Source organism: Ascidia mentula, chromosome 5, assembly GCF_947561715.1.
Source record: "Ascidia mentula chromosome 5, kaAscMent1.1, whole genome shotgun sequence".
Lineage (NCBI taxonomy): Eukaryota > Metazoa > Chordata > Ascidiacea > Phlebobranchia > Ascidiidae > Ascidia > Ascidia mentula.
This window is the reverse complement of record NC_138570.1, coordinates 7516181-7784926: the sequence shown is the minus strand read 5'-3', so window position 1 is coordinate 7784926 and position 268746 is coordinate 7516181. Positions and strand designations below refer to the sequence as shown.

The 268746-nt window shown below is 39.5% G+C and overlaps 39 protein-coding genes, 3 long non-coding RNA genes and 3 pseudogenes across 63 annotated transcripts; 19 read left to right on the top strand and 26 right to left on the bottom strand.

Annotated features, from left to right (window-relative positions):
• The first annotated feature begins 2331 nt into the window (after positions 1 to 2331).
• Positions 2332 to 3727, top strand: LOC145903597 (uncharacterized). The gene is made up of 3 exons (XR_014402664.1): positions 2332 to 2514; positions 2859 to 2961; positions 3067 to 3727. It is a non-coding gene; the product is annotated as an uncharacterized LOC145903597 (long non-coding RNA).
• An 841-nt stretch (positions 3728 to 4568) lies between these two features.
• On the bottom strand, positions 4569 to 6908 carry LOC145902288 (rho-related protein racC-like). Its single transcript, XM_082990210.1, has 4 exons — positions 5937 to 6908; positions 5790 to 5877; positions 5406 to 5734; positions 4569 to 5327 (listed from the first exon to the last, which is right to left on the bottom strand). Exons 1-4 carry the CDS (start codon positions 6057 to 6059, stop codon positions 5169 to 5171), a joined length of 699 nt encoding a protein of 232 aa, XP_082846336.1. The 5' UTR covers positions 6060 to 6908; the 3' UTR covers positions 4569 to 5168.
• Positions 6909 to 8553: 1645 nt separating this feature from the next.
• Positions 8554 to 10766, bottom strand: LOC145903594 (uncharacterized). 2 transcript variants are annotated; one of them, XR_014402662.1, is made up of 7 exons: positions 10488 to 10766; positions 9991 to 10102; positions 9835 to 9932; positions 9522 to 9715; positions 9359 to 9462; positions 9156 to 9232; positions 8554 to 9094 (listed from the first exon to the last, which is right to left on the bottom strand). It is a non-coding gene; the product is annotated as an uncharacterized LOC145903594 (long non-coding RNA). The 2 variants fall into 2 exon arrangements; XR_014402663.1 differs by lacking the exon at positions 10488 to 10766 and having other exon boundaries at positions 9522 to 9719; positions 9835 to 9996.
• A 1698-nt stretch (positions 10767 to 12464) lies between these two features.
• Positions 12465 to 18732, top strand: LOC145902284 (choline/ethanolamine kinase-like). 9 transcript variants are annotated; one of them, XR_014402589.1, is made up of 14 exons: positions 12465 to 12593; positions 12800 to 12908; positions 13748 to 13846; positions 14020 to 14137; positions 14389 to 14502; positions 14572 to 14702; positions 14775 to 14879; positions 15286 to 15344; positions 15614 to 15695; positions 16241 to 16349; positions 16850 to 16953; positions 17454 to 17569; positions 17998 to 18079; positions 18273 to 18320. XR_014402589.1 is itself a non-coding variant. In XM_082990203.1 (14 exons), exons 3-14 carry the CDS (start codon positions 13436 to 13438, stop codon positions 18339 to 18341), a joined length of 1137 nt encoding a protein of 378 aa, XP_082846329.1. In that variant the 5' UTR covers positions 12465 to 12593; positions 12803 to 12908; positions 13392 to 13435; the 3' UTR covers positions 18342 to 18732. The 9 variants fall into 9 exon arrangements, 8 of the variants coding, with proteins under 8 accessions (XP_082846329.1, XP_082846327.1, XP_082846325.1 ...); XM_082990203.1 differs by lacking the exon at positions 17454 to 17569 and adding an exon at positions 13392 to 13500 and having other exon boundaries at positions 12803 to 12908; positions 18273 to 18732; XM_082990201.1 differs by lacking the exon at positions 17454 to 17569 and adding an exon at positions 13392 to 13500 and having other exon boundaries at positions 18273 to 18732.
• A 2347-nt stretch (positions 18733 to 21079) lies between these two features.
• LOC145901946 (membrane progestin receptor delta-like) lies at positions 21080 to 24444 on the top strand. Its single transcript, XM_082989766.1, has 8 exons — positions 21080 to 21227; positions 21429 to 21560; positions 21897 to 22051; positions 22129 to 22305; positions 22704 to 22863; positions 23193 to 23359; positions 23417 to 23540; positions 23849 to 24444. The coding sequence occupies exons 1-8, from the start codon at positions 21187 to 21189 to the stop codon at positions 23994 to 23996; spliced, it is 1104 nt and encodes a 367-aa protein (XP_082845892.1). The 5' UTR covers positions 21080 to 21186; the 3' UTR covers positions 23997 to 24444.
• Positions 24445 to 24449: 5 nt separating this feature from the next.
• LOC145901945 (notchless protein homolog 1-like) lies at positions 24450 to 27568 on the bottom strand. Its single transcript, XM_082989764.1, has 12 exons — positions 27339 to 27568; positions 27140 to 27274; positions 26785 to 26867; positions 26427 to 26583; positions 26154 to 26288; positions 25931 to 26086; positions 25687 to 25869; positions 25293 to 25397; positions 25127 to 25224; positions 24959 to 25061; positions 24680 to 24807; positions 24450 to 24621 (listed from the first exon to the last, which is right to left on the bottom strand). The coding sequence occupies exons 1-12, from the start codon at positions 27480 to 27482 to the stop codon at positions 24609 to 24611; spliced, it is 1440 nt and encodes a 479-aa protein (XP_082845890.1). The 5' UTR covers positions 27483 to 27568; the 3' UTR covers positions 24450 to 24608.
• Positions 27569 to 28615: 1047 nt separating this feature from the next.
• Positions 28616 to 31288, bottom strand: LOC145903260 (thyroxine 5'-deiodinase-like; annotated as a pseudogene). The gene is made up of 5 exons (XR_014402635.1): positions 30798 to 31288; positions 30005 to 30089; positions 29818 to 29943; positions 29408 to 29596; positions 28616 to 29133 (listed from the first exon to the last, which is right to left on the bottom strand). The product of XR_014402635.1 is annotated as a thyroxine 5'-deiodinase-like (transcript).
• Positions 31289 to 32944: 1656 nt separating this feature from the next.
• LOC145902166 (thyroxine 5'-deiodinase-like) lies at positions 32945 to 35369 on the bottom strand (annotated as a pseudogene). The gene is made up of 5 exons (XR_014402580.1): positions 35155 to 35369; positions 34367 to 34451; positions 34180 to 34305; positions 33770 to 33958; positions 32945 to 33490 (listed from the first exon to the last, which is right to left on the bottom strand). The product of XR_014402580.1 is annotated as a thyroxine 5'-deiodinase-like (transcript).
• A 2623-nt stretch (positions 35370 to 37992) lies between these two features.
• Positions 37993 to 40398, bottom strand: LOC145902167 (thyroxine 5'-deiodinase-like; annotated as a pseudogene). Its single transcript, XR_014402581.1, has 5 exons — positions 40188 to 40398; positions 39410 to 39494; positions 39221 to 39346; positions 38815 to 39003; positions 37993 to 38520 (listed from the first exon to the last, which is right to left on the bottom strand). The product of XR_014402581.1 is annotated as a thyroxine 5'-deiodinase-like (transcript).
• A 6289-nt stretch (positions 40399 to 46687) lies between these two features.
• On the bottom strand, positions 46688 to 48105 carry LOC145902080 (actin, muscle). Its single transcript, XM_082989935.1, has 5 exons — positions 47974 to 48105; positions 47573 to 47897; positions 47345 to 47506; positions 47082 to 47273; positions 46688 to 47013 (listed from the first exon to the last, which is right to left on the bottom strand). Exons 1-5 carry the CDS (start codon positions 48103 to 48105, stop codon positions 46688 to 46690), a joined length of 1137 nt encoding a protein of 378 aa, XP_082846061.1.
• Positions 48106 to 50545: 2440 nt separating this feature from the next.
• Positions 50546 to 51968, bottom strand: LOC145902090 (actin, muscle). Its single transcript, XM_082989948.1, has 5 exons — positions 51837 to 51968; positions 51442 to 51766; positions 51219 to 51380; positions 50939 to 51130; positions 50546 to 50871 (listed from the first exon to the last, which is right to left on the bottom strand). Exons 1-5 carry the CDS (start codon positions 51966 to 51968, stop codon positions 50546 to 50548), a joined length of 1137 nt encoding a protein of 378 aa, XP_082846074.1.
• Positions 51969 to 54927: 2959 nt separating this feature from the next.
• LOC145902084 (actin, muscle) lies at positions 54928 to 56361 on the bottom strand. The gene is made up of 5 exons (XM_082989941.1): positions 56230 to 56361; positions 55835 to 56159; positions 55593 to 55754; positions 55318 to 55509; positions 54928 to 55253 (listed from the first exon to the last, which is right to left on the bottom strand). Exons 1-5 carry the CDS (start codon positions 56359 to 56361, stop codon positions 54928 to 54930), a joined length of 1137 nt encoding a protein of 378 aa, XP_082846067.1.
• Positions 56362 to 59257: 2896 nt separating this feature from the next.
• Positions 59258 to 60672, bottom strand: LOC145902107 (actin, muscle). The gene is made up of 5 exons (XM_082989970.1): positions 60541 to 60672; positions 60149 to 60473; positions 59925 to 60086; positions 59656 to 59847; positions 59258 to 59583 (listed from the first exon to the last, which is right to left on the bottom strand). Exons 1-5 carry the CDS (start codon positions 60670 to 60672, stop codon positions 59258 to 59260), a joined length of 1137 nt encoding a protein of 378 aa, XP_082846096.1.
• Positions 60673 to 62910: 2238 nt separating this feature from the next.
• LOC145902092 (actin, muscle) lies at positions 62911 to 64315 on the bottom strand. Its single transcript, XM_082989949.1, has 5 exons — positions 64178 to 64315; positions 63786 to 64110; positions 63562 to 63723; positions 63304 to 63495; positions 62911 to 63236 (listed from the first exon to the last, which is right to left on the bottom strand). The coding sequence occupies exons 1-5, from the start codon at positions 64307 to 64309 to the stop codon at positions 62911 to 62913; spliced, it is 1137 nt and encodes a 378-aa protein (XP_082846075.1). The 5' UTR covers positions 64310 to 64315.
• Positions 64316 to 66561: 2246 nt separating this feature from the next.
• Positions 66562 to 67978, bottom strand: LOC145902067 (actin, muscle). The gene is made up of 5 exons (XM_082989913.1): positions 67847 to 67978; positions 67446 to 67770; positions 67213 to 67374; positions 66955 to 67146; positions 66562 to 66887 (listed from the first exon to the last, which is right to left on the bottom strand). Exons 1-5 carry the CDS (start codon positions 67976 to 67978, stop codon positions 66562 to 66564), a joined length of 1137 nt encoding a protein of 378 aa, XP_082846039.1.
• Positions 67979 to 69332: 1354 nt separating this feature from the next.
• Positions 69333 to 70795, top strand: LOC145902105 (actin, muscle). Its single transcript, XM_082989968.1, has 5 exons — positions 69333 to 69464; positions 69536 to 69860; positions 69971 to 70132; positions 70206 to 70397; positions 70470 to 70795. The coding sequence occupies exons 1-5, from the start codon at positions 69333 to 69335 to the stop codon at positions 70793 to 70795; spliced, it is 1137 nt and encodes a 378-aa protein (XP_082846094.1).
• Positions 70796 to 71149: 354 nt separating this feature from the next.
• On the bottom strand, positions 71150 to 76000 carry LOC145902226 (E3 ubiquitin-protein ligase RNF10-like). Its single transcript, XM_082990108.1, has 13 exons — positions 75413 to 76000; positions 75098 to 75252; positions 74824 to 75029; positions 74558 to 74648; positions 74285 to 74469; positions 74056 to 74227; positions 73700 to 73807; positions 73369 to 73486; positions 73042 to 73175; positions 72840 to 72974; positions 72511 to 72730; positions 72141 to 72370; positions 71150 to 71863 (listed from the first exon to the last, which is right to left on the bottom strand). The coding sequence occupies exons 1-13, from the start codon at positions 75504 to 75506 to the stop codon at positions 71576 to 71578; spliced, it is 2136 nt and encodes a 711-aa protein (XP_082846234.1). The 5' UTR covers positions 75507 to 76000; the 3' UTR covers positions 71150 to 71575.
• Positions 76001 to 80497: 4497 nt separating this feature from the next.
• On the bottom strand, positions 80498 to 82018 carry LOC145902815 (uncharacterized). Its single transcript, XM_082990914.1, has 7 exons — positions 81916 to 82018; positions 81723 to 81790; positions 81574 to 81666; positions 81314 to 81512; positions 80897 to 81013; positions 80660 to 80842; positions 80498 to 80604 (listed from the first exon to the last, which is right to left on the bottom strand). Exons 1-7 carry the CDS (start codon positions 82016 to 82018, stop codon positions 80498 to 80500), a joined length of 870 nt encoding a protein of 289 aa, XP_082847040.1.
• A 5627-nt stretch (positions 82019 to 87645) lies between these two features.
• On the top strand, positions 87646 to 89572 carry LOC145902814 (fibrinogen C domain-containing protein 1-like). The gene is made up of 6 exons (XM_082990912.1): positions 87646 to 87904; positions 88298 to 88404; positions 88661 to 88757; positions 88831 to 88927; positions 89181 to 89321; positions 89377 to 89572. Exons 1-6 carry the CDS (start codon positions 87646 to 87648, stop codon positions 89564 to 89566), a joined length of 891 nt encoding a protein of 296 aa, XP_082847038.1. The 3' UTR covers positions 89567 to 89572.
• Positions 89573 to 89793: 221 nt separating this feature from the next.
• Positions 89794 to 94273, bottom strand: LOC145901446 (putative sodium-coupled neutral amino acid transporter 12). 2 transcript variants are annotated; one of them, XM_082989135.1, is made up of 12 exons: positions 94096 to 94273; positions 93878 to 93999; positions 93726 to 93810; positions 93364 to 93481; positions 93174 to 93281; positions 92875 to 92974; positions 92693 to 92801; positions 92514 to 92607; positions 91992 to 92290; positions 91329 to 91445; positions 90865 to 91103; positions 89794 to 90334 (listed from the first exon to the last, which is right to left on the bottom strand). In XM_082989135.1, the coding sequence occupies exons 1-12, from the start codon at positions 94108 to 94110 to the stop codon at positions 90196 to 90198; spliced, it is 1545 nt and encodes a 514-aa protein (XP_082845261.1). In that variant the 5' UTR covers positions 94111 to 94273; the 3' UTR covers positions 89794 to 90195. The 2 variants fall into 2 exon arrangements, with proteins under 2 accessions (XP_082845261.1, XP_082845260.1); XM_082989134.1 differs by having other exon boundaries at positions 89799 to 90334; positions 93174 to 93284.
• Positions 94274 to 99664: 5391 nt separating this feature from the next.
• On the top strand, positions 99665 to 112661 carry LOC145901421 (uncharacterized). The gene is made up of 22 exons (XM_082989096.1): positions 99665 to 99998; positions 101328 to 102053; positions 102244 to 102320; positions 102382 to 102424; positions 102486 to 102643; positions 102739 to 102945; positions 103123 to 103204; positions 103286 to 103354; positions 103909 to 104072; positions 104391 to 104457; positions 104940 to 104991; positions 105478 to 105586; positions 105865 to 105954; positions 107615 to 107692; positions 107846 to 107878; positions 108182 to 108213; positions 108810 to 108910; positions 109214 to 109275; positions 109723 to 109899; positions 110059 to 110207; positions 110802 to 111022; positions 111250 to 112661. Exons 1-22 carry the CDS (start codon positions 99827 to 99829, stop codon positions 111750 to 111752), a joined length of 3372 nt encoding a protein of 1123 aa, XP_082845222.1. The 5' UTR covers positions 99665 to 99826; the 3' UTR covers positions 111753 to 112661.
• A 1187-nt stretch (positions 112662 to 113848) lies between these two features.
• Positions 113849 to 118905, top strand: LOC145902556 (src kinase-associated phosphoprotein 2-like). The gene is made up of 16 exons (XM_082990575.1): positions 113849 to 114039; positions 114248 to 114341; positions 114457 to 114484; positions 114585 to 114606; positions 114900 to 114968; positions 115026 to 115106; positions 115450 to 115509; positions 115576 to 115722; positions 115862 to 115992; positions 116074 to 116140; positions 116301 to 116393; positions 116681 to 116914; positions 117384 to 117571; positions 117769 to 117823; positions 118093 to 118193; positions 118519 to 118905. Exons 1-16 carry the CDS (start codon positions 114000 to 114002, stop codon positions 118609 to 118611), a joined length of 1503 nt encoding a protein of 500 aa, XP_082846701.1. The 5' UTR covers positions 113849 to 113999; the 3' UTR covers positions 118612 to 118905.
• A 1040-nt stretch (positions 118906 to 119945) lies between these two features.
• On the top strand, positions 119946 to 124063 carry LOC145902624 (multicopper oxidase mco-like). Its single transcript, XM_082990665.1, has 14 exons — positions 119946 to 120160; positions 120317 to 120501; positions 121110 to 121211; positions 121282 to 121413; positions 121472 to 121662; positions 121718 to 121864; positions 121942 to 122143; positions 122204 to 122457; positions 122665 to 122761; positions 122817 to 122919; positions 122992 to 123146; positions 123203 to 123308; positions 123372 to 123513; positions 123575 to 124063. The coding sequence occupies exons 1-14, from the start codon at positions 120046 to 120048 to the stop codon at positions 123618 to 123620; spliced, it is 1977 nt and encodes a 658-aa protein (XP_082846791.1). The 5' UTR covers positions 119946 to 120045; the 3' UTR covers positions 123621 to 124063.
• Positions 124064 to 127435: 3372 nt separating this feature from the next.
• Positions 127436 to 131203, top strand: LOC145902667 (multicopper oxidase mco-like). The gene is made up of 14 exons (XM_082990725.1): positions 127436 to 127575; positions 127824 to 128008; positions 128241 to 128342; positions 128404 to 128538; positions 128599 to 128789; positions 128934 to 129080; positions 129143 to 129344; positions 129406 to 129659; positions 129719 to 129815; positions 130087 to 130189; positions 130263 to 130417; positions 130479 to 130584; positions 130650 to 130794; positions 130852 to 131203. Exons 1-14 carry the CDS (start codon positions 127479 to 127481, stop codon positions 130898 to 130900), a joined length of 1968 nt encoding a protein of 655 aa, XP_082846851.1. The 5' UTR covers positions 127436 to 127478; the 3' UTR covers positions 130901 to 131203.
• Positions 131204 to 134518: 3315 nt separating this feature from the next.
• On the top strand, positions 134519 to 138838 carry LOC145902813 (multicopper oxidase mco-like). The gene is made up of 13 exons (XM_082990911.1): positions 134519 to 134543; positions 135873 to 136057; positions 136293 to 136394; positions 136456 to 136590; positions 136658 to 136866; positions 137003 to 137149; positions 137209 to 137410; positions 137472 to 137725; positions 137781 to 137877; positions 138148 to 138250; positions 138319 to 138473; positions 138535 to 138640; positions 138705 to 138838. Exons 1-13 carry the CDS (start codon positions 134519 to 134521, stop codon positions 138836 to 138838), a joined length of 1854 nt encoding a protein of 617 aa, XP_082847037.1.
• A 941-nt stretch (positions 138839 to 139779) lies between these two features.
• Positions 139780 to 144179, top strand: LOC145902812 (multicopper oxidase mco-like). The gene is made up of 15 exons (XM_082990910.1): positions 139780 to 140016; positions 140573 to 140606; positions 140948 to 141132; positions 141486 to 141587; positions 141647 to 141781; positions 141837 to 142045; positions 142209 to 142355; positions 142416 to 142617; positions 142679 to 142932; positions 142995 to 143091; positions 143285 to 143387; positions 143453 to 143607; positions 143672 to 143777; positions 143833 to 143974; positions 144045 to 144179. The coding sequence occupies exons 1-15, from the start codon at positions 139780 to 139782 to the stop codon at positions 144091 to 144093; spliced, it is 2157 nt and encodes a 718-aa protein (XP_082847036.1). The 3' UTR covers positions 144094 to 144179.
• A 955-nt stretch (positions 144180 to 145134) lies between these two features.
• On the bottom strand, positions 145135 to 148624 carry LOC145902580 (multicopper oxidase mco-like). Its single transcript, XM_082990612.1, has 13 exons — positions 148522 to 148624; positions 148273 to 148460; positions 148004 to 148105; positions 147801 to 147935; positions 147448 to 147638; positions 147240 to 147383; positions 146867 to 147068; positions 146551 to 146804; positions 146388 to 146484; positions 146209 to 146326; positions 146001 to 146149; positions 145812 to 145917; positions 145135 to 145485 (listed from the first exon to the last, which is right to left on the bottom strand). The coding sequence occupies exons 1-13, from the start codon at positions 148622 to 148624 to the stop codon at positions 145376 to 145378; spliced, it is 1899 nt and encodes a 632-aa protein (XP_082846738.1). The 3' UTR covers positions 145135 to 145375.
• A 1179-nt stretch (positions 148625 to 149803) lies between these two features.
• On the top strand, positions 149804 to 154371 carry LOC145901675 (methylcrotonoyl-CoA carboxylase subunit alpha, mitochondrial-like). Its single transcript, XM_082989432.1, has 7 exons — positions 149804 to 150012; positions 150189 to 150324; positions 150431 to 150623; positions 150742 to 150980; positions 151503 to 151748; positions 151804 to 151896; positions 152683 to 154371. The coding sequence occupies exons 1-7, from the start codon at positions 149822 to 149824 to the stop codon at positions 153733 to 153735; spliced, it is 2151 nt and encodes a 716-aa protein (XP_082845558.1). The 5' UTR covers positions 149804 to 149821; the 3' UTR covers positions 153736 to 154371.
• Positions 154372 to 155065: 694 nt separating this feature from the next.
• On the bottom strand, positions 155066 to 162535 carry LOC145902024 (monocarboxylate transporter 3-like). Its single transcript, XM_082989859.1, has 9 exons — positions 161581 to 162535; positions 161313 to 161461; positions 159511 to 159685; positions 159096 to 159217; positions 158407 to 158634; positions 158013 to 158206; positions 156491 to 156716; positions 155974 to 156090; positions 155066 to 155903 (listed from the first exon to the last, which is right to left on the bottom strand). Exons 1-9 carry the CDS (start codon positions 161991 to 161993, stop codon positions 155515 to 155517), a joined length of 2013 nt encoding a protein of 670 aa, XP_082845985.1. The 5' UTR covers positions 161994 to 162535; the 3' UTR covers positions 155066 to 155514.
• Positions 162536 to 165082: 2547 nt separating this feature from the next.
• LOC145902697 (G-protein coupled receptor 84-like) lies at positions 165083 to 171633 on the bottom strand. 2 transcript variants are annotated; one of them, XM_082990774.1, is made up of 10 exons: positions 170938 to 171633; positions 168109 to 168215; positions 167627 to 167840; positions 167337 to 167469; positions 166982 to 167147; positions 166742 to 166884; positions 166382 to 166451; positions 166197 to 166245; positions 165863 to 166074; positions 165083 to 165456 (listed from the first exon to the last, which is right to left on the bottom strand). In XM_082990774.1, the coding sequence occupies exons 1-10, from the start codon at positions 171592 to 171594 to the stop codon at positions 165342 to 165344; spliced, it is 1866 nt and encodes a 621-aa protein (XP_082846900.1). In that variant the 5' UTR covers positions 171595 to 171633; the 3' UTR covers positions 165083 to 165341. The 2 variants fall into 2 exon arrangements, with proteins under 2 accessions (XP_082846900.1, XP_082846901.1); XM_082990775.1 differs by having other exon boundaries at positions 166742 to 166869.
• Positions 171634 to 176081: 4448 nt separating this feature from the next.
• Positions 176082 to 178047, bottom strand: LOC145902693 (tRNA wybutosine-synthesizing protein 5-like). Its single transcript, XM_082990766.1, has 8 exons — positions 177733 to 178047; positions 177476 to 177607; positions 177347 to 177425; positions 177146 to 177285; positions 176957 to 177042; positions 176723 to 176888; positions 176499 to 176665; positions 176082 to 176440 (listed from the first exon to the last, which is right to left on the bottom strand). The coding sequence occupies exons 1-8, from the start codon at positions 177958 to 177960 to the stop codon at positions 176389 to 176391; spliced, it is 1050 nt and encodes a 349-aa protein (XP_082846892.1). The 5' UTR covers positions 177961 to 178047; the 3' UTR covers positions 176082 to 176388.
• Positions 178048 to 179326: 1279 nt separating this feature from the next.
• Positions 179327 to 182700, top strand: LOC145902810 (uncharacterized). The gene is made up of 9 exons (XM_082990909.1): positions 179327 to 179374; positions 179653 to 180274; positions 180463 to 180567; positions 180622 to 180759; positions 181033 to 181458; positions 181726 to 181857; positions 181940 to 182056; positions 182135 to 182290; positions 182475 to 182700. The coding sequence occupies exons 1-9, from the start codon at positions 179327 to 179329 to the stop codon at positions 182594 to 182596; spliced, it is 1866 nt and encodes a 621-aa protein (XP_082847035.1). The 3' UTR covers positions 182597 to 182700.
• Positions 182701 to 183977: 1277 nt separating this feature from the next.
• On the top strand, positions 183978 to 186979 carry LOC145902587 (poly(A) RNA polymerase GLD2-like). The gene is made up of 12 exons (XM_082990620.1): positions 183978 to 184209; positions 184307 to 184616; positions 184896 to 184956; positions 185056 to 185147; positions 185215 to 185295; positions 185390 to 185530; positions 185600 to 185689; positions 185748 to 185866; positions 186023 to 186140; positions 186199 to 186417; positions 186500 to 186639; positions 186711 to 186979. The coding sequence occupies exons 1-12, from the start codon at positions 184100 to 184102 to the stop codon at positions 186778 to 186780; spliced, it is 1551 nt and encodes a 516-aa protein (XP_082846746.1). The 5' UTR covers positions 183978 to 184099; the 3' UTR covers positions 186781 to 186979.
• Positions 186980 to 188224: 1245 nt separating this feature from the next.
• LOC145902755 (NADH dehydrogenase [ubiquinone] 1 beta subcomplex subunit 8, mitochondrial-like) lies at positions 188225 to 189345 on the top strand. The gene has a single exon (XM_082990856.1). The coding sequence runs from the start codon at positions 188237 to 188239 to the stop codon at positions 188924 to 188926; it is 690 nt and encodes a 229-aa protein (XP_082846982.1). The 5' UTR covers positions 188225 to 188236; the 3' UTR covers positions 188927 to 189345.
• A 3280-nt stretch (positions 189346 to 192625) lies between these two features.
• Positions 192626 to 197138, top strand: LOC145902809 (uncharacterized). Its single transcript, XM_082990908.1, has 8 exons — positions 192626 to 193825; positions 194100 to 194238; positions 194295 to 194454; positions 195103 to 195136; positions 195647 to 196078; positions 196135 to 196258; positions 196382 to 196541; positions 196596 to 197138. Exons 1-8 carry the CDS (start codon positions 193348 to 193350, stop codon positions 196662 to 196664), a joined length of 1596 nt encoding a protein of 531 aa, XP_082847034.1. The 5' UTR covers positions 192626 to 193347; the 3' UTR covers positions 196665 to 197138.
• Positions 197139 to 197273: 135 nt separating this feature from the next.
• LOC145902423 (collagen alpha-1(XII) chain-like) lies at positions 197274 to 205389 on the bottom strand. Its single transcript, XM_082990380.1, has 27 exons — positions 205130 to 205389; positions 204596 to 204747; positions 204228 to 204330; positions 203990 to 204159; positions 203773 to 203935; positions 203426 to 203548; positions 203239 to 203358; positions 202910 to 203032; positions 202377 to 202496; positions 202130 to 202294; positions 201779 to 201892; positions 201550 to 201707; positions 201341 to 201479; positions 201008 to 201141; positions 200792 to 200936; positions 200583 to 200719; positions 200216 to 200360; positions 199694 to 199848; positions 199550 to 199629; positions 199403 to 199478; positions 199208 to 199338; positions 199017 to 199143; positions 198601 to 198755; positions 198151 to 198417; positions 197927 to 198017; positions 197733 to 197851; positions 197274 to 197615 (listed from the first exon to the last, which is right to left on the bottom strand). Exons 1-27 carry the CDS (start codon positions 205212 to 205214, stop codon positions 197501 to 197503), a joined length of 3612 nt encoding a protein of 1203 aa, XP_082846506.1. The 5' UTR covers positions 205215 to 205389; the 3' UTR covers positions 197274 to 197500.
• A 1489-nt stretch (positions 205390 to 206878) lies between these two features.
• LOC145902528 (uncharacterized) lies at positions 206879 to 210926 on the bottom strand. 2 transcript variants are annotated; one of them, XM_082990537.1, is made up of 14 exons: positions 210581 to 210926; positions 210307 to 210502; positions 210002 to 210089; positions 209804 to 209925; positions 209619 to 209741; positions 209404 to 209553; positions 209235 to 209332; positions 208959 to 209086; positions 208651 to 208746; positions 208448 to 208482; positions 208311 to 208378; positions 208102 to 208214; positions 207920 to 207988; positions 206879 to 207648 (listed from the first exon to the last, which is right to left on the bottom strand). In XM_082990537.1, the coding sequence occupies exons 2-14, from the start codon at positions 210336 to 210338 to the stop codon at positions 207541 to 207543; spliced, it is 1230 nt and encodes a 409-aa protein (XP_082846663.1). In that variant the 5' UTR covers positions 210339 to 210502; positions 210581 to 210926; the 3' UTR covers positions 206879 to 207540. The 2 variants fall into 2 exon arrangements, with proteins under 2 accessions (XP_082846663.1, XP_082846665.1); XM_082990539.1 differs by lacking the exons at positions 210307 to 210502; positions 210581 to 210926 and adding an exon at positions 210151 to 210207.
• A 2508-nt stretch (positions 210927 to 213434) lies between these two features.
• On the top strand, positions 213435 to 215124 carry LOC145903563 (phosphoinositide-3-kinase-interacting protein 1-like). Of its 2 annotated transcripts, none has more exons than XM_082991654.1 (6): positions 213435 to 213713; positions 214004 to 214162; positions 214258 to 214335; positions 214528 to 214662; positions 214727 to 214790; positions 214849 to 215124. In XM_082991654.1, the coding sequence occupies exons 1-6, from the start codon at positions 213572 to 213574 to the stop codon at positions 214958 to 214960; spliced, it is 690 nt and encodes a 229-aa protein (XP_082847780.1). In that variant the 5' UTR covers positions 213435 to 213571; the 3' UTR covers positions 214961 to 215124. The 2 variants fall into 2 exon arrangements, with proteins under 2 accessions (XP_082847780.1, XP_082847781.1); XM_082991655.1 differs by having other exon boundaries at positions 214528 to 214672.
• Positions 215125 to 215395: 271 nt separating this feature from the next.
• On the bottom strand, positions 215396 to 217820 carry LOC145902355 (carboxypeptidase B-like). Its single transcript, XM_082990290.1, has 11 exons — positions 217742 to 217820; positions 217596 to 217674; positions 217292 to 217362; positions 216784 to 216940; positions 216455 to 216655; positions 216282 to 216392; positions 216003 to 216203; positions 215849 to 215935; positions 215707 to 215791; positions 215533 to 215645; positions 215396 to 215464 (listed from the first exon to the last, which is right to left on the bottom strand). Exons 1-11 carry the CDS (start codon positions 217798 to 217800, stop codon positions 215396 to 215398), a joined length of 1233 nt encoding a protein of 410 aa, XP_082846416.1. The 5' UTR covers positions 217801 to 217820.
• A 2791-nt stretch (positions 217821 to 220611) lies between these two features.
• On the bottom strand, positions 220612 to 222798 carry LOC145902808 (carboxypeptidase B-like). Its single transcript, XM_082990907.1, has 11 exons — positions 222740 to 222798; positions 222597 to 222675; positions 222354 to 222424; positions 221959 to 222115; positions 221676 to 221876; positions 221500 to 221610; positions 221220 to 221420; positions 221066 to 221152; positions 220923 to 221007; positions 220750 to 220862; positions 220612 to 220680 (listed from the first exon to the last, which is right to left on the bottom strand). The coding sequence occupies exons 1-11, from the start codon at positions 222796 to 222798 to the stop codon at positions 220612 to 220614; spliced, it is 1233 nt and encodes a 410-aa protein (XP_082847033.1).
• Positions 222799 to 223538: 740 nt separating this feature from the next.
• LOC145901445 (collagen alpha-6(VI) chain-like) lies at positions 223539 to 236963 on the bottom strand. Of its 2 annotated transcripts, XM_082989133.1 has the most exons (34): positions 236943 to 236963; positions 236409 to 236574; positions 236263 to 236345; positions 235288 to 235898; positions 234943 to 235096; positions 234605 to 234716; positions 234415 to 234533; positions 233989 to 234139; positions 233089 to 233340; positions 232668 to 232792; positions 232081 to 232318; positions 231870 to 232010; positions 231552 to 231742; positions 231190 to 231282; positions 230752 to 230908; positions 230208 to 230376; positions 229857 to 230034; positions 229669 to 229800; positions 229164 to 229272; positions 228726 to 228913; positions 228252 to 228461; positions 227885 to 228050; positions 227780 to 227824; positions 227524 to 227656; positions 227282 to 227455; positions 226515 to 226737; positions 226145 to 226240; positions 225799 to 226086; positions 225321 to 225374; positions 224972 to 225253; positions 224851 to 224911; positions 224581 to 224775; positions 224274 to 224446; positions 223539 to 224097 (listed from the first exon to the last, which is right to left on the bottom strand). In XM_082989133.1, exons 2-34 carry the CDS (start codon positions 236500 to 236502, stop codon positions 223966 to 223968), a joined length of 5529 nt encoding a protein of 1842 aa, XP_082845259.1. In that variant the 5' UTR covers positions 236503 to 236574; positions 236943 to 236963; the 3' UTR covers positions 223539 to 223965. The 2 variants fall into 2 exon arrangements, with proteins under 2 accessions (XP_082845259.1, XP_082845258.1); XM_082989132.1 differs by lacking the exon at positions 236943 to 236963 and having other exon boundaries at positions 236409 to 236615.
• A 1901-nt stretch (positions 236964 to 238864) lies between these two features.
• On the bottom strand, positions 238865 to 241061 carry LOC145903468 (uncharacterized). 3 transcript variants are annotated; one of them, XM_082991546.1, is made up of 5 exons: positions 240486 to 241061; positions 240112 to 240252; positions 239858 to 239953; positions 239594 to 239716; positions 238865 to 239128 (listed from the first exon to the last, which is right to left on the bottom strand). In XM_082991546.1, the coding sequence occupies exons 1-5, from the start codon at positions 240511 to 240513 to the stop codon at positions 239076 to 239078; spliced, it is 441 nt and encodes a 146-aa protein (XP_082847672.1). In that variant the 5' UTR covers positions 240514 to 241061; the 3' UTR covers positions 238865 to 239075. The 3 variants fall into 3 exon arrangements, with proteins under 3 accessions (XP_082847672.1, XP_082847673.1, XP_082847674.1); XM_082991547.1 differs by having other exon boundaries at positions 239594 to 239719; positions 239909 to 239953; XM_082991548.1 differs by having other exon boundaries at positions 239909 to 239953; positions 240486 to 241058.
• A 725-nt stretch (positions 241062 to 241786) lies between these two features.
• On the bottom strand, positions 241787 to 245020 carry LOC145902807 (tubulointerstitial nephritis antigen-like). The gene is made up of 10 exons (XM_082990906.1): positions 244543 to 245020; positions 244411 to 244474; positions 244147 to 244241; positions 243486 to 243591; positions 243282 to 243421; positions 242697 to 242841; positions 242445 to 242635; positions 242211 to 242334; positions 242102 to 242147; positions 241787 to 241909 (listed from the first exon to the last, which is right to left on the bottom strand). Exons 1-10 carry the CDS (start codon positions 244982 to 244984, stop codon positions 241787 to 241789), a joined length of 1476 nt encoding a protein of 491 aa, XP_082847032.1. The 5' UTR covers positions 244985 to 245020.
• Positions 245021 to 247236: 2216 nt separating this feature from the next.
• Positions 247237 to 263907, top strand: LOC145903954 (ornithine decarboxylase-like). Of its 3 annotated transcripts, none has more exons than XM_082992152.1 (14): positions 247237 to 247317; positions 247526 to 247618; positions 247686 to 247832; positions 248037 to 248229; positions 248289 to 248462; positions 248529 to 248701; positions 249022 to 249156; positions 249573 to 249738; positions 249936 to 250116; positions 250372 to 250509; positions 250899 to 251012; positions 252074 to 252161; positions 253175 to 253244; positions 253445 to 253870. In XM_082992152.1, exons 4-14 carry the CDS (start codon positions 248131 to 248133, stop codon positions 253547 to 253549), a joined length of 1443 nt encoding a protein of 480 aa, XP_082848278.1. In that variant the 5' UTR covers positions 247237 to 247317; positions 247526 to 247618; positions 247686 to 247832; positions 248037 to 248130; the 3' UTR covers positions 253550 to 253870. The 3 variants fall into 3 exon arrangements, with proteins under 3 accessions (XP_082848278.1, XP_082848277.1, XP_082848276.1); XM_082992151.1 differs by lacking the exon at positions 253445 to 253870 and adding an exon at positions 263482 to 263907 and having other exon boundaries at positions 247276 to 247317; positions 250372 to 250499; positions 250886 to 251012; XM_082992150.1 differs by having other exon boundaries at positions 247295 to 247317; positions 250372 to 250499; positions 250886 to 251012.
• On the top strand, positions 255002 to 257395 carry LOC145903955 (uncharacterized). The gene is made up of 2 exons (XR_014402703.1): positions 255002 to 256783; positions 257250 to 257395. It is a non-coding gene; the product is annotated as an uncharacterized LOC145903955 (long non-coding RNA).
• Positions 263908 to 268746: the final 4839 nt, after the last annotated feature.

The window sequence follows — 268746 nt, the reverse complement described above, 5'->3', positions numbered from 1 at the left end:
CTGTTATCTATTTGTGGGATATGTTACAGGTTTTTTTCCGTTCGTCGCAAAATCTTCCCAATAAAACAATTCCTTTCAAATAGCTGAAACAGCGAGTACAGAAAAGCGCGGGAAAACGCGGGTTTCGCCACATGAGCCCGGATTATAACTTGCAAAACGCTCAATCATCGTTCCAGTCCACAAACTTCACTGGCGACCGCGCCCATCAGACACTGCAATCAAACTTTTGCCATTTGCGCCCAAGAACCGGTTCAGGCGCCGATGAAAGAGGTGCTCGGGGCAGCGTGTTACCAGCACCTGGCGATACCAGGCGGTTCGTACCGGCGGCGAACACAACTATGAGTTAAATAACCGGTTGACAAGAATATTCTTTTACCTTGTGGCAGAATTAAAGAAAGGACAATACTAAAAGCAGCGTATTAATAAATCTACCTATCTTGGCAAGTACAAAACGGTTATTGATTGACTGTTTATCGAATCTAAATCTGAAATAAAGATTATGCAAAGTGTTTCATCGCATGACAAGGCAAAGCCACCACACTGCGAAGGCCCTTACTTGGCAATCTTAGTTATCGCCGGCGAAACTAGGATATGTATATAACTCATACTTAAGCTCTTGCATCGCCTTTTTGCAATATGGATCATACATTTCCAAAGCATTTAGATAACACACGCAATGCCATGTATTTGGTCTTTGCATTTCTATAAATCTGTCGATCCATGTGTGCTTTTCAGAAATATTTTCGCTATCCCTGTAATTAAATTTAAAATAGGCAGCTTTGTGACCCAAACTGCTCATTGTAGAAAACCGAATGATGCTTTGTAATTGGTGTCTTGGTTACACAATTTGTAATGGTCACACAGGTCACATTTGGTCAAAGCTGTCAATGCGTCTTTTGACGGCACAATCCTTAATTGTTTCAAAAGATCAAAAAAGTTTGACTTTTTTGTTTTAAAACTGTTAAAAAACAGTTGAAATATTTGCAATTCCGTGACTATCAGAATATAAACTTTCATGCCCATCGGGCATTACTTACACAAGTATACGTATCGAGACAAATTATTGAGACTAGATATTACCAAACATGACTGAGAAAGATGTTTACACACATTCCTCTCAGACGTGCAAGTTCGTTTAGGTTGGCCCAGTTTCTTGAGGTCAGCAAAATATTCTTTAGCAACGGCTTAGTAGCCCCATTCCCCATTGTTTGCTGCTTGAAAAAGGAGATGAAGCTTAGAAGCGGACGCTATTCACGCGGTTGAACAATACGCCCCTACATCAACATAGCAGCAACGCACACAGTTATTACACAATGCTACCCAAACTTCGTGGCTAGATGTCTTTCTTTGCAGAAAGCAAGATTCGTGTTGTTGAACGAGCTGACAGGCTTAAATTGCAAAAAGCGGTGACTGTAACACGCGCAGTCACCGCCATGTAATTATGCAAAGAACAGTGAATTTAGGAAGTTGTGATACTCAATTTGTTCCAGTTGGCTGCCAGCCAAAAACAAGTTACCAGAAAATGAAAGACTATCAAAAGAAGTTCGCGACTTCCGTAAAAAACTACGACTCCTTTCAAAGTTTAAACACATCATATGAATGCTTACAATAGTTTACATAGTTTGGACAAATGTGAAATGGGTTGCAGCCTTATGGCAGGACTTTATTACCAATGTCTGATAACTAGTGCTATGTCTGGGGGTTCTTTAGGGACTAACATCCAATTTCACTGCTTAAAACGCCTTGGGCAAAGCATCACAGGATTGCCCATTTATGACATGCTCTATAGCGACCAAGCGGAAGCGAAATTATTTTGTTAAGAACAGCTGATGGCGACAAAGACATTTTTAAATTGTAAGAACTTGGGCGGCAGATTGGAATGTCGTCGAAGCGCTAGAACCACATACCAAGCAGAAAATCTTAGCGGGATTCGTGGCGAGGACAAAGGGTTCGAATCCAGATGCGGTAAAAACGAGCAATTGCTTTGGATTTTATGTCTTTCGTGCTATTTGATGATACAAAATTAAGTGTTACGCCAAAAAGGTTTTACCATAATCATGCTGATCAATTAAGCATGGTTTTATGTCTTGCGCAATGTTCTTTGACCGCGTCAGGACAATGGAACACAATCCCCATGATTTGTTGCGCTACACAGGACTGTCATGTGAGATTTTCGTTGTGGTGGCTGATTAGGTAACATGGGGTACAGCCCACGGTTCCACCAGATTCTATTGTTACTTACGTTACTGGCCGAAAGGCTGTAATAGCTTGATTGCAGTATTTGTACTTTATTACTATACGCTGTTTACGAACTATAACCGTTAGAGCTCTCTTTGTTATGGTTTTACAGCATTTCAGGATAAACAAAGTTGCGAAATGTCTTATAATACAACCAACTATTCGTACTCGCATCAAATCTCGCCTGAACCTACTGTGTACTCTGTGCAACTACCACCGCCGTACACAGTTCCTCAACCATCGGCACAGTATTTAGAAAGGGAACGCAAGAATAAGGTAGGCTATGTTTCACCCAAAACACATTTATAACAACAAGGGCAGCCAACTGCGCTTGTAACGCATTTGGATTTTAACAAAAAATTGTGAATAGTAGCCAGAACATTTGAATTGGTACAGCAACCAATTGGAGGTGCCAACCAAGACATGTTTACAACTTTAATGGACTAAAGCCATTACTGTAGTTGAGGAATTTAGTCAATATTAGTTTTGCCAACTTACAGTACTTCAAATTTAAACCATACACGTTTGACTTGAATAATAAATTAAAAACAATGGCTTCTATACCACGTATATGAAGCTACTGTTGTATTCATATATGTACGCACATTTTGTTTTGCCAGAGGTGTGTCACGGCGGTGGTGATCATTTTCAGTGTGTTAACCGTCCTTGGTGTCCTAGCAGGAATTGGATATGGAATTTACTCGGCAGTTGCTACCATATCAGGTATGGTTTGAATAAATCAAGGAGTTTTACAACTAGTAATGACCAGAACCTAAAATTTGGACAATAAAGAGTTTATTGATACAATATTTGGTTTGTTTTTTGCAGTGTTCACGTAGTTGGACGGAACAAATGAGTCTTTTTTGAAATTTTTTTCAACTTAAGTTGTGTACATTTTGTGCAAACTTGTGCCATAAAATGCGACCGCGCTTTTTAAATTTTTTACGACATTTCTCATGCTTGCGTAGTTGTAAAATTTGAAAATTGTTCTCAAACGAAACGATTTAATTAACACGAAAAATTGACCAAAAAGATTTCAAATTCTGGGTAAGTCAACAAGTAAATAAATAGTAATTTAAGCTTTTCATAACATTTTCGCACTTACCAGTGGTTGGAATCTTACCGTTTCGGCATGCTTTTACCCTACCTGTATAAGTAGTTTATGTTTGCTTGTAATACATATAGCTTTCACTATCGCGCACAAACACACAAAACAATGAATTGACCATTTTTTCAATGACTTTATTTTTGTGTTTACTACGAAGGTATTGATAATGCACATAGGACGAAATATATAATTTTAATAACACCCAGGCTGATCCTATTGTTTAAGTCTAGTGCTTCGTGTGCTTGTCATTACGGAATGTACTGTGTTCACTAGGCCAGCATCTGCAATGTATGGTTAAGATCCCAATTTTTAATATTTCCTTTTACTACTGTTTTGGGTTTTAATCGTGTTCGAGTGCAGCGTCTTTCTGCTGGAAATGTAAGACCTTGCATAATGATCAGCATCAGGGCAAAGCGAGAAAGACCGACTGTGACGTTACAAAAGGCTGAATTACAGCGATGAAACAGACCCCGGTCTGCCTCCGGTTTCGACACGACTTATGAAAAGAAAGACACCACGTTTTGTAAGACCATATTATACATTCGCCATTGTTTCGTCACACAACTGGGAGTTATCAAGCTACCCCGAGGAGCAGAAAATGGCGCAATTAGTAAAATAAGACTTAAATATCACCCATTTAAATTTTTCCATCATATCATAACGTAATAACTTTATCATGGTGCCTTGACAGTTTAATTGCGGGACGGTACATGCGAAAATAATTTAAAATTAGCCAGCAGTCCTGTCGCAAGTACTACTTTTCATCGGTTAACTTGAAAGCCAGGTCCGTTCCGGGGCATATCCAGAAGGGGGGTAAGTTGCATGGGCGCCCGTTGCAGTAGCAAACAAAAGGGTGTTTCAAGGTTCATTTTCCTTTGTCACTATGTAACGTGGTTTGTCTGGCGCACGCAAGGCTATCTTCACAGAGGTCTATTGACCGGGGTAGCATCAGCCAAGACCAAAAAGTCAATACACAGAGTTTATTTCGAACTTTAAAAGAACATGCTAATCCTTCATGACTGATCATATAACAACTAGCATTAGTGGGTGACAGATACAGTCAACAGCGCGGTGTTTTCGCGTAGCTAAGTATCGATATTTGCCATGCCTAAGGATGAGAAGAAAGTTCAGGTAGAATCTGGTTTTTGAATCGTTCTTTGAATTGAATTTGTCAGGAAAGCGGCGCCGGTGCCGTTTTGACTTGTACAAAACACACTGGCTTTTTGACAAGGAAATTGTCAATCTATCACCATGTGAAAACGTGACAGACAGAAGTAAAAGGCTTCAAATAATTAGCATTGCTGCTGGAATGTACATACGACTGGGTTAAGAGGAAGGCAATAGATAATTGATGCTGATAATATTTAAATATTTAAAAGCCTTCTGCAGACATCATATTCAAACAGTTCTATGCTTTATTTAGCAAAACACACATTACGAACACAAAACGTCAATTGCTCAAAGTAGCTTCGAAATGCTTGTGCACTAATTGGACATGATAGAATAAGTTGTAAAATAATTGTTTTGTATTTTGCTGTGGGCTACGCGGCGAACACAGGCTTTCCACAAGAGCACGAACGGCCCAACTGGTCAACCAGGATAGCAATGTAATGCAAGAGGCAATATAATAAAAAACTGCTCACGAATTTGGTCTGCACACACAACAAGTGCCATTGGTGGTATCACAGTGTTAATGGTTTCAGAATAAATCGTTTATTTGTTGGGTCACACGTCAATACGTGTGTTTCGTGTTATGAGCTGTATTTTTAGTACAAAAGTTAACAATTCACACCAAAATCAGTCTTCAACTAAAACAGTCATGCTACATGATATTACAGCACCCGCAGTCGTTATCTGTCGCGCCGTCAGGTTTTAGGACCTGCTCGCACGCAATCAAAAACACGTTCTGGACGTTGAGGTTGTCCTTGGCAGAACACTCGATAAACGACGAGGCTTCGATTGACTTAGCCATGTCCGAACCCTGCCACAGTTCAAGCCGTCCATTAGTTACGTATTCAGTGTAGTTAAGTATAATACACCCGCAAAGGCATGCACTTACCATTTCGGTCGTGACAGTCGTTTTTGGACCAACCGCACGCGAGTTTTCCACGGAGTTGCCCTCTCGTGAAGGAGTTCCGTTCGGGGAATCAGTCGTGGTCAGGGCAGTGGCAACTGACTGGGTGCGGTTTAAAGTCCCTTCTTCTGGTCGCAGGTCGGTTTTGCAGGCCACCAAAATTCTTGGTATTCCGCCACAGAAGTGTCTGACCTCTGGTGCCCAGCGCACGTCGATGTTCCGAAAGCTCGACATGCTTGTGACGTCATAACATAAAACTATGACGTCGGCTTTGTCGTAAGATAGCGGTCGCAGTCGATCGTAGTCTTCCTGGCCTGCGAAGTTACATCGTAGTTGATTGCGTTCTTTAATATGACTTATTACATGTACCTGCTGTATCCCACAGCATGAGCACCACTTTTGTTTTGCCAATGCTTGCTTCCTTAGTATAGTTTTCAAAGACTGTGGGTGTGTATTGCTGTGTAGAAAAGTCGAACACGTCAAGATAAAATTAACATAAGTTGACAAAATTCATACCTCGGGAAATTCCCCTTCCGTGTACATAGTTAGTAGTGACGTTTTTCCACTTCCTCCATCACCGACAACCACGCATTTGATTCTCGTTCCTGCCCCATAAGCATTTTGCTGCGCATCTTCCATCGCCTGCCAGGTTTGCTGGGCATTCCAAGCGAGACTGTGAACAGGATAAACTCAGCACCTGTGAAATTTTCTTCCACAACTTGGGCTACTATTTTGTTGCAAACAAATAGAACAATAGTTGTTACCAATAGTAGTTACAAATAAAAAATAGTCACCAAAAAAAGCTAAACCTTAGTGAATAGCGTAAAGGTTTGTTTAGTTTAAACGTAAATAACATGTCGCAAACTGAAAGGTGTTTCATAAGCCATAAAATCTATACACTTCTAAGAAACTTCATTTCATTTGTATTGTCCAGCAACACTCTCACACTTTCTCACAGAGGTGACCAACTGTTACTTTTGTTTATTACCTCAACAAATAATCGTATTTAATCCCGCTATAATGTATCAACTAACAACTGTTGTTCAGTCGTCGCATAAAGTTTCCTTGCACCAACTGCTAGTAACATCCTGCACGCATGTCTCAAATTACCAAGAAATTACAACACTTTAGACAGTTCTGTCGTTATTTCCATCATGCCCTATGTCGCAACAATGGAGTCACTTAGTAGCAAGAGATGATTTGGACTTTTTCAGGGTATTCCACGCCTATTCATGGCTTGGTGTGGAGCATATCTTCAACACCATTAAAAGATGAAAATAAATACTGACTCAACAAACGAAAAAATAAAATTAAGTGTCTGTAATCGTACAAAATAAATTCGCTACTTCTTCATGCTTCCTTTTCAAGTACCACTTATGTCTACTTCAGGGAAACAGCATAACTTGTAACAAGTGACTAAGCACTGGGGATTGGCATACGTCACTTACTCTGGCAAACTGCCAGATTACTTGCGATGTGCTACTGCTAGTTCTCCTGATGTTTTTGTGTTCTTCAAAAATATTCTAAAGTTCCTATTTCACTGTGACAATGGCAACGCTTGCTCCCAACTGTGGACAAATAATTAAACTACACTGACAGGTTAAGACGTCAAACGTCACTTCCGTCAGTTAAAGGAACTGTGTTTCGCCTTCTAGATAGCGAAGGCCTTCGAAGGGCCAATGCTTGGATATGCAAACAAACAAGCTGACCTGTATTGGTCTCCTCAATTTATCTAAAACCCAACTGCATGGGAAAGCGACCCAATACAATCCATCACGAAATACACCAAGCGCAGTTATCTTCATACTCATAGCGTTAACATGACAGGGTCTACATAAGCTGCTTGTTTTGAGCAGGAAGCGCCTGCTGTATTAAAAGCAAATATGCAATGCGCTGAACACATGCTGTGTACAACTTTCAAGGGCTGAAACATACGCCCTTTGGGAAACCAGAGGGAAAGGACTTGAAAAGAGCCCATGTTGGACCGGTAGCTATGGGCTGTGGTCACAGTAAGTTAAATCCAATTGAGTAATGGATGCCAGGGTTGTTGTGTTTGACACGGCTTTATGTGTTTGAAAACCAAATTGTTCTCTGCGACCTTCGGCGGGCTTGTTTTGCTACGAGCTAACATTCCTACTGTGATCGGGCAGCTGACTTTCAAAAGCTAAGACTTTTACTTCGTTGCAATAAAAATTATATTGTAAAACCGTAAGTGATTTTGGCTACGCACGTCCATTCTAATTACGGCAATGACGTCATGTAACAGGGTCGCATGATGCTCGTTACGTAGTTTGTTTGACTCATTGAAACGTAACATCATGACTCTACACTGCTTACTGTAATGAGAGAAAGGTCATCTTTTTGGCAGGCGTGGATACTTGCGGAATAAATTGGTCCTAATATGCAGTGTTTGTCGGGTGACCACAATTTCGAGAGGTGTATACTGCGTTTCCTGTATGCTGAGAAGTGAAGCATTGTTAATCTTGCGCCACAGTGTAAACATCCCTGTACTTTGTTGTTACCTATATACTAAAGTAAATATAATTTCTCTAATCCATAGATGTATTTTTAGTTTGCGCTTTGCAAGAAAAGTGATAGTGACCTGTTTTTAAAAACTTTTTAAATTCTGATTTATTTGAGCACAGGTGATACAAAACTTGTAACCAAATTCTTGCCAATAAGTGTCATTATGTTGCTTAAATTTTTGTGAACCGTTTTTATGTGGTAAATTAAAACAGGTTGACTAAAAAGTAAATAAATTGTCGGAATAAAGATAAAGTATTTGTATCTGGTCATAGTGATTACAATCAATCCAGCACACTGTAAATTGTAAAGGCGGGAATTCCCACCTAAATCGGTGGTTCACCGATTCTACCCTTTGGGTGGATTTTAATTTCCACCTTTTCTAATCCACCCATATTGGTGGTTTTAACCACCTAAATTGGTGGTTTACTCCACCTTTGCATATGGTGGATTTGCTTTTCCACCTCTCCTAATCCACCTTTCCTGTGGGTGGTTTGACGTTTCCACCTCGACTTCATTTGTAATTTTTCAGGTTTATTAAAAAATGTCACAATGGTTCATATATACTGACAAATTGCAGGGTAAAAAAATATTTTGGCATACTGATGGGGCAACATTTATGGAACAGAACAAGAAAACTTTGAAGAGAACATTTTGGAACAGAATAAAAACAGTAAAGTGCATGTGACACGGTTATGTTTAAACCATTAAGAACAAAATTTAGTATGATGTCACAGCTTGTGCTGACCCTTCGAGATAACATAATTCGTGGGTTCTCCTAAACTATTCAATATCTACAATATAAGGCACTTTTTCTACCCAAGTTTTACTCAAAGTTACCATAGTCGTGTCACATGCAAGAATAGACCAAGAAAACATTGAAGGGAACATCAAACAACACTTTCACAACTTGTTAATAACATGCATTACTGATAAAGGCATTGCTATGTTTTGCATATATACATCCAGCTAAAAATGACAGGGTCCTGTTACCATTGGAAGGGAAGCAAATGCTAAATCAGTAGCATGCCAAAATTACCATGATCCCTGTTTCTTGAGTTGATGTCTGTTATGATATTCCCATCAACATGTACATTGAATGTGTTGCTGTGGGAGTTACGTACATTTTTTGGATAAGGAGAAGAAACATCCTGCAAAAATGTTAAGTTTTAAACCACTTCACCAAAAAAGTTTTTATGTTCGCAAACCTACCTTATCAGTTTGAAATATGCAGTCCATATTTTCATAAAACACTGTTGGAATAACTGCCAGTGAACATTTTTCCTTGTCTGAAACAAATATGTATAAGTTGTAATGCAATTTAGAGATTGATATTCAAACCATTTAAAGAACATAAAAAAGTATTCTTAAGAACCTTACAACTGCAGCAGAAAAATATTGTGTTTAACACTTACCTATTAATTCCACCACTTTTTCAAGGAATATTTTATCAACCTTGATTTCACATTGAATTTTTTTTCAACATCAATATTGCACAAGATATTCATGCGTTCAGTACCTAAAATATAGATGGATGTTTATTATACTGGTGACAGTGGAGGCAACAAAGTACTGCACCCAAACTGGTGATTTAAGGCAAGCATAATCCTCCAAAACAAGTGAAATAGCTTTCCCTGCAAAAGTTCTCTTCGTCTGTGGTTGAATGTCCTTCTCATTCTATCCTGTGACAATAGCATCGGCACTTTTATGGTCTTTTAGATACTTGATGTGACTTTTAACTGTGTTTCCATCTTCAGTTTGCCTTGACATCTCTTCCTTAATGTATAAATATTTTTTTATTAAAGAACTATTTTGTTATTTTGGCCAGAACTCATTGAGCAAATTAATCATAATTGTGGCAATGCATGCTCAATGTGAACAACTTTTTTACTTGCACATTTTTTCCTTTCCATTGAATTTCCTTTATTTCCTTCACTTGAACTTTTGCATGTCCTTAAATTTGTTGGTCAAAGAATTTCGCCACAAATTCTAAAACATAAACCCATTAATTTTTAAATAGGCCTACATAAAAAAACAAATTTCTTACATTCTAAATACTAACATAATAGCATCCATTTGTAGTGAACTTGTCTGTAAGTGAAGGAAATTTTCCAATTAGAGCATTGCAAACATCATGATATATCCCGCGTTTAGGGTACCTTTCAATAAAAAGCATACATTAGAAACTTTATGCACCTAAAATGTGCTGTGAAAGTACAATCCTACATGGTAAGTTTAACTATGTCACAATACACAATGTCTATAATGCGACGCCAAACTGGAGGGGGAATGGGTTTTGTTAAAGCATTAGGCTATCACTTTGTGTTATCTACATCTACAGAAAAGTCTGGAAGTTTATAAACAATAAATTTGTTCTTGTCTCTTCAGTGGAGAAGTATAATTTAATAGTCATAAACGAATCACTGCTGGCTGTTGAATCATTAAGAATATCACTCACTGCTGAACTTTCCTCTAGTATTGCTGCAAAGTATGCTGTTATATAGATTTTTAATATAGGCCTACTTGAAAAAAAAACAATCGTACCATCATCATGTAATATTACATTCAGTGTTTTTGAAGGTAGGAGTGCGTATTTTTCCTCCTAGTCCACTTAGTCTTCAAATTCATCACTATAACATTGCAGGGAATATTGCTGTTTTTCTTAGGTTGTGAAACAAAATGAATTTTCAATTCCTTCACATCGACCATTGGCAAAGAAATTCAAAACTTATGGTTTGAACTAATTTACTCGAAGTGCCAACCTCGCTGCACGTAACCTCGCACCAAACACCCTCTGGATCGAATTATTTCCTTTTCCTACCTTTTAACATATAACGCGTAATTAATTAGTTAATGCAATTCACAACTATTTTTAAATCAACCGGGCTTTAACCTAAAGACTGCTGATTGGCTCGTGCCCTTTCGAAAGAGTGACGAAATAAAGCAAACTCCCGGATGTATAATATTTCAAAAACGGGGACCAAATTTTGTGATTAATGATTCGTTTTGCATTCTGCAAAAAGACATAGAAAGGTCATGCAACAAATTAATGAACGTAACTACACGTACTTATTAATATTTATGAACATTTTAGTGCATTTCTACAATTAACATAACAATCCACCTTTAGGGTGGAAAAATCCCACCCGTCACTTTTACCGAAAAGGTGGATATGGACTTTTCCACCCATGGTTTTAGGGAATAGGGTGGAAAATTTGTCCAAATCCACCCATAAAAGGTGGAAAATCAATTTTCCACCCACCAAAGGTGGAAAATTTTTCAAAATCCACCTTTTCAGTTTACAGTGCAGTTGCGTGATTTGTACGTAGCTGACCTCGCATGACATACCACCATGCTTGAGCATTAAATGGTAACGCAGACATTCGTATTTGCTGGTCATATTTTACGCACTACTATGCGCGAAATGTCACAAATTGCCTGAAGCAAGATTTACAGAACAAATTAAAGGTTGCACACACTGCATTACAATGTTGCGCGGATGTAAATATTGGTTAGCGAGGTTTTTAAAGTACACGAGATTCTGGAAATAGCTGGTTTCATATACCTTGATATATTTGATGGAAACGTGAACAGACAGCACACATTGTTCTTGCAGTAAAGAATTGCAATTACTTGTTGCCGAAGATGTTGCAGCAAATCACCCGTTGCACCCCAATGGTTTCGTTTGCTTTTTTTTAGTGTTTGTGAAATTCCGCAGTCGTAATTTGAACAGCGAGTCGACAATGCGTCTTGAGCGAAAGGTGTAGGAACTTTTTCTTGGCCAACGTTAAGTTTTGTATTTGTTACTTTTGCTTTCACGGCTGAGTTGTTTGATGGCTACAGGGTAGGCCTATACATGTTGTATTAAATAGTATTTTATGCTGTTTTGTTGCAAAACAAATATTTTGCGAATACGAGCCTAGGAAATGTTTGGCTTCCTTTTTTAACCTCTTCCGCGTTTCGTGACGCATGCGTTTAGAACAAGTTAATTTCTCCAGCGTTTGTTCACGTCACTGAACGCCTAATAACGGGGCGAACACATCAACCCAACTAAAAAAGCATGCCGCGTGCAAAAGTGTTTACCAAGCTTTCGATTCGCTTGAGTGCGCTGTGCCATTATGTTTGACCAACCGTATTGAATGGGCGGCGCCGCGTTTCCCCGATGAAAAAATATTGAAGAGACAAAAAGAGCGTTGAACGCAATGTTAAGCTTCAGTTATTTGTCGTTTGTTTGCCTGATCGTGTGGTTGCTTCCGATAAAGAAAGAGAATATTTTTCTTTTCATGCGTTAAAATTTTGAGTAATTCGTGCGGTTTGTTTTCTTACAACTACAGATTGTGTTTATATTTTATTATTATGCCTATTTTATTTTAAAATGTGATCTAATAATTTAATCTAATAACATAGTGGTCGGGATCATAGTGGGTTAAAGTTGTAAAACTGTTCGCAGACAAACATGGGGTCGAATAGGTTTTTGCTGTGATTAAGTCGTTAACAGGACATGCACCAATATTTCTTTACAGTTACAGAAATAGATTTATTGGAGATTTTTATTATTGCTGCTCTTTTTATTGTTGTTCGTGTCAACTCCGTAAAAGACCTTTGTACTCAATACAACAACAAGCATACTTTCTTTAAGAAAAAAAGAAGGTTAGTGATTTATAAAACGTAGCAAAGACTTGTAAACTAGTCGCAGATCCCTGTTGCTCGCGCACGGGGATGTTATTAGTTAGTTTGTTGACATCTTAAACCGTACGCTACAATGAGCACGGTCACGTGCGAATTGGCCTTTTTTTCTCAAACTGGAAAATAGATTGTACCAACGAGTAGGAGTGTCAATGAATGTTTTTTTACAGCAGTCGTTTGAATGTTAAGACGAGCAATGGAATTTCTGAAAATATTTCCCACAGTATCACAGCACATATCAACCCAATGTGACAACAAGCCGTCAACCCAACGAATCGGGTAAGTATATGTGGCTCTTTTAATGGTAGTTTATAATTATGTATTGTGCCCAGTTTAAATAGGCCTACGTTCTTAGATGTACAACGATGGTAATGAGTTCGTACTTCTACCTTTTAAGTGGCAATCTGCTCTGACATAAAACGCTCCAACGTGGAACCCCAGAGTAGACTTTGCCCTTGCGCTTATTGATTACATATAAGGTTGCTTTACGTTGTCGCGTTTTAAATCTGGTCGCACGGATGGGAAAATAGTGCAGGAAGGGTTTGTCTAGCATCACTTGCTTAAGCGTGAAGTGTGTAATTGTAAGTGCGTGAAACATGACCATTTGCATTCCAGTGTTTTGTATACTTCTAGTAGGGGTAATAAAACAAACTGTAACATCAGATAAGTGCCTTAGGTGTGGGCATTCCATACAATACACTGGTTAACAAATGATTAATTATTAGCCTTAGGATAAGTGTACTATGCACTTTGTCCGCACAGATATTTTGGTCTTTGTGCAGTAGATATATAAGTGTTGATCAATCATGGCAACTGTACTTTTCCCTAAACGAAAGCCAGGACAATGTTCCTCAGAAATGGAGAAGCAAAGGTAACATCAGTAGAAGCACACACTTTTGAAAACCTGAGTGAAGAATGTTGTCAATTGTTGTTTTTCAATATTAAGTTGTTAGCAATAACATTTGATGCCCATTAAACTGTGTTTCACTGAGTTTGTTTCAAACTGTGTCAAAATTTATCTGTTGACTGCTAAACAAAAATCTAACCATGTAATGTAAAGGTATCTTTAGTTGTCCAAAACATTTTCATGGTTTTATCATAGTGAATTTATTTTGTAGATTGGATATTGTGAAAAAGGCTTACCAACTTTGCAAAGAGTATCTTCAAGGTTCTTGGGCACAGGTTCCCTTACAAGACTTCCAGATAACTCCACTAGGGTAACAAAACAATATCAGAAAATAAAAATATAATCTGTGTATTTAACCAAAAAGGAACTTAAATAATGCTTGGTAGTGTTTAGTTAAAAAATGAATTTGGTATATATTACTTTGCTTTTTTATCACTCTATGTCAAAGTTGTTTCTTTCTATAAGAATTCTCTTAAATGACAGGGGTGGTCTCACCAACAAGCTCTATATTTGTACATTGCCATCAATGTATAGGAGCAATGATAATGATAGTACATGCCCCAACACAGTGTTGTTACGTCTCTATGGACTAATCCTTCAGGTATGTGAGATATTAATAGTATGGTGGATTAATTGGCTGGCGCCAAAAACAGTATAGGGCACATATAGTATCTGTAAATATAGTGTAATTAACCTGGTAAGGTCATTTTATTTGAGATTTAATCAGTTGCATTTACAGTATTATTTTACTTAATTTTTGTATACATAGTTAAAGCCACCGGGTATAAAGCAATCTTGATAGCTGTGTTGTTACTGCAGAGGTGATGTAATTTTAAGTATCTGCGTTGCTAGGACTTCAAAGCGCAAATCCAAGAGAGCGTTGTTTTTTCTATTCTGGCTGAAAGAGGTCTGGGTCCCAAACTGTATGCTGTTTTCCCTGGAGGTCGTCTGGAAGAATTTTTACCTGTAGGTCATAGTTATGATATTTTGAAAGTGTTAAAGCTGGAAGGCTTTACTGTAATTTTTTTATTTTAGTGCCGAACATTGGTAACCTCTGATCTTGGGTCCTATCTCTCACCTCTCATTGCTGAAAAGGTTTCAGAATATCACAGACTTTCAATGCCTGTAAAAAAGGATCCAACATTCATTACAAATAAAATGTTTGTGTAAGTGCAAAACTTTTTACGTAATGCTGTTGTGGAATTGGATTTTCACTGACATAAATTCTCTTTTTCCAGGTACTTGGAAAAAGCAAAAAACACACACTTTAGTGATGGCTTCAAGCAGTCTCTTCTGGCTAAATTCAGGTCTTATGACATTGAAAGTGAAGTGGAATATGTAATGTAAGTGTAAAGAATTTTTTATGTATATATGTGTTTATTTTGCAATAGGTTTTAAATTTTTTTTCTGTGAGCTACAGACAGATGGCCACTGTTTCGACCTATAACGTCTTGTATTGCTGCTTGGTGTGACTCTCCTGGACTAATTTGTGCTTTTGCTTGACCATAGTGTTTCCACCTTGTTTTTTTCGTAAGGATGCACCAGGTTTGGTGCCGGATGACGGTGATTGTATAGTCACCACAAAGTGGAAGTCTGACCGTATGGTCGGCAAAGTTGTCTAGAAGAGTCTCAACATGCTGCACTGATGAAACCTAAAAGGTCAAAACAGTGGCCATCTGCTGTCTGCAGCTCACAGAATTCATTTTATTGACTCCGCTTTGTTTAAAATTTTTGTTCATTTATTTTTAGTGACACGATTGCACAAATGAATCCTGTTGTTGTCTTCTGCCACAATGATGTACAAGAAGGTATTGCTTTTGAAAATCTCTTAACGTTACATATGTAATAGGTTTTAGAAAATGTTTTTGTACAAGACTTTTTAGCCTTCACTAACTAAATAAATATGTGTTGATACAATCACAGTTTTGCAAGTAAGCCATTTTTAAGTAAACAGTAAATTGAACCCTGCTCTCAAACAGAGTTAGTCAAACAAATATGGCTCATAAACAAGCCTCTTCATAGTTGGACTTTACCCCGAAGCATGGTGTCTGTTGTTCACATTTGACTTTACCAACAGGCAACCTCCTTCACATGCAGCGGGAAGACGGAACGAACCCAGTACAAATGATTGACTTTGAGTACAGCAGCTACAACTACAGGTGCCAATAGCGACAATCCCTCGCTGAATTTTTGTTAGCGTTGTGCTTGGTGTCAATAGAAATAAACGCATTTTTTTGACCAGTGAGTGCTGGTCATTTAAGACATGTCGTTTAATGTCAAACTGTGACAGAGGAAGGTTATTTTTATTTCGTTAGTGGTCACAGGATGTGATGTCACGAACGCACGACAAAAAGTTTGTCTTTGCTTGTATTCAGGCCACATTGTGATGTGTCATGTGAAGTGACAAACTTTATCATGCGCTGTTTGTGCTTAGGAGCCAACCGCTTGCGTTATCGTTGCCACGGCATCTCCATTGCTGGCAGTTAATATATAACCGCTGTTTTCGCAGTGGACTTATATTCCTGTGGGGACACAACTTTTGCTAAAATCTGCACCTCGACCTGTTGCTGGTGTATTTCGCTGTGCGGATTTTAATGTGTTGATGTGTTTGCGGGTGGCATTTGATGGCATCAACTGTCTCATAAAAGAAGCGCAAAACATTAGACGTTTTCTTTTTCTAAATAAAACCATTTCTTTATAACAGAGGCTTTGACATCGGCAACCACTTCTGTGAATGGATGTACGATTACAGCCACAACTCGTGGCCCTTTTTCAGCAACCAACCCGAAAACTACCCGACTAAGCACCAACAGGCAAGTAACAATTTCCCAACGGACGTATTTGTTGCCAAAACAAGTTGTGGTCAGCATTTGTGCATAATTCTTTCAACTGCATCGTTAAAGCTCCTATCATGATCCAGGAAGCGTAAATTCTTCATTTGATAGTATAACACGAACATCCGTTAACAAGCTAATGATTATAAATGGTCATCAACAGTAAGGTCACCAAGCTGCTGTGGCAAAGTGTTTGTAAAAATTCGCGACCGGCGGTTGTCATACCCAAATTCATTTCAACAGCAAAGGGGATTCGAATTTGCCTCGTGCATTCGTCGTGGCATTATTACAAACCAGTGTAACTGCATTTTTAACGCCTTGCAAAAGACGAAGGAGTCTTATCACGCTTGAATGCAAACACCATAAAAAGCCGTCGGCAAAGTATTTTCGTGGCAAGGGCTTGGTAGTTGTGATGTATATATACGGGTATACCCGCAGGAAAATGTTATGCTCAACACATATTTTGCATTGCTTGACAGGAAGTATTTGTACAATCCTACTTGGAATCAATGTACGCTGCCGTACCGTCGCGAAAAGACGATCCCCTTTGGCAGAAGGAGTATGTTTTAACAGAGGCCAGGAGGTAAGTGATGTCTGTTTATTTAAAGGTTTTTTAATTTTTTTTATAATTTCGCAAAATTTTGCCGGAAACGTTGAATATCAGCCCTTCGCGGAAAATGTACACATTATCTGCGACTACAACATCAAAAACTCGCCAACATAACACACTATTTGTTTTGTGCCACAAGAACCACGTTTTTCCGCTACGACTGCACGAACATACTATTTTTACAATTTACAACCACAACTGCACAATACAAGCAGCTGTTACAGTTTCCTTCAGTTCTTCCAATATGTAAACACTCGGCCGTTTCCGTTTTGTGTTGGTTAGAGCACGGACTGCATGTATCAACAATTGACAGCGACATTTCGTTAAAGTTTTGTATGCAATTCCGTGTGGCCATCTCAGCGATCGTGTTCGAACCTCGTGCTTGAGTTAATTGTGCTGTAATCATTTAGGCTTTGTGTGTGTATATTTCAAGCCGCCCCGCTGGGGTTGGTGCTATGAAGTTTATATGATAGGTGCTACTCTGTATAGCAAGATCTGTTTGCACTCTCTGATGCCGCAAGTGTGGCCAACACCGGCAGAGGCAGTGTACTGAGGCTCCGGTGCGGGCAACCTAATCGACGTCGCTCAAGTAATTGGATAGCTACTACGTCGAGCGTCGTCCTTTGCCAGTTGCCCTTTCCTCGCTTCCATTGGTTTGCCAATTTTCCCTTTTGTTGTAATTCACACGCACTTGGCGTCCGCTGAGGGCGGGCCCCTATAACAGCAGCGACACGTTTGGTGACTGCTTTGTTTTGATATGTGCGAACTACACAAAATCCACCTTTCTTGCATAACCATTAAACAATCATGTTTTTTAGTGTTTTCTTAGTAGCACAATAGTGTTAGTCTGCAAAGTAACACAACACATAGCCTTGGTTTACGTGTCACCAAAGCAGTCACCACAAGGAGTTTCATGAATTGATCTTTTAGCAATATGGCGTTTTACTGCTTTGCCATTACCGCTTTTTCCCCAAACCATGCAACGTACGTACAACTCACATACCTATTTCTTTCCAGGCTTGTCCTATTATCTCATTTATTTTGGTCTCTGTGGTCGGTGGTGCAAGCCCAGATCTCCGACATCGGTTTTGGCTACATGGTAAGTTAACATCCTTTCCGTGCATGTTGATACTTGATCATTTTGAGCTCATTTAGAAAGTGCAACCGCAATACATTTACAGGCAATATTGGGGCCAACAAAGATTAAAAATGATGTTGTATGGATTTCCCTTAAATAAACGTATTTGTTACATGCACGTACGCATTACTTACATACACTTCCCCTTGTGCAGGAATACTGTTTGGCCAGAATGGAAGCATACCAACGCCACAAACAGGCACTGATCGACGACTCCGCCTGAACTATTTATTTCGTCTGCCGTCCAACGGCGCCAGCTAGCAGCAATTGCTCGAAGCTAGCTGCCCGCCGAGAGCAATTGAGTCAACATGCAATTTCCCCTGCAAATGGCTCTGTTGCTTTTAGAAAGCCCGCGCGTCAATGTGGTCCAACTAACGCCGTTGCAATATATGTGTCCGTTTGTCTCATTCGCCGGATGTCAAATTTTAAGTTTTTATTTCCGCTGCGTCTCCCGCCGGCTGTTTTCGTGTGTTTCGTTCTTTGCCACCATGCCTCGAAACTTGCATTTTTTATTTTATTTTTGATTTGCTTTGGTTGCGTTGGCGCTTTCCAATTCTCTCATTTCGCTGCACAAACCGCAAATATAATATTGATAAAAGAATAATGGAAAACGATGTACTGGTGCGTTTGGTACATGGGGTTGAAGGGGGCAGGGGGATATTCCTCTCCTTCAGTGACAACGATGGTATTCATTGACCCTGCACCCCAACTCGTGGGGGCCCGTCGAAATATGTGGTAAGTATCCTACAACTGTTTTATCTTCTCTCAACACGGTAGCTGTGTTTGATTTTGCAAATATGCGATTAGGGCTCTTTGAAAACTGGATTGTTTTCGTGCATTCATGTGACACACATAACGTTGTTTGTTTAAATTAGTGTTTCCCAACCTTTTTGCGGTCAGTAACCATTTAGGTAACGCATCGTCGCCACATACCACCAAGTTCTATTAAAAGTAATATCAATCATATAGGTGTTGCTCTCTGCCAGCCGATCGTTTTCGGCATACCTTTGCTCATCGCGCACCGGAAATCATGTTCGTGAAAACTAAGGCAGAAAACCCTGCTCATACTCGTGTAATAGAGAATATGAGTAATTGGGGTATCATAGCAGAGTATAAAAAAGTTACTAGAAAGCATTCTGATGTATTGCCTTTGCAGTATAGTCAGTCTGAAAATGAATGAGCTTTTCTTGTTCTACAGGATCGACCGCGAAAGCTGGGAAATGTAGGACGCATGGTGCACCATCCGAAAAGTAATGCAAAAACTAGCTGTAAATTCCCAACCTTTAATCGTTAAATTGTATTTCCAACTGTGTAATGCTTTCTATGTGCTGTTTTTATTGCGTAACATCGCACCTGCTGTACACATCGCACATGGCTGCACAGTAGCATTGCGCGAACAGACCACAGATCGAGCGTATCTCGTTGCAAGGGTGATGTTTACTGGTCCTTTAAACCAGTATTTGAAATAAGGCATTTTATCAAGGAATAATTTTAGTAAACTAATTAACCGAACCCAACAAATATTGCCAGCCATTTAGTGCCTATATTTTTGGAACGTGTTATTGTTCGTCGTTTTGTTTTGCCTTATTGGGTCGCATAACAGTTTGGTGAGTATGCCATTTGTTATGGTGCTAAAATTACTTCCTGGAAAGTGTGCATTATGTTTGTTTTATATTATAAACCGCTCCAGGTTCGGCCTATTGCTGCCACTCCCGCCATTCTGTACCATTGCATACAAGTGTGCGTTGGAAGGAGTTACAGAAGCGCGTTTTCAAGATATTTTACTTTGAAAAATAACTGAGCTGCAGTGTGGCGTGGCGTGCGGTGTTACCAATCCGCTAAGAAACCGTTTCGGGCACTTTACAGTATCTTTATGTAATGCAAGGTGACAAATTATTTATTCATCACATTGATCTTGGCATGTGTTCCTAAATTACTTTCTAACACTCCACCAAATGTTGGAAGCCTGAAAGTAAACTGCGCCACTGTGCCGTGCTTATTTGCAAAAGCTTTCTCTCAGCAAATATAAAAGTGCTTAGTTCTAAACCACGCACTTAATTGTTTATGAGCTTACTTTCCAGTGTTCTTGTGTATTGCTGCCACAGCTTTAAAGATTTAAGATTACCAAAAGAACTATAATGCCGTATTGCTATTTTTAAAGCCACTTTCAAAGAAAAATGTATGAAAGCGTAAATACAATACCCGTTACCGACGACAGAACACCCTATAAAATAATTTGTGCGAACCTTTTGACCAATCGACTGAGACACTATTTGAAAGGTTGCGGTAACGCGCAAAAAATCGATGTCAATCATGAAGAAGGCGGTTACACGCAAAGATTTGTCGCAGAACCTTTTCAGTAAATCGATAACTTACTGCGATTGTTCTATCTTAATATTGAAAAGTTGTGGGGACGTATGGTGCAGCATCCTTCTGACACATCAAGCTCAACCATTTGTGATGGTCAATGTGTTCATCTTGTTCAGTAAGGCAAAGGTGCGATAGCGTTCGGAGTATGTTTCACTAAGGATTTCGTACATGAATAGTAAGTCAGCGCAGCCGCCTTCTTTATTATACACCGGAGCAGTCTTTTTGTTTAATCGATACTACGTCACAAACAGCTGACTGCTACGTCCTTCACGCGTATCGTTTAGCGAGGAAGGTACCATCAAGTACTGCTACCAGGCAAGTACTAGGTTGCTAGATTCACGCTTGGTAGATTATGTTTAACAGAGGTAAAGAGTATTCGGTTTCATCAGGCGCACGGTTTGTACCAATCAGGCCTTAGAGTGTAGGCAACTTAATGTTTTGTTCTTTTTTTAGCTTTGCTTAACGTTGCAGAATAATGGGGTGGCACTGTTTGGTGACTAACGTTTCACCAAAACTATACAGGTTTAGCGCAGGTAGCATCGCACAGCACACGGCAGCAGTATCTAAATATTTGCTTGTTGTTTAGCTTAACAGCCGCTGCGGCAAGCCCTGTATGAGTAGTGTCGGTGTAATAAAAAAAAAATCAATCTGAACACCAGTTTCTATAACACACTACAAGAAGGGCTTGCCGACAAGCAATGTCACCGCAGGACGTCACTGTGGCATCAAAACCAGACAGGTATGTACTTTGTCCTGTGTTGACTTGGGTCATTCACAGTACCCTATATTAGAAGGTTCATTAATTACATGCTTTAAACGTTTGTCCAATTCTTTGGTCGTTATAGCCGGGCCTGTCCAGTCGTCCGTGCACATCAAGAAGAGGCAATTGCTATCCATGCTTCAAAATTAATGAATATATCGATTTTACAAATTATGATAGGAACGAAACAAATGAGTGGCTTCGATCGTTCGGGTTAAAACCAAAGGAAGAGGTGGCATTTTATTGCCACGAACCTCATATACAGCATGGCTACCGTTGCAACCCCACCACTGTGCGATACTGTTTCAGCAGGTAGGATGCTGTCGGATATGCACCCTAGAAAACTTTTCAAAAATGTTGTTTACTGTTTTATCTGCATTTTGTACACCAAAACAAGGTGGAAGTCTACAACTTGATAGGCTTAAAGTAGAACATGAATTATTTAATAAAATTCCACTTAACTATCTGCTCGGTGGACGGTAGCTTACCCGAAGAACTCGAGGCGATGGCAGTTTTTGAATGAGTGATGAATAATTTAATGAATAATGGAGAGCGTATGTCAAAACGGAACACATTTTTATAAATAATGACATTCAGTTCAACTTTGCCTGCACGGAATTTTTACTTGTGCGAACGATTTTGTTATAGCATATTTCACCCCACCAACGAGACCCTCAATGTTTGGACACACGCATTGCCCTGTGTCTTCTTACTGTGGTTCAACATTTCTTTTGCTGTCAACAACTTTGGGCAATTAAGCTGGACGGACAGTGTCTTTTATCCATATTGGTTTTTTGTGTTTGGTAGGTTCTTTATTTTTAAGTTCTCTTTTTATTTTTGGAAAGATTGCACTAAAATTGCTGTCAATTAATTGCCGCAGGTGTTACAATCACGTTGCTCGGTAGCGCTGGCGCTCATATGTTTAATTGCGTGTCGCCCGGTGTCCGGGAAGCTTGCTTTTGCTGCGACTACGGATTTATATCCCTGGAAGCGCTCGGGGTAACTTGTTGCTTCACATTCTACGTTTGTCCTTTCACGTGCTTCGGCCTTGCCCAAGGTGAGTAAAAAGTGTTGCATTTTTTGCCATGTTGGGTTAATTATGATTGTATAGATGTTCAAAGCAAACAATGGAATTTTAGCTGACTTGCAGGATAATAAGGTTATACGAGTGTTTGTAGTGTAATGAGTCTTTCAGAGACAAACATAATTCATTGCGACGCACATTTACCATTGTGGTATATAGAATACAAACAAGTAAACGTAATGTGTTGTAGTCATCATTGTGGCGCCTACGTTTTTTCAAATGGTAATACGTGGCACAACATTGAATCAACCAACAAGTTTTACTTTTGGTTTTCCTAACATCCCAATATTAGTAAATGATTGAGGCAGATATAATCTCATGATGTAAAGTTGTTTTTGTTGGCAATAATTTTGTTTTTTTTCTTTCGTTAGATGCATGGTTTTTCCCCTACCTGACCATCTTGTTTGGAAATATAATAACTGTGGCCACTGCATGCTACACAAGGTATCCTCGAGTTCCCTATAGAAATCTATTCCGAGTGTTGCCGTTTGCGGCCATGTTCACGTTACTGAATGTTCCGTGCCTCTACAAGTAAGGGTTCCTCAGATTGTTTGTTAATAACGTATATGTACATCACCAATAGGTCAATGAGACTGTTTTTTTTTAATTAGCTATCAACCTTAATTAGTATGAAACTATGTTACAGTAGTAGTTTAGCTCAGATGCGCAGCTGATGGATGTCGTTCGGCGCCATACTTAATGACTGTATTGCAAAAACAGAAGGGAAGCATTAGCTGCATATGGAGTGTAGGGTTTCATACGAGACTTCCGTGTCTACGTTTACTGTAGCATTTTTTATTTACTACATGCAAACATACACTTCGTCGTAACACGAACAAGCATCCCGTTCTATTCTTTAGATATTCTGCAGACGGGACGACTTTTGCAAGAACTCAAGCAAATACAACCTTAGTCTGCAACCTCAATAAATCACCCGCATTGTCCCATAATTTTTATATGCTATGTTTGTCCATGCTCACTGGTGTTGTCCTTCAGGCATCAAAGGTACCGGAACGATTTTTTCCAGGTAGGAAGTGACTCTGAAACCTAGATGAAGTTCATTTTAACACGACATACGATTTAGGAAAGTTTGACATCGTTGGGCACTCACATCAGATCTTTCACCTTTTCACCGCCTTGGGAATTTATTATCAGGCAGTTGTGATACAAACATCTCTACGTGAAGTAATCAATCTTCGCCTGCTTAGGTGTGTAGCTTTAGCATTGTATTTCCTTCCGTATACAGAAGCGGGGTTGATATGCTATGGTCTGTGATGAGAACAGTCGTCTTTGCAGTACTTCCACAAACATTTTTGCTATATTTTCACGTTTTTTTAATTGGGTATAGGTCTAGGTTTTGCTACGTACAGCATTATGTAGTTAATAGAAATATAGATGGTGAAGTTTTTGACGACGAATAAGGACATGAATATATATCGTCTAAAACAAGCTTTACACTAAGGCGAAACGTCGATTTAGTAAACACCATCACCCCAAAACAACATTCTTATTTCAGTGATTTGTCGGCGGAGAAGTTGAACATCACCTTATTCACTGGTTTGCACATCCCTCTACTTGTCACTGTGCTCTCAATTATCGTTTCACTGTGCTACAGCTATGATTTATATAGGAAATGCGCTCAGCTACATGTCAAGATACAATGACGGCCTTGCAACACATATGGTTATAACTGTGAATCGGAAACTTTGTGCCTAAAATTAATTGTTTTTGACACAACAAATAAAATACAAGAAGTATTTCGCAAAACTTAATTAACTTCCAAAGGAATGGGTTTTACAGCTTAATCGCAACGTAGATTTTAATATTTGCAAACTGCATGTATTTTGTTTCGTTTGTGCGTTTCAAGTTCGCGCTCTACTTCCAGCGTTTATGTTTTTTTGAATGTTGTTTTATTTATTATCATGCATAGATAATCCATAATAATGGTTTTCGTAATCTGTCTGCTTCACTGTGCTGGCGTTGATTTACCTTCTCTTACATGTTCGTTGTCCTCGTGTAGTTCCGCATTTTTCTTCGCGTTCTACCTGGTGTCTCCTAATGCGCAATCTTCATATTTATTATTTAGACAATAAACTAGAGCTTATTTTGGTCTGAAAACTTTATTATATACTCCATGAATTCGCGGCACCGCTGATATGACGAAGACGTTTAGCGTGGCATCTATACCACACCCCTCACTGCATTCCGTCCCATTCATCTCGCGTCCCCGAAATCAGGGACTTCTGCACCGATAGAGCACAGCTTCCCGATGCGGATTACTTTCTCCATCTATAGCAGTAGAATGGTTAGTTGCGACGTCACCAAAAGTAAAAACAGTCAAAGTTACATTTTCAACACTCTGTCCTTCCCACCACTTGCGACCCTTTGCCCGTCAGTGCTCCAATCCACCGCGTACACCTCGTCGGCGTGACCAGGCAAATCCAACAAAAGTTTTTGTTTGTGCGCATCCCAAACCTAAAGTCAATCACGGAGTTTTATACCTTATCATCTCAGGACTACCAGACCTACAATCAAGATTTGACTACACGACACTTTGACGTGCTTCAGGGGGTATTGTTCGACAAATTAAAAATCTATGTATCGTAACCGTAGTGGGTCAACTGACCTTTAATGTGCTATCCCCGCTTCCACTAACCAGCAGCCTGCTGTCAGCCGACCATGCAACTTGATAGACCGAACCAACATGTCCCCTCAATGAAGCGAGGAACCTGGAAAATCCATAACGTTACATAACAGAACAAGAAAGTGAAATTCACTTCAAATTAAATCCTACTTTCCAGACTTTCCCTCCCACAGCTTGATCGATTTATCGAATGAGGCGGACGCAATAACGCGACCGTCAGGAGAAAACCGCACATCGTTTACCAAAGCCTGCAGCAATAAACCGCTGTTTTAAATTCCCAATAGTAAAGAGAAAAAGGGGGATTGATCCCACAAACCTGGTGTCCTGTCATGCGAGCCAATGGTTTTTTTTCTTCGGAGGGATTCCACAGGAACAAAGTAAAATCGTCAGAGCCGGACACCATCCTCTCACTTCCGCCACCCTGAAATTAGCAACGAAAAAATTGTATTTTTACATAACCAACATACACTTTAGATTGCAGCCAATGCTTACTGGACTTTTCAGTAAACATGAAACTGCAATGCGACAGTAAACATTTTTATATTCTTCATGTTTTTCGTCAGCCCTTAACGTTACTTGAAGATCTGTAAAGCTCAACATTGCAAAAGCTAACTAGTGTTTCATTCATGTAATTTTTACCTCGCCAATTTTGTATGCATTTGAAACAAAGATACAGAAACTAAGGAATCACTTCAAAAAGTGTTATTGACCTTTACAGCCTTGTATCTCAGTTTTGCCTTCTCCTGTATCACTTTGGTAGAATCTTTGCAGTCAGTTGAAATAATCGTCGCTGACACAGGATCAAATGCTCCCGTTCTCATCACATAGTCAGTGCTAAGCGCCAAAACGTTAACCCAATGGCCATGGCCTTGCAAAGTACGGCAAAGAACACCCTAAACAATTATTTGCATTACAAAAACATGAGTTTGATGCTGTTTTAAAACCAAATCCTACATCATTAGGCCTCCAAACTTTGATGGTTCTGTCCTGGGATGAACTGTAAATTAAATCTTCGCCAGACCACCGGATGCATGTAATGCTCTGCAAGTGCCCAGACAAAATCAACAGGCTTTGGCTAGTTATGGCATCCCATATTCTGATAGTGCCATCCTGCAAATAATGACACAAAAGTCTTTGAAACAGGCTTACCATTTTCACTATTTGTAGCAGTACATACTTTTGATGAACTAGCCAATTTCCTACACATTCCATCCAAATGCAACGGCTGCCAACAAAGATAAGTTACCCATTGTTTATGCCCTGTCATAGACTTGCCCAACTGCTTTCCAGTTTGTGGATCCCAAATACATATCTACATATAACAAGGAAAAATCGTAACAAATTTTGTTTTATCATAAAGTCCACAGTCTGATATTATAATAACTTGTATGTTAATACTAGAAACATTTGCATTACTGGGGACTTAATTATTTGAGCTATGTTGACTTACTTGCCCATTTTTGCAGGCGGACGCCAGTTTTTTTCCATCTGGGGACCAGGCAATAAATAAAACCCAGTGTCTGTGTGCCTTGCACGTAAAATGCGGTGTTTCTGTGTTAAGATCCCAAAAACGTACAGTTGTGTCCCCAGAACCACTTGCTAAATACCTAAAACGTATGTATATATATATATATATATATAGACTGCACTTACATTGTTTCAATTACTGACTTAAACCTATAAGTGCCTTTTTATATATATTTTTAAATAGGTAAAGAATATCAAAGTACACAATTTACATGAAACACTAGTTTTCATGTCATTGGTACATAATGCCATGTCCAAACAACAGAAATATTTTTCTCTACCTTCCATTTGGGTTAAAAGCAACAGACAAAACAGCCTCCGCATGACCCTCTATTGATGAGGTGCATCTGGTAACTGCTCGGACCTAAAATACAATATTAGCAATAACATATTTTTGTATTGATATTGTGATTGTTTAGTATGTGGCCCATTGTATTTCCAAGATTGTAATGTAATAAGGACAATATTTTTCAAAAATAAGTTTTCCAATTACATAGCCTCAAAAGTAGGTCTGCCAATACATAGAGTAATTTTGTGGACTGCTTTCTGACAATGCTCTACAGACCGGCTGTTGATAATCACTGGTTTGGAGAGTTATTTTTATTGTTTCTAGTGAACACATTATTGTATACATACCTTAAAAACTGCTTGAGGTTGGTAAACAATTTTTATTGCAGACTCTGTAGAAATGTTTTCTTGTTTAACAATGCTTTCCAGGTCATTCAGAATCTCTTTTTCATTCACATAGAAAGCATATGGAGTTTCCTCCCCCTGAAAATACACTACAAGTTACAAAAACACCACAGCAAAGTTTGTGTCTAAATGAGAAACCTACATTGTCAAGCATAGAGTTACATAGTAACTGTAACTGTTTTGAAGTTACAGATAATGGAACGTCAAATGGTGGGCCAGTGACGTCACCATCTTCGTTGCACATTTGCACCAATGCACTGCTGGTGATTTCCATTTCACATTCCATGTTAGCAATATTGGAGGTCCAACGAACAAGAAGGATATGCCTTGATAAACGACAAAATCTACTAATCAGTGTTGTAGGGCGTATTTACAAACAACATACTTTCCAAAAACGACTATTTTTGGACGCCATACACACGTGAGCCCATAGAAATTAGAAACCATTTGCTAATTAAATAATTTCTATGTGCTGAGATAACACTTTCCCAATTTTAAATAAAAGCACATTAAAAAATAATTTTTTGCATTTAAATGTTATTTGAAAATTCATATTGATGTTTTAATAATACAAAAGCTTTTGAATAAGAAAAAAAACTAGTTAATCCGGACCATCGCCTTAAAAATAATTCGAATAAAATTGAAGGTACAAATGACTTGCAATGTATTTGTAACAAAACCTCCGGATTCAATCCGTTTCTTTGCCAATTCCAATAAAAGTTGCTTTTTTAACATCTCGTAAGCCAAATCCAGATTTTTACCCGCTGCAATAGTACACTAAACAACGTTTAAGTTTAGCCGAAAAACGGCTTTGTGCTTGTCGCCGCACAACACATGTATATACAAAAAAGGCTCAAAACATATAACTATGTTGGACCGAGAGTTCAACCAAAGTCATTGAATCACGCGTTCAACGCATGTCCAAGTCCAATAAAACGACATGAGAAAAAAAGAAGAACCCCGACATGCTTTATATTGGAACTTGTTACTCGCTGTGCTGACCAATCGACATTATAACTGCACGAATGACATAACATAACAGTCAATACAATTTTTATGTTTTTTTTTGTACTTTTTCAGTTATTTGTGCGTAAAGGTCGGACACACATGCTGCAGTGCTTTAATGGATCTTAAAGTTGCAAAAATGTCCACGCTGTGTTCGTAATTTTACCGAAATATCTGAAATGTTACACTTAACCCTTTAAAACAAATGCCTTTCCAATCCGGACGAAATTGATTGACATATTAATTCCAGGCTGTAAGATAACCGAAGATAAAACGTGCAGCAAGTTGCTTTCTGACTAACGATGCGAAATTATAGTCTATCAACACGTTTGCTGTGCATTTAGTGAAACAATACTCTGTCCGCATATTGTGCATTGAAAACATATTAACAAGATTGTTTTTTTTCTTCTTGTATTTCTTGGGTATGCAGAGTTATAAGGACGCAATGAATCGACGAATGTAGTTGTAAAAATCACCTCGCGCAATGTCTCGGAAATAGTATCTGTAAACCCCCTTGCTTGTTTTGAAGGTTAACGTCATCAATGAGACATAAAGCAACACAATTTGAACAATTGTAAGCCACCAGATAAAAGCAAAAACAAATACAAATGATACGGAACGGTTATAATACACAAGAATTTTGTGACACAAGCTATAGATAAGCAGGTTATGGTGAGTTGCCACGCTCCAAGATTTTATCAAGCGCCGTTTTCATCTCGGAAATATCGAAACCATAAGGCCCCATTCCTCCGATGTAAGCTAGTGTGTCGTTCTGGATTATGGCCATTCTTTCCGGAATTCCTCCGAATGCAAAATTGGCTTCATTTGTCATTGGGTCGACAAAAAGATCCAATTCACCGTCCATGGTTTCTTTCAACAACTCAGCGGCAATAAAACGATCTTCAGTCGTTTTGTGAGTTGTGATTTTGTATCTTTACACAAAAGCATTAAATGTAATTTTGTGTCGAAACTTACTCTATATCTGTTGGCATTTAGAAAGGTGGTTCTGTACATTGTTGACAATATCTAAGGCAAAAACTGGAAACACTAGACTACAATATGATATGAATTAAGAGTTTTAGGCCAAAAAATTCATGTCGGCACTAAACAACATTATTTATGCTGGCATGGCTGTGCGCGTGATGATAGTCAGTTATTTGTCAGATTTCAAGATCCATAAAGTTAGTTAGTCTCTTCCTTCCTTACTTGTTTTGCGCAAACGACCAAAAGTCTGAAGCATGTCCCTCCTCAATGTAGATGACAACAAAGTCGACCCTATCCTTGTATGTGACTGACATTTGACACAAAAGATCCAGGGTCGACATAAACGGTGGTCAGGAGCACGAACCCAAGATCACGACCAACGGGCGTCCTGGCTTCACCAAGTCCAGAATTCTGCTTTTCATGCATGGTTACCGCACATATGTAAAACTTACGTACTTTCATAACTTTATGATATGATCATTTGGCCGTGTTTTATTTGGACTAGGCCTGCACGTATTGGGGACAAACACACGTATCGTATACATTGTTTCGAATAGCAAGCTCAAACATAATTTAAGGACAAGGCACGCGGTAAAACATTAACTAAATGACCTATTAGAACCAACACTTGCCTCTTTGTTTGTCTGTCGCAATATCGAATCACCTTTGGGTTGGGGGATTGCATGTTTTGAACGGCCGTTCGCTTCATGTCGACAAACACGTATTGATAAAACATCATTTGTAGACTTGCTACAGAACTGCACAAAGGCGATATACAGGATGTACATAGGCATAAACACTGACAACCACGGAGTTTACTTTAAAATCCGCTGTTGTTGAAAGTCGACGCTTGTTTTTTTCATAATATCCTTTGTTCGTTCGGACTTGTTCCGTTTCTCCGGGTCTGTCACCAACAACAATTAATCGTTTCGTTTTCGTGCGAAGGAAGTGATTTGATATAAATAAAAACCATTACCGGGTGGTCGTTAACCATGCAGTAAAGTGGCAACAGGAAATAAACCAAACCAAAACAAATAGTGCTTGCATGCTCAAATCATGTTTCTGACCTCTCGTCAACTAAGGACCTGACCTCACAATGCTGCAGGTAAAGATTGGATGGGAATGTATGTGCAAAGCACCAAAACGAAAATTTACGCATAGACAAAGTAAACGTCTGAAATTAACGACAATTTGCGCGTCTGACGGTTACATGGTTTTGGTGTGCGCGTCAGTTGGGAAAATAATAGCATATGAAACAAAAGACACTTTATCAAATAATAAATGTGTTCTTATTCATTCGGTCAGTTTAGAAGTCCTGCAAAAATCAATAATTTTTACGAATTTGTGTCATTTTTTAATTGTACGCACTGACAAAAAAAATTTGATATTTGGTGCCTGGTTCCTGTATTCTTCGACAATTTCTGCTTGGCCTGAACGCAAAATTTCCCGCAAAAGGATTTATCGCTGGTCTACATGCGTTTTACCAAACAACTCCGATCTAAACCAATGCAATATTTACCTGCAGCATTTGACGTCAGACCGATTGTTGATGCTAATTCAGAACCATGAATTGCTATAGAATAAGCGTGGCGTATAGTATTAAACAATAAACCTGATATCTTGTTACGTATCCAGTTGTATGTGTCGTCTCGAATTTCCGACAAAACCTTTGATACGAAGAAAAATACATTATACAGCAGGCGGAACCACAGCCAACTATCCCAGTTGACCGCTGAGATAGTCCCAACAATGCCCATGGCGATCGTTTCTTCCAAGCAACAGCAGCAGCGTAACCATGTATTGGCGTATCGCCACTACCAGCTCACCACTAAATCAACAAAATACGATGAACTAATATTAGCGCAAGGTGACCATACCAATTATAAGATGACCTAAACGAAACATCTTGCATCATTTCAGGATTTGCCTTTACTTTTCGCAATAGTTTAGCTAACGCCCATAGGCTGTCTATGCCAGGAACAATGGGTCAAACGCTGGAGAAAATTTACGCCCGCTGAATATCTAATGGCTAGAGCACCCTTGGTTGCCTTCTTCCCTTAACACACCTAGACTGAACACTAGGCGCTTTAACACATTTGCAGCATCTCAGTACAACGAACAACAAATATGTAACCCCAAAATTTTACTGCACATTTGAATGTTGGGGCGCCTGCAAGCAACATCCACCAAAATGATAAAGATTGTCACGAAATGCGTGACCACACGAACATATGTAACTTTTGAAAAGTATGGACGCCTTCAAAATCTGTAAACACTTAAACTTTTATCTGTTTGAGACTATATAGATGGAAGTTGTTGTGGAGCAAGCGAATTAACACTTTACCTAAACATACTTGATAATTTAATCAATGCAAGCCTGTGCTTAAATATTCGTAACAAATTTGGAGTCGACTCAGTTAGAATGCTGCAACGCAAAGCAAACAGTACTTACTGACTCTTGAGATCACTGAACCTAAGCAGTTCGCCAATGTCATGGTTGTTCAGCCTTCACATGTATGGCGGGCGTGTGACAAACGATTTCGTAACCATTTCAGTGTTTGACAAAGACATGTAAAACCACAAGCATTTAAACCAAACAGTTGTACGACGCCTTTGCGACTTTTCCTTTGCGGTACAATATTCCTTACAGCGACATACACATAGACTGATAAAAGATCAACAAAAAGACCAACTTTGAAGCGATCACTGCGGGGACTTATCATTTTGTGCAAAAACGTTCTTACACACTAAGAGCATATTGTTTTTTGGTAGATTTGCCTAAAGACCAAGAATTTTGATACTTCAGGACGTGTGTAGCGTTGCCGAAGCACATGGTGAACGAAACAAACGTTTTGTTGATGGAACATGTTTTGCTTGTTTTTAAAATACCTCTATACAATGCCTTGACAACTATTTTCATTGGGAAAGAATGATATTTCCAACAAACATGTCCGAAATACTAGTTTAACCATATCAAGATGAACCGGGGAATTCCCGTTTCGCCCCTCCGTGAGGTGGTTAAAGTGTCTACCCTTTGAAAGGCTGTAGCGTATTAAGTAGTTTCTTTCCGATAACCGGAATTATTATTTTATTGAAACCTTTTTCTTTGTACCTAAAACTCACGGTTGCTGCTGGTTGTTAAAGGAATAAAACCAAAACAAGAACAAAACATGTTAGCTACTCGAATAAAATATTCTGTCACCACTGAAAACAGTAAAAGAGAATTAAAATTTGTCGTTTTCGGAATGTTCCTGTTTTTCCGAGTTTGTTTGCAACAAACAATTAATTTGCTCGTTTTCGAGCAAGGAAGTTATTTGATATAAACGGAAATCGTTGACGGATGGTCGTTAATTTTGCAGTAGCAGCAGAAAACAAAACAAACCAAACTAAAATCGTTTGCAAGCATTTGTGTTCGGCAGTCAGATTTATTAATGCACAACACAGAGACACAATGCAGGGCAAGCTTGTCAAATCTGGCAAGCCATTGGTAAAGAAATAACACGGCGGATTTTAACACTTAATTTTTTAAAGTGCCGTCCTTGCCACAAAATACAAAAAAATCAACCCTCTTTGTCAGCATCGTGCAGGACTTTTGCTAAAAAGAACGTCACAAAATTTTGGTAGAGGGTATATGGTATTTGGAACTATATGGCGCGTCACCGGGAACCTCAACAAATTGTCCCTGTTGACAGCTGTTGCCATTCCAGCAAAAAAACCTTGCGATTGTTACCGACAGCAGCAGGATTCACACCAGACGTGTTTTCTTGGGAATCATCTTGTGTTTATTGGGAATGCAGTTATGAGTTACAAGGACGCAATGAATCGACGAATGTAGTTGTAAAAATCACCTTGCGCCATGTCTCAGAAATAGTATCAGTAAACCCCCTTGCTTGTTTTGAAGGTTAACGTCATCAATGAGACATAAAACAACGCAATTCGAACAATTTTAAGGCACCAAAATAAAAACAAAAATATACACAAATATTACGGAACGGTTACAATACACAAGATTTATGTGACACAAGCTATAGATCAGCAGATTATGGTGAGTTGCCACGCTCCAAGATTTTATCAAGCGCCGTTTTCATCTCGGAAATATCGAAACCATAAGGCCCCATTCCTCCGATGTAAGCTACTGTGTCGTTCTCGATTATGGCCATTCTTTCCGGTATACCCCCGAATGCAAAATTGGCTTCATTTGTCATTGGGTCGACAAAAAGATCCAATTCACCGTCCATGGTTTCTTTCAACAACTCAGCGGCAATAAAGCGATCTTCAGTCGTTTTGTGAGTTGTGATTTTGTATCTTTACACAAAAGCATTAAATGTAAATTTGTGTCGAAACTTACCCTATATCTGTAGAGTTGGCATTTAGAAAGGTGGTTCTGTACATCGTTGACAATATCTAAGGCAAAAACTGGAAACACTAGACTACAATATGATATGAATTAAGAGTTTTAGGCCAAAAAATTCATGTCGGCACTAAACAACATTATTTATGCTGGCATGGCTGTGCGCGTGATGATAGTCAGTTATTTGTCAGATTTCAAGATCCATAAAGTTAGTTAGTCTCTTCCTTCCTTACTTGTTTTGCGCAAACGACCAAAAGTCTGAAGCATGTCCCTCCTCAATGTAGATGACAACAAAGTCGACCCTATCCTTATATGTGACTGACATTTGACACAAAAGATCCAGGGTCGACATAAACGGGGGTCAGGAGCACGAACCCAAGATCACGACCAACGGGCGTCCTGGCTTCACCAAGTCCAGAATTCTGCTTTTCATGCATGGTTACCGCACATATGTAAAACTTACGTACTTTCGTAACTTTATGATATGATCATTTGGCCGTGTTTTATTTGGACAAGGCCTGCACGTCTTGGGGACAAACACACGTATCGTATACATTGTTTCGAATAGCAAGCTCAAACATAGTTTAAGGACAAGGCACGCGGTAAAACATTAACTAAATGACCTATTAGAACCAACACTTGCCTCTTTGTTTGTCTGTCGCAATATCGAATCACCTTTGGGTTGGGGGCTTGCATGTTTTGAACGGCCGTTCGCTTCATGTCGACAAACACGTATTGGTAAAACATCATTTGTAGACTTGCTACAGAACTGCAAAAAGGCGATATACAGGATGTGCATAGGCATAAACATTGACAACCACGGAGTTTACTTTAAAATCCGCTGTTGTTGAAAGTCGACGCTTGTTTTTTTCATAATATCCTTTGTTCGTTCGGACTTGTTCCGTTTCTCCGGGTCTGTCACCAACAACAATTAATCGTTTCGTTTTCGTGCGAAGGAAGTGATTTGATATAAATAAAAACCATTACCGGGTGGTCGTTAACCATGCAGTAAAGTGGCAACAGGAAATAAACCAAACCAAAACAAATAGTGCTTGCATGCTCAAATCATGTTTCTGACCTCTCGTCAACTAAGGACCTGACCTCACAATGCTGCAGGTAAAGATTGGATGGGAATGTATGTGCAAAGCACCAAAACGAAAATTTACGCATAGACAAAGTAAACGTCTGAAATTAACGACAACTACCGCGTTTGACGGTTACATGGCTTTGGTGTGCGCGTTAGTAGGGAAAATAATAGCATATGAAACAAAAGACACTTTATCAAATAATAAATGTGTTCTTATTCATGCGGCCAGTTTAGAAGTCTCTCAAAAATCAATAATATTTACAAATTTTTATCATTTTTTAATTGTACGCACTGACAAAAAAAATGATTTTTGGTGCCTGATACTCATATTCTTCGACAATTTCTGTTTTGCCGGAACGAAAAATTTTCCGCAAAAGGATTTATCGCTGGTCTACATGCGTTTTATTGAAGAACTCCGATCTAAACCAATGCAATCTTTACCTGCAGCATTTGACGTCAGACCGATTGTTGATGCTAATTCAGAACCATGAATTGCTGGAGAATAAGCGTATATAGTATTAAACAATAAACCTGATATCTTGTTGCGTATCCAGTTGTATGTGTCGTCTCGAATTTCCGACAAAACCTTTGATATGAAGAAAAACACATTGTACAGCAGGCGGAACCACAGCCAACTATCCCAGTTGACCGCCGCTGAGATAGTTCCAACAATGCCCATGGCGATCGTTTCTTCCAAGCAACAGCAGCAGCGTAACCATGTATTGGCGTATCGCCACTACCAGCTCACCACTAAATCAACAAAATACGATGAACTAATATTAGCGCAAGGTGACCATACCAATTATAAGATGACCTAAACGAAACATCTTGCATCATTTCAGGATTTGCCTTTACTTTTCGCAATAGTTTAGCTAACGCCCATAGGCTGTCTATGCCAGGAACAATGGGTCAAACGCTGGAGAAAATTTACGCCCGATGAATATCTAATGGCTAGAGCACCCTTGGTTGCCTTCTTCCCTTAACACACCTAGACTGAACACTAGGCGCTTTAACACATTTGCAGCATCTCAGTACAACGAACAACAAATATGTAACCCCAAAATTTTACTGCACATTTGAATGTTGGGGCGCCTGCAAGCAACATCCACCAAAATGATAAAGATTGTCACGAAATGCGTGACCACACGAACATATGTAACTTTTGAAAAGTATGGACGCCTTCAAAATCTGTAAACACTTAAACTTTTATCTATTTGAGACTGTATAGATGGAAGTTGTTGTGGAGCAAGCGAATTAACACTTTACCTAAACATACTTGCTAATTTAATCAATGCAAGCCTGTGCTTAAATATTCGTAACAAATTTGGAGTCGACTCAGTTAGAATGCTGCAACGCAAAGCAAACAGTACTTACTGACTCTTGAGATCACTGAACCTAAGCAGTTCGCCAATGTCATTGTTGTTCAGCCTTCACATGTATGGCGGGCGTGTGACAAACGATTTCGTAACCATTTCCGTGTTTGACAAAGACATGTAAAACCACAAGCATTTAAACCAAACAGTTGTACGACGCCTTTGCGACTTTTCCTTTGCGGTACAATATTCCTTACAGCGACATACACATAGACTGATAAAAGATCAACAAAAAGACCAACTTTGAAGCGATCACTGCGGGGACTTATCATTTTGGCATAGTAATTTTGTCATTGTCAAACACGGAGCATTGTTACCACTAATGATACGCGACGGCATTCCAGGTGGTACGCGAGCACCTTTCCGTAATTTGCGGATATAGTTCGAATTTAAAAAAATTGTAAGTGATCTAGAAATGTTTGTTACTTCGTACACTAGGTTACTTTGTAACACTCAACTAGGTGGTACGCGTCGAATTTGTTTTACCTCGAAGTGGTACGCAACCACAAAAAGGTTGGGAATCACTGTTTTTGTAGATACGAAGTTTTTCAGTTGTCACGTGGCGAATGTTTTTATTAAAAAAGGCTCGTAAGCGAAAAATGCTAGGAATCCCTGCTTCAACCCACACTTGATAAAAAGGTTTCAGTGGTGGGAGAATGCTTGGATAAAAAGAAATTTTCGGATTGGAATTTAATGAATTGTTTGCATACAATTTCCGAACCCTCGCCAGGTTCGGAGATATCACAGCAGCCTTAGAAATGCTCAATAAATTTAAACAATAGAAATGTTAAAAAAGTGGATTTCGAACCTCTTTGAAAGGGAAGATACTTAACCACCTCACGGACGGGCGAAACGGGATTTTCCCGGTTCATGCGTGGCTACTTTAACTTAAGTTTTCATGAAATTTTGCAATATTATAACTCTAATATTTGGTTTATTTGTGCAAAAACGTTCTTACACAGCTCTAAAAGCATATTGTTTTTTGGTAGATTTGCCTAAAGACCAATAATTTTGATACTTCAGGACGTGTGTAGCGTTGCCGAAGCACATGGTGACCGAAACAAACGTTTTGTTGATGGAATATGTTTTTCTTGTTTTAAAAATACCTCTATACAATGTCTTGATAACTATTTTAGTTTGGAAAGATTGATATTTCCAACAAACATGTCTGTAACACTAGTTTAACCATATCACGATGAACCGGGGAATTCCCGTTTCGCCCGTCCGTGAGGTGGTTAAAGTGTCTACCCTTTGAAAGGCTGTAGCGTATTAAGTAGTTTCTTTTCGATAACCGGAATTATTATTTTGTTGAAACCTTTTTCTTTTTACCTAAAACTGACGGTTGCTGGTTATTAAAGGAATAAAACCAAAGAAGAACAAAACATGTTAGCTACTGAAGCAAAATATTCTGTCACAACTGAAAACAGTAAAAGAGAATTAAAATTTGCCGTTTCCGGAATGTTCCTGTTTTTTCCGAGTTATTTTGCAACAAACAATTAATTTGCTCGCTTTCGAGCAAGGAAGTGATTTGATATAAACGGAAATCGTTGACGGATGGTCGTTAATTTTGCAGTGGCAGCAGGAAACAAAACAAACCAAACTAAAAGTCGTTTGCAAGCATTTGTGTTTTTCTCTTCGGCAGTCAGATTTATCAATGCACAACACAGAGACACAATGCAGGGCAAGCTTGTCAAATCTGGCAAGCCATTGGTAAAGAAATAACACGGCGGATTTTAACACTTAATTTTTTAAAGTGCCGTCCTTACCACAAAATACAAAAAAATCAACCCTTTTTGTCAGCATCGTGCAGGACTTTTGCTAAAAAGAACGACACAAAATTTTGGTAGAGGGTATATGGTATATGGAACTATATGGCGCGAATATACCGGGAACCTCGAAGAATTGTCCCAGTTGACAGCTTTGGCCATTCCAGCAAAAAAATCTTGCGAATGTTTCCGACAGCAGCAGGATTCACACCAGACGTGTTTTCTTGGGAATCATCTTGTGTTTATTGGGTATGCAGAGTTACAAGGACGCAATGAATCGACGAATGTAGTTGTAAAAATCACCTCGCGCAATGTCTCCGAAATAGTATCAATAAACCCCCTTGCTTGTTTTGAAGGTTAACATCATCAATGAGACATAAAGCAACGCAATTTGAACAATTGTAACAACCAGATAAAAGCAAAAACAAATACAAATGATATGGAACGGTTATAATACACAAGAATTATGTGACACAAGCTATAGATCAACAGGTTATGGTGAGTTGCCACGCTCCAAGATTTTATCAAGCGCCGTTTTCATCTCGGAAATATCGAAACCATAAGGCCCCATTCCTCCGATGTAAGCTACTGTGTCGTTCTCGATTATGGCCATTCTTTCCGGAATTCCTCCGAATGCAAAATTGGCTTCATTCGTCATTGGGTCGACAAAAAGATCCAATTCACCGTCCATGGTTTCTTTCAACAACTCAGCGGCAATAAAGCGATCTTCCGTCGTTTTGTGAGTTGTGATTTTGTATCTTTACACAAAATCATTAAATGTAATTTTGTGTCGAAGCTTACCCTATATCTGTAGAGTTGGCATTTACAAAGTTGGTTCTGTATATTGTTGACTAAAATTTTATAGAATATTTAAATCAAAAACTGGAAACACTAGATTACAATGTGATATGAATTAAGAGTCTTAGGCCCAACAAAATTCATGTCGGCACTAAACAACATTATTTATGCTGGCATGGCTGTGCGCGTGATGATAGTCAGTTATTTGTCAGATTTCAAGATCCATAAAGTTAGTTAGTCTCTTCCTTCCTTACTTGTTTTGCGCAAACGACCAAAAGTCTGAAGCATGTCCCTCCTCAATGTAGATGACAACAAAGTCGACCCTATCCTTGTATGTGACTGACATTTGACACAAAAGATCCAGGGTCGACATAAACGGGGGTCAGGAGCACGAACCCAAGATCACGACCAAAGGGCGTCCTGGCTTCACCAAGTCCAGAATTCTGCTTTTCATGCATGGTTATCGCACATATGTAAAACTTACGTACACAACTTTATGATATGATTATCTGGTCGTGTTTTATTTGGACTAGGCTCGCACGTCTTGGGGACAAACACACCTATCGTATACATTGTTTCGAATAGCAAGCTCAAATATAATTTAAGGACAAGGCACGCGGTAAAACATTAACTAAATGACCTATTAGAACCAGCACTTGCCTCTTTGTTTGTCTGTCGCAATATCGAATCACCTTTGGGTTGGGGGCTTGCATGTTTTGAACGGCCGTTCGCTTCATGTCGACAAACACGTATTGATAAAACATCATTTGTAAACTTGTTACAGAACTGCAAAAAGGCGATGTATAGGATGTGCATATAGACATAAACATTGACAACCACGGAGTTTACTTTAAAATCCGCTGTTGTTGAAAGTCGACGCTTGTTTTTTTCATAATATCCTTTGTTCGTTCAGACTTGTTCCGTTTCTCCGGGTCTGTTACCAACAACAATTAATCGTTTCGTTTTCGCGCGAAGGAAGTGATTTCATTTTAATAAAAATCATTACCGGGTGGTCGTTAACCATGCAGTAAAGTGGCAGCAGGAAATAAACCAAACCAAAACAAATATTGCATGCATGCTCAAATCATGTTTCTAACCTCTCGCCAACAAAGGACCTGACCTTACAATGCTGCAGGTAAAGAGTGGATGGGAATGTATGTGCCAAGCACCAAAACGAAAATTTACGCATAGACAAAGTAAACGTCTGAAATTAACGACAACTACCGCGTTTGACGGATACATGGAATTGGTGTGCGCGTTAGCATATGAAAGAAAAGACACTTAATCAAATAATAAATGTGTTTTTATTCATTCGGCCAGTTTAGAAGTCCTGCAAAAATCAATAATATTTACAAATTTTTATCATTTTTTAATTGTACGCACTGACAAAAAAAATGATTTTTGGTGCCTGGTACTCATATTCTTCGACAATTTCTGCTTTGCCGGAACGAAAAATTTTGCGCAAAAGGATTTTTCGCTGGTCTACATGCGTTTTATTGAAGAATTCCGATCTAAACCAATACAATCTTTACCTGCAGCATTTGACGTCAGACCGATTGTTGATGCTAATTCGGAACCATGAATTGCTATAGAATAAGCGTGACGTATATAGTATTAAACAATAAACCTGATATCTTGTTACGTATCCAGTTGTATGTGTCGTCTCGAATTTCCGACAAAACCTTTGATACGAAGAAACATACATTATACAGCAGGCGGAACCACAGCCAACTATCCCAGTTGACCGCTGAGATAGTTCCAACAATGCCCATGGCGATCGTTTCTGCCAAGCAACAGCAGCAGCTTACTATGTATTGGCGTATCGTTACTACCAGCTCACCACTAAATCAACAAAATACGATGAACTAATATTAGCGCAAGGTGACCATACAATTATGAGTTGAACTAAACGAAACATCTTGCATCATTTCCGGACTTGCTGTTACTTTTTGCAATAGTTTAGCTAACGCCCATAGGCTGTCTGTGCCAGGAACAATGGGTCAAACGCTGGAGAAAATTTACGCCCGCTGAATATCTAAAGGCTAGAGCACCCTTGGTTGCCTTTTTTCCTTAACAAACCTATAGGCTGAACACTAGGCGCTTTAACACATTTGCAGCATCTCAGTACAACGAACAATAAATATGTAACCCCAAAATTTTACTGCACATTTGAATGTTGGGGCGCCTGCAAGCAACATCCACCAAAATAATGAACATTGCGACGAAATGCGTGACTACACAAACATAAGTAACGTTTGAATAGTCTTCAAAAGCGCCTTCAAAAACTGTAAACACTTGAACTTTTATGTATTTGAGACTGTATAGATGGAAGTTGTTGTGGAGCAAGCGAATTGACACTTTACTTAAACATACTTGCTGATTTAAACAATGCAGGCCTGTGCTTAAAAACTATTCGTAACACATTTGAGTCGGCTCAGTTAGAATGCTGTAATGCAAAGCAAACAGTACTCGATGACTCTTGAGATCACTGAACCTAAACAGTTCCTCAATGCCATGGTCGTTCAGCCTTCACATGTTTGGCGGGCGTGTGACAAACGATTTTGTTTGTTGAAATGCGGTTTAAACCATTTCCGTGTTTAACAAAGACATGTAAAACCACAAGCATTTAAACCAAGCAGTTGTACGGCGCCTTTGCGACTTTTCCTTTGCGGTACAATATTCCTTACAGCGACATACACATAGACTGATAAAAGATCGACAAAGGACCAACTTTGAAGCGATCACTGCGGGGACTTGTAATTTTGCCATTGTCAAACACGGAGCATTGTTACCACTAATGATACGCGACGCCATTCCAGGTGGTACGCGAGCACCTTTCCGTAATTTGCGGATATAGTTTGAATTTAAAAAATCGTTAGTGATCTCAAAATGTTTGTCACTTTGCAACACTCAACTAGGTGGTACGCGTCGAATTTGTTTTACCTCCAAGTGGTACGCAACCACAAGAAGGTTGGGAATCACTGTTTTAGTAGATACAAAGTTTATCAGTCGTTGCGTGGCGAATATTTTTGTTAAAAAGGCTCGCAAGCTAAAAAAGTTGGGATGCCCTGCTTCAACCCACACTTAATGGAAAGGTTTAAGTGGTGGGCGAATGCCTAGATAAAAAATTTTGAAAGACATTTTCAGATTGGAATTTAATGAATTGTTTGCATACGATTTCCGAACCTTCGCCAGGTTTGGAGATATCACAACAGCCATAGAAATGCTCAATAAATTTAAACAATAGAAATGTTAAAACCAGTGGATTTTGAACCTCTTTGACAGGCTGTAGCGTATTAAGTAGCTTCTTTCTAATAACCGGAATTATTATTTTATTCAAACCTTTTTTTTTGTACCTAAAACTCACGGTTGCTGCTGGTTATTAAAGGAATAAAACCAAAAGAAGAACAAAACATGTTAGCTACTCGAATAAAATATTCTGTCACCACTGAAAACAGTAAAAGAGAACTGAAATTTGTCTTTTCCGGAATGTTCCTGTTTTTCCGAGTTTGTTTGCAACAAACAATTAATTTGCTCGTTTTCGAGCAAGGAAGTGATTTGATATGAACGGAAATCGTTGACGGATGGTCGTTTATTTTGCAGTGGCAGCAGGAAACAAAACAAACCAAACTAAAAGTCGTTTGCAAGCATTTGTGTTTTTCTTTTCGGCTGTCAGATTTATTAATGCACAACACAGAGACACAATGCAGGGCAAGCTTGTCAAATCTGGCAAGCCATTGGTAAAGAAATAACACGGCGGATTTTAACACTTAATTTTTTAAAGTGCCACAAAAAACAAAAAAATCAACCCTCTTTGTCAGAATGGTGCAGGACTTTTGCTAAAAAGAACGCCACAAAATTTTGGTAGAGGGTATATGGTATATGGAACTATATTGCGCGCATAACGGGAACCTCGACAAAATGTCCCAGTTGACAGCTGTGGCTAATCCAGCAAAAAAACCTTGCGATTGTTTTTTCAAAAAAAACTTGCGATTGGATTCACACCAGATGCGGTTTTCGAGCGGCGGGGCATTCACACCAGCCGGCGTCATACCCTGACGGCGTGATTTTCTTGCCCGAAGCGTCTGACGGCGGAGTTAAATCTGATTTAACTTTTCCGTCAGCATCGATGATCCGAAGCTTGTTTTCGTAGGGTATTTGGCTTGTTATGACTAGAATTGCTTGTTACAAATTATTTAATGGATTTGCGGTAATTGATTTTTTGGACTTTGTGAAAACGTTGTTTTTGCGAAATATTGTAGATCAGTATCACTAACATAGTATTTTACCGTCCTAACGGTAAAAGAGAACCAAGTAATATATAAGTCGTCAGTAAACGCTCCGTACTTGAATATTATATAGAAATGATTTGCCGCGTCTGCGCCAACCGCACTGCATTTGTGAATCCCCTTGCCGCCTCCAAAAGCGCGGGAAAAATCCGTGACCGCAACGAATCGCCATACGCCACCATCAACCGCGTCTGGTGAGCGGAGCCATAATGTGTTGCCGCACTTGTGGTGCCATGAAAGCGCAAGACTAAATCAACACGTACTCAGGTCACTAACTCATGCGCTAAACTAATATTAGCTTAACATACAGTGATTACCACTTCATTAATGGGTCTGGCCGAAAAACAACTTACATCATTTCTTCATGTATCTATTCATCGCAATATTTTAACGTACATCATCAGGTAATCTATTACAAGATCTCTCGGTGGAGGTTTGGCTAAAAAATACCAGCGCAGGTGAATAGTTGAAGTCATGTCTTTTAACGGAATTGTCTACTTGGTTGCCATTTTTTGTTTGCCAACTTTAACCAATTGGCTAAACGCCTCCATGCGATTCAGCAGCATCAAAGTGCAACCAACAATCATAAAGTTATTAATTTTGCGTCGTTTTATTACACCTAGGGTTTGGCACGTCACGTACAGAACTGATTGTATTCGTGCGCCAACAATTTTATAATCCGAAATTTATCTGTATCGTAGTGCTTTACCGCACTTAATGCAGACTTAACTTGATGGAACTCTCTCTTGATTACTGTTGATCACATTATGCATTCTTACGTTACTTTTCCCGACTTTAACAAAATGAGAATGGTTTTAAAACATAAACTTAACAAATCGCAACACAATGTCCATACAAAATGGAACAAATCGATACATAAGTACCAAAAAACTAGTAAAGGATGCATCTTTAAGTTACAGTAAAGACATACCAATTTTAACAAGTACACTAGAAAATTAGACGTGTTGTTTTGACACTGCTACGTGTTGAAATGACACACTTCTGTGTTGCCAAACGTGTTGTTTTATTAGCACCGAGTGAAAACAACACGCTTGATGTGTATTTCTAACACGGCGGTGTGTGTTTTAGCGTTAAAATCTGCAAACAACACGTGTGTTCTTTGGAAACAACACGGCAGTTTCTGGCAAACGTGTTGCAAATTTGCATAATAACACGTCAACGTGTTATATGCACTACTGTTAGCAACACGCTTTCCGTGTTGTTATCAGACATCTATGTTTGCATAGGATATTTACGGTCAAAATTCGAAGGCTGGTGACAAGATAAATTACTAAAGTGTTTTATATTGCATATCAATATTTCTATTGAAGTAAGTATTGGCGATGGGAAATGCCCAACATGTATTCCTCTGTCATAATGTATTTTAAATTACGTCATAAAGCAAGCAATCAATAAAATGCATTAATGCTGATTTTACTGCTAAGCACAGTTGTATGCGCAATTGCTAGTGTATAATTAAGAGCGTTTTGAGTTAGATATTATCAAACTATACTCCTATCGTTTAAGGGCATTGCGAGTAAAATTTAGGTTCTCTCGCCCACGTTTCGTAAACGCACAATCCGAAACATGGGGATCCGCCCAATGTAAGTATAAATTAATAACTACCTACTTATTTGGCCATTATTTTTAAACCTAAATTAACTGTATTAACACAATAACATCTTGTAATGTCAGATTGTTATAAACTTGGAAGCTGAGAATTTTTTGGACTGTGTAGACAAGGTTTTATTTACACCTTACCTTGAAAATATTTCGGCGGGAATTTGTGGCGAAATGTTTCAAAGCAGCTTGCCAGGTTAGCTTGTTGATGTTAAAGTATGTTGTTTTAACTACAAGGGTAAGTCGTGCCACTTCGTTTTTAGCTATGTTAAAATGTGTATTTTGTCATTTTTAATATGAGCTGTTTGGTTTGCAAAATTCTTTTAGGTTATATTGTATAAACTAGATCCTTGTATACTGTTGATCAACTTGTTGCAATACAAATTGTGGATTAGATGGATCACCCTGAGGTTAGTTTCAAGCACTTTATCAACATGTGTGCTTTTTTAAGCATGTGCTTTTATTCACTTCATTAACAATTGCATGTACAATAAACCAAACATCAGGCACTTTAAAACATACATAACAATAAATGTTGTGCAGAATCAGATGTTATTTTTGTTGTTGAATGTTTTGTAGATTGTCTTACTTGCTGGTTTGGGCCTCCTGATACCAGAAGAATATGTTGACACATGAAAAGTAATGTTCAGTAAGTATTGTCATTTCTTATCAAAGTAACAAATATAGCGTTTTTGTGTTCTGTATTTCACCTTTGCCCTTCGGCAAATAAAATTTTTCAACAACAATCCCTTTTAGGTTAATTAATGTTGGGGTGGACAACATGAAGATACACAGGAAAAAGTAATATCAGCAAGCATTCTACTGCCATTTTTGTTCTGACGAAGGTTAATATTTTTTTTATTCACAAAACAATAAGTTAGTTTTGTAAGTAGTATGTATGAAGCCGCTTACAAAAACAAGTTACTGAAAATGCTCATTTTGTGGTAGCAAATTACTATATGGCATTCTTGTTTTTCATTAATTCGCATATTCGAAGGCTGAAAACATGTTGGTGATAATTCATATTCATACATTGACTTTGCAAGGCAAAGTTGTGTTGTTGTCTCAATTTTGACATGGTTTTAAAAATAACTAATTGTGTTAGTGTCAATGCTATATTCATATATTTTGTCTTATGCCTATTTATTTTATTTTCAGAATGAACAGCCCAAGATGCTAGCCCATGCTTGTATTGTAATCAATACAAATAATGCTGGGTTCATTGGACCGATGTCCATTGCTGTGGATATCTCTATATAAAGTAAAGCTACCAAACATATTTGCTTGGTTGGCTGTTCATTATAGTTTGATTTTGTTGAATCGTGGTCCTTTGCAGCCATAAAATGTTTTCAAAGTTAATGCCTTAGACAAAATTCTAAAACAACTGTTGACTTTGACATTTTGCATGTTTAACACAAAAAGGTGCTTGATATGTATTTCAACTACTTATGCTACTTGATGGTTTCAAATTTGGTTATAATTAGTGCCATATACACATTTTCACAGTTCTATTTGTTTTTCTGCATTTCGTTCCAGTCCTTTTCAATTGTCTTTAGTATTGTAATACAACTTGGTGCATATATAACTGTGTGGTTTGAAAGAACACGCATTTCCCGTGTAATGGGCTTGTAGCCGTATACGACACATTACACGCGTGTTGTTTAGGCAGGATCGCAGATTTTCACGGCAAAACAACACGTTAGGTGTGTCACAGCAATCACAGGGAGAAACAACACGGCTGTAATGCAACACGTGTACAGTGTTGTATACGGCTACAGAATTGCCGTGTTAAAACAACACGTTTCACTTTTCTAGTGTAGTACCGATACCTTAGAGCTGTTGTAATTGCCAACATCAACTTTCCGATATCAGTAGGTTCAAGCTGTTTGTTGACTGTGTGGGTTGCCTCATTGGTAGTTTAAACAGTGTACGTTGACTCTTGTGGTCGATAACCTCAAGGAAATAGTCAAACCCTGTTTGAATAAATTTACGTCTATGGCTGGGTTGTCACAAACTGACTAATGTATCGTCGTGGCATTTTGCAAGGGCTGGATAGTCTCCACTTCATGTAAGCTGCGAACCACTGATCTAACTAGTAGACAAACATAAAAACAAAATAATGTGGATAGCAAAAACGGTTTGTTGCAAATAATTTTATTAACTGTATTTCAGAAAATAAATCGCTACACAGAAAAATAGTGCTTTAGTTGGGAGAAAACTAGAAACACTTTCTGTGAACGATGGATGGACCAGCTTCATCGTATTCTTGTTTGGTGATCCACATCTGTTGGAAGGTGGACAGGGATGCAAGGATTGATCCTCCGATCCACACAGAGTATTTTCTTTCTGGAGGAGCGATGATCTTGATCTTCATTGTGCTTGGAGCAAGAGCTGTAATCTCCTTCTGCATCCTGTCGGCGATACCAGGATACATGGTGGTTCCTCCTGAGAGGACGTTGTTGGCGTAAAGATCTTTACGGATGTCGATGTCGCACTTCATGATGGAGTTGTATGTTGTCTCGTGGATACCAGCAGATTCCATACCTGAACAAGCATATTATATTTAAAACTTTGAAGATGGAAGTGGTTTGGTGCATAAGCGTTCAACTTACCAATAAATGATGGTTGGAAAAGTGTTTCAGGGCATCGGAATCTTTCGTTTCCAATAGTGATAACTTGACCATCAGGAAGTTCGTAGCTCTTCTCAAGAGAGGTGGAAGAAGCTGCGGTTGCCATCTCCTGTTCGAAGTCAAGAGCAACGTAGCAAAGTTTCTCCTTGATGTCACGAACAATTTCACGTTCGGCTAAAAAATACCCGGTTGAAATTATACATCCAGTTGTTCCGACTGAAATAACACCATTGGTATAGCCGTACCTGTAGTCACAAAGGAATATCCTCTCTCAGTCAAGATTTTCATCAAGTAATCTGTGAGATCACGTCCAGCCAAATCCAACCGCGCGATGGCGTGTGGGAGCGCATATCCCTCGTAGATTGGGACGTTGTGTGAAACACCATCTCCAGCATCAAGAACGATACCTTTAAGCAGCATTCAGTTTTATTAAAACCGCCCACCCGCAATGTATTAAAATAAATCCGTCTAACCAGTGGTTCTTCCTGATGCATAAAGAGAAAGTACAGCTTGGATAGCAACGTACATTGCTGGTACGTTGAAGGTTTCGAACATGATTTGTGTCATCTTCTCACGGTTGGCCTTCGGGTTAAGTGGAGCTTCAGTGAGGAGAGTTGGGTGTTCTTCAGGTGCGACACGGAGCTCATTGTAGAAAGTGTGATGCCAGATCTTCTCCATATCATCCCAGTTGGTGATGATTCCGTGTTCGATGGGATATTTGAGAGTGAGGATACCACGTTTGCTCTGTGCTTCATCACCTACGTAGCTGTCCTTCTGTCCCATACCGACCATGACACCCTTTAAAAATACGTTTGAAATAAATGAAATTTTGCAGTCTAATTTTTAAATAACGAAATGTTTTTTTTTAAATTACCTGATGTCTTGGTCGTCCAACGATTGATGGGAAAACAGCTCTTGGTGCGTCATCACCAGCGAAACCGGATTTGACCAATCCTGATCCGTTGTCACACACGAGTGCGGTTTGATCTTCTTCAGAGTCCGACATGTTGTTTCTTGAACAAGTTTTTGATATTCACAAATCTGCAAACAAGAGTAACGTTTGATCATCAAACTACGTAAAAAAGACGTTTTGCTCCATTTGACATGTAGATGTACAAACTTTAAAAGACAACATATATCTTACCAATAGGAGATGATACAAGTTGTAGTTGTAGAGCTGATGTGGTGATGGTCCTGGCACGACCGTCTTTTATATTAATCGTATTGCCTTTGTGGTGACAACTGTTCGCCAGCATGCTTTCCAAATAAGGCGCGAATCGCTTCAGCTGATCGCGCCCGTGTTGTATACAGCGCAATGTCAAGCTGTTGGAACCAAAGTGATACCATTTGTCTGCACTTACAAGGTAAATTAACACTTTCTGCACCGTTGCTTGATCATAACTTTTGACTGCCGTGTAGCACTGTATCATTTTAGGCATAAGTCTCTTTGGCAAACGAGGCACATATGGCTTTGGAATTATTTTCCACGCGCACAACAAAAACAATCTTGAGAGTTTTACTAAGGCATGCTGGTGTAAAATAAATGAAGTAGCCATTTTATGAATGGAACCATGTAGAGTATTCTCTATCTTCCATTTGTTCGATGTTAAATGAGTAAATTGTGACCATGAAAAAAACATCATAATATGCAATGATGGTCGTCCCTGTACGTTCCATTGCGGAATACATGATTGCTTTCTCGAACATTTAGTTTTGCAATTTTTAACGAGATAGACAATTTAGCGATGCAAAGCTTTTCTTATATACGACTTGTTTTAAATTGTTGACCTAGCGCAGGATTTAACATATTTCATTCACCTATAAACGTGCCAACTCGAGTACGTACCAATGAGTAATCAAAACAATGTAAACTGCCATCCGTTCGTTTGCTTCCAATACACTAATGTGACATTCAAGTTCCGTCATACCTTGCCTCAATGATGTTTACTGGAAATCAATTGTTAACTGAGTGCACTGGCATATTGATGGTTTGTAAAGTTTTGTGGGTTTTGTGCCTTGTCACCAAGTGCAGTGTAGGCCTACCATGGTTTGATAAGTTTCAAAGCGTAACGTTGTCAATTATTTTCTTGTGTTTGTTTAATCTGTTTGTAAGAATAACCAAACCCCCCACATATGCATTAAATCATACGTGATAAATTTTTCTAATGAGACAAGTCTTTGTTTCACGCAGGTTGGGATAAGGATACAATTATGTTTGTCTATGTTAAAAAATGTTTTTACATTCTGCTGATCACAAAAAAGCAAAAAGATATACGATAAGCTATATATAGTCGTTCGCTTCGTGGTTATTTTAAACATGAATTGCGCTTTCGCAGTATAGGTACCCTTGTTATAGTTAAAAAACTCATGAGGTCATCACTGCACATATTGCAGATCAAGCCGAAATTTCTTTTCAAGAAATCGCTCAACTTTAATTGAACTTTGCACCCCGAACGATATTAATAATATTATTTTGATTTCTTTCGTTTACGTAAATGTGGTGAAAATTTACGGTTTCGTAAATGTGGTTAAATTTTTTTGTTTTCCACCTCCAAAGAATGAATGTTGGTTTTAATTTCACGATTCCTTTCGTATTTCTGACTTGGGGTGCCTGTGTTTGTAACTCAGTTTGAAAAGCTAAAGTCCTCGAACACAAAAAACTTGTTGTTATAGTGTATGATCTAGTGGCTTATCGTGTGCAGATAAATTTGATTTCTAAAAAGTTATCATTTTTGTTAACACCGAAAAGTGCATTTAGTTCCAGCCAACATTTTAAAGAAGACACAGTAAATATTGCAAGAAACATCATATAAATACCTGGACCAAAATGCAAGAAAAAATTTTTAAAACATACTCTCTAAAAATGATATGATTTGCAAAACAATAAAGTAATTTAGATCAGTTCGAACCAAGGTCCCCTAGCAGGCTATCGATCTCCCACCGTGTCACGATATGTATTTTTATGTTATTCCAAACAGCGATCTTGCAGACAGCTCAGCTGGTTGGTATTGAGAAAAATTATACTGTTTCATTTCTGTTTCACCTGTGGCAGTTGTAGAAACTAATGATGTCTTTTTAGGCGAAATATATTTTCTAAACACCAACAAACTACTGAGCGTCTGCAAGGACTTAACACAGAAATACATATTCCAAAAATTATATCAGAGTTTCTTAAACTTACAGTAATGGTCACAAAAGGTGTGGCTGGTCTATTGTGTTGTAGCAGAGTGGCCTCAAAAATAACATCTAATAGCTTTCCATTGCTTTCTATTTATTTCACGTTTCTATTTCATTGAAAGAAAGTTTTATTGAATTCGCTTTAGCCAAAAAGAAGTAAAGGAAACGTAGGAATATATCCTTGTCACAAGATCATACAAAACACACTAATCAATGACAGCAGGTTTATTTTTCTTGTATTAAATATAAGTTTGCTTGTGCGACAAAAATCAGAAACATTTTCGGTGAACGATGGATGGACCAGCTTCATCGTATTCTTGTTTGGTGATCCACATCTGTTGGAAGGTGGACAAAGATGCAAGGATTGATCCTCCGATCCACACAGAGTATTTTCTTTCTGGAGGAGCGATGATCTTGATCTTCATTGTGCTTGGAGCAAGAGCTGTAATCTCCTTCTGCATCCTGTCGGCGATACCAGGATACATGGTGGTTCCTCCTGAGAGGACGTTGTTGGCGTAAAGATCTTTACGGATGTCGATGTCGCACTTCATAATGGAGTTGTATGTTGTCTCGTGGATACCAGCAGATTCCATACCTGAACAAGCATATTATATTTGAAACTTTGAAGATGGAAGTGGTTTGGTGCATATGCCTTCACTTACCAATAAATGATGGTTGGAAAAGTGTTTCAGGGCATCGGAATCTTTCGTTTCCAATGGTGATAACTTGTCCATCAGGAAGTTCGTAGCTCTTCTCAAGAGAGGTGGAGGAAGCTGCGGTTGCCATCTCCTGTTCGAAGTCAAGAGCAACGTAGCAAAGTTTCTCCTTGATGTCACGAACAATTTCACGTTCGGCTAAAAAATAATTAATAACAGAAGGATTAAACTTGTGTTTATTACAAACAATAATGCTAAGAAATACTGTGTGTAATGTTGTTTTCACCTGTAGTAACAAAGGAATATCCTCTCTCTGTCAAAATTTTCATCAGGTAATCAGTGAGATCACGTCCAGCCAAATCCAACCGCGCGATGGCGTGTGGGAGTGCATATCCCTCGTAGATTGGGACGTTGTGCGAAACACCATCTCCAGCATCAAGAACGATACCTGTAAAGAATAGTTAATTTGTTTAAACCGTTAAGTCAAAAATGTATTTTTTCAATCCAACCTGTGGTTCTTCCGGATGCATAAAGAGAAAGTACAGCTTGGATAGCAACGTACATTGCTGGTACGTTGAAGGTTTCGAACATGATTTGTGTCATCTTCTCACGGTTGGCCTTCGGGTTAAGTGGAGCTTCAGTGAGGAGAGTTGGGTGTTCTTCAGGTGCGACACGGAGCTCATTGTAGAAAGTGTGATGCCAGATCTTCTCCATATCATCCCAGTTGGTGATGATTCCGTGTTCGATGGGATATTTGAGAGTGAGGATACCACGTTTGCTCTGTGCTTCATCACCTACGTAGCTGTCCTTCTGTCCCATACCGACCATGACACCCTTTTGAAAAAGGCTTATTGTTAAATCGTGTACTTTTGTTACAAGTTAGTAAATGTTTTTTTTAAATTACCTGATGTCTTGGTCGTCCAACGATGGATGGGAAAACAGCTCTTGGTGCGTCATCACCAGCGAAACCGGATTTGACCAATCCTGATCCGTTGTCACACACAAGTGCGGTTTGATCTTCTTCGGAGTCTGACATTTTGCGTTAAACTGTTCACAAATCTGCAATAAGCGACAACATTATTTTTTAAGTGTACTAACTACAAGTTGTTGCTACAGTTGTACAACAAATTCTAATGAATATCTTACCAATAGGAGATGATACCGGTTGTAGTTGTAGAGCTGATGTGGTGATGGTCCTGGCACGGCCGCCTTTTATATTAATCGTATTGCCTTGGTGGTGACAACTGTTCGCCAGCATGCATTCCAAATAAGGCGCGATTCGCTTCAGCTGATCGCGCCCATGTTGTGTACAGCGCAATGTCAAGCTGTTGGAACCGAAGTAAAAACATTTGTTTGCGCCTTCGAAGAGTTAACATGATGGCTTTTGGTTGCATTGTGGTTTCATCCTTTGAGCAATGATTTTAACTTTCAAAAACATTGTAGTGAATGTAGACATCACCACATGTGTATTATACATTTATAATTTTTATATGCAACTGAAAAAAGGAATTTTGGCAATTCTGTTCCTTTTTGTTCACAGTATTTCAAATAAATGCTATATTATGGCATACATAATTTTCTATTTTGGAATGTAGTGCTCTGGTATTTCGCTCGCCACAGCCTTTTCTACCTTGAACTTTATCTTGTAAATCCCAGGGGCGTCCTGCTGATTCCAAACACTGTTCTCGTTTTCGCAAGTTGCACACTGACTTGGGGTGACAACTTTTAGAACAATACTGTCAAAAATACCTTGATGGTCGAATGTGGCTGATTTTTATTTAATAAAGAACTTAAACAATAACTAGTGATGTGCTGTGTACCGCATCGTTTAACTTATTTTCGGACCGTAGCCGAATATTCTGCAGTTTAGCCGAATAAATTTGTCCGAATTAATTAAATCATATCTGACGCCACGCGAACCCGTACGTTACGCTTTTGACCTGATAACATTAGTGGTACCAGACAAACAGTCGTATTATTATAGGATAATTGTGTTTTTTTATTATCTTGGTTTTGTAGGTGTAAAAGTGGATTCGGCCGCCGTTGCCAGCTTCAAAATTTAATTATTTATCTTCGTCGGGAGCGGACAAAACGACAATAAATACTAATTGGCGCGATAAATAAACCAATAATAATTGATCTGTCTCCTCTTTAGTCGTCAATTTTGGAATGGATATGCGGGGCGTTAGCTTTCATAAATGCGTAGAAATTAAACTTACCACTCAAATACCCTGTCCCAGTGACAGTTTTATTAGTGCGCAAGTAAACGATCATAATCCCTTTGTTGCACTTGTCCACTTGTTGTGTTACTTGTTTTATTGCAAAAACTACCATGCGTAGTTCCTTTCTCCAGGTTAATCGAAGCTTAACGTTGAGAAGTGACGAGGGTCAGCCCGCGGGTATAGTTGTATTACCGTATATTTCTGGACTTTCGGAAACGCTAAAAAGGCCTGCTTGGCGATGTTAACATCAGGTTTTTGAACGACCGGCCGCTACCCTGCGTTCCTTGTAATCTCACCCGAAAGACCGCATGCATGATAAGCTTGACACGAGGGGTGTTGTCTACAGCATTCCCTGCGGTGGGTGCAGCGGCGTGTACATTGGGGAAAAGGGGCCGTTCGCTAAAAACGAGGTTGAAAGAACACCAAAGGGACGTGAACAACCATGAGGAGAAAACAGATCTTTCTCATCATGCGGCCGAAACAGGACATGCGGTGGACTTCTCAAGAACGATTATTTTGGAACGCAAGTCCGACAGATACAAGAGGATGATTTTGGAGTCATTGAACATTAATACGCATGCATCGTCACTCAATGACAAACAGCAAACTCTGTTTCCCCCAGTGTGCCGACACCTGCTAGGAAATTCTACCGTTAAACCTCTCGCTCTCCAGAAACCTTGATAACCCTTGTGGTTACTGATAATTGTATAGTGCTGGTGTGTTCGCGCTTTATCGTTTTTTCACTTCTTCTTCTTTTCTGTTGTAGCGTTTTTTCTTTGTTTTTGTGCCACAACATTGTCCACATTGATTGATTTACATTTCATACCTCCTGAAGAAGGCTGCTGCATAACAGCTGATACGTCGATAAAATAAAGTTTGCCAGAAGAGCAGTATTTAGCAATACTATGGGTAAGTTTTACACATTGTTTCACATTCCTTCGCATGAAGCTCGCTGGCAGTTCCTGTACGAATACAAAGCACTCTTTTAACAGGGGTCGTGGGTAAATTTCAGCATACGGTGAAGTGACTCAACCTAACATTTACTCGGTAAAGTTACTTCACTCGAAGAAGAAGCCTATAGTGTAAACATGCAGCGACCACTTCTAGTGATAGTGTGTAATTGTACTTAAATTTTATGCTGTCTGTTTCAGGCTACATTTTTATGAGTTATACCTTGATTTATATGAATCTTTAGTTCAAAATGAAGCCTTTTTTCTGACATAAAGGCCTCTAACTAAGAAACCTTTTACTTTATCTATAAGATTTAAAGATTTTTATGTGTCAAATGCAATAACACTGTTTCACAGGGCACTCGAGGAGGAAATAAGCTTCAAAATATAACCAGGGTAAAAACAAATATTTAAAAATATTAAATATAACAAAAATAATCGTATTTATGAACTGGAGTTGCAGAAAATGATTCGCATGTGTTTTGGACATGTTTGCATCGTCTGTTTTCATAACACAAAATGCGCGGTTTAGTTTCTAGTGCTCTTGTTGTGACAGACTGATTTTTAAAACACTTTTAACAACACGAGGCCATTTGTGGCCACTTGGGAAGCGAGTTGTAGCTTGACCTATTAGTGATGAATAATTTGTGTTTACAAACAACTTCTAAACTTGGTCGGACGACGTGAAAACTCAACTATCGTACATGCGAGTAAACAAGAATACATTTATATATTTATTGCCCAAGTTTCATAAATGAATTATTACGAATTTTGCAAGTTTTGTAGAAAAGAAAATGAGATATTATTGAAAGAACAAAAATAATTAGAAACATTTTCTGTGAACGATGGATGGACCAGCTTCATCATATTCTTGTTTGGTGATCCACATCTGTTGGAAGGTGGACAGGGATGCAAGAATTGATCCTCCGATCCACACGGAGTATTTTCTTTCTGGAGGAGCGATGATCTTGATCTTCATTGTGCTTGGAGCAAGAGCTGTAATCTCCTTCTGCATCCTGTCGGCGATACCAGGATACATGGTGGTTCCTCCTGAGAGGACGTTGTTGGCGTAAAGATCTTTACGGATGTCGATGTCGCACTTCATAATGGAGTTGTATGTTGTCTCGTGGATACCAGCAGATTCCATACCTAAGCAAGCATAATGTCATTAAACTGTCTTAAAAAGTGGTTTATCATATATGCTTTCACATACCAATAAAGGATGGTTGGAAAAGTGTTTCAGGGCATCGGAATCTTTCGTTACCAATGGTGATAACTTGACCATCAGGAAGTTCGTAGCTCTTCTCAAGAGAGGTGGAGGAAGCTGCGGTTGCCATCTCCTGTTCGAAGTCAAGAGCAACGTAGCAAAGTTTCTCCTTGATGTCACGAACAATTTCACGTTCGGCTGAAACATAATCGATTTTAATTAGGAGTTCTGTTTATTATAAATAATTAAGGAAAGAAACAAAGAATGTAATGTTGTTCTACCTGTGGTAACAAAGGAATATCCTCTCTCTGTCAAGATTTTCATCAGGTAATCAGTGAGATCACGTCCAGCCAAATCCAACCGCGCGATGGCGTGTGGGAGTGCGTATCCCTCGTAGATTGGGACGTTGTGTGAAACACCATCTCCAGCATCAAGAACGATACCTTTAAACAGCATTAATGCAGGGTTTTATTCAAAGCGTTCAGCTCAAACGCTTAATTTTTGTTAAATATTTTTTTCTTACCAGTGGTTCTTCCAGATGCATAAAGAGAAAGTACAGCTTGGATAGCAACGTACATTGCTGGTACGTTGAAGGTTTCGAACATGATTTGTGTCATCTTCTCACGGTTGGCCTTCGGGTTAAGTGGAGCTTCAGTGAGGAGAGTTGGGTGTTCTTCAGGTGCGACACGGAGCTCATTGTAGAAAGTGTGATGCCAGATCTTCTCCATATCATCCCAGTTGGTGATGATTCCGTGTTCGATGGGATATTTGAGAGTGAGGATACCACGTTTGCTCTGTGCTTCATCACCTACGTAGCTGTCCTTCTGTCCCATACCGACCATGACACCCTTTTAAAAAAGGTTTATTGTTAAATCGTGTACGTTTGTTTCAGATCAGCGAATGTGTTTTTTAAATTACCTGATGTCTTGGTCGTCCAACGATGGATGGGAAAACAGCTCTTGGTGCGTCATCACCAGCGAAACCGGATTTGACCAATCCTGATCCGTTGTCACACACAAGTGCGGTTTGATCTTCTTCAGAGTCCGACATGCTGTTTCTTGTACAAGTTTTTGATGTTCACAAATCTGCAAGTAAGAGCAACGTTAGATCATCAAACTATACAAAAAAGACGCTTTGCTTCATTTCATCTGTAGAGGTACAAACACTACAAGACAACATATATCTTACCAATAGGAGATGATACCAGTTGTAGTTGTAGAGCTGATGTGGTGATGGTCCTGGCACGACCGCCTTTTATATTAACCGTATTGCCTTTGTGGTGACAACTGTTCGGCAGATGCATTCCAAATAAGGCGCGATTCGCTTCAGCTGATCGCGCCCATGTTGTATACAGCGCAATGTCAAGCTGTTGCAACCGAAGTGATATTCTTCACCTATGAGTTGTGCGAGCTAAATTTGACACTTTGTGCATTGTTTTAAAATCCTCAAATTTGACTCTTTTTTATTTTTGACCTGTAAATGTTTGTGGCATCATGCGGACAATGATAGTAATGTCAGCACAGCATGTGAAAGTTTGACGATTTGTATGACAAAAGTCACTATAGTTCCGTTCATATTTTCGGTTGATTTTCTTTATCTGGGTATTCCTTTTTTTTAATATTTTGGTCCAATAAATGTATTATTGTCCTATTCCGCGCCTGGCAGCCATTCCAACTACCGTTTTGACACCTTGGGTGTTTTGCTTTGTGGGCATGTTTTGCTTTTTCGTAAATATGCATTCCTGGTGTGGTTATGACAATGCGCATAATGTCATCACAGTATATAATGTAACCTCATCCTGAAGAAACCAACTGGCTTGTTGGATCCATATCCTTATACCTTTAAACTCCTTTGGTCTTCAATAATTAACAAATTTATAATATGATATAATGGGACGATTCGTCGTTAATCTTAATCGTTTTGTTTTGCGGTTGGGATCTAATTGTTATATTTTAGTGGTTTTGAGATGCACCCATACATTTTGTAATTTTCTTCTCATTAGGGATGCACCGAAAGTTCGGTTTGCCGAATTTATTCGGCCGAAACCAAGGTTTTTATAATTATTCGTTTTCGGACGAATATTTTTGCAAAATTCGGCCAAAACCGAAACTGTTTTACTGCATGCAACACCGGTACGCAAAGTTTAGTATAGTTTAGAATCATAGTTCAAACTGTACTAGTGTGTTTTATTTGGTAATTGTCATCGAAATTAACTTTAAGCAGTTGGTACAGCATTCTTTAACTGCCAATAAAATGTTGTATGACAGTATCAGATTAGGGATGTGCCAAATGGACAAAGATTCGGGTTCGTGCGAATCCAAATAATTAGAAACATTATTTGTGCGAACCGGAATATATTCGTTTGTAGGTGTGACGTCAATAATAGTTGGTCGTTTGCATCACGTGCGCAAGTATGTTGCTTCACCAACTATTCTTTTGATATCATACGACAAATCAATTGCATACAGTTGTTTTTAAATGCGCTCCTGTATTTTGGTGATGAAAACCCGTGCTATGCGAGCAGCGCCCAGAACTGCAATACGACGTTAGACCACCAGGATTTTGCTACAATCGCAAAGGCATTTTCGTCACGTTTTGTTCAATCGTGGTGATAAACCAATAGCAAAAACGACTACACCAGTTCTCGTGGCGTTGTAAGCGGTGTGCTACCGTTATTGGTCATGCGAAAAAGACAAAAACTTTGGCGGTTGTATCACACAACTATATTATGCTTTAATAAACGCAACATTCGGGTTCGTACGAATCTGAAATCTGTGCTCATATTCGGCGAATCTATTCGGGTTCGCCTTGTCACATCCCTAGATCAGATGCATTCCAGCACATGTTTTGTTTATATTTATTGCGATGGATACCAAAATTAGTTTCGGTTTATTCGGCAACTTTTGCCAAATATTCGGTTTCGGCCGAATAAAAAAAATGCTGTTTCGGTGCATCACTATTTCTCATGTACTTTCGAGCGCAAGGAACAACTGTATATGTGTGTGATATTTTTGTAAAGAACTATCGTTTAAAATTTTAATATGTGTTGTTAACCTCCATAGATTTGTTCTCAAATGTAAAAGAAAATTTAGTCAAAATTCCTTGTCATAAAGCAACAGGGTCACAAAAATGCAAAAAATTCTGAAAAAGTTCTTTCGTTGAATGGGAGTAACAATTTTATCTAAAAATATTAAAATCTTTTAAATAGAAATAATTGCTTACTGAGGCATGTTCATTCGTTTATTCCGGAAAAACTAGGGCCACAGATTTTATGTTGTAACCGAGAAACTGCGCTGCATATCGTTAATTGTTTTAGTAGTCAAAAAAGTTAAGAAAGAGCAAAAAATTTGTGGTGTGGAAAATAAGATGGCTACTGTGTTCAAGATTCCCTGGTTAGTAAGTTCACAGCTTGTAAGGGCACCTTTCACTTTGATTAGAATCACCAGCAAAACTAGGTTTTCTAAAAAATTCGACATAACTTAGTTTGTGTTTTATGGTATGGACAGATCTTTGGTATAAATAGGTATAAATACAAATTACGACATAGAATGTTTAAAATTTAATTGAAAGTCTAAAATCAATGGTTTATCGCGTGCTTCCGAAACAAACTAGTGCGTTTAAGCCGACAGAGACACATGTAGCGCGTACTATGCACAAAGCGAAAGTACCTGATGTTGTTGGGTTTTTTAAGCGTAGGTGCGTATTTGACAAATTTGAACCTAATTTTGATGGTTAAATTAAATTTCCTAAACTTGCAAGAAATTTATTGTTACACCTCCAAACCCCACCAGATCTCGAACTAACTCAAATGAACCACTCAGGCTAGGAAACAACAATGCTTTTCCATATCTATTCCATAGGTTGATAATTTATTTATTTCAAATTTAGCATTTTTTCGATAAAAAGGTAATTTAAATGCGATCCAAATTCGAAACAACCAGAAAATTTAGAAACACTTTCTGTGAACGATGGATGGACCAGCTTCATCGTATTCTTGTTTGGTGATCCACATCTGTTGGAAGGTGGACAAAGATGCAAGGATTGATCCTCCGATCCACACAGAGTATTTTCTTTCTGGAGGAGCGATGATCTTGATCTTCATTGTGCTTGGAGCAAGAGCTGTAATTTCCTTTTGCATCCTGTCGGCGATACCAGGATACATGGTGGTTCCTCCTGAGAGAACGTTGTTGGCGTAAAGATCTTTACGGATGTCGATGTCGCACTTCATGATGGAGTTGTATGTTGTCTCGTGGATACCAGCAGATTCCATGCCTGAAGAAGAATAACGTTTTAACGTTGGAACAATTTATTTGAAACTATATTTATTTAAAATAAACAACTTACCAATAAAGGATGGTTGGAAAAGTGTTTCAGGACATCGGAATCTTTCGTTACCAATGGTGATAACTTGACCATCAGGAAGCTCGTAGCTCTTCTCAAGAGAGGTGGAGGAAGCTGCGGTTGCCATCTCCTGTTCGAAGTCAAGAGCAACGTAGCAAAGTTTCTCCTTGATGTCACGAACAATTTCACGTTCGGCTGAAAATGAATCGTTTTTTAAGAGTTTTTCATTTGTAGCGACAAATGCGCAAAACAAAATCTTGCATGCATTTTACCTGTGGTCACAAAGGAATATCCTCTCTCTGTCAAGATTTTCATCAGGTAATCAGTGAGATCACGTCCAGCCAAATCCAACCGCGCGATGGCGTGTGGGAGCGCATATCCCTCGTAGATTGGGACGTTGTGTGAAACACCATCTCCAGCATCAAGAACGATACCTTCAAAGAACGTTTGATTTAATTTAAACCGATAAACCAAAAAAGTATTTGTTTAATCCAACCTGTTGTTCTTCCTGATGCATAAAGAGAAAGTACAGCTTGGATAGCAACGTACATTGCTGGTACGTTGAAGGTTTCGAACATGATTTGTGTCATCTTCTCACGGTTGGCTTTCGGGTTAAGTGGAGCTTCAGTGAGGAGAGTTGGGTGTTCTTCAGGTGCTACACGAAGCTCGTTGTAGAAAGTGTGATGCCAGATCTTCTCCATATCATCCCAGTTGGTGATGATTCCGTGTTCGATGGGATATTTGAGAGTGAGGATACCACGTTTGCTCTGTGCTTCATCACCTACGTAGCTGTCCTTCTGTCCCATACCGACCATGACACCCTTTAAAAATAGAAAGTTAGATGATTTAATTGTATTCTCAAAGACTTAAATGTGTTTTTAAAATTACCTGATGTCTTGGTCGCCCAACGATGGAAGGGAAAACAGCTCTTGGTGCGTCATCACCAGCGAAACCGGATTTGACCAATCCTGATCCGTTGTCGCATACGAGTGCGGTTTGATCTTCTTCTGAGTCTGACATGTTAATGCTATAAATTCTTGTATTTCTGAAGTATAAGGAAAATAAATTTTTGTCGTTACGGAATATGCATTAGACAACTTACTTACACGTAGACGTAAACGAAGTAGTAGTCGTGCAGTTGTAATGATGATATGAGTCGACAGAGTCACTTTATATACTCTAAAGGGCGTGAAGAAAAACCTTATGACGTGTTTCTTCGCCTATTAAGGAAGGCCTGCGTGGCCAGCTGTTACTAGCTACGAGGCGCGACGTCACCTACAGTACAAACTTGTGATCTCCAACGGAGTATTGATCGTTTCAGTTGTTATTACCGTCACTTGGCGCATTGATTTTTGTTATTAGATTTTCTGTGTTTGCTGAATTCAAAATGATAGCAAAAATACAATGCTTTAAATGTACCCGCAATTTTAGGTCAGTCTTGCTACATTAAACAATACAGATTAATTTTTGAGATCTCGCTCCCACTTGTGGAAAAGTAGCTGATCCAGTTTGACAGCAATGCCTTTGATGCGATAGTGAATCTATTAATACTGATTTATACTCCATAAATTGTCTCAAAAAACAGTCAAATGATCCTTATGGCATATTTTGATAATTTGCGCCTGTCTAATCCGAATTTTTAGTTTTGCTTGTGCGCTTTTTGAAAATGATGCTTGTACTATTCCCTGATAATCATGAACACAGTGTCCTTGGCGTAAATCATAAAAACATTTTGTCATTTTTCCCATGTTGTACATAAAAAAATTTCTTTACGTTTGTGCGTGTCGGTTGTAAGGACTGTTATTGGTGATCACATGCAAAAGAAAATCTCTGTATTTGCTCTGAGCCCATAGAAGATTTAAATGTTTGCACATTTTGGAAAGAGTAGACAGTGTTATTCTCCTATCGAGCAGATGCACATCAGTGAAAATTGTCGAAAAGCACCCATCTCTTATAAATGTTTGTCCAAATGTGTTTTGTGAAAATAAATCATCAGATTTATTTACTACCCGCTTTGTTTTGTGTATTTGTAGTCAAGGATTTAACATGTTTGTATTACCTTAGTTTTAAAACAAGACCGACGATATGATTCAGTCGTTTCGCATTGAAGTTCATTGAAACGGTTGTTGCAATTTCTTTAATTCAGAGTTTGCCAAATACTGTATTTTTTATTGTTTTTTTTTAAATCATTAAAACGGTTATATTGTTGTAGGAGAGTCACATGCCTACTTGGAAGCAGAGCTGGTCCTTGGCACATTTGACCGCTTTGAGCAAATCGGACCCGGAACACGAAATATCCTATTACGTTGGGGAATTCGTCTGTAATAAACGGCCATCTTTACGGATTACGGTTGCTATAGACACTGTTTCGCATTGTTTCTGTGCTATAGCGAGACAAATTGCTGGCAAAAGAGTTTTTCTTTTTCTTTTGCAGTTGATACAGCAGCCAATATATTTTTGTCAAACTCTGGGTTTTTTAATTGTCTTTTGTTATCAATGTGGATTACATATAGCCTACTTGGAAATGATTAGGTTTATCTTAAAATTAAAACTTAACCACTTATCCTGTTTCGAATCGCAAGTAAACCCTTGCTAGATGTGTAAGTTTTCTGCATTCTGATAATATGTAAAAGACGTGAGTTAGTTATTAGTTTACCATGAGGTATTGCGCATATTTAAGTAACTGCTTGAGATTATACCACAAGAATCTGTCTACACGTATCTCACTGCGAGTCTAGTAAACAAACTGCATAAATTCAATCTTTTAAAGAAAATTTTCGCCTGTTACAAGATTACGTACACGTAATCATTAAACCGAGGCAAAACTGACGTTAACAAAACATCTTGTTAAGGCATAACAACAGGCAGGGTTGCCACCCAACATCCTATGTAGCCTTTCGCAACCCGTCACCTCGCAGTGCGACCTGCTGTGTTTTTATTTCCAAAATAAGTTTACTTCATGTAGCAATACGTGTATTATTATGCAGTGACGCTCACTATATCAATTGTCTTTGCTCGGTGTTAGTGGCGTCAAAGCATGAATCTGAATGCCCTTTAAAGCTATGGTAAAACGAACAACCATGTATGTATGACTAATTTTTAAATTGACCCTTCTTGAAAACCCCAAGAAGCTGACGGAAAAAACATGGACAGAAGGAAAAGAACTGAAATGCAAGCACATTGTTGCGGGTTTATTGCCGTCATAAGTTAGATGTTAAACAGTTAGTTCTCCAAGCGAACTACTTCATAAGGCACGCTTTAAAAACACTTTCTGTGAACGATGGATGGACCAGCTTCATCGTATTCTTGTTTGGTGATCCACATCTGTTGGAAGGTGGACAAAGATGCAAGGATTGATCCTCCGATCCACACGGAGTATTTTCGTTCTGGAGGAGCGATGATCTTGATCTTCATTGTGCTTGGAGCAAGAGCAGTAATTTCCTTCTGCATCCTGTCGGCGATACCCGGATACATGGTGGTTCCTCCAGAGAGGACGTTGTTGGCGTAAAGATCTTTACGGATGTCGATATCGCACTTCATAATGGAGTTGTATGTTGTCTCGTGGATACCAGCAGATTCCATACCTAAACAAGCATATTATATTTGAAACTTTGAAGATTGAAGTGGTTTGGTGCATAAGCGTTCACTTACCAATAAAGGATGGTTGAAAAAGTGTTTCAGGGCATCGGAATCTTTCGTTACCAATGGTGATGACTTGACCATCAGGAAGTTCGTAGCTCTTCTCAAGAGAGGTGGAGGAAGCTGCGGTTGCCATCTCCTGTTCGAAGTCAAGAGCAACGTAGCAAAGTTTCTCCTTGATGTCACGAACAATTTCACGTTCGGCTAAAAGTTGAAGAATTTATTAGTAATACCAAAGCTAACAAACACCGTGTGTAATGTTGTCCTTACCTGTAGTCACAAAGGAATATCCTCTCTCTGTCAAGATTTTCATCAGGTAATCGGTAAGATCACGTCCAGCCAAATCCAACCGCGCGATGGCGTGTGGGAGCGCATATCCCTCGTAGATTGGTACGTTGTGTGAAACACCATCTCCAGCATCAAGAACGATACCTAAATACACAAATTATTGGGAGAAAGGCCTCACTGCTAATTACCACTATTTGTAAGCCTACCTGTGGTTCTTCCAGATGCATAAAGAGAAAGTACAGCTTGGATAGCAACGTACATTGCTGGTACGTTGAAGGTTTCGAACATGATTTGTGTCATCTTCTCACGGTTGGCCTTTGGGTTAAGTGGAGCTTCAGTGAGGAGAGTGGGGTGTTCTTCAGGTGCGACACGGAGCTCATTGTAGAAAGTGTGATGCCAGATCTTCTCCATATCATCCCAGTTGGTGATGATTCCGTGTTCGATGGGATATTTGAGAGTGAGGATACCACGTTTGCTCTGTGCTTCATCGCCTACGTAGCTGTCCTTCTGTCCCATACCGACCATGACACCCTTTAAAAATAGAAAGTTAGATGATATAAATGTATTCTCAAAGACTTAAATATGTTTTTAAAATTACCTGATGTCTTGGTCGCCCAACGATGGATGGGAAAACAGCTCTTGGTGCGTCATCACCAGCGAAACCGGATTTGACCAATCCTGATCCGTTGTCGCATACGAGTGCGGTTTGATCTTCTTCGGAGTCTGACATGTCAATGCTTAAAATTCTTCTATTCCTGAAGTATAAGGAAAATAAATTTTTGTCGTTACGGAATGATATTATGCATTAGTGAGACAACTTACTTACACGTAGACGTAAACGAAGTAGTAGTCGTGTAGTTGTAATGATGATATTAGTCGACAGGGTCACTTTATAAACTCTAAAGGGCGTGAAGAAAAACCTTATGACGTGTTTCTTCGCCTATTAAGGAAGGCCTGCATGGCCAGCTGTTACTAGCTACGAGGCGCGACGTCATCTACAGTACAAACTTGTGATCTCCAACGGAGTATTGATCGTTTCAGTTGTTATTACCGTCACTTGGCGCATTGATTTTTGTTATTAGATTTTCTGTGTTTGCTGAATTCAAAATGATATCAAAAATACAATGCTTTAAATGTACCCGCAATTTTAGGTCAGTCTTGCTACAGTAAACAATACAGATTAATTTTTGAGATCTCGCTCCCACTTGTGGAAAAGTAGCTCATCCAGTTTGGTTGCAATGCCTTTGATGCGATAGTGAATCTATTAATACTGATTTATACTCCATAAATTGTCTCAAAAAACAGTCAAATGATCCTTATGGCATATTTTGATAATTTGCGCCTGTCTAATCCGAATTGTTAGTTTTGCTTGTGCGCTTTTAGAAAATGATGCTTTTACTATTCCCTGATAATCATGAACACAGTGTCCTTGGCGTAAATCATAAAAACATTTTGTCATTTTTCCCATGTTGTACATAAAAAAATTTCTATATGTTTGTGCGTGTCGGTTGTAAGGACTGTTATTGGTGATCACATGCAAAAGAAAATCTCTGTATTTGCTCTGAGCCCATAGAAGATTTAGATGTTTTCACATCTTGGAAAGAGTAGACAGTGTTATTCTCCTATCGAGCAGATGCACATCAGTCAAAATTGTCGAAAAGCACCCATCTCTATTAAATGTTTGTCCAAATGTGTTTTGTGAAAATAAATCATCAGATTTATTTATACTACCCGCTTTGTTTTGTGTATTTGTAGTCAAGGATTTAGCATGTTTGTATTACCTTAGTTTTAGAACAAGACCGATGATATGATTCAGTCGTTTCGCATAGAAGCTCATTAAAACGGTTGTTGCAATTTCTTTAATTCAGAGTTTGCCAAATACTGTATTTTTTATTGTTTTTTTTAAATCATTAAAACGGTTACATTGTTGTAGGAGCGTCACATGCCTACTTGGAATCAAAGCTGGTCCTTGGCACATTTGACCGCTTTGAGCAAATCGGACCAGGAACACGAAATATCTTATTACGTTGGGGAATTCGTCTGTAATAAACGGCCATCTTTACGGATTACGGTTGCTATAGACACTGTTTCGCATTGTTTTTGTGCTATAGCGAGACAACTTGCTGGTAAAAGAGTTTTGCTTTTTCTTTTGCAGTTGATACAGCAGCCAATATGTTTTTGTCAAACTCCGGGTTTTTTAATTGTCTTTTGTTATCAATGTGGATTACATATACTTGGAAATGATTAGGTTTATCTTAAAATTAAAACTTAACCACTTATCCTGTTTCGAATCGCAAGTAAACCCTTGCTAGATGTGTAAGTTTTCTGCATTCTGATAATATGTAAAAGACGTGAGTTAGTTATTAGTTTACCATAAGGTATTGCGCATATTTAAGTAACTGCTTGAGATTCTACCACAAGAATCTGTCTACACGTATCTCACTGCCAGTCTAATAAATAAACTGTATAAATTCAATCTTTTAAAGAAAATTTGCGCCTGTTACAAGATTACGTACACGTAATCACTAAACCGAGGCAAAACTGACGTTAACAGAATATCTTGTTAAGGCATAACAACAGGCAGGGTTGCATCCTATGTAGCATCCTATGTAGCCTTTCGCAACCCATCACCTCGCAATGCGACTTGCTGTGTTTTTATTTCCAAAATAAGTTTACCTCATGTAGCAATACGTGTTTTATTATGCAGTAATGCTTACAATATCAATTGTCTTTTGTTGCTCGGTGTAGTGGCGTCAATGCATGACTCTGAACGCCCTTAAAAGATTTGGTGAAACGAAAACCCATGTATATATGACTAATTTTTAAATTGACCCTTCCTGAAAACCCCAAGAAGCTGACGGGAAAAAATATGGACAAAAGGAAAAGAACTGAAATGCAAGCACATTGTTGCGGGTTTATTGCCGTCATAAGTTAGATGTTAAACAGTTAGTTCTCCAAGCGAACTACTTCATAAGGCACGCTTTAGAAGCATTTTCTGTGAACGATGGATGGACCAGCTTCATCGTATTCTTGTTTGGTGATCCACATCTGTTGGAAGGTGGACAAAGATGCAAGGATTGATCCTCCGATCCACACGGAGTATTTTCTTTCTGGGGGAGCGATGATCTTGATCTTCATTGTGCTTGGAGCAAGAGCTGTAATTTCCTTCTGCATCCTGTCGGCGATACCAGGATACATGGTGGTTCCTCCTGAGAGGACGTTGTTGGCGTAAAGATCTTTACGGATGTCGATGTCGCACTTCATAATGGAGTTGTATGTTGTCTCATGGATACCAGCGGATTCCATACCTGAACAAGCATATTATATTTGAAACTTTAAAGATGGAAGTGGTTTGGTGCATAAGTTTTCACTTACCAATAAATGATGGTTGGAAAAGTGTTTCAGGGCATCGGAATCTTTCGTTACCAATGGTGATAACTTGACCATCAGGAAGTTCGTAGCTCTTCTCAAGAGAGGTGGAGGAAGCTGCGGTTGCCATCTCCTGTTCGAAGTCAAGAGCAACGTAGCAAAGTTTCTCCTTGATGTCACGAACAATTTCACGTTCGGCTGAAAGTTGAAGAATTTATTAGTAATACCAAAGCTAACAAACACAGTGTGTAATGTTGTCCTTACCTGTAGTCACAAAGGAATATCCTCTCTCTGTCAAGATTTTCATCAGGTAATCGGTAAGATCACGTCCGGCCAAATCCAACCGCGCGATGGCGTGTGGGAGTGCATATCCCTCGTAGATTGGGACGTTGTGTGAAACACCATCTCCAGCATCAAGAACGATACCTTTAAACAGCATTCAATTTTATTGAAACCGCCCACCAGTAATGTAATTTTTTAAAAAAATTTCGTCTAACCAGTGGTTCTTCCAGATGCATAAAGAGAAAGTACAGCTTGGATAGCAACGTACATTGCTGGTACGTTGAAGGTTTCGAACATGATTTGTGTCATCTTCTCACGGTTAGCCTTCGGGTTAAGTGGAGCTTCAGTGAGGAGAGTTGGGTGTTCCTCAGGTGCGACACGGAGCTCATTGTAGAAAGTGTGATGCCAGATCTTCTCCATATCATCCCAGTTGGTGATGATTCCGTGTTCGATGGGATATTTGAGAGTGAGGATACCACGTTTGCTCTGTGCTTCATCACCTACGTAGCTGTCCTTCTGTCCCATACCGACCATGACACCCTTTAAAAATTAGTGTATCGTTTTGAATGATGCCTTAATAACCTTAAAGACTTATGGTAAATAATTTTGAAATTACCTGATGTCTTGGTCGTCCAACGATGGATGGGAAAACAGCTCTTGGTGCGTCATCACCAGCGAAACCGGATTTGACCAATCCTGATCCATTGTCACACACGAGTGCGGTTTGATCTTCTTCAGAGTCCGACATATTGAAACTGTTCTAATTATATCTAGAAACAAAATCGATTTACTTTCATTAATAAACTTTGCTTTAAATGGTGTGCTTAACTTACTGTTGATTCTTGAACGAAGTTGTTGATGAAATGTTGAGATGATATCATGGATTGAATGCAATCGCTTTATATACGTCAGAGGTGACAAAAAAGAAGGCTGGGGCGAGCTGTTTCTCCTAATAAGGATAGTAAGCAGTAGCAGCTGCTGTCAATCAAAAGTCGCGTCGTAATATTTCACATAATTGAAATTCCTTTTGGTATCTTTGACTCCTTGTTACACTTTTAACACCGGTAAATACAGAAGACTGTTTATTTCAAAATATGTCATTGCTACACTATCAGCTTATAAACTTGTCTTAGTTGCTTGTTTTTTTTAGCCTGTAACTGTCAAAACACAAAAAAACAGTGAAAGTCTGATAATTGCACGTATGAAGCATTGTTACAAACGATAAAAAAACAAAAAATGTGTTAAGCTGCCGTTTCTCATATACGTTGTAATGATGTAACCAAAATATCCAGCTCGTGCATCTGGTGGGATCGCGTAATATTGTATTCCATAGATCATGGTTTTCTTAAACCATTTAAAACGGGTTCAGCTCTGTCGCAAAAGTTTTTCTATAATTAACAACCATTCACAAAAAGATTTTGTAAAATTGTAAAATTTGAAATATGCAAACACTGTGCTTTTCTTCCCAGGCGTTAATTAAGAAAAGCAAGTTGTGGTTGTGGAACTTAGGGAACTTATCGGGCATCCCGATTTAAACCAATTTGTTCACGCAGACAGGACCATACTTCGCAGTAAATGCTGTTGTGCATGACACTATTCCGTATAGTGTCTTTAATATAATCTCGTGAGAAAATTAAAGAAAAGTGTTTTCTTTGAATTCCAGAGGATTCAAATGTGCAACTGCAGCAGTCAAACGTGAAAAACATACAAAATAATAAAACGACAAAGGTTACATCACAATTGAATTTAATTTTAAAAAATGTCGAGAAAATAGCCCTCGTTTTCCCAATATTGCCACCATGCCCAAATACGGTAGTGCGACAACTCTCACGCAACAACGCAGCAGGCTGATGGTTTCCAGGCGGGCGAGAACACGCACAGCTGTCGACACCTTGTAGGCCATTGTCATTACGCTGATCACCCTATAAAAGTAGCCAAAGAACTCGGAAATTTCATCAAACGATCAAACTGTTATCGAGCAAACATCGCAAACATTCAACAAAGTCAACCTTAAGGTAAATAACTTTTGTTAAGAATTGGTGCAGCATAATGACAAGGTGATGTATTTGTGACTTTGTACAGAAAAAAAAACAACAAACAACATGTCGGACTCCGAAGAAGATCAAACCGCACTCGTATGCGACAACGGATCAGGATTGGTCAAATCCGGTTTCGCTGGTGATGACGCACCAAGAGCAGTTTTCCCATCCATCGTTGGACGACCAAGACATCAGGTAATTTTTAAAAAAGTATTCGCTAACTTGTAACAAAAGTACATAATTTAACAATAAGCCTTTTTCAAAAGGGTGTCATGGTCGGTATGGGACAGAAGGACAGCTACGTAGGTGATGAAGCACAGAGCAAACGTGGTATCCTCACTCTCAAATATCCCATCGAACACGGAATCATTACCAACTGGGATGATATGGAGAAGATCTGGCATCACACTTTCTACAATGAGCTCCGTGTCGCACCTGAGGAACACCCGACTCTCCTCACTGAAGCTCCACTTAACCCGAAAGCCAACCGTGAGAAGATGACACAAATCATGTTCGAAACCTTCAATGTTCCAGCAATGTACGTTGCTATCCAAGCTGTACTTTCTCTTTATGCATCTGGAAGAACCACAGGTAGACCTACGTCTTTTTAGTCATTAACAGTGTGGCGTTTCTCTCATTATGTTTTTTCAAAAATACATTTTTGGTTCAACGGTTTAAAATAAATTAAATGTTCTTTAAAGGTATCGTTCTCGATGCTGGAGATGGTGTTTCACACAACGTCCCAATCTACGAGGGATATGCACTCCCACACGCCATCGCGCGGTTGGATTTGGCTGGACGTGATCTCACAGATTACCTGATGAAAATTTTGACAGAGAGAGGATATTCCTTTGTGACTACAGGTAAGGACAACATTACACACTGTGTTTCTTAATATTACCGTATGCAAAAACACAACTCTCATGTATGTTTCAGCCGAACGTGAAATTGTTCGTGACATCAAGGAGAAACTTTGCTACGTTGCTCTTGACTTCGAACAGGAGATGGCAACCGCAGCTTCCTCCACCTCTCTTGAGAAGAGCTACGAACTTCCTGATGGTCAAGTTATCACCATTGGAAACGAAAGATTCCGATGCCCTGAAACACTTTTCCAACCATCCTTTATTGGTGAGTTGTTTATTTTAAATATAGATGCTTTCAAATAAATTGTTCCAACGTAAAAACGTTATTCTTCCTCAGGTATGGAATCTGCTGGAATCCACGAGACAACATACAACTCCATTATGAAGTGCGACATCGACATCCGTAAAGATCTTTACGCCAACAACGTCCTCTCAGGAGGAACCACCATGTATCCTGGTATCGCCGACAGGATGCAGAAGGAAATTACAGCTCTTGCTCCAAGCACAATGAAGATCAAGATTATCGCTCCTCCAGAAAGAAAATACTCTGTGTGGATCGGAGGATCAATCCTTGCATCCCTGTCCACCTTCCAACAGATGTGGATCACCAAACAAGAATACGATGAAGCTGGTCCATCCATCGTTCACCGAAAATGCTTCTAAATTCACATGCACGAAAGCATCTCAAATACATTGCAAATCAACTTCAATTACTTTTGTCTTGCGTCAGAAAACTGCTTTTTTTGTAATTTTGATTACTGCTCTTCGACGATGCAATTTATCTTGCCATTATTTACAAATAAATACTAAGCTGGAAGGAAACAGTCGAGAACTACGCGATTTGCTTGCTGTAGCAACCAGGTCGTCGCTGCAGATCTAAAACTACCAAAAAACATAAATATTCGGTCTGTTTTTTCTTAAATTTTCCTCGAGGGAAACACGTTTTTCTATTGGTTTGTGTGTCAATGACTATAAAAGTAGGCTACATCGCTGAATACATAGACAAACTCAACCGAACTAGGTACCCATTTTATTTAATGTTTTTTGACATTTGTAGTTGTAGGGATAGGGGTAATATTACAGGCAGAGCTGAACTTAACGAAGCTAAACGAGTTGATATCAATGCAACACATACGGACTGTTCATTTAGTGTAACAGCGAGGCCGTGTGACTGTACATCTGCCGCAAACAAATCGACATTTTCACGTCTAAGTATATATAAATTAAGAATTGGTAAGTACACAAGAAGATTTAAAAACACCCAAGCAATTTGTCATGCGTTGCAATTACACATTTTTTTGCATTTTTGATAACACACTATTACGCTGATCATGTTTACAATATACATGTCAGGATATTTTGACATTTTATGTTGTACACAGGCAAAATAACTGGTCAAAGCGCACATTACGTTTTTAGCAACACATTTCCCCCAAACCAAACTCATTGCAGTTGATGACCCGCCGTGCTGAACAAGAGAACTTTCTTTCCTTTTTTCTTGCCCCGTCCCTTTTTTCCCTTTCCTCTCTCATTTTCTTCACTCGCACCGGTATCAAGCCGGGAGAGGGCGCTAGTGAGTGCATCGCCGAACGAACTCTGGTACGAGGGCGGTGCCACGTAATCCGGATCATCGTCGACGACGTCATTCGTTGACGTCTGACTTGTCTGCGAAGAACTGGGACAGATCCGCGACCAAGATTGTTGTTCGGCGGTCTTGGCACTTCTCAGCATCTGTCAATATAGCGCAACGGAGTTAACGCATCAGTTAAGGAACTGACGTATTTCTCAAGGAACACAGCTGCGTGCGAAAGTTTTTATTCAGGTTATTTACGTTGTGGGCAGCCGTATTTTACCTATTAGATTAACCAGAATTTTTGAAATCACTGTGTGTGTATCACCAGAACTAACCATAATTGCGACTAATTCGTTACATTTTTACATGAATTTTTACATGATACTTTAAAAAACACCACCGAACCATAAGTTTAAAAAAATACATAACAGTTACCTGTGCAAAAGAGGGTCCGGCGGTATTTTCCAAGCTGCTGCTCGCACTTACAACCAACGGACTGACCGATGTGCTGGAGTTCGGCTCGGAGATATTGTCGTGTGGTGTTTCGCATTGGTCGACTTGAGAGCTGGGAAGAAGAACTGAAAACGAACTTGGACCAGCGCCGGAACGACCAGGGAAGTTAGGAAACTGCTTTTGACTCTCCAAGCTTATGCGTGCAGACGGGTCTGAAACATAAAGTCCTGTATGTTTAAATCGTTCGCCAGTCCTTGTTTGCAAGAAATTATAATATGTTATGAAGGGCATTATACTTTGCTTGTAAATCTGTTTAAACTTATTTAAATATTTAAAACCGAATCAAACTCACATTTCCCCTGTTTCCTCATCTCAGCGTTGTGAACTTTGCGAAGGACCTTTTTCTCTTCGCGAGCTTTTCGCTTGCGCTGGGTTGCGCGTCGCTCCAAGTGGTCATGAAAGAGATCAAGTGTAGCTTTCTGCAGCACCGGTGGACGCAGGTCAAGCTCAGTCACGTGAAACTCGAGTGAAATCGGCAAATGCGCCAAATAGCGGTGGCGTTTCCTCATTGCCTGTGGGAAAGTTGTTGGTCTTTTAAAAGATTTTTTTTGTTTCTACCTAAAACTTCATGAACTTGAAGCATATTGCAGTTGTTTTGCAAAAATGAATGTTGACTCGAACCTCATTCATTATAAGATCCTCAGTTTCAAGAATTTTTCCAGTGATCTCCATTGGACACTGATCAAAACTGCCATACTCGTGGATGAGGCATTTTACATTTACCGGATGCAGGTAAATGTGTTGCCCATCTTTCGCCTAATCTCAACAAAGCCATAACAATGATAAATAGTAGGCACATGTTGACATACTAATCTGTTTTTACCTGATAGAAATAGTAAACATGGTCATTGGGTGAATCAGGAGTCTTTTCCAACTGCAATGAACTTTCCAGGCAAACACTGGAATTGTTTTCTGGTTCCGGTTGTTTGTCCACACAACCTTTTTCGGTCACAGTTTCTGTAAAGTTTTTTGTAGTCAGTTAGATTGCGTACTAAAGCACTGTGCTTTTATTTATTGCAAGTTAGAACGTTGTAAGCCATGTATGATACCTATGATGAGTCACTGCATAGCTGGATGTTAGCCAAAATATTGGCGGATATAGTAACAGTTATCTATCATATACAGAAACTGAAAGCAAACTTCAGCATACCCGTATTTGTGGAAGTTTGTTCAGCACATTGTTGCTTTTTTTCGATGCTAGATAGTAAATCTGCTTGCCGTTGTTTGCAGAGGTCCAATGCAGCGATTATAAATTGTTTCTCCAAATCCTAAATTCACACAAATCACAAATTCATGTCGACCAATGCATTCATGTATAAGTGCATGCATATTTGCAGCACGCAATAATTGAAGGTTGAAAAATAATATAAACACCTATCTCAGCAAAAATTTAGGGTAGGACAGTAACGGATATGACAGTCACTTCCTGTGCAACCACAAACAAACAATGCTTGTCATGTGACAATCACACACCAACTTACGTCACTTTCAGTTGCAAGCCTGAACTCCAGTTGCTCCATTTCAACTTGAACTATGTTGGTGATGACTTGTCCAGATGTGGCATGTAGAAATTTAAAATTTCTTTGGCTCTAAATATGGTTTAGATTGATAAACAAAAGTCCTAAAAAGGGGAAAACATACACAAATAAGCAGAAAACCACAATTTGGTGATTAACCATCTTTTACCAATCGTATACAATTAGGACATTAGGATCTGCAATGAAAGTTGTTTGGTGTCTAGCATTAGAAAGGTAATGGCAATGCACAAATTTCAACTTTTTTACCATACCCATTGTTTTAACAAATAACGATTTAATCAAATAGGGAAGTAAATTACCATTATTTGAGCCTTGGTGGTGCCAACAAAATTGCGGAGATCAGATATACTTCTAAGGCTATCTTCATGCTTATCTGCCGGATATGCAATCATGGATCCTCTATACCTTTTCATCAGTTTCATTGTTATTATGCTTTGGGGGTCATAAAATTGATCCTCGTAGACTGACACACTACTCAAACAAATTTGTGTTGTTTTACATTAACAAAGTGAAGCCTCAAAAACAGACCTTTTCAGATCAGTCTGGTGCACAGCTTCATGACAAATCGGACATTTTCTCCAAGGCTTTGTTTCAAGAGCAAGATAATGTAGAATGCACGGCCAGCAAAAAATATGTCCACATTTAGTAACTCTTGCGGCATTGGGTGATTCAAGGCATATTGGGCAAGAGGGTGTCTCATGGCTCCACATGTTCTGCATTGTATTGAAAATAAAATTAACTCATTTACTTGCAAGATGTATAACAATCAGAAATGAGCCAATTAATAATGTTTGCACTTACCACTTTTTCAACTAGATCCCAATCGATAGGAATATCTGCATCAGCACAGTAAGCACTGTAGTCAAGACCTTCTTTTACAACAAGCTGGCAACTGGAAAACAGTGCAAAGGTCAAACTTAGTTGTAAACAGAATATGAAACAACAAACCAAACATGCACACAAAAAAAAGAGAATGATCAAATGGTGCACATTAATATAAAAGTCAATTTTTGTTTTCCAGATATTATCAATATCAAGCTGATATTTACAATTAATTATATTCATACTTTGCCTGAATGAACTGCTCCTTGTTAAACACTGTCTGTTGACTTCCAGGTTTCCACCCATGGATAACTTTGCCTCTTGGCGCATATTTGTGATCATTGTAACTTGAATCAAATGTAAAATTAAGCAGATGATTCATGTTGGTTTTCTTGCTTCCATGTTGCTCAACGGGAAGCGGAGAAAATGCATCCCGTCTTTCAGCTTTCACCTGCAACGAATTTCATTGTTAAAATAGAGTCAGGCTATGCAAACCTTATGAATTTGTGTTTTTTAAACCTGATTCCTACGTCCACCACAAGCTTTGACACAAGACTTTGCCCTTGGTTGTTTCTGATAATGATTGTTTGCACCTTTTGCATTGGAGTAACATGCATTATTACTGATTTCTTGATAATTTCCAGGATGTTTGCTGAAGTTGCCTCTTTTGCGATCTAAACATACATAGGTAAATTTTTCAGTGTACCACAAGCACCATCCCCACACAATTTCAAACCAAACTTTTAGAATTACTCTTTAGTGTCCGCCAAAAAGAACTATTAAAAAACAAAATCTTTTTTTTTCAGAAAACAAAATTACACAATAAATATATACCTTCTTTTGACTTGGCACAAATATTTTCAGAGCTGGAAACTTTGGTAATTGGCAATGAGCCAGCTCGAGAAGACATTGTTGGAGATATTGACATGCACAAATTGAGTTGAAAATACGGCCTCGCGGACCAACAGATGTGTGATGTTGACAAAAGACATGTTGACCAAAAGTTAGAATGCCATGTTTCACCACAAAAAACGAGAAAACAATGATTCTTGGATTAGGAGAAGATGATGGTGGAAGTTTGGGAAATGGGGAGTTAAAAACTAAAGACCCGAGAAGGCACAAACCTTCTTAACAGATATTATATCTGTTAACAATTTACTCTCCTACAAAGGAGGGCTAGTGGAGAATTTTCTAAAATGCAGTAATCAGTTGATGGAAAAACATACGTTCTTCCACCCTGTAATAAAGACAAACAAACGACCTTTGTTACGTTTCAAAATTTAGAATATGACGACACTGACGCCATTCTTAGTCCCTAGAAATATTAAACGACACAAGCCTTAAATGTATTTTCTCCCATTTGATGCAACAGATACAACAAGGCTACGTTTAAAAAACTTCTTTTGTAATTGTAACATACCATGGTGGTGAAAACTGAAAACTGGTAATGGAGTTACCAGACTGAAACGAGGTGAAAATTTACGTCACGGCTCATTTTCAAGATTGTTAAATGCGTGTTGGTTGACGGTTCGATAATTTACCCGTGTTGGTCTTTGTTATATTAGTTAATCGTTGCGTTAACATAAGTGGGTTTAGCTTGGTTGGGGTACAGAGGTAAATTCAAATTTCTTTGTAATCGAAACTATTTACAAGAAGTAATTACCTAACACTCCCCGATACGATGTGGATAGTAATCAACTCCACAGGGGACACATACACATCTTTCAATCACAAGCATTATTAAGAAATAACTAACAAATTAAAAGTAGATATGCCTATCAAACCAACGCATTTGAAACGATCATTAAGTTTCAAAGATATTGTTGATGTTATTGTTGGATTTTGGGATGGGTAAATACTCTACTGTTGCTACTCAACACTTGCATATACCTAAAAAAGCCACCAAAATTTTAATAATGCAAAAATCGCGTAAAACGAAAACGAGAGGTAAAACCAACGTTACCAAAAATTACGCGTTTATCGCATGCCCAAATTGTCCAGTAAACGAAATGGGAAAAAAGATGAGAAACATGCGGAAACAATAGATCTAACGTGAAGGAAATTCCTAATAGTCCAATCGAACAATTTCGTAGATCTATTTTTTGGGGAAAAAAAAAACATTTCAGTTATCAAGTGTTTGCAAACAATTTCTTGATGGAAACTCAATTCCCGTGATATTATAAACTCCGGTATCTTAATGTAAGAAAATATCCAAAACGGAGTATATTTTAAACCGACTCTTTCGGAGCAAACGTTTGGGTTAAAAAAAAATTGATTTAAGTTACACTATATCGACAAGCTTGATCGGGATTCGAATCCCAAACTTTCGGGAGAGTATATCTTTAAAGTTGTTGTCTTTTGTTGAACATCAATCCTCCACAAACTATATCAAAAAAGTCTTGCAATGTTTTTGCTGAGCTTGATATTTTAAAGTCTACATGGTATTAAGCAAGCGAAACTTTTCTGTTTTTTTCAGCGTTGGCATATCCTGAAACTTATAGTAAGAGACTAAAATAATGGCAATGGCATGTGTCATGGACAGACTCGTGCTTTCACGACTCATGCAAGTATAGGGACCTATGAACACCATTGTTTTGTCCAAAACCGAGGAGTTTCTACTACAAAAACTTGGTCGCACTTAAATACAATCCCACAGAAAAAGCCCTTGCACTGCCACGTTTTTCCCTATATTATAAAAGATTTTGTTTATACGCCGATCCTGCGACAAAACTTTTATTCGACCTGTACCTAAATTTATTTATTTCAGAGAACAGGAATTACAACTATACAAGTGAAGCAATTACTAAACCTTGGGGAAAGCAGAAAAAGTTCGAAACTTCAAAAGGTCACAAGTTGTCATCCTACACCACATGAGCGAGACCTTGAAGGACAAACGAGGTGAAGCAAAAGTCTGTATATTTGTAACTGCCCAAATCTCTTTTTCGCCTTCGCTTACATTTTTTTGATACTTTTCATTTTTCTTGCAATGTGAAACTGTTTTTTGTTTGAATGATTTCCATCATTACTTTTAAACTGTTACTGACTTTTCTTTATTGTTTCTGCACTGAATTCATTAAGTTTCGTATCGGCTACATCAGTGCCTTGTTACCAAATGTTACTGTTTTCAACTTGTCGATTTTGAAATTAAATGTTTTCATAACTTCAACAATCTGCTTTCCTTTGAAATTCTTTTAAGGCGTGAACTATTTATTTACCCATATAATGAAAATTCCGTGTGTATTTACTATCCGGACTGAAACAAATCATTTATTTATTAACTCTTGCAATGGATCAATTTCAACACACATACTTCTAGTAGTTGGAATGTTTATTGGTTTACTTTTTATATCATTGTTTTCAACCATGTCACGTTTTCAACGTTTTAATTATTGCACGTGGGTGCTGGCGACAACCAATGACCAGTGGGTAGACAGACATTAATGTTTGAGCCACTTGGAGCATCTCCAGTACTTGTACAACGGTACGACACAAAATAATGGGGTGGATAGAAGTATAATTGTGGATAGAAATCAACTCCGGTATCAGTCGGAGGAAACAAACATCCTGCAAAAATTATTACGGTCGTTAAATTGTTGTAAGAAGCGTCGTTAGACTGCTTTTGCTCAACCTTAATCCTAAGGAAACATTGTAAAACCGATAATATGTATGCAGTATTTGCAACCCCCGAGTAATTGTTTGTTTGTCAATTAAACCAACATTGATATAATCAGTCAACAAAATCTACAACATGGTTTCTCAAAACTTTTGATCCGTGGAGCACCTGGCTAAGCAATGAACTCGGTTAACCTCAAGCTCACAAACTCTTTTCCCGAAACAGTAAACTTTTACCCCCTTTTTAATGTGACCATAAAAATAAAGGAATATGTTATTTTACTAACAAGTAAGTGACGATAAGGTTTGCTTACCTTCCACACTGAGAAGTACAACAGCAACCAGTAGACACGAGAACGAACGTTTCATTTTCTTTTCCGTACAAGTTTCGAACGATTAAATGTTAAAGTTTTATAATAACCCTGAATAACATGAAATATAAAACAATGGACGTGAGTAAGATGGACTCGACTCATCTCAATCAGTTTGATCATGACTTAATATGAGCCAATAAGAACTAATCAACGATTGGTTATGCAATGCTTTCAAGCGTTTTTTAAAAATATCTACCTTCCACACAAGGTGGACAGTTGTGCGTAAACCAGCGGGACATCGACTTATTATCACTAAGGTTTTTGCTGAGCTTGAAATTTCAAAGTTTACGTGGTTTATGGCAAGGCATTTACTGTCAGACCAACCTTTCCTGTTTTGCTTGGAAGTTATCAAAACGCCAGCGTTGGCATTTCCTGTCACTTATTGTAACTTGTAAACTTATTGTAATCTGTACTTTGATTGACAACAGTAAAACAATGGCAATGGCATATGGCAGGGACAGACTGGTGCGTGGCGCACGACGACCCATGCGAGTAGGCCTGTGAACTCCACTGAAACTGAGGAATTTCCATGGAAAGTCTAGGTTCCATCCACAATCTTACAAAAAATGTCCTTGCACTGACAATTTTTCAAGAGCCCTGGTGCCTATTTTATCAAAGATGTTGTTTGCAATTGTTACATATTTTTATCTCCCTCTCCTTATCGCCTCTAGCGTCCGTCATATGTTATCTATGACTGCTTCTTGGTGTTGTTACCTGAGACTATGTATTCGAAGCAGTACCGCGAAGGACTCGTTGTTTGAACACTGACGTTTTTATTAAAGGCATATATTTTGTTGGCGTTGTACCTTACGGTGTATGTCATTGAAATTCGTTGACGGGAGTAGCGAGTATTGAAAGCAAAGCTCTTTACTCTTGTAAATTTCGTTACTTCATAGGTGGCGACGTCATTTTTGGTATGAAAACTCGTAAGGTGTCATTTAACATTCACGTGAAGTTTCAGTTTTGTAGTGTTTGTGATAGCTGAGATATTAGGTGTGGTGCTAAAAGTACACCAGACCCCTGTTGCAGTGGTGCGCGACGGCATTCTAGGTGCTGGTACGCCAGCATCTTTCCGTAATTTGGGGATATAGCTCGAGTTGAAAAAACCGCAAGTGATCCCAAAATGTCCGTTACTTTATCTTCTAGGTTACTTTGTAACACTCAACTAGGTGGTACGCGTCGAAATTGTTTATCCTCCAATTTTTAAGCAACCACAAAAAAGTTGGGAATCACTGCCCTATTGGTTTTAGGCAGGTCCTGCGAGTCTTGAGAAAGATAAACGTTACACAATAATGTTCGATTATGTTCTTCATTGAAATTTAGCAATGAAACTTGTGGCAATGACACTGACGTATACGTTTTAGTTACTCAACCCTAATTGCTTTCACGAAACATTTTTAATTGTACAACGATTAGTCCTGGCTTAAACCACTGCAATCCACTCAGACCATTAATGTGAATTGAAAACCATCGTTCCTAACATTGATGCATTATTCAAACATGTTCATGAATATGACTTCCACCAACACAAACAAACAAGAAGTTAAATCAAAGTGTTGAATTTAATGCATGTTTTGAAGCAAAAGACCCAACTGTAACATTTTCAATCACTGCTTATTTGATAGGAAAGCAAATAGTTTAAACGTTCGTTATTCATTTAGAAAACCGATTCAACCGTGTTCCGATTTACGTAACATTGCGGATGTTGAATGTGATCTGTATATTCTTTTAATTACATACCAAATAGACTACGAATAGAAATTATAATACTGGGAAACATTTTTTTATGAAACCGATCAAACAATGAAACAATTTGTATTAATATTTTGTGTCAATATGTTCATGTTTTAAGGAATCTACATGTCTAAGTACAAAGGAAACAATTTCATTTGTTAAATACATATATCCAATATTCAACCATCAACTGGATTTATTAGTCTTTCTTAGTCGATGCAGTGGGCAGATTCTTGTACCGGATGCAATAAACAATCAATGCTTGCATAAATGATCCCAAGCAGATGGAATTGTTGACGGTCAAACCTGTCGAAATTATGTCACGATAATCTATAAATCAAAGAAAAAAAAAATTACCAACCAATCTGGGCATTGTAGTTGATCGCAAAAACACCTCCTGAAACTGTCATTACGAATAGGTAGTAGGAAGAAATATGTTTGCTGTAGTTTTCGAAACATGTAAAGTCGGCAACTGTCCATAATATCTGACAGAGAGCAAAAAACAAAAGACTGTATGTTCCACACACGGATACCTTGCAAATATCTGTAAATAAACCAATCTTTTAGTGTGTTGAACATTAATACAAAAGGGGAATACCTTTAAGTCCAAAAGCGAGATAGTAGTTTAGTTGAAAGGTGATCGATTCCACGCTCCAGACGGCAGCAAACACGGTTGGATGCAATAGTGTAAGTTGCAATGTTGGAATTGAAGCCCCTGCGAAGAGGTGTTTTTTTGGCATTCTTCTGCGCTATAGGCCAGGATTGCCATAGATAAAAAAACCGTTCGGTTTATAATATTAAAAATTTGATGACCCTTTTTGGTAATTATCCTCAATTAGTGACATACATCTTATATAATGTGTTTTTGTTATACAAAATGTCATATTTAAATTCCCGGGCATATCAGAGAAAATCATGGCGTATTGCAACCTCACATTACTTACGTTAGTCCCTGTCTTTTGATATAAGAAGTTTGACAAACATTAATACAAGAGAAAACAGTGGTATCACTTACTTGGAATTGGAGTATTGGCATGAGATTTCGAATCGGTCTTGCTGTCAACAAACCGTTTGGTAACCATGTAAAGTTGCGTGAAACACATAAGTGCCATTGCGATCATTGTTACCACACCACAGTAATGATTCTCGATTCCATAGCCGACCATCCAAACCAACATGTTAGCCATGGTCAGTATCCAAATAAAATAAAATTTCTTGCAATAAAAAGCGCGTTAAACGCATTGTAATAACATGCTTCGTATTTATCACACTTACCCAACTAAATATACGTATATTTTTCGCCAACCTGTAGAGGTAAAGTGTGGACAACAATTTTCCTCCAGTAATATATGACCAAGCAATAAAGAACTAGAAAAAATCGTAAGCATTATACTTAGTAAGTTGATCTGGCGTTAAAATCATACCAAATACTTAGGAGATATTTCCAACTGATATTTAGAGACAACTTGTTGTGGTGTTTTGAGTTCCAGTCCTGCATTAATATTATTAATTTTTCTGGAGTGTAAATTATTACTTTCTAGAAAAGTCTAAGCTATTTTTTCGAAAAATAAGTAAAAATTATTATTTGTGAACTTCTTAGTTGTTTCACATGATTACCTGGGAGAAACCCAAATCCTGTTTTGAGGTAAATCGCCAACACACAAGTGACGAACAATTGAGACAAACCCGCAGCAACAATCCATGTTCGTTCCTTAAACATTGTTGTCCACACACTTTCAACCAGCTACAAAACTATAGTAAACATAATAATGCGAAATCACCCAACAACTTAATCAACGAAACGCGTCACGACACAACGCGACATATGGAGCGGCATTAGTCACCACAATATGTGCAACACGGAAATATTTACAAGATGATAAATAAGTGAATTTTAGTCAAAGCAGAAATAAATATGCTGTATAACTTTTACGTATAGCATTGATTACAATACATACCGTTTATCGTCAGAACGCCCCTAATGTTGATTGTATTAAATCTAAAGATTACTGTAACAGCTGTTGTCCGCCTTGTAGAACTTGCACGGCCTGGAGCGTGCCAGCTACCACATTATATTTTTCCCATAGAAAACGCGACTTGACTCAACAACATCGGTTCTCTGTTGTAAACGAACATACACTTAATGTCAACACAACACATAATGTCTACAACCATAACGACAACGTACCAACTTTTCGGAGTCCAGGTCCAAATTAAACCATTTTCCTTAATTATTACAACTTAGTTTCATTAACAGCTGGCTACAAAGAGACACAGTAAATTCTACTTGAACCATCCAAATACATCACATTCACTGCAAAGCGTGGCCATTACGGGGCAATATTACGTCATAGACGCCAAGCGTCACAAAGAAAGTGGCGGGAAACATGGACAACTTAATCCTCGCTGTAACAATTACCTCGAGAATGTTTATAATGTCCATTTTCTGAAATGCAGTAATCAGTTGATGGAAAAACATACGTTCATCAACCCTGTAATAAAGACAAACAAACGACCTTTGTTACGTTTCAAAAAATAGAATATGACGACACTGACGCCATTCTTAGTCCCTAGAACATCAAAAGACACAATCCTCTTTAACTGTATTATCTCCCATTTTATGTAACAGATATATTTGTAACTGCCAAAATCCCTTTTACGCTTGCGCTTTTATTTTTTTGTCAGCACTTTTTCATTTTACGTGATGTGTAAAGAAGTTGTTTTTTTGTTTTCCATCATTGGTTTTTTGAACTATTGCTGACTTTTTGCTGTTTTCAACTTGGCGATTTTGAAATTGAATGTTTTCTAAACTTCAACACATACTTCTATTAGTTGGAATGTCTATTGGTTTACTTTTTATTCTATCGTTTCCATCCATGTCACGTTTACAACGTTTCAATTGTTGCACGTGGGTGCTGGCGACAACCAATGGCCATTAGGTAGACAGAAATTAAACTTTGAGCCACTTGGAGCATCTCCAGTACTTGGACAACGGTACGACACAAAATAATGGGGTGGATAGAAGTATAATTTTGGATAGAAATCAACTCCGGTCTTAGTTGGAGGTAAAAAACATTGTGCAAAAATTATTACGGTCGTTAAATTGTTACAAGAAGCGTGGTTAGACTGCTTTTGCTCAACCTTAATCCTAAGAAAACATTTTGAAACCGATAATATGTATGCAGTATTTGCAACCCCTGAGTAATTGTTTTTTTGTCAATTAAACCAACATTGATATAATCAGTCAACAAAATCTAGAACACGGTTTCTCAAAACTTTTGATCCGTGGAGCACCTGGCTAAGCAATGAACTCCAGCACAAACTCTTTTCCAGAAACAGTACACTTTTACCCCCTTTTTAATGTGACCATAAAAATAAAGGAATATGTTATTTTACTAACAAGTAAGTGACGATAAGGTTTGCTTACCATCCACACTGAGAAGTACCACAGCAACCAGTAGACACGAGAACGAACGTTTCATTTTCTTTTCCGTACAAGTTTCGAACGATTGAGTATTAAAGTTTTATAAAAACCCTGAATAACATGAAATATAAAACAATGGCCGTGAGTAAGATGGACTCGACTCATCTCAATCGGTTTGATCGTGACTTAATATGAGCCAATAAGACGTAATTAACGATTGGTTATGCAATGCTTTCAAGCGTTTTTTTAAAAATATCTACCTTCCACACAAGGTGGACAGTTGTGCGTAAACCAGTGGCACATCGACTTATTATCACTAAGGTTTTTGCTGAGCTTGAAATTTCAAAGTTTACGTGGTTTATGGCAAGGCATTTACTGTCAGACCAACCTTTCCTGTTTTGCTAGGAAGTTATCAAAACGCCAGCGTTGGCATTTCCTGCCACTTATTGTAACTTGTAAACTTATTGTAACCTGTACTTTGATTGACAACAGTAAAACAATGGCAATGGCATATGGCAGGGACAGGCTGATGCGTGGCGCACCACGATCCATGCGATTAGGCCTGTGAACTCCTCTGAAACTGGAATTTCCATGGAAAGTCTCGGTTCCATCCACAATCTTACAAAAAAGGTCCTTGCACTGACAATTTTTCAAGAGCCCTGGTGCCTATTTTATCAAAGAAGTTTGTTTGCAATTGTTACATATTTTTATCTCCCTCTCCTTATCGCCTCTAGCGTCCGCCATATGTTATCTATGACTTCTTCTTGGTGTTGTTACCTGAGAATATGTATGCGTGGCAGTAACGGGAAGGACTCGTTGTTTGAACACTGACGTTTTTAATAAAGGCACATATTTTGTTGGCGTTGTACCTTACGGTGTATGTCATTGAAATTCGTTGACGAGAGTAGCGAGTATTGAAAGCAAAGCTTTTACCTCATGTAAATTTCGTTACTTCATAGGTGGCGACGTCATTTTTGGCATGACAACTCGTAAGGTGTTATTTAATATTCACGTGAAGTTCCAGTTTTGTAGTGTTCGGGATAGCTGAGATATTAGATGTGGTGCTAAAAGTACACCAGGCCCCCTGTTGCAGTGTTTCCCAACCGGTGGTACGCGTACCACTAGTGGTGCGCGACGGCATTCTAGGTGCTGGTACGCCAGCATCTTTCCGTACTTTGCGAATATAGCTAAAATTAAAAAAACGCAGGTGATCCCAAAATGTCCGTTACTTTATCCTCTAGGTTACTTTGTAACACTTAACTAGGTGGTACGCGTTGAAATTGTTTTCCCTCCAAGTGGTACGCAACCACAAAAAAATTGGGAATCACTGCCCTATTGGTTTTAGGCAGGTCATACGAGTCTTGAGAAAGATAAACGTTACACAATAATGTTCGAATATGTTCCTTTGAATTTAAATTTAATGTATGTTTTGTAGCAAAAGATCCAACAGTAAAATTTTCGATCACTGCTCATTTGACCGGAAAGCAAATAGTTTGAACGTTCGTCATTCATTTAGAAAACCGATTCAACCGTGTTCCGATTTACGTAACATTGTGGATGTTGAAAGTAGTTTGTATATTCTTTTGATTACATACCAAATAGACTACGAATAGAAATAATAATACTGGGAAACATTTTTTTATGAAACCGTTCAAACAATGAAACAATTTGTATTAATATTTTGTGTCAATATGTTCATGTTTTAAGGAATCTACATGTCTAAGTACAAAGAAAACAATTTCATTTGTTAAATACATATATCCAATATTCAACCATCAACTGGATTTATTAGTCTTTCTTGGTCGATGCAGTGGGCAGATTCTTGTACCGGATGCAATACACAATCAATGCTTGCATAAATGATCCCAAGCAGATGGAATTGTTGACGGTCAAACCTGTCGAAATTATGTCACGATAATATATAAATCAAAGAAAAAAATTACCAACCAATGTGGGCATTGTAGTTGGTCGCAAAAACACCTCCTGAAACTGTCATTACGAATAGGTAGTAGGAAGAAATATGTTTGCTGTAGTTTTCGAAATATGTAAAGTCGGCAACTGTCCATAATATCTGACAGAGAGCAAAAAACAAAAGACTGTATGTTCCACAAACGGATACGTTGCAAATATCTGCAAATAAACCAATCGTTTAGTGTGTTGAACATTAATACAAAAGGGGAATACCTTTAAGTCCAAAAGCGAGATAGTAGTTTAGTTGAAAGGTGATCGATTCCACGCTCCAGACGGCAGCAAACACGGTTGGATGCAATAATGTAAGTTGTAATGTCAGAATTGAAGACTCTGCGAAGAGGTGTTTTTTGACATTCTTCTGCGCTATAGGCCAGGATTGCCATAGATGAAAAGACACGTCCGATTTATAATATTAAAAATTTTTTAGGCCCAAATGATGACCCTTTTTGGTAATTATCCTCAATTAGTGACATACATCTTATATAATGTGTTTTTGTTATACAAAATGTCATATTTAAATTCCCGGGCATGACAGAGACAACCATGACGCATTGCAACCTTACATTAGTCCTTGTCTTTTGATATAAGAAGTTTGACAAACATTAATACAAGAGAAAGCAGTGGTATCACTTACTTGGAATTGGAGTATTGGCTTGAGATTTCGAATCGGTTTTGCTGTCAACAAACCGTTTGGTAACCATGTAAAGTTGCGTGAAACACATAAGTGCCATTGCGATCATTGTTACCACACCACAGTAATGATCTTCGGTTCCATAGCCCACCATCCAAACCAGCATGTTGGCCATGGTCAGTATCGAAATAAAATAAAATTTCTTTAAAATAAAAAAGTTTTGTAAACGCATTGTAATAACTTGCTTTCTATTTATCACAACTTACCCAACTGAAGATACGTATATTTTTCGCCAACTTGTAGAGGTATAGTGTGGACAACAATTTTCCCCCGGCAATATATGACCAAGCAATAAGGAACTAGAGGAAATCGTAAGCATTGTGTGAAGTAAATTGATCTGGCTTTAAAATCATACCAAATACTTAGGAGATATTTCCAACTGATATTTAGAGATAACTTGGTGTGGTGTTTTGAGTTCCAGTCCTGCATTAATATATTATTAATTTTTCTGGAACATAAATTGTTACTTTCTAGGAAAGCCTAAATTATGTCTTCGAAATTTACAATTTTTTGCATCTTGATATTTACTTTGGGTAAAAAATCGTTGAATAAAAAACATTATTTGTGAACTTCTTAGCAGTTTCACATGATTACCTGGGAGAAACCTAAATCCTGTTTTGAGGTAAATCGCCAACACACAAGTGACGAACAATTGGGACAAACCCGCAGCAACAATCCATGTTCGTTCCTTAAACATTGTTGTCCACACACTTTCAACCAGCTACAAAACTGTAGTGAACATAATAACGCGAAACGACACAACAACTTATTGATGAAACGCCCCACGACACAATGCGACGTATAGAGCGGCATTAGTCACCACAATATGTGCAATACCGCTTGTAACACGGAAACATTTACAGGATGATAAACAAGTGATTTTTAGTCAAAGCAGAGATGGATATGCTGCAAAACTTTTATGTAGCATTGACTGCAATACCTACTGTTTTGTCGTTTTGAATGCCCTTAATGTTGATTGTATTAAATCTAAAGAGTACCTCGAAAATGTTTATAACGTCCATGTATATAAGTGCAAACAACGTTTATCTGTTAATGTTCCTTTTTTTGTTCGTGCAGTGGATATAGTGCCGATAAGGCTTGTAATGAACCATGTTATGTACATAAACCGTAGGTTTTGCAAACCGCGTGTTTTCTGAGGAATGTATGTGAGCAAAGCAATGTAATTACAAGTGGTTGCTGTAAGCCCCGCTGGGCGTTAGTGGCAAACGTGACATCGATTCGCAGTGGCATTAAATGCAACATGAAAGCAACATATCTTCGAACTATTGCGCTAGTTTTGTTAAATGTCGAATTAGTTGTCGAGGGGCAGGAGTGTCGATATGTGACGGTGCCTGTATGCGGTGAAGGTCACATTGGCCATGAAGGTACCAAGGGATCGAAAGGTGAAGTCGGTGCACCCGGAAAGGCTGGACCAACAGGAGGCGACGGCCCATCTGGTCAAAAGGGAGACATTGGCGATTCCACGGCTTTGGAGGAAAAATTTACCAATCTAATAAGAGGTAACTTGAAAGAGTTTGACTTGAAAGTTCTGAATTAGGGTTTCGTTCAACATACCAAGTTTCACTTCAGTGTTTGGCTTAATTGCTCAATGTTACGTAAAGCAATTGTGAAAATAAAGCAGGCCGTATAGTCTTGATTGAATTTATGGTTATAAATAAAGTCATAACACCTGCGACAAAAACATTAAACGTCACCTTTTCTTAAACATTAAACCTTGTATCTGGTAAGTATTCAGATTCAATCGAATTATAAACGACCTGTGTTATTTAATGCACTTCTTGGATTTGTCTGGCAGTGTATTCACTAAAATCGACCAATACAGTTTTGGTCTGTAAAATATGTAGACATTCACGACAAATACCTCAGAACACGCAGTGGAGTTGTGTTTGCAGATCTGAATACGTCACTGCATCGACCCCCCACTTGCAGCACGTCATCGAAAGTCGGCTACCAGACTCTCCGGTCGGGGGAAAAGTTGTATTGCGATGGCGGGTGGATTGTAAGGAGGCGATTAGTTTATTTAATCAACTGTATATATAATAGACATGCCTATTAACATATATCACGCACTGTACATACCTTTATACTAACTTTACTTTCTTTTCTTTTGGGTTTTCACAATTATTTAATGTAAAAAATAAACGTTCCAATAATAGTAGAAAAGCTTCACAGCCTTAAAAGGACATAGCGGTCACTAAGTTTAACCCTCCGGATTTAATTGAAACAAGTTGCAAATTCTTACACACTGCTTATAGGTTTTCCAAAGACGCTTCAACGGAAGCGTGGATTTCTCAAGAACGTGGCAGGAATACAAACATGGATTCGGAGATCCAAATGGAGAGTTTTGGTTGGGTAAGATTGTTTCAATAACGTTTGGACAATATATTTCTCAAGAACATATGTTAAATTTGCGTTTCACGACAAGGGTTGGAAAAAGTGTTCAAGCTGACCGACGGGAGAGGTTGCAGATTACGAGTGGACTTGTGGGATTTTAATAACGACCACGCCTTTGCAGAATATAGGTATTCACTTATACACATTTTGCGAGTGGCGCCTGTGTACTGTGTGTGTGATTACGTTTCTGCCTCCGCGGGTGTTTGACTGAACCTACTGTTAGTGACATCAGTTCAAAAACAGTGGAGCTGGACCAGATTTCCCATGGGAAATGCATTTTATTGAAAAAGTTTATAGCTCGTCAAGACTTTGGTAAAACGCCCGTGAATGCATTTACTGTTTTCCAGCAAATATTAATATATTTCACGTGTTTTTACGCAGTGCATTTTCTATTAACGATGAAAATGACCTGTACCGTCTTAACGTGGCCGGGTACAGCGGAACTGCCGGAAACAGCCTCACACGATCGGATCACAGTCACAACGGTATGGCTTTCACCACCAAAGACCACGACAATGATCAGTATGAGGTTGTTTGCCCGTTTTCTTCATCAAATTGTCAAAACTCTTACACGTAGGAACACCTTGAATTGCGCGACGAGCGTGTATGGAATTAGTGGGGGGTGGTGGTTTCGTAGCTGCCAGGTCGGGAAGCTGAACGCCGCGTACGGTCCTTCTACCGGAAGTTGGCACGGAAACGTTTGGAACGAGTGGTTGGGAAGCAGAGTGACGATCAAGGCCTCAACTATGAAACTGAGATGCGATTAAGAGGGAAGGACAACTTTTAAGCATTGTTTAGAACTGAGCGTTGAAGCGAGAAACGTTACAAAATGTAGGAACTTATAAATCATACGGCTTTGTAAACGCTTTTCGTACAAAATTTTGCTAGTACTGTGTAGGCTGTTTATGTTTATGCTGAACGCAGTTAAGAGGCGTAGCTATGTACTATAAAATACAAGCATATTAACAGCTGTTACGTCGCCTAAAGACTATATAAGAGTTTCGTGCAGTTATAAACAGCTAAGAAACTTGGGTCAACGAGTTGAAAACAAATCACAAACGCCATGTACACTTTCTATCAATTTCCTTACCACCGACAGATTAAGATTCAGTTGCAAAATCCACAAGTAATGATGAGCATATATGAGATGTCAACTCAGAGAAGTCGAAGGCAAATGCAATACGTACATGTAGTTGATTGAATGGAATAAAAGGACAATGGAATTGCACTTTATCAATTGCATGGGAAAAACAACAAAAGTGACAAATAAATATTCGTACTCATAAAATATGGCCCACTGTATAAGAAAATAAACAAACCAACCACTTAAAAGCAAAAAAAAAATTCAACAGTTCACCACAATATACGTCAAAAAAACCCAACGATTGCAATCACTTTATTGCCCTTGACCTGCGTTGGTTCCGTTAATGTTGTGAGAAGTAAACGATAACACGTGATTTGTTGTAACGAAAACTAAGCAAATTACCGACCAGGCCAGAACAAGGAATACCCACGTTTTCCTCGAGAAAGGCGACCTGAAAAAATACATGTTGATCAGCAACCTCGTATAAAGTGTTGCAATACGCACATACTGTATTCATAGTTTACAGGTGTCAAGTAAGGTCGAGTCAACACGCGCCGGCGGATTTTTTGGATAATGAAAATAAGATTCCGCCGGCGCAAATTGCGTGTTAAACCCGGCTTCATGGATGTAAAAAATACAGCTACCACCAAATTGTTGTAAAAAACAAGTTACATTTGATCAATAGGTTCACTGGTGGCATCGCAACCAAGGCATTGCAGACAAAGTTTTTACTGATAAGTTGAAGAGAGATATGAGGAAATCATGTTGAGTTGTAAATAGCCGACCCTGGTCATACCATCAGGCCCACAGATCTACTGCATGAGCCATACAGCATCTACATTTCTGCGACTTTACAGCAAGTGACAGTGCGATAATAAACAAAATCGGATTAAAAACACACTCAAATTATCCTAACATTAAAAAACCTTAAACAAACAAACGCTTTCAACAGGAACACTTCTGGCACCTTTACAATAATACCTGAGCCTGTTTCTTGTCTCAGACGGTTTAGAGGCGATTAGATTAACTTCCCGTCTGGCGTAATACACGAGCATCGCCGGGATAACGTACTGGACGCCCGCCCCTGCGTAGGAACCCGTGATTCCGACAAGAGTTGTGAGGTCGTTGGTGATGAAGGCGATCACTATCGGCGGAAGAATGGCAAGAGTTGGAAATAGCAGACGATTGATGTAGAATGACTGGGTTGTCCAAAAGAGCGCCTGAAATAACGAAGTACAACAAAGAGTGAGAACTTTCTAGCGTTAGCTTGGGGTTTCTAAACTCTTCTGGGGGTCCCAGTGAACTTACGTGGGGATTAGTTTTTCGCGTATAATTATAGGAGGGAAACACACAATATCACCTGCATTATTTATGCAATATTCAACACGAGGTTTTGGTAATCACATTTAATTGTAGCAACCTGACAATTTCAACCACTTACTAACCTTGAGGTTATTTCGCAAGGTCACGGCGATGATTGGAAAGTTGGTTGAGAGAGTGAAGACCGGGAAGAGGCCGAGAAAATAACGCAGGAACGATACGTCCGTGACGTAACACGAATCCTGAAAACGTGCAAAAATGATCCATCGTTTTGGTGTTAAGACCGAAGTATTATCCGTAACTACTAACATGGTATGGTTGAAAGGACAGCGGCTTATATCGACAGTAAATGGTAATTGCCTGAAGGGGTTGTAAAGCAAAACGTGGGAGAAGGGATGGCAATAATTTAGACCCTTTCTCCTCAAGTTTTGTGTGTGCACATATAAATGGCAATCGTTATTGAATAGATCCACCACATTGTTTAGTTTTACAACAAAAATTTTAAGACTACAATGTTTTTTGAGTATAAATAGACTGGCCCATATTGCTATTAACACTGTCATGTTAAAGACGTTTCGACAAAAACTTTTGTCATCATCAGTTTGACTGATGCGATTGGTAGAGCTCCATCAATATAAGGAGCTGACCTGACCGACGTCACAGATAAGGACGTTTTTTAATTTTTGAAATCCTTTTTTTTTACTGTGAATTTGCAGTGATTGTACGGACTAATTTCCCATTGAACCAAACATACAACAATATTATAACCAAGAAACATTAAACTGAACCTGAAAGTTAAGGGTATAAATGTCTTTCAAGTCTTCATTGGGAAAGCAGAAAATGGCGGTGAAGCCAAGCAGCGAGTAGAAAAGCAAAATGAGCAAATAGTCGGCGGCCAGGATCCTGTAGAGATTCTGCTTGTTTCGAATGGGTGTGACTAGGGAGGGTAGGGAGTGTTGACACATGAAGGAATACACTGACACCCCAAATAGGTTGGGAACACCAGAAAGATCTGCAGGAGGAGGCTTCCCAGCAGCCCCCTTTTTGGCAATATGTACCACAGCAAGAACAATCATTGTGATGAACGCTGTAAAACAAACAGCAATGATGCACATGTACACAGCTTTTAAGTAGTTAGCCTTATATATCTACAATCAAATAGCCTCCATCATTTTACATATATCACTAACTGCGCAAACATATTTTCAAGTGTGTCAATTTTATGTTTAACACAAACTGAAATGCAACCATTGTAAACTTGAATTCAAATCTATTCTTAAATTAAGCTTTGCATTTGTTAATGTACATACCTATCCAACGGCACACAGTGGTGAATATTTGAAGATATTTGGTCTTTTGAATACTGAAGTATGTAAAAGGTCCCAGAATCACAGTAAATAATGCCTAACAAGGCATAAAAGTTTCATAGTCAATTAATTGCAAACAAAAAATGATAACAGAGATGTAATAGACCAAATCTGCATCTCACCAAAAATATGCGATAAACATCCATTCTTGTCACTGACTTTCCCCAGCATATGTCACTGTCAGATGGATCATGTTTAGTGTGGTTGCCATGGACACAAGACATGTTCTGGCTGATTGAAAAATTTAATGATGTAACTTGCTTGGCAAAATTAAAAATAATGTTTAAAACAAAAACATGCTTACCACACAATGTCTCGCAGAGATTTTGGAACTGCAGCTGCATAAATTGCAAGGTCTCCGTACAAGTATATCGCAATGCACAAGTAAAACAGTGTTCTTCCAACTATATAACACAAATAAGTAATTAATTTATGCCATTTGAAACTATGACAAGGTAAGAACTTTACACAGTTGTCAACGCAGTTATGCACGTTTTAACCAGAATCTACATTATATATTTTATGCTAAAACTGTTTCAAAGGTTGTCTGTCAAAAAATTGAACAAGAAGGAAAAAGGACATTTTTTTTTCGTGCTTACTAACTTTTATTGAAGAACATGTCAGCCATTTCGCCCATCTCAACAGCTTGAGTTATTTCAAAAGCACTGCTGCGTACAGGCCATTCTCTCTCTGGCATATTGGAATATCCAGCTACTAACATGAAAAACAATATAAATATAATCAAATTACATATTCGTTGCAGAAATAGTTGCAGTTCCATGCAGATACTCACGTTCTTCAGTGTCATTTAAGAGCCTTGTATGTTCAGATATGGAATTTGGTCTGATTCGAACTTGTTCATTGACATTACAATCTGACTCACTGGCTTCAGAAGGCCTCTCTTTTTCATTCTTTGAAAAATAACATCAAGGTGTGTAAACATTTTTTAACTTCTCTAGTATCAAATACTTTACAAACTTTAGGAGACACTAACTTTATTGGGAAAGCCTAAAAAAGTTTTAAACACTGCTAAGTAACATAGTTATGCAGACACTTGAAACACAAGGTTTTAACTAGGTTGAAACAAGTCATGGCACTGAATGCTATGCTGGGATAGAAATAAGAAATGTTAATCAAAAACTGTAGCCTATATACCTCATTTGTTTCATTTCTCTTTTTCCATCGAATGCAGGCATTTGCAATTGAGAGTGTCTCAACAACGAACGTCGTGGTGATGTAGCTGTTGATACAATTACCATTTACTGCATTGCAAGTATGCATACTTACAAAATGCACTATAATATTACCTCACTAGACTTAGGAAACAAAGCAGGACAATACTGATGACCCAACCAGCTGCACTCATTGCCCTTGGAAGAGTTAGTGCACCTGTCCCCACGATTAGATTAAATATGTAGATAACTCCAATCTAAGAGAAAAAAATTAGCTGATGACAGCCAATTTATATCTATATATTTTACAGGCCCAGATATATGACTGGAGAAGTACAATTTTAAATACTTACTGTTGGCGAGTACATTTTGAAAGATTTATTTGCGGTTTAGTTCCGTTTATTCCGCAAAAACAGAAGACCGAAAAGCGTGCCGTTTGTGCAATTGAAAGCTATTTTGTAGACTACAATCAACTGTTTGACAACGATAGACACAAGTATTTTTCTTTGCATGAAGATCCGTTCGATCCGTTTATCCACATAAACAACAAAAGAGCACGGGGCATCCCCAGTGCTACATTGTGGACACATAAACGGAATCTACATGAGTTCGTCTATTATAAGCACATTTAACCTACAAATGAAATAATTGGTACCCCCGTATTAAAACGTTTATTTTTAGGCTTTACGTAAGTGATTCCCAACATGGGCTTCGCGGAAACTCTGATAATTTTGTTTTAGATGTGTCCTAAATTTTTACTATGATATGTAAAAGTGCCTAAAAGTTGTCAACAAGTTAACACTATATTTAAACACGATTTTTACCGCAAAACAGGCATACTTTTAAACAAAACCATGTTTTTATAGTCGAACCTGAATTGCAAGAGGGCGATAAAGCGCCTTTATTATTGCCTTGTTACGGTTGACGTGCCGTACTGAACCCGCGAATGCAAAAATACAAAATGCTGCAATGCACCAAACATTGCCACGTGAATAGAAAGAGCAATGTGAAGTAGAACGAAGTATATGTGAATGTCAGATATACCGTTTGCAAAAAGTTTACGATAGTTTAGCCTTCCCTGAGTTATTTTCTCTAACCGCGGTTTATCATTGTGAAAGACGTATTTTGTGACAAGGACATTTTATGTTTGTTTCATATATTAAACGTTTTGTTGGCTTAATTTTGCTGCCGTGTAGTTAGCTTGTAGTGCTCACTGATCACTGATGCATCTATGTAAAAGCTGTCACGGGTGCTTTACTGCTTCCTATATGTTGATGACATGACAATGACACCACAGTAAAAAATATCTCTCCAAGCAAATCAATTCATGTAGCTGCATAAACTAATGAGGAAGTGTTCAAATTAACATTAAATGAAAGTGTCACAAAAATTTACCCCTCAAGTCATGTTTTTTTTGCAATTAAATAATGGCATACTTCAATCATTAATGTTAAACTTTTTTTGGATATGGTTTGTAGAATAGGTTAATGTAAATTTAAAAATGGAATCGAAGGTTGTGAGAAAGGATTTAAAGTCTGTTCATGAGGACATGTTTGTGTGGTCTGAGAGGTTGTCAAAATGTGATGGTTCAAACTTGTCTGAGGTGCATACGTCAATTAATACCTTGTCTGAACGATGGCGTCCCTTTTCTGTGAGTTTTAATGAAAACTTCGGTGTTCTGAATGCATTTGATTACTCTGATTGTTATGTACTGCATGAGAAACAGGACCAGAAAATGTGTGCAGATCATTCAACACGCGGTGTGGACTTTGAACAAGCAAGCGGTGGCTTGTTTGACATACACACTGCCTTGTTTGATATGGCTTGCCAGTTGCAAGCTATCTCTGATGCAAATCCAATTGTGTTAGGTGATCAGTACATCCCAACTTTGAATGACCACTCCAAGGCAGATGATATGGATTCCTATCTGACTGCAACAAATGCAACTGTACACTCTGAAGAAGAAGCCGGCATAAATGATCCCTTTTCACTGGCTGTTGATGATGTTTTGGAATCGGAGGAAAGCCATTTTGAACCAAATAGAAACAGCATGATGTTGTTTTTATTGTCTGAAAATGCACCTTTGTCAATGAGCAATGCTACATTTCTCCTCAATGATAGCAAGGATATGAAGGAAGTGTCTTATATGGTTGCAAATGAACCACTGGTTTGTAATGGTTCATACCACAAGTCATTTAACGAAAATCCGACAGTACTTGTCCGAAAGCTTTCCTTTGATGAAACTTTACAAGATAGTACAAGTGTCAATGTGGCTGATGAAAATTTGGGTATTTGTGCTGATAGTGAGTTCAAAGACCATAATCAAGATGTAACGCAGGATGAAAGTTTTGGGGAAATAAATGAAAATGTAGAAAAATTGGATGAAAATCCAGACAAGAATGAAATAGTTGTGCCTCACTTATCAGAAGAACAAGGCACTTCAGTTTCAAATTTAAGTTACTCTATAGTGGAAATACAATCAAGTGTTTCTGTGTTGGTAGATGAAAGCACAAATGCTGATCATCAAACGAAGAAAGTTGAAACACTGCATTATTCTGATCACACTGAAAGCAAATCTAGTGACGGGGAAAACGAAGTTGTGGCTACGACAGAAATTACTTCAGACAAAGAGGAGAAATCCGATGAAGAAGTTTTTCCATCGCCCCCACCATCATTTCTTCCTGACGTTCATATTTCAACTGATAGTTCCAGTGTACACACAAGTTTCGATCAACATAACAATAACAGTATAGCAGATGATCAGGATATAGCCAATGAACCTTTCTCCGATTGGAAAAGTTCCAACAACATAAAAATTGTATCTGAGGCCAGTGACAGTGAAATAAGCAACACTGAAGTTTCACTTTCCAAAGAGGACTTGTCCCAAGAAAGTTCTTCCCATGATGATGACACTGTTGATCGAACTCTGGAGAAGGAGGAATCAGTTGGGAAAAGAAATGCTAACATTCTGAGCAACTTTCATGATTCTGATCAATTTTCAGAATCTGAAACTGCTGCAAGTCATTTTGATAGCAAGCTGGAGAGCTCAACATGTAATGAAGTGGTTATAAATGTGAATGAATCAATTATCAGCTCTGTTACTGAAGTGGAGATACCCAAATCAACAGACACTCAGGACAAAGAAATCGTGGAGCAAGAAAGTGATGATAGTAATGACCATGTAGCTGTTAATGTATCATATGAATTAAACCAAAGCATCAATCGAAGCACAGATTTTGAAACCTGGGAGAATATCAAAATAAAAAGGGAAAATAGTAGTCACAGAAATGTTGAAGTTACTTCCATGCAACCTGGAGGTAGATATGAGGAGGGAGGAGTTGAAGAAAATTCGACAGATGAAATTCAAGATAATGAAGTAAGTAGGGAAACACATACTCACAGTGGAGTTGATGATCCCATTGTTGTTGATGTACTGTCTGGTAGTGAAAGTGGGCTTGGTCACAAGTCACTGGATGAAGTTTCACAAGTGCCTACGTCACTTTCAATAGACCTTACCCATTCTGTAAGGGAAACATCTACAACCCACAGTGAACACCAAACAATCAAAGAAGAGCACAACCTTAATGAGGAAGATGTTTGTCTTGAAGAAAGTGGTGGCTTTTTTTACACTAATTTGAAAGCGGTAACGGGTGCCAATGAAACTAGGGTAGAGGTAGAAACCAATATCCAAAAGTCTGCTTTTGTTCATGTTGGTGGGAGCCACCCTGAAAAATGTGAAACTGATACTGTAACACAACTGTCAAAAACTGAAATTGAAGATGATAAAACTACAACTACTAAACCAAATGAAACTAGAAGCTCTTCACTGTCAACTTCATCATCTAAGCTAGTAAAAGAAGAACTTGTTACTGTATCAACCTCTGTTGCTCGCAAGAAAGCTATATTTTCACAGAAGACAACATCCAACCAAACCACTGAGTTAGAATCAAAGGAAGCACACCTGCTTCAGTACAAGCAGAAGCGCTCTAATCTTATCAAGGCAAAACTAGAAGCTTTGCAGCAAACAGCATCTGAAAATCAAAGAAGAAATACTGCTATTGAAGATGAATTGCGTAAGCTTAGGTTGTCACGTTCTGCACTTAAATCATCTGATACAGTATCGTCAAGTGAAGAGTCCAATGAACACACTTCTGTAAATGTTTCTGTGGACAATGCTTCATTGCCGGATATAAATCCAAGTCCATCATCAGACAAACAAACACCCACAGTTTCACCGAGTGTGGCGGCAAATGCCAGTTTTTTTGCCGCCAAACCCTTTAGATCCCCTACTTCCCCAACCAGCAAAAAGATTATGTTTACAGTAAAACCTCCAACAGCTCCTAAACCGAAGATTAAAGCTATTGAACTCTCCCCACCACCTGTGCCCCCATTACCTGACAAACAGTTACTAGAAAAGGAGTTTTTAGGGGAAGGTATAATTATGATGTTGTAGTGTAAAGCTGGTAATCTGTTGAAGTTAATTCATCATTCAATCCAAAAGCCATTATGATACTGAGATCTGTGGTAGTGTAGGCTTGCTTTGTGTGCAGTGGTCGTAGCAGGTGCAATTGCTGGGTAGTTGGTGATTTGAAGAATAGCTGTGTTATTGTGCAATTTTGCTTTGCTGTTTTAAGCTGCCTTTGAATCCTGTCTGTTTAATTTAACATTTGATTTCTTCTGTGTATCCTTAGGTGTAAACCAGATTAGACCAAATAAGAAAACACAATTAAGCTACTCATTATAAGTGATTAGTTGTTTGTCTGGATGTTGGTATTTCTAAAAAAAACAAGGTTATTGAAAAAAACATTTCATACTTAATTGCATGCTGGGTGTGCTCATTGTTTTGTTAATCACCAACTTTGGCTGTGTTCACCTGTTGCGTAAGTACAAACATATTATGCCAGCAACGAAGTGCAATCCCCCCATGGGACCCGTGTTTGTTGTCTCCCATGAGCACAGCTGTGAGAGGGACGTGTGAAGTGGCATGCTTTTGACTTGAGTGCAGCTAGCGGACAGCGTGCGTTATGATAACGCCCATTCACAGTTTTACGTGCAAGCTGGTTTGATCATTGTTGCTGTTGAATGCGTTGCGGTTGACAAGTAGCTTAAAAGTAACCGTTGGAGTCCTGTGCAATGTGAGTGTTTCGAGGTTTGATTGCGTACAACGGAACGTCAGTTAGTCTGTTTACTGTAGACTCGAACCATTTCCTTTAATTTATCACTGATCGTATTTATTATCTGGAACAATTTCGGATGTTGGCTTAAGTAGGACCGACAACCTTCGACTGCCAAACATTTTGTGGAAGACGAAAGGAAAGGGTAACCTCTTCAATCATTAACAATGGGGTCGGTGTGCACAGGGCACAGTTTAATGCACCGGCCATGAATCTTTGTCCTCGCAAACGCAGCTTATTTGCAACCATTTTTAGGGGTAAACTGAAGGGCAAACGTTGCGCACGTCTTCGGTCACATTCCGTATCTGTTTAAAATGCGTTTTTCTATACGTACCCTTCTCGCTCGATTGCACAGAAGTTATTCCGATATTGATCAACTCGCCGGGTTGCATTCATGTTCTGTAAAGCGCTGCGTAGGGATTGCTATCAGGGCCCTGACATTAGTCCCTCTGGACCACATATTGTGCGTTTGCAATTAAGCTTGGTTTTGCCAATCAGTCGTAGATGGCAGTAAACTAACTGTGAATAGTCAGCATGTATGCCCAAACCTTTGGACAAAAAAGGGTTGCAAAACTCGCTATATTGACAGTTTCCGCGTTGTGGTTGGCTGGACTATTATGTCAACACGGCTTTGTTGACATATCCTATCGTCGATAGTGAATAGTTACCGGTCAGTCGCGTTCAAAGCATCAAAATAGTCGAGGGCTCGGCGACCTTTTGGCTTTCTCAAGGACTGAAAGCTCGGCTTGATTGAATGATGTCCGTTGCTTAGTGTCATAAACCCAGCGGAAGAAGGCAGGGTGTTGTATTAGCATCTATTCTTGCGCATCAATCTGTAACTACCGTTATTTGATAAAGTGGCCTGGTGGCCGTGACTTGTTTGTACGCAGTGTGCTTAAATAATCCGCACATGGCGGAAAGAAGTGGATATCGTAGAGTTTGCCAAGAAATGACTTTCGGGCAGCGCCGAGAACAGGAGCTTGATTCGTTTGTCAACGCTCTAAATACCACCGTTGCCAAAATGGAAGAAGAATTCGTTGAATCGGTTTCACCAAGAGCGACATCCGCAACTTACCACTGGGGTAACTAAAACTTGTAGTTGGTCTAAAAATAGCCTTGAGTTATTTCGGAAGTAGATGTAGTGGGGTATGTGTTGGTTAACCTGTAGTGTTGGCTCGTGTAGAACGTTGTAGCCCCATTCCGTTGTATCAACTTGCCATACATGGTATGTGTCACCTGCACCGTCGACGTTTACGTCATCACCAGTAGCTTCCTTTTAAGTCTACATGTTCCGTGCATTGTGTATTACAGCCAAAAATCTGAACAGGGAAGTGAGAGTATGTGCCGTATTTCCTTTGTTGCAATCGTACGTTGCTCATTAGGTGGTTTGTGGTGTTTATCGTACCATCAACCAAGTATACCAGTCATGGCGAGGTTATGTAGACCGCCACCGTAGGCGGTTATCAATCGGAAATTGGCAGCAGTCGGGAAGAACACTTTTAATTACCGCCTTCTTCCTCGTTGTGAGCGATGCAAAGGTAACGAGAGCGTCGCATCGCGACAGTTAATTTGCAGTTGACGGCGCCCGCCAGCTATTGTGTCTTGCCTCGCCCCGCAAGCGCCTTATAGTTTGCTCAGTCAATGTTACACGACACAGCTGTCACGTCGCGTTGGTTAGAAATGATGTTTTGCAGGCCCAGCTTTGCCTGTTGAAACTTACCGACAGTTTGTAACTTACACGCCTGTCTAAGCAGACGGCTATGCGCGGAATGTGATAAACAGCCCATTATGGTATGAATTGACATCATTGCGAAGATTACAGGGAATCTCAGGCGTTTGAATTTCAAAGATGCGCAAATATTTTATTAGTATGTGTGTCCAGCTATAAGTGGGTGTATAGGCTGCTAGTTGCAGTCAGAAACAACAAAGACATATACAGTATGTATGAGTATAATCACTTGTTTAATTTTGCTGAAGGCCAAACAGTTGGGTCTAAACATGCAATATTTTTTGTTTAATGTCTGAATGATGCATATGCTGTTCTGAAATCTGTAATCTTCAAAAACTAGAGAAATGCATTCAGTGGGTATGTACATTTTTAGAATTTTTCATCTGGCCGGCTAACAACAGCACAGTTAACCCTGCATGTTCTATATATATCTTTCCAATTATAAATAATCAAAATTCCTTGTTGGTTGTAGTTTTGGTGGATTTGGGTAATTGGTGGATTGTAGCATCGTGAGTCATTGCATGCTGGTATCAAAGCTTCTCAACTTTTTAAGCACTTATTAATTACGTGCCCACATTAATTAATTTATTCAAGCTTTGTACAAGAGCAAGTGGCAGACATGTGCAGGTCCAATTACTTCTGTCACAATTAATTAGTTTGCATTACGATCCTCTATCATTAGGAGGATCTCCACAACCTTTCACAGCTTCTTGTCGAAAACCACAATTCAGATCTGTTAGTTTTGGCCAAAAAAAGAAAGAAGTTGATCAACAGACACAACAGACTCTTTCTCTTGTGGAAAAGGATGAGACCAAACCTCCTCTGTGTGGACATGTTTCTCAGGACAGTGGCATAGAATGCCCTGAGCTCTTGGTCAAAGACACAACCACTGAAAAGCAGCTTCCTGCCAAACTTCTTGCTGATGAAGACAAACTGCTTTCAACTGATGAAGAAAAACTACTTCTTGATGATGAAGCCAAGGATTCAACCACTGATGATCTTAGTGTGGTTAAAGTACCTAGTTTAACTGAAGCTTGTGGTGACAAATCCTTAAGCACTGATGTAGCATCGGGAGATGACATTGAAAGTACTGTTGAACATAGCTCTACACAGAAACCCTTTCTAATTCCTCTTCAAACTGAGACAGAAACCAATTCTCTACAACATTCTCATTCTGATATCGAAGATGAACGACCATACACTGATGATGACATAGATGACTTTACTGATGAAGATATTCTTGGAGTTCCAAATTCCAACAACAACAACTTACATGTTGTGGCAGTCCCTGGCCAATTGAACCCCGACAGATCAAACAATGAAAACATGTTTTCACAGCTTGATGCTGCTGTAGTGCATGAAAATAATTGCCAAACTTCAGAATGTAATTCAGTAGAGGTACCTCAAGGTAATACTGATTAACATGTGTTGGGAGTTATAGATGCACGGTGTTTATAATTGCATGTTGGGCAATACTAAACTAACTAAAAACACACTTGGTGTTGTATGTGTTTTTGATGGCTGTGCAATCAATGTGTCAAGCTTCATGATTTTGTGTGCAGTTTTTTCTGCACTAATTATATGCTTGTTGGGTTAAGGTTCGAAACCTAGCAAGGAGGATTTTGTTCAGCCTCCACTTCCACCTCCACCACCCGATGCCTTTCTGAACTCCCAGGTAGGTTGATACATTATAATCTGCCTTCTGTCACAAGCACCACTCTTGCTTTTTATTGTAGGCAACATCACCCATTGGAAATGGCTTTAAGGTCCATAGCAAGGGTAAGTATTTTGTTTGTGGCCAAACTTCATGTGTGGAAATGACCAATAAATTGTGCTGCAGCGAAACCAGCTATGTGGCGACCAACCAATCAACAAAGTGATGACGAGTTTCCACTTCCTCCACCACCAGGTGCAGATGAATTGTCCATGTCTTCCCCTCCCCCTGAACAGTCTAACAAACCTAAAGGCTTCCGTTCCGTCTCTGTGCCTGTTGCCAAAGTAAGGAATTACCTATAGGACAAGAGTAATTACTCTTCGAAACGCACTTTCTCCTCTAACTTCCTTTTCCCTTTCCTCTGTTTCTCTTCTTCGAGGACTTCAATGACAAAAGCTGCAACCATCCCCCGGCCGAGGTTCCTTATCCACGAAACGGGCGATTGTCTCCACTTCGGTGTAATAACGGAAGGTCTTCTCCATGTGCTCCCGAAACCACTAGAGAACGATCCCAGTCGTCAATGAGTAACGCTTCCCAAAGCAGTGGCTACGTAACGTTGCTTCGAGATACGCGGCGAATCCTAATTGTGCGTTGCTATGTCTGTGCTTTTTTACCTTTTCTTTGCACTTTTCTCTCAAAACCACGTTATGCACAGTTTTCAAATCAGCAAATGTAGCTTTAAATTGTTCTTTACCCCGTAAACAGTGTGTGTGAAGTCGCTTGTTGAGTGGTATAGGATCAACTTTTGTGCTGTGGTCCACAGAAATCTGGCAACAGCCCGGCGCCGGCCAAAGTTGAAAGTTCCTTCACATTCCAAGGTTCTCCATTTCCATCTGCCATCAACGGTATGCCTGGTTGTCCGCCATCTTGACTTTAAACGCAACCTCAATGGCGAGCAAATAAACCGAGCCTCAAATATTTTTCAGCCGACGCCAGGTTGACTCCAGCCTCCCAGCTACCCGAAGGAGCTGTATATCAGACCACCACGCAAGAAGGTGGGCTTTCACCGTTTGTTTTTATCGCTACCTCCACACTCTCACGCTTGCCGTTGTTGGTACGGCTTAAGTTTCCCACGTCCGCCCGCCGACAAACAAATCGACCCCGCAAGCGCTCAAATGACGAATTTGGTTAGGTTTGCGCGACGCGCAGCACTTTTCCTAATTTGGGTTGCGTTTTTCTGCGTAACGTTTCTTCCTGGCGCGGTTGTTTCATTTATATGTTTATTTCCGTGCTGTGTTTGAACAACATATTTCGATACATTCAATTTTATTACATCCAGAATTGTAATTACCACAAAATGTTGCGCATTTTTTTGCCGGAACCCTCAACAAGACGTAAAGGCTGTTAAAGTTTTGTACATTTCCTGTCTGTAGTGGGTCAAGCACGCAAAACCCCGTGACGTGCGATTGGTTCAAAGTCATAAAGTAGAAGTATTGCTTCCTCTGCTCGCATCAGCAGATGTGATCTATCTTAGTATCGCGATCCCATTAGAAGGTCATCATCGTTCCGACGAGTGGCGATAAAATCAACTTCATCGCTTTGCATCCAGGTGACCTGGTCCATACCGACACGTACTATCCTGCCGGTACCGACGGTGGTGACAACCAGCCAGTAGTTCTTGAAAGAACCAAGAAAACAACCATCGTCCGCGCACCCCACCATACAGGAATTGGGCCCATCAATGATAATGGAGTACCATACGCTCTACGAACGGTACGTTATGTACAAGTGGTTTCTCTATTTTAGCGTATGGATTTTAACAGTCACCTAAAGGGTAAATTGAAAATTGGCTTGCTATATTTAGCATCCTTCAGACTTACATTTTTACACAAAATCAATTCACAGTACTTGACAAGTTTATGTACTCTTATAACAGTCTCAATTGCCCACACGAGCGAGAACTTCTAATTTGCGAGCTGAAAAGGAATAGAAACATATCATAGCTGCCCTCTTTACCAGACAGCTGTGGCCGTGTTGCGAACTATGTCGTCAACCAGTTGCGCCTCAAATAAACTCTTTACTGTGTCGCAGACCGTGGACGACTCGAAGCATTGGTACAAGAACATGTTCAAGCAGATGCACAAGATAGAGAGAGATGGTAAGCGACCATTCGTCGTGTCGCGCCCTAACTATTGTATAAACCAAGTATTCTATTTTGTGCGTAAATATTAGCCAGGATGCGGTAAGCGCTGGAAGAGAATTGGACTCGTATCCATGTAAACATGACATACAACTTCCCGTTGTAAACGGGTAGTTTCCGCCAATCTATGCCCCTGTCGTTGGGTAGACGGTTTCTCTTTCAGGTGATCGTTGCACTTAATAGGTCACCAAATATGGTCATATGGTTGCACGGGTATGATTTGTAAGCGTGCGTGCATTGGGGCATATGCGTTATTGTAAAGCATTGTTTTAACCAGACGATGTGTCACCATAAATGAAACATATGTACGAATTTTGCGCGTCGAGCGTTGTAAGCCGTTACGTCAACTCGCACGAAAACAGCTGACGAAGTGTCAAACCCCTGACAAAAATCAGCGCGGCTTTAAGGCCACTCATCCTTTAAGTGTGCTCTATGTTTAGATGACACGGTTGACGGTCGACCTTCTTCTGCGGAGGATGCCACGTCGGTAAAGTAAGTTTACCTCTGCGTTGTATTTGCACATGCGCTAAACAAGGTCGGTATGAAATTCACCGTGCAAACATTGCCTTGTCAAGAATGGCGTGCCGGATTACATTCAACGCTTTACCCGACTTCGACAGCAATGAACTTAATACAAGAACACTCTGCAATGTGAAGTTGATAATGCCGTGCCGAAAAGTTTGGGGATCTAGTTTTGATGAAGAAAAGTATATGGGCAAATCCGTTAAATAACCCCAAAAATATCCGCCTCCGAATAGCTATATATATTTAAACTCCCCTTAAAATGGTCGTGTATCGCTATCATGTCTCTATCGACGGAACGAAGCCGATGTTCAATAATTTTATGGCCAGCTAACAACAGAAATTTTTCGAATGACTTTCGTTGTGAAAACAGTTGTGATAGTCGGCTATTCAAAGCTTAAACTTGTTCCTCTCGTGGATATCAATACGCTGTATCGAATGATTTGTGTTGCGCAGCGATCGAACCGTCCATCACCATGCCTCGATGGAAATCGAGAAGCCGAAGAAAGTCGGGCGGATCACCGAATACAAACCCGCCGAACCCTACGTGGTCGAGAACAATCCGGTAAGTTTTTCGTCGATTTTTTGTCGATTGAGATGTTTCCATACGTTCTGCATGTGGACTCTGCAAAATTTTACACATGCCAAGAAATTCGGAGGGACTTTTTTTTTTTTTGCACGAAACGTATAGTTTGAAAGTAAAACTTTTATATTCTACCTGATCTGCATTTCCTTCTTCTTTAGAGTCGAACTTTTTAACTTTTATTTGAGGTTCCTGGCTATTCCATTTTCTTTATTCTTAAGCAAAAGCTTTTTTTCTTTCTTTAATCTCTTCTTCTGTAGATTAAGCTTAACTTAAATGCACCGGAAGCGCCCAGAAGGCGTCGGATGGTGCTTCCCCCGAATCAATACCAACCCCAATATCGAACGCTTGTGAGTATCTTCCAAACAATCGGTTGAACGATAATGCACGTTTCACTACACGTCAACATGCCTTGCTTCACTCATGTGTGGTTTGTGGATTGCCCGAGCGCTTGCCAGCATTCATTTAAATCCATATATTGTGGTTTAAAATTTCTCTTTGCAGTCCATATACCTAATACCTCAACTTTACGGTTTAAGGTTCGACGCATGCTCTTTGTATATTCAAAATGTTCTTCTGTGATATGTGTTTTGTTTGTGGGTCGAGACGAAACATTGTGAGGTGGAGCGCATGCGTGACCACATACAAACATGCACACGCGTTCTTGTGGTTTCAGTTTCAAATCACCGTCGCCTTGTGATAAACGCCCACTGTGACCATTCTCTATATTTAGCCGGGCTCTTGTCGTTCAGCGAAAGTGCCCGTCCGTCTTGTTTGCATTGCTCGAGTGCCAGCGCGTCGGTCACAGCTTTTGAAGTTCGATCGTGCGAAAGTCGGCCTTAACAATTGCGTTTACCCCGAACAACCATTGCAAATTACCACCAGCGGTTTTGCGTCTTGCGGAACGCAACGAACCTAAAATAAAGTACTTTGTGTCAAATTACAAAGAAACTGGGTATTGTCGCCAAGCGATACTGATATGACAGAGCTGAATGCTTGTAACGTGTGTTGATGTTCATGCCCTTAGATTCTCCACATCGTTTTTGGAGATTATTTGTTTATATTATGGAACCATCTGTCAGGTGTAGCTTGCAAAAAATCCCCGGTAATTTCGCATTACTACTTCTCACAGGAAGTTCCTCTTTTTTTCTAATGTGTTTATGGCGACCTGTGAAGTTTGAATTGGTTTGCTACAGCGCAATGCTAATGATAATTAATTGACTTCGGCGTGAGGTGGTTGCTTAATTCAAACAAACAACACACTTCACCCCATTTATCGCACGATCGTTAGCTTATGGAGTGTGTCACATTGTGTATCCTGTATGCAGACCAACGGGCGACCTCTCCTATTTTTTACTCGTTGCGCCACGACTTCGCGCACTTTCGCAATCCCAGCGGTATCAAAAGAGCCCTAAAACCGCAGACTCGATTTTGGGCCCTCGAACGGCCCCCACTCGTCCAGATGGGCGTCCTTCACTGGCTGGGTCCGTTGTGTGCCACGCGTCTACACTCACTAGTTCCGATCATTAGGGTTCAATTAACTCCTCGTCAACGACGTTTAACTGCGCCCTTTAGAGCCCGCTACAGTGTCAGAAAGCTGCCCGCACCGCAACACAATGATGGCGGTGAAAAGTGCGCCCGATTTTCTCAGCAAAGGCGTTGCGTGATTTGTAACCTGACACGCACTCTGTTGTTGATCTGCGCAATAACGATTAACCTCGGGAATGCGATTGTTAGTAATCGTTTTGTAGCGCCATACTGCTGCTGTAGCCAATACAGTCCTATAGATAGCGGCCGGAATGAGCCCGTAGCTCCGAAGTTGAACCGCATTGTCGAGATCGGTTGTTAAGTTTAGATCGATGCACATCGCCATGGAGAATCCGGAAAGTCCGGTAATTGTGTGTTGTCGTTTTTGTGGTCGCGTTATTGCTCGCAGTGAAGTTGTCGTGTGTGTAAGAGGTTGTCTCAAGTGTTTTTGTCGCACCTGACTTGTGTCGTTCTGTGATGTAGCAGCGAAGCTCCAGCCTTGAGGACTTCTCCAATATGCAATGGGGTGACTTCTTCGACGATATTCTCAACCCCAAACCGGTGAGCACGCTATGCCAAGCCATAGTCAAGTCGTATCTTGGTAGTTGTATGACAGTATGTGTATAGAAAAGGGATAAATTATCAGGGCAGTCGAAATTCTATTTTCCTACTTTTTTCTTACTCTGGCTTCTATCTTTTTTTACGCTTCTTCAGCGAGGCACAATATGGGATTTGGAAATGCAAGAGGTAAGCGCGAATAACCATTATGTTGTGTGACTTATGTCGTTTACCCGTTGGCGCGTAAACGGTTTAGTGTGTTTTTGTTAAAAAAAGGTATTTCATCACGCACCATCACCGCACTTTGGCATGTGAGCAAAGGTGTTCGTGGCCACGCAATCATTAACCTTTGCATCATTAATTGGCGGCTCGTCATTTTGCCTCCTGTATTTTATTGGCGTTGTTATTTACGGCCTCGATAATAACGTGCGAAGGCAAATGATGGATCAATATTTGAACGCAACCTGTAATGATTGTTTTGTTGTTTTTCAGCAAACAAAGAATGTGCCCATCGCATCCACCAGGTAAGCAGCTATTGTTAATCTCGCTTGCGCCTCTTGTGTTTTAACCGAGGTAAAGTTACACTGTTTGTGAATAAGACAACAGATGTTTTTTTTCTGTTGTTTGGTAGGATGAGTTTGGATGTCTAAGGCGCCCAATTTAAGAAAATGTAAAACGTAGAGAAAAACGCTACATCCGTGTTTGCCTTCCTCATTTTATTGCAAAACACGTGTAACTAACGCAAACACTTTTCACGGTCACAGTGTAAAACGGTATATGTGACCAACAGCTGCACTTATAACCACTAACACGAATTTCATATTATCTGACGTTAAGATACAGAAACCCTTGTGTCGTTACATGAACTTTTCCGTAGCGTTGTAGCGTTGTAACGTTGATTGTTGTTAATTAATCCAGTCATCATATTTTACCAACTGCCCCACGCGTTACCGCTACGCAAAACCTTCTACTGCATTGAACGCGCGCCGCACCGGAAGGCGATAGGAAATATGCCCAATGACGTCACGACTGTGCCGCACGCCCAGCGCGTCTGCCTAGAAAGCATATCTGCTGTGTAGTAGGTTGGCAGCAGTCGTGAACGTAGAGTTTTTCTGTTCAGTTACAAGTCGCCGTCACCGGAGAAAGCGACAATTTCTGAAATAGCGAGTCCACCTGTCACTGCTGCTTCCTACACTGCTTACAGGAACGCTGCCATGTCAGGTGAGTACGGGTTAATAAGTTTGTGGTCTCCTTTGAAAGAGGTTAATGATTGTAACGTGTTCGGTTAAGCGATACGGAAATAAGTGTGTATTGAAACGTGTTGGCAGAGCTTTATGCGTGTAATAACTAGTTTGTCATATGCCAGTAAGCCAAAATAACTGATGAACTTGTCAAAACCTTTTACACCTGCTGTAAGTCGAAGTACACAAAGCTTATTGTAAGTTTCAGTTACAAAGCTTTCATGTTGGTTGATGTTTAACTATATTCTGCGTGGAATGAACAAGCACGTGCATTACTTTGCAGCTTCAACAAAACCACCTGTCTCCCATTCCGTGAATAAACAGCAAAAGCAAAAACATGAGGAGGTGGGAAATTTTGGTCAATGTTACTGAATCTGTGGCATTGTCATGAGAATTCTGTCTGTGAGATCAATGTAAACGTATATAAGTAATTCCCCTGCGACCAATGGAATAAGAGTTCCCTTTGAGTCTTAAACTGTTCTAGATTTTTCAAGCAGTCTGGCTATTATTGAAGTCCAGATCAATATAAACTGAATTAGAAATACGAAAATAGTTGACGCCGGATGATATTATGTGGACACTTGGCACAGAGAAGTTTCTACATTCTATGTGTACTTCATACTCGCACCGACCATTTACACTTCTGTCAAAATTTTGATAATTTCCAGCACGCGAGTCGAAAAGTTCACTCATACTGGTTTGAAGATCCTAATCCTAATTAAACTAACAAGCGGAGAAGCCACATAAGTTGGATCCGGTAAAATACATAAATTGGTACTTTTGTTGCTGTAGGACAAACTGAGACAACCGGCTCGTACCAAGTTCGAGTTTGCGGCACAGACTGCAAAAGAAATGTCAGCCAAGAAGGACCAGACGATCATCATCACGCGGAGGGTGGACAACAATTGGTACATGGCCGAAACCGTGGACGGAAAGAAGAGCGGCATCATTCCTGTACAATACGTCGAGGTACAAAAAATTATGTGTGTGTTGTTCTGTTGGCCTGAAATGTTCCATTACAAGCAAATAACCTGCCTTAAAAACTTTCCGATTTCGACCTTGGTTAAAAATGCCAAACGTGTTGGATTAACATAAAACGACTAAATTGCTAACGTTCCACGTTTTAAGATTATCTCGACCACCGCATCGGTGCCGGAAAAACCTCTGCGGAACGGCCAGGCCAAAGCCAAGTTCGACTTCGCGGGAAAAACGAAAGTGGAGTTGTCATTCAACAAGGGTGATGAGATAGTGTTGTTGAAGAAGGTCGACGCTAATTGGTGGGTTATCACTGACGTAATAACGCCCTACGCGCGTTAGTCACCAGTTATCGCTGGTTTGCACACTGACGTCGCGACCCCTCGTCTGTGGACCTAATTCTCAGTGAATATAAATAGAACGGTTGGGGTGGGGGGGATGCACACAGTCGTCTAACCATATTATGTCATAAGTACAGGCGTCCCTTAAAAACACAGAAAGTTTCGACCAATCAGAGACCGGTACGTCGTTGCATTATTCATGCCAAATGCAAGCGATCGTTGGGAAAATTAGATTAAAGTAACATTTTGAATCACATGCGATCAATGGCGGCTCATCGTCTGAAAGCTCTTCTGTGTTGATTGATTTAACATCTAGGATTCGATCTTAGGATATATTTTGATGGATATAAAATATTATATCGTCGATATAGCCAGCGCCAGTTCCCGTGGTTATTAACCTGTTCTGTTCATTGTCTTATTATCATTCTCCTTGCCGTTGGCATGGGAAGATAGATCGTCGCTGTAAGGAATTATCAGTGTCTCCTATCGCCCGTTTCACAGCGATATGACTTAAGCCTTGTGCAAACGAAAACGTTTTCTGTTTGATCTTCCCAGGTACAAGGGAAAGGTTGGAGGCAAGACAGGAATCCTACCCACGGTCTATATTGACGTCATCGTAGAACCGGAGACCTCTGACGGAGCAAAACCCAAACAGAAAATTCCCAAAGAACTTGAGGTTTCGCCTAAAGTGGGTTCACCTCGCACCACAACCCCGTCCCAGTCATCCCAACATTCTCACTCTCTAAGTCAAACAAGCTCGAACAGCGATCCTGACGGTATGAAGTGAATTAGCGTAAAAATCATGCAGCTTATATTAGGCAACGCTGGAAAAAAACACGTCGAAAATGGGATAGCTTTCATGTGTTGTCTTTGGCCGCTGTATTCACACCATGACCATGAGTAAAAACGGTATATTAAAGATAGTTTTTACTCTACTTCGCAGTGGTTTAGATCATGTTTCGCTATGCGACAAGCCATTAACAAATCAACCTTGTACTTACAGAATCGGATCGTAAGCAACGAGCAGCCTTCCTCGCACACTCAGTCGTCGACGCCGCCGTCCAACTTCAACCTAAAGATTCGCACAAGCGTGGAGGAGAGTTCGATCTTTCTGAACTCGACCGAGTCGTCGACTCACTCACTTACCAGAATACCGTCACCACTGAAAACGACGGGGATTTCCCTGCACCCCCACCGGCGCAAACCCTCTTGGCCCCTTCCGTTCCGTCGTACCCCTCTTCGAACATAAGCTCCCAGCCGTCGACACCGCGCTTGCACACCCCGCCACCTAGCGTTGTGCCCGAAGTGGATTTCGGGCAGGTAATTGGCCGCTATGTGGCGCTGTACTCGTACGAGGCGTCGAACGAAGATGAGCTGGACCTTATGGCAGGAGACTTGATCATGGTGGTGGAGACGTGTGATGACGGCTGGTTCGTCGGCACGTGCCAGCGCACCGGTGCTTTCGGGACTTTCCCCGGAAACTACGTCACGCCGGCCAACTCGTAACCCCTCCTTCCCGGTGCACATTTGCATGGATGCGTCGTATTATTGTGGTTGATGATATACTGTAATTTACGCCTTCCCCACCAGCTGTTTGTCGAGGTTTCGATGATGCGTTTAAAACTAGACTCGATGTTCGCAATTCTCCGCGGTGAGTAATTGTCAGCCAGCATGCAAATTAGACCCGGATGTTGCACTGATACTGTCCCAGTATGTTCAGCAATCCTTGTTCATCCATGAATTAACGAAACTGTTTTAATCGTGTCTAAGTACAACCACCTCAAATCTGAATCCTTAGCTTCCGAACTGCCATTGTGAAGCTGCTTGCTGCGCTGTTTGCACCACAATCTCCGCTTTGTAACGCTTAATTTTAACGACCAGCTCTGTACTAAAACGTTTATGTATACGCCCTGTATATAACCCACAGATAAGGTTCTATTCTACGTGTGTGTTGCGTTGCTTTTAACCCGGTTGCCTTCGCGCTAGTTTCATCACACGGCTTGCACTTTCCTTACATATGTACGCGCGATGACGCCGCCGCTGGCTTCTGGTTGCGGAATTTCGGCGATTCTATGCAAGAAAACTGTTGGTCGAGGAAGAATGTCGAAACAGCAGCGAAAAAAACAGGAATTGGTTATTCAATTCGAGGTCAACAGCATTGGCTGGTACCCGCGTAGTGATTGTGTATAGGGTTGTCTTGTTTGTAAAAGTATCGCTTGGAAATTTTTGATCTCGACAAATTAGACCCGCGGCCGCCTTGTAAGTGTTTTTTGAACAAATACTCGCCGTGAAAAGTGGTGTCATAATATTATCATGTACATTAAGGTGATTGGAAGCTTTATCGTAATGATGCCGTACTCTTTGAATCAAGTTGATGCTCTTTCGGATCGTGTAATTGAATACAAACTTGCTCGCTGACACTCTTTTCGGGATATTTATATGTATATAGCACCTACGATAGGGTTGCTATCACAGGGAAGCTGTGATTCCGTAGAGGAGGCGAAACTGTAGAGCAGTGACTCATAGCAACCGCGCAATAAACAAGGGGCTCCGAACTGAAAATGTCTTTGCGTGGTTTGGATAAAATACACCAGCTGGTGAAGGTTGTTCGATGGTCACTGTGCAGGTTTAGCTTGGTCAAGGTTAAAATTGCGATCAAATCATATTTGCAATATCGGTAATGCAAAGGAAAAGAATCCGCCTGGCCTTAGTATAACTTTATTTGTCCCGTTTTGGGGTATTGGAAGTAAAACTTTCGGTTCGTAAAAAGTGGTTTTTGGATTTTGTATGACCTCCACGAACCGGTTGTTTCGTTAGTTGACAAGCGTTTGCATGGGCCCTTGTTTCAATTCGAACACTGCTGTATTTCATCGGCTAGTAATGTGCTATTAGCCCTAATAATTATAACAACGTTACAACTTACAAGCACGCGTATTTACTACGCACTATGCAGTGACAATAGAGCAGAATTCGCATATAACATCGTATAATTCTGATTCGTTTATATATCAGCCCCCGGTCACTATGGCATGCCGCTTTTGAGTGAACCGGATATTTAAACATTTAAGTCCCACCTCTCAGCAACATGGAGTATAAGAATGAAAAAATGCAAACAGTTAAAAAAAGGTACAAGTGACAAATGCTTGGAAAGACACCTATTATCCAAGAACAAGTTTACCCTTTTTAAGGAACAATTCCAATACTAAACCTGTCAGTCGACGAATGCCAGCGCACTCCCACCTTCTCGTCGCTGTGCGTGGTCGTGTGTTGCGTCACAGACACAAAGCGTATTCTGTAGTTAGTCATCTATTCGTATAGCGCTGCTCTGAACCACTAGCTGAAGGCACACTGAGCATACCGACTTCCGCGTTCGATGGTGTAAGTTTGGAAGCTATCGGTGCTCTTAAGTTCTTGTTTACATTGTCAAGCAAAGCCTAACGTTCGTCGTCGGGCCAACTGCGAAGGAAAGTGTTTGAACAGTAGCGGTTGCAGATACAGCAAGACTTAAACTGTATAGTATGTGGTTATTCCGCGGTGGTTCTTGAATTCTAAAGGCACTTGCAACGTAGTAGTAACAGTTATATTACCTTCGTTTCAGCGTAAGGTCTTTTCTTGACTTACAAACCGAAACTCATTCGAGAGCCGCCAAATACCTGGCGTCTCTCCCGTTGGGTCAACATTAGTTGAAAACGTGGCCAAAAGTGCAAGAACTCATTCCAAGGAAGCGGGAAATCTGTGTTGTGGAAACGCACGATGGAAACAGCTCTGAGCGAGGCTTTGCATCAGATTAAAGGCAAGCAAACAATGTTAATGTGCTGGTAGCTGCATCTTGCAATTCTGCAGCACTCAATTAATGCTGGCTTTTTATGTATTTATGAATGCCTCATCTAGACTCCCTTTTTACTCGTGTATGTATGTTTTGATAATAGATATTAAAGTTTAATTTCATCGTGATCGGGTTCATAAAACCAAATTTCATTTTGCAAAATTTCGTCTAACAGCTGCAATAGCATTTTTGGAGAACATCAAATTGGACAAAAAGTTTAGAAAAGAGAAAGATGACCTGTTGGAAAATTTGAAGCGCACTTTACATAAGTACGTTTGTTGTTAATGCTCGTTGAACAGATTTTGTAATAAATAACTACCACAACTGCAAGTTCACTTCATTTTGATACAAAGAACAACAAAATTAAACTATTTTGTACCTTAGGTCAGAGCGGTACACTTCGTCAAACCAGGTAAGTGATAAACCCCACAATTTTTTTTTATGTTTGAAATGTAAATACTGTTTTGTTTCTTTGACGAGATAATTTAAATATTGATTTTTGCTATTTTCAGGTGCCCAACGGCGACGCAAAAGGTACCAGTATTGTCAAAGCACATTTGTCGCTAATCGATTGTGGAGAAAATGTGACAAAATAAATATATTTTATTGACGACACGGCTTAGCTTTTGACTGGCTGTGAAGGAGCAAACAAACCTTACATATCTGCCATAAACCATGTTGACAACAGCCCATATAGACGCTTTCGCTTTCACATTTAGCAAGAACTCCTAAATACAACAGGACGCCTAGACTGTTTTTTTTGCCTACATTTTTTTTGGATCAAATGGTATTACATGAAATGCCTCTAAACCGTCAAGTCTTTTCAGGCGGTAATGATGTTTACAACGATGTGGAAGTGGCTGAGAGTGGGGATTTGTATAACGACGTATCGGCTGGTTTGTGCTGTGATAGATTAGTTTTGGTACATGCCCTTACACAAAGTGTTTAAACAGCTGACATGGAGGCAACTTACGTTGAAAATGATGTCGAAGAACCTGACGTTTACACGGACACAGCCACTATGTCAGTTGGGGGTAAGCAGTTTGCTTTCACTTCCTTGTTCACTTTAGACTAAAAATTTCACTTCCTCGTTTATTTCGGACTAAAGTGCACGTGCACTTATCAACAAACACCCAACCACCAATCAATCAACCAACCAACCAACCAACCAACCAATCATTAATTTAAATTTTAAACAGGAACAAGTCTCGCTTGTCTATGACCATTTAGCTGGCAATATCGTCGTAGTGGGATAAGTCACCAAAGCTGCACTGATAATACCTATCAGGTCGAAGGAGTGGCCTGTTCCACAGCTCTAAAAAAGCCTTGTTGGTTTTATTAAGAAAAGAAAATTGATAAATAAACTTTCTTACGCAGGTGATACATCAGGCGACCCTGTCCATTCCCCGTCACCGTTGCAGACTTCTCCCGTGTTTCGTGAGTTTATTTGACATTTTATTCACTCAAGACTGTGAACTACATTGAGCCTTTTGATTTTCCCAGCTCCAATCCCGTGCGACCAACTGACTGATGCCGTCATTGCCGAGTTTCTGCAGATGAAACGCGAACGTACCATCCTCTCTGGCGGGTGGAGCAAGAGGTGGTGCGTCCTTCATCACAATGTCCTTTACATATACGAAAGCTCAAAAGGTTCGTGTAAGGAAAAACAGCACCTTCTTAATCATTCGCGCAACAAAAATATGGCCAGGTTTTGCATTAGTGGTTTTGTTACTGTAATGGCTTGAAAAATTCGTGGTGTTAATGTCTGATGGCGATACATTGTGTGCAGATAAGAAGCAGAAAGATGCGATCGACTTGCGCGGGTATACATTGGAAGTGCGCGAGGATATAACACGGGAGGCCAAGCGGAAGGACAGATGCTTCGAGCTGAGAAACGACCAACAGAAGAAGACATATGACGTAAGTTATAAAACCAGTGGCAGCATTGTACACTTTTTTGAAAATGTTGGTGTAAACTTGTTGCTTCTTATTGTTTTACAGTTTTGCGCCAGCGACAGAGATGCTATGGTGAAATGGAAAAGTTCTCTGCTTAAAACCGGAGTCGTCAGTAAGTAGTCACGTGACATGCTTATTCCATTTTTGTCATTTTTAATAATACTATCATGGAAAGTCATTGCATTGATAAGTTGCCTCACTCTACTCCATTACAATCACATAAGCTTACTATACGAGATGCGTCACATATAAAACATGCTTACTGATAACAGGTAAAGGTGTGGATAAAACTACGGACACGGTAAGCATGAAGAGCGACAACACAGATACTGACACCCTGTCCAAGCCTAAGTCTCTATTTGCAGGTAAACGAGTTTCTATGCTGTAATATTGGGGCACAGTAAAATAAAACTTCTGATGATGGCATAGGTTTTCCCCGAAACGTCCGAAATAATAAAACATGTCAATGTTTCTGCAATATGGGTTAAAAACAATACACTTCGCAATTGCGTGTGTGTCTCGGTCGTCTTCCAAAATATTTTTTGTCTGTACTTAATGTTGTAGCCACGATTGTGTTATATCCGATCCATTGATTGGTCGGTTGTTTAGTATCACATTCACCATTAAAATCACAGAAGTTATCTTGTTCTAGGTTTGAAAAGTAAACTCACTGGCAACAGCGCAATGCAGAACGAGGTTCCAGAGATTCAGGACGACTTGTATAATGACACGGAGGGAGATGCGTCGCTGACGTATGACGATACGAATGCCATGGTTTATGACGATACAGAAAATCCTGACGCTGGCGATACTTACAACGACACGGAGGTGCAAGAAGAGGTTTATGATGATGCTGATACTTGGGATGGTCCCCAGCAGAAGAAGGGTATGAGAAAACAAAATCGAAAAGCATGAACCGATTCTGAATTGTCTCCTCTATACGCGACAGGGCTTGTTTATACATTATGGCGGTTATATATAAGGCGTTATGTAGTTTCCAGTGTATCTGGCCATTGTGGTGTTAGCTGTAAAAGGAAGGAGTTCATTATCCTCTCGTCACCAACACCCGCTGCAACAATGCCCCGATTTAAATACAACTATTTTTGCACAATATGTAGAGTTCAAACGGGTTTATCATCACATATGATTCTCTATATCCTGATGTGCAGGCCCAATATAATCAATGTAACATTTTAAACACTATTATTACACACCGATCGGGTTGAATTAAGTCGAAAGTTTCATCTCGAAACAAAAATTTTATCCAGATAACGACGATGCGGAAGGGGGCTTGCTATTTTTCGGGCGCGGGCGTTTCTGCGATTGTTTTATCGCTAATGTTTTGTCCGGTGCAGATAACAGGCCACTCCCGTCTCCTGCTCGATCGCACGATTCTCTCCCGCCACCACCAATCACACTCCAGTCTCTTCCTCCTCCACCATCTCCGGGATTAAAATCCCCTGTGAGTCGACTTTCCACCAAAGAGTCGCCGATGCTTCCACCTCGCTCTCCTCATGGATCTCTCCCGCAACCTCCAAGTCCGGTAAGTTAACTTGGAGTTATGTCTTGTGTAGTTTTCATGAAGGTTTTCTATATAATTTATAACATCAGCTACCGCAACCTTGTTGTACGTCTATATCTAATACGAACAAATTTTGGAATAAAACCAACACATTTTACCAAACGACAATTTTCGTTAACGAGTCCTCCGTCAAAACTTTTAATTTTTATTCAATTTAGGTAACCAGTTTGCCGCAACCTGAAAAGAGTGCTCACAGTCCTGTTGAAACAGAAGGTAAATTTTTAGTATCGTATGGCTTTTTAAAGACAGGGGCGTAAGAAACCCTAAAAAAAAACGAATTGGAAATTTGTTAACACGGAAGTCGACTGACGCTTTCGATTTCACATTGCTTCGAAAAGCTTTCGCTTTCGTTCGTGCTAACGGAAGAACATTCAGAAACGATAACTTCGATATTGGCATTCAAAGATGATACCTGAATCGCACGGCAAAAACTTACAGTGGATTAGAGTTACAACTGACACGCCACATTATTACATTTGCAGAGGATTATGAGAATATGTATCAAGGAATGTGGGATTGCAACGCTGATGACGACACAGAACTCGAGTTCAAACGAGGAGAAATCGTGCACGTCATATCCCGGGTACGCATCAATAAGCAACTGAATATGTAATACAAATTGCATTGCCAAAAAAACACATCTTTGGGTTTGTATTCAGCGATAACATAACTGATATTACGCAGCATGTAAAATGATTATCTTAATTATTTTTCTGCTATTCTTTTGGATAAAATTACATAAACAGCCTAGAAAACTGACTGAATTACACAGTAATTTGTTAAATTAACTCAAAAAGTTTCCTGACCATAACTCTTTATCACGCTCAGCTTAATACTGCCAGAAGAGGCTTTTGAGTATTTTAACATTATGCCTGGCATCAAACTGACACAGTATTGTTTTTTTTTAGGAGTACGACAATTACGGATGGTGGGTAGCAAAGAAAAACGACGTGGTTGGTCTTGTGCCTAGAAGCTACCTTATGGAAGCATATGAAATGTGAACTATCGCTTGTTAACATATTTTTTGCTTTGTCGTTTCATACCTTGTACAAGAAAAACAAAACACCTAAAAAAAATTTTCTTCCGAACATTCAAGTGAAAATATATTCTTCCTATAGCTACGTTGAACCGCATAGTTTACGCAAGTATCCTTCCGCCTATCCAATTTTCAATGGTATGAACTGTCCGTTGATTTTTCTCCAAATCACCCGAATGATTTTAATGATTTGTACATAACGTAACTGTTCAACAGGGCGTTTACTGTATTTAATAAAACATCACTCAGGTGCACAAAACACATAGCCCACCTTATTGCACATCAACCGCATCACAGTTTCAAACAAAATCCTATCATGCCTTGATGCAGTTGTGGTGAATCAGTTATGGCACAGGCAATGTTTTTAAAGGTTTTATAAAAGAATATAACTATATATCACTTATTTCTGGTACAAAAGCGTTTATTAAAGACACGGGAAAACAAACCTTGAACAAACGAAAAGTAACCAAAAAAATTGCCGTCATATCCGGTAAAATGTGTCCACGGGCGTTCTAAAACGTATGATAATTTCCGGTATGAAAAAGCCAGAGGTCGGCAATCCGTTTGGTTCCATAAAGACCGAAAACCCATTTGGAACAGTAATGCGAGTAAATAGTTGACACTTTTAATGCTATTGACACGTTTTTGATATTTGTATGGAATCCATTTCCAATATCATCCGGACATAAGATATTTCTAAGTCTTCCGCCTGTGGGTCACCAACATTTTCTGTCAGCGTGCTCCATGCCTACGTATCCGTAAGCATTAATGCTTTATAAAGAAACAACGTATAACTAAATCAGCTTTTTTGTTATTTTCCTGTTTTCAAAATTACTGTTTAAACTTATGACCTTCGCTTTCACTCTATTCCAACATTCCCGAGTAAACGATTACGTTATATCTAGGGTATATGCGGAAGTAATAAAGGGAATAAATGCACTGCTGCACGAAGGTCAGTGGACTGGACTATATTGCAACGACAAAAATTGTTATCACCGTTATGCTATTTCCCTGAGGGTAGTCTTTGGTCTTGGTAGGACAACCAATGGAAAGCGTCCTACGTACATAATTCAACCCAACACAAGGAAAATCACAGCCAAGGTGATTGCTTACATGTATGATGAATATTAACTGACTGTATGATGAGTAAGTTTGTTGTGAGGTATGAACAATCCAGGTAGGCGTTAATGTGAACTGAGGTGATGTTGGTGTTGTCAAAGGAAGCGCCGGGGTGGATTCCGACTACATAAAGTTAGAATTTAAATCCTATTGATTAGATGGCATTCGTGTTAATCTTAACCTCAGGTAGACCTACTAGTTTTGGCCTGTTTGTTCAGAGATTCTATACGACAAAGTTAAAATATTTGGTATAAGTTTAGTTGTTTTGCGGCAAAACGAGATGTTGTTGGTTCGCAAGTTTTCTGTTGCGCTGTGTTTAACCGTTTTTCCCTACGGTATATTACTGGCTAACGCCCAACCCTGCAGCATGACATCGCCTTGTCGTTTGGAAGGAGGTACGTATCATACAACAAATGCAAAAAAATGGTAATTACCCAACGATCAAGATTGCAAATTAAGACAAGGTGGACAGCATTTAAAATTTTATTTATTCAAAGAATTATATTTTGCTTATGATGTTTACATATGTGCCATTGAAACCTTGTAAATAGGCAAACTTCCTTTGGTGCAACCGAGGCACATTCGCACAAAGAACGGGTTCATGCATCTCAACCTGACGGTGGAGGTTGCCGAGTTGAAAGTGAATTGGTTGACGCTCCGCAGACGCAGTTACAACAGGGAAATCCCAGGACCAACGTGGATGATCAAGCCTGGAGACACATTTAATCTGACATTGGTGGGGAAAGTTGATTTTTATTAGAGCAACGAATAAGTTATGATTTGCCCTAAAAATTGTCATCGGATGCGATGATATAGATTATGCTGCAGTTTGTGTGTTTTTGCCATGACTTTTTACACCGGAACTCCCACCTAAAAAACCCTGACCACAAATCAATTTCCATATAAAATTTTCTCGCATGTATATTGGTTGGGCGCTTTGAACGATGTTGTCAATCACCACGTATCTAAACTAGTTTGGCATATTTGTACGAAAAGAATCTCCCTTCATTCCACTTTTTTTTATTTCAAATGCTTTGGCATTTTTTTGTTTTTATTTTGAAAGGTTAAGTCAGTTTGCCTGCCGACTAAACAACCAGGCAGCAGTAGTTCCTGTTTCAGTGATTTCCGCTTGAGCCGTTCAGTCCCACATACGAAACTCAGAGAGGCGTTGAGTGAGTCAAACGTTGGTGTTTAACACCCACGAACTTCCAGGAGTTGTCAAAACAAAAATGAGTTTGCACCAGGTTTTGGTTTACCTTGGTAATACCCACAGTGAACGAGTGGGCATATTTCCGAGGTGTCAACACATATGAAGCTGCTTGTTAACAAAACCATGTTTTCCAGACCAACAAGCTGGAGGAGCCAGAATTTGTCTCGAAACACAACACATTTCAGACACCGAACCACACCAACATCCACACCCACGGCTTGCATATCAGTGGATTGGTACTTGACAATACCGTTTTCATTTTGGTCATTCCTTTTAGTAAAATCTCGTTGAATTTTTTTCCTACAGCGACCCCATGACAACGTGTTCGTTGACATTCCTCCTAACGGCACTTATAACTACAACTACCCGATTGTCAGCGACCACCCCTCCGGTACCTACTGGTACCACCCTCATTGGCATGGCTCAGTTGATTTTCAGGTAATCTAAACTGCCTTTGGCGGACTTTCATTGTTTACCCGTTTCTAGCGTTCTTTAGGTGTTTAGCGGAATGTCAGGAATGATCATCGTGGAAGATCCGACCAACTCCAGCACTCCTCAACACATACAAGATGTCTCGTGTCCGAATAACTGCGAGCACGACGTGCAACTTGTGTTTCAATCTCTTCTATTTTATTCAGGCTATGGATTTTCAGGGGTACAGAAGGCTATCAAAGATAAACTTCCCAGGTAGATTACAACGACGTACCAAAGAATGCGTATTTAAAAACAAAAATGTTCGCAGACTTGATATGATAAATATCACCCACCCAAAACACGAAACCCTGATCAACTGGATGGAAGATAAAGCAAATGGTGTCAATAATTTTACAACCAACGGTCGTCTGAATCCTGTTATGAATCTTACAACAGGACAAATCAAGCGATTCAGGCAAGTAAATCCAAACTGTTCCTAAAGAAGTAAATGTGACTAAATTGGTTGACTTTTTTTGGTTTGTTATAATGTAGGATGGTAAATGCTGGAGTAAGAACAACACTAGAGTTGTTTATAGCGGATGAGAATAATGCTACTGCCTGTGATTTCTATGAGATCGCCATCGACGGAGTGTACTTAGATAAAGCTGAACGGCCGCGGTTTGGAAAAAGTTTTGTTGTTGCATCGGCAAAAGTGGATTGGTTGGTTGTGTGCGATAAAGCTGGAACGTATTTTGTAAGTTCATTTAAGTACTGTGCGTTAACCGGTCATAGCCTATCAATAAATATCATTTAGCTAAAGTCGTACGCTCCGGATTTTGAAAAGACGTCAATCGGGGAAAATGGGGGGTACAATGGAACGCTTTTGACAATTCGAGTGACTGGACAAACGACTTCAACGACCATAAAAACTGAATTGCCAAAACGACCGTTTTTCATCAAGGATTTCCGAAACTTACCCCAGGATAAGGTTCATGGACGTTTCGTCATAGAGGTTGGAAGTGGTTTGACCTTAAACAGGGACTGGTTCCGAAGCGAAGATTTCTGGAGGTGAATTGACAGTTCAAAGCCAGAACTTTATAATGTTCGGTAATATTAGGTGAAAAATCGTTGTTCGAATAACTTATTAAAATCTGGAATGCCGCTACATTGTAACACGCATATGTTTATGAGAGGTTTCTATATGTATGTCATTTAAAATTCACCAATATTGCTTCATAAAAGGTTATCTTTAAAGTAATGTTTTTCCTGTTGAAGATACAACGTTGAAGTGAACACGGTACAGGAATGGTACTTTACCAACACCGGAACGAGCAGTAGTCACCCAATACACATTCACGTCAATAGCTTTCAGGTATGTTTTTGAAATAAGTTTGGTAAAACCACATTTACAACAATTGACATCACAGGTTATCAGTTACAATCCATACACTGGACCTTTCGATCATAGCAGTAAAAAGTACTGGAGCCAAAATATGGAACCTTGTGACTACCAACATTATGCTTACAACAGTAATTTATCATTCAGTCCTTGGGCGAAAGATATATTTCCATACAATAACGTTTTTGCATCTTGTCGTTCAGAAACCCTAAACGTATCGATTCCCAACGATCCGCTTAAGTACCTCGGTCACGATAAACGTTGGAAGAACGGGAAAGGTGGACCGGAGACAATCGGTCTCTCCCAACCTGGAGTGTTTCGTGACGTCATTCTTGTACCGCCTCTGTCGAACATCACGGTACGTTGCCAATCTCACGAAAATGTTGTTTTAACCTAACAACTGTTATTTTGTAGATCCGTTTTATGACGAACAAGTTTCTTGGAGACGTGGTGATTCATTGTCATATTTTGGGGCACGAAGACTTTGGAATGATGATGACAGCGAGGATTTTGGAACAAGGTATAGTGTGGTCGACAATATCGCGAAGCAATGTGTTTAAATACCAAGGCAAATTCTTATAAGGCGCTGATCTTAATCACAACGTTTCGGTGAAATCTGGAAATGCCTTTCCTGGGACTTGCAAAAAATGTGATCGGTTCCCATTTAATGGAAAGCCTTTATGCGACACCAGCAGCAAGGCCATGCCGATGTCTATCAGCTTCGGGTACGGGTAAAATTCGCAAAAAAGATCTTTTGAAAATTACAGGACTTTTCTGTTGTTTCAGGTTATTATATCCGATTTTCTTTTCTTCCATCTTGTCCCTGTTCTAGTTTGTGAACTGATTTTAAGCTGATGACCAACATACGAATATGAAACTCACGTGTCCCAACCCTTCATTTAAAGATAGCTCCACAGTTCGCCAGGTGTATTACAGATTTATTCGGCATGACGCTAGTGCAGATCACCATCGCATGGATTTGCATTACAACGCAAATTAAGGGCACTGCCCTGCCCTCAAATATTTCCTACTTTTATATGCGACTTTGCTTCTAGCACTATAGAAAAGTTATTTAAGTGTTTTTTTGCTTGTTTGTTGACTGTAAGGAATCCATTTCTTTCTGTCTTTTCAATAATATTTATTCTCCATGCATTTATAAATCCGGCTGCTTTCTGGATTCCAGTAAACTTATAATGATGAACGCCAATGTGAGTAAAGTTATTAGTTTGTTTTGTTCATCATGCACAACACGTCACACTCACAACTTGCATAAATGCCGAAGATTTTTGTGTAATGTCAAAATCGTTTTAAGCTATATTACATATGATTCATTGTGAATACAATGCAAGTTAAACATAATTTGGACAGTGAGGGGTATAGCTGGAATCTCGTCTGCTCCATATATCATCTGTTGAATTTCAGAGCTGGGATTTTCCGTGGTACATGGGTTTGTTATCGTTCCTATGGAAATCACTTTAATTCATTTATCACTTTAAATGCGTGCAGTCGACATTACGCAGACGCGTAATTTCTGGGACCCCTGGTGTTCTAAAAATAGGCATTGGTATCAGCACTAGCACCGATTTCGAGTAAATGTTAATTAAGTCAAATCTATGATTTCACAGCATAACTCCGCCATATCTTAGTTGGTTGTTTGTTGTGTAGTAGCAACAGAGTAGAACCAATGGTTTCACAACAGGCAGTAAGCGTAAGTTTGATTAAGCACTTCAAGTCGTTTTCAACTTCGTAAGGCCATTTTATTTCTTAAACACTTTACTACATTGAAAGATTTGCCGCCACAAAAATGCCAGGTTGACTTCGTTATTCTTGTCAAAAGAAGAAACAATGACGTTTAATCGAGGGCGTATGTTCAAAAATCTATGACTACTACACACCGAAGTTGTCATTAAGCACAAGAAAAAGCAATCAATCCAGAAGACATGTGTGTAAAATTATACAAATTCTAAATATACAACAAACCTTTCAACAATCACAAGAAAAAAGACCAAACAGTCCAAAGGGCGTATATGCAAAGTTGTACAAACTAGAATTATGCCACGCAGAAATTAATCACTTGTTGGCCTTTTCCGAATCAAACAATTTTCCACTGAGAAATTTCCTGTGGCATAATTCTAGTTTGTACAACTTTGCACATACGCCTTTTCCGAATCAAACAATTTTCCACTGAGAAAATTTTCCTCCGGATGTGGAAAATCTTTTAGCGACAACTTTAGAGTAGAGAATAGGGTTTAAAGCACTGTTGATTGGCAACAGGATGCATGCGCTGGCCACGTAAGCATCAGTGGGCATATTGACTCCCGCCACACTCAAATAAACCATGAGGCAAACCGGAATCCAACAGCAGAAGTTAGTTGCGATCAGCCGGAAGATTCTCTTCTGTAACTTAGTGCTGGAGCCAGAATTCCTTTTTTTATCCGGTTGCTGACGTGGTAAATGCAACAATAAGCTGCGAAGATGTACAAGAACATTAGAAAGTTGATGGTGATGATAGCAGTTGAATATTCCCAGCCACGTTCTTGCGTTGTGGCAAACAAGCGAGGCATGCAGACACTTGTTTCCCCATAATAGCCGAACTCGCCACGTATGTTGCCAGGAAAATCTTTCGATATTACCTCTTTTGCATTTGACCACGTGTATAGGCGAGTGTTTGAAATATCCTAGGCAAGTCGGATCATTTCGTTTACCGTTTCACTTGGAATGCCGAAGAAATAATTAGGAAACCAAATGGTGGTTTGAAAGTATTCTAGTTTGGATCAGTTAATCAGTTAATCAGTTTCCTTGTGTTGGGTTGAATTATGTGCGTAGGGTGCTTTCCATTGGTTGTCCTGCCAAGACCGAAGACTACCCTGAGGAAAATAGCAGAACGGTGAAAACAAACTTTGTCGATGCAATACAGTCCAGTCCACTGACCTTCGTGCAGCAGTGCATTTATTCCCTTTATTACTTCCGCATATACCCTAGATAAACGTGATCTTTTACTCCCTTAGAATAGAGCAAAAGCGAAGGTCATAAGATTAAACAGTAATTTATAAAAGCTGAAGTAAATCATGTGTTTATTTGGTTATCATATATCATGAAGCAACAAGGCTCAGATTGAAGTCAGCAGATTTATTTGTAAAAAAAAATCGATTTCGCTTATATAAGCATCGTCAGTTTCTGCAAAAATTACGTAGTAGTAGTAATAGTAAAAGCAATAAAATGCACACAAAAAGACGATCATCCTGTTGGTACTTACTGATACCAATCCCACTGAAATGGTTCGGTACACTTTCAAGTGAGGCGTTTTTGTACTCGAAGGTACAATACCCCAAAGAGACATTTTAATTAGGTATTTAGCGGAATGTCAGGAATGATCATCGTGGAAGATCCGACCAACTCCAGCACACCTCAACACATACAAGATGTCTCGTGTTCGAATCACTACGACCACGACTTGCAAATTGTGTTTCAACCACACATTATTTTTTTACCTAACCAAATTTCTGGGTGCTATTTAATACCAATTATTTTTTCGGTTCAGATGCGAATCACATCTTCAAAATATCTGTTAATGCGTATCCCGGAACCAGCGGAAAATGTGACGCATTTCCATTCAGTGCCTAGAGTCCCTACGGGTAGTTGGTGTCTTAGCTTCATTCATACTTCGACATGTCGAAACGTTAGGTTTGATCTCATCTACATATCTACTATTAAAATTCGAGTGTTATGTAGACAGTTTTAAAACCCGCAACTACTGTGAACTCTGCAAACATATTTTCTTTTTTTCTTTATACAATGGAAGTGCATTTAAGCTTTGTTTTAAATCGAAGGAGCAATTGTACATACTAATAAAAACAAGCGTATAATTTGTATGGGATGAAAGCACAACAACCACTACTCAGGTAACTTAGGTTCACAAAGTAAGTGTGAAATGTAAGAATGAAAGTAGAATCAAAGTAAGAAATGACACATTTTTCAATATAAATGGATGCAAATAAGAAGTTAAGTCAGTATTCTGGGACCAAAACTTGCAACCATAGGGAAAAATAGAGCTGAATGATTCATAATTGTCGTGTTGCAAATGCGGTAAATCTTTTCGAGTGCGTAGCAAGCCTAAGCGCTTGAGAACTACTGCCAATCCATCACTGTTACTCATTTCTTGGTGAAATAATTGCACGTTTCAGAAATCACAACATTTGTCGGTCACGTTTCAGCATAAACCCTTGCGATTAACCGTCTCTGAGATATGTATCCATCGTTAATCTCCCCATTTTCCTTTACAAATGACTTTCTACCCTTCCGCAACAGTGCAGACATGGACCAAATGCCAACAATCATCAAACCGTAACATCATAGCCGGTGTCTGAATTCGTGAGTCCCATTATTTCTCTCCGCTTGCCAGCATCACCTGCTGGGAGTTTTTTATCATGCCAAATTGTAAAACATACTGAAAAATGACAGAAAGAACAAGCTTAATGTACTTTATGTTAACGGTTTAACCTCAGCAGGATGTAATGTGAAGGCGTCTGGGGATTTTTTTGCGTCATTATTGGGCTAATGAGCTGATGACGCACTTGGCACAATGCGCTCGATCAACATTGTGATGAGTGCTCGTTTTTTCGCAGATCGTTGATGCAAGTGCGCATAGGGCGTGTCTAGTTAAATTGCTTGTGGAACTTCACTTATCAAAATGTTGAATACTGCTAAAAAAGTTGCGGTTTTATTTTTGCTGGTACAGACTGCAGCTTCCCAAATATGCAGTATGACTTCCCCGTGTCGACTTAAAGGTAAGTTGAGATTTTTAAAAACTTCAAGTTTAGTTCAACACCTATTCACACCCATTGTCATAACGGATTTCATATCCACATGTGAGTCCAGCATGCTATACGCCACAAATAAAATGCTAGCAACAAACATTAATTTAGGCAAATAGGAACAGTTGTTACCGGCTAATTATGGATTCAATAAAAGTCTTTTGTTCAGCTTGGACTTATAAAACATACGAATGAGTGTTAACGTTATTTTTAACACGCAGGCGGGAAACCATTAGTGCAACCGCGGCATGTTCAAACAACCAACGGATTTCTTCAACTCAACCTGAACGTGGAAGTCACCGATTTTGTAGTGGATTGGCTGATACTCCGCAGGCGAAGTTACAACGGGGAAATCCCCGGACCAACATGGCGGATCAAACCGGGAGACACAGTTAATCTCACACTGGTTCGTCACAAACATTTGAAACTTGTTTGTTGTTATAGGAAGATTTGTTTTTCCTTTCAGTAATATTTCAAAAGGTAATACTCGCACAATAATGAAATCAGCTTTTACCTTTCAGCAGAAAGGGGAAACTAACTAGCAAAAATCGTAAATAAAATTAGATGGTTAAAAAAACATGTTGTATTGTTACATACAGCCCCAAAAAACTTTTTTGTTTGGTTGTATTGTGATACAGACAAACACCATGACGTTGCCGGAGTATATCGATAAGCACAACTCGTATCAGTTTACGAACCACACAAACATCCACACACACGGTTTGCACATCAGTGGAATGGTAAGAAAACGTTAATCGCCTTAGGATCTTAAACAATATAATTCTAATTGACTTTCTTTAGAAACCCCACGACAACGTTTTCGTCAACGTAACACCAGACAATGGTCAATACCATTACAATTACCCGATTTTATCAGATCATCCTTCTGGAACGTACTGGTATCATGCCCACCTGCACGGATCCGTCTCATTTCAGGTTACACAGTTTCATAAAAAATATATATATATTGTATCTCAAAGTACTTTTTTATTACAGACATACAGTGGGATGTCAGGAATGATTATCGTGGAAGATCCGACCAACTCCAGCACCCCTCAACACATACAAGATGTCTCGTGTCCGAATAACTGCGAGCACGACGTGCAACTTGTCTTTCAACCACTCTTGCTCTATTCAGGTGGAGGTTTCGCTAAGCTGCAAGAAAGAATGCACGATCGTCTTTTCAAGTAAAAAGAATACTTAAGGAATTAGTGTCGTTTACTGCAAAAAGATGGCTTGTTGCCTGCAAAATATTTCAAGATAAGATTATCTGCCTAAATTGGGAGCAAGCGGAGTGAGCATATTTTAAAACAAACGTACTCTTTCTGTAGGTTAGACAAGATTGTGATTAACGATTCGAAACACGAAACCCTTTATAACTGGATTAACGATACTGAAAACGGTGTCAACAACTACACCACGAACGGTCTCCTAAATCCAGTCATGGAACTTACTACCGGTCAAGTAAAACGTTTCAGGTTGTAGGAATACGTAATGATAAGTTCTATAGTCATAAAATCACATAAACTGCGTGGATCAGGATGGTAAATGCTGGCGTCTCATCGATACTCGAGCTGTTTATTGCGGATGAGCACAACGCATCGGCCTGCGATTTCTATGAGATAGCTATTGACGGGGTGTATTTGGACAAAGCAGCACCGCCTCGGTTTGGAAAAAGCTTCATAGTCCCTTCATCAAAAGTCGACTGGCTGGTTGTATGCAACAAACCTGGGACTTATTATGTATGTTTCATCACTTTTTGAACTCACTACATCTCGATATTAATGTTATTTTTAAATGCAGTTGAAGTCATATTCACCGGAGTTCGAAAAGAATTCCACGGGCGTTATTAGCAGATACAACGGAACACTTTTTACAATCTCAGTAAACGGACCTCAGACTTCCACCAAAATACAAACCAATTTGCCCAAGCGACCATCTTTTATCAGCGACTTCCGCGAAGTGCCACAAGACAAAGTTCATGGACGTTTTGTCATCGAGACGAGTGATGCTTTGACTTTGAATCGAGAAAAGTTTCAAAGTGGGGAGTTTTGGAGGTGACGTTGTGTATCACGTTGTGTAAACTTAGGTGGTTTTCAACTACGGCATATTGCAGGTATAACGTGGAGGTGGATACCGTACAGGAATGGTATTTGACAAATGCAGGAACTACAGAAGGTCATCCCATTCACATTCATGTCAACAGTTTTCAGGTATTGAACTTTTTTCGATCAGTGTAGCTAACAAAAGCGAAGCAAGAACGATTCTTACAAAGTAAGCAAAATTATAAACAAAATATCAAAATTACATAAAAATATTAAAAACATTTAGTGGAACCCTTGCCTTGTTCAAGTTTGGTTGTGGCCGTTGTTACTGGATAAGTTATGCGTTTCCAGCACAAACAGTGTCACAAATCTTCCACTAAAGCAAGAGCTTCAGAAAATTGCATTTAGACTATAATTTTTGATTCAAATCTATCCACAGGTTATCAGCTACAACCCTTATACTGGTCCGTTTGGTGTCAACAATCAAAAATATTGGAACCAAAGCATGGAACCCTGTTATTATCAGATGGAGGGCTACAATAGTAATGTTTTTTTTATTTTTTTTTTTAATTTTGTTTGCCAAATAAGGCAAATTTATTTCGTTTAAAAACATAGGTACCCTAAACGTATCGATTCCCACCGATCCGCTCAAGTACCTCGGACACGACGAACGTTGGAAGAACGGGAAAGGTGGACCGGAGACAATTGGTCTTTCCCAACCTGGAGTGTTTCGTGACGTCCTCCTTGTACCGCCTCTGTCCAACATCACGGTTTGTGTTTGCAGTTATCGAAAAAACTGTTGCTCAGTTCCAAAACAACTTGATTTTACAGATTCGTTTCAAGACGAACAAATTCCTGGGCCCAGTAGTGATTCACTGTCACATCTTGGCACACGAGGACTTTGGAATGATGATGACAGTTAAAATATTGCCACCAGGTGAGAAACTATTTCGTTGGACGATACCGCGGAAATTGGTAGGATTTTTTTGTGGTTTGTTCAAGGTTCGGACCTGACAGCTAACGTTTCGATCAAGTCTGGAAATGCATATCCTGGAACTTGCAACATATGTGATCCTTTTCCCTTCAATGCGAAGAGTCCGTGTTCCCTGCAAAGCCACGCATCTTCAAGGCCACTACCTAATATCAAGTAATAAATGTCCACATTTAATTTTTTCATTCCTCTTTATCGAATGTATTTTTATAGGTTTGTTCTATTGGTGGTAATGATGTTCCAATTAGCAATCATCTACTAAACCAAGATATAGGTCATGGAATCCAACAGATGATGTGACTTAAGTATAAACAAGTGACATTTCTAAACTGTTTGTGACGTTACTTTTTACATCTATAAGAGCCCTTACATTCTTACTGCGAAAATACCCGAATGTAATTTTAGAAATTGCATACATTACTAAAACGCGAACAATACTGGCTCGGGTAACACATTTTCTGCCGAAAAACTTTTTGTGTCGCGTAATGAATTTGCGAATGTGGCAGTGGTCATATTTCCTGTTGGTTTTCACTTCGACTAATCTCTCCTGCATGTATAGACCTACATATTATCATTTTTGTCTATGGGTCTTTTCTCTATCTACTTTAACTAATAAAGCTATATTGTCATGAATGTTAGTGTTACTATATTCCCCCGTAAACAAAAATATGTCATTCATCGCTGCCGCAATTTCTCTGATTGTTTCCATTATAAGTAGGCAAAAAAACTGGCTATTTCTTGTCGAGGACTTTCAGGATGCAATAGAAAATCAAGCAGTTACTTTTGAAATGGTTGCGACTAAACAATTGGTACCAATAAATGGTCAAAATGGAAATAGATTTTATTCAATTAAGAAAAAACAATTATTCGATCGTTCAGACTCCTCTGTTCTGTTTTTGGGTGAAAAAAATTAGATGACTGCATCACACCACTGGCATTTCGCTGCAGTTCGTGTAATATGCAGTTGGAAATGTCACACAATCTGTAAACACAACACTATCACGAAATTATGCAACGTTTGTGATTGTTATTTGGGGGTCAAAATTTGAAAGAACTGTCATCATAACTGATATCAACAAAATGAAATCAATAATGACTGTGCCCCAAGCATTGCACCACAAACCTAACATACTTTCTGTCAAAACACGTGCACATTTCGGAAATTCCAACACCTGCTTTCCCATTTTACATGAAAAATGTGCCCCTCGTCAAGCACAGGCAGCGCACGTTTTGCTTCCCGATATACCTTTCACTATCCCACTACACGCACAACAGAATGTCAACAATCATTGTAAGTGTATGGAATCTATCAAAACAGTCAGTCGCATCGTTATAATTGCCACGGCTTTAGGATTCACGCTTAGAAAAGAGAAACAATGTAGATATATTGACGATGTGTATGAACGTTTCATAAGCTAGGTTTTAAAGCCAAAAAGTGGATATATGTCGATTAATTGGGTTGTTTAATTTTTGTTTTTCTATTGATCTTTCCATGTATTTTCACACAGGGATTCGTTTTCGTTTCCCTGACAATAACGGCAGTGGTGGTTAGTTTAAATGTATTTTTCATACTGTTGACTACAAGCATAACCTGGTCCCATAATGTCTAAATATGAAATTTAACATCATATGTTTACCCTCGGCCAGTGAATCAAGAAACCAGTAGGCAGATGTTGCGCCCTAGACAACTCTTAAGTTAAAAATAAAAGTTCTGTTGTAATACAGACAAACAAGCTGACGTTGCCAGAGTATATCAATCAGCAAAACACGCATCAGCTTCCAAACCACGCAAACATCCACACACACGGTTTGCACATCAGTGGAATGGTAAGAACCATTTTTATTTTTCTATCAGACCATTCTTCTGGAACGTATACTGGTATCATCCGCACCTGCACGGATCTGTCGAATTTTACGTTGCACATTGGTCTACAAATATATTAGTATCTCTAAAAAATGTTCTTGCTTCAGAAATACAGTGGAATGTCAGGAATGATCGTCAAATATCCGACCAACACCAGCACCCCTCAACACATACAAGATGTCTCGTGTTCGAATAACTGCGAGCACGACGTGCAACTTGTGTTTCAACCACTCTTGCGCTTTTCAGATATAACTACACCACAAACGGCCGTCTAAGTCCAGTTATGAATCATACCACTGGTTGGTAAACGCTGGAGTTTTCACAATTTTGGAGCTATTTATTGCGGATGAGCACAGCGCATTGACTTGCGATTTCTATGAGATAGCTATTGATGGGATGTATTTGAAAAAAAAACAGCACCGTTACGGTTTGAAAAAGTATTGTAGTACCTTCAGCGAGTGTAGACTGGCTGGTAGTGCGCAACAATCCTTGCGTTTATTATGTGAAACTAGGAGATATTTTTGGTCAAAACTGAAAATCATGTTTTTATGTAAAGTCGTTTTCGCCGGAAATCCAAAACGATTTCAACGGCTGCTATAAATCGATCCAATGGAACGCTTGTTTCGATTGTAGTAACTGCTGGTCTCCCTGCCTCCAACACCATCCAAACCAATTTGCCGAAAAATCAATTTTACGCACGTGACTTCCGCGACGTGTCGCAAAAGGAAACACGCGGCCATTTTGTGGTAGAAAGTGGCGATCAATTTAGAAACATTGGAGGTGGAAGAAGATGCCGCTCCTATTGCAAAAATCCCATGAGAGGTCATATTGCTTATGCTGTTTTATTGCGATACAGGTATAATGTGGAGGTGAATACCGCCCTGGAGAGGTATTTAACAAATGCTTGGACAAGATGCAGTCACCCTATTCATAATCACGTCAACAATTTTCAGGTACAATGTTGCATCGTCTGTGATTATGTCACCAACACTTTCAATCAATTTTTTTTAATTTGTGTGAGATAATTTGCTACAACCCTTATACTGGTCCGTTGAATGCCAACAGCCCAAAATATTGGAACCAAAATACTGAATCCTGCTACTATCAGAGGGAGGGTCAAATATAATTTGTATGGGATGAAAGCACAACAACCTACTAAGGTAACTTAGGTTCACAAAGTAAGTATGAAATGTAAGAATGAAAGTAGAATCAAAGTAACACATCTATCAATATAAATGGATGCAAATAAGAAGTTAAGTCAGTATTCTGGGACCAAAACTTGCAAGCATAGGAATAAATCGACCTGATTGATTTATAATTGTCGTGTTGCAAATGCGGTAAATCTTTCCAAGTGCGTAGAAAGCCTAAGCACTTTAGAACTACTGCCAATCCATCACTATTACTCAATTTTTGGTAAAATAATTGCACGTTGCAGACATGTTAGCATTTGTCGGTCACGTTTCAGCATAAACCCTTGCTATGAACCGCCTCTGAGAAATGTATTTATCGTTAATCCAGACCTTTTTCTTCTACAAATGACTCTCTGCCATTCCGCAACAATGCGGACATTGTCCAAATGCCAACAATCACCAAACTGTAATATCATACAGCCGGTGTCTGAAACTCGTTAGTCCAATTATTTCTCTCCGCTTGCCAGCAGCATCACCTGCTGGAAGTTTATATCATTCCAAATTGTAAAACGTACTGAAAAATGTCAAAACATGCCTAATGTACTTTATGTTTAACCTCAGCCAGATGTAATGTGAAGGCGTCTGGGCATTTTTTTCGTAGTTATTGGGTTAATGAGCTGATGACGCACTTGGCACAACGAGCTCGATCAAGTGCTCGATTTTTTCGCAGATCGTGTATAAATGCAAGTGCGGGCGTATAAATGTAAGTTAAGGCGTGTCTAGTTAAATTGCCTGAGGAACTTCACTTATCAAAATGTTGAATACAACTAAAAAAGTTGCGGTTTTATTTTTGCTGGTACAGACTGCAGCTTCCCAAACATGCAGTATGACTTCCCCGTGTCGACTTAAAGGTAAGTTGAGATTTTTAAAAACTTCAAGTTTAGTTCAACACCTATTCACACCCATTGTCATTACGAATTTCCGATCTACATGTGTGTCAAGCATACTATACACCACAATCAAAATGCTAGCAACAAAAATTAATTTAGGCAAATAGGAACTGTTGTTACCGGCTAAGTCTTGATTCAATAAAAGTCTTATGTTAAGCTTGGACTTATAAAACATAGGAATGAGTGTTAACATTATTTTTAACTCATACCGAAATACGACTGAGTGTTAACCCTTTAGAGCCCCAGGTGTCACCAGTGACCCCATAACTTTAAAGACCCATACAAGATAGGTTTCTGCTTTTTCAAAAACTTAGCCTTTCAAGCCCGTAGTCCCCCTTTGCCCTGATCTACATAAAATTTTAAAGCCATTAGATGTCGCTATAGCGATGTTTTTTTGATTGACACAGCAAGCACATCGGAAGAAAACATAAAAGTGGTGTTTAAGCTGCATGTAAATATATAAAAAAAGATTGATTTGGTGAACAATTTGCAAATAAAGTTGGTAATCCTTGAGCTAAGTCCTTATATAGTATCTATGAAAAATTTAGGTGTTCGTAGCACGTATTTTTAAAAAACGACAAACCTTATAATTTCATGGGGTCGTGTATGGGACGTATAGGGCATTGGTGACAAGTACTATGCATTTTATGAATCATGTTTTTAAGCTTTTTAATGAATATTATTACACAACAGCACCGCATGATACTAGAAATAGTACGTGCATCATCTTTTGCCTCAATTTCGGATCAGGTTTATATTTAATGAATTGTAACATAGCTATTTGCGTTGGTTATTTTAAATTTTATTGGTATAAATAATTATTGACCAATAAAAGTTGTCAAATATCGCTGTTCCCACTTGTGTGGCATCTACACGAACCTAAATAAGACGTTGTTTAGCTTCAAATACTGATAAACAAAGTTTTCTGCGCATATGAACCTGCGAAACACGAAAATCACACGTATTGAGGGGCTAAAACTTAGTTGTTTGACCAAACATAGTAAACTATTACCTCGATTTAATTCAGGTGTTACTTGTGCTACTAAAAAATTGCATAGATTCACTAGTTTTAACAATATTAGTAAGTTAATGTTTTTCATTGTGTACCCTTCAGACCCAAATTGGTCACAGCCCCACCAGAAAATGGGGGTTAACGGTGAAAAATCTTAAATCTTGTTCATGAAATGTGTTATTGTACCCCTCAACGCAACGAAACGCTAAACATCATTTTTTTCTGTTGCTCAGTATACCCTTGGGCTCTGAGAGGTTAACGTTATTTTTAACTCACAGGCGGAGAGCCATTAGTGCAACCGCAGCATGTTCAAACAACCAACGGATTTCTTCAACTCAACCTGAACGTGGAAGTCACCGATTTTGTAGTGGATTGGCTGATACTCCGCAGGCGAAGTTACAACGGGGAAATCCCCGGACCAACATGGCGAATCAAGCCGGGAGACACAGTTAATCTCACACTGGTTCGTCACAAACATTTGAAACTTGTTTGTTGTTATAGGAAGATTTGTTTTTCCTTTCAGTAATATTTCAAAAGGTATAATTCGCACGATAATGAAATCAGCTTTTCCTTCAGGCGCAAATGGGAAATTAGGCAGCAAAAAAACGAAAATCAATTTAGATCGTTCAAAAAAACATGTTGTATTGTTACATACGACCCCCAAAAAAACGTTTTTGTTTGGTTGTATTGTGATACAGACAAACACTATGACGTTGCCGGATTATATCAATGAGCACAACTCGTATCAGTTTCCGAACCACACAAACATCCACACACACGGTTTGCACATCAGTGGAATGGTAAGAAAACGTTACCCGCCTTATGATCTTAAACAATATAATTCTAATTTACTTTCTTTAGAAACCCCACGACAACGTTTTCGTCAACGTAACACCAGACAATGGTCAATACCATTACAATTACCCGATTTTATCAGACCATCCTTCCGGAACCTATTGGTATCATGCACACCTGCACGGATCCGTCGAATTTCAGGTCATACAGTTTTTTTAAAAAAAAATTAACATTTATTACAGACATACAAACCACGTATTTATTACAGACGTACAGTGGAATGTCAGGAATGATCATCGTGGAAGATCCGACCGACTGGCGCACTCCTCAACACATACAAGATGTCTCGTGTCCGAATCACTGCGAGCACGACGTGCAACTTGTGTTTCAACCACTCTTGTTCTATTCTAAGATAAATGGGAGTCGTGATAGCGGTTTCGCTGTGCTGCAACAAGCCATGCACGATCGTCTTTTCCAGTAAAAAGACTACTCAAGTCGTTTACTTACAGAAAAAAAATTGTGTCGTTTACTGCAAAAAGATGGCTTGTTGCCTGCAAAATATTTCAAGATATGCAGAGTGAGCATATTTTAGGAGAAACATATTTTTCTGTAGGTTAGACAAGATTGCGATTAACGATACGAAACACGAAACCCTTTTTAACTGGATTATCGATCCCGATAACGGTGTCAACAACTTCACTACAAACGGTCTCCTAAATCCAGTCATGGAACTTACTACCGGTCAAGTAAAACGTTTCAGGTTGTAGGAATACGTGGTGGTTGTAGGAATAATAAAATCACATAAACTGTATGGATCAGGATGGTAAATGCTGGCGTCTCATCAATACTCGAGCTGTTTATTGCGGATGAGCACAACGCATCGGCCTGTGATTTCTATGAGATAGCTATTGACGGGGTGTATTTGGACAGAGCGGCACCGCCTCGGTTTGGAAAAAGTTTCATAATCTCTTCATCAAAAATCGACTGGTTGGTTGTATGTAACATTCCTGGGACTTATTATGTATGTTTCATCACTTTTTAAACTCACTACATCTCGATATTAATGTTATTTTTTAATGCAGTTGAAGTCATATTCACCGGAGTTCGAAAAGAATTCCACGGGCGTTATTAGCAGATACAACGGAACACTTCTTACAATCTCAGTAACCGGATCCCAGACTTGCACCAAAATACAAACCAGTTTGCCCAAACGACCATCTTTTGTCAGCGACTTCCGCAAAGTGCCACAAGACAAAGTACATGGACGTTTTGTCATCGAGGCGAGTGATTCTTTGACTTTGAATCGAGAGAAGTTTAAAAGTGGGGAGTTTTGGAGGTGACGTTCTGTATCACTATGAAACTAAGGTGGTATCAAATACGACACATTGTAGGTATAACGTGGAGGTGGATACTGTGCAGGAGTGGTATTTGACAAATACAGGAACTACAGAAGGTCATCCCATTCACATTCATGTCAACACTTTTCAGGTATTGAACTTTTTTCGATGAATGTAGCTAACAAAAGCGAAGCAAGAACGAACTTGCATAGTAAGCAAAGGCATGAACAAAATATCAAATATACACAAAAAGATTGAAAAGATTTAGTGGAACCCTTGCCTTGTTCAAGTTTGGTTGTGGCCGTTGTTACTGGATAAGTTATGCGTTTCCTGCACAAACAGTGTCACAAATCTCCAATTGACGCAATAACTTCAGAAGATTGCATTTAGACTATTATTTTTGAATCAAATCTATCCACAGGTTATCAGCTACAACCCTTATACTGGTCCGTTTGGTGTCGATAATCAAAAATATTGGAACCAAAGCATGGAACCCTGTTACTATCAGATGGAGGGCTACAATGGTAAGTAATATTTTGTTTCAACTAAATTTGTTTGCTAAATAAGGCAAATACTTTGTTTGAAAACACAGATACCCTCAATGTTTCATTGCCACCTGACCCACTCAAGTACCTCGGACACGACGAACATTGGAAGAACGGGAAAGGTGGACCGGAGACAATCGGTCTTTCCCAACCTGGAGTGTTTCGTGACGTCATCCTTGTACCACCTCTGTCCAACATCACGGTTGGTGTTTGCAGTTATCGAAAAAACTGTTGCACAGTTTCAAAACAAATTACTTTGACAGATTCGTTTCAAGGCGAACAAATTCTTGGGCGACGTAGTGATTCACTGTCACATCTTGGCACACGAGGACTTGGGAATGATGATGACAGTTAAAATATTGCCACCAGGTAAGAAACTATTCATTTGACGATACCGTGGAAATTGGTAGGATTTTTGTGTGGCTTGTTCCAGGTTCGGACCTAACAGCCAACGTTTCGGTCAAGTCTGGAAATGCATATCCTGGAACTTGCAACGAATGTGATCCTTTTCCCTTCAATGCGGAAAGTCCGTGTTCACCGCAAAGCTTGGGCAATGCCACTCCCTAAAATGAGGTAATAAATGTCCGCATTTAATTTCTTCATTCACACTTTCCTATTTATCGAATGTATTTTTAGAGTTTGGTTTCATTGATGGTAATGATGTTCCAATTAGCAATCATCTACTAAACCAATATGTCATGGAATCCAACAGAAGATGGGTCTTACGTATAAACAAGTGACATTTCTAAACTTTTTGTGACACTACTTTGTATATCTCTAAGAGCCATTACGTTCTTACTGCGAAAATACTCGAATGAATTTTTTGAAATTGCATACATATATTACTTACACGTGAACAATTTTGGCTCAGTTGATAGATTTCTGCCCAACACTTGAATTTTTGTGTCATGTGATAAATTTACTTGTGTGGCAATAGTCATATTTTTGGTTGGTTTTCACATCGATTAATCTCTCCTGTATGTATAGACCTGCATATTATCATTCTTTCGGTTATGAGTCCTCCATCTACTTCAACTAATAAACGAGCTATATTGTCATGAATGTTAGTTTTACTATATTCCCCCCGTAAACAAAAATATGTCATTCATCGCTGCCTCAATTTCGCTGATTGTTTCCATTATAAGTAGGCAAAAAAACTGGCTATTTCTTGTCGAGGACTTTCGGGATGCAATTAGAAAATCAAGCAATTTCTTTTGACTACCAATAAGTGGTCACAAAGCAAAATGATTTTATTTAATTAATGAGTAACAATAAGTCGAGCTTTCAGATTCCCTCTATTCTGTGTCTGGGTGAAAAAAAAATTTGAATGGCTGCATCACACCACTGGCATTTCTTTAAACTTCGCGTAATATGCGGTTGGAAATCTTTCACGATTTGTAAACACAACACTATCACGAAATTACGCAGGGTTTGTGAATTGTTATTTTGTGGTCAAAATTTGAAAGAAAGTGTCATCACAACCGATTACCAACAAAATGAAATCAATAATGACTGTGCCCCAAGCATTGCACCTCAAACCTAACATACTTTCTGTCAAAACAAATGCACATTTAGGAAATTGCAACATTAGCTCTCCCATTTTACATGAAAAATGTGGCCCTCGTCAAGCGCAGGCAGCGCACGTTTTGCTTCCCGATATACCTTTCACTATCCCACTACACGCACAACAGAATGTCATAATCATTGTCAGTGTATGGAATCTATCAAAACAGTCAGTGCATGCAGTCGCATCGTTATAATTTGCCACAGCTTTAGGATTCACGCTTAGAAAAGCGAAACAATGTAGATATATTGACGATATGTATGAACGTTTCAAAAGCTAGGTTTTAAAGTCAAAAAGTGGATATATGTCGATTAATTGGGTTGTTTCATTTTTGTTTTTCTATTGATCTTTCCATGTATTTTCACGCAGGGTTTTCGTTTCCCTGACAATCGCGGCAGTGGTGGTTAGTTTAAATGTATTCTTCATTCTGTTGACTACAAGCATAACTTGGTCCCATAATGTCTAAATATGAAATTTAACATCATATGTTTACCCTCGGCCAGTTATGTTGACGCGATAATGCAAACAATGATTAAGTTACTGAGACTAGTCATGGTCTTACAAATGGAATGAAGCGGCTATCTAGCGATGTTGTGCGTTGGAACGAGAATCCACTAGATAGCAAGAGATTTTGTGGCGTCCAATTAGTTGCTGGAAGAACATTGTCAACCAAAATGTTGCATGCAAATGGGAAATTCGCGCTTTTACTGTGGCTTGTTCAGACCGCTGTTTCCCAGACGTGTAATATGACTTCCCCGTGTCGACTAAAAGGTGAGTTGAGATTTCAAAACGACTGCAACCAACAAGATTAGTGATTTCCCTATTTCGCAACGTTGTTTTTAGATATTCACTGTAATGCACTGTGTGCTATAGGTCTATACATCATAACAGTATCCAGACAGCCATGTTGATGAAAATCTATTAGAAATATACATTAAAAGGGAACTCTGATATAACTAAATAATGATCAAAGCAAATGTTACCGTATTTTTGCTTTCGACACTCTGAAAGCTCTTGTGGTAATATTGAAACATTTGGAATTCTACACATCGCTCATAAAGATCATTGGAATGCGAACGCTTGTTTTACATTTGTTTCCACTGCACATGCAGGCGGACTTCCGCTTGTGCAACCGAGGCAATTCAAAACAAGCAATGGATTTCTTCATCTTAACCTGACGGTGGAAGTCACCGATTTTAAAGTGGATTGGTTGACACTCCGCAGGCGCAGTTACAACGGAGAAATCCCCGGACCAACATGGCGGATCAAGCCGGGAGACACAGTTAATCTCACACTGGTTAGTCACAAACATTTGAAACGTGTTTGTTGTTGTGAAACGATTTGTTTATCGTTTGGAACTTCGCGCACATGACTGATTTCGTACAGACGAAGACGTAACATTCACCCGAAGATGAAATCATTCACACTGATTCAAAGTTTGTTACTAAATCACCAAAGACAATAAACAAGATGCAAAAACCTAAACGAATTTAAGTTCAATCGTTAAAATGCTTGGCCTGTTGTAATACTAATGCGTGAAACTTTCATTTATGTAATTTGAAAAGAGAAACCAGTAGGCAGGTGTTATATGCCCCAGACATAATCTTCATTTACAAAAAACAACAAATAAAAAGTTTCGTTGTAATACAGACAAACAAGCTGACGTTGCCGGAGTATATCAATCAGCACAACTCACATCAGTTTCCGAACCACACAAACATCCACACACACGGTTTGCACATTAGTGGAATGGTAAGAAATTGTTGCAGAGAGCTGTATCTTTTTTTAAAACTTCAACAAACCTTATTTAGCGACCTCATGACAACGTTTTCGTCAACGTTACGCCAGACAATGGTCAATACCATTACAATTACCAGATTGTATCAGACCATCCTTCTGGAACCTACTGGTATCATCCTCACCTGCACGGATCTGTCGAATTTCAGGTTCTACTTTTTTCTGAAAAGGTATTTGTATCTCTTGAGCGTGTTTCTGCTACAGACGTACAGCGGGATGTCAGGAATGATTATCGTGGAAGATCCGACCAACTCCAGCACTCCTCAACACATACAAGATGTCTCGTGTCCGAATAACTGCGAGCACGACGTGCAACTTGTGTTTCAACCACTTTTGCGCTATTCAGATATTATAGGGACTCACGATTCCGGATTCGCTGTGCTACAAAAAGACATGCATGATCGTCTTTTCACGTAAGGGTTTCTTGAAGCAGTGCCTGTCCAATCACGTGTTAACATAGCTTGCTGTTAGCGATTACAGATGTTCGACATAATTGAGGTGATGAATACATCGATCTATTGAAGCGAAAAACTACGTAGTGCAGCAGCACATTTAAAAAAGCATACTTTTATGCAGGTTAAACAGGACTAGGATCAACCACACGAAACACGAAACCCTTTTCGATTGGATAATCAGCCCTAAAAACGGTATTAACAACTACACCACAAACGGCCGCCTAAATCCAGTTATGAATCTAACCACCGGTCAAGTGAAACGTTTCAGGTAAAACCATTACCCAGAATAGTGTTTTAACATAGGTTAAGTAAACCATGCGTGGATCAGGATGGTAAATGCTGGAATCGCAACGATTTTGGAGCTGTTTATTGCGGATGAGCACAACGCATCGGCTTGTGATTTCTATGAGATAGCTATTGACGGGGTGTATTTGGACAAAGCAGCACCGCCTCGGTTTGGAAAAAGTTTCGTAGTCCCTTCATCAAAAGTCGACTGGCTGGTTGTATGTAACAAACCTGGGACTTATTATGTATGTTTCATCACTTAATAAACTCACTACATCTCGATATTAATGTTATTTTTAAATGCAGTTGAAGTCATATTCACCGGAGTTCGAAATGAATTCAACGGGCGTTATTAGCAGATACAATGGATCGCTATTGACAATCTCAGTAACCGGATCCCAGACATCCACCATCATACAAACCAGTTTGCCCAAAAGACCATTTTATATCAGTGATTTCCGCAAAGTGTCGCAAGACAAAGTACACGGAAGGTTTGTCATCGAGGCTGGTTCCGGTTTGACTTTGAATCGAGATTGGTTTCGAAGTGAGCACTTTTGGAGGTGACATTTTATTTGATTATAAAACTTATTGGTGATTACATTTACTGTGTAACATGTGGTAGGTACAACGTGGAGGTGGATACCGTACAGGAATGGTATTTGACAAATACAGGAACTACGGAAAGTCATCCCATTCACATTCATGTCAACAGTTTTCAGGTGACGAAACGTTTGGCAATTATTATTATCACTGCATGTGTATGATTGATTACTGAATAGTATAGTCCATACATTAAGTTATTGCTGTTGTTGCTGAATATGTACAAGCGACTCCATCAGCAACGGTGTATTAAATCTATAAAAATGTTGCCGAACTAACAAAAACTGCTGCTTTTGACACAAATCCATCCAGGTTATCAGCTATAATCCCTACACTGGTCCCTTTGATGTCAACAACCTTAAATATTGGAACCAAAACATGGAACCTTGCTACTATCAAATGGAGGGCTACAATAGTAATATTTTGTTAAATTACGTTAGCGATGAAATACAATTTAATCTAATTTGTTTTGTTAAATAGATACCCTTAATGTTTCGTTGCCACCCGATCCGCTCAAGTACCTCGGCCACGATAAACGATGGAAGAACGGGAAAGGTGGACCGGAGACAATCGGTCTCTCCCAACCTGGAGTATTTCGTGACGTCATTCTTGTTCCGCCTCTGTCCAACATCACGGTGGGTGTTAAAAGTTTATCTAATTGAGTTTTACTGTTTATCTGCAAAACTTACTTTTCCGCAGATTCGTTTTATGACGAACAGATTCCTGGGCGACGTCGTGATTCACTGCCACATCTTGGAGCACGAGGACTTGGGAATGATGATGACAGTTAGAATATTGCCACAAGGTGACGCAGCATTTCCTTCATCGATGACGTTTTCAAAAGTTTTGTTTCGTTCAAGGTTCGGACCTGAAGGCCAACGTTTCGATCAAGTCTGGAAATGCCTATCCTGGAACTTGCAACAAATGTGATCCTTTTCCCTTTAATGCGAGAAGTCCATGTTTAAAAAGTGGCGCTTCGTCGATTTCACTCAATAATATTAGGTAAGTACTGTTAACATACAACTTATTTCTTCGCATTTCTCGATTTATTTATAGAATGTATTTTTTGTAGGTTCGTTCTGTTGTTGGTAATGATGTTCCAATTGGTAACTTTCTATTAAATCAAGTGTTCGACAATGGAATCAATCCTATGTGATTTTTATGTGTAATTTACGTGCACGCAACCTTTCTTGACGTTATTTCTGACAGCATTTTTGATAGTCTTCATCATCAGTTCATGTGAAAATATTCCAATCCATATTTTTTTGCGAACACCGTCAATCATTACTGAAACGAAAAATTTTGCTTCAGGTGAAAGTGTTTCTACTGAGAACATGGAAGAAGTCCATTTCTTTGGTGTCGTAAAATGTCAGAATGTAACCGAATTTATTGTTGTGAATACAGTCGTATTTTTTCATTTACATTTGACTTATTACTCTTATATACCTGTGGTTCCTAACGATCCCGAACCGGTAACGCACCCGTCTCTAATAAAGACGCACACAAAAAGCTGCGGATGTTTTTGGATATTTTTTGTGTGGATTATATTTTTTGGAGTCACCTTGTTTTTATTTTGCAACAGCTGCAGAGTCACGCAGTTTGTTATGGAAATAAAATTCTTTCAAAGCTTCCGAGTAAGCCCCAATACAGTATAACCAGGCATTATTTGGGAACCTCTGACTTACCGAAATTGAAGCGACACCTATACATACAGCGCGCTTACATCGCTTTAATCGTTAAAAGTCCTGCGTCGAAATTCCTAATGGCAAAAGTTGTACAGACATTATCGACTGGTAGGAACCTGCATTCAAGTGCAATATCTCGAATCACTTGTGGAATGCTCAACTTTTAAGGATTACTTGGTTTTGGTCGCTGGGAAATTGGTGGACACAATCAAGCATACAAATTACTTGCAATTGTCGAAACCGAAAGGTTTTGCTTCAAATGTTAAGTATGTCGCGTGTTCGATAACCACAACCCTGTAGCGGAATAAGGTTTACCATTGCAGTGTTTAAAAATTGTAAATGGATAAGATTTTTAAGTGAAAATTGTATGTTTTTGTCTTGATTTATGACCAAGTATCTTTTGCATTGGTTAGATTTACAGACATCTTTATGCTTTGATTTTTGCTGTTAATTTCAAGCTCAAAAAATAACAACTCATATCAATCAAACGTTTACATTTATTCAAGTAATGCGGGTAATAATCCATTCCAACGTTGGACACATAACATCCACTTGAAAATACAGTGGCAAAGTATACAACATGTCATGTCAGCGGAGGTTTGGTGATAAATTTTTTTTTCAAGAAATGTACAAGTGCTATCAAGGCCATGTATGCTCCTTTGATTTACTTTGATGGTATTTAAAAACGGTATTAGCTTTGAAAATCGGGTAGACGGTATTATGGGGAACTGACACACTGACTACCATTATTCGGCGGAAATGGATCACACTTGTGACAGGTTCCTGGATAGGCGTTACCGGAAGTGACGTTGGCGGAAAGACTCTGTCCTAAAAACAAAAAGATTGATAACCGACAGACTTCGCTTTACATCAGCGCGTTAACTACCGGATCATAAACCTTACAAAAGCTAAACTTGATGAGACATGTTTAGAATGGAACTCAATATAAACATTAACATTTACAGTTAAAGGGCCTGCGCAGTGGGGCGATCCTGCCTTGCTATGCGAAAGCATGGCATTACTTTTGCCATTTACAGTGAACATATGTTCAGATATTACGTGCCAAACGCCATTTATGTGTAAAAATCATGTTCGCGCCGAAGAATAACAGCCTTTCTATGTGAAGAACGCCTGGCAAAAATCGTTCAGGGTACCTTGGTTGACAATGTCGGCCACCATCATCATTCCAGAATCTTCGTGTCCGAGAATATGACAGTGAATGGTGACGTCACCAACGTACTTGTTGGTCATGAAACGGATCTGCGCAAAAAAATACGTTCAAAATGGACGAGAGTCAAATTGGCGATATGCAATAAATAGCTTTTGTCAAAATTTTTCCTTACTGTGATATTGGAAAGAGGAGGCACGAGAAGTGTGTCGCGGAACACTCCGGCTGCAGAGTATCCCAATGTTCCTGGCCCACCTGCCTTCCACCTCTGGTCGTGTCCAAGGTATTTTAGTGGGTCCGACGGACGGGCGACGACATCAGTTGCTGTGGGGATAAACATCATTGAAGTTTTATGACGTTGTTTAAAATAAAGGTTTTCTCACATTTGTATCCGCTGTGCTGGTAATAACATGTGTTGTTGCTCTGATCCCACAGCTTCCAAGCGTTTGTTGTCTTGTTCTGGCTGTCGTAAGGTCCCGTGTATGGGTTGTAGCTGATGACCTGGCGTGAACATAATTTTAAATCACAAGTTGACAAAAACGGCAAAGTTTTTGAAAATTACCTGAAAGCTGTTTACGTGAATGTGAATCGGATGGCTCGTCGAAGTTCCAGTATTGGTAAGGTACCACTCCTGCAGTTGGTTTAATTCGACTTTGTATCTGTAACCATGATACACGCCTGTTCGTTAAAACTGATACTGCACGAGATGACCGTTATAGACTCACCGATAGTACGTCCCGTTCGAAAACCAGTCTCGATTAAGCGTTTTCGGTGAGCTTGCTTCAATCATGAAGCGCCCGTGGACTTGGCTCTGAGTGGCATTCTGGAAGTCGGTCATGTAGGACGGACGTTTAGGAAGTGTGGTGTCGATAGTGGTTGTTTTGACTGGGCCGTACACTTTCAAAGTGAGCAGGGTTCCGTTGTAACGTTGCGTGTTGCCAATCGACATATCGTCTGATGGAGACGCCAATGAAGTGAGCTACCGAGAAAAAAAGTACATTAGTATGTTTGTTATACTCCATACCAACCAAACCACCATACGTAGTACGTCCCCGGGTTGTTGCACACTATCAGCCAGTCAACTTTCGCCGAGGGAACAATAAAACTTTTTCCAAGTCGCGGGGGTGTGGCTTTATCCAAATACACACCGTCCCATGCAATCTCGTAGATGGTGCACGCTGGTTTGCCGCTTGCATCAACCACAAACAGTTCAAGTGTTGGACCGCCACCAGCATTCACCATCCTGCCATTTTTATGAACAAAAAAACAAAATTTACGATAAAAAACTGAATTACTGACTCTATTGTTTATACAAAAAAGCATACCATTTTACCCTTCAGAAATGTATTTGTTCATATATGCAGATATGCCTAAGATTTAGGTATTAATCATCTCAACAATAAAATGCTAAAACCTGAATCGTTTGGTCTGGCCCGTGGGCAAATACATGACCGGATTCAGAATTCCGTTTGTTGTAAAGTTGTTGACACCGTTTGTTGGGTCAATCATCCAGTCGTATAGTGTTTGGTTCGTTCCGGTGACGTTGTAATTTTTGAGCCTAGAAACATTTAAAACGTCGGTATTTCGTGTAAATTTTTCCAGCGTTGCCCTACACAACCTACATAAAAAGGTTGTCGCCAATAGATATCTGCAGCTTAGCGAAGCCACCACCAGAGTAGAGCATGGTCGGTTGCATGACGAGCGTCACGTCGTGCTCGCAATGTGTCGGGCAAGAAACTGCTTGTAAATGCAGTGGGGTGCTTGAGTTGACAGGGTCCTCCACGATGATCATCCCACCCATACCGCTGTGAGTCTACAAGGCAAGGCATGAAGATGAAACTAAGAAGGTGAAGGTCATTTTCCGCAAACTCTATATTGCGTTAAAACTAATTGCGTTTTGAACCAAACATTTAACTCGATAAGCTAATGTTCATTTCAGAAAGTGTTTATTTCAACGTTGTGTTATAGGTTGTACCTGAAATTCAACTGATCCGTGCAAATGGGGATGATACCAATAAGTACCGGACGGATGCTCCGACTCGAACGGGTAATTGTATACGAACTTCGTATTGTTAGGCTTAATTTGGATGAACACATTGTCGTGCGGAACCTGTAACATTTGAGGTTATTAACCATTTATGTTTTGGAAAAGTAGGTGCAATCGAACGTCTTTCCCACCTCCCCGCTCATATGCATGCCATGGGTATGAATGTTTGTGCTGTTAGGGAACCGCTGACCATTGTTCGGCTCAGTCTTTTCTGGATAGAGCAGTTCATCCGTCTACAAAATATACCGAATTAAGGAATAGACTCACAAAGTAGTAAATAAGTAACATACTATAAAAACATTATTCCTTAAAATATATTTTAACATGCATCAAGCTATTGTGCTTTCCACGCGAAGCAACGTCAGTGGAATGCCAATAAAATGTTGGGATATAGCATTACCAAGGTCAAATTGACAGTGTCACCGGGCTTTACGCGCCAAGTTGGTCCCGGGATCATGTAATTGTAACTGCGGCGACGAAGGGTCAGCCAATCGACTGTAAAGTTAGTCACAGCCAGTCTAAAATCGACTCCCATATATCCGTGGGTCACTACATATTGTATCGGTTGGGTCAAATTCAGAATTCCACCTGTTGAAGGAATATTGGTTATTTATGGCATGGGGTTTGAGGTACGCAATAGCCTATTTACCTTGCAGTTTGCATGGCGAGGTATAGTTGCACACCTGGAGCGAGGGCGTTGCAAACTTTAGTAAAACTACAACACCTAACAAAAGTTTCACCTGGTCGGCCATCTGTGCATATAATGTACAAACGTTGTTATAGGCCTACCGTCTCTATTTGCTTTTACAATTTACTCGTCGTTTTTCAAGTTAACGTACAAAAATCTTGTTTCATCAACTGGTTTTTCATCCTTATATACACGTTTGGGAGGGTGATACCTTCCGCACCAATGTCGTTTAATCATGCGTTGCTGAGTCGGGCGATTTCCCTAATTGCTGTAAATTTCAAAATTTCCGGTTACGGTGAAGACTTGAGTGTGTATCACAATTTGCTCAAAATTTCTCGGTAGACAGTTATGAATTATCCTTAACCTAATTTAACAATTAACAATCAAAACAAAGAGTAGCATACTCGCCGTTTAAAAAATTTACCATATGTCTGCAACATCCCTCAAAAAGTCTGCTTATGGTCTGAATTTTTCAACTTTGTTAAAATATGTTTTTATGTATGTGATGTTTATGCATGGCTGATTACACGGGAAGGTTGATAGATAAACTTTGTAAGTACGAATCTTACGCTTCGTGGAATTGCTTGTTTATTTATAATGCACATGCAATTTAAAAAACATACACATATTTTACATGCCGCCAATCAGAATTGAAAATTACTTGAAACAAACTAAACACAGTGCTTATAACACACAGGTGATAAATAAATTTGTGAACGTCGACTTAAGCACTTTTTAGCATTATCCGGGTTTTAACTTGTCACGGTTGCGCATTAACATTACACAGCAAGAAACATGTTTGCAGAAAATTAGCATTAGGTGCTCAATATAGCATTGTATGTGTTAATTATTTTGCACTATGATTTATGTATGCTGTATAATAATGTATTTTACCATTGGCCGTACAGCAGCACGACACACAACTGTCACAGGCCAGCCACTTTTTGACATAAATAGTGGATTCCTCAAAACCTCGACGCGCACTTAAACAAACAAAGGGATCCTAGTTAAGAAAAAAAACAGTTAACAAAACTTTGGATGCTAATAAATCGATCGTCTATTCTTTATTTAATAAACTACATTTATGGATCTGTCAATTGTTTGTAGGACTGCTCAGAGTTCAAATTTTATGTTTAAAACATTAAATGGATCATGAATAAAAATACATTGCAGCTGTAGTTGCTGAGTGCAGTGAAAAAGTATGCCTCTAGACTAATCAACAAATTTTTGTATGACAGGGTTTGTTTGGCACCAAAAAACAATGCTTTCTCATTTGAGAAATACTAAATCTTTAGTATGGAGCTCCAGGGCAAGATTTCAGTACATTGCTCCATGCACAAAATTATACAGTTCACAAGCTGCAGGAAATCTTGTGGATTACAAAGAAATACGCAAACTGTTAATTGCCAATCGGGGTGAAATTGCTTGTCGCGTCATAAAAACTGCTAAAAAGTGAGTTATGGTTCATATGATGACAGGTTGTAACTTCCAAACTATATGTATATAATTAAATTCCATTTGAATAAGCGATGGTGATGGGTATCGGTAGACAAAATATGCATATCGTACTTAGATAACATTGTATGACAATTCTTAGTTGGCCAGTTAGTTAACTGGATATTTTACAGGATGGGAATACAAACTGTCGCAGTGTACAGTGAGGTCGATGCAAACCAGCTTCATGTGAACATGGCAGATGAGGCATTTTGTATTGGACCTGCTTCATCCCAGTTGAGTTATCTCAAAATGGACAAGATTATGCAGGTAAATGTAGACTTGTGGTGTTGTGCACGATCTACAAAAGCATATTGTTAAACTTAGTGTCTTTGATTATGTGTGTTCACTTTAAAAAAAAAAAACATGTTAATAGGTTGCAAAGATGTCCGGATCCCATGCCATTCACCCTGGCTATGGATTTCTGTCTGAAAACACAGAGTTTGCTGAGCTTTGCAAGAATGAGGGAGTAACATTTGTTGGCCCGCCTTCATCAGCAATCCGTGATATGGGAATCAAAAGTACTTCCAAAAAAATAATGTCTGCAGCAAATGTACCTATAATCCAAGGTAATTATTATAAAAAAAGTAAGAACCTGTGGTAGTTTTATCTTATATTATTAACTAAAGTATATAACAAAACTGTATAATCATACTATGATATACTTGTTTTAAATGGCAAAACTAGGTTACCATGGTGAGGAACAGTCCGATGAGTGTCTCATGCAAGAAGCCAGAAAGATTGGATTTCCAATTATGATTAAAGCTGTGAGAGGAGGTGGGGGTAAAGGGATGAGGATCGCTCACAAGGAGGAGGACTTTTTTGACCAGTTAAATGCAGCAAAGAGGGAGGCCACTGCATCATTTGATGATGATGTGATGCTAATTGAAAAGTATGTGGACAGGCCACGTCATGTTGAAGTTCAGGTAAGACTGGTACTTGGTAGTACTTAAATTTGTTGATTGGACTGTGAGGAGAAATTTCGTAATTAAAGTAAAGTAAAAATGTGACAAAAAAGATTTAGAAATTGATCTGTGCATAACTTACTTTTTAGTTGGGCCAAAGTTCTGCCTTCAAGAAAGGATGATAGAGAATTTTATTAGGCAAACTTCATATAAAATATAAATCATGTATTAATGCTTTAGATCAAGGCTTTTTAACTGCGGGTAATTCGCCACCAGGGGAGAATTTGTATTTACAAGTGGGGTATTTTCTTATATATATAATTGTACGTTTTTTGATACTTGAGTATCAATGGTTTATCAAGTGTAAGAACTTGGTTTCTTTTTGTATACTGATGTACATAATATCAACAAACTGAATTTCCAGTGGGTGAAACTTTGAATATCAGTTGAAGGGGTGCATGGAATGGAAAAGGTTTAAAACACTGGTTTTGCTACTGAATTAAATGTTTTTATTGTTTTCATTAACAAGCTGTTTTTGTTAAGATATTTGGGGATCAGCATGGAAATGCTGTTCATCTTTTTGAAAGAGACTGCAGTGTGCAGAGACGTCATCAGAAAATCATTGAGGAATCACCTGCACCAGGTATTAGCCATGAAACAAGGCTCAAACTTGGAAATGCTGCTGTGCGTGCCGCAAAAGCAGTGGGATATGTTGGTGCTGGTACAGTAGAGTTTGTAATGGACCAAAAGCAGAACTTCTACTTCATGGAAATGAACACCAGGCTACAGGTAACCATTGTATGTTTGGAAAAAAGTCATTTTATGTTGCTTACATGGTTTTAAGGTTGAACACCCGGTTTCTGAAATGGTGACAAACACTGACCTCGTTGAATGGCAACTGCTTGTGGCACAAGGGGAGAAAATACCCAAAACTCAGGTATATACCCTTTAATATTAAAAGTTATAGATTTTGTACCATTGCCGTATGGTTAAGTCCTTTCCTCATTTACTAGAATATTGTCAATAGGTTTTTAAACATGTCTAATTTCCAGCAAACCTGTAATAAAAATCTTGTTGTAATTGTCAGAAGCTGTTTTTTTTCCAATCACAAAGTACTCAAAATAAACAATTTATCAACGACTGTTTTACAACTCACAAACGATGCTTAAGTCGTTTTTGTCAATCTCACTTTGATGGACAATGTTGACTAAGCGGATGTCGGTTCCGACCGGTGGAAATGGTGGTGAATTATACGCGATTACCTGTCGTGTATCATGCCCGCAGTTGTCCCGGTTGAGTAATTACGTTTTCCTTCCATCATTAATAACGTTTTTGTCCTAAACGTTGCGCCCCGACTTCAGTTTGCCGCATGATCTGTGTGACCTTAGAAACTGTGCACTTCTATGTCTTGCCGTTACCGGCGTTGGATTTCACAAAAAACGCCTGCCTTGTATTGGAAAATAGCACTTACATTCCCATTCAAACCATGAAGTGTTTTAATTCTGTTTGTCATGTACACTGTACCCATCTCTTTTGCGTAGTACGTTAACTTGACATGGGATACACTATATGATGCTTTTAACTATTTAACCAGTTTCTATTTTTTGTATGAAACTTCCCGAGTTTGCGTGTAATTTTAAACGTTTATTCAGTTGGTACAAGTTTTAATTTTACGATGTATTTATCACCAAATACCAAAAAAAATTTTGTTATTTCACGACAGGACGAAATCACCCTCAACGGCCACGCATTCGAAGCAAGGATCTATGCTGAAAACCCAGACAATCAGTTTATGCCTGGCGCTGGACCTCTGCTCCACCTCTCCGCCCCAACACAAGACGACACAATACGCGTGGAGACCGGAGTTCGCCAGGGAGACGAGGTTTCGCCATACTACGATCCCATGATTGCCAAGCTCGTCGTCTGGGGTCCAGATCGCGAGAGGGCGCTCAAGAAGCTTACCTACCGGCTCGGCGAGTACGCAGTCGTCGGACCAGATTCGAATATATCCTTTCTGAGGCGCTTATCCGCAAACCCGCACTTCGCAAGCGGTGACGTCCACACAGGTTTTATACCTCAGCATTATGACGCCCTGTTTCCGGCAAAAAGCGCTGAGATCGACCCCGCCGATGCCTGTAGAGCAGCTTTGGCGTGTCGGCTGCTAAGTGCGGTTGACGTACCGTTGTCCCAAGACCCGTTCGCATCATGCGCCGGATTTCAAATGAACTTGGCCAGCACAAGAGTGGTACCTTTAAAAATAAACGGGATCGAAGTGAAGGTGGATGTGACTGAAGCCGGAGGCGGAAGTTACGAAATGACCGTCAATGGCGATGAATCGATTGCGGTTTCTGGTCGCGTCGAGATTGACTCAAACGCTGTTACCTACGTTGTCAGCACTGTGGGTGGCGTTACGAAACGCGTTAAGGTCGTACGAGTAACAGACCACACCGGTACAGAGCCAGACCGTCTGCACGTGTTCCCAACTGACGGCCGTGACGCGATCGAGATTGAAATCCCTCTTCCTTCCTACCTCACAAACACTGAGTCGGGCTCCGGTGTGGGCCAGCCCATTGCCCCGCTTACAGGCACGATACAGAAGGTCTTGGTTGGCCCTGGAGACTCCGTGGACGAGGGACAACCTCTTGTAGTGATGCTTGCTATGAAGATGGAGCACACAATACGTGCGCCGCGTGGTGGCGTCGTGGAGTCAGTAATGTGCGGAGAAGGCGACACGGTGAAGATGAAGGCACTTTTGGTCAAGTTAAAGGCGGACTGATATAGCTAGCTTGTATTTTTTTACTTCGTTTGAATGATAACGCGTATAATGGTGAGGTACGTAGCTTCATTGTAAGGTTTGTGAAACGAAGTCTTCATGTTTTGTAGCAATCAACAAAAGTCCGCTTTCATACTATGTTTTTGCCGTGCCTAACAACAACGCGTTGCCATTTTTGTTGTTTACTAGAAATATTTATTGATCGCTCAAGTTCCCTTTTCCTTAACACCTATTGTGTTACTTCCAATAGTTTTTTCTTCGTGATAAACAAACCCAATTATGACCCCCACTGCTCATTACACTTGAGTTATATTCACCGTGTTGTCGTTATTGATCACCGCCGATGCAAAGATGTTGTGACTGACGGATTATTTACCAACGGGCGCGACCGACCAAGGAGAATTTATTCAGAGCAGTAATTAGTGGTAGCTCTCACCAGCTATTCCGTGCGTGTTCGGTATCAGCTATTAGGTATCTGTTGTGAATTCATTGGTTTCAAAACAAAGTGTTAATATTAGTTGCTGTTGTACCTTAATTTAATTGTTAATTTAATTGTTGTTGTACCTTGTATTCTACCCTGCTGGTTTGGATGGATTTACCATGTGACCTTGTGACCGAATGACATTGTGGGTTGGTGATGGTCAAAGTGTTGGTGCTCAGTGCATTGTATGATTGTATTGAGTTAGGTGCATGGTTGTAGCAAGTTGTTTTACTTTATAGTTAACATTAATTTATATACTTGTTTTATGATTCTATTTGAATAAGGTTATATTTGAATATGACATATTAAATTCCTGGAATATTGGGTAATGACTCCCAAGAGCTAAAGACTGCTTTCTATAAATACTGTCAAGGACAAAAGACTGTCCAACAGGTACAGTAATTTAGCAACACAAAGGTTTTGTCGAGTTTGATCCATTACACATTGAAATGCTCGACAATTCGTAAGCACAAGAACAATCTCTGGACATTCGGTTATTATGCATGTATCGTAAACACTGTAAGCTCGATGTAAATTAGTCGATTAGTAAAATTAGTAATTAGTCGAAAAAGTGTTTAAAAACATGACGTATTTCTTTTTATTGAACTTGCGACGTGCTTAATTTCAAAACGAATTTTTTCTCAATAGAAAAACTAAGCTACAATCGACAAATGTTTCAGACTTTTATATCAAATATTTGCAATAGTTTTTAAACAGTATCCCCCCTGTATGTTCATGGAAGTGGGCAATATCTTATCTCGGGTTCTTGCTGGTTCATATCCCGTTCGATTCAATAACGGCGCGACTGCAGTATCAGATTGGCTATCGAAGCAAATTGAGTAACAATGACAGTTTTAAAGGTGACACAGACGTGTATTCCCATCTACAGCAACCACTCCACAAGCAATAAAAACGCCAAAACATTGGAACTGAAAAGGATTTGGTTTTAAGTGCAGACACGAGTGTGTGTATATTATGATATAGAGCATTTACCGAAATGATGCGTTCGGAAAGTTAACTAGTCGCCAAAAAAAAACAGACATAGTTTTGAAAAACAAGGAAAGCAGACATACTTTTACAACGTAATGTTTTACAAAAGTTGTGGTTCTACAAAAGCAGCTTCTGTTAAGGTGCCTTGACGCGCAAGTAAAAGAACTCTAACACATCAGTAAAATATGGTGACATTTCAGTAATGGTGAAAATCTATTGAACCTACGAAAAACAACACAAAACTGTTTTCCCATCTTTCACTTTAAACTCCTTCACTCTCCACTAAGCGAAACTGTTCATTTAGGATCGAATTACGCTTGTTCATCTTGACGAGTTGCGTGTCCATTTTCTACTTCGTTGAACTCTTCGAGCGCCTGAAGGTGGACTTCCACGTCACCGTTCCATTTTGAGCCCTTAGTGGCGCGCTGGTGATGACCCAGGCGTCGCAATGAACCCGGTTTGACGATCGAACCTGTGCTCTTCGGCGCTCCCGTGTGCCCGTTGTTGGTCGCTGGCTTGGTCTTTTCTCGCACTGCTTTGGCTTCATGTTCGGGCTTGGGGAAGTAGTTCTGCGCCACTGGGATAAGCAGCATTACAATTGCACACACCAAAAACAGTGATCCACCCATGTAGAAAGCGCTAACGTAAGACTGGGTCGCGTCGTAGATACCACCGGCCGCAACAGGACCGATTACCATGCCTGCAAAAGCACGCGACGTTAAGTTTGCGTTGTATCAACTTGACATACCAGCAGTGTCGAGTCCACTTACCGAGTGCCAGCATCACGTTAATATACCCCCACACGTGTTTACCGCTTTCGTTGCCGAATAGCTGCATGGTTGTGACAAACATGAGGGAGTTCAGGATTCCGGCGTTAATACCAGCCGCTGTAAACAACAATTTGTTGCTGTATTTCGTTCTTGGTAGCGTGTGAACATTTCTGTTTGTACCACATGCGGTTGCATGTGAAAAGTATAATCTCGTGTAAACAACCCGACTAAAATTGTGCACAGTTTCACAATCGACCCTCGTGGCTTCTTTTGTTACTTATCCCAACACGTTATGGTGGCAGAAAGTGACAATGATTTTTATCATGTAGGGTCGAGAAGAAACTCTCCTGCTCAAAATATTTTGAATTCACAATATGGATTATTTTGTCATTGGCATCAAGGATTTTTACAAGACTGGAATTCAAACCCATATTAGATATATAATCTGTTTGGGAATCTTGGGTTGTGGATAGTTGCCAAACGCTAATTGTCTGTTTTTATATATCAACATACATACCTATGGCATAGGCGTACATCACACCCAGAGATTGCCCTTGTGGGGCCAACATTGTAGCGGCACCAACGAAAGCGGCACTGGCAGCGTACACGTAGGCCAGACTAAATTGAATCTTGCCAGCAACGGTTGCGCAGAGAAGTCGGCCTGCAAACTCGGCTATTCCGTATGCAGTCATCACCCAGCCCGTGAGAGAACGCTCGATGCCTACGGACTCCATGTAATCAATCTGCATTCAAGTGGTTAGATTTTTGTAACTTTACAAAGATTTTGCACTATAGCTGTAGCCGCTTTGGACTTTAACTAAAAGGAAATGGGTCATCATGGTTTTGCCACCGAGCCTGGTGACCCGTTCTATAAATTGTATTTAAATTATGTGCTCTCAAAAAATTTTATTTGCATTAATCATTTGCATGCCAGAACTTTGCACAATGATGTTGCACCACTTCAAATTGGGCATAAGCATATTCACCAGCATGCGGGGCGTGCGGAGTTGTTAAAGGTGATGCCTATATAGCAATGTACATTATTCCAGTGTTTTAACTTTTTATCCGCTGAACCCTGCCAGGGTATTTAAATTAACTAGGAACCCCCAAAGACTGTATGTGTTAAGCAGTTTTGACATAAAACCAATGAGTAGCAAACCTGTATATTTAGTCACGGAACCCACTTTAGGAAACGCTGCATTATACCATATTATGTATATTAGTATAGATCAGTGGTTCCCAACCTTTTGTGGTTGGTGACCCCCTATATTGATTTAAACTAACTTGCGACCCCCACCACTTTTTTCCCAACAGCAATATCAATCAAAGTGCATTTTACAGTATATCATTTATTGGCAATCACTTTGCTCCATAAGACGGCTGACTTGCAACTTCATAGCCAAGTTTGAAATCCTTGGTTGAGTATTTGACAACGCTAAAATCTGAAAACTACCTCCCAAGTCAAATCTCTGACGTTACAAACCGGCTTCATGACGTTTGAAGAATTCCTAATCTTTTTTTCACGTGTTGGGGGTGCATGGTGTGTAAATGGCGGTTTAATTTAGACGGATTGATTAAGCACTGCCCACGTTGCACAAGACACACGGAGGCTTTTCAGTGCAAGTGCAGATTATGCGGGTAAATCCAAACTTCAAATATTCTTCAACATATTTACGGTTCTTCTCCATGACCAGAGTTAAAGAAAAACACTGCACCTTGATATCTCACTGCTACTTACAACTGAACGCCCTAAACTGCTTTTTGATACTTTCATTGTTGATGACAATAATTGCTGTGATGTTTCAATGACAATGCCTGAGCACAATGTTAGTGGCACATAGCCTACTTCTTATCGTCCCTGACAAGACAAAGCGATAGTAGGCCCAACTGGTTGTAGCCTATGTGTTGTAACAAGTTATAAAAACATCACATATATGTCGCGACCCACAGATAGCCTTCCCGCGACCCCCTTAGGGGTCGCGACCCCCAGGTTGGGAACCACTGGTATAGATGAAAGCATAATTGTTACGTCTGCGTACCAGAAAAATGAACGGAAAGAGAAAGGAGACGCTCCAGAAGAGTGTTCCCAACATCCAGAGAATGAACGACGGATTTGAGCACACCGAGCAATCCCAAACGCTTTTGTTGAGAACATTTTGCTTTATCTCCTGTGCAGCAAGACTAATCCTGCTCTCAGTATGTGCATGTCCAGCATTACCGACATCCAAATTGACTGTGATACAAATATATTTTATGGTTAGTTCACGGCAATTGAACGGCAAACATGCTATCGTTTTCTAAATATGCAACAAACGTAATAGCTTGATTTGTTGTTGTCTTTGGGTTGGTACGAAGTTGGTTTCCAATGCCTATGCTTGCACTGTACTTTTAATACCCACTGTAGATGATATCCTACGTAACAGGAAGACACACCTTTAGGATTTGACCCGATTCCGTTGATCAAACTCTCTGCATGTCCCGCGGAGTCCCTGTGCATTCTGCTGCCTGACGTTTTTTGTCCCTTGGCATCATTTAATGGCTTGAAGCATGCCACACAGGCTATGCCGACCACGAAGACAAGTCCCGACATGACACGCATTGTGTTGCGCCACCCAATCGATTCCACCAGAACGTTTGAGAGTGGATTGATCAACAAAGTACCTGCAATATATTTGTTAAATATCAGCGCAAATTCATTGGAATACATTGTAGCAATTACCTATATGATCAGAATAGTTAAATATTAAATATTTACATTTAAATGCGAAATGACCTACAATAATTGTGTGAAACATTTGGAAACAGTGTTGGTAACCCAATCTCATGGGAATTTAGGCAATAAAAAATTCCATGAAACCAAATTAATAGTTTTACAGATAAACCAGTTTCCCCAAGCACATTTGTCATTATTCACTGCAACGTTCGGGAGGTTTTAAAAGGAAGTTGTCTGCATGTCAAAGAGCCCTGCAGTGCTTTGCAAGGGATAAGCCGTGGTAATGCAACTACTTATGTTGGATAGGGCAATAATGCGGCCATTTCGGGCATCTTATTGGTTGGAATCCCATTCTCTCAGAGAGGCAACGTCAGGACATAACGTGGTAACAGGAAATGCTTCGCCTTACCGAACGAAACTCCGGCTGATGCAAGACAGGTGGCGAGCGCCTGGTGCTTGTTTGGGAAGTACTGTCCGGTCAAATTCATTGCAGTGTTGTACACGAAGTTGGCAAACACTCCAAGCATGGCACTAAAACACGCATAGACAATTGCAAGTGAAGTACAGTTAGAAGCGTTTTAACACCAAATATTTGCTGATGAAAAACATTTTGGTATAACAACTGGCCGAAAAACGACCACAAATCAAAAATGTATTTTAATAATATGTGCATTTGCCAACTTGATAATAACCGCTTTTTTGTTCCATCAATGTTCGTATAGTGGGGTTATTTACATATGTTATATACCTACGTAAATGGCGCAGTATATACGAATTAATACATAAACTCCAGTCATGAATTCTCTTCACAGCACACCCCTTACCTGTACGTTAAAAACATGAGATATAGAACCGGGGTAAAAGAGGTCACCACAAGGCTGATCGTTGCGCCAAAAACACCGACGAAGCCGACCTTTCTCGCACCGTAGACTGTGAATAGTGGCGTGCTCAAGGGACAAGTTCCAACCGTGAACCCAAACGCCAGAGATCCGATCCAACCTGTACATTAGCGCAGAAATTAGATTTTAATCGCACTTGACTTGCGGGAGAAGCGGCCTCGCAGTGACAGCGAAGGTGGTCCATTTGTCAATCAATCGCGTCCCCTAATTGCACTTTGTCGCACGTCGCTCGTGAACTTAAGGAATTTCATTATTGCTGTCGATTATATGTAAGTTTTAAGCCTTGTTCTTCCGAAGCAGGGCGAGCAAGTCGACAAACGCTTTTCGCTTCAAGCGTAGATTGAGACGCGCGATTTGAAATTGTTGTCGTGCTGCCCCGCGTGCCGTTCACGCGCTCAGGTTGTGATCGCCTCATGATCGATCCTCCAAGCGACGCGAAACTGCGCAACAAAGACCACACCACCGAAGTGGGAGAAAGGCGGGATGTTGTTGTTATTCACTGAGAAATGCTCTCGAGGCCTCACAATGATAGTGCTGACTGTTTGCGCGTTGCGTAACCCACACTCCGCAGGGTATACCAATACCTCCAGGCCCTTAGGGTTGTGTCCAAATAGATACAACACAGGCGTGCAGTGTATATACATTTGCGTAGTCTCAAACACAACAACAACCGTACGATCGTCATGTTGAACATAAGACTCTTGTGTGCGGTGTGTGATACTGCTGTTTGGAGTGTCATACATGGAAATGGAGAATGGTTTTGTAATATGAGTTTGAATACGTAACAGCATCAAGTACTCTTTTGTGGAGACGTAAGCTTGTCGGGGTTTTCTTAGCAAACTCATACAAGCTGAATACAAGTAGTGCGTTGCTAATATATTGTACGCACCGCTGCATATAGAGCCGAGCCTTCGCCAGTCAACAAACAGTTTTGCAAAATTTGGGTTTTGCAGCAATCGACATATGTTGCGCTTTGCGGCGTCACGGGCCTTCCCAACAATTGTGCCTGTGGTGGATTTATTTATCGCTACCCTAACGTGTCGCGTATCTTTTGTTTCATTTTGTCAAGTTTTTGTTCCCATCAGACACTGTCGCGTTGCTTGGGCAATCGAGAGTTAATACTACTGGTTCACACATCATAAAACGACGCATGGTTTCAGTTCAAAAATCATTTTCAGAAACGCTGGTTACTTCATACAGCAAACATATTTCCTGCGACAGCATTTTTCTCAGGAATGTCAAAACCACCGTTGCAATATTGCATCATATCCTACGGCGCAGTGTGTACGGCCTGGGCGCTCGTTACAGCAGGAAGTTGGGCTAATTGACAATCCGATGCACTTTTGTCTGGTTTCAAATTGACGAGGGGGTACCGGTTTTACGGCGAAATGTACTGTAAGGTCGCTGGAACGAACGACCGAATAGCGCTGTAAACAACACGGCTAGCGTTCCTCCAGCATTGCCGCACGAGCGGATAAACCGGCAACTTGCAGCCATATCGCGCAAAATCAGCGTTGTTATTCCGTCGAGCTCGTAGGCGAGTGTTTTCTTCGATTCGTCTGCCCGCGCTTTGCGAAATTAGTGTACGGAATGAAAACCAAAATTACGTTACACGTTCGCTGCGCGGTCGCTCTTTTAAATGTGTCCACTTTACACAAAACCACTAACACCAGAAATTTGTTTTGCAACTTTTGCGTTGTTTTGAACAATTTCCATATTTCCTTTACCTGCTTCAAGTTTCGTGGCGTTGAACTCTTGTGTGAGCGATGATACTAAAGTACCGAAGCTGGCCAGCACCCCGGCTACTGGGATCATAACAATCCAAGAGGCGATGACAACCACCCAGCCCCAGCGCGGTGGGTTTGGTAGGTTCTTGCTGAAATACAATATAACCAATGTTGGTATTTGCCGATTTTGCGACGAAACTCAATAAATATTAGGAGTTGGAAAAGACAGCCCACTCCGGCGCCGCCGTGGAAACACTAAACTACTCACTTTACTTCGGTTCGCGAGTAATCGCCATCCATAATGATGTCTAACGAGCCAAAGCCAAGGGTGACATGAGAGGCAGTGGGAGACGAGAGCAGTTCCAAACTCATGGAGGGTTGTTCGCGGTCTTGCGAAGGGTGAAGGCCGTTTTGGAAGCGCACAGTACTGACGCCGTGAAGATTTCGGTTACTTCCATCGTCGCACTGCGTCACCTCTATGGTCGGCACTGGTTTTGAATCGTTGGGCAACTGATCCGTGTTCTGGGTTTTCTTTGTCGTTTGTGGATCGGTTTCCGTGGAATCGGCGGCAGGGCCGTCGGGAATTCCCTGATTGCTTTCAAGTTTGCCCTCCAAATCGACGTCCTCAGACAGCACTTCGTCGGCAAGCACAAGACTGCTTTTCTCATCCTGTTCGCCCATTTTGGTTTTTACAAATGGTCCTCGAGGCTCTGATTTTTGCTACAACGCACCTGCTCTTATTTCAACCTAAAGAGCAAAACACGGTTACAAACCACACAGAAAACCGTAGTTTTGTCAGCCCCCTTGCACGACTGAACTTTGACATCTTGCCAGTTGACACAAAAGCAATATCTGGCACCTTGTTTAGCATTTTTTTTACATTTATGACGTCACAAAGAAATTCAGATATGTAAATTTTGTATTACCCTGCGAAAATCGTTTAACAGCACCCGTCCTTATTAGAATACAATACCCATGGAGTGATAATGTCGCAAGGTGTACTTTCTTAGCACTTGTGATAGGAGCAAATCCATGAAGGAAAATAACTGGTTGAACCGTTGTTGATCCGAACTTTTTCTTTGCGCGTCGCATATGGCGTCTAATTTTGTCGAATCGATTCAAGCGGTCCCAACTGATCGATGGTTGAAATACACGCGCTCGATGTATGGAGGAGGGATTATTGCACTCGGATCGTTTCCCATATGTTGACATGCGTAAATTAACGAGGCGCATTTTAACACACAGATACGAATACGATGTCGACTTCCACTGTTCTACGTGTAAACAAATAGGTGGGTGACACGGACGGTGAGTAACAACGAGTTCGTCCAAACAACCGTAGTAAAAGTAAACAAAACAGGGGAACATCTGTACCATATACGACTTTAACAGTTTATAAACTATCGTGACACCAGTAAAATCGTACGTGTTCTCGAAACCTCACATTGCACCCAAAGCCAATGTGTTGGCGCTGGAAATACGATTAAAAACTCAAGTTGTTTTGTAAAACCTTTTAGGTTTCATGGCAAATCACTTAATCGTGAACCTCTAAAAACCTGAACACATCTAAACTGGCCTAAACTGCAAAACACCTAGTGCTTCGTTCCAGCTCTTATATGTACGTTAGCCTCTGTTCAGGATGGAACATGTGCCTTTGTTATTCGACCAGCTGAGTTGCATCACCACTAACAGCGATCAGCTGACGAGAACGGAACAGAAAAAGGCTTCTCTCTACCAGAAGGGGGAGAATAAAGAAACTACGCGGTTTGCTCCGGTCCGCCCCTCCTCGCTGTTCTGTCGGCAACTGGTTTCGCAATATCGTCTACTCAATTATTGAAGAACGTTGTGCCGGCGTCGGCCGGATTGTGAAAGGCGGACTTACGAAGCGGCGAATTTCGCAATTTACAAATCGCTAACCGTTGTTGCGAAATTCGCAACCTGCATCGAATTTGTGTTATGGAAGCTACTTCTCCTAATCTGTTGTTAATTATCTGCAACTGCAACACTCAAAACAAACTCCCGTTTGATTCAAGAATTTTTAATTTTTTTTATCAAGGCACTGACTTTAGAGTGACTTGCATATTACGTCTAAAACGTTTACCGACGGCCTAAAGCTGTTTGCTCTTCGGAACGTGAGGCCAAGACCAACAAATGTTGGTTGTAAGAGAGAGAGAACGAAAAATCGTGTTACCAACGTGAAAACAAATGCAATGTTGAAGTTTCGGGCGTGATGCCCAGCAATGTAAATTGTGTTTTGTCGTTAGGCAACTACCTTAAGCTCAATGCAAAATGTCTTGGAAGTATATGAGCGCAGCAGTTTAAGGCTTAACAATGGGAGGAAGCACGTGTTCAGTTTCGACCTGAAGCGCCCTTACTAAAAAGTCAAATGGCGGTTGAACACGTTACACCGAAAATATTGCGAAAGAGGGGTGTTCGCCAGTACGTCATCTGTATTGCGCAAAGTCACACCTGCTTATTTTCGTAATAAAATCGTCACTGGTGCTGTTCACTTCTACGATGTTTGCTGGAGATACACACAGATGTGAAGTCGAAAATTTCTGGCAAGCGCGGTTAGTTTTCCGCAACAATGAACAAATGGTTAGTTGAGCATAGGCGCCAACAATACTGAATTAATAGTTAGTTTCCGGCAAACTGCTGACGCCGCTAACAGAGTTGTATGCGGATTAGCACAGTTGCAAAGGCATGAGATTACTACAAAATCATCCCACTCCGTTTCACAAACCAACTGTTGAAAAACCAACTCATGTCAAAGCGAAATAAAAACGGCTCCCACGCAATTAGGCACAGTTTTAAGAGCAAGAGTTCCTGTTTTCGATTCATTCATATTCAAACAGCTTTGTGTGCATGGGGCATTTTCGGGGCATTGTATTAAGTTTATTGGGGTAGATTTATTTGTACAAGGGACTCTGCCACCCACACGACATCGCCATAATGTATTCGGCAACGAGTTTATCGCTCCTATTCCCGTTTACGCCGAATGTGTTGTTGTCACCGGACAGGTTTTGGATACAAAGATTCTGTGGTTTCAGCATAGAGCCTGAAGCGTTTCTTTAAACCGAAGGCAAAAAACAAGTCGGCAATTTCGTGTACGCCTAAAACATACAAAGGTAAAGAAGCGTTATGAATGTTGTGAGGGTAAAAAGCATCTTGTGCAAGACTTCTGTTGGCCCCTGACCCTTGGGTGTGTTTTAAACTCGCAATACCATCTCCAGTGACGCAACAAAATTACCCATTCAAAGGCTATTGAGGTGGAAATTACATACAGTTTTTGCATGGTGTATAACGCCAAATAAACAATGCCAAGACGAAAACTACCTCTGACGATTCAGAAAACGTCAACAACATAAAAATAAATTCTCTGCAAACATTACCTCATCATTGATAAGAACTGTTCTTCTGGCATTTAAGTTGCTAATGTTTTATTCTTATCAATTAGTATGCCTGGCAGCAAAAATAATAACCCTGAAGAAGTCTCGCCGGATGGCAGACGAAACGTTGGTTCGAATAAAACTTTAGAAACTTAAATGCCAGAAGAACAATTCTTATCAAATAGTATGCCTGGCAGCAAAAATAGCAGTATATTAACTCATCATCTCACCATTGTTCAAACCCAATTCGAACGTTGCCAAAACCCAACCACGATGGCCGATGCTGCCATTAACCCCGCGCAGCTACTTACTATTGATCCGAGCGTATAAGTTCACAACCATCACCATCTTCTTTCAAAGATACTACAATAAAGCACCAAATACAATGATAACTTCATGCGTTATTTATTTCACGGCAACATCCATGACGCGAAACGACAAAGTGATAGATTTACAAAAACAAGCAATGAAGAAACAGTGCACCGAAACGAAGAAATGCCTGAACCAATGGAATCCGCAACTTGTAAATAACAATTTCGACGACATGCTTAGTAAAGTTTGCCGACAACACGTAAAGAGGCGATTGTGCAAATGAATAAAGGCGTTATGCCAGGCAAAAGTAACAAACAACTGACATAAGTTAAGTGTGTCTGGACGATCTGAAACTAGAGTTGTAGGTTTCTTGCGCCCACGTGCGTCTGGTGTTAAACGGCACGCACCAACACACGGAGTTCCACGCCTTCATAAGTAATAACCTAAAATAAAACGCGATGTGTAAAATAAATGTTTGAAATAGGCGCATAAAATAAACATCACAAACTAATTTAATTGGTACACAACACACAGTTATGTATCGTTATTTGATTTTTCTGGCGATCAAGTGTATCTGTGCCCAATCCTTTTTTTCTGGTATTGTATGTGTACACTGGTGTTTTTACACCTAACGTGTTCAGTTATGATCGCAAAGTTTGTGTGTTCTATTGTGTACAGTATAACTTCATGACCCAATGCCCAGAATAAAGTGTTTTGCCTGAAATGATACGAATGTAATCTGATGCAAGGTAGAAAATTGACACGCTGTACTGTCTATACTTGACAAAAAATGACAAATAGACATGCGTAATACATTTCGAGCACATTTACACAACAAGTTCGACGTACTTGTATTGCGAGCGCATCCTTGCGTTCATGAAGCAATATATGATCGGATTCACGCACGAATTGAACCACGTCATGACGCTGGCGAACATGTGGACTCGAGGATCAATGCCAACTGATTTAGGGATGAGGTTGACGATCACACTTGGAAGAAAGAGGATCATGAAAGTGATGCAGATCGTAACGCTGATGCGCAGAAGTTTCCGATCCATGCTCTGAACGTTACGTTAGAAGAGAATGCTGTTACTACAAAGATTTGATAGTTTAACTGAAACTTTGAAAGAGATTTAAACCCAACTTTTTCAGTAAAAATGTGCGTTTGAGAGTGTGTATTTACCCTTCGTTTTCGTGCTTCTTTTTCGGTCGCAGTATATTGTCGTTTAAACCTGTTGAAACATTTTGACATTTTTTACACCTCTGTGGACAAATGCAAACATATTCTGAATAAATATTGTGTTGTTGCAAGTTTAAATAAATAGATAGAAACTGTTTTAAACTGATTTTAATTGTAAGTAAAATTACTTGTGGGGGTGTCTGTTGGTGGACGATGAACTGCTTGGAGTCATCCGTTTCACTTGGGAGTTCGAAAAAACTAAAGTAGGTATATGTAAATTAACCGGGAAAGCTAGGTTTGAAAACTATCAAGAGATACATAGTTGAAAAACTGAAGGACAAGCAGTTTCCAGAGAATAAGCAGTTATATGACATGAAAGTAGTTGTGATGATTTGCGCAATAAAACGTAAAACGCTTTTACAAAGGGTGTACAATTGCCAGTACGCAGGAACCATATACCGTTTTAAAGGTGGACAAATCAGGGCGCATTGAATACTAATGTGTCTTGTGCTAAAGGAAAATGGAATCAGGTGCAGAAAAATATTCACCCCTTTTCTTTTGCCACTGTTTTTTTCTGTGCGAAAAGACTGATGACGATTCAGGTGCTGCTTCTGATGTTGGAGATGCCGGTACATATACAGCTGATATGTCAGGTTTGCTGTCATCTTCGCGTGCTCTGCTTGTAAAATTACTACATATAACATACCAGGCGAATTTCCTGCATCGCCAAATGCCAAAGCACGTTTACAAGCAATGGCAAAGTAATTGTTTGACGTCATATCACTTACGTGTTCATGCGAGATGTCTCGTTTTCTTGGTCAATCGACTTCATTACCGAATCGTCTTCGCTTATTTTTGTCTCACTTTCACTTGGGTTGCTTGCCACCCGACCTTTCGACTTGTATGTTGGAAATTTTATGCCACCTCTGTTGCTGCCTGACTTTCGTGCATCACCTGCCAAAAGCCAACTGTGTATGATTTTGGTTGTTTATTGCAGATGGTGTACGGATCAATGCAGAGATAAAAACGTATACATAGATGTTCTATTGAATTCTCTAAATCGTAGTCATTTTAAGTGTATGCAGTCTGTCAGGTTAGGAATCTTTACCTGTAAAGGCATTTATGATCTACTGGTTTCCATACCTCCACTACTGTTTAAGCTCTTCTTCGACATTCTCAACACGGCTTTGCCCGCTCTTTGCGACGTCAGGAAGATTTTAACGTACAAAACGCCCATAATGATGAGAGGAAGAAATTGGAAGAGGACTCGAATAAACTGAAAATAAAACAGCAGTTTGTCCAAAATTCGTCACTCGATCGGGGCCATAGGAATTAAATTTTATATCAAATCCTCAATACAATTTTTTAACCATTAAAAGTCAGGAGTTAGCAGTGTTCCGGGACACCGACCGACATAAACATAATACACTTACCTGCATGTAGTTCTGCTCGGCCGGGTTGTAGCGATCGGTCCTGAATACGCATAGCGTGAGAGCTTGGTACCATCCGTAACCGCGGTTCGACGCGAAGAAGAATATGGGAAAGAGGAAGGCCGGAGCAAAGATCCAAGAGATAATTATTGCCAGGATGATGCGACCTCGGGTGAAAAGATCGTCGTAGTGTTCCGGGTATACGATGCCGACAAACCTAAGCATTGTTACAGACTTATTGAATTTTTGAACTAATTGGAAAAAGGTGACTAATGTTTTTGCCAACTTGTGGATAGTTGTGTCTTGGCTAAAGAATTGGCTTAAATGTCATAACTAAGTGCGTTTTTAGTAAATATACACGTTTTCTTGCAGTAAAGCAACAAACAGTGATCGTAAAATAATAATTTAATTGTAAAATAAGTCAAAAAATATCCTATTATACATCTAAGCACGACGTCTATGTATACCGCGGTACAATGTATTACCTGTTGACAGTGATAACGAGCAAGCATACTATGGACGTGTAACCGCAGCAGTAGTAGCTGAAGGCCATGAATGAACACGTGAACGAATCTTCGCCGAATGGCCAAGCCTGCGCAACAACAACCGGTAATGAGGAATTAGGAGGTCGGTGACTTCTGTTCCCAACCGGTTCCAGTGCAACCGATGCACTGAAATGACGGTTATCCTTTGGGAAATTAAGATTAAGTGGAAGAAACATAAGCCAACTAGCAAAATTAGATTTAATAGCCAACGACGTTGCAGATGCGTGGGGTTAACTAATGGAATAAGCCCAATGATCGTCTGAGATCAAAAACCTAATTTACATTGTGGTGCACGCCGGGAATTTTTGTAATCATTGCGTTATTGTCCCCCAGGTTTAGCATTTAATCTGCATTGATCTTGCTGCATTTCAGTTTACAGCGAGTTAAGCCCACTATCCCACTATATGCAAGAGCGTTGCTATTAAATGCTGAACAGTTTGTTCCTAATTTTACAGCTACATTATGCTGTGATTGATGTTTGTGCGGTTAGCGGTCATTACACTCACGCATGCAACTTACGTCAAGAGAATGCGCGTATGCGGGGTCTGTCATGTAACGTCAGGATTCACAACACCAACTTTTGGCTCGGCCGTCACAAAGACGTGTTTCAATCAGCATAGAAATGATAAATAAATCAACCCCCAACACAGTTACGTAAAAATCATGGCTGACAGCGAAACTAAACCACAGTAAGGAGGGGAGCAGAATAAACCCATGAAGTTTTTGGCAAAGGGCAAAAAATTCAACAACATCGTTAGAACGTATTCTCTGCTCTCTCTCCGTATAACCAATTAGTATTGACCTGCATGCGGTGCATTGATTTCCAAATTACATGTTCTTTTATCGATGTGGGGTTTGTTGCCTTAACCAGACCAATTTACGTCAACTATGAGTAAAGGTTACCAAAAATTATTTGATCAACACGTATTCGCACTCTGTGACTCTGTTTTCCGCAAGATGACAACCCCCCAAGAAGTGAGATCGCGGGGCCGTCTTGGTGACTGAGGGTTTACATTTCACTTGTGTATGTTGTGGCTGTCAATGTGCAGCGGGATGAAAGGTTGTCACTTAATAATAACATTTCTTTACATTCAATACAAATACGGAGAATTGCAGGTGGTTGGAGCACTGACTGTGTCCCCAATATCAGTAACCACCACCAAAACAAACTTCAACGGCAGCTTTTATATCTTTTCACAAACCTTTGTGACATTACGCAAGAGGTTCACTGATAGATAATAGGAGCTTGTCTCAGGCAAGCACTTAGACGCCTAAATCCATTGGGCTTTGGTACGGGCGCGACAAACGTAATATGTTTCCGCCAAAACCAACACAATGGCCGAGGTCTAAGACATTTTTTGAAAGTCGCCTTAATATTTGCACCAATTGAGTGTGGTAAATCGATAACAAAAGGCTTGAAATTCAAGGTCTAATCTAAGCAAATATTGCTCATTTCAAGAGGTGCCACTAAATTTTATGGAATACATAATCTGCCAAAGTAAGGCGATTTTTCTCCGAATGCCACATTATTCGTAAAGAAATCCTAACTATGAAAGGCGATACTTTTACTATGGCCCCTGAAAGTTCTCGCCGTTTTAAATGTAAACCTAACGAACACAACATGTGAGCTAACGGGCATTGTACAATCATCGCATCGTCTTTATTTCAGCAATCATTCATCACCACTACGCCATGTCGTATATACGCACGGTACATACCGTCTCGGTGACGCAGCTTGAATGACGAAATCATCTAAATGTTTACAGCCGGACAATAATCTTGAACACAAGTTAACGATTTCGCCATTGCAGACTATTGCAAAATCCGGAGTTCTCTAAGGGTATTGTTCTAGTATTACATTGCTAGACAATGCCCTGAATACAGTCGAGGAGCAACTCCCCTCCATGTGGTAAAAACATTGACTATTCTTCTGTTTTGAATCAACGGTGGTGCCATTGTTCGTAGATAGATAATCAGATCACAGGGCCAACCTCTAGATGCTCCACTATTGTGTGCAGTCATGCGAACAAGTAAAAGTTCAATACTTACCGCAATTTTCTTAATTGCCAGGAATAGGGTTTCGGGATAGCCGTCATGCGGCGTGTTTTTGATAAGCGCCAAGGTCGCAGGTATTACGGCCTAAATGTTTTAGACATACGCTAGGTTAAGGTAATAACGGCAATTTGCATGTGCCTTGTAATTAGCAGCGTCGCCATTTCCTATAAGTCAACGCGGTTTCGTGCTCTCGTAACAGTGAAATTTGCCACTTTTACTGAACTTCAGGTAACCCAAACGTCGTAAGAATCACGGTATTCACGGTTTTCTGATTAAATTATTGATGTGTAAGTTCGAAACCATCTACACCTTCGAAGGTTTCAAAGAAAGAGAACAGCTATGGCTTACGACAATGGTTTTGAGAGAGGTCCGGAATGAAATTTAAGCGACCCGGATAACGCTGTTTCGACTTTTTATCCGATAATTGAAACCAGACTGTTATTTCTACATGCAAAATTAATATTTGGGCCGCTGCAAAAAGCTTAATCATCTAAATCAATAGCCTTTGAAAAATAGCAATGTTTTCAATTTCTCTGGAATATGGTCTAACAAAATAGCTTTCCATCGCTGTTTTAATACGCATAAATGCGATTTTAGGATATTTCGGACACCGATCTAATGGAAAATCGGCGGTATAATTTAACAGTCCCACCTGTCCCGTACTGTCACTTTCTTAAACAGCACTAATTTGGAGTAAATATCATTATCTTGTACCTTTGTCCAGTAGGCGGTGATGTTGAACGGCATCATAGCTGCCGAGGTGAGAAAGTCGATGACGCAGAGGTTGGCGATGAAGATGTGGAAGGTGGTACGGAGTTTCTTGTTCCACATGATGGCCAAGATTGTGAGAAGATTGCCACTCGATCCCACGAACATGTTGATAAACCCGATTGTGATGCCGAGCGCTCGCAAGGCCGACTTGTCCAACTCAGTGCTAGCGTTGCTGAAACTCGTGAACGGTTGCACAGTTGTGGCGTTTGCAACCACGTCCTCCATACTGCTGTACGCTGATGTACCGTTTGCAGGTAAGTAGTCAATCACGTCGGTGGCAGTGGCGTAGAACGTCCTGTGACTGTCTCCGAATAAGTCCACAGCCCCTATATCAAATGCTGCGGAACCAGCACCGTTATCAAACCGGGTGAGCGCCTCTTCCTTTCGCACGCTACCAGCGGTAGCAACAGACGAATTTACGCTTGAATTCCTCCAGAATCCGTGAGAGGAATAATTGCTGGTTGCGAATGCCGAGAATGCGAAGTCGTGCGGCCGGATACTGGCTGCGCTGGAAAACGCTGCCGAGCCCCCGCTTGTGGTCTCGTTATTTAAGCCCTCCTGGTCACGTGACAAGCCTTCCTTTCGCAGCAGTGACGTCATCGGGGTTCCATATCTGGAACTGGTTGTGAGCAGAGCCGATGGCTCTTCACCACTTCCTTGTAAATTGAGAATCTTTACCATTGTTGACTTTCCGTATACTGTTACGTCATTATACTCGACAATGCCTGTGGTTATTGGTCTAAAATTTACGATTGTACGAAATGCGGGGTCCGGGTTAACAAATGAATGTGGATCCAATATTTCACTAAAAAAAGACACAATTAACGAACCCAAAATTTAGGTAATTTACAGTTTTTGGTCTTCAAGGTAAAGTGCGGGGCCCGATTTGGTCCAATCTGTCAAATGTGCTAAAATATAATGAAGGACCATAAAACACAAAACTTGCTCAGGCTGTCGTAGTTAATCACCTTATAGCTTGCATCAGAAAGAAACCTTTAAACTGTTGTGAATCAAGGATATTTTAAAGCCGCTAAATTGGGGAGAATTTCAGCTGGTGACCCGGCATATAATCAATAACGACAAAATCGCACTTAACCACTCACTCGTAGCTCCCACAGAACCCATCTCATGAACCTCAAATCACGTAATAATGACGTCGAATAGATCGATTCCTGCCCGTTATCGCAAATATTTTCAATCGTAAATCAAAATAAACAAAGCCATGCGGGGAAAACAGGTTTGATTGTTCCCATTGGCGAAAGTGCGGGATTTTGTTTTGAGAACGTAAATGCCGTAAAGTGACAATACCACACTTGGGGTCTCGTGGATAATGCATTTAAGCGCATTTTCTCCCTCACTTTGTAGGATCGATTTTACAAAACCGATTAACCCAAAGGCGGTCGACCGCTTGAAATTTCATCTGCCTCCGTATATTGGCAATTAATTCGTAAAGTGAGCCCGTTTGACGAGATAGATCGGCAAAAATACATGTGAATTCTAATGACAACTTAGCGCAAGAAAATAATCGCTGTGACACAATTCCAACACAACGCTTGAAACGCAATCAACTAGGAACCAATAAAATATTTGCACGAAAAATTCCATGGCTCTGGCATGCGTGGCCAAAAACGTTCCAAAACTGCTGCTGTGAATTACTTCCTCGATTGCATTCCTCTCCGCTTCTTACAACAGTTTTGAAATTTCACACCTCATAGCGTATGAGAAAGGTGAAAATCAAAACGAAGTTCAAAAATATTCTCACAAGGAAACGGAAACAAGCAATTAATTGCGCGGTATTTTTGGACGAACTTAACAGAAGCGTTTAATCTGCGGATATAATACTCACCCAATATTGTATTTCTGCGCATTCAAATTTCTTACTAGCGTCAAATATTTGCAAAGTCGTTGGGAAAGTATTGGTCGAAACGATGCTATAACTGAGTGGCAATTCCGCTACATTTTGCTGTTTCATAAAAATCATTTTTTTAGTATAACTTGACACACGTCCATTTGTACACATAGACCTATACAGTACGTCGAAACTATTTTTTTTCTGTTCTATATCTGTGGCAATATCTGCCGGTTTCATGCTTCGACTTGAATAAACTTCTTAACAAATATTCCCTGATAAACGACTAGTGCGGGTAAAAGGCATTTAAAGTTTCCTGCAGCACTACTCGATAATATTACTTTCGGCAATGCATGTGTTTTGTAACATGTTGGCTCCAGGGCGGGTATGCAGCCGACTTGTAGTTCCAACTGATACAGTTCGGACCTTTGCATTACTCTTATACACGACTGCTGCCCTTTTCGCCTGGTCTAAAGGTTGCAACTTTTGCATTATGGCGGTAGCTCGAACACATCCCGTCAGTATCTTCGATAAATGACTTCAGACGAAACACGAAACAAGGCGAGTACATCGGTTAAATGCGATCAATGAGATCCCATGTGAACGTGGTAATTGCTAAACAATTTCCTGCTACTATCACCTTACGGATCACCTAAGTATTATATTTTTTGTAGTAACTCGACTCGATATTTATAGATTAAAAAAAATACGTCAATGAAGTTAATTTTGTGCTAGTTCTTCACTTTCTGTAAAATCGACTGGCGAGATTTGTGTTATCGCATAAACAACTTTATACGCTCTTGAAACCGCGTTCGGCTTCAGGCATTTCCTCGTACCAGTTACCGTTTTGTTGTTTGTCACTGCGCTGATTTTTTTTAAAAAAAGAAACAAAATTTAAACGCGATTTGTCAAAGTGTCAGTAACCTCCATGTAAAAAAATTATTCAGTTAAGTGCATGCAATAATCGAACTGGGTGAAATACTAAAAAATTGTCACAAATCAGCGCAGTGACAAATCACACGACTTGTCCTGATTTAAAACTTTATGAAACGACAGCTAAAAACAGGATACACGGACTGCAACCTCGATCACTTGACCTGAAATGTCAGTAAAACAATTAAGAATAGATTTGACATATAATTTGCATTTCTCTCATGGAAGTTTTTTTGGAGGCATTTGCCAGAGTAGTTTATTTTGTTGCACTACTTTATTTGTCCATTTCTATCAGAGTTGATATGGATTCTTTGATTACTTAAATGTCCTGTCGCTGGGCGCAATCCACCAACATCTAATAATTATAGGCACAACGAAGTTAAAATAAGTAATCGGTCATTAAGTCGATATTAGTTTGGCGACACAGGGGGCCACGTAACACTGCCTTCGTGTCAGCTAATCCAATCATTGCTTACAAGGAATAGTTCTGGAATTATGCCAGGTTTTAAAACGATACTTGCGTGCAAGGACACCCTCCCACCACAACTCCTGTGTGACCGCAAGGCTTTACGAGGGGCGCGGCATCAGCAATTACAGATCGCAATGGCATTTGCTCCTCCCGACAGGTTGGAAGTTAATTACAGACCGTCTGCGTGACACTTCGCAGCCCCTTTGGGGGCGTTTTTGATGACGTGTACCACAACTCTCTACACGTCAGCGCCCTTTGCAGTTCGGATTCCGTTTGGAAAGGCTGCAGGGGATCGACTGATGTTCGTTCATGAGACTCGACACAACCGTCAACGCCGTAAGACAGTCACTCCCCTTTTTGGCTTTCTTTGGCGCAAGAATCCCAATACAGACGAATGATGAGTCAACTATGTTAAGGCTTGTTCTCCACACAACACTAAATATTTTTTTAAGAACCTTTAAACTTGCGCCGGTTACCTGAAGTGTTCCCTCTTTTCCACGGCATGTGTTTGTAAAGGGCTTTTATCAATAGACCTAAATACCAGACGAAGAATCCTTCCCAACAACATCTTACTCATCTCTAACGCGAAGTGTTTCTAATAACTACAAACATGAGGATCAAAATCACCAAAGCCTTAGACAAGTTGCTGCAAACTTCTTCTTCCAAGTCGTTACGCTTCGGACTCGGAAAAGTGCGCGAGGTCGGTGGTTTATCTGATGTGCATATTCATTATAACCTGGAAGCAGCGAACGGTAACTGGAGCACATCAATACGTTGAAAAATTTCCCTTGTATACATACGTCAGTACAAACAATACATCGTCGCCTTGGAAACAGCCATCTCAACACCCGAGGCAGTTGCGAGATGGCTCGTGTAGTGTTGTGCAATACGCAAATATATGTCTTGTGATGAAAGCGGTTTTACTGGAGAGAAGATAACTCACGACTTGGATTATCGATAAAGGAATCTCCAAGTTGCTGCCGTGTCACACCTTACACTAACACGCGATGGGGATATTTTGCTTCTGATACGAATCGCTGTCTATTACGTCACTACAAATGCTTCACGCGGCGTAGTTCACATTTCCGTGCTAACATCATGTACGATGTATTTTGGATGTTCAACTTTCACTAACTTGCGGATTGACATTTACCCACAGGCGTGTCCAGGGCGTTACATGGTGTCCGACCGGATTCTTAAGTGTTGGGTTATCATATCCGTCACAGTACAATACCAGATGGATATATCGATCAGTCAATTTAAATAATTTTTGAGTCTCAAACTTTCTTTTTTTTGCGATGTCATTTATATGTATCGTCAAGACGTTTTTGGGGTCCTAACTGCGAAAAATAACTTGAACTCATCACCCGTAAGCTTCAAATTCCCGTACATATGGGCACGTTTTTGTTACGTAACTCTGATTTTAAAATCACGGACATGTCCAAGAATTCAAATGTATGGAAACTCTGCCGAACAGTACGAATATTTTTGTTGAACGTAAGACACGAAATCGCAAAAAATTTCAATTTCCGCAAACTGTTTGCAGCCTTCAAAAAATCCTGGAAACGACCATGCTCTGACCGCGAAGTTCATTCATAAAAATAACAAACTTTCAAACGCCCTTGCAAAAAAGTTGTGCCAAATTCATTAATGCCAGTTTAGAATTATGACCCAACACACTCCTGCAACTGTTTAAACTGCCAACCTTTTTGAAAGCGTCACGATACGACACTTAACAAGTGAGAATAGAAAGTGAAGGTAAAAGCATTTCGTGGTTCTTTCGTCAGGCCCGCTACTGCATTGTATTGATCATACGGGTTGCCACATTTCATTACGTCACCGCCATCGTTTTATGTATTTCAGGTAACGTGGATATACATGCTCATTTTTTGCACTTGTACTTCACGACTCTTACAAAATTCATAAAATCACCGGCTTGAAATAAGAAGTAGATTTGGAGAAATATGTGCGCAGAATATACAATAATTAGACAGATGAAAGTAAAATGCCAGAAATTGCAGTTTCCTTTTTGCAGTAACCACACCACTCCTCCTCCTGTTTGATTGCTTTTCCATCAGTGCCGGTTGAAGTACGCGTCTATCGCTCTACCCAGCCTGTTTAATTCTCAATATACCTTGCAGTGTCATCTCCATCTAAGTCCTCTAATTTTAATAGGTGGAGGATGTTTGCCACCTCTGCAACAAAACGACAACTGAAAGGTTGCTGGATAGATAGTTATAGCTCAAAACGAACCCCTTAAACTCTGGAAGCTTTTCCAGACCCAAAAACTGAAGAATTTCTGTGACCAGAAAATCAATGTGGCTCTTCTGCGCCACCTCGTGAAAATGTTTTAACAAAAGATTCTCCACACACAGTGGGAGGCGCTCAAGAGTTCGTTGAAACGAATTAAACGGTCGGTTCTGTTGACAAGCATATTGGATAACAAGAGACATCACAAAACTGTTGCAAATACACACCTGTTCAATAACATTGTGAAGCCAGTATTTAAAAGCAGTGTAAACCGGTGGTTCCACAATTCGCGAAATGTATCTATCACTACCACTGTCCCCGAAAAATGCATTAACTGATACAGAGTCACATAATGATGTAATCTGATGCCACCAGAAAGCAGGAATAAACAACCTGTACATGTATGTAGAATTAAAGATTCAAACCTTTCCAAAATAAAAGTTTAAAATGACACAGCTTACATGTCACCAGCATGTAGAGTACAGTGGAAACATGTGGCTTGGGTAAACTTTGGAAATCTTTCAACATCTGGGGAATCGCAGTCAACCTACAGACAAACAGAAATGTTAAAAAGCCTAAATATAGTTTCAGAATTCAACGTAAATATTTTTCAGTGTGAACATATATGCATATTCACAGTAGTACAACACCTGCGACTGTATAGTCTTTCCCTTTGAACCTAGGGGATTGGGATAGAGACTTTCATGATCAACACATGAAAATAAACGAGCCTGTTTTTCACCCTCAATCATCATCAACATACTTGCATCTGGGTCATAATGACAATACTCTATTGAAAGAAAAGTTTCTGAATTATCATGACATAATAAACTATAACAAATATAAAATACCATAATGCCCTCTGTGTCCGACCCAGAGGAAAGGTCCATTGTGTAGCTTGCCAATAACTCGAGGTAAAGTACATTCACCCTGATCAATATTGTAGTAAAAACATGTGGTTTGAAGAGTGTATGAAATACCTGGAGTTGAGGAAATGTTTTGGAAATATTTTGCACGGCCATGTAAGAAGTGTTTCCTCTATGGTTTTGCTTCTTCATGTCATCTAAATACTCCTGAAAGGTGGTTGTTCTTATGGTGTAAGATTTTCCTATCTAACCGGAAAGACATGTTTTAAAAGCTGCACAAAATTAATTTTTAAACATTTCAAGTTCTCCATGTTCAAAGTGTTACCCTGTGTGCAAATAACTGTAAAAAACTTATGAAAGTTTTTTTCAACCTTGTAGTCTTGCTGGTCTGTTTTTCCCCGAACATTCACGAGGTTATTCCCAACGCAGTTGGATAAATATTCCATGGACCATTTGGAAAGAGGCAGATTTTCTAAAATCCCATGTAATACAACTGGTCGGCCACTCTTTAAATATGTTTCTTCGAACTCAGTCAGGGTAAGCTGAGTCGCCATAATGTGTTCGATGGGAATATTTTCTTTGCATTTAGGAACAGACATATTGTCATGAAAAACAGCCCAGGGTAGAAGAATCTGAGTAAAAACAACACTAACAAACAATAAAGTTTTCTTTATGATCTACATCGTCAACAAACGATATAAGTATCACAAGTTCTTGCAAAACCACAAAATCCCCGGTGATGAGAACCCACCGTAGAAATAACATGTATTCTTTTCAATACATTTTTTATTTGAAATTAAAATGTCGCAAATAGTTAGTGCTCGTTTATTTTTATTCGAAATTTTTAGGAATGTAAAAATTTAAATAATTCCAAATTTCCAAAGATATGCAAAATGACATTGTCAGTGGAATCTAACCTTTACGATTAAACTCCCTTAGTTTTAAAGCAAACAATGATATTCGTGGTCCCTGTTTGCTATGCATGGCTCACCTAGACGGTAAGGGGCCCTTGTGTGCCGCACCTGCTGCACAACCTCTTGTGAGGCCTGTTCTTTGAAAAAACTTTATAAATGAATCGAATTGCCAGGTAATAAGAATGGTATAGACTTATGCTGGTTGAGAAAATGCAAACGCTATTCGGTAAAAAACAATAAATAATGTGGCATGGCTATAACGGCGGCACAAAGTGGGAGAGGAAAAGGGCAATGATACGCAAATACAGTTAAAACTTGTATCTATGGGTTGCAAATACATTACCTCTCTTCCATAGCCGAAATACAAGTTCAGTTTCAAAAGCCAGTTCTTTTTTGTAATCAAAAGCAGTTGGTTCTTTCGATGCTAACTGAAGGTTACAAACAATTCGTTTTTCGTAAACGCGTAAACGGAATCCAAATTATTTCAGGTTTTCGATTAACTAACAAACTAACCGCGTCACCTGCTTTGTGAATTGTTATTTGCGATGGCACGTGGCCGCTATAGTCAATCAAGATGGCAGAATTAGTGTTTCTTTGCCTAAAAGTAATAAGCCACACCAACGGGTCATGCATATCAATAATGGTAATATAAGGACTGAAAGTGATGACCCCAGGATAAACTCCCTATCAACCATGGAACTTAATATAGCCTGGGAAAACTTGTGGCCCCAAGCTACGCCGTTTGACAAAAATAGCCAAACGTGAAAGACTGTTCGTAAGCATTTGTCTGTGATTGCTTGCTGTTCTTACTCATTGCACCACTTGCGTCAGAACTACTTTTTTACGCATCCATTGCAATAAACGTTGTTTAAAAGAAACTTGTTGCAAGTCAACTTTAATGACCCATTTCTCAATGACAAAGTAATTTTTAAATGAAGTTATACAATGGTGAAATTCCCAAGAGCTGATAACTGATTACCGGGAATGAAAAATTGAAAAAATTAAACGTACCAAAAAACATTTTCTGAAAATTTAAGCCTACGGGGAAACGATGGCCACAGAAATTAGAGACGTACAAAAAACAGTGCAAGCCAGTGCCGTAAACGTGCAACGCTTCAGGCAAAATATCTTGAGGTGTTCCAAATACTTTCTGTCCTTTAACGATCTTACGGAGAAGTGCGTTGTGCGTCAGAACTCTCGCAATATCGCATAATAACAAGCACTTCTTGTTAAACAAATCAGAGCCGTTCGCAGGACACTCGACAGTAGATAACCAACAGGAACCTGCTTTTTAAAACAGGACTAAATTCAACTTGTGGGAATGACGAAAGAAGTGCAGTTTGTATGGCAATTTAACATCATGAACATTGTGTGCAGATGATTAAGTTAGTAATACTTGTTTATTTGACTGCTTCGTTGCTTCCCACGGCGCTTAGTCAAACTTTAGTGCCAAATGTAGAAAACACCACTTCCGATGAAGGAAATGCTACAAATGGGAATCTAACTGGCAGATTTTTTAACATTTTTGGGGTTGCCCCACCCGTTTCTGAGGGAGCCCTTGCCACAAACCCGTTCACCAATATTTTGCAACCTTTTGGCAACACTGCTGGTGGAAATTCTTTGTTTGGAGGAAATTTGCAATACCTACTTCCCTTTATACTGCAAGCAAACCTATCCTTTTCCGATTTGATCTTATCTGGAATTTTCGGTCAAGCTGGAAATATAGGGCTTCCGGGTTATCCTGGTTACCCGGGTTACCCAGGCAATCCAGGTTTTCCCGGCTATCCTGGTTATCCTGGTTATCCCAGTATTCCTGGTTATCCTGGTTATCCCGGTTATCCCGGTTATCCCGGTAATCCCGGTAATCCCGGAAATCCCGGTAATCCCGGGATTCCCGGTTTTCCCGGTATTCCCGGTTATCCTGGTTATCCTGGTTATCCTGGTTATCCTGGTTATCCTGGTTATCCCGGTTATCCCGGTAATCCCAGCTACCCTGGAGGTAAGGCGAAAAGCTGCTCTATTTTTTCTCTTATCAAATTATACTATATCCACCAACAATAGATTGTTTATATTTTTTTAACAATATTGTTTGAGAGCTGTGAAATAGGAGAAATAAACAAAACAACTCTGGTTTTACTGGTTTATGTTGAAGTTACTATATCACTTCCCAATGTGCTTTAAATGCAGGAAGCGGCAACTGTATTTTTTGTGTTCCTCCGCGCATTTGCCTTCCGCAACTCAATGCTGATTCCGCATGCGTGTGTCCCTATGGCACTAACTGCGGAGTAGTGGGTACGTAACACATGGCCCCAACATGCGTTGGTATTAAACGTTTGTTTGCACCAGGTCCGACGACATGCTACCCTCCGTGCGGCACTACGGCTGTTTGTGGAAGGGATCCGACCAATCAAAGGCCTCGATGCCAGTGCAAACAAACGGGATATCAATGGAGAATCTATCAGTGCGTACCTCCGCCACAGCCCAGTAAGATGCTAAAAAATATTTGTAACTTACATGAAATTTTTTCTAGAGCCGGGTAATGTGGCTGTAAAAATAGCAGAACAAAACATGTATAAACATATTGATACGGTTTAATTACTTACATATCACATCATTATACGGATTAAATAGCAACACCATGCAGTACTTTTAGGGGTGCTCACCTTTTTTCTTGTCATCAAAGTTTACCTATACGTTATTCCCACCAGTAATCATATTGTAATTTAATTGATGTTGAGACAAATTGCGTTTCTCTAGGTCCACCCCCATCAGCTTCGTACTGTAATCAGGAGTGTCGTCCCACTGCAACCTGTAGTGGAAACTTTATTACTGGTTACTCATGCCGATGCAATAATCCAGCATATGTGTGGAACCAATACACTTGTGGTCCACCTGTTCAAACCCCATCAACGCCCTACTGTAATCAGGACTGCGGTCCCACTGCAACTTGTAGTGGAAACTTTTTTACTGGTTACTCATGCCGATGTAATAATCCAGCATATGTGTGGAACCAATACACTTGTGCCCCCCCTATTCAAAACCCACCAGCGTCCTACTGTAATCCACCCTGCGACTCAAGCACTGCCTACTGCAGTGGTAACAATTTTGGGGGTAACGTATGCAAGTGCATTCAGTCTGGACACGTGTTGGTCGGTGGCACCATCTGTGTTCCTCCGGCTCCCAGTAAGTACGTGCCTGGATGACCTATGTTATGTGATATCGTTACAGATTTTTTATTTAGTTTGTTGTAATGGTTGTTATGAGTAGCCTACACAGTTGCAATAAGTAGCCTATGTTATTCCTTATGTTTTTGCGTATATAAATGCAAAAACAGACCAGAAAAAATTGTGACTGATGAACTGATTTCTTATGTATGATTCTAACTTGTATATACATTTTATATAACTAACTTGTATATGCACATTTGACAAAAAAATATACCCTTTGCAGCAACATGTTCAGACCCTTGTGGCACTAATGGTTTCTGTCACCAAAATATGGACGGAAGCTACCAGTGTATCTGTACACTATCAGGACAAACGTGGAGCCAAAGCCAGAAAGCGTGTGTCTCTGTCAACGTTGGTAAGGAAAGCTTACGATAGCAATTAACTGATAGGCAATATATATACTGATTTAGGCTATAAGGTTACCCATGTGTTTTCAGGTAACCCCTGTGGCCAGCAGTGTCCCGCTTTTTCCGATTGCGTACCTTCTGTCACAGGCTACGTTTGCCAATGTCAACAGGGTTACTCATTTATAGGAACCGCCTGTGTGTCCACAAGTAAGTCGTTGTTTTAATATGGCTCGTATAACTGCTCCGTTGTAGGGTATATGTTACCAAAACTCATGTTACCAAAAGGTTTACCAAGTTGCACGGCCGCTTGCACATCTGCCGTTGGAGCGGTTTGCCAGCAGACTTCAACGGGGTCATTTGAGTGCGCTTGTGCGGATACAAGTTACAGTTGGGACGGTTCAAGCTGCGCTCCCAACAACCCTGTGCCAGTGCCCGTGCCAGGTAAGGACTGCATTCGTTTTGTACTGTATAATCGTACCCAAATCGGAATAAGCAACATCCGTCTGAGCACTACTTGAAACAATCAAAAACAAATACACAGCTCAGATAAACAATAGAGATGAACATATGATAAACAACATACCATATGATTCCGACATTGTAATAATGGATCGTTAACACGCAGGGCAACTTGTATGTGTGCCACCTTGCGGTGCCAACAAGTTGTGCTACGCCGGCAACAATGGAAATGAATGCATCTGCGAATATCCTTACGTTGAAGATGGAAATATATGTGTCAACGTGTAGTTTTCATTTCTTCATGCACACAAAATTTCGATACAATTCAGTTAACCGAACCTTTCGTCGTTTTGTCATTTGCATCTCGACATGTTAATACATTATGAACTGAAACGAAAGCTACAGACAGCATTTATTTATCTGTTTTAGGATACGTTAATCATATCCGCACACCGGGATTTGAACACAGATCCTTTCTGTCTCGGGTTTATCCAACAAACCAATCAGCATGTTTGCGCTGCATTTCATTATTATCTAAATATAAAGAAATGGGCAACGAACGTGCCAATAACAAATACATACTGCCAAGGAACTTGAGTCGGTTTAATACTTGCCTAAAGTGCATATGCCACGGACATGACAACTTCGCGTTAACCTAATGGTACATCAACAACAAACATATATCCAAAGTTTTTCGGTTCTACGTCAACTTAAAAATGTAGAAAACTGCACGAAAAGTAGCGGCGACCACAAATCGTAAACCTTTTTCGCTGTGGCGTAATTGATATCACACAAGCCGCCCGCGTCGAAAAAATGCATTGTTTACATGGGAGAAGGCGCCTTATACTGCAGATATCGAATAGTTTCAAACATAGGAGAATCCACAGATTACGTTACCTCAAAGGTCAGGACAAGATTTTACATCACACAAAAATATATCACTGTGACGTCACAAACCAAAGGCTTATTTGATCATCGGAAAAGCAAGGGTATAGCAGCAACGACACTACTCTGTACTTCGATAAGACGGGATTGTGCGTTTCTGTGCTCAGTGACATTACATGACGTCATTTTGGGTGTGATGTCATAACTTTAACCTCACCCTCTGTTGATTTTAATTTGATGATTCCAACATTTCTAGTTACAACTGCAATAAATACATTAGTGGTTGATTGTGGCGAATTAAATAAATCATTTGTGGCGCGAACTCGTAGGCAACGACACTGTCGGACAAAAAGTGGTGCTATGACAGAAAAACAGTGTTGTGTTGCATAATCAGCTAATTTGGTCGTTTTTTCTCGGCGGTCTTTACCAGCCTCAAAATTTAATTAACCTGCTTATAACTTTTGCCGTGAGTGGACAAAACGGCAATGCTAATTTGAAAGTATGTGTCTCGTAAAAGTATGTGTCCACTGACTGATATCTATGTTGAATAGAAATCATTGTCAAAATACATCATTCACCCACAAGCCGAGCTGGATGGAGTAACCTTAACGTACGATTTCAACGTCTACTTTAATAATGCAATGCAATGTTTCAATTAGCTTAACATTTGGAAATCTGATTACAGCCTATTGCATTAAGGACCAACAACCACTTTTGTTTCAATATTCGGATTTGCCTTTATGATTTTCCTAAATACTTTGTTTGACTTTAGATAAAGATGAGAAGCTTGTTTAAAAATATATTAAACTTATATCAGAAATTATAAGTAAGTTGTAAAACTTAACATTGACAATGGTTGCAATAGATGTAATATTGCAATGGTAATTTGCGAAGGGGCTGAGAACCATGAATAATAGTAAAACAAAAACATCTGTGATTCGTCCAGTTTTACAACAACCAAAAACAAGCAAATCTAACCTGAAGGAAAAAGTAGCTGAAAAGCACAACAACTACAGGTAAAGAAACAAATCTAATAGATTAATTGATATGTAACTTTTTGTGTAAGTACTTTTATTAAATAACAGTTCAAAAAGAAGTCTACATTACTTTTAGAAAAAACATTCAAAACAAATTGCCAATCAAGGCCATCAACAAGATGTTCAAGCGAAGGAGAGCCAGAAATAAGAAAAAGGCAAATAATGTTAAACAGCAGGAAACAAATAACACACAATTTTATGCCAAGCTGCCAGAGAAAAACAAGAATTGCGAACTAGTTATTGGTGACTGCATTGTTATCAGTAGTGACTCGGAAGTAGAAAACAATGCACTAGAAAGCAGAATTAAAGTCTCAAATCAACATTCTTCATCGCAACCACATGGTTCTCAGTGTCATTTAAACCACCGGGGTCAGCCAAACCATCAAGTATGAATTTCTTTTCATGTATGTACTTATGTTAGATTCATTAGACAGGACAAAGACATTGTTTAAATATCCTATTCTGTAATTTAAATTGGCTTTAAGTGACATTATCTACCAATAAACAGCTCTTAAAAAAAATGAAACTAATTAAGTTGTTTTGGACATGGTAAGAAAGAATGTTTGAAAGCTAGTTATTTTACTTGGAATGTTTAGTACGAAACTTTTTCCTTACATGACAAACTGTGGTGAAAACTGACTATGTTATGTCAACATTGCTTGTAGAACCGAAAAAGGAAGAACACACAACCTCTAAGTGACTGCGCAAAGAAGCAGAGAGTCACAGGTTGGTTCAACAACACTAGCTTAGTTAAAATTGATGTTGTCTGAAGATCCATAAAACAATAATATATATATATATATATACATAATGTAATGTTTTTAGCTAATAAACTACAGCCAAGTCTTGAACCATCTCCAACACTTCAGAGAACAATACATAATCCAACAACATTTAACCCCGACAAGGAAAGAAGGGTTGGTGACAGAATTTTTAACTGGTGTGTAATACAAGTTGTGGTTTTTCAGACATATTTTTTTATAGCTATCACATGAGATATCCAAGTTCCTTCAGTATTATGAGCAGAAACCAGCCTTACTAAGAAACAAATTTGACCTGCAGCAGGTTTGTAGTACTTTTGCAACAAAGAGCCTTTCACATAAAATATGTATACCATAAAATATAATCTTAGTGACTACGGAATTTGTTTCTATGCTAGGCCTTAGAAAATGCCATCAAATATGCTATATATCCAAATGCAAGTGTACACCTTGTTGGATCTTCCATTAATGGTTTTGGAAGGCATAACAGTGATGCTGATATGTGTGTGGTCCTTGATACTACAAAGCAGAGTTTAACGGTAAGTGTGTAGCATTTAATTGCAAGCAGTTTCGGGCGCATATTCTTTATTATTGAGGTTGCTTTACAGAAAAAGCAAGTAAGGAGTGCATTATATGGCATAGAAAGATTACTGAGAAATGCCCCATTCGTCAAACATTTGGAAGTTATCCATGCAAAGGTTTCCTTTTTTGACTATTGCTTTTTATGAAAAAGATATAGAGATATAATTTTGCCAGGTTCCCATCATCAAGTTTGTGGATAATATCAGTGGAATGGAATGTGACATTAACATAAACAACCTTACAGGCATTAGAAACACTTTTTTGTTGTTTGCATATGCAAGATATGATCCAAGGTATGGAATGCACATTTTATATAAAACGCCAGTAACCTTTACTTGTAAACTGTTAATTGCACTGCTGTCATGCAACTGCAAATTGTTAATTGCATGCATATTGGATAGTGTATTGGCGGATACTACCACCAATGTACCAAATACAAAATTTTATAGGGTTCGACCTTTGGTATTATGTGTGAAAGCTTGGGCCAAACACAGAAACATCAATAACGCCAAATACAAGACACTGAGCAGCTATACCCTGGTGCTGATGGTTATGCACTATCTTCAAGTAAGTAATCTACGTTGTTACTGCATTCCCAAAGTTATCTACGAAATTAAATTTGTAGTGTGGTACGCACCCCGTTGTTTTGCCCAGCCTTCAAGAGATACACCCCGACATGTTTTGTTCGAAAAACCCAGTGTTTGCCATAGAAACCGAGGCACGTCGAGTGCCGATTCGAGTCTCACAAAACCAACAGTCACTGTGTGAATTACTACGCGGATTTTTTCATTACTTCTCCACTTTTGATTACGATGGGCTAATCATGTCGGTGCGAACTGGAAAGGTACGTTCGATGTGTTCAACTTTAAAACCATGGATGCTATCGCATATTTAAAAAGATAAAGGCAAGTATATTTTAATTACAGGCGTTTTCTATTGACGCGGTATCACAATCAGAGTATTGGAAGCCACTAACTTTTAAAATCGAAGAACCGTTTGACCAGAGTAACGTGGCGCGGGCAGTGAGCGACCGTTTTAAGGGAATTAAAATTATCGAGGAATTCAGGTACTGTGTGTAGTAACCGTTTTTTAACTATTGATTCTACCAAATACCAAATTTGTATTTTTTCCTAACAGAAAGGCAGCGACAATTACCAAAACATTTAATCATCTAAATGCATTAATTCCTGAGGCGCCACTGACATAATCCAAGCACAGAAATATTCGATTACAGATATATTTGTTGTTTTTTCTCTTCCTTCTGTCTCTAGACTTCTGCGGTGGACGTGGGAAATCTATGGCGTCGATCCTTAATTGTTTCTCAACATTGCGTTTAATGTTAAGATATTTTTGTTTTGTCGTAAAAAAAATATCTTAATAAACAACCTTTCTGGTTTCTCAAAAAAGTGTGTGTTATCTTTTAAGTCACAATAGACTAGCGCGTAACCAAGCGACGTTTTGAGTATATATTGCTACAATCGTCAAGCCACTGACATCAAGGAACTGCCAGATTTGAATAAGCGTGTGTATCCCGATATTGCTCACAAACCGTTTCTGCGACCCACCTAACTGGCAGTTATAGTTTTGGCGTGAAGTCTGGTTTCAGTTTAAATTTGTTAGCATGGCCTATGTAAGAAAATTATTTCAGACTTTAAAAAAGGTCATTACGCTTTGCGACTGCAAATGGAATCTTATTGGAAATGTAGTTATGATTTGAACATCTTTTTTAAGATACATGGACGATCCACTAAGTATAGTCATAAGTAATTTTTGGCCGAAGAGGAGCAAATACGTTTGAGAACCACAACTGTAAAACGATTTGTGGTGAAATTTACCGACAATCTCTTCGAGACATCACAACTTTCACAGCTGTCATACAACACGTTTACGTCTAAATGGGTGTTGCGGTGCACATTATCATTTGCGTCGCACGATAAAAGTTTAGTAACTACACGTCACACCTTTTCTCATATGTTTTCTATGTATCTGAACCCCACCGCTGGCGCTACGGAGGAAATCAGTTTGACGATAGGTCACTTCTGTTCTTTTTTTTGGCAAGACTGGGTGTTTTAATTTTGTTTTGGTGTTTAATGCAGTTCGATGAGATTTGTTTCGCGATTTATAACCTTATGTTATAATCGAATATTGGCACCACTGTGCAGTTCTAACTGAACACTGTTAAAACCACTTGGTGTATTTTTTCCATGTTTCTTTTGTCTGCAACTTTAATTTCAGCATAGATAGAACCCGAACCTGTACTGGAAACAGTGGAATGAAATGTCATTATAAAGTTAAACACAATAACCAGCATAATTTAAAAAAATGTGAGAGCGTGTATGTGCAAGGTCGGTGAAATTAGTAAAAAATCCTGAATGTTGAGTAATTAGATAAAAATAATAATACAAATGTTCAAGTTCAATAGTGTATAGTGTGTGTCTGTGATACACCACACAAACATTTGTGCCTTGCAGTTCTTTTTATATACCTGTTAGTGTCAAGTTTTGGGATCATTAACAGGAGAGTTTAAAATCTTCTTAGTTAGCAACTTGTTGTATGACAAAAAATATTATGTTTGTTTATTAAACAAGTAAATTGCATTTGGTTTCATGTCATTGCATGATTGATTATGTTTTAATCTTTTCCACAGATGCCAAAATCCTAAAATGTTTAACTGGTTGCGGTCAGGAGCGAACCTTTACAAACAAGCATGTAGGTTAGGGCAGTCAGGTGCACTGCCAATGGGTGGCACAACTGTGTACCGAAATGCCTCGGGTCTCATTCCAGATGGCTACGAACAGTATCATCTAAAACCAGAAGATCATGTCCAACCACTTGATAACACTGATCCCCTTACCCCAGAAAAGCATGCGGAGCTGGCAGCAAAGTACAACCTAAGACCTGAAGATTATGTTCCGATGAATGACCCAGACCTCAATGTGGGAGATTATCCACAACTGCCCTTGGAATGCTCACTGGCCCGTGATCCCTTCTACGACTGGGACAGCCCATATTATCGTCGCAACTTTGGTGAACCAATCCTTTGGGACCTTGAAGTATTTGGACCATTACATTTAGAGACGTCACCAATGATTTTTGATAGGCCACAAGCATGGAAGCCTTTGTTAGGCTTTGCAGTGGGGATGGCTATTTTGTATGGTTTAGGAGAAATGTATCCAAGCTTCTTGCCCCGAGCCCCAAAACAATACCCAGAATATTTTCCTGGTGATGACAAGGAATTCGGTTATTATTCATTCTTTGAAAAAGGTGATGGTCTAGATCCCAAAATTAGGCCTGGTAAACAACTAACTAACTACACTTTTGAGGCCCATCCCTGGGATCCTGAAGCGCACTAATTCTTCTTGGTGTCATTTAGTTTTTTATTTTGTAAATTTGAAGAGTATATCCACCCACCATGTGGCATTTTACATTTGATTCCCAAAAATTGGTATGTCTTCTGGTATGTCTGAATTTGTTTTGAAATTAAGATCACAAAAGATATGTATTGGTTTTGTTTGAAAAGTTGGTTTTGACAAATGCAGGTATAGACAATTTTTTTTCTCTTTGTGCAACCTTAAATGAACTGTATAAATGTGTGTGTATCACAAAATGATCAACATCACCTGATGGGTAGAATAACATTTAGTCAGTTTCTAGTTGTTCCATCAGCACCTGTGCACGTAATTAGTTTGTTAGCCACTAACTAAGCAGCCTCTTTATAAATTATGCGACTCGTTGAGTGCTATGTTTTTATATTACAAAATGAGAAGATATTTAAAAGCCCCCACAAGGTTTAACAACTTTAAGATCAGTGAAGATACTGTTAGTGTAAAATAATAGTATGGCCTGCAAATACCTTGCAGATTTGACTTTGTCCTGTAGATAGGAAACGGTTGTGGGGCTCTAATATAAATGTACTTGACAACATCAAAGGGAAAATAATTATTTGCAACTGCCTGCGATAAGCTGCGATCTACAGCAGACAGTGATTTTCCGTGAGGAAATCACCTTACAAACGCTTCCATGTCTTTTTGTGTGTGCAACAACATTTGTGCAAAAAATAGTATAAACATAATTTACCGTAAATAATAGCCAGGGGTAAAGGAGTTAAGTATGCGGAGTTTAGTATCCCAATAGACCTTACTTAATCTCCATGTCACATATTCCTACTTTTGCTACCAGATGGTACTTTCCACTATTGTCCCTAGATTTGGTCTACTCAGACTAGTCATAAGCAAAGGACACGAAAATCAAAAATTTAATAGGAACTCAAAGCGTTCGTCTGTCTGTTTGCATATTTGTTCTTATTAGGCTCATTGTTTGAAAAGGCTATGTCGCGACGTCGAAAGATTATCTCTTTACGAAGGCCTTTAGGCCGTATCTCTGTATTTGTATGGAAAAGAGTTTCGTGGTTGGGAAATGAAACAAACAAAGAATCCTCCGGCGCTAAGCGTGAGTGTGGACCCGGCCTAATGCCATGGGTCATGCATGGTTGAATAAGCGCAAAGGAACATGCAGGCTGTTGCCAGGACGATTTTCAGCTTGGGGCAGTTTTACTTGGTTTTCAGGGTAATTAGTCAGGCAACAAGTTGGTAGAGGGTGCTGTTGAAAACGTAGCTGAAAAACTACCAACATATTGAAGTGGATTTTGTGGAAAAATGTGGATGGGTCTGCATGGGCGAAAATCCGACATCAAGCTTCCGACACCATGTTGGCAACATGTCCCGACACCGATGGTCTTGGAGCGAAGGTCTGTGACCAAAACAGAGATCTGGGACCGAACACCGTGATCTGGGAGATCACATTGCAATCTGTTAGACCGAAAACCATAATCTCAGACCGAAAATGATTTGTTTATTTGTGGAAAGAGTCGCAAAAATATAGGGATACATCAAGGACGATGGCAGAAACAAAGCCGAATTCCCTACAAATGAACCACAGAAATTATGTTCATTTTGTGATTTTCTGTTAGTCCCTTCTACCCTTGTCTAGGAATTCTGGTCAACATTATATCCGAGATAACTACTTAACCGTTCCCCAAAGGGCATTTTACCTTCCTGTTGAATATTATTTTGGCTAAAAAAGCTAAAAAAGGGTAGGTTTGTTTTGTGAAAAACCTCCGTTTGCAATAAAGTAAAGTCACTAACCCCCTCTACACAATTCAGAGTTAGATGTCTCATGGCGGTTTATGGGCCCCCCTCCTGGGCTGTTTGTACCCCCTTAGGACGGGCAGTTTGTATAAGCCTTTGCAATACCCCCCCTATTGTGCTGTCTTAATGCAACTGCAATCAATTTTTTTTCTGTTTAGCAATAGTAGTCCCCTTTATGAGTCGTCAGACCTGGCAATTGTTTTTGGCAAACAAGAGAAACTGTCACCAGGAGCATGAAGGCAAATGACCTCTAAAACTCAATTTTTAAGATTTGATTGTGAGATACGGCCTGTATAGTCTCATTTCATTTCCACATAAAGTTTAGTAGACTCCGGTAAGATGGACCCGTTAAGAAAAAAAAACTGTTCTTCTTTGAAACACCGAATAGGTGAGGGACAAGGCCTTTGCTATTTTATAGTTTGAACAAAAAAAATTGAGACAATTACGTGGAAATAATACCTTTTTGCAAAACTTAGTCAAAGGTCCGTCGTCATACAACAAGGTAAGAGGGGTCCCCTTTTGATTTTCATTCTACAGAGAATTTGAGGTTGTAGGCTACATAATATACTGTCGGTGAATAAAAGACATGAACAAGTAACAGCGGGCAATTTATTTCCTGTACAAAGTATTAACCGTTGGCTTAACATTCCATGTTTTTCTCGTATTATTTCGTTGACAATTTGTTAACACTTCTTGGTGTCGATCATGTGTAACCAGTTTCAACCAGCCACGTTCGTAGGCCTCTCTCAAGAGCGACTGTATCTCTTTCTCCAACTCTTTTATTCTATTATAATACGCCATTGAATGCTAATGCTCACTGAATCGAAGTATTACCAATTACATATTGTTGACAGCCATGCTGGGTTTGTTTTATTACAATACTCAGAGTTATAAATGTTGAAAATATTATTATGGGAAGCGAGTATTGTTTTATTACAATACTCAGAACAGCATGGGCTGCTTATATTTACATCCAGTCAATTCCTACTGGACACTCGTACGCTAGTGGCCTGAGACCGTAGCAACTACAGGCAGAGGGACTATTCCTCCAAGTTGCTATATAACTAAGCTGTCTACGCTGCAAAACAAAATGTAATGATTGTTTCTGAAATAAAAAATAAGTCAAAACAAAAGTAGCCTACTTTTAAAAGTCTGACATATAGTACTTCTCATTGATAGAAGAGGCTTTTTATGCACTGCAGTTCTTAAGCGTCCTGAAAGTTTTGATGTGCAAGTAAAACAATTACTAACTTGTACAATAACAATAGATTAGGTCACTTTTGGAAGGCCATAGGTCTCCTTATCTGTCAATAATTCTTTACACAAATGCTAAAATTCCAAATAAGGGTGCCAACTTTTTCGACAAATTCCTCTGCCACATAGTTTTAGTTTAGCCTACCGTAATCTCTGATAAAACGTTCTTGAAATAAATCGCCTTGGAGCAATCACCAAAAACTTTCAATAATCACACAAGTTACTTTTCACAAAATTATGTTTTACTTTTTAGTTTCTGCTATTGATTTTTCGACTCGTAAACATTAAAATGGCATATTATTGCCTGAAAGTGAAAAAAAGTGAACAATATTGCGAAATTTCGTGTTGTAAGTTGCGCTATTTATTTAATAATTTAATAAAATGTTATCTTTTTCAAGGGGCTATCTTTCCTGGGCTTAACTCCGTTTACCCCATGTAGTCTTTTGGCTATTGCAATGCCAAACAAACGAATTATCGTTATTTAGGAGTCGTATTTGGTTCTCACTAGTAATTGTAGTGCAACGAATTATCACGTTTTCGATAGAATAATAATTTACGAACCGTTATGACACTAATATCAAACTCCCTTTGGGGGATTTTATGTGTTTGTGTTGAAACGTGATTATTCTTCTGTTCACATCTATTTAATTTGCCCTATTAGTTTGATTGTAGCTTGTTAAGTGTGAAACGATGAAAGAAAATGCCATCGCGGCTTGGAAGCGAGTAATTGCATATGTTAAAGTCAGCAAAGAAAGCCACCGACCTTTTCTAAATTTATCCACACAATCGAACCGCGTCCTTTTGGCTTTCGCCGGTTCAAACCGCAGCAAAAATGAAGGCGCTTTTCTTTTCTGATTTCACTCACAAAGGTTCTTAACTCGCAGTTTAGTTGGCCTCGTATTCGCGATTAACAATTACGCAACACAAGCGAAATCACGTTGGTGAGGAAAGTTAAGAAGAAAGATTTTATCGTTTGTGTTGAGAAATTGACTGTCGAGTTTGTCGCGAAAACCACGTTTCGTCCAGTTTTTTCGGCCAAAAAAGTTGTATGGACGATCCTTTATGTTTGGCGAGCAAACGACCTTTTGACGTTTTTATTTTTTTCGCCGCACCCCCGTTGATGTGCAAACTCTATGCCTATGATATGTGGTGTCATCACTCATTCATGTGTATATCAGACTTCAAAGTGTGTAATTTGGAATTTTTGGCAACCGTTGATTGCACGCAATATGCGCGCAACATTGAACTGTTTTTTTCTTATATTAATGCAGTATTTGTTTTTCAGTGCATACAGTCAGTACAGGGACATTGTTCCAATATTACTGAATGTTTATTTTTTTGAGAAACCTTTAAACTAAACAATATGTATCTGTATGTATGGAGAAAATATAATATTCCTATATATAGGTGCTGTGCTGTGTCATGGGGCTGCTTGGCCGCCAATATTTAATGTTATCATGATAATTTGGTGCCTAATATATTTAGCTTTTGGTGGCACTGTTTGCTTGGCATATGTATGTGGCACAAAACTAGATACCGATGAGGTTTATTGCACTGATGAACCAAGGCAAGCAAACTGCCTTGTATCCCAAGCTTCAAACGATGAGTTGCAAGCTCGGAATGCAAGCAATTTTCTAAGCCCTCCATTCTGGGTGGAATTGTGCTATTTCAATGTTGAAAGTAAAGATGAAATGAATTGTACAATTCAAGCCCCAGTTGGTCCAGTCACATGCATTTCAAAGGACACTCCTGAAAAGTCATTCACAATGAACTGCACGATTCTACTTATCTACTTTTCTAAAAAAAACATAATTTTTAAAGCTGCTGATGATGTTGACCCTGAGATATATGGTACATTGCATCATTGCTTATTATTTTCTTCATATAATATATGTTGGTAACCTAAAATACGGCACTGATTTAAGTTTTAATAAAACATTTTAGCACCAGTTATTATGGTTTGTTGCCAGTCTATTCTTCTTACACATCATGCATGTTTAAGACCTACAATATTTTTTCTTGTTTAAATATGTCATGCTGTAATACATATTTGGCAGAAAACCATTGAATGAAATGTTATCTTAAAATAAACATTTATTTTATATATAAATTTTCTTCATTACAGACAGCGAAAAATGCAAAGGATTTTTTAAAAAATTCAAAAAAATGACACCTTGTGAAAAGTCTTTGAATGTTTATTCTTCAGACAGGGTTATTATTGGAAAATATTACACTTTTTCAAAACAGAATGATTGGGAAAAAATGTAAATATCCATGTAATATTTTTTTAAATCATTTATAATAATTGTTTTATTTGTAGTCATATAGGAGATGCTATGTGGACATGCCAGTTGCTTTCTGTAGTTGTTGTTGTTTCTATTGTTTGTTTGGTTGGGTTCATGATATTTTTAATTTATGGAATGAAAAAATTCAAATATGTCCCACCTGATCCAGGAGCTGATGTTGTAATGGTGCAGCTGGTAAGTGTTTTTCTACTGTTCCCAGATATAACAGACAGGGCAAATGGCCCATGTTAGTAAAAATATTGATAAATAGTGTTTACAGTACAATTTGAAATACGTAAAAACAAAAGTTTACAAACTATTTTGCCTATCTTTGCTATAGAGTAGTGAGAAATTTGGGACAGGGTGATTATGCACCAATACTGTCATAACCACAAACCCTTTTTAAGTTCATTTGACCCACAATAGCCTAAGCTTAAGATCAAGTTCAAACCTCGCATGTATGTTTCAAACTAGTTGTAGCTTTTTTTGTCTTGACATGATCAACATATTACCTTCGCTGACTTTAACTGTAGGTATACTCAGTCTTTGTAAGCAGTAGACCTTTATCTTGGAACAGCCACTACCATTTTGTGTCTTATGGTACATACACATGCAATGAAGAATGGTTGTTTCACTCATTCAACCATTTTGAATGGTGCTTGGAGGACTTAGTCTTATTTAATATAAAGTGTAACTTCATAAGGCCATATCACAGAAGTTTTAGTTGAAAGAGCCTTACATGCAACAGAGACAATTGTAACTGCTGCTACTTTTTCAAAAAAAATGTGACAGTTTCATTATTTTTATTGCGGGAGTCAATCAATTAAACTTTTTGCATTACAGAACACCCTCCTTCTCGACCAAGTGAAATCCTTTGGTAACTTTGAGGAATCTGAGTTGCTTGACAAGAAATAAATATGCCAGTTCAATGATTGTGAAATATTTTTATTTTATTGCATTACTTACTGCATTTTTACTGTATTTGTCTTTTTTAGTTTTGCTAAAATTAATTTTTCTTTAAACCAAGTTTTAGTAGGACTTTGCATATTTTGTTGCACCAGTAATTTTTTTGCAACGTTTTTTGTTTTCTGTGTAAAAATGATATTGTTGTAGCGTGTGGTTCACTATTTTCTAAATTGTTTGTGGTGATAACTTTAATGACTTGACCCATTTAGCTTCATATCAAAATAAAGTAACAACCAAGTGCTCTTTTTAAAGTGTTTTGCACTGAATTTATACAATGATTTGTTTTCCATGCTTGATTTCTGCCTTTCTCTCAAAAGTTCATGAATTGTACCTCTGCAAATTTTACCTGAGTTTTGTTCATTAACCATGTTTTTTTGATGTTTTAATAGGGTTGGTTATAGGTAATAGGTTTGTTTAAAATAACATGATGGGATGAAAATGGTCCCCAGTCTAAATTATATAGTCTTTTTAACAACACTGATTAGTCATCTGACATATGTAGGATGTACAGGGATATGTCCCAAATTAAATGAGGGTACAGACTATTGTGACATACCCCCATCAAATGCCAACTGCTATGTAAATGGTGCCCTAGAATATCGCTCCACCCAATCAGGATATCTGCCCCTGTGGGTGGAACTCTGCTTCTTTCAACTTCCACCGGTGTTCAAATCTAATAAAAATGACTATCAATGCCATGTTGCATTGGAAGCAGGACCTGTGAAATGTACTCGAAAAACAACTGACAGTTTAAGTGCAAATTTGCCATACTTTGAGAGCAACTGTACCATTGTATTGTTGTGGCAGCATCAATTTATTTTTCCAAAGGAAACTATCAAAAACCTTGTTTTTGGTAAGTTGTATCTGCATCTAGATTGTAGCATTTACATTGTGTGCATATATTTTCAGACAAATGTGCTGACCAATTTAAAGACTTTTGGGAATCATCTGATACAATCTATGCGGCAGATCGCTATTTAGCAGAAAATGACATTCCTTTCAGCAACAGTACATCATGGTTGGCAATATCATAGTAAGTCTTGATATTTGCTGTATTGATTGAATTGCTTCCTATTCATCTAATTTATAGTTTGTTTACCTGATCATGGTTTGCTTTTGCAATAAATGATATGATACTTTTTTATGGCTTCACCAGTACAACTCCTTGGAATGGTCTTACTATTACCCTAATGATTGTTGGCTCAATTGGCATCATTATTGGTTTGGTATTTTGCCTTATAAAACTTAAACAAAAATGGTTTTATGTAAAACATATTGATGTGGTGGTTCAAAGTGATTCAGTGATCAAACACTTGGTAAGTCAAAAAACATTGTTACATATGCTTATTGTGTAACACAACTATTCATAGGAAAATGTAATTTTTCAACCTGATGAAATTTCTGGTGCCATTACTGAACTTGTGGATACACAAGAATAATTGTTTCTTACCATTTACTCCACTTTTGTCTGAAAGATCATGGTGATATATCAAAATTGTTTGCATTTTGTTTTACTTTTATAAACACTATTTGTACATGCTTCATGCAGAAAAGGTGTTCTATCTAAAGTGTGCCTTGTCATTTTCATGTTACACATTTAGCACTATTATGCGCCTATTAAACGTATTGCTGTACACAACACCTACTTATTGTGGACAATGTTGTAAACAAACGACCAATGAATGGCTCTTACATTATGAGGGATGCGTACAACAGTACGTTAGTTTGTATGTAAAAGTTTTGATTTCAATAGCAAGGAAGTCAATGCAGAACTCGACATGCTTGACATACCAATTTCCTCGTACAGAACTGTTTGTGTTGTGGAAGGAGTTGGAAATGCGTCCACTTTCGCCAAAAGCACTTTTCTCCTCACTACCGTGACATAGTTGTTGACGTACTAATCAGTTTTTGTTGCCTACTGCCTTTTCTTGCTTGATTGCCTTTTCACAATACGTAATTGCCGCGAAGTGTGAAATGTCCATGCTTTCTTATTTATGTTTTTAAAAGCTAATAAAACAAGGCGTGTAATCTGGAACAGTTGTTCATCATGTAGGCAGACGTGGTTTATTTTGCTGAAATACGGAAAATTTTGCTGAGAAAATTGACAGCGATATTCCGCCATCGCTAAGCGTCTAGTTTGTGAGATAAATCCACATATTTCTGCTCAGTCGGCCTCTTGCAACTTTTCGGTGCCACATTAAATAGTTTGACAAAGCACATGGAGCATCACAACATTATGTTGAATATTGTCCAACGCAAAGTAGTAGACTCCTCCTTAATCGTCAAGCGCAGTATTAAGCGACACTTGATCTGTTAGTCGCGATCTCCGCTCCCGGCCGTTCAGTTCGGTTGGCAGGCCCACGACGCCAGTTGATGTCATCTGATCGATTCTGTCGGCACAAGGCAACGGTCATATAACGAAAACAGATATAGGTCTGTAAGACCACAGGATCACCAGTTTTTATGAAGAAAATCCCTACCATTTCTTACACATGTTGGAAACTAACCTTTCGGAAAGAGTCTGGATCTGTTGTACTAACTGAAATACTGTGTCGTGCATCAACGCCTGGGATTTCATGTATGCCCTGCACGAACATCCACCCGGGATTGAACCGAGGGTAGTAACCTGGAAAAATCGTTATTATTACGCCAAATGTACGTTATTACATCACAGTATGTATAAACTAAGACAGCTGCTTACATTTCCATTAATTGGGGGACTCCTGCTGTTTCTTGAATATTTTGCAAACACGGTGACATTGTAATTGGTTTCAGGTTGGAGTTCTTCAAGTCTTAAGTAAAACATCTGGTAGTTTTTGTTTCATTTGTAGCCGTACACAAAAAAGCGTAAGGTTATTTAAGCTAAAGCAAGAATATAGGCTAAGTAATTTGAATTCATTACGCAAAACTTCATTTGGGACCTACAGTAGGAAAGTGTCGCTGACGCCTTGTATTGTTAAAGGTGTTACGCCAGGTGCAGCAAATGTAACCACGTAACTGTGGGGCATGGTGTCACTTTCAGGCACTCTCCAGCCGACAAGGAAGCTCCTTTCCGTCACTTCAGTAAAATCCAGAGGTCCAATAGGAGGCATTGAACGAGTTGTCACGGTTTTATTTGTGGTCTCTGATTCACTGTCTTCAGAATATACTGCCACGAGTGTGATTCGGTAAGTAGTGGAAGAACGAAGTCCTCTATCGAAATTACACGCAAAAAAATTAAATTGAGTCTGAATTAAATGGCACGTAATACAAGCATAAACCAAGATATTTACGATTTGTCTCCATTAGTATGTAGCCTAGGTGCACAGAACTCATACCAGAGAAAGAAATGAATATTTGTTTTTTATTGTATGTAGAAAGGTTTGAGATTACTACCTGAAATTATGCATGTTCACGTTTTCGGGTAAAGTGACTTCGGTGACCATATTAGGGTTCGATTCCGGGTGAATCCTTAAGACATAATGCTGCATGTTTTGCACTACAGATGGGTTCCATGACACTGCAATGTTGTTGAAGCCTACCTCACCCACCTGAAAAAATGAAACAGCCAATTTGACAATTCACGTTAGTTAAAGTTTTCTAATATTGTCCACATGGTTAGGTCACAGTTGAGCTATGCAGTTGAGTCTTAATCCTGTCTAAAACGTGATAATGTATTTCACATACGTATACTGTTGATGATAGGAGAAGGGCACCATATTGTAAGATGTAAACGTTTTGGTGTGTGTTATATAACGACTTTGTGCAAAGGATTGAGTGAAAATTTAAGTAAAAGCATTGGGAGTGCTTACTGATAGTAAAATTTTCTCGTTACGAGTAGTCCCATAAGCTGTTTCCGGTTGTGAGCTTTCTCCGTTAAGGACCGCTATCAGCGTCACCTTGTACAGTGTATTGGGAATAAGGTCGACCAGATGAATCCTGTTATTAGATAAAAAAAACTTATTGATTGGAAACGACCCGAAGTGTCATAAGGAGTACTTACATGGTTACATTTCCCGACACAACAACTTGCCGCGTCTCGCCTGAAGTGCTGTTGTACCTGAGCTGATATTCGCCCATGTCAGATGACATTACAGGTGGCTTCCACTTCACCACAAGCGTTGTACTTGTAGGCTAATAACAAAAAGACGTTTTGCGTATTGATTTACTCTCGGAAGGCTAAACATGATATAGCTACCTCCGAAATTGTCAATAGACCCGGCATCGGAGTCAACGTCTTGCTTCTTTCCCATATTGACACACTTTCCATTTCTCTGTAAACCGAGTGTAGTGCGGGTTATAGCTATTTAGTTTTGCGTTGTACTAACTAAGTTGGTATAGTTACCCAAAGATCGTCCACACGTTTACGATATAATCGGAGGCAGGCTGCAACCCATCGCATCGTATCTCGAAAACAGGTGGTGACTAAAATTACAAACGCAGGTGTAATGACAAGAAAAAGGTCGTATCTTAAGATAGGGTAACATACTCCTGCTATAGTGGCCATAATAGTGGTTTTATCTTCCGTGGTCGCAACACACTCTGCCTCGTATCTGTCAGCGTCTCCCCTCGACGGCTCGAGGCTTGCCACCAGATATGTGTAACCTCTGTCAGTGACTTGAATGTTGCTGGGCGGTGCTGGCGCTACAACAGACGTGTTTTCGGTTAATGTAAACGTACGCTCTTTCCTTTAAGAGCTGCAATCGACTGAGCGATAACATCTCAATGTGGTGCGAATTGATTACCCGCGATTGGAGTTTGTGTGACGCTTGCAAGCGATGTTTAAAACTGCAATTATTTTGGTGCAGAGCTATAAATTCTCTAAATAATATCTTGCATATGTTTCATGTTTCAAACACAATTGAGTTCTTCTGTGTGTTTGGACCATTCGCTGCACTATAGAGACGAACACGGGTTTGAAAGATTTGCAAAGTGTTAGTTGGCAAAATCACGGCTTTGATATTCACTTTCAAAAGCTCCCCATGAAGTATTCTCTAAAAAACTACGTTACATGTTCGTGATGTGTCCCGTCCTTTGGGAGAGTCAAACGTTTTTCCGTCCTCAATCACGTGACCAATCACTTCCGTGACGTATTTAGTGGAAGGACGCAACTGTTCAAAGGTTGCCGTCCGTTGATCCCCGTCTACTTCCAATGTCTGATCCGAAAAATGCAACAAAACTTGTTACTCTCTGTTTTTGCGAGGCAGCAAGATTCAAATATTTGTTTCGTGATAAAGTCGATTAACCGAACAACGTAAAACATGCTTATTAAACGTGATTTACGAATCGTATAGTGACGTAATGCAACAGTAAGTAACACATTTCGCTTTGGCAATTTTCAACGACAGCAGGTGTCTTCGATGCCAGTTGAATCTTACCTCAACATGCCGGTTGCGGCCCTTTGGAAATACCCGAACTGTCCAGTAATCCACGGGATGGTTGATGTCTTGCCACGCGACATTCAATGTCGATTGTGTCGTGTTGGTTATTTCCACCTGAGGAGACGTAAGCGTTTCTGCAAAAATACATTGATTTAACGATAGCTAATATTACCTTTGCGTGTAAAACTGTCAAGCTAGAAATTTACTTGTTGTCGCAGACGCTCTGCCTCCTTGGCTGTCGAAAGTGTTTCCGCTTTCGACCACATGTCCAAGAATTTGGATTGAGTAACTCTTTGACGGAAGTAGGTCGCTAAAGACATAGTTACTCCTGTCGCCGAGAAGTTCAACTGTCTGTAAGTTAATTGAGTTTAGACAAGAATAACAAAAGTTCTGAGTGAATTGCTTGTTTCATTCAAACCTACAGTGGTTTGTCCTGTTTCATCAGACGTAATAATTGCCGTCCATGTGGTAACATGGTAGTTTATTCTGCTCCATGACGTTTCGACAGTAGACAAGGTTGAGTTCACCACTTCCACCCTTGGGGCATCAAGCGAATCTGATATAGTAACACTATATACGTCACGCTATGAGTCGTCACCAGTCCTCGTATGAGAAATTAGCCGAGCTTTCAAAAATTTAAAAATCGTGTAAATCGTATGCAGCAATATTATTTTGTTGTATCTTGTCATATCGGTATTCCACCTTTGAGCCACCATTGCTAACAAAGATGTTGGTACAGAATAATACTCTCAAACCTGTAATCTCCTCGTCCATTCCCGTAGTACCAACCAAATCTCCGTAGAGTGGAATGACTCGTACCACGTAAGGGGTGTTGGGTGTTAACCCTGTCAACACCATTTGATTGACCTGAGCGCCCACTCTACGTACCACCGCCTTAACGAAAAAAATACAAAAAGAAAAAACTTTACCAATTTTCCTAAAAACCAAATAAGTTGTTACTTACTATTGGCGGGGGTCCGACTCCTGCAGAGTTGGGGTCATCTTTTTGTTGGTACCTGATTTCGTAGCCAGTCAGTCCGTCTCCGCTCGCCTCCTCCCATGCAGCTGTCAAGGTCGTGAGAGTCGGTTCACTCAACGTCACCGCGACGTCACCGAGGGATACTGAAAAAGAATGTCTGATTTCGCGAATAATCCGGAATTCGGTAATTGCACTTTCGATGACAGTTACTCACGTGTTGTAAAGGATCCTCTTACCGAAGTGGAAAAATCCTTTTCAGTCACCGCAGAGACGGATACGTTATATTCCACTGACGGATCCAAATCCACTAGGTTAGCTGTTCTGTTTTCTGAATGTAAAAAATACATCACAATTACACCAGTGAACAGACTCCAAGTCTCATGAGAAGCACCAGAATCGAATGATTATTATTTACATTTGTATTTCCAGTTATTTTGAAACAAAATACTATGACAGTGACAGGTACATCCCGAAATTGGATCAACGTGCTGTCTTTGATCTGTGTGCCCCATACAAAGAACCACTCGTTTACAAAAACAAAACTACAAAACAAGATTTGTCTTACTGATTCGCAAAAGGGTGTTTTCGCCTGAACCGTCGGCTCTTGTGTACACGAGGACGTAATGATCAATAAATCGCTCGTCGTAGTCTCCGATTTCCCAGCTCGCGTTTGCACTCGTGTGTGTTATGTGTCTTAACCTCAAATTGCTCGGGGTTGGAACGGGCAGAGCTAAAATTACGAAATTGTGTCGTTAGCGGCTTCCTTCAAACGGGTGAGAAAGGCACTGAAAGTTTAATTTAACAGTACTTACCGATGCAGTTTACCTCGGTACTGTCAAGTTGCATATTTTCTGGACAAGAACACGTGAAGGTTCCCGGGGACGCGACACTGCAACTGTGTGAACAGGGATCCGCAAAACATGGATCCATTTCTAACGAAACAAAACAGTAGGACATTTATACATTTACACATTAATGGCTGTAAACATATGCGATTTCTCAAGTTATGAAGAGTAATTCATGGAAACGAAATATACATTTTCAAGCATTCATATTCCATGAAACAAATGTATATTTCGCATGTACAAGACTGCCAAGAATAAGGCAATTTTTGCCATCTAACTATAGCAAGACAGAGACGATTCCACTTAATAATTTGCAGTCGTCGTCGATAATTTAGATACCAAACAAAAGGTGCAAACTAACGGAGAGGAGCCACAGTAGAACACACTTAACTAGGCAGGAACTACTTGGGAATAGTGTTGTCAACTCTGTGTCGTGCACAAGTAATTAGGTAATATGTGTTTTGAAACAGGTAATATTTAGGTTTGGTCTTGGGTTTTACCGCTACATGTTCTCCCGTCAGCTTCTAGTGTGTAACCATAGCGACAGTCGCATTCGTACGAGCGGTCCGTGTTGATACAAATTTGATCGCAATCGTGCTGATTTTCAAGGCATTCCTCCAAGTCTAGACGTAAAAGTTTTAGGTACTCATATAAACCACAAAAGGTCGTTGTTATCAGACGTTATAAATGTGCCTTAAATAAATTTAGAAAACTTACAAACGCGCCTAACAATACCCAAATACATTATTATAACGCGGAGAAAGTTCAGTTGAAACAAATAAACTGTACACAAAATATATGTCCCCATTTTTATTGATGGTCAACTCACCAACGCAGTTCAAGGCGCTAAAATCCAAACGCATTCCGACGGGACATTCACACCGAAAGTTTCCTGGCGTGACAGTGATGCAAGTATGGGAACATGGGTTGGACGAACACGGGTCACTCGCTGCATACCAAATACGTTGTTATCATGAAATCTCAAATTTTTACCTCTCAAGTCTCGCACGTCTCACCAATGCAAGAAAATCCGTCCGCTTGTAGAATGAAATCATCGTAGCATTCGCACCGATAAGATCCGATGGCGTTGACGCAAATTTGAGTGCATTGGTGGTTTCCTATTTCACACTCGTCCACGTCTGTCGAAGATGCCGCAAGTTACAAAACTGCACACTCCACGAAAGCTGTTCTTTACACACTGTCAAGGCGTTTTTCGTGTGTATTATGCCAGGAAACGAGTTAAAAGTGGAAAACGACAAATAGGCAAAAAGACAAAAAACTGCAACCGCTCGGCCTTGTTTTCGTATGAATATAATTACTACAGCGTATTTTGCATGTTCGTATTTTCACATCAACAGCTCACCGCATATTGTTGTGTCGTGCACATTCACGTCGACCATGTGAATGGCATCAAAGTTTCTCACGTGATAAGTGTGTTCGGCCGTCGGTTCGGAAGCAATTTCCCTCAGCTCGTACTCATTGGCTTTCCTGCCGACGCCGATGGAGTAGATTTCGATACCAGATTCCTAATATCATGTTGTAAACATCAAGTGCCCTCTGTGATCGCACCCAAAACCTACCTTAGCCCTTCGTTGCCATTCGGTAACTGTTCCCCTGGCGTAATCCTGGGACCTCCCGTCGGTAACGATCACTGCTATTCTATGAACGATGGGATTATCCAAACGAGCGCCGTGCAGCATTGAGAAGGAACTTCGCACCATGTACTTGAGTGCCTCACCCGTCATTGTGCCTTATGAAATAAAAGTTTACAGTCTAAACACTTAGTCAAGGATTTTGTGAAGAACGCTTTCCGTGTACCTGTCTGCATGTACACTATGTTGTCAATTGCGTTAAATAAGTCGCGCTTGTTGTCAAATTGATTGAGACGGATTTCTTCGCGTACCACGCTGCCGTATTGCACCTGCATGAAAGGAGAATTATCAACTGTGGAAATACGACACGCTAACGAGTTGTGAAAACCTTTCCCAAACCATTCTTATCCGTCAAGGTCCACATGTATTTTAATGCCAACTTAACTACCAGTTTAATATATTCAATATGCGAACCCAACAGAGTATCAACGACAAGAGTGCAATATCGAGATGTGATACTAAAAGTCTTAAGTCGATCTGCAATAAAACGCCGACCACAGAGTGAAACAAAACATCTGATAAAATATATTTTACCACTCCAACTTGGTTTGTTTCAGGCCCAATGTTGTGAAATATTGTAGTGAAATTTTTCACATATTCTTTCACCAGCCAAAAATTTCGAGGAAGAACACTGCGGGACCCGTCCAGGACGAACACTAAGTCCAGTGGTCGCACACGGCATATCTCTGAAAGCAAGGAATTGCATTTCAAAAACAACAACTATCTTAACAACAACTAAAACAAAACATAGGGACATAACCGACGGTTTGTACATCTTTAATATAAAAAAAAATTTATAAATTGAAAATGATTGTAGAATACAATTAAAACGTCTGTATGAAGTTCTCTACCATTATGGGCTAACTTGTTTATATTAAAACAAAAACAAACAAACTACATATGTTTTTTAAACATGGTCAATAAATTTTGATGATGAAACAAACATTTTCCGTTTTAAACAAAACATCGCTTTAATTTCAACAAGAATCTATAATCAAAACAAGTTTCAACACACACGCTCATACTTATAATATATAATTGTTGTTGCCCACATAACGTTAAACGTACCTTCGTTGTTTGGTGCTGCGTATGTGCCCAAGCATACCATTCCCTGGAGCAGTAACCATCTCATAATTGATTTGGAAAATGACATTTATTTTGCTTAGTTTCGTCCGATCACTCCTGTATCTCAAGTGTTACTCGACGGTTTTGTTGAAACAGGTTTTGATTTAAATGCGACCAGGTTCTTTGCTTTTTACACCCTTGGCAGAGATCTCCTATGTTTTATTTACTTCTCGTCCAGACACTACTCGCACATTGCTAAAAAATAAACTGTGAAAAGTGCTTGTATTGCTTGAATAAAAACACATATTTAAAGACCTGGCCTTTTGTCTTTATGTTTTCAAAGAATTTGCAGAAGGAATAGCGGGGCTCCTAAATAACCACGCAGCTCCATCAAAAATGCATCTGTTCTATTTCAAAATACCCTGACCGTCTGTTTACAAATTGTTTGACGTTTTGCTACGGCACTGACTTTTCTGAGATAAATAAGGGTTTTTAATGGAATGGTTTACACTTTCATGCGAGCACGGCGATTTTTTGCCATTTTCCCCTTGACGCTAATGATATCTAGTTAATACGTTGTATTGGCATAAATCGCTGCCGTTTGAGAAAGAAACATTTTATAGTTTCACTTTCAAAACAGCTTTAGAAATGGTTCCGAGTATTAAATGCAAACCATCTCTGGCCCAATTTGTCGGTTGTCAGAAGAAAGATTTTCAAGGGGATAAACTTCTTTTTACGTTTTCAAGCAACACAATGACTTCGTTCATTCGAAGAGAGTTCGCAACACACCAGTACACTGAACTATTGCAAAGGTCATCGGAGTTAAGTTACTTGCAACAGAGACTTGGTCTCACCCTCTATAACTTCAAACGTCTCGCGCCCACAGATATTGCCGTGTGACGACAAGAGTAGATTGGTGCTCGGGCGAGACAGCTTTTGCTTGCCGGTTGTTGTGGTTTACGGTCACGGCGGAGTTGAGGCAAGTTTGTCCGTCTTTTAACTCACACTAAATCCTGGGGTAAATAGGGCCTAACGCTGCGGGACAACTGCAGGTGTTGTATTCCCTTAAATAGACCTTTCTAAGACACCGAGTCCAAACAAGTCTCAAAAGCCGATACTTTTAACAGCGCTACCCAGCAGGTTTTTATAAAGGCAAGCCAACATGCACATGGCGCTGTTGAAAACTTTCCCTGGCACTGAATACAGTGACATCAGCTATTGACGCATTGGTTGCTGTCGCGTCGATGAGCTTCCTAAGTGGCGGCATGAACGAGATATGGCCTTCCATTGGGATATACCCATGTATGCGCTTGGTCAGTGCCGATGACGCAGCTGAATGGGAATTCCGTATTGCTATGGTTCCGGCAATCGATAACGTGAACATGAATTTCAAAGCACTGAACGTCGACGTACCGGAATCTGTTCCAATTGACGTTACCTTTGTAAAGGAAAGTGCATAACCTGTGGGTGTGCAGACATTTTCCTTGCCAAACACCAAACGATCAATGCTTTAGGAGAAAGCATGTACGAGGTTTGCAGTAGAAATATTCTGGCCCGTTTGATAGCGCGGTTAGGAAATTGTTATGCAGCATTGTGAAGAATTTGTTTTTGTGTAATACCTGTGTATTTCTAAAGTGTATAAAGTCTATTTGTTTTGTTATTTAAATAACTGGATTCAAGATTTAAGACATCTGGCAAATAACACAAAACACTATTTCGTAAATGACCTTAGCCACACAGGGATTTGTGGCACTGCGTGGACGATTGTTGTATTTGAAATGTCAAATATATGAAAACCAGAGTTGATGAAGCCATGCGAATGTCGCGGCCTGAGAAAGCAAGCGCACTAGCCATTGAACTCTGTGAAAACTGTGAGAAAAGGAAATGCCATACGAGGGTCTTTACCACATTTACAGCGCTAATAGGAAACAAGGCACCGATTCTATAAATACACAAGACAAAGCCTTTGTCGCATTTCATAATTAACGAGAACAAAAATAGACACTGGAAACACTTTGTATATTGTGCGAAGTTGCGAATATATTATGGGTAACAGTAACACGCACACGCGCGGAACGGCAAGACAACTTCATTCTATTAACAGTGGTATGCGCGACAAGCCCAAAACAGGGTTATTTACAGGGAACACTCAATCACACTCGTCCGCAATGGGTTTCCAAATTTCGAGGAATCGACATCACGCAGTAATGAGAAACGCACAGAATGGACGCAATCAATGTGCACATGGGGATTCAGCCACTCGAAAAATTGCATGGCGGATGCGAAAACTATTGACAGGCCGAATACTCGACATGTGTCAAGTGGAGTTGAGTTGTGACGTCAAAGCAGTGTTAACCTCTTTGATCCATCACCTATGGACGCATGCTTAGAAAAAAATCAGGAACCGAAAGAGCTCACGATTTGATCACAGTGTGATGCTTGGTGACGTTTTCGCTTCTCATCACTTTGTTCTGTGCTTTGTTGCGCCCGCTGCTTACCGAGTTCGCCACCTCGTGGTAACACTAGAAAATTTAAATATTTTCAATACTGACGTCGCTCAAAATGCGCAAAATGCGAAGTCAAAAAGGTCCGGTTTTGTTAAAACCGATGCACACCGGCACCTAGAAGAGCCTCGGAAAGTAAATCAAGTTGTATATACACACAATGGTTCTTGGAATATTATCGAATGATGTATGCATCTCAAGTAGATCGTAAGATATTGAAACAAATATAGCCTACATACGATTATTTATAACTACAAATTAATAGTGTATATTACAGTTTTTCACACACCTTTAAACAAAACGGAAGGGCATTCAGTTCATATATATTTTCGTTTCCATCCGGTGCTCTTCGACATTTCTGTGGCAAAAACAAAACCACCTTGAGAATTATCACTCTCAGGGTCACGCAAAAAAGGAAGTACCAAGAGGTTTGTAGGTAGTATGCTACAAGTCCACACCAGGTCTACTTACCTGACAAACAAAACAGTCTGGATGCCAATAGTTGGACATCGCTTCGATGTAAGATCCAGTAATTATTGTGTCACATCCGTGGCAGGTACGCGCGTGCAACGTGAAAAAATCGTCTGAATAAATCAAATATACTGTGAAAACATTTTCATTTTAACAGCGGCATAATTTGTTTGAAATTTTTTTTTTTTTTTATTATGAATTAGGCTTACCTAAGCAATAGGGCATGCCGTCTTTGACGATGTATGAGTCCATCAACGGCGTGTTACAGTGGCAGCACCTTTCAAAATAAACTTCAATCAGGTGTTTTTACTCGATAAATAATAATTGATGGATAATTTAAGCTTACCTGAAATGCTTCAGATGCCAATGCCTCCCGAGGGCCTAAAAGGATTAGACAACGAGATTTTTCAAACGAATAACCCAACAAAACTTTCCTTAGCACACAAGCAAACACGCTGTTTTCAAGATTTGTTTTGTAAACTGCGTTAAGACAGTCGCAGCAAGGTTTAATTGAATGCCCAGTTATAGTTAGGGATGGTGATGGTGTACCTTTATATATCCCTGGTCCGGCCTTATGCGTTCACCACAGTTACTGCAAGATGTTCCGAACCACTTCGACCTTTCAGACAATGCAACAGGGAGCAGCTGAAACCCAAAAATCTTCATTGAATGAACTTTATAGTCCACTGTTAACCAAAATAGAACATCGCGCACGAAGCAATGAATAGTTCTTTCAATGGAAGACGCTCTCATAGGGTTTGGATTGGGAAAAGTCGATTGACAACCATTGGTATCGGATGTCACTATTGAGGGGCGGGCGTAGAATGACGCGTTCCACACTAAAATTGCCCATGTACCTCTATCAGTCGAATTCTTTTCTCACTTCCGTCCACTTTGTGTCGTCCTGTATCGTTGTGAATGCACGGCGTGAGTTGGGACCGTTGCAAATCCGTCCATGCGCTTGAATTGGCTAAAATCTGGCCACCTATATATGCGCCAAGCAAATTCATATATGGGTAACTCACTTCGAACGCAGTTTTAAGGAAGCTAATACAATATGCAATTACGTTCGTCATAAAAAACAGTGTTTTATATGAGAATTATACAAACCTATACGATTTCGTACGATTTACCTTTTGCTGTGCGAGCAATCCCAACCGCCACATCTAGTTCCGATCCCCCATATTTTGTATTGCCGGTTGGGTATTCATATTCAGAGTAAACCTTTCCCCTGACAATTTGTTGATATTCAATTTTGCGTGAATTGTATGTATGCTAAGTTTCGAAAGGAGACGGTTGTACCTTGTTACGCCCATCTGGACCCTGGGACCGTTAAAAAGAACTGTGCTTCCCGCTAGTCCACGCGACTCGTCTTGCCTTGCGCAGCACGAACATGAAAGAACCTCCTTTGACCAAGAGGTTTGATTTAGCGCCGATTGAATGGTCAAGCAGCTGCGAAAAACAGTGAGACGTGTAAGGCATTTTGCGAAGAAGGCCGCTACAGTTGCGACCCATACCAGTTAAGGGCGTCCCATGGCTTCTGAAAGACTATGAGAAACTGGTCTTCATGGGACGAGATCTCAAATCCGCGAAAGTCTTTCACGCAACGACCGATGACGTCACAATATTGACGCAAGGTACTGTAATATATAAGATGTAAGTTAATGGTTGTTGTACCACATGCGAATTGTCCTGCTGGTACCTGGCAATAGTATCTGGCGAGCATTTGTGCCACAGTTCCTCCATTCCGTTCATGCGTAAAGACACAACTGTAACGACCCCGCTTGGCCCCCTGCCCTTTGACACCAATGGTGATGAGACGATCTGCATTTAAACACATTAACATTTACTGATTTTGTTGGTTGGTATTCGGAGTATTGATATTTGTGTTCCTACTCACTCTGGTTTCAGGGGGAAGGTTGCTTACTGGTGAGTTATTGTTTATCATCTGTGGCTTGGACGCCATTTCTCCATCCGCGTCTGATGAACTAAGCAAACACACAAAATAAATCCATATCGTTTGATGACTAAAGCTCACTGTCTCCGCACCTAGAACCGTATTACTGTTATCAAATATTGACAAACTTCCTCGCCTCGAAGACAAACAAACACATATGTCACCTGTGGTACATAGGGGAATCATTTTATTTTTACCTTTCACGTAAAAGAGATCTGTTTGCTTCCACGGACACTTAACGAACTCACCTCGTTTTCCCAGTCATTGCCCCAACCGCCATTCAGTTGTACAACTTTCCTTAGTGTTTCTTTTTACTGTAGGCTCATGACGATAAAACAATGCCTGCTCGCCTCTGCGCAATATTTCATGCCGTGATGTATTTGACAGAACGTCGTCCTTGAAATAAGCGGCCGTTGGCGAAGCCCCAATATCGAGTGTCCCTCGCTGAAATGACAAGAAATGAACATCTCCAATTAAGTAGCAAGTGGCAGGCATTTTAACAAAGGCTTCTTTTCAATTAACCTGGCCACGGGCGAATGGCAATGACAGACAATTTTCCAGACGAGCTCTTTGTCTTGTCCTGCCAGAAGCTTCGCCTCTCAATAGCCAGGGCAGGCGGGTAAACAATTTGATAAGATTAAGTGAGCAAGGCAACAAAGTGCTTTTATGGCGATATACTCTTACAGCTTGCGACGCCGAAGCCGCGTTTTCCAATGTATTCAGAGAAATCTTTACCAAGAACACAGTTTAACTTATCATGCTCCGCAAATTAGCTCATATACGGAATGCGCAGCTTCCTCAAATCCTGCTTTTGTCTAACTGACTACTTTGTGCGCTTTGATATCTCGCTTAACCGTACGACCAAATTTGAAGACGCATGTGTGACTCGCAAACAAAAATGGACTGAAGATTCCATCAATGAAGCTTGCCACAATGGGGAGCGCGTAGCTGTATTGTTTATTATGAAACACGCGTAAACCGAGTGAATGCGGACTAACCACGCTAGACTTCTCATGTAACCACATTTCGCTGGGTTGTTTCCTTTGTGCACGAACTGGTCGAACGTGATTATAGAACAACTCAGTAAACAAGTATGCACAAACAACACATGACTGAATTAACCAACAAACTTTCGCTGTCCAGTATCATATACCAAAGCGGACTGATGGTACCACCGTGAACTGGCAGTTGTCACGAACGTGCAAAAGGCCTAGCGTAAGTTGATGAATGTCTCCTCTATTTACTTAGCCCAAGGATCGTCCTCAGCTTTTGCTAACTCTGCTTATATGATTGGAGAGCAAACAGTGTATAATATCATAGTCACACAGAACCATTCGTGATATAAGTTTGAAAAAAAATCTGTCCTTCTGACACAATTAGACTTTAGTTCACCGACGTTGCCTACTGGCAGCAACATCAACACAATATTTGTAAAAAGAACACCAGTGTTACTTCGTGCTTTATTGTAGTAGAGCTGTGAATACCAAATATTTTCTTTGTATAACGTTGTAATCATCCTTGGTAGAACGCTTCAGATACGACAGTCCTAAAAATAAAGCAGTTTTACAGTTTGTAGTTATACAACTCTCCGAAAATACGAAAACCCATATTTACAAAAAATATTTCAATTTTGTTGACGAGAAGTTGGTCAAAATAACCAATAATTTTCTAAGCAAAAAGAAAATTGTTTTTTGCTTTCCTCGTTAAATCTCGAAGTGCTTGTTTAAACCAGTGCTGTTTGTTTACAATCGGTGTGAACTTTGCGAAGTATCTGAATTAGGAGGACTGATATTCAACAAACAATCGAAACTAAATCCGATAGTCAAATAACACTAATGAACACTTGCCTTGCAAACTGTCTGTTTGTTTTCGTCGCAAATAGTGACGTTGCAATTCACCTCGCCAATATTTGCGTACATTGCCATCATAAGATCAACTGTAAACTCAAAAATGATCAGGCGTGGCTCTCGCCTTTCGCAGGAACTTGCTGCCGTTTCGTTGTTACCGCATCTGCAAAAAAACTAAAATTAGCATAAAATGCAATGCTTACCTTTGTGAATTTGAAGCTGTCTCACCCGGCATTAAATATCACTGGATTGTTGCTCAGTGTAAGGTTATTGAGTTTGTATTGAAACGTCAACCAACAAAAGGCAGTCTGAGTCAATGATCAAAACCGATTTAATCTAGCCAAAAAATGCTAAACAACGTCATTGGAGAAGGATCTCACCTGTATGAATAATGTCACATGTGGCGGTTGAACTATATTTAGTCTACAATAATTTGCTTTCCCGATATACAGCGAATGATTCGTCCGCTGTTCTGTGCAATTGCAATCATTGCACCAAGATAAACTGACTTCAGGTATTCGCGTGACAGAAACGTTAACTTCCAAAGGTCTGCAAGATCAAATTGTTTAACACAAGCATTATAAGGGAAAAACATTTAGTTTATCCTTACTTTAATGTTAAAATGTATTGGGTTGACGACGTGACACCCTTCGTCTTATAAGAGCAACTTCTCACAAAGTGAAGAACGTGGATTATTTTTGGTTGAGTTTTGTTTAGTCCTCTTGCAACTGCCAAGTAGGTGGCGTTTGTGTAGCGATTGCCTTTCTACGTCAATGGAATTTACAACAGACACATATGACAAGATGCTTTGCAGGTTGCTCACCGATACATTTGCACATTGTCCGAACCGTTCATTGAGAGTCAGTTTAAATTCGTCTCCACTTGTCTGCATTTTACATTTCTCCTTCTCTGACCAAAGTGTGACGTCCAACAGCTTGTCCACTTGGAAATCCCTTGTCACGTTAGTTTTGTTCAGCCTGCGGATGTAGGAAGGCGAGGATGTTCTAAACTTTATTACTTCATGTATACCCTCTTATACCTGACTGTAGTGTTATTCGGATCACAATCAATGCCAAGTGTGCTGTAGACGTGCTAATAAATAAAAACAATTAGTGTATTATATTTTATAGCACATCGGCAATTTTTAACCTAACCTCGGTCGTCCCAACAGTGAGTCCAGTTTGCAGGGCTAAAATGCATAAATTCAGCCACATTTCCATCTTGAAACCAAACCAGTGCATAGCATTAAAGTAGTCACACAAATATACATTACTCAATGGAATGAATAATAGCATGCAACAAATGCGAATGTCGGTTCCGGTGCTGTTTTGTTTTTACGACCAGGCGGTGACGTTTCACAGACGCCGTCAGTGGTAATCTCTTTGCGAGAAATTTGCTCCTGGTGGCGCCCAAACCATTCCGCCCACAATCCTTGACGTCACGCGCGTGTGCCCCCAGGCAAAAATTGCTTCCTTCGAGTGTTTTCATCGCGCCCACTGCCTTCACATGAGTGATTGTGCTTTGCTTTGTAAGCCTACAGGAAGGAACAACTTCATCTATGCATTGTGTACCTGCAATTAGGTTATGTAAGCTCATCAACGTATACAAAGCACACAAATCATTTTTCTTGTAAGCAAGAGTGGTGAAACATTTCGAAAGCGCTATCATGCTGCAGCCCATTTCAGTCATGCTGTTCGTGGTTGGTCCACTAGCAGCACAAAAGTGTCAGAATAACGGAACGTGGGATGACCGCTACCGCTTGTGCCTTTGTACTTACATGTGGACCGGGGACGACTGTTCTAAATGGAGTGAGTATGCTAAGAAATGCTTAAGTTACGCCTTTTCCACAATTTGATTTCTAATATTATATGCGTAAAAGAGCCATAATAATCAATGAGAGCTGCAGACAGGTCTCATCAGTGCAGCTGTTGATGTGGTACTGTGCTAGCTGGTAGACTAGCAGGCACACAGATTTCCACTTTGTGGTACCTTTCGGTCAATCGTCGATATGTTGGGTACCAAACTAGGTACCAATCAACACAGACGAACCGTGTATACACCATGTCTGCAGCTCTCATTGATTTCTAATATGTTGCAGAACACCATATGTGCTACTTTGACGACGGATTTGAGTACAGAGGCTACTTAAGCCGTACTATTGCAGGTTTGCGGTGTGCCCCGTGGTCCACCGACTCGAACGTTGGATTTCCCCTTGGGGAGAACGGAATTGACCATCACAATCATTGCCGTAATCCAGGTTCGTGGGGTGATATGGTTGTACGTTTTTGTTGCAATTACATGGTTTTAGTGAGAATTATGATAGCGAAGTATGAATATTGCATTTGTGTTTAGGCCACGATCCAAAAGGCCTTTGGTGCTACGTAGACGGACCACAGTTTATTGACTATTGTAACGCGACAGTGTGCCCTGGTATGTATATCAAATAGCAACAAAATATTTCAAGCATGGAGTGAACTAAAAATACAAATAAGACACAATTACAAATAAATTTTGAATTTAACACTATCATATCAGGTTGTTGAGTAGCTTAGCTCATGTGCTCTTCTTGTACCCCTAAGGGCAAAGTATTGCATACTTGAAAAAATGTTTGTACGTTCACAGAAAGCTACAAATCGCGGTTAAATGTTACTGGAATAGGACGTGGCAAGACAGACAACGTTGAAACAGTCCGTTTTGTATTTGGGCCGCTAATATCAGCAATCTGCGGGGGAGTTGTGGTTATCTTTGTGGTAATCGGTAAGCGCAGGTGATTATGCTATGTTAGTTGTTAGTTTATTTATGTCACTGTTAATTCTATTAGGAGTGGCCGAGTACATTCGAAGAAGGAGGTTAAGGTCAACCACCACCACCAAGCATGTTAAGAGGTATGCAATATCTTTGTTAGTTTGTGCAGACACAAATTGAGAAATTGGACTATTTCAGTTCACCGGGTGTTGAAGATCCTCTTAAGTCGGGAACTATCGTGACAGTAAACATGGACACCGGGGAAACTCAGCACGTAAACAAAAGGACGGAAATCCCGCACAAGAGATAATTCGTTGCCAGAATATAAGGAGACGCTATAGTTACCAGCTTTCTTAGCGGACAGTCCCGAAAGAAGGAAATTAGTCACGTTTACTCCTTTTTGGAACATTAAGTAAGTGCATGTGTGCAAACATGTCTCCACTGCGGTCATTTTGATATCCAATAAACACGTTTCAAGACAAAAAATGTTTAACTTTGGTTTAAAAAGTAGACATAAAACAACACGTTTGGTATCCGTGCTGGCTGCTACCTATATGGCTCATAATATCAATCTAGATAGGGCAATATCTCTTACAAACAGAATGTGATAGCAATAGGAGCAGATTGCCCTACGATCTTATAATACACTTCCCCACGCAAATCATGATGTCTTGTTTACCATTGCATTACAAACACACGCTTTTGTTTCATCTATTTATTGTGATGAAAAGCATCCCTGTTGCAATCAATTGTTAATGACATGATTAGCAATGGTGTCGAGTGCCGGGTAGATCTCAGTGCAACTATCCGCGATCTGAAACAAAACGAATGTAAGCCAGTGGGAAATGTCGCTAATGTAATTAGATTTGAACAGCGGCATACCTGATTCTCTGGCAATATAAAGCCATATCGTCCAGTGTCTCTCAACTCAATAGTGTAAGAAATGCCTGAACCATTGTCGATGGCAAAGTCGTCAGATCCGCCTGCAGCCAAGTCTGTAGAAAAAGAGTTAAATACAAGAGAAGTGTCGCTGGACAACTTAAAATTTCCACTTACACATGGCATCGTAACCGGGTCCGTATGTAAATCTCTTTCCATGTACGGAAGTAATAGCATTTGTCGATGCAAGTGCCAATGCGTCCTAAACGTAAAAGCAATTACCACGATTGTGAAAAACATCAAGTAATCGATGAACTACCAATTCTTCCGCATTCGTGGCTTGCTTGATAGCGTATGAATATGGATAGATGTAAACCTGTCCGTAGCTGTGGAACGTCACATAGGCCTGAAATGATGTACAGATACGATTACTAAAAACATGAAAATACGCAATATTAAAGATATTTCTTTACCTTAATGTTATTGTTTTCTTTAATGAAGTTTTGCAGTCCTACAGTCAAAGGTTCGGATGCTACACTTGGGCCATAGTAGGTTTCAGAGCAAGGGCTTGCTGATGCTCCCGGTCCAGCCCAATTGGCATCAAAGTTTCTGTTAGGATCAACTCCAGTGCAAGCAGTCCCGTAGTTGGATCTCGTCTTTCTCCACATACGATCCTATAAAATGAACCCATTAGAAATTATAACACGTAACAGGTGTTGGGGAATGAAGAAATATAATTAGGTTTATCTTACGTCGGTCCACGAATAGGCATATCCATCCATGTTAAGAGTTGGAAAGACAACAAATGTAAGTTGGTTTAAAATGTTGGTCACTCCACTGTCTGTTCCATAATTGCTGAGCATCTTCAAGAAACAAAATTTGTTGAATTCAAGCTAATTTTAAGATACAAGTTTGCAAGGCTTACGCGGTTCACAAAACATTGGCAGACTGCTGGTGATATCCATTCCCTCGCGTGGATACCACAATCAATCACAAAAATCGGGTTGTTTGCATTTGTGCTCAAAGTAAGTTGGGGAATTTCAAGGCCTTTAAAAGTGTGGGTCAAAATGTTGTGTTTGGCAAGTTGCGAATATTGGGCTGCGATGTCTTTCGACCATTGGTTGATCTGTGGTTGCAAATGACACGAGTTAGAGTCTGACTTTTAAACACAAAGTCTAGTATTTTTTGTATTTATGACGATACCAAGTCAAATTACAATAAGCTTTAATACTGGAAGTACTACATAGTTCAAACCTCTTCAGCGCTGTGATATACGTCGTAGTCGTATCCACCAAGCCGAGGTTTCTTGACATCAAATTGCTCATCGATCAACCTTTGCAGGTTTGAAATCTTAACAACATATTCCATCTTGGCGTTGTCGAGCTTGTGTTTTACCACGCGCAAATACGACCTGAGAAAAGCAAAAGTTTAGGAATTATTTCGCTACCCAGAAATGTGCATCGTGTAACCCAGAATATACAATAGTAACGTTGCAAATAACTTTGATGGGTTTCTAACATATACATTTACAACTAACTTAAACTAAAATCATCTCAAAGCAAATAACTCCAGTTATTCGCCGCTACGAACAAGACACTATATCGTAATAATATCTGTAGCGAAACAATACACAAGTTGGAACAAATATCGCGTCAAGTGAGCCTTTGTCTCCCGAACGGACGTTTGGTATGCTACGGTTTTAATCTAGTTATAGCTACGGTACTAAGCTATAGTCAGTACTTTGAGTAATAGTTTTACTTACGCCGGGAAACGGATGTCGGCGCTTTTGCCAACGAGAATAAGATCTGGTGAATCAGGAGACCAAAAATCTGCCTAAAACCAGAAAGTTTGAAAAGTTCGTGTCGACATCAAGACCATTTTGTGCCTATGGTTGTTGTAGAGTTTTTTATTCTACATGCATACAAATTTTGGGTGCTGATCCGCACTGACCAATACATGCCTCTAACTATTCCTTGCCTAAGATGCCTAAATTTTTGTAACATTACCTCACTTGTAATTTATAATGTTGTAATGCATTTTGTACTCTTATATGAGCTACTGCTTACCAGACCATCAAAAGAACCAAAATCCTTGATAAGCCTGAGGTGGGAAGGAGTCTTTGGAAAAAGGGTCAGAACCTGATCCCTGCAAAAAGTATTGGATAATAACAAGTCTTTATAGTAAAAATCCTTTAAATCAAATGCACGCTTACCCGTCGAATCGCTTGGCGCATGCAAACGCAACGCAAGCTAGTACTATGAAGAACTTCATATCGGTGCTGTCTGTGTCAAGTGATGTACAGAATGCACTATATTTTAATCAATTTCATCGTTAAATACTTTTTCGCTGCCACGGCTGTCGCAGGAGGTAAACGAGCGCTATGCCATTTAAAAAGCAAACAAAGTTATCTACGTCTTGTTTAAGGTGAATAGGCGTCACATTGAAACGTCTCTGTGGAAAAAAACACGCAAGTTTAAAGTAAAGGCAGCAGCTTGAACTTTTTCCACGGTGCGATGACGTGGGCTGTTGCAGAAAGGAATAACTAACTCACGGTGCAGCATAATCCCAACTTATTATTCTTCCTCACTGTATATATCATTGTATTTTCTTGCGTCCCATGCAAAGCAATGTGATTAAAGTGGCCCAATATTGAAATGCGTAACTAATCAAATCACTTTTTTTAAAACGTAAGTACTTACGGACATGAACAACAAACGTGATACATAAAAACAACAGTAATACTTACTATAGGCCGACGCAAGATCGAAACAAAACAAAGAGTTTCAAATAGGCAAAAATGCTGATCAATAAAAGTAAAATTTAAAGAATTTAAATTGAAAAAAGGAAAAAAATTATTACTAACGAAATGTAAGATTGTGTAAGCTGCAGACAGATGGCCACTGTTTCGACCTAAAAGGTCTCATCAGTGCAGCTTCGCCGTTTGGTCTGCAAAGTCGTCTGAAAGTCACACCAGCTGCACTGATGAGAGCTTTTAGGTCGAAACAGTGGTCATCTGTATATGCAGCTTACACAGTTCATATGATTGGCTCCACTTTGCTTATCTTATGAAATTTAAGATGTAAATCAGAATATAGTTTCATTTCTTTAATCAGTGAAATTTAAGTTGATGTCATTATCACGAAATCGCACACTATCTACTACAGAGTTTAAATGAACCAATGGTAATCACTAGATGTATGTCAGTCGAGTTCCACATTGACACGACGACAGCCCTGATTTTTTTTTATATTCACCACCCACAGTATCTAGTTCGTGTGGGGCCACAGACGCTGCGCTAACAGTAACGGGAGTCACACACGTTCTGAATTAGGACAGTAAAACACGTCTCTCCTCTTGACACTCATCGACAAACACATGTCGACAAAACGGTAGGCAAACAAACCTCCGCGTCATGTACATTGGAGCACATATTAGCATGATGAAAACCACTGAGCACTAAACACAGCTACCTGACGAATATAAAGTGACTGCTGGGGCGTTCGCTGCTAAAAGTTATAATTAGTTACCCGATTTTATTGCACGCCAGGACATCTCGCCAGTTCCAAATTGGCCCATAAACCCATGAAACACTTGTCCAACAGGCGCACGCTATAAAATAACGACTTGTTAAAAGTAGGACGAGAAACAACAAATCCCATCTTATCAGTATAGAGATGTCGCACTGTTATAATTACTAGGCTAAATAATACGGAAAAAGTCGATTCTGCTCTATTTTTGTTGAAAATATGATTAGAGGGCAGGTCTAGCAAAACCTCGACAAACGTGCAGCATACTAGTGCGTAACATTATGACGACGTAGTTACGACTTACCACAAAACAGATTGTCACTGACGCTGCCCGGGATGTTTTATTGCTGAATACTGCTCTTCTGGCAAACAATACCTTAGGACAGTGTTTCTCAAACTTTTTTTCTGCACCGCCCCCCAAAATAACTTAGTCATTTAACAACGCCCAACAGAACAGACAAAAAGCATAACGAATACATTTGTTGCTTGTCAATTAATGCGATGGGTGAGGTTGGTGAAATGACACCAATTTCGTCTGATTTCTAATATTTTAATACCAAACTCTAGTTAAAAACAAGAAACCATACCACCGAAAATCCTCATTTTCGAATAGCAATTATTTTGATGTGATGACACATTGTGACATACATAAAATTCCTTGTGACGTCAGAATCAATAACTTCTAGTTCAGCATGCAAGAAAGTCCTTTTTGAAGTAACATAAATTATACAAAGATTGGACTGAATCATTTGGGCCAGTGATTCCCAAGCTTTTTTGTGGTAGCGTAATGCGTACCACTTGGAGGTAAAACAATTTCGTCGTGTACCACCCAATTGAGTGTTACAAAGTAAGCGCTCCCCTAATCGCCAATTTGGTCTCCAGCGCCCCCCATACGATTGCAAACGCTCCCAGGGGGGCGCTGGCGCCCACTTTGGGAACCACTGCTTTAGGATAACACATGCTGAACCAGATAAAACATGCTGATTGCAAGATATGGGATACTTCAAAATCCCTGCAAATCTATGTTGCGAGGGGTTCAACAGGCCGGGAAGACATATATAACCGCGCTACTCTTCCTCCCCTGTTGGACCGACGGCGCAGCGAGAATATGCGTTCAGTTGGACGATGCTTTCCCTCGATAACCACAACTACATTTCGCGGTGCCCAAATCAAACAAATCAACGTGGTGGTGGGATACTACAGCACATAATTTAAAAATGGGCAGTATCATTCAAAATAATGAATACAACGCCAATAAAAGCCGTTTGCCCAACGTTAGCCCTGTTAGTAAACAGAAATCTAAGACACCGCCTGACTCATTTTTTCATGGTAAATCAAACCTCAGTTACAGAATATTAAAAAAGAAGTAATAAATTTTAACTTGTGTGGACTTTGATTTAACAGATATCAATTCGCACGAGTGCGTGATGTTGTTTGGCTATTGTACTCATCCAATCCATTACATTACAAAAGCAACCTCGCTGTCCTGTTAACTATTACAAATACACACTTTTGTGTCATCTATTTATTTTGATGAAAAGCATCCCTGTTGCAATCAATTGTCAATGACATGATTAGCAATGGCGTCGAGTGCCGGGTAGATCTCAGTGCAACTATCCGGGATCTGAAACAAAACGAATATAAACCGATGGGAAATGTCGCAACCTTATACTAGATTTGAATGGTAACATACAAATCTTTCTGGCAATATAAAGCCATATCGTCCAGTGTCTCTCAACTCAATAGTGTAAGAAATGCCTGAACCATTGTCGAGGGCAAAGTCGTCAGATCCACCAGCGGCCAAGTCTGTGGAAAAGTGTTAAATAGAAGCAAGGTGCCGATGGACAACTTGGATTCTTTACTTACACATGGATTGGTAACCGGGTCCGTATGTAAATTGTGTTCCAAATACACCAGCAAGAGCATCTTTGGATTCGATTGCCAATGCGTCCTAGATACAAAAAAAAATTACCAGTATCTTAATGAACGCGAGATGTTCGATAAACTACCAATTCATCCGCATTTGCAGCATCCTTGATAGCGTATGAATATGGATAGATGTAAACCTGTCCGTAGCTGTGGAACGTCACATAGGCCTGAAATGATGTACAGATACGATTACTAAAAACATGAAAATACGCAATATTAAAGTAATTTATTTACCTTAATATTATTGTTTCCTGTAATAAAGTTTTGCAGTCCTTGAGTCAAAGGTTCGGATGCTACAACTGGGCCATAGTAGGTTTCAGAGCAAGAGTTTGCCGATGATCCCGGTCCAGACCAATTGGCATCAAAGTTTCTGTTAGGATCAACTCCAGTGCAAAAAGTCCCGTAGTTGGATCTCGTCTTTCTCCACATACGATCCTATAAAATGAACCCATTAGAAATTATACCACGTACGCAACAGTTGGGGAATGAAGAAATATAATTAGGTTTATCTTACGTCGGACCACGAATAGGCATATCCGTCCATGTTAAGAGTTGGAAAGACAACAAATGTAAGTTGGTTTAAAATGTTGGTCACTCCACTGTCTGTTCCATAATTGCTGAGCATCTTCAAGAAACAAAATGTGTTTGATTCAAGCTAATTTTAAGACAATAAAAGTTTGCAAGGCTTACGCGGTTCACAAAACATTGGCAGACTGCTGGGGATATCCATTCCCTCGCGTGGATACCACAATCAATCACGAAAATCGGGTTGTTTGTATTTGTGCTCAAAGTAATTTGGGGAATTTCGCGACCCTCAAAAGTATGGGTCAAAATCTCATGTTTGGCAAGTGACGAATATTGGGCTGCGATGTCTTTCGACCATTGGTTGATCTGCGATTAACATGTGTAAATGTCTGCTTCAGATATTTTGTTCTTAGGGCTAAATTTTACGTAAACTTTTATACGTTCGAACCTCTTCAGCGTTGTGATATACGTTGTAGTCGTATCCGTCAAGCCGAGGTTTCTTGACATCAAATTGCTCATCGATCAACCCTTGGAGGTTTGAAATCTTAACAACATATTCCATCTTGGCGTTGTCGAGCTTGTGTTTTACCACGCGCAAATATGACCTGTGACAGACAAAAGCGGATAAATCATTATTTTAATTCCACTGTGTTCGCTCATGCGGTCAAGATAATATCGCAACTAAAGCTTTATACAACTACACACAGAAAATGTTGGAACTAATCTCGCTCCAAGTAAGATTTAATCTCCAATTCGGACTTTATACATGTGTAGGTTTTCTCTTGTTACGACTGCAGTACTAACATGATCGATCATTACTTTGAATATAATAGTTTTACTTACGCCGGGAAACGGATGTCGGCACTCTTGCCAACGAGAATAAGATCTGGTGAGTCAGGGGACCAAAAATCTGCCTAAATCCAGAAAGTTTAGGAAGTTAGGATCGTCATAAAGAGCATATTGCACATCATCGTGGTAATATATTTTAGCAGAGTTTTTTCGTGATTTATTGTGATTTGAATGAAACTTATTTCGGACTGATTTGAGCAACCTATTCTAACGCATTTTTTTAATTCCATATCTTACCAGCCCATCAAAAGAACCAAATTCCTTGATAAGCCTGAGGTGGGAAGGCGTCTTTGGAAAAAGGGTCAGAACCTGATCCCTGTAAAATATGAATTAATAATGAGTCTTTAATGTGTATATCCTTTAACCAAATGCACGCCTACCCGTCGAATCGCTTGGCGCATGCAAACGCAACGCAAGCTAGTACCATTAAGAACTTCATATCGGTGCTGTCTGTGTCCAGTGCTGTACAGAATGCGCAAAATTTACTTCGGCTCTACGTTAAATACTTTTCCGCTATCGAGGCTGGGGAACAAACAGCACTGTGCAAATTAAAACACCCAAGGTGATTGGGCGCTACCTATTTTTGTAAATATATAACCATTGGTCAACGAGGAGGGTGAAGCAAATTTCAAGAAAGACAGCAGGTTGTGGTTTTACCACGGTTCGTTGACAAACGCAATGTAGGGGAGCGGGACCGGAGATGGCCTGTACGGTTTTTTATAAGTTGTTTATTTTGTTTTGCTGAAATATGCACCTAATTCCCATGTCTTATTTTGTCGTTAGGGCATTGCCCCAAGAACAGAAGGTGCTTCGTTCGTTTTGCATCACAAAAATAGTCAAATCATTTTTGAACGTTGGTCAAAATCACCATTAGCCCACCCAAGAGTACGTAGTGGAATATACAATCAACCAACAAATACTGTATTTTGTTCAACTGTACCTGATAACCTTACACATACAAATTAAATTCTCTCGGTATCACTAATATGTTTTTTTCGAATATAATGTTCTAAACAGACATGATTTAATTCTAAACTTCCTGTTAATGTGTGATGGAGACATTAAGCTTTTGTGAAAGTGCTTCAACAATATATCTAATTGCAGTTTAAAGTGCTTTGTCCTAGGTTTCCAACGTTTTCGCTTATCTGGTCGTGTGGTGTTGAGTTAAAACGATTACCAATGCTTCCTTTATACTCTAGTTGATAACATTCACTGATGCCTCGCGTAAAGCAGTGTAGTCGTGATTGAAGTGGCACAATAATGAGATGCATAACTAATAGAAAACAAGCAAAGTGACTTGAAGAACGACACAAGCGCAAAAGCCACAAAAAGATTTAAAGGAATAAAAGAATGCTGATCACGATTTTTTAAAACATGCTGTGTTGCGTGAAGTTAAACTACAAAAAATCATTTGAATAAGTTTGAAGACTTATAATCGACCGCAAGAGGTAGATCACATTGCTTATCAAAATTCATTGATTAATTACTGTCATAAGTGCGACAGCGCACACTTGACCACGGTGTTTGTGAACAATTGCGATCAGTACAAGTGCAAACATATTCGACACTGGCAAAAAGGCAGCACCGTGATTTTCAACATCGCCCATCATCCTTTTTCGTTTCTGCCACGAGTGTCGCCCATCACGTAGTTGGACGCTTGGCTATTGCGCTGCAGAAGACTGTAGACGGTGCGATAACAAAAACGCGTGTCGCAAGTTCCCGTCAGTCCAGGCGATCCCTGCAGAAAAGCAAACGTCACACCTTTGGAGAGTTAACGACAAACACATGCCGACGAAAGGTTGGCAAACAAACTGCCACGCCACATCGGCACTCATGACGTCGCTGTGAAAACCACCATATGCTAAACGCTCTTGCACACGAGACGTTCGGGGTTTTAAAATTATAACTAGTTACCCGATATCCTTGCACGCCAGGCCTTCCACGTGGTCCGCGCGCCCCTTGCAGACCCCGCTCTCCAGGTTGGCCATGGACTGTTTGACCCGGAGTACCACGTTCCCCTTTCACACCAGTTGGTCCTCGAACACCTTCTCCACGCGATCCTTTGTCACCTTTATCTCCATTCTTCCCTGCAAACGTGTTTACAAGACTCAAAACTAAACATCGAAAATTTATGGCATACAAGTACGTAACTCAGTTTACGTGTCGATAGAACGGCAATTTGTTTATATTACCACAGAATTTTACATCGCGATTGCAATACCTGGCCTTCCGCGTGATCCCGGGATGCCTTGTACGCCCTGCAAACCTATGTCGCCAGGGGAACCGGGCGGGCCAGGAATGCCTGTATCACCACGATAACCTCGCTGCCCTGGTGGGCCGTCAGCTCCGCGGGGACCTTCTTTGAGTTGAAAGCTGCCTCCTTCAATCACCTCAATTATCTTTCGCGGTACTTCATCTGGTTAATAATATCGTAGTTTTTGAAAATCACAAGAGAATTAATAAAAAAAACAGCTACGAATTTCACGCTTACTTTGCATGATTTCCAACACAAGCTCATACACAATTTGTCGAACCCTTTGTTCAGATATGCCCTAAAAACAACATCACTGTAAACATGACAGTTAACGTAAACAAAATTTTGGAAAACTTACTCTATTGATTCCCTTTATCGGACGATTGATGCCATTGCGACCAACATCCCCTTTTTGTCCCTTTTGACCTTTGCTTCCAGACAATCCTGGCCCTTCCACATCACTTGGGGGCGCAGTGACGATTGGACCTTCAGGACCAATTGGTCCGCGAGATCCTGGGGGACCTGGAGGACCAGGAGGACCTGGATTTCCGGGTGGCCCTAATGGACCTGCAGGACCTATTGGACCCAGTGGACCCGGTAATCCTTCTATACCAGGCTCACCGTGCGGGCCTGGTTCTCCCTAATTATACAGATTTGGTTAATATTTTTCATCAAAGATTCATTTTAAAGTTAAATGTATGTTTTACCGGTAATCCGTTCGGTCCACGAAATCCGGGAAGTCCCATACTTCCGCTCTCACCCTATGGGGCCAAAAACAACTTAATTAAACACTTCAATTACGATAACAAGTTTTCCAGAAACTTTTATTATCAGCAGATATAGTTTGACAAACATGACGATTATTTTCGACTGTACCGGCTGCCCAGTTTCTCAGACGAACAGGTGCGGTGTTTCCCGCGACCCGCAAACGTCATATTTTGCTGACAAGTCACATTACTTTTGTTAATTTTTTACAAGGTTTATTAAAGAAATTAACTAATTTACTACAGACTGTAAAGGCATTAACTACAATTTATGCTTTAGTATTGTAAAACCGTCGATTATAAAAGTCCAATTTTGCAACAACAACAAATAAATGATGGAGTACGTTGCATCTCCGCAATAAAACTTCAGCTTGGGTATAATTGTAAACATAATAGCTAAAATACAGAAACGGATGTACACCTTTACACCATTTTCTCCGGGAACCCCAGGCTCGCCGTGACCACCTGCTGTCCCATCCGGTCCTGAAGGTCCAGGGGGCCCTGGTGGTCCAGGAGGCCCTGGTGGTCCAGGTGAACCGGGAAGCTGTGGCTTGCCGCCCACTGAAAAAGTGACAATATCGGGTGTGGATACCGACCTTGTTGTGAATTGAACTATATCCACTGGACCCCCTCCACCAGGCAATGGGTTTTTGCTCGTTGGGGTAACAACGGGTGCGTCCGTAACAAAGTCTGGATTCTGCTGTAAGCACTGCAAAAATGCCTATTGCGTTAATTTTTGTTGCTACCCGTAAGCCATGTATGCCAACCAGTGGATGATAGTAGTCTTCGAATTCGCAGCACTGCTCAAAGTTGTCTTGCTGTTGTCCCGTGTGACATTTGATGATAAGATCTTGAAATGAAACCTAAAATAGAGTGCGTTTACCCACCCTGTACTTATAATAAACAATTTTAGTTTCGATTGTCTTGTCGTCAGGCTTCAGTTATTATTTGATATTTTTAACTCTAAAACCATGAAACTTGGAAATGGCCAGAACACTATTTGCTGTGACATAAACAATTTTATTATTTTAACAACGTTGTCGCACGTTTGAATAGTTTCATTTTCCGACTGATACTTGATAAAATTATTCGGCACAATTCAAAATACATATGTGCATAAGTAGTCATGCAACTTGCCACTGGAGTTTTCCCTTTTCGTAGGGCAGACGCGATTTTGACGTCTCCGGTTTTGTCAAAAGCTCGGACAGTTGGCGACATGAAGGAGTAAACCCCAACTTCTGAACAATCCATGTAAACGCGAACTTGATGCGACTCGACCTTGATTTCAATCTTGTGCCACGCCTTATCGTAAATGTACTTGGAATGTTCATTGCTGACAATTATATCCGGTGAACCCTTCCTGTAAAGCCCAAGTTGGTGATTACCAGACTTGGACAATTATATTTTTGGGCGTTCTTGAATTTGAATAGAATTAAAACTAGACGTGCTCAGGTTAAGTCTTGTTAATTCCTAGCTAGACCTTTTGCCAACAATATATCAATTTGGTGCACGCCGATGGCCCAGTTGGTCTAAGATGGAAAGGAGATTTCTAATTATTTTGCCTCTATGGCTATATATGTCAGGAATGGTGCTAGGACATAGGACAGTGGACGTAGGGTTTATCTCAAGAGGCGTAAGGGATATACTGACTAAAACTACTGATATGATGCTTTTTGTTTTGCTTCAAAAGTATACAGTCCGAGAGTTAATTTGAATGGAATACCAGGGATTATCTATTATAATGGTACACATTAGTCTTTGTAATTGTGGATTCAGTTTCTTTACTTATCTCTGTGAAAAGTCGTAGGTATTACATGGAATGTAAAACAGAACAACGTCTCCCACATGCAATCGCGCTTCAAAGCTATTCGTTAATTTATGGCATGTAGAATTAGATGTAAAACCTTTTGATTTTCATTTCTTTTGTGGACCCGTGAAAAGATACGCTGAACTCTGTATCGCCTTCGTTGTCAGTAATTCTTATTAACTCCCAATTGCTTGACTTGCTTGTCGCCTTCTTCATTTGTTGCAAACTTACAACAGTAAAATGGCTCGGAAATTCACCCGGAAAAATGGACCTAAAATTTAATTCCTTCTTGAAAAACTAAGAAAAAGAACAACAGATTTGGTTCATGAAATGTGTTACTTTTTCGGTTTGGTCAGTTTGCTCTTCCGTGTGTTGATTTTGTAAGCTGGAATTCCTTTGTTCATTCCCTTTTCTCGCCTCACGCCTCTTATAGATCCAGAGGCCAGGCCAAAACTCTTTATCAGGTCAACGCCTGATAAAAATAAAACGACACACATTGTATATTGGACCTGATTTTAACATAACTTCAGATCCAGATCATAACTTCAGATTAGATATCAAGATTAAAACGCGCAAATGTTAAGTTGAAATGAACCTTGTATGTATTGGTTGTTACGCTGCATGATCGGACATCGGCTACCTGCAAAAATGAATACAATGTAATTAGTGCATAAGATTATCCAACAGCAAAAACATATACATCTGCACACGGTGTTGGCGATGCGAGAATTTAGAGGTGCCAGCTCGGAGAAATCCTCAACAAAAAGGAAATTTTCGCTCACAGGTTTGCTTGCCAACAATTGCAGTGATGAAACTTCTCCACTTCCCACCTCGACCACGAACATTCTAACTCCATCTCGACCAGCCTATAGCAGATAAATAAAACTAATAAGAAACCCTTGATCAGGTCACTTCACAACAAATGACAAAACCAAACCTACAAGAGATTAAACAAAATATTAGAACTACCAACGAAAACTGTCTTTAACATTATACGGAAACTGAGCGTTTTTTTCAAATGAGCGAAAAAATTCTTTTGAAAATTCCCTTTAAAAATTTTGCCTCACCTCTGCAGCTTCTTTTATAGCAACATCTTCATCTGATATTTGTCGATCGCTTATTATCAGCAGCATATCCAGAGCATTTTCCCTTCCTCCATTGCTAGATGCAAACATTTGGCCCGCGGAAAGCGAAATCAAATCCCCCAGACTTGCCAAGCCTGAGGCTTGTTGCAACGCTTCAATCGCCTCTAGTAGACTTTCGCTTGTGTTAAAATCCTTGAGGAAATTGGTTTAATTGTTTACATTATTAGAAAGAAAGAACCCTCATTTGTTGTTATGGTCGTGTTCTGTCCTTTGTTCGCAATATAAGAAATTTGCATTTGAAGAAGGTTCGCGGTTTCGACAGGGCAGCAACAACAGGAAACGAATGGAATTTTTTTACTAATCTTTTTACCATTTAAAGCTTATGCGGAGTTAACACGTCAGACCTCAAATCTAGTTGGATTATTCAAACATATAACCTTTCGTCCAAGAACCTACCGTTAGGTTGAACTCGATGGTGGGTGCTTGTCCGTTTTGTAGCAAACCCACTTGTGTTGCCTGTGGTCCGACCAATAGTTTGCTGACAGTGCTCAGTAGAAAAGATTTAGTTGCTTGATAATTACTTGGTGATATGCCCGGGGAACTGTCAACAAGGATGACTAAGTCAATTAAGGCCGTGTCGCAACCTGGGAAAGAGAAAGACAGTAAATTTATTTTTTGCATTTTGTGCGACCTAAGGTTTTGATGAACATTGCATGGTCTCATATTTTTGTATAGCAACAATACTGGGAACATTAAATTTTCAAACTTTAAATCCAAAACCTCGGCAAAATTTAAAGGGAAATATCTATGGGAACATATGGGCTGAAAAGAAATTGACTTACGAGGCTTTGTGACAACTTTACAAGGCAATAATCTGACATGTGACGCAAATACCTGGCACAACAGCTGAGCAAATTCCTCGAGCGACCGTTTTGTCGACCTTTCGCAATTCTCTAGTTCGTCTAACCGTATAAAAGAAGTCCGACTGGGGCGGGGTCACAATCTGCGGGGAATGGTGTGTTTGCTTATGGTGGAAGACTTGTCTCGTGGTAAAGGGAGTGTTTTAGGCAAGTTTGTTGCGATTGTCATTGGTAACTTTATAACGGCAAGGAAAAGACAATTAACAAGAAGTCCATAGTGTGCACTAGATGCATGCATTTCACGTAGATGTTGCTTTGCCACAGTGTAGAGGAAAATCAATATTCGATTTATACAAGTAATCTATGTCAAACAAGTTACCCATCCGAATGTTGCCACGTGCCACAAAACTAAATGTTCATACAATAGTATATTGTATTCGAAACCCACACTCTAAACCGTTAGGTTAAAGCGCAACATTTGTACCTACTTACACAAAGCAACAAAACTTCACCACACGCGATTCGAAACGTAAACGCACCTGTGCGATTTGGGAGTGATTGACCTTTAAACCGGCCGCCACTGCAAACACCGGAGTTCCATCATGCAGAAGTGATCCCGTCGCACTGGTAAGTTCGTCGACGGAGTCTGAGGCTGTTATCACCAGTACGGCCTGATACAACGATCAGTAAAGGAGTGATCTCTAATGGCACGGCAAAATACACATACCTTCGGAACGTTCGGTCGCACTCCGATCGCGTTGTTGGTTAAGCCATTATGCGCCTCTTTCAAAGCCGCGCCAAGTCTGCAAGGAGGTCGGGTGGTTTTGTCGTACGTGGATTCAAGCCGATCGATCGCAGCTAGAAGGGATTCAGTGTCGTCGTGGGTTGTGAAATTAAATTCCCACCTGCAGTGTTCACAGTTACAAGAATATTATGAGTTCGTGTGTTTGTGTAAAGCTCCTTGTTATGCTTATGCTGGACTTTAATGAAAAAGCAGGAAAATATAGGACTTCTTTGAACATACAGTTTGTCATTCATTGCGTCGGTGTATGTTAATACAAAATACCTCACATCTCACCTAGCAGTTTTGTCAAATTGCAAAAGCGATATCTTGGTTCTGTAGTTTCCAATTGCAAACGCAGAAGCAAGGCCGGAGAGAAATTTCTTTGCCGACGAGAAAGACGCTTTTCTTCTACCGATCGATGAGTCGAGCATCACGACCAAATCTAGCTCCGCATCAGGACACACTTGAAACAATTAAATTATTCCATGATATCTCCTATCATACGAAAAACATACAATTACAGTGCTTTAAAACCGACCAAGTTTCAACACCAAGTTCTGCACAATAAAGTGGAAAATCATTTCATAAGTATAGGTGCGAAAAACTTGGAGTTTATTAATTTAAACAAGAAAGCCAAAGCGATAAAGGCCTGCCTACCTCCGCGCTCTCTTGGTTGCAGCTCATTCTCAAATTGCACTGATGATGGACGCAGTCGTATTCGAAACGTTTGCAGATATGGTATAGCAGCATATTAGCTTTGGCTTTCTTGTTCACTTTATAGGCATTTACATTTTTACTATTAATTGCATCAAACGTGTAAAAACATTAAAACCCTTACATATTCTGCCACGATTGCCGGCAGAGCAAATTTTTTTGATGAGGTTGTCTTGAATCAAGTTTATGGCATCAAAATTGCTCACTCGATACACGTAGTTCTGATCTGGGTTTGACGCGATAATTTGTAGTTGGTCGAGGGATGCCTCTCCCACTCCAATCTAGAGATAACAAATCAAGAACTTCTGATAAAAGTGGCTTGAGTTTGTCAGTGGCTTTGTACATTTAAAGATGGTCTAAGTGGAATTAATTACAGTGCTGTATATTGCTTTTACTCAACACCCATACCAAAAAAAGTACAGGGTTGTCCAAACTCTGGTTTTAGTTGTAAGGATAGCAAGTAATATTGACGGTATAAGTAATACCCAATAAAATGTCCGTAAAACAACTGTTTGTAAGCCCCAACAAAGAAATTTCATTATTGTTTCCAAGTGTTGCTTACCGCAAATGTCTTTGTGTCCTTCTTGGTGTGCATAACATCGGCTGCCTCCTGTATTGAGTCTCTTGAAACACCGTCTGTCATCACTATCAAGACCTGTGAATTCGCAAACAAAACACCCTCAAACACAAGTTAAATCGTGCATCGCTTTTTGCCGGCGCCGCCCTTGGCACTTAATGGCATGTTCGGTTGTTGAAAGTTCAGCGAGGAGTGATGGGTTGCTTAATATTTTGTAAGTGTCGTTTCATCGACCAGCATCCAGCTTATACATGCATAATATACAATGAATTTTCCAACTAAAGCCATTTGATTGTATTGCACAATTCCTGTGCTACAGAAAAGACATATTTAGTTTAATGCCTCACTTTGTTTACGCCAGGTCGTGCACCCGCATCAGGAACCAAGCTTGTCAGTCGTGTAAAGTTAAGAGCGGCCCCAATGCTGGTCTTCCCTCTTTTGTAAAATATGTTTTCGATTGCGCTCAGCACAGCAGTTTTTGTGAAGTAGTCAGACATTAGAAACTCAACGTTTGGATCATCACTGTACTGGTTCACGCCTTTAAAAGTACGTGAATGAAATGCCTCTGTACAGTCTTGTAAAGATGTTTTAATGTCAATAGATATTAGAAAACACTTTAATCCGACACAAATTACTGTGTTTACAAGTGTCAACATGTTCCATACCCACTCGCGTTGTGTACAAGCCGATATCGAGAGTTGAAGTCAAAGATTGGACCCAGTTCTTTACTTTGACAAAATTGGTTGGATTAATGCTGGTAGATCCATCGAGAAGGAACTGCACGTCCAGTTCAGTATTCTCGCAAACTACATTTACACAAACAAAATGCACATGAGGCGTACCAAAACCTAACCACACTAACACGTCACGCGTAACCTGTTTCTATGCGCTGACATGTTTTGGTGACAAAAAGTGAAGTTATCGTGTGCAGATCAATCACTCCGTCGCTCACTTCGATGACGTCATCCGGGGAGGTCGCAAGTTTTGCGAGCATCGTTGCATCCTCGTCGGTGCCAAAATTGACTAGGAGGGCGCGAACATTTTTATCTCGCAGCGCGGCAGTGGCAGCAGCAAGGTCGTCGTCCGAGTTTTGGTCGGTCAATATCACAAGTAACTGTACAACGAAGAGAAAAAGAGGCAGGTTTGTTTCATAAAGAGAAGGATCATAGACGCCTTTAAGTAACTTTTGAAACCCTAAACTTCAGGTTAAGTAACTTTTAAAACCCTAAACTTCAGGTTAAATAACGTTTAAACCCTAAACTTCGTACAGGGGGCGATTATTTCTGTTGAAATACTCTCTACTACAGGCGGGATAACATTACTAACAATTATGTTGCTCATTTCGCAAGCCCGCCCACTACGAGAATACGTTACAATGGGCTTGTACTTACTCCTGTGCGTTACCGCGCTTTAAGCTTTCTGGCAGCCATAAACAAGCACGTAAAAGAGTGTGTAATGCTAACCTTTTTGGCGCCCTCCCGATCATTCTCCATCATGGAGGACAAGGTGAGGTTTATTGCTAAACCCAAGCGAGACGCAGTCCCCGGAACGATGCTCGTGATACGGCCAATGCGCTCCAGCACTTCAGCTGAACAAAACAAACGAAGGTTTTGCCTCATCTGATCTCCTGCCGACAAGTGGAGTAATTGCGTGGGCGTTTTGGGATTGACAGATGCGCTTTTATAGGCCTACAGTTTCACAGACTCCACGCTGCTAGCCCTTTATATTTTTTTAAATGCATTTAAATGTTCAAACAACAGTCGGTCTCCAAACTTTTATGTTGTTATCGTGGTTTTCAATCACAAATCAAACCTTACGTACTATTTTTTTTCTATTTTCATTCCATACGTTCATTTAATTTTACTCGGTCGATCCTAAACTTACACTTTGTTGCTTCATCACTGAACGGGAGTGCGTTGGTGACATTTTCGCCGTACGTAGATACGGCCACGCGAGTGTAGTGCTCGCCAATAAAATAACTGTCTACGACCATCTTGAGCCACGTCTTGATAAGGGCGCTCGTGATTACGGTGTCGTATCGCTTCATGACAAACGTGTCATCGGCGTTGCCGTTCTCTGTTTGCGGTATTGATGCGTGAACCAGGAATTGAAGATCGATCAGCGACGAAGGGCAATCTGCGAGACGCAGAATGGAAAACAACCGTAATCTCAAAACGAATGTAAAACTATGCAAAATTTTTGATTGGTCATGCAAATACTTGGCTAAGCAACATATTTTTGGTTAGGTTCACATTTGTGGAAAAATAATTGTGTGATAAGTCGTAACATTGAACATTGAACATGGGAAAATCTTTTGCTGGTCAATAGTGAGTTTGTCACACTCGAGGAAACCAGTACGGAATGTTGAGCACAATGTGTTTTGAACTCAAAACACACCAAACCAAGCGTGCTAAACATACCATTCAATCTTGAACTTGCCAGAACGGCATTGTACTCAAATCGCCTTTTATCATTTGTTCCGCGGGGCTTTGATTCGATCACATTTGCTACCCGAGACCCGAACGTGATATTTGCACAACCTCGGAAAATGGCAAATATTCGCTTGTCTCAAAGCCTGTGCGCCAGGGCACGCAACGGTTGTGCGATAAAACTCGGCAATGGGTGTCCAGGATAAAGGGAGGTGTTTGCACAAAGGAAACCTGGAGAGCACGAGGCAATGCTCTGAATTTATGGCCTGAACGTCTGATTCGTATTGCGGTCATCAACTGTTCGTGTACCCTGATTGACGACAATTCGAGATTCATTTGACATTATATAACTTACTGGGGTGTATCAGCGAACACATGTGTTTGATTAGCTGACTTTTCGTCCCGGTAAGTTTGTCATAGCCAGATATGCTGATCACGTGATGCGACGCGGGACGTGAGCCGATGGTCTTTAGTTTGGCCCTGCTCGGCCCGCTGCCCACGCCAATCTGTACAAAAGTAAATAAAAATAGTAGTTATGTAAAGGAATTATCGTTTGACCCCAAATAGAAACAAATTGGATTTGTGTTAATTGGTCATATATCATCATTATTTGAAGGTGAAAAGTAGGTTATGATATGAAAGAAATCGACTGCAAATGAAATAATTGGTAATTATTAGCAACGTCCCTGTGTAGTACTGGCATACTATATATACAGTTTGGTTACAATCGCTCAGTTACCCAAGGTCTAGCAGCCACGAAATTTATCAAAAACATCTCTACCGCAAAAACTTTTGCTCCCGTAAATCGCAGCTTTTCCACCGCCGCCATCCACCTTTTTCGGTTGTCCCTACTCCCGTCGGTCACAAAAACTACAACTTGGTGAACGTCTTCGCGCATGCCTGAAATATGAGTGTGTGTTTTAAGGCTAGTGTTGATTTCTACATTCTTGTGTCCAAACATCCCGTCATACCGTTGTACTCGGAAAGCGTGTTCTGCACGATAAATTCTATAGCGGGGGAGGCTTCAGCGTCTCCACGAATTTGCTCCATCGATTCGATCGCAAACACCACGTTTCTCTTGGTCTACGAAATCCGCAAAAATGTGTTGTTGCGTAGCTGCTACTTAGTAATGTGGGTGCATATTTATTACCAGCGAAGAGTCGTGATATATTTGACTCTCAAACACATATTTATGAAGTTAAACGATTGGTTTGTGTCTATACAGCGCTGTTACTTATTAGACTAAAAAATCTCGATGTTCAATCAGCACATCAGGTAGAAACAAATTAGTCATTTCTTTTGTACTCACCGCATGTGCGTTGAGCTCAAATTCGGATCTAACAATACCCCCGAACTGTACAACCGCTACCCGAGTGTCGTTAAGGCCAACATCAAATTGTTTTACCAAGCCTGACATCCATGTCACCATCCATTCAAATTCGTCTGAATCAACGCTGCTGGACCTGCACGTTAAAGCGACAAAGTCATGTTTTAAACTGATTTTGGCCACATCTACCACATGAAACTCCTGTGTAGTGTTTTCGTGCACAATATGCCTGTATAAAGCTTCATCATATTTTAGGGCTTGACAAAATTTTACATTTTCTTATTCAGTGCTTTTTAAATTTCTTTCTTTTTGTAAAACCCTGCGTACCCGTCCACAAGAAAAACCAAATCGTGCTTTGCCTGGGGACAGGCGTGGATCGCGCTGTCGCAAAGTCTCAGCCCCACGTCCCTGTCGACGTCGGATAATCTCCAGCTGCCTTCGAGACGAAGAAGATGGCCGACTGCATTGTTCTTCAAGGACGCTGTCCCGCGATCCCCAACTCCGACCCCAATTATCGAAACAGCGTGGTAGTCATCCACCGGGCCCCGTGGGAAGCAAGACAAATCCGTGGGGATCGTGTCTAGCGACGTACCCGACGAAATGACGACTATCACCTTCGGTACTGGTCGTATGGTTTCCAATTCACCTCTGGCGCTTGGTCGCATCCCGAATACTTGGTCACAAACGTAGGATATTGCGTTACCAACGCGCCGAGCACCTCCAAGTGGCCGAGCATTCGTTACCAGGTCCAATATCTCGGTTTTGTTTTTGAGTCGCGTGGCTGCGCTTTGCGACTGGTCGAGGAGCACGTCCAAAAATCCACCCGACACTTGGGAGAGATTATTGAGGGGCTGCACATCAAAGCCGTACATGAGCACGGATGGTCTCACGGTCGCCGACGTCACATCGTAGGCATCTATTATTCGTTTCACGAAGTTCTAGAAAGACTACGTTTCAGCATTTCACGAGAAGCTTCAAAACATGGAGGTATTTCAACTAAACGAATACGAAACATGAATAACATACTAAAAGAGCAGACAAGAACAAATGTTAAGCAATGTTAAAGGGGTCCGTGGATCTGTTACAGATATCCGCGAATGAGCGAGAATTACCTTCTCAGTAAACTGTACGTATGTTTTGTATTTTCATTGTTTCTCCGTGTCGGTGGTTTTTCGTTAATTTTTACATAAGTTTGAAGCTTTTCAACTTCTCATGTCACACTCCTTTATTTATTCAAAGAAATTTATATATGAAGGGTCCATGGCTACCAAAGTGTCTAGAAACGCTGGTTAATTGTCTTACTTTGAAACTGCGTAGATTGCTTGATGAGACCGATGCAGAAGAATCGATAAGAAAAGCAACATCAAGGGACGAAGTCGGGCAACCTGTGCAACAAATTTTGAACTATCACGATTAATTGAAACTGAAATGGCCAACTTTACGCTTACCAGCTGGTAGTCGACCCAGAAAAGCGTTAGATGAAGGTGCCAGTAACAAAAGCGTGGCTAGCGTTGCCCGCACGATTTCTTGAAATAGTTTCATGGCGATAAACTTTTTCTTGTTATTACATGGTTTGTGAAGGTGTTACAATGTCAAGGGCCAGTGTTCAAATACCTAGATACGTATATAGGCAACTTGTAAACATAAATAGCAATGTTTTTCTACACATAAGCTTTATTTTTATACATCAAATTTGCGTTATGTTACTGATTAAGCAAGTAAAGTCATTGATAAGACAGGCTTACTGATATTTTTTTACTGTATATAATGGTAATTTATTCTTGCAATAGTTTAGGATTTGCCAATATTTCCCCCCCATGGAACTGTAACGTTGCTTTATTCATAAACCATCCTCTTTGTGTACGGCTTCAATGTGTAACAAACTACTATTGACGATCGTGGTTATGTCAGCATGGTTATTGTCTGGTAGCAGCAAATCCAAGACAACCGCACAATGTGGCGTAAACGCGGTTTCCATTCACCTCGCAATCCGAAAAATATTGGTCTTGGGGAAATTGCAGTGCTGAACATCTACCCACAGTTTTCCGCATGTGTTAAAATCCACGGTATTTATAGTAAGTCAATAACCACCATACAAAAGCGTTGGCTTTATTGGCCATTTGTACCCATATGCTGATCTTTCAGAAACCCTGTTCGATTTACTCTAATCCATGAAGGAACTTTGAACTAAAAACCACCCAGTGCTAAGATTTTCTAAGCTGAAATATAATTTTATACTAACTGTACCCAGACACCCCGCCGCCAGTCCTAGCACTCTGCTAAGCGAAGCAAGTCTACCTCAGATGTTTCCACCTGAGCGCACACGGTTAAAAAGTCTTTTTGCCATATCAGGCCACTCATAGGATTATAGTTAATCTCCATGCTGTCATGTTGCCATTAAACCTCTGCAAAAGTGGACCTTTGTCACCGTCGCTTTGATCTGACTACTATTAGCTCACTGTCTGACAATGCTAAGTTATGCAAAAGTATGTGCAAACTATCGGTGCCTTGCCAATGCCTAAAAGCTGTTTGTTGAGCAAATAAAACAAATAGTTTGGCGCACTACTGTGTATCATCGCTGCCACCGAGTCACAGACGAAAATTCTGCCAGCGAGAAGTCCCGTCAGGCTACATTTGCACGCGATCCTTGGTATCTTGTGCTGACAAATGTACGAGTGGCGGTTGTTGCTTTCTTTCGGCCCGTTTCGTATTGTGCTTTCTCAAGCGTTGCGCAGGCCGACCTGGTGTCTATGTTTAGTTCATAATATTTTTTGGGACGCGAAATAAATCCTCCAAGGTAATGCGGCTATTGTAACTACACGGCCTTTGCCTTGGTTAATAATTAACCTCGACCCATCGCAATCGAACAGCCGGCTGAGATCCTGAAGCGGAAATGCCTTGTCGCGCTTTTCTGCCTCTCTATAAAACATCAAATTAGGCCAAGGGTAAATATCAAATGTCTCCGGCAAACCGTGGTGAATGTGATCAATTTATTCTTGCAAATAGCAAAGACTCATAAATTGAGTCGGTTTGTTTGCAAACACTTGGAACCGAATGCACATTAGGTCGGGGACCGACATTAAGGCGGAGTTGACCGACATTTAAGCGAAGCGGATCCGACTATCTCTTAGACATGTAAAATCGCGCATTTGAACAACACCATGAGTGATGCTAATCATGCCAGCTAATTGTCTGGTTTACTGCGGTTAAAGAGCCACTGATCTCCGAGGTATGACTCCTTTACGTTGTAATCCCTTAGGAATTGTCCCTGAAGACTAATTACATTTGGTATTTCAGTATGTTCCCAATGCAACTTGGAATTTAATCACGATTGGTCAGTACATTATGGCTTGACATGTTTGTATACTGCCGATGGATTAAAGTTTCTTATGCGCAGCATAGGTGTGGTCACCAGTATTGTCTAACCGCTAGGTAGAAACAAAGAGTTGCACAAGGAAGTCGTAAACCCGCTGTGGTACGGGATACAGAAAATGAGGGGTGACGTAATTTTGGTTTTCACAATTATACTTCTGAACTAAAATGTGGGCTTTTATTGGTGCCGCGAACCTTAAACTTAAGAACAAAGACATTTTTGCATTTATTTCTGTTATTTGTTTCAATATACTCTAGAATAACAAGTATCGCGTGACCTCACTCATCATTCTTTCATTCATGTATTTAAAAAAAAATTGGAGGCTTCGCAGACCACATATTTACTTCTTCTTAGACACACCAACTGTACGACCGCGTCTACCAATGGATTAGGAGTAGACCGCAGTAGTGCCAAAGACTCAACCTAATTTTTATCGAATGAGGATCGCCGTTCACAATGTTTGTCATACTCGCAAATGAAGGTTGCAGTTACACCAGTTCACCTAAACTCGTTTGGGCCAAACTTCCCATACAAAAAAGAAACGAGGTGTTTAATATATAACGCTTACAATATGCACAGTGGATATCGGATAAACGCAATAAAACACAGACGGTCGAGGTGTGTGACGTCAAACAAATCACACGGCCTTCCTTGATTCAACCGCTACCCGCACTTCCTCATATACACGTCATTTCTCTTGACCCCCCGGGGTAATAGTTCGCATAGAATACAATCTGCCCTTTTATTCATCTTGATGAACCGCTTCCTGGTATGTGGGTAAACGCTCCCGGGATTCTGCACAAAAGCATTTATTATATTTTTGCTTGGGCGCTTAATAGGTCCGAACTTTCATACAGCGGTGGATTCTTCTCAACAATTTGTCGTAAAGCATGGTTGGGGTTAACATTTGCAGTGTACCACATAAAGTCAAGAACTATTTAGACAGGGCTATATTAACAACATAAAAACGCTGTTTTTAAATAACAAAAAATCGTAAACTGTAGATCAGGACAACATTTTCAGGAAAATGAAGGGCATTGGAATAATAAACCGCAAAGGTCTTCATTTTCAAGCGCTGAACCAACTTAATGAAATTTGTAAAATGCTGTGCCAGGGACATGACCTGCACATTCCATAATAAAATACTGATTGGAAATTTGGTAATTTTATTCGCAGGAGCTCAAGCTGGAAAATTCCCAAATTTTTTAAAGGTCTGTCCAATAATACCCACAATTTGTGACACATTGCAATGTTCCCTACCTGCCAAAGTGCTGGCTTCGGTCGAAACGTTGCTGTTTGAATAGAAACTGGCAAGGGATGGAGCTGATGGGTTCAATGCGGAAGGGGAAGCATGTGTGCTGAGTGATTGATAATCACCAGTTGCTGCTTAGAACAGTAAACAAAGTCACCGAACGTTCAAGAAATAAAACGACAACCGATTTTGGTTGGAAATGGGACTTGTGACTATATCTTACTATTCTATTCTATACGTTACTTGGTTTGGACTACTATTACGGGCCTTACTTAACGCTGGGTAAAGACGGGGCGCCGCGCTGATTGTTGGAAGATGCTCACCTTGACTGGTGCGGAAAGGCTGTTCTCTCAGCGCGAAAGTATCGTCTGTAAAAAGTTTCTGCGTTGATATCAGTTGACTTGTATTGTATTTGTGTGTTTACTCAACCGTATTAAATATTACGACTAATCTTTCCAAAGGCCAACTCAATCGCATTGTTAAAAAAAGTACAAAAGATATCACGTAGGCGGAAATTATTACGAACCGCATGCAACTTCGAAGTCTTCTCCTTCGTTTTGTCTTGGTTCTTCAAGCTGCTGCTGGCAGAATTGTTTCCATATGACGTAGGATATAAAACTTATCAGCAGAATTACCACAAGGGCGAGCAGAAGAAAGATAAGAATCTCTGCATTGAAAAAATGTTATGTTTGGTATTCACGCATCTCCCAGTTTGTTGCCATAACTCAGTTCCCTTCAGCAACCAATTGGCCTCAAATACACACTTTAATAACAATTAACCGAATGCACTTGACGTTAAACCCCTCAAAAGCACTTCAAATTTTGAAAGGTGCCCAAGCTCGGGGATTCGTTTACTACCAACACTATCAAATGCTAAGAAAAAGTATATATAAAACTAACCTTTTTGAGAGTTTGAGAGATGAATCATTGCTGGCAAAGAGTCACAGTGTTTGTTTTAAAACTAAATCTTACACCTATGTTGAAACGCTTAGATTCTTGAAACTCCTATGGAAACTGACAATATATAGCTAGCTTCCTCAAACGTATATCCAACAAAACAACCTAAATATGCACATTTTAATTCAGTTACTGCATGCAGTACAAGGTTATCTTTAAGTCCTATTATAAACTTCCGAAGTAAAAGGAACTGTCTGTTCGGATTAATCCCTCGTTTGGTGCATTTGCCACATGCTGTTAGTCATATTGGTTAACCAACAAACAATACAGCCCTAGATTCTCCTCTAAAAGTATTTAAATACCTAACTGGCTTCATCTGGCGTTGTTTTCCTGTATACAGAAAGCAAGGGAATGAGCCTTGTCTATTGGAGTACTTCAATATCAATAATATCCCAAACTTGCCTTCCCGCTACACAGCCCTCTACTTGAGTGTAGGCGGGCATGTAAAGTGTGGCGTAATCAATCCACAAATACACATGGTTACCTCTTATGATTGTGACTAGCCCACAACATGTGTATAAGTGCGCATAGCACACCGTCACATCCCAGCATTAAGGCGAGTGCATCGAAACAGCATGCATGCATTCATGCACACACTCACCTTTTACGTGCTTCCTACTGGGGCGAGCGACACATTTCTGGTTGACCGCGTCGCCCCTTCACGCTCGCTTGCATGAAACTGACGTTGAATTCCTGTTGGTTCTCATGCAACTGACGTATTTAAGCGGTAGTCAGTAAGAAAATTTCATGACATTACATAGACCATGACGTTGGAGTGTAACAAGTACAATAGGTAATTGTTGTTGCTCAATGTTTTTTTTTATAAAAAACGACAAAACGTGTCTCCCAATATTTCGTAATCCCGTGCTTTTATGCGCGTTCAAGTGTACAAACACTTCTTATCGCGACTTGCACCTCAGAAGTCCCCGGGATTACGATCTTTCTACATTCGGCGAGTGATTAATAAGCAGGGGTGACGCCAACAGCCATCACACTGTGCAACATTGTACGTACGAAAGAAGATAGAACACTATGGCAAAAGAGTATAAATCATCAAATGTGTGGCGCAGGCGGTTTACACATGACATGACGTAAGTTGTAAGTCAAACGAGTGCTTTAATGCCCACGTCGACTGAGTAATGTATATTATGCAATAACTTTGCAGTAGCCTAACGCTCCAGTTGCTGGTGTGGACAACAAAGCAAATGTACAACTACAATAACGACATTTTTATTTGAATCTTTTCATGTTGTATTTTCATTTGCCGGCCATGCACCCAAAACCAGCGATTCGATTTCCGATTCTCCTTCGCGGATGCGAAAATATCCCCCTTCGCCCCAGTCTGTTCCCCAAGAATTTTCGGCAATCTGGAAAGTGAGATTTCCTATTCTATTAAAAGAACACATCAGTAATCTTCCACCTTCCATCGCAGAAAGTGCAGCGGTTTTTCAATACATAACAGAAATTTAAAAGATTGGTCTTGCTAAAAATCCATAGTCACATGCAACATGCTTGTGCTACAGGGTTCTTAAGGTTATTTAGTCCAAAAGTAACATTACCCAAAACTTGGTTTTGAATCCAAAAATGCTTTTAGTCACTCCCCACCTGAGCACAAAAAGTAAACATATTGAATATATAACAAACAAACAGGTAAATGCTGAGACCAACCCAATCACTTTCACGGCGTGGAAACTGTAGCTCAAAAGATCCTCGTTCCAAATGTCCCCTAGGTGTGTTGTCATGTATATGCCAGACTTGTAGGCAAAGAAATCGGGCCGCACTTTCATCACAGCTGAAACCAACATCACCACGAAAACAAAACATTAAATGAAGTTTTTTAACACAAGTAAAAATTAAAAGAATTGTTACAGAGAAAATGACGCTGTCAGGCAAAAGTTATACCCTGTACCGGTCCGTTGTGGAATATTTCCCACTTAATGTCCGCGGGGTGAGGCGATATCCTGTAGGCTGGTGATGATCTGTACACATGTGCAGCAGTAGGCGTCGTACTGAAGGGACATTTTAGATGGTGTCTCTTCTTGTGAACATTACAGTCGGCGATGGCAAACGGATAGCATGATGTCGTTACAGTTCTGAAAAAAAACTTTTTTTGTTTCCAGGTAATGTGTCGGTTGTTGTTGAAAAAAAATTTACCCCACTTTTCTGAGAAACCACCAAGCTTTGTCCGGCCGTTCCCCAGAGCAAGGAGTTTTGGAGAGACATGACAGTAGATGGTAAGGGGAAAGATCAACGTCCACAGTGCCATTGGACTGGATACGTAGTCGATCGCTAGCAACACCTAGTGACCATAAGTATCATTTTCAATGGCCACTTGGTTTTAAATCGAATCATTTTGCGCAAAAAAAACAACTACGTAAGAGGATACACAAATCCATAAAGATTATAGAGGTGCCCTTGAATTACTAAGAACTTGTTTAACTTCTTTCTCTTCCACGAGTAACATGAAGTAATGTGATAAAGACGAAAGTGTTAGTCATTTTAAAAAATGTAAAAGCAAACTGTTCGAGCCAACGTTATAGGGTTATGTGTTACAGACATATTCAATTTAACGCCAAACAATATTCCCGATATTATGATGATTGTTTCATGGTTTGACTGGCTGTAACAAAAAATCAAGAAAAAGGTTCAAATGGTTCAAAATTTCTCTTTTGAAATAAATAATAGCGACAAGATTGCTGCTATAAGCGTCTTGGAAACTATGCCTAGGCATTAACTCACTTGTAGTGGTAAAAGCCCAAGAACTGCCACAGTCTTTCTGATCGCGGGGTCCTTTTATCCAATCAGGCCATTTGACCCTTGCGTCAAAGCTCTCTGGGGCGGGAAAGTTCCAATCGGGAACGTGTATCGCGTTCATTGTTCTTGATAGTAAATGTGCTGCTTTACGCACTGATCATAAAACGCTTTAGTTCAACTGATTCTCACCTGACCACTTGTGGTACATTTTTTGTACCAAGGCGTCTTTTGTATCCTTCCTCCTGAGTCAGACCCAACAAAAATGAGTAATTTTCTGCTGTCCAGCCGTAACCACCTGCATAAACAACACCAACACAACATCAATCGATACTTTGTTTTGTCTGCGCCTTGCGCGCGATAATGAGATAACTACTGAGCCACACACTTATCCGATATTTTGTAAACACGCGATCAACCATCCGCAGTCATAATTTACCACTGTGACTTATGAAAGGCAGTCTCGGAAAACATGCAGCTTTTGTTCGCCGCCGATCCCTTAGGGCAAGTAAGGCACAATACAGTTGAGTGAGTTTGTTGTTACTTGTAAGAAAAGTCTCGGCAACGTTCACGACTATGCAATTCATCACTTTGTGCTATCGGTTTTGCACAATGCGTAATTGTAAACCGGCCTACGGGAAATGCAACGTTAAGAACGCGAACATTGCACCCGACCTCGGTATACCAACGTCATATTACAAATAAATCGTGTTTGGATGTTGCGCAAGTATTGGATTTTACCGAAAGCTTCGCAAGTGCTTTTATTGCGATCCGGGGGTTAACTAAACAACTTTCGATAGAGCTATTCGTCACATCGGAATAAAGCAAACAGCCCCGTGAGTTTGATAGTTACCTTTATTTATTGCTTCCACAATATTTGGCCGAATGAGGCAAACACGCTCCTCGCAGCTCAACAGAAAATATCCGTTGTCCGCCGAATCACACACGCTTAAAATGTACAGAAGAAAACTTGCTATGTGTTTTGCTCGTAGAAATATATTGTATGTTACCAGCGAATAAACTATCTATACTACATATTAAAATATTAGCACTGTAAGTATTATCAGAGATACAAAATAATTGATGTTTTTAGACAGATTTGATATCACACGTTTACCAGTGGTTGCAGTTAATTTTGGTAGTCTCTCCGAATAGATAATTGTGTCCATTGTAAAAGCACACTGAAAATATAACGTAATGTTTTTTTTACAACAAGACTTACAACTTACAATTTATTAATAGGTTTTACCTGCATCTGTACGACTTTCATAATGGCTTGTAGTAGATGGTACACCAATTATATTGTCGCTTAAGTCAAACGCTGGGGCGATTACTGATCTAACGATGTTCGGCCGAGAGCAGATGGTTAAATAATCTGCGCAGCAGTCAGAATGAATTTCTCTATTGCAAAATTGGTCGCAGTAGCAGGTAGTCCCAAACAAGGTGACCACACATTTATCGTTGCGCCCCGCGCAGCAGTGCGTTGTGTCGCCTGTAACACCTTGTTTTCTGGCAGAGCAAAAACCAATGGAACGCCGAAAACGTCTGTTAACGTGAAAAAACCCAATAACTTCATCTGTCTTCGTTTGTTGATTACTGTCTGTGGATTGCAACAGTCGCCTGGCGATTGCTAATCTGGTAAAAACCACAAAGCAAAAAGTACTGCATACCATGAAATGCCAATTTTTCATGCCTAATTGCTGTTTAACTTCCACTTTGACGTTGCAGATGAAATCACGAACTCGCGGCCGAACAAGAACACCTCGTATTGCGTGCAAGGCCACAATTACCGCAAGCAAGGTTACACCAAAACGCGAAGAAGTTGTCTGCAAAACTTTGCCTTGTTTTGTTTGGATAAGATCGCTACGAATTGTGTATCTCCTGGCTAGATCGGTTTATCAAGTGCGAACCGATACTTGATGCAGCTAAACGCACGAATACGTTACAGCCTAACAGTAAAACACTTCACTATATTAAGACGATACAGGTGGCCATCGCATGGCGATAATATACCCTGTTTGAAAAATGCCAACAACAAAGCACGAGTTGTTCAAATTTAGCCATCGTGATGTCATATTCCCGCGAGCGGGTTAAGTGGTGGGAACAAACTAAGTGTTCTTTTTGATCAGGACACTAACACTGTCCATACTGTAATTGTAGTTATTTTATATTGCAAACCTCTGACATAGAACAATCAATAAAGGCTACGAGTTTACTTTTGTGCCCCGCAGTTTCACCAGCTTAAAATATATTGTGAGAACAGACTGAAAAGGCCCGATTTTTATAGAATGAATGACATAAAAAACCTTCTTCCTAATAACCCACTGGTATACACGGGTGCCGATTCAAAATACTCCGAGATTGCAAGGAGGATTTTGAATCGGCACCCGTGTATACCAGTGGTTTTCAACCAGGGCGCTATTTGTTACCTTCAGGGGTAACGCGAGATTTTCTTAGTATTTAATCTGGCATTTTTTTTATCATAAACGGCTAGCTTTTACCGGTAATGCATTGCTACATCAAGGGCACAAATTATGTAAAATAGAAATTTATTAAGCCTACATGTATAAGGGCTATATAATTTATTGCTATCGTTTATCCATGTGTTGTTCGTATGGCATTTTAAAAATTGGGTACAGCGTGACATATTCTACCGCTAGGAAAAAAGTCGTTTTACGTTCCCTGTGCACGCCGTTACTGCATCACGACTACAGCCACGACAACTGTGATCATTTTGTGAACCACTCGAAAAACGCTGTTTTGTGTAAAATTTATTGCAAAGTAAGTAAGTTCACAGTATCGCACTAAATCTAATACTTTGCTGCAAAACCAAAACTCGCCCTGATACTTAAATTATTTTATTGTGGTCCCGGTATTTTGAGAATTTCCCACTTTTACTCTACTCCACACTCGGCTAAAAAAAAAGAATATCGACTCCAATCACGGCAGGATCATTTCTGTTTTGCTAAAAAATTGGCATTTTGTTATTTTGGTTCATGGCGATCTCTATTGTGGAGGTACATTTTGGTTTTGCACTCCAGCTGCCGTGTAAGACTATGGTGTGAGAAAATTTTCCAGCAAATTTCCGAAATAAAGCCTGTAAAGCAGTGGTTCTTAACCTTTTTTCTATCACGCCTCCTTTTAGTAACGGACTTGTGCCTTACGCCCCCCCCCCTCAAACTGTAAATAGGTTTCATACCAAAAGCAATTGTGTTTTTGTCGATCTACGTAAATAAGCTAGCTAACTAAGCACTGCAAAACGATAAAAGCATAATACGTATCAATTTAAGCTTGCTTATTTAAACTAAAAAATTACGGGACCAATAAACGGTTTGTGACGAAACAGATGAATCAATCATAAAAGGTATTTTGTGACGCAATATGTTTTTTTGTGACGTAACAGTAACTTAACTGCAAAGGCGAATTTTTTATTTCAAGTAAAATATTTTTGTTCCAAAACTCTAAGAAAAATATAACAGACAGCATAGGACATTAAAGTCACTACAAAAAATTTTTGTTATAGAGCATGCGCCCCCCATGAGAATTGGTTGACGGGCGCAACCCCCCGGTTAAGAACCACTGCTGTAAAGTGTAATTACCATGTAATTAAAGGGACAATATACAATTAGTAAAACAATTATTTATGTAGTCACGAAATTTTAATTTTTTTGCGAGACATGGAACTGTGACATTTAATAAATTTTTTTAAAAAATTCTGCTTAGCGTTGTGCAAAGTTGTACCGAATTTGTTTCAATTGGTAAAAAAAATTAGCTTGAATGCCTGTTCAAGAGTTCATGTGAGGTAATTTTGAATACACACATAATTGTTTTACTGAATGCATGTTGTACCATTAAAAACAAGAGGACACCGTTTTAATATTCTAACAGAAAAAAACGAGGTAGTAAAACTGGTGGTCTGATGGCGTTGGTATAGTATTGTCGCTGTTTTTTGTATACAAGTAGACTTGTCTTCTCGCGATAACCACCGGACAGTGTAGTACCAGTTTAGTTGAAAGTGCTTTTCGTAAGTTACTTGTCGAAGAAAATCTGTTGGTTAAATACAAAAATGACAAGCAAACAGAATTTTGATTTGGACACTATGTCCAGAAATGTCGTGAAGGAACAAATTTATTCAAAAGGCACATGTAAAAGAGCTATAACAACTATAAGCACTTCTCTATATCATTAATCGTAATGGCAATTATGAGTTAATCCTGATTTGTAACTTACAGGCTTATGTTCCCTATCTCCAATAGTTAAAACAAACTATCAAAATTCCGTCGTTAAAAGCAACCGACCCATCTTCTTTATGTCAAGTGTCTTTTGTAAGTATTACCCAGGAATACTACATGTTGTCAATCCCCATATAGACTAATATTCTGATTTTTGTAGGTCTCCGTTATCAGTAAATACACAACCAGAGAGGAAGGTCTCTGTTTGTACAAGGAGCAGCTCGACTTCAATTTTTCGCCGCCGTGGAACCCTAGCTAGCACATCTTGGGAATAGTGTGTTTCCTTCTGTGTCTTCTGTCACTTTGAGTAAGATTTGACGTGTTTCAGTCTTTACAATTTTACTTTCTATGTCAGTTTTTAAAAGTGTGTTTTTTTCCTTGTATGATATTGTAACACCTTTAATCAAGTATGTGACCTTTTTAAGCTAAATTTAAGATCTAATGCTTTTATCAAAACATTTATCTTTCACATTCACATGTTTGCTTATTACACTATTTATTTGCTTTTCAGCCAGCGGACACAAACTTTTTCAGCATTAACCAATCCAAACATAAATAAATCTAAAACAAATTCCCATTTACATCAAACCACTGTGTAAAACACGATGAAAGATTTGGTTCCTCCCATTCCAGTCGAGCTGCTCGATGATACTAAATTAGAAAGTGTAGTACGTGGAAAAGTTGATGTCACTCTTGGCACTGGGGTAAGATTGGTATTCCTTGCAACTTTTACATCAAGTACACATGCCTCGAAATTTTGAAGGAAAGCGAAGACCCGTTTTTGGTTTGTGATGTCGGGGATGTAGCAGCAAAGCATCAGCGTTGGAAACGAGAGTTTCCCCGAATTCACCCCCATTATGCTGTGAAATGCAATCCAGATGAAGTTCTTTTGCAAGCTCTTATTGCCATGGGCACAGGATTTGATTGTGCCAGTAAGGTATGCACCATGTGGGTCATAGTAAGTGCATATATGTTTATTTGGATTGCGCTATTTTGTTTACAGGCTGAAATCAATAGAGTGCTGGATTTGGGTGTTTCACCTGATCGCATTATTTTTGCAAATCCCTGCAAACAAAAGTCTCATATCACCTTTGCCAAACAATATGGAGTTAAGTTGGTGGTCTTTGATAATGAAAATGAACTTTACAAAATAAAAAAGCTCTACCCAGATGCGCAGTGAGTTGTAACAAAGTTTCATTGACTTCTTGTTTGTAAAAATATAGCAGGAACACTATTTACACATTCCTAATCTGAAGAAGAGAGATTCGGTAAAGAATTAGTTGACATCTTTATCTTTAATTGTTGTCCAAATCACCTGTATATATGTAATCAGTAGTACACTGTTGACACAAGCATTGACATTGGTGACATTCGGTAAAAAGAATACATCTCACTTGTTTTTGAAAGTTTGAGATAAAATATTTATATTCAAGAATACCATCGCTCACTTATACAGGTAAATTCCTTCAATTTCTCATGTTGTACATTTTATTAAGCTTGGTGCTTCGAATTCAAACTGATGACTCTGCCTCGATTTGCCGCTTTAGCATGAAATATGGTGCTGATCCAAAAGAGTGTCCACAATTAATCAATGTTGCTCGAAGGTTGGAGCTTAATGTAGTTGGGATAAGGTTGGTTATAATATTCATAATTTTACACATGTTATATTAAAACCGGCGACACCCAATCAGTTGGTGACCTATTGACCAATTATAAGATTTGTTTTTGTATCAATTGCGCTTACTGTAACTATGCAAGCAATTTTGCCTTCTCCATGGGATGTACTTTGCACATCTGTACAATTTCACACCAAAGGGGAATTAGCATACCATAGTTTTTTAGGTCTATATATAACAGTATTTCTGTTCAATATATCATTATAAACTATACTAAATATTTACTGGCACTACCATTGGCATTCTTGTAAGACCTTTCGACAATGTAGTTCCATTTCAGAGCCTATAAAGTGTAATGTCTTGTGTGGATCATAATATTATATGTATAAACATGTTAGTCTGCTAATTAGTTTTGTACTTATTTGTTGCAGCTTTCATGTTGGAAGCGGTTGCCAGGATGTCAATGCATACGTGGAGGCCTTGCAAAATTCACGACAGCTGTTTGACTATGCCAAAACTGTTGGCTATAAGTTTGATGTGCTTGACATCGGCGGTGGCTTTCCCGGTATTGATGACGTAGACCTCACTTTTGAGGAGGTATGCAAATGCCACCATATGTTTGGTGACGATAAACGTGATAAATGTATAGTTTTAAACTATTCTCCGATGCTGGTGACGTATGTTTTAAAAGTTAAAAAAACATTTCACTACAACGTTGAAATCCCGCTAGTTGTGGTAAAGTCAGTGGCATTTGTTTTCTTATCAGCGGATTTAAGCTTACTGGTTATACGCAGATCGCTGCAGTGGTAAACACCCAACTGGATGAACTCTTTCCACGCAAGCAGTACGACTATGTCAAAGTAATTGCTGAACCTGGAAGGTATTACGCTACGTCAGCATTTACTCTTATCACTAACGTGATAGCCTGTCGGGAGGTGATAAGCGATTTCCCAGGCTACAAGTGCAAGGAAAAAGGTTGGCCACAAGTTTGAGTGATGCTTTTGACATAATCAATACATTGTGGTGGTTTAATTGTGTTCAAAATTAAAATAGTTATTCTTCGTGTCCGCTTTTATCCAGCCCGATTTACACAGCTGTATTTATTGTCAACCACATGGTTTGTGTTGTATGACCAGAATTGCGACGGTGTGTTATTCCACGATTTAGACCGTTTATATGGGGGCTTAATTACATTGCTAGTTATTAATTCTTGTACAAAAATCTTTTCAGAACTGTTGGAAGGCGACATACTGTCAAGCGACCAACCGGCCTACATGTATTATATCAATGATGGCGTGTACGGCTCGTTCAATTGCTTGTTCTATGACCACGCTAAAGTCTCGCCGACGTTGCTTAAGGTGTGTTTATGTGATAGTTGTTCTGTAAATTGTGGAAAAAAGTAACAGGCGCCTATCACCTATACGTTGTGCCTGTGTCGTGTCATTGCGTTTTTACCTATGTTTGACTAATCTTAACAAAGCGTTGCAAGAAATGTGATACACAATTCGTTGAAATTATGTTGCGTTTGGCATCGGATTACAGCAAGGCCTAAAAGCTGGGTTTCTTAAGGCGTTACTGTTTTCCCGCTAGAAGCAGCGATATTCGCACACTTGAAGTGGTGCAACTTTCAACATTCACACGCGATGCTTTTCAGTAATCATTGGAGCGTGTCACGTCTGGTGTACGCTGATCAAGCGTTTTTGTTGTATGGCGTCAGCACTTTGAGCAATGTTTATATGTTTAGTGTGCACCGGAAGGCAACGAACTATTCCCCACAAGCATCTGGGGCCCCACTTGTGACGGCTTGGATCGCATTGTGGAACGCATGCTGTTGCAGCGCCTGGACACCGGAGATTGGATCATGTGGAAAGGTCATTTGCATAGCTTACATACATTTCATCCTCACTTGAGTTTGCAAACCAAGCCTGAAGTGGAATGGGAGTTATTGATTCCCAAACATGGTTTGGTACCACAAGGCCTGGTTTAAGCTTAGGAATTGCACATGTCCGTAATAAAATCATGTGAAATTTTTTGCTTCTTTCTGTGCATTCATACAACTAACCACATTTCATATAGCAACTGTCTGTAGTTAGATTCTTTCAAAACTGCATTTTCTTGTACATTGTCGCAATGATTGACTTAACCACCATTAATGTTACGTCTGTTTGCCCAAGAAGTCAATTTGCCCAATGCCTTTTTGGATAATCAGTGCTTAAGGTATAGAAACATGAGTTTTGTGCCTAATTGGATCTTCTGCTTGCAAAGATGAACTGTGTTTAATTAAAATTATTTTAACTGCAATTTAACTAACTACACAGCATTAGCCATGAAACAATCATCTGAATTTGGACAATTTTGATTCGTTTTACCTGACCCCATCCAATCACAACATGAAAAGTTCTGCCATTGTGACCTAACAAATCCATCTAAGTAATGACATAACAATAAATAATAAGAGATGGTACTTAGTTACAAGTTGCATGCACTGTGGCCAACGGTTGTCTGCCGGTTAACACTAAATTTGAGAAAATGGTATGTTTTAACATGTTTGACATACAAGTTTTTGATTAACAGATCTATACTAACAGGTATACTTTACTGCAAATATGCTTAAACCAAACAAAATGTTTTAAAATTCTGCTTAAATGCTCAATTGCTTAGCATACTGCAAACAGTAGATTGGTCAGCCCTGGAACTCTTAAATTATTTGTATAATGCAGGGTTTCTCAACTGGGGTCCACCCATGACCTTTCACAAGATATGCCCTAACAATAATACTTTTTGATTTGGCAGTTTAACGTTGAAGTTCATTTTGTTTAAACCATGCTAAAGATGACTGCAACAACCCACTTTGGCCCACTAGACTCAAATAAATTGAGAAACCCTAATATTTATGTTACGCATAAATGTCGTTAAATTTTCGTTTTCGCAGATATGGGTGCATACACCATTGCTGCTGGCTCAGGATTCAATGGCTTCAAGACTCAAAAGATCTATTATTTCATATCTGAACTCCACTGGTAAGTTTATTTTGTATCTATGGATGAGCCTAATAAAACAACAACGAGGATTGAAAATAATATAATTTTGCAAATGTTTTATTCTTACCTCAAAGTTATACTGTGTTAAGATTGTCATGAGCAGAAATGATATGCAGTCGAGTTGGATGTTATGCTCTTATTTGAGTAGCGAGGGATTAGGAATATTTTTGTTGGGTTGCACCAAAAAGTACCCTGGTAAAACTAATGGCCCACACATGTGCACGGTAGTTTAGTGCTTGCAATTAAACCAGAAAAAAAGTTGACTATTTATGAAGTTAGTTGTGCTTTATGTGATAATGAGTCATTGTGATTTAAGGCAGGGTATAGACTCGTTGGGTCTGTTAACAACTTGAATTTAGTAAACTCTGGATCCTCATCACCCAGGAAAAAATTACGACCATTTTTGGTGATATGTGCGGATGCTTTGCGTAGGATAAAATGCTATTGGGCTTTATTACCTAATATTAATTTATTTAACATAAATGTTATCACTCATCCACCCTATCAGCAGCAAAGGTATTAGTGTTTTGGTCTTGTCAATCCCCTACGGGTCAATGGAACCTTGGTTGAGAAACCCTGATTTAAGACAATAGTCATTGTGTAATTTGTTTGATCCCAAACCATGTCATACGAATTCGATGGTATTTATTTGGAAATCATTATTTGATTATTTGGCCTCAAAAGTTGCCTGGCCTGCCACACATATAGGTTGGTAAATATGGCCAAAGTACCAGAGCAACTTCTAGCTGTTAAGGTGTTAATTTTTGTTTTCTGGTGCTACCAATACAGCATTAGGACAATCTCCAAACAATCTGTATTTTTTTGGTTGTAGGGTAGTGCTATGTATGGAAGAAAATATCCTTTTCGACTGTTAAGTTTCTTCCATCTATACTTACATGCAAACTACAGGGCTGCTTACTGTGTTCCCTTGGCAAGATTTTGTGACATAAGAATGTTGGATATTAGGAAACTAATTGTACTTTTTCATGTAGGGACCTGTTGTCAACTCTATCGAAATCAAAGATCAAAGGTGTGGAGATTGGCTTTCATAATCCTGGCATTGTAAGTATCAGAATCTTGCCAGGAAATGAGTGTAGATGGGCCTTTGTTTGTCTTTAAACGAGTATTAAATGTCACATTTTTTGGCAAATTTATACTGCTTACCATGCTTTGCCTGAACAAGCAGCAAAATGCATGTCAAAATGAATTGTAGTTTTGTTTATGCAGAATTTGTGATAACAAATACTGTTCTTTATGTCCAGATGCTACATAAAACTAAACAAGTGGTTGCTGCCAAAAAGTCCGGCAACTCCAACAGTGGATCTGTAGGTGAAATCTTCTACCAGGGTGTTTCCGTGGACCTGTAACAATACGGATATTATCTTCAATCTATGTTTCATTGATTCCGCTTCTATTGTAAACTTTTGAAATGCGGTTTTGTCAACTGACCAGATCTTTGAATGTAAAAGGGCATATCCCCTAAGCTAAAATAAACATACTTGGTAATGCTTGAAAAAGTTTGTCCACTCTGTCTTGTGACAGGATATACAAATTGGACAACTGTTTTTGTGTAAATTTGTTCGTTTGTTGTGTGGCCGACTATGTTGACGTTTCCTGTTGTGAATGGCGTGAAATTTACGGTAATTGTTTATTCGTGTGTACAAGTAAAATAAATTTGGTCTAAATTGTTTTGTGATTTTTGTAAAAGGTAGTATTCTTTGTGCTTTCCTTTATCAAGGACCAAATGTACATTATCAGGAGAAAGCGTCCATAGTATGCATATTATTTAAGGTTGAGTCACTTTATAGAAACAATAAGCGACAACCCTGTATCAACAAAACGCACAAATCCATGCTTTGGCTTGGACTTTGATGCTGGCACTGATCATGAAGCGAAGAAAACAGCTGTGCTTAATTTTTCGAATTTTTTTTGTTTCGTTTGTGTCTCAAGGGTTACAAAGGAATTGTTAGCCCAAGCAGTGTGGCGCGGAAACGGGCATGACAAGTAACAAATACGAAACAACATTTAATATTTTTGTTCCGAAATCGACCTTTTTGCAAAGCCATTTGTTGTGCGTGACACAGGTGGAAACTTCGTATTTGAAAACATGTTTTGCTAAATGCATCATCAGTTCATATTCAAATACATTCCATTTCCCTATAAAAACTGCGTTTTGACACGAGGTTATTAATATTGTAATTTTGTAAATACGAAACATACTAATAATCGCCCTTAATGCCTTTAAAAACATACTTTGACCAATTATCTGTCTATATTTGAGGGAGTTGAATTAACAAATTTTGGAAAAGGGGGCAAATCATGTTATGTTTCCACCAGCCAAATATTGGTGTAGACCGGTCCGCCCATGCGTATACGACATCGTCTGTATGTAGGGCTAATCCCAAAACAATCATTTGTACATTGTAACCTCTTACTCCCCGGTTAAAAAAAAGATTAAGGTGTAATATGTTTTCTATGAGTCAGACTACTTACCACACTTCCGCCACGAAGGTGCAAGAAGGGTGGGCGTGGTACTTCGTTGTTAAGGAAACAGCCGGATTAAATATTTTGTTGCTGTTGGCTTGAATAACTGCATTAATTATGTTTAATTTCTTAAGTTTAAAGCATACCTCCCGTTGCGTATTGTCTCCCTAGTTATGTTTGGAATACCTCCCTTCCCTAGTTATGTTTGGAATACCTCCCTTCCCTAGTTATGTTTGGAATAAAATTACGCTATCCATAATACGTAGCATGTTTAACGTTTATTATGGTATTTAAAAATATGTCTTACCTAATTACTGTGACTTGTCTTTAGATTAATTTAACATCATTTTTGTTGCATTCAATAATTCGACAATATGACTGATCAATGGAATGGTTATTTGAGAACGCTAGCTGAATCGTTCCATATAGAGAAACTTGGAATATTTGGAATTCATGATGGAAAAGGTTCATTGTGGGGTGCCTACCCAAATGATTATGGTATAAGCTCTGAAACTTTGGGGTTGATGTATAAAGCTGCAATTAACGATGATGCATCAAGTATGGCAAATGGAATGTCAGATTCAAAGGGTGAAAAGTTCGCTGTGTTAAGAAATATTTTCATTGATAGCAATGCTTCTGCAATAGCGTTCAGATCAAAAAGTTCGAATTGTGACAGTCAAAAAGATCACCTACTTCTTATTGCTGGTCCATGTGGTGGTATGTTTGCTTGTGTGCACAACAACGGTCATAATCTCCCTCAAGATATTATTAAAATTCAACCAGTGTATAATGCTATAAAAGGTTCTTTGGGTTTGCATTGATGGGTTGCAGTGATACTTTTTCAAAAGTATGCTTTGTACATATTTGCCTTGGGTAATAGTTGATGCCAGCCAAATTTTAACAATTTTACTGAATGTGCATTGTTTTTGTACAGTGTAAACTCTTGCAACCATATAGCAAACAAACCTGTAAACGCACATGGTACAATAACTTGTGGTGCTAAAATGTTATTCTCATATCAGATTCAAAGGGTGAAAGGTTCGCTGTGTTAAGAAATATTTTCATTGATAGCAATGCTTCTGCAATAGCGTTCAAATCAAAAAGTTTAAATTGTGACAAGCAAAAAGATCACCTACTTCTTATTGCTGGTCCATTTGGTGGTATGTTTGCTTGTGTGCACAACAACGGTCATAATCTCCCTCAAGATATTGTTAAAATTCAACCAGTGTATGATGGTATAAAAGTTTCTTTGGGTTTATAATGTATGGGTTGCAGTGATACTTTTTCAAAAGTATGCTTTGTACATATTTGCCTTGGGTAATAGTTGATGCCAGCCAAATTTCAACAATTTTACTGAATGTGCATTGTTTTTGTACAGTGTAAACTCTTGCAACCATATAGCAAACAAACCTGTAAACGCACATGGTACAATAACTTGTGGTGCTAAAATGTTATTCTCATATAATAAAATTGTTCCACAAACTGTCTTAAAGCTTCTAAGTTCTTACTTAAAATGTCCACGGGTTAATTAGGTCAAGTTTCATAAAATGTATTTTCAAACCTGTAAATCAGGTGGATAAATTAGGTTTTCAATCCATTTGGGAGATGCATGGTACTTCAGACCTGCCAACAGTAGCCAAGCTCGCCGGAAATTTTGGTGGGCCCCATCCCTGTACCCTAATGAATAAAGTTTCTTGGGCATGATATGCCTTTCTAGAAAGAGTAAAATTATGTGTGACAATACAATGGGTGCTGCTGTTAAGGCCGCATCTCTGTATTTCTATGGAAAAGACTTTCCCCGTTGGGAATTGCCCTTCTCGAACTCCTGTGTAACAGAGTAAAATTATGTGTAACAATGCAATGGGTCATGCATGGGCGCCAGTGTTTTGGTTGAATGAGCGCAGATGAACAGGCAGTAATCCATGCTTGTCAAAGTCCTGAATTAACTGTAATTAACATTTTGCATGTTCATAACCAATGAAATGACATTATTTTGTAAATTAATCACTATATTTATTGCCACAGAGGGCAGTCGCTGCCATTCAAATGTTGCTTCATACTGAAAAACTGAGACACTTGGACCATCAGGACTGATGCAATTCATCATCACATTGTAGGTCTGTATTACACTAGTTTGTCTGTAAATAATTTCTAGTGTTGCTGTGCTATTAACTTTTATTAAATACATACTTGGCTTGTGCTTTCAGGCCACTTAATTGCATCACTTTCATCTTGTTTTCATGTTTTTGAGACACGTATGATTTTTTACCATATGCATGTACCTGACTAGCCTTTGTATTTTGGCTAATTACCATTTAATTAATTTCATTGGGCATGAGTACCTGCATGTGAGTGGTGCCTTGCAAGTTCTAGGATATTGTTGTGCATGTATATGAATGACTTTCTGTTTTGAAAGCACATCTTTCCACCCAGAACACACACTTGCTCTAAGGCTGTTGACTGGGCCATATACAGAACTCTAGGTGGTGTCACAAAAACAGCCGAAACTCTGGGCCCGCTGGTCAACCAGGCATAAAACTTCACATGGTAACCAATGAAGGTCCTGTGTTTTGTATTTAATAGGGAATTTGAGATTCTGGGAAATTGCCCCATATTGAAGGCCGCATCTCTGTATTTCTATGGAAAAGACTTTCCCGGTTGGGAATTGCCCTTCTCGAACTCCTGCGTAACAGAGTAAAATTATGTGTAACAATGCAATGGGTCATGCATGGGCGCCAGTGTTTTGGTTGAATGAGCGCAGATGAACAGGCTGTTGCCAGGGCGATTTTCAGCGTGTTTGGGGCAGTTTTAGTTTGTTTTTCAGGGCTATTAGTCAGGCAGTAAATTGGTAGAGGGTGCTGTTGTACATGTAGCTGAAAAACTACCCAAATATTGAGGTTGATTTTGTGAAAAAATGAATCACAGTAAGTATGTTCAATTTGTGATTTTCTGTCAGTGCGGACCCTTGGCAAGGAATTGTGGCCAAATTTATAATCGAAATAACTACTTAAACTGCTCCCCCGGGGGCATTTTGACCCTCTGTTGGCCATTATTATGGTCAAAAAAGCAGAAAAAAGTGTAGGTTTGTTTTGTGAAAAAATGAATCACAGAAAGTTACCTCCATTTGCGATAAGTGAAGCCACCAACCCTCCTCTACACAATTCATGAAGAATTAGATGTCTTGTAATTGTCTTGGGGCCCCACCGGGGCTGTTTGTACACCCCCTAGGACTGACAATTTAGCAGTTAGCCTTTGCAAAACCCCCCAATGTGCTGTCTTAATGCAGCTGCAATCAATTTTTTTTTCTGTTCAGCAATAGTAGTCCCCCTTCATGAGTCATCAGACCCGGCAATTGTTTTTGGCAAACAAGAGAAACTGTAACCAGGTGCACAATAACAAATGACTTCAAAAACTCAATTTTTGGGATTTAATTGAGAGATGCGGCCTTAAGGTTGAATGTTTTTTTTTTTACTATATGTGTGATTTTGTGTTAGTCTCACTACTTATCTGCATACGGTGCATTCAGAATTGCAAAAGATTTATAAATGTTCAAGCAGCCACCTAGGGCTGTTTGTGGCTTCCATTGTAATATGAATTTTTACAGTAAGTTACCAGTTCCAATTTCAAAAACTTGTACTTCCAAATCTATAAAATAGATAAACGGTTGAGACCATACTACCCTCTTGCTGTGATGTCTACTATCACAGTTGAATATAGTCAAACAACTTGTGTCAAAAATGACTGCTATAGGTTTTGCCTTGATGTTTAGATTATAAAATTGGTCAGAATTTAACAAGAAACAATGCAAAGAAAAGATAGTGTATTCTTGGGTAAAAAATAACATTTCATTGCACGTTTTGGCAAAAGTAAATGTGAAGTTGTCGGTCACTGCTGGCCGTGAAATAAAATGACTAGAGGAATCCTTAGTTTAAAAATTCCACCATTTAACAAAAACATTGAACTCGGACTCGGGTAACTGGGTATGTTGTTTTACGCGTTATAGTTCATCAACTAAACTTTCCAAAAATATCAAGTTATGAATATAATTTACATTTATATTCGGTCATGAATACGATATGCGTATTATGAAATGACGTATGTCAAACAATTAAGTTGTCGAACCCATAGTTACGTGTAGAATCTCATGGTCTCCATTTTGTGGAAGATACTTTTACACCGGGTCTTAAATTTATTTCCAAACTTGATCCCCATATAAGCCTATGTAACATAGAAATCTGTGAGAATATGAAAGTTACGATTTCGGGTTATATTTAAACTCAAATATATAAGCAAATATTACAGGTAGTTGCCCTGTTCACACCTAACAATCAAAATTCGTTCAGATTTCTATTCTACACAGAGCTATTTGTGGATCAAGTTCGGAAAAAAACTTCGTAACCCGGTGTAGTAGTATTTTCCCCATTTTGTATCCAAAATAACGTAGTGGGCCTGGGTCAAAATAAATTAATAAAATTTACGTTAATTTATTTGGCTGTACGCAGTAATATTTCATGCAATGGCATGATTGGTAGGATCGCCCCACTGCGCAGATCCTGTTGATTTGGCTATAATAATGTAGTCAAACGGTAGGTCTGCAGCGCCTAAAGGTGTGCAGAACGAAACACTGCCGTTTATCTGACTCCTGAATCTATTAAAAACATCTGCCAAAGAAACTACCTTTGCGGCTTTTAATTATTACACAAAACGATAAACAAACATACCTTGGTTTAATACACGTACAATGTTTCTTAGCAAGCGCGTAATTTGGTTCGTTCCCTCTCGTACTCTCTCTGGTCTCCCTTGGCTTACGGCCGTGCGACGGTATTTATAATATTTTCGAAAATGAGAAATATGCGATTATTAAGGAACGTCGATTTCGAAATAAAAAATATAAACCGATTAACACATCTGTGCGAGATTAACGCATCTGGCAAAATATAAACGAAGCGATTGACCTACATTGCATTTGCGCTTTGTACGGAATTTCAATACACAAAAAATGACGTTTAAATAAAATAGTTTCTCTGCAGAAAGTCCCCCGCTGCGAAAGTGTTTGTTGGGTGAATGTCAGGTGTTAACGTGCGTCTTGGATTAGCACGTTGAGGTTTAATCGTGCCGAACATCTTCGTGAATCGATATATCGTTGAAACGTCCAGTAGCATTTGAACGTGCACTGAAGTTCGATGTAGATCGTTGTTGCAATCTGTAGACATTCTCGAACAAACAACAGTTAAATTTTCTAGGCCTAAGTTACTACATACTTTTCGCGCGTTATTATGACTTGTCTGGTATCTTTGAATTATTTTTTTATTTTTACGTGATAAACAGCTTCGGTTTCTTGCAAAGAAGCAAGTGACATTTAATTCAAGCGCTGGAACAACAACAAGGACAGAGAACTTGAGGATAATATACAAATAATAATAGCTTTGAGTATTGTCATGTGTCAAAAGTTCGAATTAATAGTGAAAAAATCAAACATGTCTTTAGTAATTTCCAGGATTGGCATTTAATACAGTCCACTAGGTGACGGGCTTAATGGGAAAAGGTGTTGCAATGTGAAATGTAATTCGTGTTTTGGCCGTAATCACGAATCTCCCACAAGGCAATTTGTCGACACGCAGTGAAAATATATGTGTGTGATGCATCAAGCTGCGGTCTGAGGAAAATAAAAAAAATAGTCGCATTGAAAGTTACCAGTGCAAAATGAGCTAATGGGTAAATCACTAAGCGGATTTTTAATTCACCCACTGCACAATGCATGGCTTCAGGCTCAGCAACCAAGCGTGTATGGCTTCTGGTCACTTGCGAAGTTGAGGCGTCATCAGGTGCGCCGTGCGACTAGCAGTCACGTGCTGCTCTTCGGACTAGTTGTCCGGTAATGTGAAGAAAAAAATGTGTGCATTGAGTGAATGCGTCGCGACCAGCGCGATAGCCCTGTGATTGCTCACTGAAAACACCATTCTGTAATTAATGCATTTCTCCTGTTTTTTTCCTATTGACAAGTTGATTAATTAATGTAAAGGTTATGTTTTGGAATTAAACATGACAACCACAAGTCTAAAATCATTGTTATACCGTATCCTACATCACAGGCAACAAATAAGGTTATCCACGACCGATGTTAATTCGATTTCGGGTATTAAGAAGCCGTAAGTCCCGCAATAAAAAGTAATTAATTGACGATTCTGAGTCATGTATTAATCAACGAAATTTGAAAAAGTATTTAATAATATCTGCACAACATTATATAAGGTTGACATATGACGTAACCACTAAAATGCTGGTTAGGCATTACGTAACAATAATTAACATTTACTTACGTTTCAACAAAACATGCTTTTCAAAGCAGTTTGGCATTGAGCTTAATTATACAACGTTTTAACGCAATAAAAAATGCACCAAACCTTTTCGAAATACCCAAGTGCTTGTTTTCTTCGTTGTACCTGTCTGCCAAAATATCTTACAGGGAACAACCTGAAAAACTTGCTTGACATGGTTATATCTCGTTTCGTAAGTTAATTAAATTCAAAAAATATCAATAAATACAGTTTAGCTGTTTCAATTGCGCAGTTATTATTTCAGAAGGTTTAAGTTTGCGTGTCCAAATATCACGGAGGACAAGTCACCAATTTCTGCAGCGCCTAAAGGTGTGCAGAACGAAACACTGCCGTTTATCTGACTCCTGAATCTATTAAAAACAACTGCCAAAGAAACTACCTTTGCGGCTTTTAATTATTACACAAAACGATAAACAAACATACCTTGTGTATAAGCTGCAGACAGATGGCCACTGTTTCGACCTAAAAGGTCTCATCAGTGCAGCTGGTGTGACTATAGGCCGCATCTCTGTATTTCTATGGAAAAGACTTTCCCGGTTGGGAATTGCCCTTCTCGAACTCCTGCGTAACAGAGTAAAATTATGTGTAACAATGCAATGGGTCATGCATGGGCGCCAGTGTTTTGGTTGAATGAGCGCAGATGAACAGGCTGTTGCCAGGGCGATTTTCAGCGTGTTTGGGGCAGTTTTAGTTTGTTTTTCAGGGCTATTAGTCAGGCAGTAAATTGGTAGAGGGTGCTGTTGTACATGTAGCTGAAAAACTACCCAAATATTGAGGTTGATTTTGTGAAAAAATGAATCAGAGAAAGTATGTTCAATTTGTGATTTTCTGTTAGTGCGGACCCTTGGCAAGGAATTGTGGCCAAATTTATAATCAAAATAACTACTTAAACTGCTTCCCCGGGGGCATTTTGACCCTCTGTTGGCCATTATTTTGGTCAAAAAAGCAGAAAAAAGTGTAGGTTTGTTTTGTGAAAAAATGAATCAGAGAAAGTTACCGCCATTTGCGATTAAGTGAAGCCACCAACCCTTCTCTACACAATTCATGAAGAATTAGATGTCTTGTAATTGTCTTGGGGCCCCACCGGGGCTGTTTGTACACCCCCTAGGACTGACAATTTAGCAGTTAGCCTTTGCAAAAACCCCCAATGTGCTGTCTTAATGCAGCTGCAATCAATTTTTTTTCTGTTCAGCAATAGCAGTCCCCCTTCATGAGTCATCAGACCCGGCAATTGTTTTTGGCAAACAAGAGAAACTGTAACCAGGTGCACAATAACAAATGACTTCTAAAACTCAATTTTTGGGATTTAATTGAGAGATGCGGCCTATAAGACGAACTTTGCAGACCAAACGGCCAAGCAAAGACTTCCACTTTGTGGTGACTATGCAGTCACCGTCATCCGTTGGGCACCAAACTAGGTGCAACCTTACGGAGCAAACAAGGTGGAAACAAACATACCTTGGTTTAATACACGTACAATGTTTCTTAGCAAGCGCGTAATTTGGTTCGTTCCCTCTCGTACTCTCTCTGGTCTCCCTTGGCTTACGGCCGTGCGACGGTATTTATAATATTTTCGAAAATGAGAAAAATGCGATTATTAAGGAACGTCGATTTCGAAATTAAAAATATAAACCGATTAACACATCTGTGCGAGATTAACGCATCTGGCAAAATATAAACGAAGCGATTGACCTACATTGCATTTGCGCTTTGTACGGAATTTCAATACACAAAAAATGACGTTTAAATAAAATAGTTTCTCTGCAGGTCAAAAAAATATTTTTAAAAAAATTCGCTTAAATGCGCATCATAATGTTAGTTAGTTGTTTTCAATTGCTGCTTCCTAGAAATTATTACAAAATGGGTGGATGTTAGCCCCAAACTTCATTAACAGAAATGAGAATGTTTTTTTGAAATGTTTCGCTTCCCCTCCACGTGCTTCCATTATAGAATACTAAATCAGTATTCTATGCTCCCGCCATAGTTTCTACCATACAAAGAGATGGGAAACTCGAAAATGAGCCGTAAGTACTTGAAACGTGGATAGTACTATATTAATTCCAATTACAGAAAATAAAAAAATTTAAAAAAAAAAATATAATTTCGAAATATGACGATGTTTTGTCGATCAGTTCTTTGTACACATTGTGTGAATGGAAATTTCAAGTTTAAGCATACCACCTTATGTAATTTAGGTTACGTTTCTATCAGTATGGCTGCTGACTTGACAAATATAGTGATGTAGTCATGATGATATATGTTTCTTAATCCTGGCATTGTAAGTATCAGAATCTTGCCAGGAAATGAGTGTAGATGGGCCTTTGTTTGTCTTATACGAGTATTAAATGTCACATTTTTTGGCAAATTTATACTGCTTACCATGCTTTGCCTGAACAAGCAGCAAAATGCATGTCAAAATGAATTGTAGTTTTGTTTATGCAGAATTTGTGATAACAAATACTGTTCTTTATGTCCAGATGCTACATAAAACTAAACAAGTGGTTGCTGCCAAAAAGTCTGGCAACTCCAACAATGGATCTGTAGGTGAAATCTTGGACCAGGGTGTTTCCGTGGACCTGTAACAATACGGATGTTATCTTAAATCTATGTTTTATTGATTCTGCTTCTATTGTAAACTTTTGAAATGCGGTTTTGTCAACTGACCAGATCTTTGAATGTAAAAGGGCATATCCCCTAAGCTAAAATAAACATACTTGGTAATGCTTGAAAAAGTTTGTCCGCTCTGTCTTGTGTCAGGATATACAAATTGGACAACTGTTTTTGTGTAAATTTGTTCGTTTGTTGTGTGGCCGACTATGTTGACGTTTCCTGTTGTGAATGGCGTGAAATTTACGGTAATTGTTTATTCGTGTGTACAAGTAAAATAAATTTGGTCTAAATTGTTTTGTGATTTTTGTAAAAGGTAGTATTCTTTGTGCTTTCCTTTATCAAGGACCAAATGTACATTATCAGGAGAAAGCGTCCATAGTATGCATATTATTTAAGGTTGAGTCACTTTATAGAAACAATAAGCGACAACCCTGTATCAACAAAACGCACAAATCCATGCTTTGGCTTGGACTTTGATGCTGGCACTGATCATGAAGCGAAGAAAACAGCTGTGCTTAATTTTTCGAATTTTTTTTGTTTCGTTTGTGTCTCAAGGGTTACAAAGGAATTGTTAGCCCAAGCAGTGTGGCGCGGAAACGGGCATGACAAGTAACAAATACGAAACAACATTTAATATTTTTGTTCCGAAATCGACCTTTTTGCAAAGCCACTTGTTGTGCGTGACACAGGTGGAAACTTCGTATTTGAAAACATGTTTTGCTAAATGCATCATCAGTTCATATTCAAATACATTCCATTTCCCTATATAAACTGCGTTTTGACACGAGGTTATTTATATTGTAATTTTGTAAATACGAAACATACTAATAATCGCCCTTAATGCCTTCAAAAACATACTTTGACCAATTATCTGTCTATATTTGAGGGAGTTAAATTAACAAATTTTGGAAAAGGGGGCAAATCATGTTATGTTTCCACCAGCCAAATATTGGTGTAGACCGGTCCGCCCATGTGTATAAGACATCGTCTGTATGTAGGGCTAATCCCAAAACAATCATTTGTACATTGTAACCTCTTACTCCCCGGTTAAGAAAAAGATTAAGGTATAATATGTTTTCTATGAGCCAGACTACTTACCACACTTCCGCCACGAAGGTGCAAGAAGGGTGGGTGTGTCGTGTGTGGTACTTCGTTGTGAGATTTTTGAGATGTTAAGGAAACAGCCGGATTAAATATTTTGTTGCTGTTGGCTTAAATAACTGCATTAATTATGTTTAATTTCTTAAGTTTAAAGCATACCTCCCGTTGCGTATTGTCTCCCTAGTTATGTTTGGAATACCTCCCTTCCCTAGTTATGTTTGGAATAAAATTACGCTATCCATAATACGTAGCATGTTTAACGTTTATTATGGTATTTAAAAATATGTCTTACCTAATTACTGTGACTTGTCTTTAGATTAATTTAACATCATTTTTGTTGCATTCAATAATTCCAACAATATGACTGATCAATGGAATGATTATTTGAAAACGCAAGCTGCGCTGTACCATATAGAGAAACTTGGAATATTTGGATTTGCTGATGGAAAATGTTCATTGTGGGGTGCCTACCCAAATGATTATGGTATAAGCTCTGAAACTTTGGGGTTGATGTATAAAGCTGCAATTAACGATGATGCATCAAGTATGGCAAATGGAATATCAGATTCAAAGGGTGAAAGGTTCGCTCTGTTAAGAAATATTTTCATTGATAGCAATGCTTCTGCAATAGCGTTCAAATCAAAAAGTTTGAATTGTGACAATCAAAAAGATCACCTACTTCTTATTGCTGGTCCAAATGGTGGTATGTTTGCTTGTGTGCACAACAACAGTCAAGATGTCCCTCAAGATATTGTTAGAATTCAACCAGTGTATGATGGTATAAAAGGTTCTTTGGGTTTATAATGTATGGGTTGCAGTGATACTTTTTCAAAAGTATGCTTTGTACATATTTGCCTTGGGTAATAGTTGATGCCAGCCAAATTTCAACAATTTTACTGAATGTGCATTGTTTTTGTACAGTGTAAACTCTTGCAACCATATAGCAAACAAACCTGTAAACGCACATGGTACAATAACTTGTGGTGCTAAAATGTTATTCTCATATAATAAAATTGTTCCACAAACTGTCTTAAAGCTTCTAAGTTCTTACTTAAAATGTCCACGGGTTAATTAGGTCAAGTTTCATAAAATGTATTTTCAGACCTGTAAATCAGGTGGATAAATTAGGTTTTCAATCCATTTGGGAGATGCATGTTACTTCAGACCTGCCAACAGTAGCCAAGCTCACCGGAAATTTTGGTGGGCCCCATCCCTGTACCCTATTGAATAAAGTTTCTTGGGCATGATATGCCTTTCTAGAAAGAGTAAAATTATGTGTGACAATACAATGGGTGCTGCTGTTAAGGTTGAATGTTGTTTTTTTTACTCTATGTGTGATTTTGTGTTAGTCTCACTACTTATCTGCATACGGTGCATTCAGAATTACAAAAGATTTATAAATGTTCAAGCAGCCACCTAGGGCTGTTTGTGGCTTCCATTTTTATATGAATTTTTACAGTAAGTTACCAGTTACTATTTCCAAAAACTTGTACTTCCAAATCTATAAAATAGATAAATGGTTGAGGCCATACCACCCTCTTGCTGTGATGTCTACTATCACAGTTGAATATAGTCAAACAACTTGTGTCAAAAATGACTGCTATAGGTTTTGCCTTGATGTTTAGATTATAAAATTGGTCAGAATTTAACAAGAAACAATGCAAAGAAAAGAACGTGTGTTCTTGGCTAAAAAATAACACTTATTGCACGTTTTGGCAAAAGTAAATGTGAAGTTGTCGGTCACTGCTGGCCGTGAAATAAAATGACAAGAGGAATCCTTAGTTTAAAAATTCCACCATTTAACAAAAACATTGAACTCGGACTCGGGTAACTGGGTATGTTGTTTTACGCGTTATATTTCACCAACTAAACTTTCCAAAGATATCAAGTTATGAATATAATTTATATTCGGTCATGAATACGATATGCGTATTATGAAATGACGCATGTCAAACAAGTTGTCTAACCATAGTATATAGAGTATGCTATGGCCTAACCCATTGTTACGAGTATACTTCTATAGAAGCTCATGGTCTCCATTTTGTGGAAGATACTTTTACACCGGGTCATAAAGTTATTTCCAAACTTGATCCCCATATAAGCCTATGTAACATAGAAATCTGTGAGAATATGAAAGTTACGATTTCGGGTCATATATAAAAAAAAATTTCAAAAAATCGCTTAAATGCGCATCATAATGTTAGTTAGTTGTTTTCAATTGCTGCTTCCTAGAAATTATTACAAAATGGGTGGATGTTAGCCCCAAACTGCATTAACAGAAGTGAGAATGTTTTTTTGAAATGTTTCGCTTCCCCTCCACGTGTTTCCATTATAGAATACTAAATCAGTATTCTATGCTCCCGCCATAGTTTCTACCACACAAAGAGATGGGAAACTCGAAAATGAGTTGTTAAGTACTTGAAACGTGGATAAGGTTTTAAACTGAAGTTTTGGTATGTAGTACTATATTGATTCCAATAACAGAAAATAATAAATTTTTAAAAATATTATTTCGAAATATGACGATGTTTTGTCGATCAGTTTTTTGTAGGGGAGACCCTGGATAGCTCGGACGGTTTTTGGAAAGTTGCTCATATTTTTTTTAAATTATAAACCACATTCTTAAATTTTATTTTGTTGTAACTAGTAAAGCATTGCTCAAAAAACAAACGGGTTTTCGTTCGTTTTAGCTCACTAAAAATGATCATTCAGCCAATTTTTTCAACAGGTCTCAAATGTCCGAAGTCACCCCAGTACCGGGGTAACATCGGACATGACTGGGGATATCTCGGACAGCAACTGACGATTTTTTTGTTCATTTAACAAATAGCTGAAATCAAACTTGGCGCAATATCAGCATTGGGGCATTAGCGCATAAAATATCATTCAAGCTTTCAGGAATCGGGGCGTGGCCACTTATCGCTTTGACCGTTCCACACGTTCATGTTTTGGGTAACTCGTGTACTTTTAACAGCAGCACGGATATCATAGATTTTCGGGTTAACAAACGATTTTTTATTTTGGGGCTTTTTCTTCCTGCCAAAATTCGATTATTTTATCAAGCCTTTGTTTATTCTATTCTACGACCTGATAATTTTTCATAAAACTCAAAAAGTGTTGTCTTCTCGCGATTTCTTGCCATGATGTCCGAATTATCCCCGACCACGTGACGACATAGAAATTATTAAAATATGGCCGTATTTTTAAAGGTTGCACAAAATCATCACTGGCCTATCCAAGAGTACATATTTGTATATGCAATCAACCTCAAATTACAGAATTTTGATTAACTGTGACTGATATAGCCTTACACATACAAATTGAAAAACTTAGTTTCACTGATAAATTGACTTTTTCGATTAAAATTTTTTAAGCAGACATGATTTTGTTACAAAGTTCCTGTTAACGTTTGATGGAGACATAAAGCTTTTGTAAAAGTGTCTTAACAACACCTAATTGTGACGTACAATACCTGGTCCGAGGTATCCCCTTGTCCGAGGTATCCCCGGTCTCCCCTACACCTTGCGTGAATAGAAATTTAAAGTGTAAGCATACCACGTTATGTAATTTAGGTTACGTTTCTATCAGCATGGCTGCTGACTTGACCAATATAGTGATGTAACCATGATGATACTTTTTTCAGTACAGGTAGGGTTAAGCAAAACGCTTGTTTTTTGTTCTTTTGGCCGGGTCCACACTCACGCTTTGCGCCGGCGGATTCTTTGTTTGTTTTAATGTCCCGAGCGTACGCCCGCACGCCGGCGTATAATGAAACAAACAAGGAATCCGCCGGCGCAAAAAGTGAGTGTGGACCCGGCCTTAGGTGTTGCAATTGTCATGCAAGATTTAGGGTTGTTTTCACAATCCACTCCACGATCAAGGATCAGATCAATTGATCCGGGTGAGTTTTCACTGACCCGTATTCAGAAACTCGGATCAAATTTGATTGCGAAAAGGAATTACGCGTTTTGATCCGAAATGTTGATCCACTCCTTAAGGTGGATTAAACCTATTTTTGTGCGTTATTTTTT

Excerpts from the sequence above, each read along its gene's own strand:
- LOC145902288 (XM_082990210.1), bottom strand. The coding sequence starts at position 6,059 with ATGGAAGATGCGCAGCAAAATGCTTATGGGGCAGGAACGAGAATCAAA. Across the intron at positions 5,735-5,789 it reads CATGCTGTGGGATACAGCAG|GCCAGGAAGACTACGATCGA; the intron begins GTACATGTAATA and ends GTAACTTCGCAG. Across the intron at positions 5,328-5,405 it reads CGACTGTCACGACCGAAATG|GGTTCGGACATGGCTAAGTC; the intron begins GTAAGTGCATGC and ends GAACTGTGGCAG.
- LOC145902284 (XM_082990199.1), top strand. The coding sequence starts at position 12,811 with ATGTTAAGACGAGCAATGGAATTTCTGAAAATATTTCCCACAGTATCA. Across the intron at positions 12,909-13,747 it reads CCGTCAACCCAACGAATCGG|ATTGGATATTGTGAAAAAGG; the intron begins GTAAGTATATGT and ends TTTATTTTGTAG. Across the intron at positions 14,703-14,774 it reads ATTACAAATAAAATGTTTGT|GTACTTGGAAAAAGCAAAAA; the intron begins GTAAGTGCAAAA and ends CTCTTTTTCCAG.
- LOC145901946 (XM_082989766.1), top strand. The coding sequence starts at position 21,187 with ATGTCACCGCAGGACGTCACTGTGGCATCAAAACCAGACAG. Across the intron at positions 22,864-23,192 it reads AATGTTCCGTGCCTCTACAA|ATATTCTGCAGACGGGACGA; the intron begins GTAAGGGTTCCT and ends TCTATTCTTTAG. Across the intron at positions 23,360-23,416 it reads ACCGGAACGATTTTTTCCAG|GAAAGTTTGACATCGTTGGG; the intron begins GTAGGAAGTGAC and ends CATACGATTTAG.
- LOC145901945 (XM_082989764.1), bottom strand. The coding sequence starts at position 27,482 with ATGGAATGTGAAATGGAAATCACCAGCAGTGCATTGGTGCAAATGTGC. Across the intron at positions 26,289-26,426 it reads CCGCCTGCAAAAATGGGCAA|ATATGTATTTGGGATCCACA; the intron begins GTAAGTCAACAT and ends TGTTATATGTAG. Across the intron at positions 24,808-24,958 it reads GCGGGGATAGCACATTAAAG|GTTTGGGATGCGCACAAACA; the intron begins GTCAGTTGACCC and ends GATTGACTTTAG.
- LOC145902080 (XM_082989935.1), bottom strand. The coding sequence starts at position 48,105 with ATGTCGGACTCTGAAGAAGATCAAACCGCACTCGTGTGTGACAACGGA. Across the intron at positions 47,898-47,973 it reads TTGGACGACCAAGACATCAG|GGTGTCATGGTCGGTATGGG; the intron begins GTAATTTAAAAA and ends GTATTTTTAAAG. Across the intron at positions 47,507-47,572 it reads TGCATCAGGAAGAACCACTG|GTATCGTTCTTGATGCTGGA; the intron begins GTTAGACGGATT and ends TGCTGCTTAAAG.
- LOC145902090 (XM_082989948.1), bottom strand. The coding sequence starts at position 51,968 with ATGTCAGACTCCGAAGAAGATCAAACCGCACTTGTGTGTGACAACGGA. Across the intron at positions 51,767-51,836 it reads TTGGACGACCAAGACATCAG|GGTGTCATGGTCGGTATGGG; the intron begins GTAATTTAAAAA and ends CTTTTTCAAAAG. Across the intron at positions 50,872-50,938 it reads TTTCCAACCATCATTTATTG|GTATGGAATCTGCTGGTATC; the intron begins GTAAGTGAAGGC and ends ATGCTTGTTCAG.
- LOC145902084 (XM_082989941.1), bottom strand. The coding sequence starts at position 56,361 with ATGTCGGACTCTGAAGAAGATCAAACCGCACTTGTGTGTGACAACGGA. Across the intron at positions 55,755-55,834 it reads TGCATCTGGAAGAACCACTG|GTATCGTTCTTGATGCTGGA; the intron begins GTAAGAAAAAAA and ends TGCTGTTTAAAG. Across the intron at positions 55,510-55,592 it reads ATATTCCTTTGTTACCACAG|CCGAACGTGAAATTGTTCGT; the intron begins GTAGAACAACAT and ends ATTATGTTTCAG.
- LOC145902107 (XM_082989970.1), bottom strand. The coding sequence starts at position 60,672 with ATGTCAGACTCAGAAGAAGATCAAACCGCACTCGTATGCGACAACGGA. Across the intron at positions 60,087-60,148 it reads TGCATCAGGAAGAACAACAG|GTATCGTTCTTGATGCTGGA; the intron begins GTTGGATTAAAC and ends CGTTCTTTGAAG. Across the intron at positions 59,848-59,924 it reads ATATTCCTTTGTGACCACAG|CCGAACGTGAAATTGTTCGT; the intron begins GTAAAATGCATG and ends ATTCATTTTCAG.
- LOC145902092 (XM_082989949.1), bottom strand. The coding sequence starts at position 64,309 with ATGTCAGACTCCGAAGAAGATCAAACCGCACTCGTATGCGACAACGGA. Across the intron at positions 64,111-64,177 it reads TTGGGCGACCAAGACATCAG|GGTGTCATGGTCGGTATGGG; the intron begins GTAATTTTAAAA and ends CTATTTTTAAAG. Across the intron at positions 63,724-63,785 it reads TGCATCTGGAAGAACCACAG|GTATCGTTCTTGATGCTGGA; the intron begins GTAGGCTTACAA and ends TTGTGTATTTAG.
- LOC145902067 (XM_082989913.1), bottom strand. The coding sequence starts at position 67,978 with ATGTCGGACTCTGAAGAAGATCAAACCGCACTCGTGTGTGACAATGGA. Across the intron at positions 67,771-67,846 it reads TTGGACGACCAAGACATCAG|GGTGTCATGGTCGGTATGGG; the intron begins GTAATTTCAAAA and ends TAATTTTTAAAG. Across the intron at positions 67,375-67,445 it reads TGCATCTGGAAGAACCACTG|GTATCGTTCTTGATGCTGGA; the intron begins GTTAGACGAAAT and ends TGCTGTTTAAAG.
- LOC145902105 (XM_082989968.1), top strand. The coding sequence starts at position 69,333 with ATGTCGGACTCCGAAGAAGATCAAACCGCACTCGTATGCGACAACGGA. Across the intron at positions 69,861-69,970 it reads TGCATCTGGAAGAACCACAG|GTATCGTTCTCGATGCTGGA; the intron begins GTAGACCTACGT and ends TGTTCTTTAAAG. Across the intron at positions 70,398-70,469 it reads TTTCCAACCATCCTTTATTG|GTATGGAATCTGCTGGAATC; the intron begins GTGAGTTGTTTA and ends ATTCTTCCTCAG.
- LOC145902226 (XM_082990108.1), bottom strand. The coding sequence starts at position 75,506 with ATGTCAATATCTCCAACAATGTCTTCTCGAGCTGGCTCATTGCCAATT. Across the intron at positions 72,975-73,041 it reads ATGTTTACTATTTCTATCAG|GCGAAAGATGGGCAACACAT; the intron begins GTAAAAACAGAT and ends TGTTGAGATTAG. Across the intron at positions 72,731-72,839 it reads AGGATCTTATAATGAATGAG|GCAATGAGGAAACGCCACCG; the intron begins GTTCGAGTCAAC and ends ACTTTCCCACAG.
- LOC145902815 (XM_082990914.1), bottom strand. The coding sequence starts at position 82,018 with ATGTTTAAGGAACGAACATGGATTGTTGCTGCGGGTTTGTCTCAATTG. Across the intron at positions 81,791-81,915 it reads AGGATTTGGGTTTCTCCCAG|GACTGGAACTCAAAACACCA; the intron begins GTAATCATGTGA and ends ATATTAATGCAG. Across the intron at positions 81,667-81,722 it reads AAATATCTCCTAAGTATTTG|TTCTTTATTGCTTGGTCATA; the intron begins GTATGATTTTAA and ends GATTTTTTCTAG.
- LOC145902814 (XM_082990912.1), top strand. The coding sequence starts at position 87,646 with ATGAAAGCAACATATCTTCGAACTATTGCGCTAGTTTTGTTAAATGTC. Across the intron at positions 87,905-88,297 it reads ATTTACCAATCTAATAAGAG|ATCTGAATACGTCACTGCAT; the intron begins GTAACTTGAAAG and ends TTGTGTTTGCAG. Across the intron at positions 88,405-88,660 it reads ATTGCGATGGCGGGTGGATT|GTTTTCCAAAGACGCTTCAA; the intron begins GTAAGGAGGCGA and ends CACTGCTTATAG.
- LOC145901446 (XM_082989134.1), bottom strand. Across the intron at positions 93,811-93,877 it reads TGTTTCCTAAGTCTAGTGAG|CTACATCACCACGACGTTCG; the intron begins GTAATATTATAG and ends TTGTATCAACAG. Across the intron at positions 91,446-91,991 it reads TTTATACCCTTAACTTTCAG|GATTCGTGTTACGTCACGGA; the intron begins GTTCAGTTTAAT and ends GCACGTTTTCAG.
- LOC145901421 (XM_082989096.1), top strand. The coding sequence starts at position 99,827 with ATGGCGGAAAGAAGTGGATATCGTAGAGTTTGCCAAGAAATGACTTTC. Across the intron at positions 102,644-102,738 it reads TCTCTGTGCCTGTTGCCAAA|GACTTCAATGACAAAAGCTG; the intron begins GTAAGGAATTAC and ends CTCTTCTTCGAG. Across the intron at positions 104,992-105,477 it reads GAGGATGCCACGTCGGTAAA|CGATCGAACCGTCCATCACC; the intron begins GTAAGTTTACCT and ends TGTGTTGCGCAG.
- LOC145902556 (XM_082990575.1), top strand. The coding sequence starts at position 114,000 with ATGGAAACAGCTCTGAGCGAGGCTTTGCATCAGATTAAAG. Across the intron at positions 115,723-115,861 it reads CATATACGAAAGCTCAAAAG|ATAAGAAGCAGAAAGATGCG; the intron begins GTTCGTGTAAGG and ends CATTGTGTGCAG. Across the intron at positions 115,993-116,073 it reads AACAGAAGAAGACATATGAC|TTTTGCGCCAGCGACAGAGA; the intron begins GTAAGTTATAAA and ends ATTGTTTTACAG.
- LOC145902624 (XM_082990665.1), top strand. The coding sequence starts at position 120,046 with ATGTTGTTGGTTCGCAAGTTTTCTGTTGCGCTGTGTTTAACCGTTTTT. Across the intron at positions 121,663-121,717 it reads ATCAAAGATAAACTTCCCAG|ACTTGATATGATAAATATCA; the intron begins GTAGATTACAAC and ends AAATGTTCGCAG. Across the intron at positions 121,865-121,941 it reads GGACAAATCAAGCGATTCAG|GATGGTAAATGCTGGAGTAA; the intron begins GCAAGTAAATCC and ends GTTATAATGTAG.
- LOC145902667 (XM_082990725.1), top strand. The coding sequence starts at position 127,479 with ATGTTGAATACTGCTAAAAAAGTTGCGGTTTTATTTTTGCTGGTACAG. Across the intron at positions 129,660-129,718 it reads CAAAGTGGGGAGTTTTGGAG|GTATAACGTGGAGGTGGATA; the intron begins GTGACGTTGTGT and ends GGCATATTGCAG. Across the intron at positions 130,585-130,649 it reads AGTTAAAATATTGCCACCAG|GTTCGGACCTGACAGCTAAC; the intron begins GTGAGAAACTAT and ends GGTTTGTTCAAG.
- LOC145902813 (XM_082990911.1), top strand. The coding sequence starts at position 134,519 with ATGACTTCCCCGTGTCGACTTAAAG. Across the intron at positions 136,058-136,292 it reads ACACAGTTAATCTCACACTG|ACAAACACTATGACGTTGCC; the intron begins GTTCGTCACAAA and ends ATTGTGATACAG. Across the intron at positions 136,395-136,455 it reads GTTTGCACATCAGTGGAATG|AAACCCCACGACAACGTTTT; the intron begins GTAAGAAAACGT and ends TACTTTCTTTAG.
- LOC145902812 (XM_082990910.1), top strand. The coding sequence starts at position 139,780 with ATGACTGTGCCCCAAGCATTGCACCTCAAACCTAACATACTTTCTGTC. Across the intron at positions 142,356-142,415 it reads GGTCAAGTGAAACGTTTCAG|GATGGTAAATGCTGGAATCG; the intron begins GTAAAACCATTA and ends TGCGTGGATCAG. Across the intron at positions 143,975-144,044 it reads ATTTCACTCAATAATATTAG|GTTCGTTCTGTTGTTGGTAA; the intron begins GTAAGTACTGTT and ends TATTTTTTGTAG.
- LOC145902580 (XM_082990612.1), bottom strand. The coding sequence starts at position 148,624 with ATGGCCGACCAGGTGAAACTTTTGTTAGGTGTTGTAGTTTTACTAAAG. Across the intron at positions 147,384-147,447 it reads ATTGGCGACAACCTTTTTAT|GCTCAAAAATTACAACGTCA; the intron begins GTAGGTTGTGTA and ends AAATGTTTCTAG. Across the intron at positions 146,485-146,550 it reads TCGAACGGGACGTACTATCG|ATACAAAGTCGAATTAAACC; the intron begins GTGAGTCTATAA and ends TCATGGTTACAG.
- LOC145901675 (XM_082989432.1), top strand. The coding sequence starts at position 149,822 with ATGCTTTCTCATTTGAGAAATACTAAATCTTTAGTATGGAGCTCCAGG. Across the intron at positions 150,981-151,502 it reads CACGTCATGTTGAAGTTCAG|ATATTTGGGGATCAGCATGG; the intron begins GTAAGACTGGTA and ends GTTTTTGTTAAG. Across the intron at positions 151,897-152,682 it reads AGAAAATACCCAAAACTCAG|GACGAAATCACCCTCAACGG; the intron begins GTATATACCCTT and ends ATTTCACGACAG.
- LOC145902024 (XM_082989859.1), bottom strand. The coding sequence starts at position 161,993 with ATGGGCGAACAGGATGAGAAAAGCAGTCTTGTGCTTGCCGACGAAGTG. Across the intron at positions 159,686-161,312 it reads CGCCACGAAACTTGAAGCAG|GTTGGATCGGATCTCTGGCG; the intron begins GTAAAGGAAATA and ends GCTAATGTACAG. Across the intron at positions 158,635-159,095 it reads ATCAGCCGGAGTTTCGTTCG|GTACTTTGTTGATCAATCCA; the intron begins GTAAGGCGAAGC and ends AATATATTGCAG.
- LOC145902697 (XM_082990774.1), bottom strand. The coding sequence starts at position 171,594 with ATGACGTCACTGCTGCGAAAGGAAGGCTTGTCACGTGACCAGGAGGGC. Across the intron at positions 166,246-166,381 it reads ACCAACAGACACCCCCACAA|GTTTAAACGACAATATACTG; the intron begins GTAATTTTACTT and ends ATGTTTCAACAG. Across the intron at positions 165,457-165,862 it reads AGGATGCGCTCGCAATACAA|GTTATTACTTATGAAGGCGT; the intron begins GTACGTCGAACT and ends GTTTTATTTTAG.
- LOC145902693 (XM_082990766.1), bottom strand. The coding sequence starts at position 177,960 with ATGTCTGTTCCTAAATGCAAAGAAAATATTCCCATCGAACACATTATG. Across the intron at positions 177,426-177,475 it reads AAACATTTCCTCAACTCCAG|GGTGAATGTACTTTACCTCG; the intron begins GTATTTCATACA and ends AATATTGATCAG. Across the intron at positions 176,889-176,956 it reads ACTCTACATGCTGGTGACAT|GTTGTTTATTCCTGCTTTCT; the intron begins GTAAGCTGTGTC and ends ATACATGTACAG.
- LOC145902810 (XM_082990909.1), top strand. The coding sequence starts at position 179,327 with ATGGCCACAGAAATTAGAGACGTACAAAAAACAGTGCAAGCCAGTGCC. Across the intron at positions 181,459-181,725 it reads CTGTGTTCCTCCGGCTCCCA|CAACATGTTCAGACCCTTGT; the intron begins GTAAGTACGTGC and ends TACCCTTTGCAG. Across the intron at positions 182,291-182,474 it reads TGTGCCAGTGCCCGTGCCAG|GGCAACTTGTATGTGTGCCA; the intron begins GTAAGGACTGCA and ends GTTAACACGCAG.
- LOC145902587 (XM_082990620.1), top strand. The coding sequence starts at position 184,100 with ATGAATAATAGTAAAACAAAAACATCTGTGATTCGTCCAGTTTTACAA. Across the intron at positions 185,148-185,214 it reads ACCCCGACAAGGAAAGAAGG|CTATCACATGAGATATCCAA; the intron begins GTTGGTGACAGA and ends ATTTTTTTATAG. Across the intron at positions 186,418-186,499 it reads TGTCGGTGCGAACTGGAAAG|GCGTTTTCTATTGACGCGGT; the intron begins GTACGTTCGATG and ends TTTTAATTACAG.
- LOC145902755 (XM_082990856.1), top strand. The coding sequence starts at position 188,237 with ATGTTTAACTGGTTGCGGTCAGGAGCGAACCTTTACAAACAAGCATGT.
- LOC145902809 (XM_082990908.1), top strand. The coding sequence starts at position 193,348 with ATGTATGGAGAAAATATAATATTCCTATATATAGGTGCTGTGCTGTGT. Across the intron at positions 195,137-195,646 it reads CGACCAAGTGAAATCCTTTG|AACATGATGGGATGAAAATG; the intron begins GTAACTTTGAGG and ends TTTGTTTAAAAT. Across the intron at positions 196,542-196,595 it reads ATTCAGTGATCAAACACTTG|GAAAATGTAATTTTTCAACC; the intron begins GTAAGTCAAAAA and ends AACTATTCATAG.
- LOC145902423 (XM_082990380.1), bottom strand. The coding sequence starts at position 205,214 with ATGTCATTTTCCAAATCAATTATGAGATGGTTACTGCTCCAGGGAATG. Across the intron at positions 201,893-202,129 it reads AAACACCCTTTTGCGAATCA|AAAACAGAACAGCTAACCTA; the intron begins GTAAGACAAATC and ends TTTTACATTCAG. Across the intron at positions 198,418-198,600 it reads GTGAACATGCATAATTTCAG|AGGACTTCGTTCTTCCACTA; the intron begins GTAGTAATCTCA and ends TAATTTCGATAG.
- LOC145902528 (XM_082990537.1), bottom strand. The coding sequence starts at position 210,338 with ATGGCGGTTGGGGCAATGACTGGGAAAACGAG. Across the intron at positions 210,090-210,306 it reads GCAATGACTGGGAAAACGAG|TTCATCAGACGCGGATGGAG; the intron begins GTGAGTTCGTTA and ends GTGTTTGCTTAG. Across the intron at positions 207,989-208,101 it reads CAGACTGTTTTGTTTGTCAG|AAATGTCGAAGAGCACCGGA; the intron begins GTAAGTAGACCT and ends TTTTTGCCACAG.
- LOC145903563 (XM_082991654.1), top strand. The coding sequence starts at position 213,572 with ATGCTGCAGCCCATTTCAGTCATGCTGTTCGTGGTTGGTCCACTAGCA. Across the intron at positions 214,163-214,257 it reads CAATCATTGCCGTAATCCAG|GCCACGATCCAAAAGGCCTT; the intron begins GTTCGTGGGGTG and ends ATTTGTGTTTAG. Across the intron at positions 214,791-214,848 it reads ACCACCAAGCATGTTAAGAG|TTCACCGGGTGTTGAAGATC; the intron begins GTATGCAATATC and ends GGACTATTTCAG.
- LOC145902355 (XM_082990290.1), bottom strand. The coding sequence starts at position 217,800 with ATGAAGTTCTTCATAGTACTAGCTTGCGTTGCGTTTGCATGCGCCAAG. Across the intron at positions 217,363-217,595 it reads TTGGTTCTTTTGATGGTCTG|GCAGATTTTTGGTCTCCTGA; the intron begins GTAAGCAGTAGC and ends TTCTGGTTTTAG. Across the intron at positions 215,646-215,706 it reads ACCCGGTTACGATGCCATGT|ACTTGGCTGCAGGCGGATCT; the intron begins GTAAGTGGAAAT and ends CTTTTTCTACAG.
- LOC145902808 (XM_082990907.1), bottom strand. The coding sequence starts at position 222,798 with ATGAAGTTCTTAATGGTACTAGCTTGCGTTGCGTTTGCATGCGCCAAG. Across the intron at positions 222,425-222,596 it reads TTGGTTCTTTTGATGGGCTG|GCAGATTTTTGGTCCCCTGA; the intron begins GTAAGATATGGA and ends TTCTGGATTTAG. Across the intron at positions 222,116-222,353 it reads GCCGACATCCGTTTCCCGGC|GTCATATTTGCGCGTGGTAA; the intron begins GTAAGTAAAACT and ends TGTCTGTCACAG.
- LOC145901445 (XM_082989133.1), bottom strand. The coding sequence starts at position 236,502 with ATGAAACTATTTCAAGAAATCGTGCGGGCAACGCTAGCCACGCTTTTG. Across the intron at positions 235,097-235,287 it reads TTGGTTTTTCTTGTGGACGG|GTCCAGCAGCGTTGATTCAG; the intron begins GTACGCAGGGTT and ends TTTAACGTGCAG. Across the intron at positions 226,087-226,144 it reads AAGACTACTATCATCCACTG|TGCTTACAGCAGAATCCAGA; the intron begins GTTGGCATACAT and ends GCATTTTTGCAG.
- LOC145903468 (XM_082991546.1), bottom strand. The coding sequence starts at position 240,513 with ATGATTCATCTCTCAAACTCTCAAAAAG. Across the intron at positions 240,253-240,485 it reads TCTCTCAAACTCTCAAAAAG|AGATTCTTATCTTTCTTCTG; the intron begins GTTAGTTTTATA and ends TTTTCAATGCAG. Across the intron at positions 239,954-240,111 it reads AGACTTCGAAGTTGCATGCG|ACGATACTTTCGCGCTGAGA; the intron begins GTTCGTAATAAT and ends AACTTTTTACAG.
- LOC145902807 (XM_082990906.1), bottom strand. The coding sequence starts at position 244,984 with ATGAAAAATTGGCATTTCATGGTATGCAGTACTTTTTGCTTTGTGGTT. Across the intron at positions 244,475-244,542 it reads TGAAAGTCGTACAGATGCAG|TGTGCTTTTACAATGGACAC; the intron begins GTAAAACCTATT and ends TTATATTTTCAG. Across the intron at positions 243,592-244,146 it reads TGTGGAAGCAATAAATAAAG|GTGGTTACGGCTGGACAGCA; the intron begins GTAACTATCAAA and ends TTGTTTATGCAG.
- LOC145903954 (XM_082992151.1), top strand. The coding sequence starts at position 248,131 with ATGAAAGATTTGGTTCCTCCCATTCCAGTCGAGCTGCTCGATGATACT. Across the intron at positions 248,230-248,288 it reads ATGTCACTCTTGGCACTGGG|GAAAGCGAAGACCCGTTTTT; the intron begins GTAAGATTGGTA and ends GAAATTTTGAAG. Across the intron at positions 250,500-250,885 it reads TCTCGCCGACGTTGCTTAAG|TGTGCACCGGAAGGCAACGA; the intron begins GTGTGTTTATGT and ends TTATATGTTTAG.